Source organism: Trichosurus vulpecula, chromosome 4 (assembly GCF_011100635.1).
Source record: "Trichosurus vulpecula isolate mTriVul1 chromosome 4, mTriVul1.pri, whole genome shotgun sequence".
Classification (NCBI taxonomy): domain Eukaryota; kingdom Metazoa; phylum Chordata; class Mammalia; order Diprotodontia; family Phalangeridae; genus Trichosurus; species Trichosurus vulpecula.
In genome coordinates, this window is record NC_050576.1 from 77548426 (window position 1) to 77826906 (window position 278481).

At 40.7% G+C, this 278481-nt stretch overlaps 4 protein-coding genes and 2 pseudogenes across 4 annotated transcripts; 1 reads left to right on the forward strand and 5 right to left on the reverse strand.

Moving 5' to 3' along the window:
- Positions 1 to 1076: 1076 nt before the first annotated feature.
- On the reverse strand, positions 1077 to 2055 carry LOC118846769 (annotated as a pseudogene).
- A 56263-nt stretch (positions 2056 to 58318) lies between these two features.
- Positions 58319 to 170252, forward strand: RGSL1 (regulator of G protein signaling like 1). The gene is made up of 24 exons (XM_036757679.1): positions 58319 to 58348; positions 67789 to 67871; positions 80332 to 80406; positions 81127 to 81256; positions 82699 to 82803; positions 83950 to 84111; positions 85341 to 86386; positions 104436 to 104498; positions 104980 to 105214; positions 105673 to 105783; positions 106445 to 106556; positions 120237 to 120430; positions 124907 to 125024; positions 127920 to 128037; positions 128902 to 129031; positions 132063 to 132243; positions 134007 to 134145; positions 134402 to 134526; positions 151316 to 151422; positions 152284 to 152376; positions 159263 to 159320; positions 159765 to 159852; positions 160197 to 160301; positions 170064 to 170252. Exons 1-23 carry the CDS (start codon positions 58336 to 58338, stop codon positions 160209 to 160211), a joined length of 3501 nt encoding a protein of 1166 aa, XP_036613574.1. The 5' UTR covers positions 58319 to 58335; the 3' UTR covers positions 160212 to 160301; positions 170064 to 170252.
- A 13604-nt stretch (positions 170253 to 183856) lies between these two features.
- LOC118846770 lies at positions 183857 to 185322 on the reverse strand (annotated as a pseudogene).
- A 3049-nt stretch (positions 185323 to 188371) lies between these two features.
- Positions 188372 to 189083, reverse strand: LOC118848774 (cytochrome c oxidase subunit 5A, mitochondrial). The gene has a single exon (XM_036757792.1). It carries the CDS (start codon positions 189016 to 189018, stop codon positions 188554 to 188556), a length of 465 nt encoding a protein of 154 aa, XP_036613687.1. The 5' UTR covers positions 189019 to 189083; the 3' UTR covers positions 188372 to 188553.
- Positions 189084 to 189160: 77 nt separating this feature from the next.
- On the reverse strand, positions 189161 to 210488 carry RNASEL (ribonuclease L). Its single transcript, XM_036757791.1, has 7 exons — positions 210378 to 210488; positions 206696 to 208323; positions 204152 to 204237; positions 198655 to 198860; positions 198429 to 198546; positions 191714 to 191847; positions 189161 to 189385 (listed from the first exon to the last, which is right to left on the reverse strand). Exons 2-7 carry the CDS (start codon positions 208146 to 208148, stop codon positions 189256 to 189258), a joined length of 2127 nt encoding a protein of 708 aa, XP_036613686.1. The 5' UTR covers positions 208149 to 208323; positions 210378 to 210488; the 3' UTR covers positions 189161 to 189255.
- Positions 210489 to 219962: 9474 nt separating this feature from the next.
- On the reverse strand, positions 219963 to 226550 carry RGS16 (regulator of G protein signaling 16). Its single transcript, XM_036757196.1, has 5 exons — positions 226359 to 226550; positions 224623 to 224733; positions 223702 to 223763; positions 223242 to 223408; positions 219963 to 221678 (listed from the first exon to the last, which is right to left on the reverse strand). The coding sequence occupies exons 1-5, from the start codon at positions 226400 to 226402 to the stop codon at positions 221457 to 221459; spliced, it is 606 nt and encodes a 201-aa protein (XP_036613091.1). The 5' UTR covers positions 226403 to 226550; the 3' UTR covers positions 219963 to 221456.
- Between the last annotated feature and the right edge of the window lie 51931 nt (positions 226551 to 278481).

Genomic DNA, 278481 nt, shown 5'->3' on the forward strand with positions numbered 1-278481 from the left:
ACCCAGTTCCACAAACAATTGCTGGTTAATAGGCTAAGAGGCTAAGGAACAATTTTCCCTACAGGTATCTTTTCCTGTGGGGAAACAAAAAAAGAGAAGAAAAGAGAACCACCTGAGAAAAGGAAGCCTGCCAATTCCAGGGGACCTGGACTGTTTCTCCAGGTTATAGAGAATCTTCTGAGTAGGCAGAGAGCTCAAGGCCTGGTCAACTTTGTACAAGGGATGGAATGAGGAAGGGCTAAAGAGACTTCATGTCTCAAACTAGCCCATTGTTGTCCCAAAGTTGCCTGTCAGGATAGTCCTATAATCTAGGGAACAGAAAGTGTTTAATGACTTGTCCCTTGGGGTTACCATGTTAATCTCAATGTCTGCAAGGCCTTGAATCTTAGTGCTGAAACTAGGAAGCATTGAAGTCTGCTGTGCGTGGGCCCTGTATGGTACATTACCACTGTCTATGTTGACTGGTCCAGAGAGACCAGAAGCTCCTCCCTGATGATCATTTTGCAGATTCAGCTGGAACGTATCAGACAATGTGTCTATGCTAATAGAGTCAAAGACACAGCTGTAGGTGAAAAGATAGATATGCCATGAGAGCCATTTTAGCTGGCCATTATGGCTCTCAGAAGTTCAAGAAGGCGCATTTCAAACCTTTAGACTTCTGGTTGCTGGCCTCAGGCAATGGGCTGCTTCCTGGGCTGGGAGGCCTGGGGATCACCACCAGTTTCGCACACCCAGTGTTCTCCCAGTCTGGATAACTGGCTGATTTCTGCAGTCGCTTCAGTTTTGGTGTGGTCTGGTGCAGTTCTGCGAGCCAGGTGCTCTCTCAGCCTACAGATCCATCCTGTTGACTCTGAGAACTCTCCTGGCTTGGAAATTCGCCACACTCAGCCTACTAGTGGCTCCCAACTCTCTCCAGTCTGCTCAGATTCACTTTTTTAGAGATATCTGACAGAATTTGTGTGAGAGCTCCTGTAAGACGCTGTTTTCACGCAGCCATCTTTGTTCCGCCCCGTCATTCAGCTTCTTGACCACAATTGGATAGGTGATGTCTGTTCCCTTAGCAAACATTTCCAGCTCTACAGTAGTGCCCTGCCTCGAACCCTTTTCCACACCCCACCGTCATTCTCCTCCTCCTCATCCAAGTGCTTGGATTTTTGGTCATGCTTTTTCTTGGCTTTGTCCTCTTGCTTCTTCTCTGCATCCTTTTTGTCTGTGGTGCTTTCTTTTTTAAGGAATTCAGAAGCCAACAAGGTATATTTCTCATCATACTCCTCTGAGTCAGAGTCTGAGGAAATAGAATCTGAACCCCAGACTTTAACATCATCCAAATCTTCATAGTTCTCATCTTCATCCTCCGTCTTCTTGAGGAACTTGAGACTTTCCTCATGGTGCCTCAAACTTCTTTGGGAAACTTGTGGCACTGAGAACATCCTCAGCCTCACCTGAAGAGGAAGAACCTTCTGGTCCTCCTTGTTTCTCTTGGCATTCTCATCTACAGACGGCGCAGGTTCTGCTTATAGTTGGTGATCTGGGCTTCTTGACCTCAATTATATTTACATATCTTCTGACACACAGAACTTTGTTCTTGTTCATCTTCTTTTCCTTCTTGCCCTTCCATAGAACATTGGGATGGTCCTCCAGATCAGCCAGGATGCTAATGTAGAATCGGGCGACAACCTTTTTGTCCCCAATACTCTGGGCCTTTCCAAATGCCTTTCCCAAGAGCTCAAATTCTTCAAGACATTTAGTGACATCCCAAATTTCCATGGTATTCTAGATGGTCTAGATAGGGTTGATCAGCTCCTCAAACCTTTTGTCCTTGGCACTTCAAACAATCCACTTAGCGTCCTCCTCATCTTCAATCAGCAGCAATAGCTGCTTGCCATAGTTGCCCCCCATGGGCTTGGGCATCAGCTCTTCCCTGGGCACAAAGGACTCTGACTCACTGTCCAGGCTGGTGGTAAAAAAACAGTGGCATGGCAGCAGGTGCTCAGGAGGTGACAGGCCTGATGGGACATGGATGTGGGCTAGATGAGGTTTGCTAGGGGTAAGCATGCTGTTAAAAGGTGAGCTCTGAAATGACCACAATGGTTTGTTTGCTGAACTACATATCTTTGTCAACTACACCTTCCTAGCAGAGAGCCACCATTGTAGTGGACTGCTGCCTTCGGGTGATGGATGGATGAGAGCTGATCCTCCCTCTCCTCCTCTTCCTCCTCCTCTTCTTCTTATTCTTCCTAGTCCTACTTTGATCCATGGTGGCCTCCTTTATTTCTTTCAAGCCCTGGGCATGAAGTTAATATTTATTTTAATGGATGTTCAGGATAATTAGAGATTAATTCAGGGTCATATCCACACTGGGGCATTTGGGAGTACTGTGCCATTTTTGTATGCTTGGATTTCTGTTGGAAGTCCTTTCTTCCCTTCCAATTACTTATGTTTTCATGCATCCCACAATTACTTATGACCCTGGGACTTAGATATGGAAAGGACCTTATCCATCATCTGTTCAGCTTCTCATTGTGCACATGGGTAAACTGAGGCAAAGAAAGATGAAGCAATTTGCCCAAGGTCATTCATCCAGTAATGGCAGAACTGGGAGTGAAAGGGAACAGATCTTCTGACTCCAAATGCAGCTTCCCACAACAATGTACTGTCTCTCACCTTCTGGTGTTCCCTTTGCACCTGGCCCTGGGCCACCTTCAGATGATGGACTATCTCTCTACAAGGCAGGCATCTCTAGTGAGTGAAAGATCCTACCAGAAAATGACAACACATGTTGGAATCTGGTTGTACAGAGTCACAGAGAAGGAGATGCCTGTAAGTAGAGTTTAAACAAGAGTTTCTCCTCCAATAGTGCCTCCTATATCCCACAGGCCCCCAGTTTCCACTGGTCAGCCACACATTCTTCCCATGACCAACTTCTTTCCAGCCTCAGCAACTCATCCCTCTCTCTCCTCAGACAAATGAAAAGGAAGTGGTCCAATTGGAAAAATAATGACGATAAGGTCCTATGTTAAGACAGCAAGAACATTGGACTTTGAGTCCCAGGGTGTGGATTAAAATCCCACCTCTGATGTTACGTCTGACCCCAAGTTAAACTCCATCAAATGAGGATATTGGACTGCATGAATTTGGAGGTTCCTTCCAGCTCTCACTCCGTAATATCATCCTGTGATTTCTAATGCCGTAATCCTCCATGCCAGACCGATTGCAACAACCTACCCCACTAATCTTTGCTTCCCATACAGAAACAGAAAAACTGAACCTATATTCACTTTGTTCTCTGTTCAAAAAGTATTCCCACAAGTGGCAGGGGGGATTGTCAGAGCTGTAGAAAGCCAGAGGGTATAATGTCATCACAGTGCTAAAACATGAACCCATTGAAATCTTATCGACTTGGACATACAAACAAAATGGAATGAGGTAGTTCTCGCCTGGGAGGGGGAAATCCCCTGGAAGTGAAGCTTTGGGGAGGGGCAGCACATAAGCCACTGCTCAAGTCAGGAGGGGCGTACTCAACTCCTAATTGGCTAAATGATGCCTTCCTGGTAGCTTTAGTAGAGGGTGTTGGGGAATTACCACTCACCCTGGTATTTATGATGTTACTGGTTGGATTCTGTCAATGAGGAAGTGACACCCTGAGAGTAGGGGTTCAGGGAAGGATCGTCCCTCTTTTCTGCCGTGAAGGCCTTCTATTACACCACCTTGCTGCAATCACTCATGACAAAATAGGCTGGAAAGCTGGAAGAGACAATTGTGTACTGTCATTGTAGGAAAAACAAATATTTTCTTTGAGTCACTCTTGGTATTTGTCATAGATGGGGTGTCTATAGCAGGTAACAATGAAAATGTCCTCTTTGCTTCTGTTTATTTTTATATTTTCCAGCCACTTTTCTGAGTCACAGCACCTCAGACTTGGAGGCCATCTAGACTGAGCCATGGCTGAACAAGAATCCCATCACCCAGCCATGTGCACTTACATATGTTGTCTCATTTGATTTTTAGAGACACCCTGTAAGGAAGGTGCTATTAGCCTCACCTTACAAATGAAGCAACTGAGACCTACAGAGAGGTCAAGTGGTTTGTCCAGGTCATATAGTAACTGAGGGAGGATTTGAACTCATGTCTTCCTAATTCCAGGATCAGCACTCCATCCACTATGCTACCTAGATAACTTACTGTTGCAATAGGAAAAGCATGCATTCTGGACTCAGAGGATCTGGGTTCAAATTCTGACTCTGATATTTACTACCTCTGTGACTTGGGCCAAGTCATGAAGGAAAAGGGCAGAGGATGGATAGACTAGTTAATTTCCAAGTTCCCTTCCATCTTTAGGCCCATGACCTTATTAAAAAGGTCCCTTGTAGCTCTAAATTGATGACCCTGTGATCCTTGTCTGGTCTGTATTTGTTTCTAAAAGGTAACGGGAGGAAAGGACAGAAAGAAAAGATGATGGAATCTACAGAGCTTTTTTTAAAAAGAATGTTTTTATTTTTTCTCAGTTACAAACAAAAACAATTTTTAAAAGTCATTTTTAATTTTTGAGCTCCCAAACCCCTCCACCCCCTTGAGAAAGCAAGTGCTTGATATAAATTAAACATGTACATTCATGTAAAACATTTCCATATTAGCCATATTGCAAAAGAGAACACAGAACAAAATAATGCTACGAAAGTATGCTTTGATCTGCATTCAGACTCCATCAATTCTTTCGCTGGAGGTGGGTAGCATTTTTCAACATAAGTCCTTCAGAAATGTCTCTACACAGCTTTGAGAGAATCTTTTGAGATTTTTAAAATTAAATTTGATTTTTTTAGTTATTAAGAATTTATTTTTTTCTCCTCATCTTGCTCTCCTCACTGGGAAAAATATTAATGTCCTTGTAACAAGTAAGTTATAGTCAGGGAAAACAAATCCCGGTGTTGACCCTCATCAACAACGTGTGCGTCATTCTGCATCTTGAAGTGAGCAGCATTCTCTTTCTCATTAGTCCTTCAGAGTTATGATTGGTCAATGCATTGATGCTCTCCTCAGTTCTTAAGTCTTTCAAAATTGTTTATTTTATAAGATTGATGTTAAAATGTCAGTTGTTCTCCTGATTCTAGTCGCTTCACTCTTGCCTCCGTATATATCTTCCCAGATATTTCTGAAATTGGCTTGTATTTTCATTTCCAGCTTGGCTGGGCTTGCCTGCTTAGGAAGGAGAGGTACAGCTAATTCAATTAAATCTCTCTAATCAACACCTGGGTTGGCCAGGCCTGTCTGCTGGGAAAGGAGAAAAATGCCACTCCATCCTATTTGCTTCACAGGCAATCTGCCTAAGGAGCCTAATAGCCTAAGAGGACTCTCCTCTAGATCTGAACCCCTGGGAAAACTGATAACCTACCTGAACTCATTCCTTTGTGATTAAACAAACTCCTTTTTCCTCATACCCTTCTCCATCTCAGTGATTGAGTCCCTGGCTGTTGTTATTCAAACACATCCATTCCTCAACTGCCCACTCCCTTATTCCCACTCCCCTCAATCTACTTCCCCCCAAATCTCCCTCTAAAGATACCCAGTCCTTTGCTATGCTCTCTAGAATGCCTGCTCCATAAGTAACAAATCTATTTTCATCTTAAACCATTTGTTTTCCTACTCCTTCCATCTTCTGTCTTTCACTGAGACCTGTTTCATCCCAGCAACACAGTGTCCCTGGCCACGTTCTCCCCTACTGGTTGCACTTTCACTCATCCCTTCCCATCTCATTTTTCCCTAGACCAACTTGTGGAGGTAAGAAAATTGGAATACTCTTTACTTCCCCATTGCCATTTTCAAGCTCTGACTCCTTTTCATCTCACATTACCCAGATGCTATGTGTCGCTATATCCTCCTTTGCTCCTGTCTCACATGAAGAGACAACCCTTCTGCTTGCCAAAACAAAGCCCTCTACATGCACAAGTGATCAAATTCCATCCCATCTTCTCCCTCTGCTACGTCCACTCACTTCCGCATCTTCAGTCTCTGCCTGCTGACCATTTCCCTCCTACTTACAAATACACACATTCTCCCCTCCATCCTCAAAAAAAAACTTCTCACTTGATCCATTCATCCCCATTAGGTATACATTTCATTTGTGGCTAAACTCCTTTAAAAGGTGCCCCTATTTCCTTTCCTCTCACTCTTTTCCAAACCCTCTGCAACTGGCTTCTAGCTGCAATTACTCTCTCCAGAATTACCAATGATCTCTTAATTGCCAAACCCAATAGCCTTTTCTGAAGAATCAGATATGACTGAAAAACAACAAAAATAGCCTTTTTTCAACCACCATCCTTGACCTATCTGCAACTATTAATCGCCTTCTTCTCCTTGACACTCTCTTCTTTTTAGATTTCCATGATAGCACTCTATCTTGGTGCTCCTACCTCTCTGGTCATTACTTCTTCATCCAGGGGATGTCAACTAATGGTATGTGTACTTCACAGCTCTGGCCTGGGCCCTTTCTCCTCTCCCTCCATGCCATTTCTCGTGGGGATCTCACAGAGATTCACAGATCTACTCATCCAGCTCTAACCTCTCTCCTAACCTCCAAACTCACATCTCCAACTGCCTATTAGATATCTCGAATTGTATGTCCCACAGACATTTTAAACTTAACATGTCTAAAATTAAACTCAATTTATCTTACCTCAAAGAATTCTTCTGAGGTCAGAAGAGATATTAAGGCTAGCAGAGCTTGGCACAAAGTACTATTTAAACACATTCCTTTCCATCCCTTCCTTCCTTCCTTCTCTTCTTCTCCTCTTCCTTCTCTATCCCCTCTTCACATCTTTATTACTGTGGAGGGAAGTACCCTCTTCCTGATGTGGTGCTTGTGCTTGGACACTAACTCTAACAGCCTCTGCTTGGGTGCCTGTGCCTGAACCCCAGGTCTAAAACACATTCTGTCCCGGGCAATTTCTCTCTAACTAAAGGGCAGCGTGCCCCAACTTATCTCTCATCCTTCCTCAGTAAGCAGCTGTGCCTATCTATAGATTGATTCCCGGATGCTGATAGTTGATTGTACACTGAGTAATTACCATATTTGTTACTTACTGACCTTTCTAATATGTATCCTAGACATATTGTCTAACAAGACATTAGATGAGAAGTTACATAGAGATTGCTTGTTAACCCTGACTGGTAGTTAACTTAAGTGATGTTTCAGTTAAAACCACACTCCCTACTAGCCCCTCTTAGGCTATTTCACAGTGAACTCTGGGTAACACACCTGCATAGTAGATACAAAAAGTGCATGTTCCTTTAAGAACTGACCACACCTTAACCATTCCCTAATCCCACCCCAAAACACCTGACATGTTTCCTCCCAAAACCCTTTTATAAAAACTTCCCCTTGCACCCCTGAAAGGTTGCCGGTTCCTGAGGAACTCTTGCCTGCTGTAAAGCATAATAAATCTTTGCCAACTTGACTTAAAGAATTCTTGAGATCGTGAATTCATTCCGGATGGCCCCGACCCTCTCCAGTACTTGGGTCCCCGAGGGGCACTTCCCCTCAAGTGGGAACCCCAGTCCTGGGAACTTTAGTTTTGGGATTCCCAAATCCCTGGTTTTCTCCCCCTCAACATTCCCAGTCACTCAGTCTTGCAGCTCAAGACTGGACTTTTCAGTCTCTTATTGATATCTAATTTGTTGCCATGCCCTGTGAACATTTCTGTCTTTATTAGTTTTATTTTCCCCAGTATCTTTCTCCCTTGCCCTCTTCAGAGTCATCTATGTAACAAACAGTATTTTTTTAAAAGGGGAAAAAAATATCAACATCGTTGTTCAGTTGTGTCCAACTCTTCATGACTTCATTTGGGGTTTGTGTTGGGTTTTTTTTGGCAAAAATGTTGAGATAGTTGGCCATTTCCTTCTTCAGCTCATTTTACAGATGAGGAAACTGAGGCAAACAGGGTTAAGTGACTTGCCCAGTGTCACACAGATAGCAAGTGTCTCAGGCCAGATTTGAATTTAGGAAGATGATTCTTCCTGAGTTCAGGCCCAGCATTCCATACACTATACCACCTAGCTGCCCTAAAATTAAAAAATCAGTACAACCAATTAATACATTGAAAAAGTCTAAAAACATTTAATAGGCAACATTGGTAGACCTCTCACCTCAATTAAAGTCCTTACTTCCTCCTAAAAAAATCCTCTTCTGACCCTCCCTCATTCTGACAGTGTATAGTTTATAGTATACTTGTATTTCAGAGTTTTCTCATTTATACTTCCCCATCTAGGTTGTTGGTTCCTCAAAAGGAATAATATAATATATAACATAATATATATAATACATAATATATAAGATACAATAATATCTCATGTTTATGTAGCACTTTAGGAATGTGTCCTCATCATATAACTTTTAACACTATATACAAGTGAGCTATTATTATTATCCAAAGGGGAATACTTTTTGAGCCAGTTTCTGTAACTTTTTATAAGCAGCTGTGCACAAACATTCAAGTCAGTGTCCTCTGTGCACTGGTTATGTTTCCCAGCAAGCATTCAGCCATGGAAACAGACGTATGTCATCCCTTCAGGGCTATTCACTTTACTTGCACAAAGATAAAAGACAACGAAGAACTCTGTCAGAGGAAGAACAACCTATCAGTGTGAATGCTTGCTTGATAGATATTTCCAACAGTAAAACTAAGAGGAAAAACATACTCAGTCTCAGTACCTCAGATTGTGAATAATTGTTTCAAGCTGAAGACGGAGATGGCATGTTAGCCTGGATCAAGACCATACGGGAAAGCAGCAACCTCAGTGAAGAGGTACGTTTTTCTGAGAGGGTCCCAAGAGCCTTTATTTTATATGCCGTTTGCTATAAAGTTCTTGCTTGTGAGAAGAAAGTGACTGTATCCCAATTGTGATTTTATTTCCCAGAAATTCACCATTATGGAACAGGGAAAGTAGGGAATGGATTTGCTGCGCTTTCCTGGACAGACTGTCCATCAAGAGGCTGACTTTGTCGCTATACCTTAGCTTCTCTGTTTTCTCTCCAACTGGAAGATTATTATTTCACAGGATTTTTGTGAGGAACAAAGAGAATTTATAGAATCTCAGAGTTGAGAAAGACCTCAGAGATATTCACATCTAGTTCATACCTGAGGGTAGAAATTCCCACAATAATGTCCCTGACAATGTTTCCAGTGACAGGTAACCCATTTCCTTGCCAGGTAGCACATTTTTTTACATACCTTTTATATTTGGGAAGCTTCTTCCTCTGTAGAACACACCTATTAGTCCTTGTTCTGCACCTCTCACACACACCCCCTTTTCACATGATAACCCTTCAATTAGTTTCAGACACATACTCAAAACAATGCACAGAAGGCACTGTGAAAATGCATCATTATATTATTGTGGTTATGACCATTAATAAAATTCTGCCAGCAGACTGAGGCTACTTGGAAAATTCACACCAAGCTAATTCTATGCCTTCTCACATTTTTTTTTCTGCTGGGGTAAGATGTTTACAGCTGATGTTCAAATACCACCTGTGAGAGAAACTTACAGCTTGAGGCAGACATGTCTGATGCCTCAGGGGCCTGCTCTCACTTTACTGACTGTGGGAGAATGTAGGGTGGGAGGGTAAGAGCTTTTTCCTACTCAAGTTCAGAGAAGCTCCTGTTCTTTGTCCAGTGTCATGAAGGGTGTAAGTCCCAGAATCTGATTCATCCAAATCTTACTATGCTGCTTTCCAAATATTTTTCACGTTTTCAAAAACCATGGTATCCTCTGGAACATATGGATTGTGGCTCTTAACCTCTGAGGGCTACAGGCTGCTGTCTGAGCCCCTGCGGTGGCAGAGCAGGAATCTATATTTCTAGAATGAGATGCATCCGCTGATATTATCACACATCTTTTCTGGCAGCCAGATTTCCAGGGCATCGATCAGAGAGGAAGCAGGGGCTGGCAAGCCCAGCAAGTCTCTTTCCTTGCAGATCCTCAGGACCTCACCTTCAATTGTGGGCTGCTACCACGGCAATCAGTCCAACAATCATGGTCACAGATGGGGCACGAATCCATTCCATAGGAACCAGTCCAGGAACTGCCAGCCAGCCTTTGCAGGGTACCTTTCCCCCTGGCCCTGAGAGAACAGGCTAGCTGGGCCTGGCCTCAGGTTCTCAGCTTTCCTTCCTTTCTTCCTCATCTGAGGAAAAGCCCAGCTCCATCGTTTCTTATAGTGTAGTAACAGTCCATTAAGTTCATGTAATACAGTTTATTTGGCCATCCCCCAGTTGATGGGGATCTGCTTCATAACCAATTCCTTGCTCTCACAAAAAGAGCTATTATAATATTTTGGGTGAATGTGTGAACTGTCTTCTTGTCAGTGCTTCCTTGGGCTCTGAGTCAGGTAAACATGAATACCCTTTGACCCAGAATCTCTGGGGTTAAATCAATGGGAACTAAAATTTCTAGTCACTTTGCATAATTCCAAATTGCTCCCCAAATGGTTGTACCAGTTAACAGTTCCATCAACAATGCATCAATGTGCATATCATCCCAAAATCCCTCCAACATACTGCCATTTTTTCTCATCTATTCAAATTTTCAGGTATGAGGTAAAACCTCAGCATTACTTTGATTTGCATTTCTCTTGTTATAAATCTTTTGTCTTTCCAAATAAGTTTGTTATTATTTTGTCAAGTTCTACCAGTATCCCTTTGATGATTTGATTGGTATAGCATTAAAAGTATAAGTTAACTTTGGTAGTATTTTCATTTTTATTATATTGGCATAGCCCTGCTATGAGCACTAAATATCCTCCCAGATTTGTTTTAATTTTTTTTAAAGAGCACTTTGTAAATGAATCTATACAAGTCTTTTGTGTGTTTTGGTAGCTCGATCCATAGATAGTTTATTCATTTTCTAGTTATTTGTAATAAGATTCCTTTTCTATCATTGCTTCTTGGATTTTGTCATTATTGTAGAGAAATGCAGTTGATTTTTGAAGGCTAATTTTGTAACCTGAAACTTTGCTGAGGCCATTAAGTGTCTCAATTAGTATCTTTGCTGATTCCCCAGGATTTTCCAAGTATGCCATCACATCGTCAGAAAATAGGAATCATTTTAATTTTTCTTTATCTGTATGGCTTAAATTTCTTTCTCTTGTCTTTTTGCTATTGCTAGCATTTCCAGAAATAATAGTGGCAACACTTGGCACCCTTACTTTACTACTAAAGGTTCTAGTATATCCCTATTGCATGTGATACTCACTTTTCATTTTAGATAGATGCTTTTTGTGATATTAAAAAAGGTCCCACTATGCCTATGCTTTGTAGGACTTTTAGCGTAAATGAGTGTTGTACTCTGTCAAAAGCTTTTTCTGCATCTATTGAGATAATCTTGTGATTTCGGATTTGTATGTGGGTTTGTTGCTTTCCTTGTGTTGAATTATCCTCTTATTCCTTTAATAAATTTAATTAGTCATAATGAATGATTTCTTGGATAAATCATGGTAGCCTGATAAGATTGTTTAAAATTTAATTGATATTCATTAATGATTCATTAACAATTATATTGATTTTATTATATTAATGATTATAATAATGATTCATTAATGATACTTTTCTATAATTTTCTGGGTCTTATCCTTCTCTGGATTAGGTATTAAGACTATATTTGTCTTCAATTTTGGTAAGGTGCTTTCTTTCTAAATTTCTGAGAACAATTTGTCAAGATGAGTACTAATTGTTCTTTAAAAGTTTGATAGAATTTTCCTGTGAATCCATCAGAACTAGTTTTTTTTTTCCTTTACTATTTTTTAAAATGATTAGTTCTATTTCCTTTTCTGAGATTGAGAGTTAAGATCTCTATTTGGTCTTTTGTCAGTTTGACTGTTTTATGTTTTTGAAGGTCTTCCTCTACTGCTTTTGTGTTCTCTTTGTCAACTTATAACTGTGCATAATAGGATCTCACTATTCTTTTTATTTCTGGTTTTGAGTTCATGTTACTTGTTTGCTATTTCGTTGATCTGACTTTCTGCTCTCTTCTTTTTAATCAGATTAGCTAAAGATTTATCAATTTTATTAGTCTTTTCAAAGAACCAGTTTTTAGTTTAGTTTTTCATTTCTATATAATTTTTGGTTTCCAGTCTATTTTCCCTCTATTTTTAATAGCTCCCCTTTTGTGGTTATTTTAGGGTTATTTGATGGAATTCTAATTTTTTTAATGCATATTCAGTTTAGTAATCCTTTCTTTTCTATTTTGTTGACATATATTTGTAGGGATATAATTTTTTCCCAAGGATTACTTTAGCTGAATCTGAGAAATTTATGTTTTTTCATTAATTATCACTTTCACATAAGTATCGTTTCTCTGATTTGTTCTTTGACTTAGCAATTATTTAGTATTTCATCGTTAAATCTCCATTTGGGTCTGTGGTTTGTGGTCCCTGAAGCAATTACTGTGGCATAGTCTGTAAATGATATATCTAAGACTTTTGCTTTTCTACATTTGTTTACGGTATCTCTGTGCCCTAATACATAGTCAATTTTTGTAAAAGTTCCACATGGTATGTAGAATAAATATATGCATGTGCTTTTGTGCGTGCACATGTGTATGTGTAGTCTTCTGCAGTTCCATTGAGAAGATACCATAAAATTTTTTAGCTCTTGTCACTCCAGCTAATTTGTTCACTTCTGTATTTTATCCTTTTATTTATCTTTCTTTTAGACTTACCTAAAACTGAGAGAAGGAAATTAAAGTTTCCTGTCACTATTATGTCTCTATGTGTTCTTGTAGCTTAATGTTTCCTTTATGGAGTTTGATGCTAAGGCATTGGTTTATTATCTTTGGTTTCTGTAGATATAATGTAGTTTCCTTGCTTATTCCTTTTCATTTTTTGATTGGTTTTGCAATCTTGCTTTTTTGGATTCACTTGAATTCACATTTTTTTTAAAAACCAGCTCCTCATTTTTATTCTATGTATATCTTTGTTTTCTAAATGTATTTCTTATAAGCAACAGATTTTAGGGGTTTGCTTTCTTATCAATTTGTTACTATTTCATTTTATTAGGTTGTTTAATCCATATTTAAAGTTATCAGAGTTAAGTTTATATTTTCCTTCATTTCTAATATTGGTGTTTTTTTTTTAAAGTTCTGATTGTTTTCCCGTTTATGCTTTAAATCCAATACTGTCTCCTCAGCTACTTTATCTTTTTAAAGGTGGCTCCATTCTCACTGGCTTCCTTCCTTTCTTTCTTTATCTCCCTACTCCTATCTGTTTTCCCATTACCTTTGAAATGTTGCTTATTAGTTCTCTTTTTTCCCCCTGCTTTTACCTGGCTATTTAATTCTTTACCTCTTTTTTTTATTCTCTCAGTCAAGTAGCATCTTCCTTTCTCTCCTCCCCTTCAACTAGCAATGTTCATTAGTTTTTAAATTTTCATTTTCTGTACCCCTTTCCAGAGAGAATTTCTCTCCTTTACTCTCTTTGCTATCCCATCCTCCCTTTCTGTCTACTCTAAACCCTCATTCTCTGGTTCATGGCTCCTATGCTTATCTACTCCCTCTCTATTCTTGGCATTCCTCATAAAGTCAAAACTTTATATCAATGGGTCTCTATAAGCAATCTCTGCCTCTCCTTTTTGGATCTTGGCTTTATCCTGCCTTTTCCATTGTGACTCACTCCAAGGAAAATGCCAATTCCTGAGAATAATAGAGAAGACACTTGCCCCATAGCAGGATGTCCCTCTCTTACCCCATATCCCTGATTGTGCAGCCCACTACTGACATGTATTCTCCTCTTGATCCCCTCCTTTTCCCACTTGCAGTGAAATTTCTTCCCACAAGTCCTTGTGCTCCCATATTGAAAGTGCCAGTTGACCCCAGGAGTTTCAATTTCCTCTCTCCCTAGGCAGGAGAGATGGTATCCTTGCAGACAGCTCCCAGTACAATGTCCCCATCTCCCTTCACCGAACATCTCTCTTCACTCATCACCAAAAAAGGCCATCTCCTGTTTCTTTCCCTTTTTAATCATTTTCCCCCTGCCTCTATTCCAGGCCTTTTCCCTTTTTTGCCCCGTTGGTATTCCTGACTCCCCCGCTCCTCCATAGTGGTTTCCCTGGTGGCTGGATCTTAAAGCATCTTGGCCCCTTTGCATGCTGGGCAATTCACAGTTCATTAGCCTAAGTTTCTGTCCCAGTGAGTCTTTGGGGGGACAGAACATACAGGGCTGGATGCTGAAATCTCTCCCTTAGGCTTAATGGAGTACCACACAGGCCTACACATCCAGCATCCTATTCTATTCCCTGTAGTCCTCAGAGCACTGCTGCTATCCTAGTCTGGGCAAATTTCTGCCACTTGGAATTTGGGTCTCCCTGGTCCTGGGAAAAGGCAGGAGTCAGTTTATAGAGTTGAACTCTACTGAGAGCCCAGACATGCATCCAGCCCCACTACCTCTATTTCTGCAGAGCTCTATTGCAACACAGAATGCCATCAATGCGCTATCATGGTCTCAGCAAATTTCTACAGTTTGGAATTTGAATCTTCAGGCACTGGAAAGGGGGGTGGGAAGGTTAGGGTATGCAGTTACATTCTGCTGCAAGCCCTTGGGTTGGATTAGATAGTGCAGATGTGTTGCTAGGAGCCTGGTTAGGGAATGGGGGAGGGGTGCTGAGTGATCATGAGTTATACATTAGTTCATGGAATTTTTACTTTCTTTGGGTTCTGAGTGTTCCAGACCATGGAGGCAGCTGTGCTTCATCACTGGCTCATAATTTCTATTTTGGAGAGGTTTGAGAGGTTGTAAGCATTAGAGAAAATGCCCCTCCATCCTGTTGTCTATGTAAACTAGATGACCAATTTTATCTTTATGACCTCTCTCATATTACCCCCCATCCCCACCCTCTCTTACACGGCCACCACGCAGGTACAGGCCCTCACCAACTCACTCCTGGAATGTTGCAATACCCTGCTGGTGGCTCTGCCTGCTCTAAAGCTCTTCCCACTCCAATTCATCCTCCACTGAGCTGTCAAATTGACCTTCCTAAAGCATAAGTCTGACTATGTCATCACTCTAGTCCGTAAAGTCCAGTGGGTCTCAATCACTTTCAGGATCATATACAAAACATTCTATTTGGCATTCAAGTTCTTCATGACCTGGCCCCCTCCTCCTTTTCCAGTTTCCTTAGACCAGGAGCTCCCCTACTCCCCAGTGCTCTGGGGTGCAGTCATGTTGGCCTCCTGGTTATTCCATTAATAACATACGCTATGACCCATCTCTGAGCATTTTCCCTTGGTGTCCTCCATCCAAGTCTGTCCTCGGCTCTGCATCCTGACATCTGTGGACTCCTCCAAGCCTCAGCTAAAATCCCACCTTCCATAAGAACGTGATTCACCGGATTATCTCCAATTTATCCTGTATCTTGTTCATACATAGTTGTTTGCATGTTTTCCCCTGGTTAGATTGTGATATCCTTGAGAGTAGTGACTGGCTTTTGCCTTTTTGTGCATGCATGCAATCCAAAGGATTTTCACAGTACCTAGCACATAGAAGATGCTTAATGTTTGTTGTCTTGACTTAATGCTACAATAGTATTCCGTTACATTTAAACACTATCATTTGTTCAGCCATTCCCCAATTAATGGGCATCCCCTTTGTTTCCAGTTTTTTGACATCACAAAGAGAGCTGCTATAAATGTTTTTTTGTACATATAAAAGCTTTCACTCTTTTTTGAGTTTTTTTGGGTAATAGTTTAGTAATGGCATTGTTGGGCCCAAGGGTATGCACAGTTTAGTAACTTTTGGAGCATAGTTTCAAATGTTTTCCAGAATGGTGAGACCAATTTATAGCTCTACCAACGCTGCATCAACAAGCTTATTTTCTTGTCATCCCTACATTTGTCATTTCCCTTTCTGGTCCACCTTGCCAATCTGACAAGACAGAACCTCAAAGGTTCTTTAACTTGCATTTCTCCAGTTAGCAATTAAGAGGAATTTTTTAAATATGGTTATAATTAGCATGAATTTCTTCCCTTGAGAACTGCCTATTCTTATACTTCGACAATTCATCAATTGAGAAATAGCTCTTATTCTTATAAATTTTAATCAGTTCCTTATTAACATAGATAAGACCTTTATCAGAAAAAGTTCCCACAAGAATTTTTTCCCAGTTAACTCTTCCTCTCCTAATCTTCATTGCATTGGATTTGTGAGAAAAAAAAATTTTGAATTTTATGTATTTCCCTCCATCTTATTATCTTTCTTTTTCCTCTCTTTGCCCCTTGCTACCTCTTTACATAGAAGATGGGTATGGAACAGGAGTGAGCTCAGTACCAATGCTCTACATTTAATGCAAATAGTTTCCATTGTCCTCTTCCCTTCCCCTCACCAATCACAGGTTTCTAGCCTGTTTTTTTTTTTTTTTACTATTAAAAGTAGGTTATGATCTTCCCTCTGAATTTAGAGTTTGTTTTCCTTGTGAAAAATCCATCCCTAGATCTCCCCCGCTTTCTCTTATTCCTACTTTCCCCTTCTCCCTATTTCCTCCTGTTTCCCAGAATCAATCTCTCTCTGTCTCTCTCTGTCTCTGTCTCTGTCTCTCTGTCTCTCTCTCTCTCTCTGTCTCTCTCTGTGTTTGTGTGTCTGTGTATTCTACCTTCTTTTTGCCAGTTCAGATGACAGTGAGGTTTAAGTGACACACATTTCCTTCCTCATAGCCTTCAACTTTCACCTCCTTTTATTTGAAATAAGTTCTCTTCCTCCTTCCTCCTCTTTTCTTCTCTAGTATATGCCCTTTCTTTTTTCCTTTTAATATCATCCAAACATAAAATCACTCCCAGGCCCTCCATCTTTGACATTACAGTGTTTAGGGCACACCTGTATCATCTCTTCTTCCTCTCATTAGAATGCAAATCTTTCATCCTTTTAAAGTCTTTTCCAAATGCTAGTTTGTATTTACCTTTTTATGTTTCTCTTTGAATTTCACATTTTTTTAAGTAGGTCCAACATTTTCATCAGGGACGCTTGGAAGTCCTCTATTTTTCCTCCATATACTTCGTTTTACTGGGTAACTTGTTCTTGGCTGTAATCCTACATCTTTTGCCTTTTGGAATATTATATTCCATGCCTTCTATTCCTTTTTACTTGTAGCTGCTAAATATTGTGTGATCTTTATTGTGCTTCCTCAGTGCTGGATATCTTTCTTTTTGGTTGCTTACACTGTTTTTCTTTGACCCAGAAATTCTAAATTTTGGTTTTGACATTCCTGTGAGTTTTCATTTTGGGGTTTCTTTCAGGAAGTGACCAGAAGATTCCTTTCCACCTATACAGCAACATGCCTGTAATTTATATTCTTTGAGAGTTAACCAAGAACATTGGGAGGATAAGTAATCTGTCCAGAGTCACCTACCAGAGGCAAGACTTGAACCTGAGTCCTCTTGATTTCAAGGCCATCCCTCTAGCCAGGATACCATGATATCTCTCCTGTTTACACTAATTCAAAATCCAGAGATAAAGAAGTTGGTGAACTTTATGTAGTCAGAGCAATTGGATTGATTTTGGAGCCTCTACCAGGCTGCTTGGGGTTTTGAAAAGAACTTTGTGGGGATTTCATCCAGCATGGTCAAACTAAAGACTTTGTTTATGCTTTGTAGGAATGGAACAGTAGTTTGGGAAATACTTTCCCAATTAAGTCTTTCCAATTTTTCAGCCTTTGCTCTTATAGTTCCTTTGACCTGTAATGTCATCTTAATCATCTTCAGAGACCAAACCCAAATGTCACCTTTTCCATGAAGCCAACTATAACTAAAAGTGCTTCCCTCATCTCAGTTTATGGTCCTTTGATGCATTTAGCATGGATTATTTCTCCATTAACTCAGACTACCAACCCTCCATGCCTTAGTATATAGTCTTCATGAATTGCCATGGACCCAAAAGTTCACTACTTGGTGGTCAACTTTTTAGTGATGAGCCTCTCCAAACTTATGTAGCAGGGTACGTGGATAACAGACACACCATCTGTCATTAGGGAAATACACAAAGCCTTTCTAGCTTGCTACAACCCACCAATGCTTATGCTCTATATTTTAGAGGAGTAAAGGTCACACCTCCATGCCATGATAGAGCATGGGAAGAGGATTTTAGTGAGTTATGCTCTAGCTACAGTCTAATTTGGATTATAGCTAGCTTGAGATTAATACAAGTTTGAATAAAGTGAAATTTAATTATCGTAAATTATGAAAAGATGCCATGTCACATTTAATGTGAGCCAAAATTCAATTAATGTGACGTGGTATGAGCTTATTGAGGGTTTTAACACACCCTTGCATCATCAGTCTGCATTTGCCTATCATCATGTGTGGCTGTGATGTTCTGCAGCTGTATACCATATCACCAACAGTTGTGTTAATTATTTTTAGAAGAGTCTTTAACAAAATGGACAAAAGGAAGACTAATTCAGATGGGAACACTGTCAGCACAAAAAAGGAAGATGCTTATTACTACATTAGGACAAAAATTTTATGTAATTGAATGACGTGAAGTCATAGTCACTCTAAGATAGGGTAAGATGTCAGAATGCCTGAATCTATCATGGAATATTTTATAAGATGAAGGCAAAATAAAAGAAAAAATGCAAAATTTCTTGAGAGTTTTTTTTTTCATGTTTGTGTGTATGGTTTGCAAACAACTCAAGGAAGGGAAGTGTTTCAATGAGAGAAATGGAGCACCTTTTAGCCACATGGATTAAAGATTGCAATCAAAAAAGCATTCCTTTTAGCAGAGTAACCATTCAGATAAAAGCTTCAGGTTTATGTAAGTCAGTGAAAGAAAATTCTTACTACCAATGTTGGTTGGCTTGAATATTTTAAAAATACAATTCAATTGCATAATGTTCAAATCAAGGAGGTGGCCAGTGCAGATGGAGATGTGGCCAGGGCAGATGAGTACATGGCAACTAAATGTTCTGATGTTTTGAACAAAGTAATCGATGAGGGTGGATACAATGATCGACAGATTTTTAATGTGGATGAACAGGCTTATTCTGTTGGAGGGGGAGGCAGGATGCTTTATAGAACTTACATTTCTAAGAAAGGAAAAAAACTCAACCTGGATTTAAAGTGTCTAGGGATTGTCTAATGCTTTTATTGGAAGGTCGTATAGAAAGGTAAAACCAATGCTAGCTTATCAGTCTCGAAATCCTCACACTCTGGGAAACTACAAGCGCTGATCACTTTCAGTTGTTTAGCGATCAAATGAAAAAGCATGAATGATTAAAGCTGTTTTTGAAGAGTTGTTTTCAAGTTATTTTAGCTCAGCTGTTGAAAAATATGGCAAAGACAACAGTATTGCTGATTTTAGATAATACTCCTGATCATCCAACTATACTTGGTTCGTTGCATGAGAATAGGAGCATTCAAGTTTGTTGAGATGTGGATAAAGCTCCCAGGACCTACTAGTGTATGTATGAAGACTTAAAGATAAGACAGTTTGGTCTATGCTGCTAAAATATTTTAAATGACAATAATAACATTTTGTCATATCAGTTTAGACTTATCTTTAGATATAATATTCAACAATCTTTAATTTTTTTAACTTTTAAAATTGTGCTTCCTGTAACTACTCTATTACTCTGTAATAAACTTGAATTGGAAAGCCTTATTTTTCAAAAAAAATTCATCACATATTTTCATTGGACTAGAACCAATCGCCATATATTTACATATATTTATAACCTTGAATAATGCAAATTCAAATAATGTGACCATTTCACAGGATTCATTATTTGCTGTAATTGGGACCTAATTTGTTGGATATGTGTCACCTTCCCTTTCTAGAATGTTAGCCCTAAGAGTCAGGTACCTTATCTTCTTTATTTTTGTACACCTAGAACCTAGTAGATTTCATTGCACACCATTAGTTTTTAGTAAATGTTTGATGGCTGAATGAAAGCATGTATATTTCAATAAATTAGCAGCTTCACTAAAAGAATTAGATATATTTAAATTTGGACCTAGGGAATATAGTATGAAATAGGGATATGTCAAGAGGATGGGACTGATGACCTTTTGGGTGCTTTTCACTTAGAGGTAGAGAAAGGATATAGTGAATAAAAAATGTCTTAAGTATTAACAACTGCCACTGTGAGGTCCAGGAGCCTGAGGTGCTGCAACCTCTTCCTTTCCACTAAGGGCTCAAACATGCTTATATAGACCTGGTTCAAAACTTGAGGAGCCTGGCCTCCAAGTAAAAGAATAAGGTCTTCTTGTTTCATTGTTTTTTTTTTTTTTGTTGTTGTTGTTCTTTACACACTGACCCTGAAAATCCGGGGGAAATTATTTAAAGTTAGGTTTTAGCTTATGTCCAAGATCTACTAAAATGGGAGGAATAGAAAGGTACTCAGTGTTTAATGTAAATCAGGTATAGGACAGCTATCTATCCCCTGCCCCCAAAAGAAATGCTTACCAAACACAAAACCTACAAGCATGCACTGACAGAAAACTTCACAAGCAAAATTAATGACATATGCTCCTGGGAGCTGGTTACTTCAGTTTGCAGGACTGTTGAATAGGCATTTTACATTTCATTTTGACCCTGCACTGTCCCAACAATTTCCTCCATGTCCATGTCATCTGGCAAACCAGGCCAGAGTCCAGGCTCATTCTCTTATTAGTGATCATCTTCTCCAAAAAGCACCATAGTAGTCATAGAAAGGGCAACCCTTCTCCCCGACCCTATCTACTGAGGATCCAGATTCTCTGAACAACTAGAACTCATGAGATGGTAGATGAGGCTGGATATTTCCATTTAAGGATTACTATTTGGTCACCCACAACTGATTAAAGAAACACAAAGCAAAGGAAGTAGTTTTTGCTCTGAAATACAATCTTGGGCTCTCCCAGGCAGGATGTGTGTTTTAATTGCCAAATGCTCACAGTTGCCAAAAAGCCAAAGAGACAAGGAAGCTCCCCCCGCCACACACACACATTATAGGAGAGTTACTTGTCATGCAGAAGAGTTGAAAAGAAGAGAGAGACCGACCTGTCACCCCATTATAAAAATCTACTAAATGAATAACTCCTCCTGACTTGAGGGTCAGTCTCATCTGATGCAGATCACTGGGATGAGGAACCAAGGAACCACTTGGGGTTGGCTGGGTCATCTCAAAGAGGCAAGCCCTTCATAGCTGAGCACATGTTTCCCCTAAAATGGCCAAGTCACTTTCATCTGTAGCTTCTTGGTAAAGCCCCTCTAGACTCACCCATTCAAGCATTCATGGACTACAACTGACCTCCTTCTCTTTCACTAAACATCATTTGAGTATAAAATTAAGCCAAGAAAAGTGTTTTAAGAGAAAAAGATTCCAGCAGCACCTCCTCTAGAGAGAGAATTGTGTATAACTTTGGGGGATGAAAGGTTGTTAAACAAGCTCTTGAAGCCTTTTTAGAAAATTTAAAGGCAGGAAATATCTAGGCCCTTTTCAAAGATACAAAATAAAGGGAGGAAAGCAAAGTAGAAGTGATCACATCTGGCCAAACAAATTCAGAAGTTACCTGGACTTGTAAGAAGAGAGAGCAGTGAGGTATTATATTTATAACATCAAAGGGGAAATAAATGAGATGGAGTTCACATTGTGATGTGAGAAGAAAAGAAAAATAAAAGGAATACAAAGTAGTCAGGGATGCAATGAGTACAAATGCCAATGCAGTCAGATAAATGAAGGGAGAAGAGAGTTCTCAAAGAACAGAGTAGAGCTAGAGCACCCAACTTTTGAAGATCCAGCCATTGTGAAGGACAATGTAGTGAGCAAAGCAAGCACAAAGATATGGTATCTTTCATGCCTTTTACCTTAAAAAGGGTCAGTTGTGCCAGGAAAGGAGGGACTTCAACTGTCTGTCTAATAAAAAAGATAGAAAATATGGAAGTAATCAAAAAGTGACCTATGAAACCTAATCTAAATAGGACTTCTTGAACACAAAATCAAATGATGCCTGTTTAGGTGCCAGACTTACAGCAGAAACAAACTTATAAAAAGGGAAAGCAAGCCACTGGAATTGTTGGGATTTTCAGTAAGAAAGAATAGAGGCTGGGAAATTTGAAGAGAAAGAACTTTCCTTTTCTGGTCATGCTGCGGCAATAGACAAAAGCATTTTTTTTCCAGATTTGAGAAAGTTGGCAGAAGAATAGGGAACATGAGCAAATTCCTGTTAGAAAAGGAAGAGATTCAAAAAATGTAAGAGGAACGATCACAGACCTGTGATCCCTTTCAAGATGTCAGAGAATGATGGGACATGTTAAGGTAAAGAACATTTGAGGGAGAGGGCAAAGCCAAAGGTATTCAGAGTAGTGCAGACATTCATAGCTGTTGAGGCATATGACCCCAAGTAGCCTTTTTGTAAGAGGAAATTCCAACAGAAATAGTGCGGAAGAGTCAGGGTGACAAAAGAAGAAAAGAGCCATTGAGAATAATGGCACTATCAATTACCAGCCAAGGGTAATTCAACAGCCATTTATTGTGTCCACTGTGTGCAAAACGGTAAAATGGGTAAAGCACTCACACATTTTAAAGTGTAAAAGATGAAGATGAGAAGACAATGGAGGGCTTAAGAGAGAGGAAATGAAAGACTATGAATAATGCAGGTGTTCATCATGGAACCCTTTCTGGGACCCACTGAGGCAGAGAGGGGAGATAGGGCCAAACCCTGATGCTGTGGTCCAATTCAAGGATGAAGTGGCTGATGATTTAACAGTGAGCACCAGAACTGAAGAGGCAGGTGGTACAACCGGGTTGCTAAAGACAAAGGGAGCTCCTTGGTTAGATGATTTGACAGCAGAATTCATGAAGCTTTTTTAAAACAAATTTTTATTTATGTTATTTGAGTGACATAATTTACATTTCCCAATGTATCCCCATCCTCCCCACCTCCATTCCAAGAGCCATCACTTATATGATTAAAATAAATTTTTTTAAGAAGTAGGGAGAGTAGCTCAGCCATCCAAGATACAGAAAATGTCTGACATTATACGTAGTGTTCCCCCACCTCTGAAAAGAGGTGGGGTAAGGTGCTTTCTCATATCTCTCTTCAAGGCCAATCTCTGTTAGCTTAATTTTGCTACATTCTGTTTTTATCGTTTTGTTATTTTCTTTCCATTTACATTATAGTCATTGTATATATCGGTTTCTTGATCTAGTTTACTCACTGAGGCTTTTGAATGATACCCCAAAAAGCTTTGTTTTTCTTTTGTTCATCCTAGCCATACAGATGCATTTGGGAGAGCTGGCACTATGAAACAAAGAACATTAACAGTGTGGTTTGTCAAAAGAGAATGGGAGGATACTGGTTAACTGGAGGTCAGGAGCATCGCTCAACACTGATTAGATCCGTTTTCACGAATCTTGTAGCAAAGGTTAGCAAGATTAGCAGAAAATATGATCATTACAAAGTGCAGAAGGACAGCATAAAGGACTGGGAAAGAGCTGACTGGTAAGCTTAAACAAATCACGGGCTATGCCGAACAAAGGATAGAAGTTGGAAGATATTTGTGATGTTGAGATGAAGAAAGATCAGCTGAGCAGACAAACTAGGATTTTCATTTTCAGACGACAATGTGGAGATATATGGAAAGGCAATATGGCATAGTGAATAGAGTGATGGAATTGGAGTATGTAAGACTGCGGGCTCAAATCCCAACTCTGGCACTTCCTAGCTGTGTGACCATGGGCAAGGCACCCAACCTCTCTGTGTTTCAGGCAACTCTCTAAGATCTATTGACTAAGTTGTACCAGGCTTGGTAGAGGAAGCTCCTATGCCCATGAAATCACGGCTCCTTGATATATTGACAGTGGATTTTTCTTAGGACTTTACTTGCAAAAGGTGAGGGGGCCATCTTTGGATAGAATATTACATTCACTTTCAAACAAAGTTATTATTTGGGTTTTGCTGAACTGCTTTTTTTCTACTACAAGTGATTGTTCATTGGGTGGGGGAGGAGGAAATAATGTATTTGGATGAGGTAATATAAAAAACAAACCCCATGCCAATACAAAAAAAAAAATCTAGGTGTGTGCTAGATAAACTGTTGAAATGTTATCAGCTCCCTGTGATATTTTGCGGCTGCAAATTGTGGGATATCTTCATCTTGTTGTTTGTCTTTAGTTCTCGAGTTCTTGAAAAGGACCATGACATGAGGAAGTTGATGCCCTGACTTGCAGTTGAAGTTGGATTAAATGAGGGAGGGCTGTGCAAAGTCACCAGCCTCACTTTCTCCTCTAGAGTCCTCTGGGTCCAGTGGCCAGATATAGATCAGGACAACTGGAGATGGCCCAGGATGCAGTGAGTGACCTTGGCCTTTTTAAGTAAGGTCCTTCTCAGTTCTCACTTTGAGTGAGGCAACACCCATTCTGTGATTAAGCCTGATTAAGGCTCATTAAGAAATGAGTCAAGGCATGGTCCCTTTTATAAAAAAAAAAAAATTGATCTGGAAGGGGAAGACTCTCACAGTTTCTGGCCAAGATAGAAATAATTACTATTTATATTCACTCTGAGCCATCAAGGCCCAAACAATGACCACTAAGCGGTCCTTGGGTTGGGACCTATTGTTGGCCAATAAGTGAAAACCAGAGTGAACTGGGTTTAAGGCATGCTCTTTAAGAAAGAAATCTAGACAGTAGCCCCAAGATACCTTGCTAGGTTTCAGCCATCACAATTTCCTTTGCTTTGAGCACAGAGCACCTACAGGTAAGGGCATGATAGCCCAAGTGGACAGAGGGAGAGGAAGGAGGGAAGGGAAGGGGAGGAGGAGAAGAGAGGAGAGGAGAGGAAAAGAGAGGAGAGTCAGAATTGTAAATGACCCAAAAAGGTAGTTGAGAGTTGCCCCTTTGGTTGTAATTGGACTGTAGCGTGTCACCAATGATAACTTGGGTATATAAGAAGTGGTATATAAATAACCTCAAGGTCATGTAAACTTGAAAAAGAGTTGGGTTGATCATGAAGCAAGAGAAGCAGCAGATAAACAGGCCACATGTATTGGGATCCATGAATCCAATTTAATCTAACAAGCATTTATTAAGAATCTACTACATGCAAAGCACTAGAAATATTAAAAGTACCATAGGAAGACCTCCAGCATGTTGGGTAGGTCCTCTATGGTAGATATAGGGAAGGGCATGGACAAGGATGCACAGGATGAGAAGATGTGGCTAAGTTGTATCTTACCATAAGAGGAGGACTCACAGTGATAAATCAGTATCTGTTCCATGGGCTAGTGAGAGAAGAAGTAAAAATAATAAGGGAAGAAACCCAAGCCTATTCATGTAGCCCCCTTGCCATGGGTATGGTCTTTAGACTTGTATGAAAATCCATGACAAAATATGAGAGAATTAGAGAGTAAAGATGAAAAAAAATTGCTATTTATATTGTGTCTTAAGGCTTGCAAAGTAATTTACATACTTGGTGGGTGGCCATCTTCATTCGTCTCTCCTCCTTCTCTATTCCCTCACCCCCTAAACCCACTTCTCTCTCTCTCTCTCAACTTGCTTCTTTCCTCCACCTAACATGTCCTTGCACTGGCAAGTTGGGGTTCCCCAGAGGGGACAGAATCTACAGGTACTTAGAGAGTACAAGAATCTACAGGTATTTACAGAGTTCCAAGGGTAACCCTGATGGGTGGCTACTCTCCTAACACTGTAGTTCCTGAGCCTCTACCAGTGTGCTTTCCATTAACAAACCAGCCAGCTGACTCAATTAACTCTTAACAAAAAGTATTTACTCAAATGGCGAAACAAGAATAATACTTAGATAACACATTACCCATAAACCTAGGGAACACTCTCGTGCCAATGCATACAGTGCCCATGAGAGGGAGCAGACACAAAGTACCAGGGTAATGAAGTACACACATGTGTAGGGAATGCATGTGCCTGAGAAACTCACAACTCTGGGGCTATGTGCATCAGTTTCCTCTGTCTCTCACTGATACATGTGGTGTCTGGGTTGGGCTTGTGTCTCTGCTGAGCTGGTTTGCTTCTCCTCCATCACTGGACTAGCCCAATACACTCTGCTGGACCTCTTCTTTGTAGGGGCACAAAGGACAGAAACCTTTCCTTACCCTGGGATTTGCAGAAGCTTCTCCAGTTCTGCTCCCTTGCCTGAGTTCTAAAGACTTGGTTTCCCAAACAGCAGTTGATATAGGGCAGAGAAGAATTGTCTTTTTTGCCAACCGACTCTTGCATGTAGGAGGGTCATGGAAAGGTATTATTGCCTCTTGTCCAAAGAGCTATAAGGTCTTTTCTTAGACAGTCCTTCCTGGTGCAGGATTACGTCCTCTCCTTGAGAAACCTCACTCTAGCCTATGATGATTAACTAGTACATTACCAAAACTTTATCTCTGCCAGGTAAGCCATAACTAGACAATGTACCTTCGGCCAATAATCACAAAACAGTTCTGGGTTCAGGGTTTCCCAGTTATTAACTATGAAATTCTTTTGTTGGTCATATGCAAGTGAGACCCTGGGAAACAAGACACTGAAACTGAGGCAGACTTTTCCCTGGGTCCGTTCACTGTCTCTATGGGCTGCTTTCTTAATATTTTTCATATATCTCACATTTCTCTTTGTCTTTTCTCTTTTCCCTGTCAAAACCTGAAAGAGGCATACCCTTACATGTTTATTATCTACTCACAAAAATTCCATGAGGTAAGTAGGATGGACAAGTATCATACGCACATTACAGATAAGGAAATGGAGTCTCAGAGAGGTTAAGCAAACTGCCCAAAGTCACACAGTTATTAAGTGGCAGAGCTAGAACCAAATCATGAGGATCAAAGGTACTGAGTCAATTGCTTTTCCCACTTATACCTCAGGTGATGCACAGGCTGAGCCTCTATTCTGCCACCTGAGCTAGGTTGGCATCACTGAGAATGACAGAAAAAGGGGCACAAGTATTTAACTTTGTGATGGACGTGTGAACACAGCCTGGCTAAGTGTCGTGTTAAGATCTGTCACCTCTTTTTCTGCAGAATGAGGATTTTTGGATTCAGGGTTGCAGCAACCCTTGAAGACCACAGTGGTGGAAAGAGCTGTGTCTCTGGAGTCAACAGACTTGGGGTTCAGATCCCATCTCTGATGTTACTTCAGTGCACTGGGACTCAGTTTCCTCTGAAGCCCCTGTCCCTTTTCCAGCTCTACATCTCTGACTCTAAAGAAGGGGTACATCAGAAAAGGTCAAACAGGAGACCCCCAAAGAGCCATGCACACACATGGTGAGGCTAAAGAAAAGGAAGAAGAAAAATTAAAGAAGTAAAACATGAGGATGATTTACACTGACATTAACATTAGGATAAAACATTAGGCCAGTAAGAATTCTGATTACTGGCTTTGAAGAGGTAAGAAGCACAAAAACAAAGTAAAACATTATAATAAGGGGAGTGGGAACAAACATAAACATAGAAGAAATTTGAAAGCTATCATTAAAACGTGGACTGAGATTGAGTTGGAGCATGGTATCCCAGAGAGTACACTGGACTTGAGAAGAACTGGGTTCAAATCCCAACTTTTTGCCTTGTGAGCTTGGGTAAGTCACTTCCATTTTCTGGTTCTCAGTTTCTTCACCTGTAATTGTGGGTGGATATGGGGGTGGGAAGAAAGAGTGGGAATAGGTTCCCTTGCTGTTCTAAAATCTTTGTTTTGATAACCAAGCAGTTTCTGGTACCAACATGCTTTTTTTCAACACCTACCAACAGGGTATGGTGTCCTACTCCAGGGGAATTTTTTTTTACGGGCCCCTAACAACAAAAAACAGTGCTCGAGGCAAACTAGGAAGTCAGCTTTAGCGTCTGTTGGGTGGCGGATTAAGTAATGTGAAATCATGTTACAGTTTCAAGGTGGTTGGTTTTTTTTGTTTTTTTTTTTTTTTACTTTATGAAGGTAGGTGACAACAGCCAGGGTACAATCCGAGGGGTGGGGACAGGGATAAGTTTCAAATTCTGCTCATGCTGAAAGACTGGTGGGGGAGGTGGTGCTCTGATGAAGAGAAAAGGCAGAGGAGAGAATCAAAGCAGGGAACCAGGAGAGAACAGGAAGGTATTCTACAAAGATATATCTAAGGGTTTTTGTACAAGTTACAGAGGGCACAGATTATTCCAGCTCAACATAAGGAAAAACTTCCTAATAATGAGAACTGTCCAAAAGAGGAATGGCAGGCCTCAAGAGAGAGTCGTCTTTTCTCATCAGAAGTCAGCAGGCCAAGGTGAGACAATCACTTTAGTGGAGACTGAAGGAGAGATTCCTGTTCGCGTAGCAGTTGGGCTAAGTGACTGACTTCAGGGCACTTTTCTACTCTGTTTCATTTAAGCACGAAGGTTTTTGAAATAATCTTTCTGAGCAAGGTTTCTTAGTCAAAGATCTGTGAACTCATTTTTTCAAATATGTTGACAACGAGACTTCAATATAATTGGTTTCCACTGTAATCCCACCTGCTTTATTTAATGTATGTAAAAGTGTTATTCTGAGGAGTCCGTAGGTTTGAACAGATTATCAAAGGGGTCCATGATAAGAATTTTTTTTTTTTAAAAGAACCCCTGGTTCAGAGGTTATAAGCAATGCAAAAAACAGGGCAAAGTGTAGGTGCCATAAGGAATGTCTCACATAATCAGCCACAAGCTGCAGAAAGAATATTTTGGAGCAAGAAAAACAATATTGTCCTAGAAAAGGGTTGTGGGTAGGAGACAAACCCACACTCAGTCTGAGCCATGATGTACCCTTGACAGATCATTTTTGGAGGCAATTAGCTGGGATTATTTTCTTCATTCAAGGAGCTGCCATTTGGTGATGTGAACACTTTCTACCAGCACAAATCACCACCCCTCTACATCTCTGTCAATGGTCTTTAAGAGTAGTTGTGGCCAAAGAAACTTGTCACCTGGGGACAGAATATCCGATTATGAGGGTCTCTAAACTCAGCTAGGTGGGTCCTTAAACAAAGGGCACACAGTCTCACACGATCCAACTTTGAAGCCTTTTGGATCGACAGGACTACTAGACAGAGCCTGCAATCCTCTGGCTTGACCCACAAGGACCAAGGGTCACCTCCATGCCATGAGGAGGCATCAGCAGAGTTAGAACTAACAAAGGAAGATTTCAAGTAGCAGCTTTTACAGACTCTATCTTGAGAATAACCAGAGTTAATAATAATATCCAGATGGGAACTCAATCTATAAAGAAGGTTCAATGAGGCTTCAAGCCCCTCTGACACTTGCCCTTTCCAGTTGTCAGGGAGCCCACTGATGGCATAATGAGGTGGGTGGTCTTATGCTGGACCATGTCGTAGTGGGCCTAAGTGATCAGCTTCATGTTGAACATGTTGAGGCCTGGGTGGCCCCTAAGTGAGCAGACAGTCTCTCACCCCTGTATAGCTTTGCCCTCACAGCAGGAAGGCACCTGGCCTAGGGCACGCAGAAATTGCATAAGGTGGGTCCTGTGACCTGACTAGGAGCAAGGCTTCTCACTTCTTCCTCCTCTCTCTCATGATCAGGATACCATGCCCCCAGACTGGGCCCTTCTGTTTTGTCCTTGCCTAGAAAAAGCCTGTTGCTTCTAAGAGTGGAGCTGGGCATGGGAAGAAGGGTTTTAGCAGATGATTGGGGGTGGTTGCCCATAGAGAGGGAATTGTGGCCCTGCTTTCAAGGCAAGAGAACAAGAACACCACAGATGAGGCCCTTGTGAGGTTGGTTGAAGAGGGCAGGATGCACTATCATTTCAGGAGGTAGAGTAGGGGAGACTGGGAATGGTCCTGACTCAGGCCATTACCCTGGTAGCTTATATTTGATAATAGAATGAAATGAGACACTTATAGGTCATTCAACAATTTATAAAAAAGGGATTTATTTATTCATTTATAGCAGGAGAAAGATATTCAACAAAAGATATACATTGAAGACACTCTGAATTAATACAACTAAGCTGCCTGCCTCTAAGTTGCCCATGGTGGTCCACAGGTCAGTCAATCAATAAACATTTATTAAACACCTACTATGTGACAGACACTATGCTAAGTGGTAAGGATACAAAAATAAAAAAGACAGACCTTGCCCTCAAAGAGCTTATGATCTAATGGGGGACCTGCTTGCAAGACCTAATTAATGAATTTTCAATAGAAATTGACAAATGCTACAAATCAGGGCTCAATTTATTTATTTTATTATTGGTTATTTAGACTCAAGTGTTAAAGAAAATGTTAATAATGCAGATTAAATTTAAAAGTGTTCTGTGCATGCACTTTCCCCCGCCCTGGGGAGCCAATTTTTAATGTTAAACATTAATTTAATCAAATGATAAGTCAACAGAGGATGGGTCCACTTCAAAGGTTTAAACTCAGTAGGAGTCAGCTCACTTCCCCAATTCTGTCATTAAGGAAATGTCTATCTTCACATTTCTTAGGTTTCCTCCTTTTAAGCATTCCCATCTATTTCTCTTCTGACATGAATTGAATGCCATTAACTCAGACAAACTAACTGAGAAAAGAAAGGTGACAAAAGTTTCATCCAAAACCAGGTTAAATAAGTCACCAAACACTGTGAAACTTGGGTACTACCAAAGACCAAGCTGCATTTCTGAGATAAGGTAATGTTGAAACTTAGAAGAACTATCAGGAGTAATGAATCACCATTATATTTTCACTTGCACTTTTCTAAGTGCAGGTAGTCCCTTTTTGCAAAGTAAAGATTAAATCTAACTCATGTTTTTAAAGTGACTTTGCTCCATCTTCATGTTACAGTGTTTTCTATTGCTCCTCTTTGATGGCTTATTATGGTTCAGAGTTGACCCTGAGTTCTCAAAGGCTAGGCCAGCAACACCTGAATTCTGTCGGGTTCTACTAAAAATAATATTTGAGAGACCACATGGCATAGCAGATAGGGTACTCCTATAAGGATCTAAACACAAACATTATACATTATGCAATCAGACAATACGAGGACCAAGTTCATATTGTAGAAAAAATCAAGGATATCAAAAGAAATTATATTTAAAAGAATCAAGATGAGCAACCTGGATTTCCAGATCTCAGATTATACTATAAAGCAACAATTATCAAATCTTTTTGGTACTAGATAGAAAATAGAAAAATTGTTTGGTGGAATGGGTTAGAAAATGAGCTGCAAACTGGTGCATACAGTATAAATAGAAAAAAGCTAGAATTCTTAATAGCTGGAGAAAGTGTTCTTTATTTAAAAAAAAACTGGTTGGGAAATCTGGAATTTAATTTGGCAAAAAATGTGAAGAGACCAGCATCTTCTATCATATACCACAATACATCTCAAGTGGCTCTACCATTTAAATATTTTTTAGGGAATTTTTCTTAAAAGTAGAAGTCAAAGGACTCTTACAAACTCTCGAAGTCCAACCCAACAAGAACTTATTAAGCTCCTCCTATCTGTAACAAAATGGTGCTGGGAATCAGGAACAAAATGCAAAACAGTCCCTGATCTTAAGGAGGAGGGGTTACTCTATTAAGAAAAGATACTCTCTAATCTGCGAATTAGAGGAAATTGAGACAAAATAGATGGATTTGTTATATTAAATGCTTTTGCACAACAAGAAGTAATACAATGAGAAAAAGAAAAAGAACCCAATGTTTAAAATCCCCATAAATCATGGAAATACAAATTAAAAGCTTCTATCTAAAGCCCAACAAATTAACAAAGATAATAAAAGGCAAAAATTTAGTACAGATAGGATTATAGTACAGTAGGCACACTGCTAGTGAAGTTGCTAATTGGGCCTACCTTTTTGGAGAGTAGAAGGGAATTATATAATAACAGTCACAAAATGTGTATACCCTTTGGCCCAGTTATCTTCTTATTCAGACTACACTGGCCCCAAGGAAATTATCTACATGAAAAGGTCTGCACAGACATTTTCTAGCAGCAGTACTTGTACTAGCAAGAAACCGGAAAACAGCTAGATGCCCATCAATTGGACAACAGCTAAACAAACTATGATCTACACACACACCTAATGGAATATTGCTGCATCATAAGAAACAATGAGTATAAAGAAAGTACAGCAACATAAAGAGACAAACAGAGGTACAGAGTAAAAAAAGCAGAGCCAAGAGAATAGTATACTTATTGGCTGAGATGTTGTTCAAGACTGCCACGATAGCAATTAATCCTGGCTGTGTACGCAGAAAAGAAGGTAAAAGAGGTCATAAGAACAAAGACAATGTGTCTATGTCTCTGTTAAAGTCAATCTACATGCGTTCTTTTAGATGGAGTTAACAGTAAAAAAGGGGACTTTTTCAGACAAATACCAAGTAATGATGCTGGCATGGGCATAGCTTTTTATAGTTTGCAAAGCACATTCCAATGCATTATCTGGTTTGATTCTCACGATAACCCTATAAGGGAGGTTATAATACTATACTATAAAATACTTAATATTATATCATATTGTAGACCATAATACTCATATGATAGGTCTGATAATTCTAGCCTAATTGCTAGGTCACCCCATTTGCCATTCATTTCCTATATACAGGGTTGTCTCAAAAGTTTTACTGTAGTTTTTAAGCAATTAAAGCTTAAAATCGCCTGAAGATTTCCGAGGATACTCTATATTCTGTATATACTTGCACTCATTGTCTCCCCTACTTGAATCTAATTTTCTCGAAGACAAGGACTGTTCCACTTTTCTCTTTGTATCCCCCATGCTTAATATAGTTCCTGATACTAGTAAGTGCTTCATAAATGCTGACTGATTGATCGCAATTTTATATATGAGGAAATTGGCTCAGAATAAGTAACTTTCCTAGGGTCACCCAGCCAGTAGGTGACAAGTCAAGTGTTCCATTATTGTCTGCTATGTGCAATCATCACTTCTGTCATTTTGTGGCCTCTGCTTCATTGTTCATCTTCATTTTTCTTGTTTTCTCTTAGGCTGTTATATATTTGAATTCCAGTATTTAAAATTTATATTTTAAAAAATGTCATTCAAGGAACCAATGGATGCAAATCAGGATATCAGAGCCCTTGCCAAGCTTCTCAGATGATTCATCATCAGATGCGATGCTTCAGTGAACAGACTCACCTCAGGTTGCTCCACCAAGCAATCCGGAATACAGAAACCCACCAGTATTCCTACAGGGTCTCCCAGAAGAAAAAATAAGTCAAGCTCTGTCCTTGGCTATCTCAGAAGAAGAGACAGGAATGGAAGAATCATTAACAAAAGAATTGAGACTTCAAGTGGCCCGAATGAAGAGAAGGAGGCAGGTCAACAGGTAATGATGTATCTTATAACATCAGGGAGCTAAGAGACCAACTTATAGATAGGTAGTATTGCAGCATCTGTTGATAGTCTTGCCAGACTCGATATAAAGTTCAAGGATCTAGACACAAAGATTGAGAAACTCCAAACTGTTGTATCCATTATTTGTTCCAGGTCTATTGAGGGGACCCTGGCAATTGGGAGATTTTAACCAGGAAAGAAGATGCCGTTACCATTCCCTCTACCCCACTAACACATGCTCCTAGTAGCTCTACTGATAGCTGGAGTGATTGGTGACTGTGAAATGTAGCTCCCACTCCTTGAGTGCTTCACCCAGGAGGACTTCTCAACACACCAGCCAAAAGTTGTTTGTCAATCATCATAGAAACTCTAAGAAAAGACACCGAATGCAATGTAACCACAAGGTTGTTTTGGACTAGACCAGCCCAAATCATTGACCATCCATGATACACACATGGGCCAATAACTGATGTCTCTGGAAAGCAATATATATCCTGTGATCACATCCCCCATTCCAACAACACACTGTAGAACACCAATCTCCCCTCACTTTACCCCTCAACCTTCTAAGGGTGGCCAACGGACCTGACCTCTTGAGCTGCATGGATAGGAAATATCCTACATTGATGACACCATGCCTCCATGTAAGGAGCACTGCATCTTTAAGTGTTGTTTATAACTACTGATTTTTAAAAAAAAAAAGTCATTCAAGCTGTCCCAAACAAAGCAGTCATCTGATTGTGCTGATCCTTATTTTGATAAGTGGTTTGTATATTGGTCTTGGAGTGAAATTTTCTCTAATAGAAGGAATCCCCGGTTTAATTCTGTGTAATTTTTTAAAAAAAAATTATGCTGTTTCAAAAGGGAAAAAAAGATTAGGGAAATGTATGCCCAGCTAAGGTATTTGGCATGTAACAGAGGGTGTCCCACCCAGAGTCCAAATGGATGAGAGACTCCTTATCAATGGTGAGACCCTCCAGATACTCTAGTTTGTGCATAACATTGTGCTGATTGAAGCCCACAAATACTACAGGGCTTCCTCAATTAATTCCATAGCTACTGAAAAGAGATCAACCCAATATTCCACAAAGACAAGGAATAGATTATAGCTAGCATACTAAGACTCATAAAGAGCTTTAGAATAGATCATGGCATTTGATTCTCACAACAATCCTGGGAGGTGGGTGCTGTTATTACCCTCAAACCGAGGCAGAGGTGAGTTAAGCAATTTGCTCAGGGTCACACAGCTAGGAAGTGTCAGAGGCAGGATATGTACTCAAGTCTTCCTTTACTCCCAGCCTGTCATTCTATCTACAGCACATAACCAAACATAAGAAGAATTACTAAGCTGACATACAAGGAGACAGATAACCCATTGAGTCCCTATGTCTGTGTCTTTATCTTGGACAGGCACTGCAACTAAATAATGATCTGGGGCTCAGAGTTAGAGGAAGAGGAGGACCTATATTGCATTTGGGAAAGTTGCCCAGTGCCATATCAGTGCTTTCGCACAAAAACACATCATTATGACACTAGTTTCCCTTCCCTTCACTGATACAACATGACCACAGCACTGCATCTTAGAAGAATCTAAATTTCGGGTGGCCCAAAGGTCAGTGGAGAGGTGCATGGTGGGCATAAATAGGCCGTGGCATATTGCCAAGGGTGGCTCTCCTATAAGAAGTAGCAAACATTCCTACAAGGAGACAGACACCAACAGGAGGAGGTGGTTGTGGAGCTTCCACACACCACTCTCCCACCCACCCCCTGCAACCCTACTCTGAGATTCTTAAAGATTCCCACTGTAGCTGAAAATTCTGCCATCTAGTTTGATCTTCTGTTAGCTTCCTTTCTTCCCAAGATGGGAAGAAATTCAACACTCAAGAGTTTTTGGTAACTCAAGAGACCCTTCAAAAGGGCAGCCAATCCAAGCCTGGCCAGAAGGACTATTACATTGTAGTCCTGGGAGCTTCGAGAAACAATCAAACTCTCTTCGCCACTCCCCTGCCCCGCCCCACAAATTTCGAAGTTGGGTAGGTAACAGCTACCAGAACTTGGATTGATGAATTCAAATTGTATGAGTCCCAAAGGAGGAGAGGCTACTGAGTGATGGAAGGAGAGGGAGAGGCTGGGAGTAACAATACCGATCAAGGAATATCCTGACTCTCCCACTGCAACCAATGACTAAGAATCCATGAGAGAAAGCACAGCCGATACTGAAAAGAGCAGCCAAAGATGCAGTGCCATCTTGAGGGAACTGCGCCCCAAGGAACGCCAGAGGATAGAAGAGGAGAGGAAGGAATGTTTATTAATTATGGAGCAGGAGTTCCAGAGGGCACTGTGGGAGAGGTGGGAAGATTTGGAAGGTGCATTACAAGGGTAAGTTTGAAGCAAAAAGAGAACAGGCAAATGGACAGCTAGAATTGGGGAGAGAGGATATTATTATTCTGTGATAGTCCAGAATTCAGTATCTCTGGGTCGAGGAGGGAAGGAGGGGATGGCAGAGTATCATCAGTGAGCTACACTGATGAAGGAAGATGATCAGGAGGTTCAAAGTCAACCCTCTAGGTTTCACACAGCCCTCAACTGATTTGACTTGCCATTTTGCCCTGACCTAGACATCTAGACATGACTCCTTGTAGGCATAAGCAGGAGGCGATCTATTCTGAGCCAGAGGTCTATTGTGTCCTAGGCTGTTTAAGGACAAGCCTGATATTATTGTGGCCCTCTAGGCTTCCAGATATTTGTGGAGGAGGAAAGACGTGGTGTGAAGGAATCTTAAAAATCATCTCCTTCAATCCCCTCATTTTATAGGTAAGGAAACTGCTTGTCACAGAGACCAGTCACAATCACATCGGTGGTCAGTGGCATATCTGGAAATAGAACTTAGGTCTCTTGATTCCTAGGTAGTGCCTTAAATTTTTTACTTCACTTTGTTACTGCTTTTAATTCTACCAATTATAGATTTATGTCAGGATCATAAAACTGCAGAATCCTAGTACTAGGATAGATCTCAGTAGTCTTATACGCGATTCCCTATATCTTAAGCAAGAATCCCTGACAAGTGGTTATCCATCCTTTGCTTGAAGATACCCAATAATGAGAAGCACATGGAGGCACTTTAAATATACCTAATTGTTAGGAATTCTTCCTTGCATAGGATGGCCTATACTCTCCCTCTTCCCAGCAGCTGTAACTGCGGCCAGCTCAGACCTGCCTGCTGAGTGCCATCCGGCATTTTTGGAGATATTTTCTTGCAATTTGGGAAAATCTTGCCTGGCTGCTCCAGGGGCAGGCAGGAAACAGAGGGAGAACTCAAAAGAGAGAGAGAGAGGGCAAGGCTCTGTTTCCTTAATCCCCAGTTCCTGGCAAGGCATGTGGGTTTTCACGTGAGCAGCAGGTACACAGTTTTGGGGAGAGGGAACGGAGACAAATGCTACTGACCCAGAGGTTGGGGTCAGTCAGAGACTCATCTGAGAAGTGAGGGCAGTTCTCATGGACCCATTCTGCCCACCCCTACCCTCCACAACCCTACTGCATGAGGCTTGGGGCTGTCAGACCATGTATAAGAGAAGTTTTAGGACCTACAGAAATACATAGTTAGGCTTAAAAGAAAATCCCTACAGATTTACATCACTCAACCTATAAGGGTACAGCAGAAAGCTCTGGAGTTGGAGGACCTGGGTCCAAACCCCACCAACTGTATGACCTTGGACAAGTCACTTAACTTCCCTTGACCTCATTCTCCTCATCTGTAAAATGAGGGTGTTGGATTAGACAACTTTCTATCTCTACAGCCACCATCCCATTGTCCTAGAACGAGTGAGCTGGTCATCTGAGAAAGGGAATGAGGGCCATCTACTGGAAGAAAGCTGAACTGCAGAGTGAAGGGAAGAAAGCGGATGGCTCATGAACATCATCCTCAGGAGGAGAGCTGAATAGGGGAGGCCAACGGAGCATTGCCTCTCCCCATTACAACCCCTGCCCCAAGCAAAGATGGGGGATGTAGAGAAAAGCAGTCAGGTTGGCTGATGCATTCCCCAACACAGCCTCGGAGAACCAAAATAGTTTTTGGCCAAACCCTGTATTCATCTGTATCTAGCTTAATCATGGCTGGTGCAGGAAAAGGTTTCTGGAGTCAGCTCAGCCCAAGTTGGTCCCTTCGTAAAGGGCTCCAGCTCCCTTTGCCTTCTTGAGTATGTAGCAGAGTGAGCCCCAATGCTCAGTTCCATTCCTGGCAGAAATGACTAGCTCTCCGACCAATTTCTTGTGTCCTCCTGTGTTATGGCATGGATCGGATTGTCTAGGTCCCCAGCTGCCATATGTCCTTGCTGTCCCCTGTATTTTTTTTAACATGAATAAATCATGTCTAGGTAAGTTCCCATGTGAACATGAGCTTCCTCTTCCCTGCTCAGATCCACACAGACTTGGTATAGTAGGGAAGAAAGAAACAGTCACAGGGGAGACTAGGAACCCAGAGATTAGCACTTCTGGGAACAGAGGAAAGCTGCAGAGGAGCAGTTGGAGGAGGGTATTGAGATGGACTATAGACCATCAACTTCTGGGTGTGGAGAAGAGCTGCAGGGGAAAGCAACATAGTCCAGACAGGGGAACCATGGAGAACACAGCCCTGCCTCACACACCGGAAGCCTACCCAGGGCAGTACTGTAAGTCACAGAGACGACTGTACAGGCCTTTGAGTGAAGCTTTTATGTCTCCCTGGCCCCTTGGTAACTGTCCTCTAAGCTATGATTTGTCATTTTCCTTCTTAAAACGAAGTTTCCAGAACTGAACACAATACTTCAAACGTGCCCTAAGAGTGTAGAGGAGAAGGAAGGTGCCATTCTATTTCAGAGTATTCTAAAGTATCTGTCATTTTATTTTAGATACTAGGCTTCTTTTCTATGTTTCTATTATAGGATCAGTGAATCAGCAAGGGGAAGAATTCATCAAGTCCACCCTGCTCACATTATAGGTGAAGAAAGCGAGACTTAGTTCCGACTACTGAATAGCATCATCTCTTCCTTCTTTACATTCTTATAAACCACCCTTCTAATAAACCATTATACCATTTTCCCAAGGTTTGCCTGTCTAGGTCAACAAACATCCTCTTGCAAAGATACAGTGGAAGTCTTATGGGACAATCTTCCATTCACATCTTGACATGAAGCAGCCCAACCATATTGATTTTCTAACTCTAGTTAGATCAGCTGTATTTAGGGAACAGGAGTTTTGATTGTGAAAAACACAGGTAGGTAAAGCTGGGATTATTGAGGAGCAGGAAAAGCCTGGGCCGAGTGATTTAATTAAGAATTATCACACTGCTGTGGCCTGTTGTGACAATTATCATTTATCAAGCTGGGCGGGATGGGGAGGCTGGCAGTGTTAATGCTAAGAGCATCCACTGAGGCAGGTTGAAAGGACCATTGTTGTGATAAAAAGCTAAGGAAAGCCAGGTGCTCAAGGACAGTGTACTTGGTAGCCCCTGTTCGTTGAGGCTAGTTTGCTATCTCTCATGGTTTTGACCTGCAGATTCTTAGATTAAGCCCTTCTAAGCTGCTGCTGGTGACTCAGCCCTGCTCTAGTCTAACTGCTGACTGGCAGTCTCTCATCTTTCCCTAAGGAAAGATGTTTCTCTCTGGCAGGGCTTGGCCCTCAGCAACCCTCTAGACCACCAGCCCCTGCCTGCCTTAGTTCATCTGGCCCTGACAACTTCCCACCACTTCTATACCCTGAGGTCAACTACCTCCCTCCTTCCCTGCCTCCTCCCCAATGAAGGATGGGGGATTCTTTGTCAAGCCCCATCTCTGTAAGTTGACAAGTGGGGCAGTGGGGTGGACAGGGCTTATGAAGAAGGAGAGCCTTGAGTAGCTGAGGAGATAGGTGGTAGGAGGTAGGAGGTGAATGAAGGGAAAAGGGAATATGAAGGTGACAGCATCAAAATCATCTGTTTCCAAAAGTAACCTTGAGGCAGCCCTGGGCCTAAGAAATGGGGAGGCAACTAACTCTTCCACCCCCTTCCTCCTTCCCATCTCTCCTCTTTCCCTTCATCTTCCCTTCTTTGCACTTCCCTTCACTTTACTACCACCACCACCACCACATAGCCTTCTGTTCCCAGGGTCCAGAGCTGAGGGTCAGCTAAATCATGGATCAAATCAACCTTTAAGAAATTCTTATGCCTGCCTTTTGTTTTTCCACCACACTCATTTCCCAGGATGCCTCCCTCTCCCAGACCCTCCCTTCTAACAAAGAAAAGCAGTTAGGCAAGACCAACTGACAGCTCCCATGCAACATTCCATACCCATAGCCCCATCTATCTCTATCTTCAACTAGACTGTTTGTCCTTCGAGTTAACTAGGCTTTAGATAATCATTTCTTGGAGGGGAGAAATTTGTTCCTAGTTCCAAACAACCAAATTGCAAAATTACTTTTGGAATGAGACCATTTCATGTGTTGGGTTTTCACGAGGTATGACTATAAACTGTTGAGGATTGTTGTATTTTAAATAAAGCAACAACACACATGCCCTGAAGTGCCTTCAGAAATATTATGTGAGTTACATAAGAAAATGCAGCTTATACCTTTTTAATCTCATTTCATTTTTGATTCCATATTACCTTGCTCACTGGTTTGACTCCCCCCCCCCCCCCCCGCCCCTACTTCATTGATTTGGCTCCAAATAACTTTTGTTCCGAAATCAAATCTCTCCACAGAGAATGAAGCTTTGCCTCCAGAAAGAATATGAGGACTTCAGGGCTTGAATGTAATTTCCAAAAGAGATTCCAAAGCCTTGTGATCTGTGGGCTGGTGGGGACTCAGAGGCCAGGTCACCATGATGCTCCCCTGGCAAGCTGAGGACAGGAAGCATTTCTCTTTACAATCCCTACAAATCTGTCTAAGGATAGAGTCACCAGGTAACTGTTTCAGCATATTCCAGGTTTGAAGAAAAAAGAGAAAAGCACAGGAAAAGAGCTGCTTTTGAGATGTAAGGAGGGAAGATGAGAAAACATGGGATCCCTGAAGAAGTTAGAGAATTTGGCTATTGAATGCAATCCAACACATATCATGAAGCACCTACTATTGAGCAAAGCATTGTATAAGGAGCTGGGTATATATGAAAACAAAAAACTGTCCTTGCTCTCTAGAAGCTTACATTTTAGGGGATACAACACATACAAAAATAGCAAAGGAGCAACCAAATAAAACTTTCTAACCCTTTTAAAACCTGAGATTATTATAAATAGATATAAGAGTAAGCGAAAGGTGGAAAGAGGACTAATAGTGAATGGTGCATCAGGAAAGGCTGCTGAAAGTGCTATCTGAGCTCAGCCTTGTAGAAGTAGAAAGATTTTGAGAGTTAGAGATGAAGGAGAGCATCCCAGGCCTGGGGGATGGCCTCTACAAATACATGGAAGTGAATGTTGAGTTCAAGGAAGGGATCCAGTTTAGGTGGACTACAGAGCTCATGAAGGGAAATAATAAGAAATAATTACAGAAAGGTAGGTTGGAAACAGATTGTTCAGTGATTTAAATACCAGATGGAGGTTATTTTTTTTAATCTTAGAGGTATTAGAGAGCGATTGAAGGTTAACGTGGCCAGACCTGCACTCTACATGTTAAGGATCACTTACATAATTTGTGAAGTGTGACTATAAATTGTTGAGAATCATTGTATCTTAATATAGACAAAACACACATGCTACAAAGTGCCTTCAGAAATTTTATTAGCAAATCCCTGGAGGATGGATTACAGAAAGGATTAGAAGCAGAAGAACTATTAAGTATTATTAAGTACTATTAAGTAGTCAAAGTGAAGGGTGATGAGGATCTGGACTTTGAATAGTGGTTGTGGGAATAGAGAAAAGGAGACAGCAGTGAGAGATGGAGCAAGAAGAAGCAATGCTTAGCAATTAATAGGTGGTGAGAGAGAAGATAAAATTAAGGATGGTTCCGAGGTTATGAACCTGAGTAACTAAGAGGACAGTAGTGAGCTCAACAGGATTAGGGGAGTTCGAAGGGGAGGGCAGGTTTAAGGAGAAGGGTTTGTTCCATTTTGACCATGTTGGGTTTGAGCTATCAACAAGACATGGAAAGGAGATGTCCAACAGGCAACTGATGGTGTGTGACTGGAATGCAGGAGAGGGAGTTGGACCAGATATAGGGATCTGAGAAATCATCCCAATAGACATAAGAATTGAACTCATGAGAACAGATGAGATCACCAAGAAAAAGTAAGGAGAGGATTCAGAAGAAAGCATTGAGAGGCTTTTAAGGTGAGATATTTGCTAATCCAGCAAAGGAAACTGAGAAGTCAGGAGGGAAAACCAAGAGACATCTCAAGTGGTAGACAGGGCTCTTTAGACTGTCTGTCACCTAGTACCTTGGTGGTGTGGCTCATGCTTGGAGCCAGAAAGATCTGGGTCCCACTTCTACCTCTTGACACTTACCAGTTGCTTTACCCTAGACAAGACACTTAATCTCTCAGTGCCCCAGGCAACAGTCCAAGATTATAAATAGGAGAGAAGGAATTAATTTCCCTTGATAGAGAAAATTCTTCAGCCACAGCTTCCTATACTCCTGAAATCACAAGTCCTTAAAAAAAGACAACCCACAAAACTATGACTACATGAAACTTCCATAGCACCCAGAACCTGCAGTACTTCCCACAGAAGGAACATCCTGTAAGCAATCAGCTGACATGCATTTATTAAGGATTGTATGTCAGGCACTAAGCTAAGTACCAAGGATACAAAGAAAAACAAAAACATGGTGCTTGACCTCAAGGACCTAAATTCTAACGAGGCAACATGAAAATATCAATGTACATATAAGATAGAGGGTAGTGTGGCAGGCAGAAAGTGAAATGACTGAGGAAACAAAGGTTAAATCTTCTGAGCATATCAATTTGTTAAGCAACACATGCCAATTACCTTACAAACCAGGATAGGACCTCCTTAGCTTAGGCTTGAACCCCAAGTACAAGGGGAGACAAAGTTTTATAAGCTAAAAATAATCAAGTAAGGCCAATTAATTAAAAGAAAATAATGCAGCAAGGAATCTGATTTCCAGTTGGATAAAAGATTAAGGACTTTCCAAGCTGGGAGGGGGAGAGGAAACAGGCGCAATTCTTTCAAATCAGAAAAGAAGGTATCCCACTCCCCAAGTATCTGTAAACAACCAAAGGCACATGGAAACAATAACTGATCAGTATAGGACCAGTTTTCAGATAAGACATGTGGGTTGCTTGAGATGTAGAATTATAAGAAAACTCTTTACATCAATCTTTAGATCTGACTGGGTTTCTTGTCAGTGTAACCTAAGTCCTTAGTCAAGGATCTCTAAACAGCAGGTAGAGGTGGTTGTCTCCCAATTCTTACAATTTAATGAAGTTTGGGTCAATTAACCACTTGCTTCCTAATCCCCTCAAATTTCTCAATTCCCCTTTTTGATTTATGGGAGAGTGGCAACCCATGGATGACTTATCTATAAGCCAAATCTGTAAGTTTTTTCATATATTCATAATCATAATTATGTAAGTCAAGTTACAGATCAAAATACTTAGAGGCTCACAAAGAAATAAATTTGTAAAGGGAGATTTACATGCCACCAAGGAAAACTGAGAAAACTTAAACATAAACACCATGAAATAAAAGGCCAAAGCAACATAATAATGATCATCAATATTACCTAACATCAAGTCTCCTTGTATCCTAGAAATCCACTCCCGATGCCCATTTAATTAGCCTATTTTGAGTCCCAGATGTCTCATACAGTCGTCTGATCTCTGGATATCTTCTCTTGTACATTCCAGGGTAGGCTTTATTCTCAGAACAACTCTAAAGGGGATCTGCTCCTTTGGTTCCAAATGAATTGTAAAGGTTCCTAGATAATTCTGCTGGTAACAAGACTTAATACAATTTAGTACAATCTCTTAAATTTTGTTCTCCAAATCTAAGACTTCAAAGAATTTCAATTTTTATATACCACTTACTGTTTTTGTTTTTACCGAAGTCCAGTACCTGATATAAGAATCTTTAAAAAATTTATGAGGGTCTAACTTGGAAAATGACTTCTCTTTTTAAAATTATCAGATAATTAAAAAATGTGAAAATAATTTCACTTTCATTACAATTATCAATATGATTTTATATGTACAATCCTTACTCCAATTTTGACAACTTACTATTAAAACATACTCAAAGCCTGAATTTCCATACTAGATACATTTGGAAGACAATCATATGCAAATGTGCACGGTACTTAGAGAAAACAGTCTAATCCTGTTGTTTTCTCCAATTTTACTATTCTATTTAATTAGAAAACTTTTACATCACAATTTTATCTTACTACTTTATCTAATTCCCCCTTTAAGAGGATATCATCCCTATATTATAATTTGACCATAAATACAGATTAAAATTGTAAGATTTTTTTATACTTTTACATCCCATTGTAGTAACTCAGAGATGTTCCAGTATCAATCTATTAAATAATATATCTAGTATTGTACTTACAAAACTTCTGCAGCTTATCTGCCCTGATTATAGAAATTTGCTATGAAAGGAAAAGGAGGGATACAGTTATAACAATGTCAAGACTTGTTCCCTTAACAGCATAGTCTGACCTGACATATACCATAATAGAGAGAAAATTCTCTTAGCTCTGTTTGATTCCAGGCATGAATCATATCCAACAGCCAATTTATAGTCACAGGGTATCAAAAACAAGGCTCAGGATTAATCAGGTGGGGAAATTTCCTCTTCAGAAAGGAAAAAATACAATGGGGAAACTGAGTTGAGAGGATCTTACCTTAGGCCACGTGAAGGTCATCACCAAAACTTTTCCCCAAGGACATTCACCTGTCACAATTCTCAGACTGCAGCACATGGCATTTTCTACTATTGGCTTCACGACAATTCAGACAACCATCCCTGTAATCAAAACTCAGAACAGTAGTAAATTATAGTCCCAAGAGTTTTTACCTCAAATGGCAAAATTTTACTAACCACAAATTGGGGCTTAAGTACTATTATTTTCTCATATTTCCTTGAGAGTTACATTTCTTATATTCTTTGCTTATAAAGTAAAACTAACCACACTCTGGTGATAATTAACTCACATTAATGTTTTGAAGTTATATCTTTAAACTATCTGCTATACTTTTTTTTTGTGGGAGGGGGAGGTAATTGGAGGTAAGTGACCTGCCCAGGGTCACAGAGCTAATAAGTGTCTGAGGCTGAATTTGAATTCAGGTCCTTCTGACTCCAGGGCCAGTGTTCTATACACTGTGCCACTTAGCTGCCCTCACCCTATACATTTTCGTAATTTTTATGTGATAGCCAAAAATTTTCAAGTGAAAACTCACTTTATTATAGTAAACTTATTATTATCTGTTTTAAACTAAAATATACCCCATTGCATATTTAAGTTTTCACATATCTATTTTATCACATTCTTTTAAAAACAACTCATAATCAAACAGAATCCAGATTTTAAAAAAAGTTATTTATCTAACAGCATTTCTGATACAATGGTCTTTCAAATTCCATGTTATAAGGGAATTTATAAATACAATAATAACATACACAATATCATGTATTTGAAACATGAAACATATGTGTGTGTGTGTATGTTTTTTTTTCTTGACTCTGGGATTATTTTCAAACTAGGGACTTTCCATCATTACACTAAGACAATAGGGTTATTAATCTTCAGGGAAAAAATTATCTAAGTTCTATTTACCCCTGAAAGTTTTACAGAATTTAATTCTTATTTTTCCTTAAAACGAATTCTCCAGTGGTACCCTAAAACTCACTAAGACATTTCAGCATATCTTGGTAAGTGAAAATCATTAATCTCCAAACTCCTTAATGATTAATCTCCAATCTCTACAGTCTCCAAATCTCTAAAATCTACTAAGATGTTTTTGACAGTTTTAGAAACAATGAAAATTTTCCTTTCTATGATTATCTGACTTTATTTCTGTAATTCCAATGTCATTAAGGCTGAAATGACAGAAAAAAAATATCTTGCAGGAATTTTATCTCTTTTTTATAACCTAATCTCCCACTGAAAACCTAAAGTGGGAGTTAGTCCTGCTTCAAATATGAAGCTTCCTTAACCTTCCCCAGCATTCTAAACTCTTTGGCTGCCTCCATTTAGCAGTTTTTCTGGCTGGTTGCATTTTCCCTTTAGAAATCTCTCAAGGACTATGGCCAAAGGGCAATCAATTTGTGCATACCCTTTGACCCAGCAATACCACTGCTAGCTGTATATCCCAAAGATATGAGAGAGAGAAAGAGAGCGAAAGAGAGAGAGAGAGAGAGAGAGAGAGAGAGAGAGAGAGAGAGAGAGAGAGAGAGAGAGAGAACACTATTTGTAATCACTTAATCATTGTAATTCTAAAGATATTTGTAATATCTATAGAAGCTTTTAATAATGGCTAAGAACTGGAAATCAAAGGGATGCCCATCAACTGGAGAATGGCTGAACAATTTGTTGTACATGATTGTGATGGAATATTATTATGCTATAAGAAATGATGAAAAGGGTGCTTTCAGAAAGACCTGGAAAGACTTACACTAACTAATGCAAAGTGAATGGAGGAGAATGTTGTACATAGTAACAGCAATATTGTACAATGAAGAATTGTGAATGACTTAGTTATTCTCAGCAATACAATGAGCCAATACAATCCCAAAGGACCAATGAAGAAGCATGCTATCCACCTCCAAAGAAAGAATTGATATTATCTAAATACAGACTGAAGCATGTTATTTTTTTACTTTCATTCTTTTTTTTTTGGAGTCTTCTTGTGCAAACTGACTAATATGGATATGTTTTATATGCTTGTACATGTATAACCTGTATCAGATTGTTTACTGTCTCAGGAAGAAGGAGGGAAGGAGGGAGGGATAGAATACAAAACTCAAAATTTTTTTAAAATGTTAAAAATTGTTTTAACATGCCATATGGGAAAAGCATTTGTTTTTGGCAGAGGAAAGCACTTATTACACTCCTCGAGATGGGGGGGTAACCATCACCTCCACTCCTACTAGAGTTATAGTTAGTTTACATTCTTTACTTTTTACATAGTTTTCCTAGGTTATACAGTTTACATAGGTAGGATAATAAGGATACAGAAGCAGAAGTGAAGTTAATTAGATCTTCCTTGTCTGAGTTTAGGATTAATCTACATTCTTTATTTTCCCTACCTTCCCTCTTTAACATATGCAAATTATGCAGATCAGTAGGCCTGGACCCTTGACCAAGACCAGATCCTTGAACTGACATGATAAGCTTGAACTGGTTCAATCGGTTTGGCCTCTAGTTTCCCTGACACCAGAATGGCCATTGACTTGACAAATAGGTGTTAACTCAGCTATACGGATAGCTTCTGTGGGAGCAAAACCAGATACCATACTATCTTTTCTTACAATTACTTCCCTTTCCTTTTTAATAGGATTTTTGCTCCCACGCTTTTTATTCATCACTCCTATTTTTTTTTTAAAAAAGATCTTCACATTCTGGTTCTAATCCTCCCCCCACCCAACCACCACCTTCCACCAAAAAAAAAAATCTTTCAAGGTAACAGAATCTACAAAGAACACTAATCAAGACACAAGACAAATATTTTCCTACATTTTACAAAGACACAAAAACACAGACAAAACAATAAGATAGAAAAAGCATGCACAATTTTCCAAAACTTAGAGTAATTGAAAGTCCCTTCTTCAGGCCAATTTTGGGGTCCCTTTTGGATTTTTATGTATTTTAGCATAATTTGAGAATTCTATATTTTAGTTACCCCCTCCACTCCTGCATGGAGATCTACATCTGTTTCCAGGACAATAAGAATTTTCCTAAAGGGATGTCAATTTAACAGTGCTCTTCCCCTGATCTCCACCACCCAGGGGGAAATCTAATTCTTAAACCAAATCCTAAACTTCCTCCTTCTGGGAGGCAAACTTTCAGGCCAAACTTAAAGTTCCCAAGAAAACTTAATGCAAACCTAAACTTCCCCAATCTTTGAGGTGGGAGCAAACTTAACCCAAATTTATGCAATCCCTGGGACAAACTTCCAAGCCTCAAAACCTCAAAAGCAAACCACATCTTGCCTGATTAGAAGAAAAATAGGTGAAGAGCAGGAGCCCTACCTCTGGAGGCAGTCTTCCCAAAAAAAGTCCCTGAGGGAAAGGTTAATCAGAATACTTCAGATAGTTTTTCCGGAAGGCTGTCCACCCAGGGGTCAGAGTTCTGACTCTGCCTAGTACTTCATCAAAAATTGTGGCAAGTGAAAGCCGAAGTGATTGAAGAAACAAAGGTTCACTCTTCCAAGTATGTCAATTTATTACACAATGCATGGCGATTGTCCAACAAAATGAGACCAGACCTCCTCAGTTTAGGCTTGGACCCAAATACACCAAAAAGGACCCTCTATAGAGGGAGACAGACATTTACACATTAAAAACAATCAAGACCAATTAAAAGGAAATGATACAACATTAGGTAAGCTGATATCTAATAGGATGAAAGATTAGGGACTTTCCGGGTTGAGAGAGTAAGAGCACACAGGAGCAACTTCCCTGAAATCAGAAGGGGAGGTGTCCTACACGCCAAGTGTCTGTAAACAAGCAAAGAACATGGAAACGATAACTGATTGATCAGTATGGGTCCAGTTTTTGGATAAGACATATGATGTACAATTGTGAGAAAACTCCTTGCATCAAGCTTTGGGTCTGACTGGGTTTCCAGTCAGATAACCTATGTCCTTATTTCTTGTTGTTCAGTTGTTTCAGTCATGTCCGACTCTTCATGACCCCATTTGGGGTTTTCTTAGTAAAGATACTGGGGTGGTTTGCCATTCCCTTGTCCAGCTCATTTTATAGATGAGAAAACTAAAAACAGGGTTAAGTGACTTACCCAGAGTCATGCAGCTAGTAAATGTCCGAGGCTAAATTTGAGCTCAGAAAGGTGAATCTTCCTATGCAAGCCTAGTGCTGTATCCACCACACCACCTAGCTGTCCTAGGTCCTTAGTTAAGAGTTTCGAAACAGCAGGTAGAGGTGATCCAGCTTCCTGGCCACGCAGGGCTAGGTTCAAACAATGCAATAAAGTTTTCTCTCAATTCTTACAATTTAATGGAGTTTTCTCACAAGACAGAAGTTGGACTAGACCTGTAATTGAACAGAAAGGGAACTGAGCTAGCTCTAGAACTGAGTCACAAGATGGAGTCAGTGTAGTTCATTCAATTCCCACAATTAGCCACTTGCTATCCTAATCCCCTCAAAGGTCATCTCAGAGGGAAGGCCCTAGCAGGTGGGAGGAGGGGACAGGAAATCCATAAATATTTGTCGTTGAAATGTGATGTGATTACACCACAGGACATCAAGGAGAAGCCTGGTCAGAGTATAACATCCCTGAGGTTTTTATGTCTAATCCTCCTCGAGGAAATGGAAATTTTAACTATAGTCCCCAGTGTGCTATTGTGAAACCAACAATGAAATTTTATCTGTATTTGAATCTTGATTCTGTAACTTGCTAAATATATGACCTTAACAAGTTATTTTACCATTCTGGGCCTCAGTTTGTTCATCTGTAAAATAAGGAGGTTGGATTAGCTGATCAAAGCTCAGAAGAATTGGCCCCAAAATAGCTACCAAACATCCATCTAAAATAAATGTTGTTTTTCTTTGATTTCTCCTTACTGGTTTATATACCAGATTTAAAGTATTTCTATTCTCTCTTCCAGATCTCCCTGGTCTCAGATCTCACCAGATCAGTGCAAATCTCTTTTATGGCCTGGATAGTGAATATAGAGCCAGCCCTGGAGTCAGGAAGGCCTGGATTCAAATTCCACCTCTGACAAATAATGACTATATGACCCTGAGTAAGTCACTTAACTTTTAAGTGTCTCTGGCAACTCTCTTAAGATTTGCATTAAGTTGCATCATGGCTGCCTATCAGCATTGTTGAAGAGATTATCTTCATTGGGACTTCCATATCCCAATAAAATCATAAGTCCAAAAGAACTTAGATTTACAATGTTTCCTATTGGCTAGATCCCTATGGCCTCAGATTTCATTAATAGTACTATCTACCCTGTATACATGTGTGTGTATATATATATATGTATATATTACATATAAATATGAATAATAGCAAATAAATAATAAATATAAAAATTATATATAAATATAAATAAATAAAAAGAAATAACAATAATAATAAATAACATATTATAATTATTATATATAAATAATAAATATAGATAGATAGATAGCAGGGCAGCTATCTTCTGGGATAAGAACTCACTATTTGACAAAAACTGCTAGAAAAACTGAAAAATAGTATGGCAGAAACTAGGCATAGACCAACATCTTATACTGTATATCAAGAGAAGGTCAAAATGAATATATGATTTATACATAAAGGGTGATACCATAAGCAAATTAGGAGAGCAAGGAATAGTTTACCTGTCAAATCTATGGAGAAGGGAAGAATTTATGACAAAACAAGAGACAGAGAATGTTATGAAATGCAAAATGGATAATTTTGACTGTTAAAAAGGTTTTGCACAGACAAAGCCAATGTAACCAAGACTAGAGGGAACACAGAAAGCTGGGAAACAATTTTTACAACCAGTGCCTCTGATAAAGGCCTCATTTCTAAAATATATAGAGAACTGAGTCAAATTTTTAGAACACTAGTCATTCCCCAATTGATAAATGGTCAAAGGTCAAAACAGGCAGTTTTCAGAGGAAGAAATTAAAGCTATCTATAGTCATATGAAAATATGCTCTAAATCACTATCGATTAGAAAAATGAAAACTACTCTGAGGTACCACCTCACACATGTCAGATTGGCTAATATGACAAAAAAAGGAAACAATACATGTTGGAGAAGATGTGGGAAAATTGGAACATTAATGCGCTGTTGGTAAAGTTGTAAGCTAATCCAACTATTCTGGAGAGCAATTTGGAACTATGCCCAAAGGGCTATAAAACTGTGCATGCTCTTTGATCCAGCTATTAGGCCTATATCTCAAAGAAATCATAACAAAGGGGAAAGGGCTTATATGTACAAAAATATTTATAGCAGCTCTTTTTGTGGTGGCAAAGAATTGGAAATTGAAGGGATGCCCATCAATTGGGGAATGGCTGAACAAGTTGTGGTATATGAATGTAATGGAATATTATTGTGCTATAAGAAATGATGAGCAGTCTGATTTCAAAAAAACCTGAAAAGACTTACATGAAGTGATGCTGAGTGAGGGGAGCAGAACCAACAGAACACTGTACATAGTAACAGCAACAGTGTGCAATGATCAACTTTGATAGACTTAGCTTAGAGATACAAGTCCAAAAGACTCATGATGGAAAACACTATCCACATCCAGAGAAAAAACTATAAAGTCTGAATATACATCAAAGCATACTATTTTCTCTTTTTTGTTTTTTTCTTTCTTGTGGTTTTTCCCTGTTGTTCTGATTCTTCTTTCACAACCTGACTAATGTGGAAATATGTTTAGTATGATTGTACATGTATAGCCTATATCAGATTGCACACCATCTTGGGGAGGGGGGACAGGAGGGGAGAAACAATTTGGAACTCAAAATCTTATGAAAATGAGTGTTGAAAACTATCTTAACATGTAATCGGAAAAAATAAAATACTACTAAGTGGAAAAAATAAAAAAAAATTGTAAAAAATATTACTATTATTCTATTTTGTTTTGGTCCCATTTTCTTAAAATGTCTAGCAATCAGGTGATAGTCACACTGTATTCCGCCTTGGTCAGACCCCATCTAGAGTATTTCATTCAGTTTCAGGTACCACTTTTTGTGAAAGAAGTTCAGAATCTTGGGATTCATCCTAGAGAGAGTAACCAGGATGGTGAAAGGTCACAAGTTCATGAGGATTGGTTAAGGAAACTAGAGATGGTTATCCTGGAAAAGAGAAGACTTGGGGATGGAGGTGCGCAGTAGCCATCTTCAAGTATTTCAAGGATGCTCTTGGTAGTCTTTAAATATAGTAGCAGAGATGGTGGCAGGGTAAGGGAGGCAGTGGGGGGGGGAGTTTAGGAACGATGCATGGAAGCTGCAGAGATAGATTTTTGCCAATTTCAGGAATAACTTGCTCACTCTTAGAGCTATCCCAAAGTGGAATGGGCTGTCCCAGGAAGGAGAGGCCTTCCCCTTCACTTCTCCTCCAATTATGAAGTTCTGCTGTTCTAAGGATCCTTCTTATGCTTCTTTCTAGTAAAGCAGACATTTGATCAGTTGGGTATGAGGAGCTAATTCCAATTCAGCCAACAGGAAAAAGGAGAGAAACAGAGAGAGACACAGAGAGAGATAGCGACACAGACAGAAAGACAAAACAGAGATAGAAACAGACAAAAGAGGAGAGGAAGGAAAGGAGAGGGAGAGAGAAGGAGAGAAGAGAGAGAGAAAGGGGAGATGACAGAAAGAAAGGAGAAGAGGGGGAAACAAGACAGAAAAAGAGGAGGAGAAGATGAAGAAGAGGAGGAGGAGGAGGAGGAAGAAGAAGAAGAAGAAGAAGATGATGATGATGATGATGATGATGATGAAAATGAGCCTGTCTGGCATGGCTATTTTTCCAAGCAGTTACTGAACAGCATATTCTTACGGAATCACAGATAAAAATGGCTTCTTAGATTGTCTCTACCTCATCTTTCATAAAAATTGTAAAGTGCTTAGTACAGTGCCTACCATGTAGTAAGTTATATAAATGTTAGCTATTGTTATTATTGTTAGTTATTTTTATTGGGCAGCTAGATGGTGCAATTGTTAGAGTGTCATATCTGGAGTCAGGAAGACTCATTCTCTTGAGTTCAAATTTGGGTTCAGACACTTACTCGCTATAGGACCCTGGACAAGTCACTTAACCCTGTTTGCCTCAGATTCCTCATCTGTAAAATGAACTGGTGAAGGAAATGGCAAACCACTCCAGTATCTTTGCCAAGAAAACCACAAATGAGGTCACAAAGATTCAGACACAACTGAAACAACTAAACAACATTACTGTTAACATTATCATTATTATTAAACCAGGCTCCTTGTATTAAACCAGTGCCTCTAGAGAAAACCACCTAGTGGAAATATTTTCAGATGTACCCAGATCTGAGACAAAGTTGGTAGTCATTCTGCACCCTGATATTCTTGTGAACAAAAAGTAGAGATATGAGCTAGGTGAGAGGTGGATTTGGAACTGGTTGGAAAAAAGAATGAACCTAAGGAGTATTGATTAATGTGTTAACATCAGATGTTAACCTAGAGGGAATTGGAGTGGCTCAGGTTCTGTCCTTGGTTTTGTGCTGCTTAGTATATGTTTTTAAAATAAAAAAATTTGATTCAAACTCTAGATGACTTACTCAACAAATCTATAGGTGACATAAAGCTGGGCTCAACAGCTAACACCCTGGCGAAAAGATTCATGATCCAAAAAGACCCTGATGGACTAAAATGGTAGACTGAACCTAATAATTGACATTTGATATGGATATGTGTCAAGTCCTACATTAAACTGTACAGATACAAAATGTGGGGCAGGGGTTAGGAGCTTGTGTCAAGATCTTGGAGGTTTAGATGACCTTCAGACTCAACAGGACCAAACAGTATGGTATAGCAACCAGAAGGCTAACTAGAGGTTTGGTCACATTAAGAGAATCATAGTGGAGAGGGTGATAGTCCTGTTGGCAATAATTCTACTAGACTCTCCCATGGTCATTTCCCTCACACTTTTTGGATGACAGATTTTAATCAAGAAATATTGATGATTTCCCCTTGGTCTATTTCTTCCCCTTTTATTCTTAACTGGGTTTTGGTTGTACAAAAACCCAATATTTGTATGTAACCAAGTCCATCCATTTTGTTTCCTATAATATCTTTTGGTTTTTATAGGATCATAGATTCAGTGCTAGAATGGATCAATGAGGTCCTACCTTTCTTTTTATTTTTTAGAATTTTCATTTTTTATTTTCAACTCAATAATCATGAACACTTCAATATACAAACAAGAAAAGAGAATATAATTTTGTAGGTAACTTTGGGCTTTTATTATGCACAGATTTATTAAATTTAATATGATAGTAACAAAATTTGATTTGCCTGTTTTTCTGTACTCCCTTCTGAACTTCCTTCTGCTCTCTTCTGTCTTTTTTTTAAAATGTTTTGTTGATTCTGTTTTCTTTCATTCTCTCCTGGTATTAACAGAATCACAGGATTTGAGCATTGGAAAGGCCATCTAGATCAACTTGTGAGCCAAAGAAATCATCACTCTCACATACCCACCAAGTGATCATCCTACCTTTATTTGAAGGTATACAAAGTGGAAGAGTCCACCACTTCTGGACGCAGCCTTTTTCCACTTTTGCGCAGCTCTCATTATTAAGGAGGTTTTCCCAACCTGAAGCCAAAATCGGCCTCTTTGACATTTCTACCCTTTGCTTCGGGTTCTGTCTTCTGAGGATAAACTGAACAAATCCAAACTTTCCTGCACAAGGTAATCCTTCGATTACTTGCAAGCTGCTATCGTGTGCCCCCTGAGTCTTCCTTTCTCTGGGCTAACCATGCCCATTTCCTGCAACCTATCATTATATGACATGAATTCAAGGTCCTTTACTTAGAGTTGAATCAGCAAGCACTCCAGAAGAGGGCTAATGAGGGCAGAATACAGTGGAACTATCACTTCTCTATTTCGAGAAGTCAAATCCCTCTTAATTCAGCCCAAGATTTCGTTAGGTTTTTGACTGCCGCATCATAATGCTGGCTCCTAGTGAGCTGGTAGTCCACTAAAATCCCAAATCTTTTTCAAAACCGTTATCTATCCATGTCTTCCCCATATAAAACTTCTGAAAATGATTGTATCCAAGTACAAGACTTTACATTTATCTCTATTGCAGGGGGCAGCTAGGTGGCGCAGTGAGTAGAGCGCTGGCCCTGGAGTCAGTTCAAATTTGACCACAGACACTTGACACATTTACTAGCTGTGTGATCTTGGGCAAGTCACTTAACCCTAATTGCCCTGCCCTCCCCCCTCTAAAACAAAACATAAAGCTATCTCCATTGCCTATCATCTTTTTAGATCTAGTCCAATGCTATACAACCTATCAAGATCTTTTTAGTTCATGATTTGGTTAACCAGCATGTTAGGGATCCCTTCAGCTTTGTGTCATCTGAGATTCGATGAGCACACCTTCCATATGATGTTACCCAAATCACTGAAAAAATGTTAAACAGCACAGTACCACACACAGCTCTTTGATGTACTTCCCTGGATACCTCTTGCTAATGCTGACACTGAACAATCATTAGCAATTATTTTTTTTTGAGTTCAACTATCCAATCAGTTCTGAATCCTTCTAATTGGATTATATAATTCCTATAATTAGTAATCAGTCAATAAACTTCATATAATTAGCAATCAATAAACATTAAGCATCTGCTACATGCCAGGCACCGTACTAAGCACTAGGGATATAAAAAGGAACCCCCAAAATCAGCCCTTTTCCTCAAGGAGTTCACAATCTAATGGAGACAAGAAAAATATATATTAACAAGTTCTATATAGGATGAATAGGAAATAATTAATAAAGAGAAGGCACTAGAACTAATGGGTTGGGAAAATCTTTCTGATCATTACCCATCAACTCTCCTCCCTCTGTGACTCCATCCTCTGCCAAATAGAAGCCTTCCCTTAGGATGAGAGTTGTGCAGAACACATCCCCATGATGCCCAGGTCTGATCTGCATCTGCAGTCCATCATCTCTTGCACGCTTCCTCATCAGCCTTCTGAAGCATTTATCAGCGGGACTTCTCAAGTTTTTCACTGTTGTTTCCCTTTGTGTTATTGTCATCGATCCATAACAAAGTTCATTTCATTCTGCACCGGTTCATCAAGTCTCCGGTTTCTTGGAACCCATCATGTTCATCGTTTTTTGTGTTACAATATTCCATTATCATGTGCTATAATTGTTCATCCATTAATTAATAGGTACCTACATTGCTTCCAGTTGATGCAATAAAAATATCGCTTATAAATATTTTTGTCAATATGGGTTCCTTCCCTCTGTTTCTGACCTCTTTGGCATAGGCAGCTAGGTGGCATTGCAGATAGAAGAAAGGACTTGAAGTCAGGAAGACCCGAGTCCAAATCCTGCCTCATACGCTTTCTAGCCATAAGACCCCGAAGAAATCACTTAACCTCTGCCTGCCTCAGTGCCCTCATCTATAAAATGGGAATGATAAAACACAGGGCTCCTCTGAGAATTAAATGTGTTAACACATGTAAAGTTGTTTGCAAACCTAAAAGCTCCATATGCATGTTAGCTATTATTGTTGTTCGGTCATATGCAACTCTTCAACCCCTTTCGGGGCTTTCTTGGCAAAGATCCTGGAGGGGGTTTGTCATTTCCTTCTTTAGCTCATTTTACAGAAGAGGAAACTGAGGCAAACAAGGTTAAGTGGCATGCTCGGGGTCACACAGCTACCAAATGCCCGAGGCCAGATTTGAACTCAGGTTTTCCTGATTGCCAGCCTAGTGCTCTTATCCATTGCTCCACTAGCCGTAGCTATTAGTATCGTATGCTTAGTAGTGGCATCACTTGGTCAGAGAGTACAGCCCAGTTTAAAGATTTTTTGCAGTGGTCTCATTTGTGGACAAGGAAAGTGAGGCTTTCCCAAATCACTTTCCCAAATCACAGTGGCAGCCAGGTGGTGCAGTGGATAAGGTGTTGGGCCTGGAGACAGGAAGACTTATCTTCCTGAGTTCAAATCTGGTCTCAGACGCTAGCTGTGTGACCTTGGGCAAGTCACTTAACCCTGTTTGCCTCAGTTTCCTCATCTGTAAAATGAGCTGGAGAAGGAAATGGCAAACCCCTCCAGTATCTTTGCCAAGAAAACCCCAAATGGGGCCATGAAATGTCAAACAGGACTGAAAAGCATCAGAACAAGAGTAATTAAAAGACCCAGGATTCAAATTGAATTCCAATCTTGCCAAATCCCATGTTTCATTGAATCAAGCTACCTTCCTAATAGACAAGAATTTTTCCTCCTTGGCACAACTGTGATAAGTGATGGTAATTTCAGAGCAGGTTGAACCCAACTCTTTTTCTCTTACCTATAGAGACACTGCCTTGATTAGATTATCTTTTTCCAGTGAAATAGAAAGCAGCATGGGACCTCTGATGCATTAGATGGAAGAAGGAGTGGGAGCCAAGTTCTTTGGAAATTTTCATTATATTTTCCTTCCATTTTGAACCAGCATAACTTAGCATCAATTGCTCTTGCTACCCTCCTCATTTTTAATTCCAATCTCTATTATCTCTAAAAACTCAAAGTGTTTAGTGACATTGGGAGAAAGGGAATCAAAGATGGGGGAGCATGAAAAGGGTTGATGGTAAAAAAATTAGTCCAAGTTCCTTTTCACACACCCCGCTCTCCATTTAACCATTTGTTTTGATCTGACATTGAAGAAAAATGAAATATAAATGTCAACATCAACATAAACAGTGTGGTATAGTGGAGATAGTATTTGCCTTAGAGTTAGGAAGCCCAATGATTGAATCTTTCCTTGGATACATCTAGCTCTGTGACCCTGGGTAAATCAGTTAATCTTTCTGGGTCTCAGTTTGTTCATCTGTAAATTGAGGCAGTTGGATTCAGTGACCCAGAGGTCCCTGTCACCTTGATAGAGATGATCCCACCACCTTAGATTTGCATAGCTCCTTTTTCACAAGCAGCTCCAAAGGGCAGTGGTGGAGAGTTAGGAGAATGCTGGACTTTGACCATTTAACTTCTGTGTTTCTATCACCAAGGTCTAGCACGGTGCCTGGCACATAGTAGGTACTTAAATATACATAAAAAGATTTCTGATTAATGACTGAAACCTGAGTTTGTATCCCAGTTCTGATAGTCACTGGCTTGGTAGTTGTAGAAAAGTCAATACCTTTCTGAGCTTGGGTTTCCTCCTTGGCAAAATTCCTCTTATTGCCAACCTGACAGGGTGACTGTGAGGAAAAGATACTTTATATAGCTTAAAGTAGTAGAAAACAAGTGTCACCTGTTATTATAAGGGTTATAATATGTTCTTGCTCTTTGGGATGGAGACATAGGCAGAGAATCTGCCGAAGCGTGCTAAAATAATGTTATTGTAATTACTTGAGAGTCACGTGAATCAAGGCTCCACCTTGAAATATCTGTTTCGTCTTGGATCTCTCACTTTTCTGGGCCCCGATTTCCTCACTGACCAAAAGAGGCCAATCAGGTTTTCATTGCCTTCCCCACAGGCTAGTGAGGATCAGATGAGATAATGAATACAAACATGCTTTCTTTCAAATGGTAAAGTACTATCTAATGAGGAGCAGTTTTGGGAAAAAAAAATATGCAGGCCTTGCAGGAAAGAGACATTTGATCTATTTGTGAGAAATTAATACAAATCAAGGAATTGTGCTATAGTAAAAAGGCCACTGGGTGTATTGTGGTCAGATGACCGTGATTCAACTACCGGTCTTTGTTCAGATCTTTGCCTTTCCTCTTCCTGACTGTGTGACCTCGGTCAAATCACCTCCTCTGGGCTTCCACTGATGAGGGATTTACATTACATAGATGGTCTGCTAGGCCTTTTCCAGTCCTTAATCTGTGCTCCTAAGGTCCATAGCCAATCAGCATAAAGATGGATTTGGGAACAGGAAAGGTACAGATGCCTCTCACCGTCTAAAAATCCGACTCAGAAGCACTCACTGGTCACCTTCCACTTTGGAGCCCTCACTGTATGAGGCTGGGGAGGGAGAACGCAAGAAGATCGAGCTCTTGACTCTCCAGGAATTGTGGCTGAGGAGACCCGAAAAACAAAACACAAACACAGGAAAGCCTTGCCACTAGTCAGGAAGCAGTCTATGGGCCAGTGAAGGCCAGTCCTGAAGCAGCGTGGATGGGCCCAGCCAACTGCTCCCAGAGCGCCAGGTAAAATACCAGCCATGCTAGAATCTGGAACTCTTTTCAAGCAGCTCCCACTGTTGTTTCACAAAGGTTCTGGTGGCTGCTGAGAGCGAGAGACAACATGAGCCCTGTGGGTAGGTAACTCCAGGTTTTGAGTTGAAATGCCTCAGATCCCCTCACCCGAGTGCCTAGTAGAGTCCACCCAGCTTTTCAGAGCTGGACCACAGATGCTTCAGTTGGTCCGGTGGGCTTTTCTGGTCACCCAAGTCCTTTGTTTACCCCCTGCCTCTCTGTTGCTAACCTTTTAGAGATACTTGAACAGTTCCACTTTAGGTTGGGGAATGGAAAGGAAGGGAAGGGAAGGGAGGCAAAATTCAGTTAATTTTATTCTTCCTTAACAACCCCAGAGAAAGAGCATGTTGTGGGGAAGAGGTTGGAAATGTTGGCTGCCATGGAGGGTTAGCAATAATTTGTAGCATCTCTGTGCCCAATATCGGCCCTAATGTCACCGATAATGTGAGCTCCTCCTTTAGAATGTGAGCTTCCTGAGGGCAGGACTATGTTTTTGCCTTTCCTTGTATCCCCAGCACTTGGCACAGTGCCTGGTAAACAGAGTATAATCAATGTTTATTGAGTGACTGAATGACTACTACAAGTTTTCAAGGATCTACAGGAAGCTTGAGGATAGGAGTGATGAGAACTAAGAATCAGAAGGAAATGAGGAAATTAAATAGAAAATAAAGCTGCCTGAGGACAGGGACTTTTTTTAATCTGTGCATTTCCAATATTCAGCATAGTGCCTTGCATGCAGTAGATGCTAGATAAATGTTTAAATGGTGAAAACCAAACAAAAAAGAAATAGAAAATAAAGGGAGATTCAGGGGTTTAGAACTGTGGCAAAACTGGACATCACTAAAATCTTTGATGGATCAAATTTTGCAAGGTTTATCACATAAATAGTAAAGACTGGAAATCACAAACCCTTTGTCACTTCTAGAGCCAGGAGCAGAGGCAAAATATCAAAGTGATCAATCTCTGTCACATTTGTTCTGCTCGTGCAGACCCACAGGAAACATAATCCATTCATTCACATGACAAACATTTGTTCACGGAATTCTTAAATTGGAGTACCACTTGACGGCAAGATCTAGCTACACATTTGGGGGCTGCCTCTCTCAAACTCTCTGCAGGAGAGATTTCCCCCAACAAAGAGAAATCCTGGGAACTTCAAAAACGGGTTTGTTCTATTTCCTAGAAAGGGCTCTCAGCAACCCTGCAATTATTAAGATAAAAAGATATTTAAACCTAGAAATCATTTTTACTTACAGAAGAAAAAGAGAAATTACTTTTATCCAAACCCATACAGAGTCAAAAACTCTCCCACCATAGGAATGATAGAAATGCCTCATATCCAAGCTGAAAGTTTAGAATCATCTCTCACACTTCCCACATAGACATACATATAGTCCTTGCAACCTAGAGTATTGCCCCCTGTGACTCCGTGTCACCTTAAGCACAACAAAGGAAGGGCTTATTATATACTCGTCTTGGTGTATGCCTGTGCACACTGAACTGTATTAGGCATGGTGTCAGTTGCAAAGAAGAGCAAGACACAGTCTGTGACCTCAAGGAGCCTACATGTGAGACTAACACAATGGTAAATTGGGAAGAATGCTAACCTTGGAATCAGGAAGGATCTGTGCTAAAATTCCGGCTCTGACATTTACCAACTATGTTATGTCTCTGAGCCTCAGTTTCCTCATCTGTAAAGTGGAGCTTCAATTAATTGGAACGAACATTTAAGCACCTACTTTGTACAAGACACTGAGCCAGGGGCTAGGGTAGCGAAGGACGACTAAAAGCATTCCCTGCCTCAATGAATTTACATTCCGCTAAGAGAGCATACAAAAATAAATAGGTACAAAAATAAATAAACAGGTACATAAATAAATAAACACAAGAAAATCTGTGAAACACACACAAAGTAATATGTGAAATGACCCTTGAAGGAAGCTCAGGATTCTAAGAGGCAGAGGGGGAGAGAGAATACATTCTAGGCATTGGGAACAGCCTAGTGAAGGTAGGTGGTGAAAGATGGAATAGTTCAGGAACAGTGAGTAGGTAAATTTGGCTAGAGCAGAGCATTCATTAAAAGAGCTAATATTAAGTCCAGAAAAGGTAAGTGAGAATCAAATATGGAGAGTTTTAAACATCAGGCCAAGAGCCTTATACCTTATTCTAGAGGTCATAATGAACCAAGAAAGACAGCTAGGTGGCATAGTAAACACAGTGCTGGAGTTGAGAAAGACCTGAGTTCAAATCCTGCCTCAGATATCTACTAGCTGTGACCCTGGGCAAGTCACCTAATCTCTCTGTGCCTCAGTTTCCTGGTTTGGAAAATAAGGGAGTTGGATAGGTCCCTTCTAGCTTTAACTGTGTTATCCTGCAAGATTTTTGAGGAGAGTGAGATAATGATACCTGTATCTGAGAGATATTGATTTGGCAGCTATGTGGAATATAGATTGTCAATGAAGAGACCGTTTTAAGAACCAAGGAGAGAGAGGAGGAGGGCCTGAACCAAGGGGGTGGAGGTGAGAGATGTTGTGGAGGTTGAAACAAGAAGATCTGGAAATTGAGAGGTAGAGAACTGGGGTGAGGAAGAGGAAAGAATGAAGGATGGTTCCAAGAATGTGAACCTAGGAGCAACTGGAAGGAGTGAAATCAATTCAATTTTTTTAAAGCATCTCCTTTGTAAAAGGCGCTGTCATAGGCATTTGGGATACAAGGAAAACAACAAAGTGGACAACCTTAGAGGAGTTTACATCTTACGGGAAGAGGATGAAAACTGATAAATGAATGAAATGAAATAATAATAAGTAACATTATTATAAAATAAATAGTAAAATAAATAAAAGCCAATTTGGGAAAAGAAAGAGCACCAAGAACTATGAGGACCAGGAAAGATTTCATGAAAGGGCCACTGTCTCACTTAAATCCTAAAAGTTCAGGTACATTAGAGGCAAGGGTGAAGGAGTGCTTTCCAAACCTAGGAGACCCCAACTGTGTTAAATCAATGCAAAAGATACTGTAGAGATAGAATAAACAGGACTTGGATCCTGTCTGGATATGGGGAAGAAGAAGAGTGAGAAAGAAAGTAGAATCAAGAACGACCCTGAGGACATGAACCTGGGCTGCTGGAAGGATGGTATTAGTGTCTATAGAAAAAGGAAAAGCTCAGGGTGGGGAATGTGGTGAAGGCAAGAAGGACTCGGAGAAGGAAAGCCACAGAAGCAGAGTCTCCAAACTGGAAGGGACTTCTAAGGCCATCTAGTCCAAACCATACTCGAAGAAGAATTCCTTCCACAATGAATATGACAAGCGGTCACCTACATAGATCCAATAAGGAAAAACCTGCTACATCCCAAGGGAGCTCGTTTCATTTGTATAGGATTCTGGGGGTTAATGAAAGAACCCTGGATGTGGGGTTGGGAGACCTCTGCCCCAATTCCAGCTCTGCCACCTGTGTGACCTTGGGTAAGTCACTTCTCCTAGACCAGCTGAGTCTGAGATTTAGCATTCATCATACAACTCCCCCTTCTGAGCTTTGGATTCCTTATTGTAGAATAAGGACATCAGCCAAATCAGGGTTTCCTGAGCTTTTTTATTTTTTTGTCTCATAGACTCTCATGGTAATCTGATGAAGCCTAAGGACCCCTTTTCAAAAGATGTTTTAAATGAAACAAAATACTTAGGATTACAAAGGAAATCAATTCTATGGGAAATATAGTTATCAAAATATTTAAAAACAAGGTCACAGACCCTCAGCTAAGAAGACTAGCAGATGAACTGTCAGGTGTCTTCCTGCTCTAAAGCAAGTTTTTCCAGACATCAAGCCTAACCTTACCACATGGCAACTTGTAACCATTGGTAAGGTAATGGTTAGAAGAAAGGGCTGATTGGGCTGCAAGGGGGCAAAGCAGATAGAGCACCAGTCCTGGAGTCAGTCAGGAAGATCTGAGTTCAAATCTGACCTCAGGCCCCTAGCTGTATGACCCTGGGCAAGTCACTTAACTTCTGCCTGCCTCTGTTTCCTCAAATGTAAAATAGAAAATAAGAGCATGTACCTCCCAGGGTGGCTATGAGGATCAAATAAGATAATAATTGTAAAGGGCTTAGCACAGTGCCCGGCACTTAGGGATACCACATAAATGTTAGCAATAATGATGATGGTTATCATTACTCCTCATTCTGTTCTCTGAGACCCAGAAAGAACGTATCTCATCCCTCTTCCACAAAACAGCCTCTCACATACTTGAAAACATCATGTTTCCCTAATCTAAAGCATAATGTTTCCCTAATCTTCTCTTGGACAAGTTGCACGTCCCCATTTCCTTTGGCTGCTGATCTTTACGTGGTGTCAACTCAAAGCCTTCATCATTATAGTTGCTCTTCAGTGACCTCTCTCCAGCTTATCAATGTTCTTCTTAATGTGACACCCAAAGCTGAACCCAGTCTACGAAAGTATCTAACCCAGCCCAAGCACCCAGGACTTAATACCTCCTCATTCCTGGAGACTGGCCTGTCTCAGTGCAGAACGAGATCAAATTAGCTTTTTGTCTGTCATATTGCAGAGCTGTACTGGGCTTGTAGTCCACTAACATCCTCAGTTTGTTTTCAGGCAAATTGTGGTTTAGTTATGCTCACTCCATCTTACATTTGTGAATTCCAAGTTTTGAGAACAAGCTTAAAGTAATTTTATCTATACTGCTTTGGCATTTCATCTCTTTAGAATTGGTTCAGCCTGTCCACTTTTATTGGATCCCAATTACCATCCTATGCCAGAGCTGTCCGACCTTAGGTTATCGTAGGGCTGCGTTAAAATAAAATAATTATTCGAGGGCCACACACAGAATAAAAAATACAGTACACTAATAGAAACTGGGGGAACACGCGTGTCATCAATATGACAGGCGAAGGCACAAAGCGCGAAAGCAAACACAAAACAACAGTATAAAGGTAGGTGCATACTGACTAGTCTGCATCATACAGACGGAGCACATCCTACAGACAGATTGAAAATTCTGTGAGCTACGTTCCATCCTTAACACTGCTTAAAAACACTAAAGAAAATTAACATCAATGAGATTATTTATTAGTGATGGAATTTAAAAATCTAATATGCATTCCATGCAAATTATTATTTTATTTTTTCACTCACAAAAATTAAAACCTACAGGCGGAACATATAAAATTGCACTGTGGACCACAGGCAGCCTGCGGGCTGTATTTTGGAGAGCCCTGTCCTATGCCATAGTGCTCTCCCTCTCTCTCTGTCTCTCTCTCTCTCTCTGTCTCTCTCTCTCTCTCTCTCTCTCTGTCTCTTTGTCTCTGTCTCTGTCTGTCTGTCTCTATCTCTCTCTGTCTCTCTCTGTCTCTCTCTCTCTCTCTCTCTCTCCCCAGATTTCTGTCATCTGCAAATTTACTTAGAATTCTATCTATGTTTTTATCCAAGGTATTGGTAAGTAACATTAAGAGGCATGGGGTAAAGAACACATCCCTGAGGCCCATTCCTAGAGACTACCTTCCAATTCGATATCTAATCATTAATGGCTTCTCTTTGCATTGACATCCAACTTGTTCCAAATCCAACTACTTTTACCATTTTCCAGCCAACATGTCTCCATCTCTTTCACTAGAAATAAAGATAGTCTGGCGTAACCAATCCTTTATCAAGTCTTGCTATCTCATTGTGATCTTTCCTTTCTTTTATAGATGACCATTAGCCATTTAAAAAATATTAAAATAATATTAAAAAATATTAAAAATATTATCATTCTAGAATTTTGCCTGGAATTGAAGTCAAGTTTTACTGACGTAGAGTTTGCAGATCCTATTCTTTTCCCAGTTTTGAAAATAAGGATGATATTTGCTTCATCCCACTCCTGTGGCACCTCTCTCATTTTCCACGACCTTTCTGATAGCTCCGACAGTGGTTTAGTGATCCTTTCTTTCATCTGTAGTTCATGCAGGGCAGGTGTCTTCAACTGGCCAAGGCTCCTTCAGCGTTCTCCCACTATCTTCTTATTTATCTTGGGCACCAATCCCCTTCAATTATCCTGCTCTTTCCAGGGCGAAGGTTATTCTCTTGAAAGAGGAAACAGAAGCAAAATAAAAACTGAACAACCACATTCTGTCATCAGTTACCAGCAACTCCATCCACTCCAAGCTACCCGTGTTTTCCATTATGCTATTTTCCCAAATATGTCTAAAAATATTTTGTTGCTGTTGCCAATGTGATTATTATACTTAGCTTTCTTCCTGGTCCTGGCTCCTTCTGAGCTTTAGGATTCACCATGGTATTCTTACAGTAAACACCGTACCATTTCTGTACTCTTCCTCTGCTACCTGCCCTAGCTTCCATCATTCGCATCTATCCTTTTAAAGACTAAGATGGCTGTTGAGTTCCCTCTGTGTTCACATCTGTTTGCTCAAAAAAAACTTCCCTTTTTCTTCCTCATTAGAATTGCTTCTCTTTGTGTTTTTGGAATGTCATTCTTGAGCTTCCCCTTCCTCCTGGGCTCACTTTCCCTGTAGAATTTGTCAAGGCTGTCCTACCCATCCGCCCCTCCAAAATCTAGCGTGCATGTCAGTCCACCATGTCTGATTTTCATCTCTTCTATCCCAGACCCAGGGAAGACCAAGTCACTTCCCCCTAAGGTTGTCATCATTCCTACCCCATTAAGAAATTCTTTCTTATTGTTGATAATCACATTTAGAATAGAATTTCCCCTTGTCAGTTCCTAAACATTTTTGAAGGATAAAGTTTTCATTAGGGAGAGGCAAAAGCATTTTTAGCTGCCCTGCTTTTGTCAGAAAGGTCAAATCTTTAAAAGAAAAAGATCATAAATTGAGGCCAGGCCCTAAGGGTAACTTCATTTGAGAGCTAGAAACTATATTTTTGCAGTTATGCAGTTAAGACATTAATTGGAAGAGTTGTTGTTTGTCCTTCATTCTCAAAGAGGACCAATGACATCAGGAAGGTGATGTCATGACTTGCAAGTGAATTCGATTTAAGTGAGGCAGGGCTGTGCAAAGTCACCAGCCTCACTCTCTCCTCTGTAGCCATCTGGGTCCAGTGGCAAGACATAGATCAGGACGAGTGGAGATGGTCTCCGATGCAGTAGGAGACCTTGGACTTTCTAAGCTAAAGTTTTTCTCAGGTCTCAGTTTGTCTGAGGCAGTGCCCATTCAGTGATTAAGGCTGGGTAAGAAATGAAATAAAGAATGGCCTCTTTTACAGAGTTAAAAAAATTAGTCTGGGAGGGGAAGACCCTCAAGGAAATGAGTGGAGAATTAAAATGGTTTCTTAAAAAAGGAAAATAAAATCAAAAGTCATTGAAGATCAGATGTCTCTGTTAGTACTTAGAAAATAACATTTTAATTTTAGAATCATAGAACGTCAGGGCTAGAAGGGACTTTAATGATTATCTAGTTCAGGTAAAATCCAAGGGAGAAAGATGAGAGAAAGGAGGTTAAAACTATTGAAGAAACCGAGAAAATGTTACTTGCTAAACTTAGTCATGCAGCAAATCCATGCCAGAGTCAAGAGAACCAAGGCGTCCTGAGGCTCTCTCCACTCTACATTCTGGCTTCCCTTACTTATTTAGCTTCCAAATAAACTGTCATGTTCTTGTCTCTTCAAGTCCACAGGTAGGGTTTAATCAAGTCAGTCAAGAAGTCAACAAGCTTTTATTAATGCTGACTATGTGGCTAGGCACTGTGCTATGCATCAGGGATGCAAAAAAAGGCAAAAGCAGTCCGTGCAGTGAGGCAGTTCACTATCTAATGGGAGGAAATGAAATGCAAACAACTATGCAGAAACAAGATATAGACATGATGAATTGGAGACGATCTCAGAAGGAACAGAAGTGTTTTCTGAGGCAGGGGTAAGCAGCTAAGGTCAGTGGTATTACTGCTGCCTAGAGAAATTCATTCAGCATTTCTCAAGTGCACACTTTATTCTAGGCAGGTATGATTATGACTCACAAGAAATTTACTCACTATTGATGGCTGTTTCTACCCTTGTCCTCTCTCCCTCAGCCCCATTATGAAGTTCAGAGGTCTGAAATGATGTTTTTTTGGTACCAGTTCCCATCTCATTTAAATACATGGTGGGAATGGCTGAGTACGGCATGGCAAAAAGAGGACCAGCCTTGGATTAAGGAAGTCCTGGTTAAAGTCTTGTCTCTGATGTATACCAGCCATACATGCTTCAGATCCAAATTTTTCATACCTGCTCATTGAGAAATCATAAGTGAAAATTAGTTAGAAGCAACTATATAGTGAGAAGTGGCCTAGCATAGTGGGTAGAGAACTGGCCTTCAAGCCAGGGTCCAAGTGTCATTTGTGACACACATTGGCCATGCAACCCTAAGCAAGTCATGTAACTTCTCACTGCTCTAGGCAACTTTCTTGGGAGATGCAGAGAAGATGTTGACCTGCATTGGTACGGGGATCTTCCTCATCTGGGACTTTCTTATATCAATGAAATCACAGGTACATTCACTATCCCCAGATAATGGCCATAAGCATTACTGTATAATGTGTTTTTATTAGATTATTATTGTGTTTTCTTATTCTGTTTATCTACTATGTTTCAGAGGAAGCATGATATCATGTATACAGTACTAACTGGAAATCCAAAGGATGTGGTTTCATATCCCACCTCTGATACTTATTATGTGACCAAAGACTAGTCCCATGACTGCTCTGAGCCTCACGCATCTCTCTAAACCTAAAAACTATATGGAGATTTTCATGTGCTAGCCAGACAAATGAATTTACAGGTATCCTTGATGCATCGGCTTCTGTATACATGCAATTATGTACTGCCAATTTGAAAATTTTACTTTGTAGAAATTTAGTTCTGTAAAGTAAAAATTTACTTTGTAAAAAATTGAAAAATAATACTTTGTAAATAGATAAGTTGAAGACAGATTGAAAAGAGCTTTAAATGTGTAACAGAGGAGTTAAATTCCTCACTGGGTGCCACAGAAGTTTTTGGATCCACAGTTTAAGAGGGGCGTTGACAAACCTTTAGCACATCCAGAAGTGAAGATGGTGGAGAGTCTGGAAAGTTTGTCCTATGGGGAGCAGCTGAAGACTCTGGGGATGGTCATTGTGAAGAAGAGAAGACTCTGATAGCAGAGATAGAACTTTCTTTAAATATTTCAAAGCCCCGGGGAAAAGGGATTTGACTGATTTAGTGTAGCTCCGGAGGGAGAAATCTGGACCCCTGGGTAGAAGTTACAGGATGGAAGAATTTGGCTCAGTATGAGAAAGAACTTACCAACAATTACGGCAAGGATTGCTTTATAAATGAGTGAGTTCCTGATCCCTGGAAGTTTCTGAGTAAAGGCTGAAGGGCCGTGTGTTACAGACAATTGCTCATGCATTGGGTGGAAGGCGGGGCAAGATGATGTCTAAGATCCTTTCCAAAGACAAGATTTTTCCTCACCCTATTTCTGGATGTTAATTGTAAGCCTAGTTTATTGGTTTCTTATTCCCCATGTAGATGTCATTTCTTCAACAAATCTTATAGTACTGCTGGAAGATGAAGTCTTTGCTGATTTTTTCAACACATTTCTGTCTCTGCCGGTATGTATTTGTTGCATTCAGGAATCTGAACCCAAACTCCTGAAGGTTTAACTTAGATGCTGTATATTAAATTGTATTGTATTGTGTAGGTGGTATAGCGGATACAGCCCTGGGCCTGGAGTCAGGAAGACCAGATTTAAGTCCTGCCTCAGGTACTTACTAGTTGTGTGTCCTTGAGCAAGTCACTTAAGTTATGCCTGCCTCAGTTTCCTCATCTGTAAAATGGAGGATAATAATAGACCTACCTTGCAGGGTTGTTGTGAGGATCAAATAAGACAAAAATTGTAAAAAGAGGGCTTAGGAAAGTACCTGGAACATAGTAAGCACCATATAAATGTTAGCTGTTATTATTAATTATTATTGTTGTGGCATATTGCATTTTATCATATTGTATCACATTGTATTGTATTTTTTTATTTAACTGAGAAACCAAAGTATTTTAATCTAATTTGATTTAACAATTCGAGAGAGAAGTTAATGTAGATCTTTTTTAGGCACCTAGCAGGCACAGTGGATAAAGTATCAAACCTGGAGTCAGAAAGACCTGAGTTCCAATACAGCTTCAGACACTCAGATACTAGTTGTGTGACCCTGGCAAAGTTATTTAACCTCTGTTGGCCTCAATTCCCCATCTGTAAAACAGTACCTATCTCCTAGGGTTGTTGTAAAGATCAAATAAGAATATGTGAACAGAATTTTGCAAACCTTAAAGCACTATATATATATATATACACATATATATATATATACATATTTATATACGGCTATTATTATTAACATGACTAAACTCTAACTTCAGAACATGAAGTCTCTGGCCATATTTTAACTGGTTTGGCTTGAACTACAGTGGAAGGGGAAGATACTAAAGATAGAGCACTAGCCCAACCTAAAGTCTGTGGAAACTCCCAAATTGGTATAAAAATAATTCTACTGGACTTTGCCCTTAGAGTCGTCCTATTTATTCATTGTTGCTGTTGAATCATTTTCATTTTTTTAAATAATATTTTATTCCTCAATGAAATGAAAAAACATCTTTAACACTGTTTTAATTTTGCATTCCAAAATTATCTCCCTCCCTCCTTTTTCTCCCCTCTCCCTTCTCTGAGGTGGTAAGCAATTTGAAACAGGCTATATAAAAGCAATCATGCAAAACGCATCTCCATATTAGTCATGGTATGAAAGAAAACACAGACCAAAAAATATGCAAATAAGCAAACCACAGCAACAAAAATAAAGGAAGTAAAAAAATAGTATGCTTTGATCTGCATTCAGATTCCATCAGTTTTTCTCAGAAGGTGGATAGTATTTGTCATCATGAGTCCTTTGGAATTATCATTGATCATTGTAATGCTGATAATGGCTAAATCATTCACAACTGATTATCATACAATATTTTTGTTATCGTGTACAATGTTCTCCTGGTTCTGCTCACTTCACTTTCCATCAGTTCATGTAAGTCTTTACAGGTTTTTCTGAAAGCATCCTGTTCATTTATATAGCACAATAATATTCCATTAAAATCATATATCACTACTTGTTCAGCCATTCTCCATTTGATGGGCATCCCCTCAGTGTCCAATTCTTAGCTACCACAAAAAGAGCTACTATAAATACTTTTGGACAAATAGGTCCTCCTTTCCCCGCTTTTTAAAAATCTCTTTGGAATACAGCCCTAGTAGTGGTATTGCTGGATCAAAGAGGATACATACTTTTATAGTCCTTTGGGCATAGTTCCAAATTACTCTCCAAAATGCTTGGAACAACAGTGCATTAGTGTCCCAATTTTCCCACATCCCCACCAAGATTTGTCATATTCCTTTTCTGTCACAGTATCCAGTCTGGTAGGGTCAGAGGTGGTACCTCTGAGTTGTTTATCTTGTATTTCTCTAATTAATTGTAGTTTAAATAATTTTATATGATTTTTTTCCTCCTTACCACTGAATCCCTCTTTTTTTCTCCTTTTTTTTATTTAGTTTTCAGCATTGATTTTCACAAGAGTTTGAATCACAAATTTTCTCCCCATTTCTACTCTCCTCCCCACTCCAAGATTATATGATTTTTAATAACGTTGATTTCCTTATCCGAAAACTATCTGTTCATATCCTTTGAGCATTTATCAATTGGGGAATGATTTATATTCTTATAAATTTGACTTAGTTCTCTATATATTTGGGAAATTTGGCCTTGCTGTAAAAAAACTTATTTCCCATATTTCTGCTTTCCTTCTAATCTTGGTGGCATTGGTTTTGTTTGTGCAAAACCTTTAAAATTTGATATAATCAAAATTATCCATTTTACATCTTGTAATGCCCTCTATCTCTTGTTTGGTCATGAATTCTTCCCTTCTCCATAGATCTGACAGGTAAACTATTCCATGCTAACCTAATTTGCTCATGGTATCACCCTTTGTGTCTAAATCATGTATGCATTTTGGGTATATTGGTATATGGTGTGAGATGTTGGTCTATACTTAGTTTCTGCTATACCATTTTTTAGTTTTCCCAGCAGTTTTTGTTAAATAGTCAATTCTTATTCCAAAAGCTTGGGTCTTTGGATTTATCAAATGCTGGATTATTGTGGTCATTTACTACTGTGTATTGTGTACCTAATCTATTCCACTGATATACCACTCTATTTCTTAGCCAGTACCAGACTGTTTGATGATTGCCACTTTATAATACACTTGGAGATCTGGTATGGCCAGGTCACCTTCCTTTGTATATTTTTTGGCATTGATTTTCTTGATATTATTGACTTTTTGTTCTTCTGGAGAATTTTGTTATTGCTAATTTCTAGCTCTATAAAATATTTTTTGGTAGTTTGATTTGTATGCCAATTAATTTAGGTAAATTGTCATTTTTATTATATTGGCTTAGTCTATGCATGAGCAACCGACATTTTTCCAGTTGTTTAGACCTGACTTTAATTGGGTGAAAAGCGCTTTGTGATTGTGTTCACATAGTTCCTGAGTTTGTCTTGGCAGGTAGACTCCCAAGTATTTTGCATTGTCTACAATTATTTTAAATAGAATTTCCCTTCCTATCTCATGCTGCTGGACTTTGCTGGTAATATAGAAACGCTGGTGGTTTATGTGGGTTTATTTTATATCCTGCAACTTTGCTAAAGTTGTTCATTATTTTGACTAGTTTTTTAGTTGGTTCTCTAGAATTCTCTAAGTAATGATATACCATTATATCATCTGCAAAGAGTGATAGTTTTCTTTCTTCGTTGCCTATTTTAATTCCTTCAATTTCTTTTTCTTCTCTAATTTCTAAAGCTAACATTTCCAGTACAATATCAAATAACAATGGTGATAATGGACACCATTGCTTCACCCTTGATCTTATTGGGAAGGCTTCTAGGGGAGGAGCCAAGATGGCGGCTGGAAAGCAGAGACTAGCATGAACTCCCCACCAAGTCCCTCCAAAAACCTGTAAAAATGGCTCTGAACCAATTCTAGAACTGTAGAACCCACAAAATAGCAGAGGGAAGCAGGGCTCCAGCCCAGGACAGCCTGGATAGTCGCTGGGTGAGGTCTATCATGCACGGAGCTGGGAGCGGAGCGGAGCAGAGCCCAGCATTGGCCGCCTGGACCAACCAGACCAGGAGCCGGGTGGAGCGTGCCCTAGCACCCTGAATCAGTGAGCTGTGGCAGTTGCCAGACTTCTCAACCTACAAACACCAAAGACAACAGAGAAGAACTGCAGAACCCATGAAATAGTGGAGGGAAGCAGGGCTCTAGCCCAGGACAGCCTGGATGGTCTCTGGGTAAGGTCTATCGCGCACGGAGCCAGGAGCAGAGGGGAGCGGAGCAGAACCCAGCGCTGGCTGTGGCAGGATCAACCAGACAGGGAGCCGGGTGGAGCGGTGGAGCGGGCCCTAGCCCCCTGAGTCAGTGAGCTGCAGCAGTTACCAGACTTCTCAACCCACAAACACCAAAGACAACAGAGTAGGTTAGTGGGAAAAGCTGCTGGGGACAGAGTGAAAGAAGGAATTCACTGTTCAACCACCACCCTGGGGGGCAGCAGAGGTGGGGCAGCTACAGAACTACAGCTGCAGTTACTTCTGGCCCCAGGCCTACCTGGTGGGAGGAATTAAGTGGTAGATCAGAGCAGGAGTGAAGAGCCTGCTGAAGATTGGAGTCCAGTCCGGGTTGGGGGTTCTTGGGGAAGGAGGAGTGCTGGTATGGCAGAGCTGGCTGTGATAGCTCTAAAAACAATGGCACATCCCCTCAAACTTGGAACTCTTTCCCCCATTTACAAAATAGGACTCTTTACTCTACAAGCACTCATACCCCAATGAAAAACTCAAGGGTCAAGTAAGATGGCTGGGAACATGGCCAGGCAGCGAAAACGCACCCAGATTCAGTCTCAGACTTTGGAATCTTTCTTTGGTGATGAAGAAGACCAAAACATACAGACAGAAGAAGTCAACAAAGTCAAAGAGCCTACAACAAAAGCCTCCAAGAAAAACATGAACTGGTCTCAGGCCATGGAAGAGCTCAAAAAGGATTTGGGAAAGTTTCTAGTTTATCCCCATCACAGATGCTTGCTGATAGTTTTAGATAGATATTACTTATCATTTTAAGGAAAGCTCAATTTGTTCCTATTCTCTGGTATTTTTAATAGGAGTGGGTATTGTATTCTGTCAAAGGTTTTTTCTACATCTATTGAGATAATCTTATAATTTCTTTTTGTTTTGTTATTGACATGGTCAACTATGCTGATAGTTTTACTAATATTGAACCAGCCATGCATTCCTGGCATAAAACCCATCTGGTCGTAGTGTATGATCCTTGTGACATTTTGCTCTAATCACCTTGCTAGTATTTTAATTAAATTTTTTGCACCAATATTCAGACCAGTTTAGGGAAATTGGTCTATAGTTATAGTTATAGGTCTATGGTTTTCCTTCTCTTTTTTCACTCTTCCTGTTTTAGCTATCAACACCATATTTGTGTCATAAAAGAGACTCTTTCTTCACCTATTTTTCCAAATAGTTTATATAGTATTGGAATTAATTGTTCTTTAAATGTTTGGTAGAATTCATTTATGAATCGATCTGGTCCTAGGGATTTTTTTCTTAAGGAGTTTGCTAATGGTTTGTTCAATATCTTTTACATAGGGTTCATTAAGTATTCTATTTTACCTTCTGTTAATCTGGGCAAATTATATATATATATATATTCATCCATTTCACCTAGTCATATTTACTGGCATGTAATTGGGCAAAATAGCTCCTATACTTGCTTTAATTTCTTCTTTATTGGTGGTGAATTCATCATTTTCATTTTTGATATAGGTAATTTGGCTTTTTTTCTTTTTTTAAATCAAATTAACCAATGTTTATCTATTTTATTTTTCATAAAATCAGCTCCTAGTCTTATGTATTAATTCAATGGTTTTATTACTTTCAATTTTATTAATCTCTCCTTTGATTTTCAGGATTTCCAACTTGGTATATAATTGGGGATTTTTAATTTGTTCTTTTTCTAGTTTCTCTTTTTTTTAGTTTCATGCCCAATTCATTGATCTGCTCTTTCTCTATTTTGTTGATGTCTAGAGATATAGATTTTCCCCTCAGTACTGCTTTTGCTGCATCCCATAAATTCTGAAATGCTGTCTCATTGTTGCCATTCTCTTTAATGAAATTATTTATTGTTTCTGTGATTTGTTCTTTGACTCATTCTTTAGGATTAGATTATTTTGTTTCCAATTAATTTTTAATCTATCTTTCCATGACTCTTTATTCAATATAATATTTATTATATTGTGATCTGAGAAGGGTGCATTTAATATTTCTGCCTTTCTGCATTTTATTGTGAAGTTTTTATGCTCCAATACATGGTCAAATTTTGTGTAGGTGCTAGGTACCACTGAGAAAAAGGTACATTCCTCTCCATTCAATTTTCGCCAGAGGTCTATTATATGTAACTTTTCTAAAATTCTATTCATCTTAACTTCTTTCCTATTTATTTTGGGGATGGATTTATATAGCTCTGAGAGGGGAAAGTTGAGGTCCTCTAGTAGTATAGTTTTACTGTCTATTTCCTCCTGTAACTCAGTGGATAGAGAGCTCTGGTCCTGGAGTCAGGAAGACCAGAATTCAAATCTGGCCTCAGACACTTACTAGCTGTGTGAATCCTGGGTAAATCACTTAATCCTGTTTGCCCCAGTTTCCTCATCTGTAAAATGAGCTAGAGAAGGAAATGGCAAACCACCCTAGCATCTTTGTCAAAAAAAAAAAAAGAAAAATCAAATGGGGTCCTGAAGAGTCCACTATGACTGAAATGACGGAACAATAAAAACTAATATAGTCTTACTATTTCCTCCTGTAATTCATTTCACTTCTGTAAAAATTTGGATACTATACCATTTGGTGCATAGGTGCATATATGTTTAGTATTGATATTATTTCATTGTCTATGGTACTTTTTAGTGTGATGTAGTTTCCTTCCTTATTTCTTTTAATTAGATCTGTTTTTCCTTTTGCTTTGCCCAAGGTCATAATTTTTCTTTTTACTTCAGCTGAAGCATAATAGATTCTGCTCCAGCCCCTTACCTTTACTCTGCGTGTGTCTCTCTGCTTTAGATGCCTTTCTTTTAAACAATATATTGTAAGATTCTGGTTTTTAATCCACTCTGATATCTGCTTCCATTTTATGGGTGAGTTTATCACATTCACATTATGATTACTCTGTATTTCCCTCCATCCTTTCCCCCATTTATCCTTTTCTCTGTTTCTGTCTCCCTCTCTCTATCCCTCCCCCCATCAGTATGTGTCTGTCTGTTTCTCTCTGTATCTCTCTATCTCTGCTTCTCTCTCTTTCTCTCTCTCTTTCTCTGTATGTGTGTGTGTTTCTCTGTATGTGTCTCTCTGTCTCTGTCTCTATCTGTCTGTCTCTGACTCTGTCTCTGTCTCTCTGTCTCTCTCTCTCCTCCTGTCTCTGTTTCTCTGTCTTTGTCTCACTCCTTTCATCCTGTCCCTCCTCACAAGTATTTTGCTTCTAACCACTGCCCTCCCTTCTATCAGTACCCTTTTCGCTCATTCCCATCCTCTCCTACTTCCCTATAGGGTAACATAGATTTCTATACCCAAGTGAGTGCATATGTTATTCCCTCTTTGAGTCAATTTTGATGAGCATGGTTTCAAGCGTTGCCCTCACATCTTTCCCTTCACTGTAGTAGGTCTTTTGTGCCTCTTTCTGTGAGATAATATATTCTACCTCATCCTTCCCTCTTTTCCCAGTGCAATCATCTTTCTCATCTCTTAATTTTGTTTTTTATATCATCCTAAAATAGTCAACTTATACTTGTCTGTCTAATATACTCTTTCTAACTGCTCTAATAATGATAAAGTTCTTAAGAGTTACAAGTATCCATCTTCCCCTGTAGAAATGTAAACAATTTAACCTTACTGAATCCTTCATTTTCTCTTTCTTGTTTACTTTTTTGAGGTTCTCTTGAATCTCATATATGAAGATCAAATTTTCTGTTCAGCTCTGGTCTTTTCAACAGGAATGCTTGGAAGTCTTTCATTTCATTGAATATCCATTTTTCCCCCTGAAGGATTATAGGCACTTTTACTGCATAGGTGATTTTTTAAAAAATTTATTTAGTATATTTAGTTTTCAGCATTGATTTTCACAAAAGTTTGAATTACAAAATTTTCCCCATTTCTACCCTCCCCCCACTCCAAGATGGCATATATTCTGGTTGCCCCATTCCCCAGGCAGCCCTTCCATCTGTCACCCCACTCCCCTCCCATCCCCCTTTCCCTTCCTCTCTTGTAGGACAAGATAAATTTCTATGCCCCATTGCCTGTGTATCTTATTTCCTAGCTGCACGCAAAAAAATTTTTTGTTGTTGTTTTTGAACGTCTATTTTTAAAACTTTGAGTTCCAAATTCTCTCCCCTCTTCCCTCCCCACCCACCTTCCCTAAGAAGGCAAGCAATTCAACTTAGGCCACATGTGTATCATTATGTAAAACCCTTCCACAATATTCATGTTCTGAAAGATTAACTATGTTTTGCTCCTTCCTAACTTATCCCCCTTTATTGAATTTTCTCCCTTGACCCTGTCCCTTTTCGAAAGTGTTTGTTTTTGATTACCTCCTCCTCTTGTCTGCCCTCACTTCTATCATCCCCCCTTGTTATCTTCTTCCTCCTTCTTTCCGGTGGGGTAAGATACCCAATTGAGTGTGTATGGTGTTCCCTCCTCAGGTCAAATCCAATGAGAGCAAGATTTACTCATTCCCCCTCACCTGCCTCCTCTTCCCTTCCTACAGAACCACTTTTTCTTGCCACTTTTATGCGACATAATTTACCCCATTCTATCTCTCCCTTTCTCCCTCTCTCAATGTATTCCTTCCTTATCCCTTAAATTGATTTTTTTTTAGATATCATCCCTTCGTATTCAACTCACCCGGTGCCCCTTGTGTGTGTATATATATACACCTACATATATACATACATAGACACACACATATGTATATATATATATATGTATACACATATATATACATATGCATATTCCTTTCAGCTACTATGACATTGAGTTCTCATGAATCATACACATCATCTTTCTATGTAGGAATGTAAACAAAACAGTTCAACTTTAGTAAGTCCCTTATGATTTCTCTTTCTTGTTTACCTTTTCATGCTTCTCTTGATTGTTGTGTTTGAAAGTCAAATTTTCTGTTCAGCTCTGGTCTTTTCACTGAGAAAGCTTGAAAGTCCTCTATTTTATTGAAAATCCATATTTTGCCTTGGAACATGATGCTCAGTTTTGCTGGGTAGGTGATTCTTGGTTTTAATCCTAGCTCCATTGACCTCCGGAATATCGCGTTCCAAGCCTTTCGGTCCCTTAATGTGGAAGCTGCCAGATCCTGTGTTATCCTGATTGTTTTTCCACAATATTCAAATTATTTCTTTCTGGCTGCTTGCAGTATTTTCTCCTTGACTTGGGAGCTCTGGAATTTGGTGACAATGTTCCTAGGAGTTTTCTTCTTGGGATCTATTTGAGGAGGCAAACTGTGGATTCTTTCGATTTCTATTTTACCCTCTAGCTCTAGAATATCAGGGCAATTCTCCTTGATAATTTCTTGAAAGATGATATCTAGGCTCTTTTTTTGTTCATGGCTTTCAGGTAGTCCAATAATTTTTAAATTATCTCTCCTGGATCTATTTTCTAGGTCAGTGGTTTTTCCAATGAGATATTTGACATTGTCTTCCATTTTTTCATTCCTTTGGTTCTGTTTTATAATATCTTGATTTCTCATAAAGTCACTGGCTTCCTCTTGCTCCAATCTCATTTTTAAAGTAGTGTTTTCTTCAGTGGTCCTTTGGACCTCCTTTTCATTTGGCCAATTCTGCCTTTCAATGCATTCTTCTCCTCATTGGCTTTTTGGAGCTCTTTTGCCATTTGAGTTAGTCTATTTTTTAAGGTGTTGTTTTCTTCAGTATATTTTTCAGTATTTTTTTGGGTCTCCTTTAGCAAGTCATTGACTTGTTTTTCATGGTTTTCTCTCATCCTCATTTCTCTTCCCAATTTTTCCTCTACTTCTCTAACTTGCTTTTCCAAATCCTTTTTGAGCTCTTCCATGGCCTGAGACCAGTTCATGTTTTTCTTGGAGGCTTTTGTTGTAGGCTCTTTGACCTTGTTGACTTCTTCAGGCCACATGTTTTGGTCTTCTTTTTCACCAAAGAAAGATTCCAAAGTCTGAGACTGAATCTGGGTGCGTTTTCACTGCCTGGCCATGTTTCCAGCCAACTTACTTGACTCTTGAGTTTTTCATCAGGGCATGACTGCTTGCACAGCAAAGAGTACTTTGTTCCAAGCTTAAGGGGATATGCCATTGATTTCAGAGCTATTGCTATATAGCCAGCTCTGCCACCCCAGCACTCCTCCTTCCTCAAGAACCACCAACCCAGACCTGACACAAATCTTCAGCAGGCTCTTCAGTCCTGCTCTGATCCGCCACTTAATTGCTCCCACCACGTGGGCCTAGGGCTGAAAGTAACTGCAGCTGTAGTTCTGTAGCTGCACCTCCCCCACTGTCCCTGGGGTGGTGGCCGAACCATGAACTCTGTCCCCCCCCCCAGCTTTTCCCACTAACCTTCTCTGTTGTCTTTGGTGTTTGTGGGTTGAGAAGTCTGATAACTGCCACAGCTCACTGATTCAGGGTGCTAGGGCCTGCTCTGCCAGGCTCCTGGTCTGGCTGGTCCTGCTGCCTCCCACGCTGAGCTTCGCTCCCCTCTACTCCGTGAGCAATAGACCTCATCCAGCGACCATCCAGGCTGTCCTGGGCTGGATCCCTGCTTCCCTCTGCTATTTTGTGGGTTCTGCAGTTCTAGAATTTGTTCAGAACCATTTTTATAGGTTTTTGGAGGGACTTGGTGGGGAGCTCACACAAGTCCCTGCTTTCTAGCCGCCATCTTGGCTCCACCCCCGGAAGTCTTGATTTTTGGTTGTAGCCACTTTACCCTCTTAAATACCATAGTCCAAGCCTTACATTCCTTTAATGTAGAAGATACTAAATATTGTGATCCCAACTATGTCTCCATGATATCTGAATTATTTCTTTCTGGCTGCTTGCAATATTTTCTCCTTAACCTGGAAGCTCTGGAATTCAGCTATAATATTCCTAGGGGTTTTCCTTTTGGGATCTCTTTCAGGACGTGACCAATGAATTCTTTGAGTTTCTATTTTACCCTCTGGTTCTAGGACACCAGGAAGTTTTCCTTGATAATTTCTTTAAATATGATGTCCAGGCCTTTTTTTTTTTTTACTTAAATCATGGCTTTCAGGTATTCCAATAATTCTTAAATTATCTCTCCTGGATTTATTTTCCAGGTTTGTCATTTTTTTTCAATGAGATGTTTTACATTTTCTTCTATATTTTCATTCTTTTGATTTTGTTTTGTTGTTTCTTGATGGCTCATGGAGTCATTAGCTTCCACTTGCCCAATTCTAATTTTTAAGGAATTATTTTTTAAGTAGATTTTTGTACATCTTTTTCCATTTTTTGTGCTTCCCTTACCAAACTGTTGACTCTTTTTTCATGATTGTCATACATCACTCTCATTTCTTTTCTCAGTTTTTGCTCTACCTCTGTAATTTGATTTTTTAAAATCCTTTTTGAGTTCTTCTAGGAGTTCTCTCTCTCTCTCTCTCTCTCTCTCTCTCTCTCTCTCTCTCTCTCTCAGCCTGAGACCAATTCACATTTTTCTTTGAGGCTTCACAGGCAGCCATTTTGACATTGTCATTCTCTTCTGAGTTTGTGTTTTGATCTTCCCTATCACCATAAAAACTTTCTATGGTCAGGTTTTTGCTTTGTTTTTGTTTGTTTGCTCTAACCTACTTCATGACTTTTAATTTTTTTTAATTTATTTTTATTTTTAGTTTACAACAGACAGTTCTACATAATTTTGAGTTCCAGATTTTCTCCCCTCCCTCCCCACTCCCTCCCAAGACAGCATGGAATCTCATATAACTACCACGAATGACTTTGCATTGAATTAATTTATACACTATGACTTTTAATTTTATGTTAAAGTTGGGCTCTGCTCCTGGGGTGGAGGGAGCACTGTCCTGAGCTTCTTGTGCCAGGGTAACAGGGCCTTGCTTCTGGCCTGTCCCAGGGCTTGGGACCTCACTGCTGGCTTGCTAGGGTGAGTCCTGTTGCTGGATTGCCCAGACGCCACCTTTGCTGGACTGTGCTCCTCACCTGAGTGAGGCAGAAGTTTCTGCTGACTTTCTAAGTTGCCTTGGCCCAGAAAATTATTTCACTCTATTCTTTCCAGCCTTACACTTTACTCCCCTTGGTGCATTATGCAATCCAACCTAACTTGCCTGCTGAATGAGGCTATCTCCATACCTTTCTGCTAGCTGTCTCCCATGACTAGAATGCTCTACCTCCTCACCTCTACCTCTTAAGTTCCCTCACTTCCTTCAAGTCTCAGCTCAAACCCTACATTCTTCAGTTCTTTCTTGGTCCCATCTGCTGCTACTGGCTTCCCCCCACTAATTGCTTTCCATTTGCTGTCTATATATTTTGTACACACCTAGCTATTTACACGTTGTTTCCCCCATTAAACTTGCTTCTCTCTATATCCCCAGTGCATAGCACAATGGTGCCTAGCAAACAGTAAGTGCTTAGTAAATGTTTGGTGACTGACTGATTGACTGGCTGACTGACTTGCATATATAGGCTGGATAAGAAAGAGAACTAGTTAAAACATTCACAAACACACACAGTGGGCTGGTCAATTTGGGGTTTGCATCTGCAAGGTTACTCTGTTCTAGGGCTCAGTATTGTTAAGCTGGAAATGTCTTGAGGATATCTTCTGAAACAGTTGAGCATGGCCCCAAGAAACACTGCTCTGTAAAGAGTAGGTATTTTATACATATGGGTGAGAAACTCCATTCTGCTGGCTGGATTCTTGTCTTTCTTTTGCAGGTCTTTGGTCAAATGCCAATTTATATAGTTCAAGATCTACAGTGGACCCTATGGCCAGAGTTACCCCATAGTTTGGTAGGTCAACCTCTAGCCTTCATTATTATGGAATAGATTTATGGGTGGGGGGTGGATTTAGGGGTAAGTTAAAGTGTGGCTGGAGAAAGGGGGAGAAGGTTGGGGACAAAACTTGAGGCAAGTTGAAGGCACGTGAGGGGTAGGACAACCAATGTTGAACCAGGTAAACAATTCTCCTAATATATACAGAGAGGTTCCTCACCAGTAGGCTGGCTACCCCATTGTTAAGAGTTTACTTACTACCTGACAGGTATTTGGCTAAGATTTGTGCATATAAATACAAAAGTCAAGACCCTGCCTTCTCAGAAGGAGTTTAATAGGGGAAAACAATACTTTTTGAAGGGAGTGGGAAGGGGTGGCTATGGAGTGATGTTTTGGGAAGGAAGGTCCATTCTTCATATAGACAACAGATACTATTTAAACAACTTTAACACATTCAGAGAAATGAATATGAAAATGGAAGAACATTGCAGGAGCTCAAACTACTACTTTTCTTCCTTCCTAATACAGCTTCCTCTTTGCCAACCTCAAACCCAGACTAGAGTTTCCCCTCTTTGCACTGTCTTCAGCACCCTCTGTATCCATTTGCAAATATTGGTGGGATCCAGCTTGGTCAGGGAGAGAGGGAGAGGACTGTCATTTGCCCCATTCTCAGAGGGGTGGGGGAGATTCCCAATGGCCATTATGTTCTCCTCTATTCCTGTCCTTCTTGAATTCTAGATTGCCAAGTACAAAGGCTTATTGACATGGTTGGAAAAATACAGATTACCTTATTTCTGCAAGACCAACTTATGTCACCATTACATGCTCTGTAAGGAACTCATCAGTTTCATCAAATCCCCAGAGGGTGGTGAGCACAATTCAATTTCAATTCAACTGAACAACTTTTAAACAATTATTTTGTACAGAGCACTATTCATCATGCAGGGAGAGATACAAAGGCTAGCAGACACAAGGTTACTTCCCTTAAGGAACTTACAGTCATGTAAAGGTGTAAGATACAAATACAAATAATTTAAGAAACAATAATGTATGGTACAGTCCATTAGAAGGAAGCAAAAAAACATTTAATGGGAAGTAAAAAGGTTCAGGTCATTATAGACAGGAAAGGTCAAAGAAATATTTATGGGGAAGGTGGTATTTAAGTGGGACTATTCAAGAGTCAGTAGGAATCCAACAGACAAATAGTTGTAGGGAAGACATTCCAGTCCTAGACAGCAGCATGAAAAAAGATTTCCGTTTTTGTTCATGTTTAGTAAATAGAATATTTCGGTTTGACTCCATAGAGTGCATGGAGATGAGAAATGAGGTGATAGAAGGCTAGGTACAGAGGTGCCAATCTGTGGAGGGCACCGAATGCCAAGAAGAGAAAACTGAATTTAAATGGTAGGCTTCAAATTATTGAAGATCCAACAATTGCTTAAACATTGAAGCATCAAGCAAGTGAGTAGAAGAGACAGGAGCCAGATATCTAAGGGGAAGAGTCCAGCATTGTTTTATGATGGACACCAAGGAGATAAAAGCAAACAAGGAAAATACAGTGGGAGGCCACAAGGCTTCCCACCAAGAACTCCATGTCCAATAGTCTTCCTTAAGGGTCCGTATGTTCATATTGCTATGTTATGGGTGCCTTTGGAGAAGCTGGCACATGAAAGGCCCTGTCTTCATGAGAGAGAATAAGGATTAAGATCTCTTCTATAGATTTCTGCTTGCAGTAATGGACTTACAAGACAGGAGATGTGGCTTCCTGAACCAGTCTAGCCAGGGTTAAAAGCATGTTTGGAAAAATTGTTTCACAGACAGAGGTCAAACGTTCAACTTTATTTTCAAGAGTACATGCTCGAATCCATTGATCTGACCACAGCTAAAGTGATTCAGGGCCAACCCTAGCACAGCCAGTTTAAGTGACAATGTATTAACCCCTTTGATACATGTACATCTAGGTGGAATCGAGTGAAAAAAAATCAACATCAAAGGCGACCTTGAATAGGAAAAATGGTCAGTCAGCAAAGGACAGCATGTGGAGGAGGAGAGGGATAATGCCAGCCATTTATTTCAAGGAATTCATGAGATGATTATACTTAGGTACATAAGCCTCTCAAGGCAGCTGCCCCCAATATCTGGGTACTCTAGAAATGACTGTTTCCGGTATTTGAAGCTATGACCTTGGTTTCCTGAGCACAGTGGTCTAATGGGCTGAGATGACTGGCCACAGCTAGGAGGAGATTGGCTATTTGCAAAGCTGCTAGGGGGGTCAGGGACCATCCTCTCACTGTCAGCTTTTTCTGGTAGCCAAGATGATGAGATGGAAGACAGCAGACCAGTGGCTGCTCTACAAATGTGTTGGTGGTGTCCGGGGAATGTGGCGCTTCTGTGCCTACCTCAGTGGCACAGCAGGTGGGTTCCCATAGCTATTCCTGTGACCTCCTTCTGTCCCTCCTCTTTCCCTCCATCTCCTCTTTTCTATTAAATTGCAGTGGAGGGGGCAGTTCTAGGATACAAAATAAGGGTGTCAATGCCTCTTTTAATCAAGATTTAAGAAAATGAAAACACAGTGAGTCCACTTTGTCAACCCATGGGTTGGAGTTGGATTTATGTAAGCCTATGGAGGAAAACTTCCTGGAAGTTGATGTCATGTAGAAAGAGGACAAAACAGGTCTCTTTCCACTCTATGCTTGAAATTCCTTGGAGTGATTATGAACCAGCACACATACCCTGAGCCCTTTCCAGGGAGGGGATAGCAGTGCTTAAGACCTCAGTCTCTCCCTTTTCCACTTCTCTGTTGGTGGCACAGTTAGAATCTTGCATCCCAGACTGCTGGTTTGGGTTCTGCCACCCTCAGCCATGACCATGGCCTCCTCAACCTCTTCAGCATATGCTGTTGTGTTCTGAGAAACAAGAAAGGGAAGACTGGACAGACTATGTCCTGAATTTCCTTCATAGAGTTATCATTGTCCCCTGTCCTGTCTTCCTCGGCATATGGGGCTGTTCTGCTAGCTGCTTCAGGTTTCCTACTCTGCTGCTCCATTCGGGACTTTGAGGAGAGGCAGAAAAGACAGTGGATGGAGATCTGAACTCAGAGTCAGGAAAACCTTGCTTCCTATTTCTAGCACTCAGCTGTGACTTTGGGCAAGTCACAGAACCTCTGAGCCTCAGTCTCCTCCTCTGTGCCCCTTCTGCTAGCATGACTGTCACCAGGCACGGGTCACCATGACTGGAGACCAACATCACACATTTTCCAGTGGATGCCTAAGATCAGCAAGAATGTTGGATCCCAAGCCCCAAAAGAGTTCCTCTCCTCACCAACTGAATTTGTCTCAGGCACCAGAATTCCTATTTGTGGCTCTATACCTTACATTTCCTTCCAGATAATGGGGCTTTTGTAGAGAGAGCAATTTCACTCCAAGAAGTTTTTCCCTAGTAAAATTCCAGGCTGTGTGGCAGGTAGATGTGTCAATTCTTCAAAATATATCAGGATGGGGGCTGCCAATGCTTACTATGCAGAGGGTTGACTGTGCTCTCACTTTGCTGTCTGCTCTGCAGGGGAGGAGCTGGTGGAGTTCTGGATGATTGCTGAGAGAATGCTCGGGATAGATGAGACCAATGATAAGCAGAAGGATACCTACCTGTCCCTCCTCCTGGTGCTGAAGGCCACTCACTTGCAGGAAGGGTCCTCTGTGCTGATTCTTTGCAATATGAACATCAGTAAGAATTTGAAAGGCACCATAAATGGGAAAACCATGGGGGGATCGATAGAATCAAATCTTTTTTTTGAGGGGGGAGGGCAGGGCAATTGGGGTTAAGTGACTTGCCCAAGGTCACACAGCTAATACATGTGTCAAGTGTCTGAGGCTTGATTTGAACTCAGGTCTCCTGACTACAGACACAGTGCTGTATTCACTGCGCCACCTAGCTGCCCCTCAAATCATTTTTCGATTGTCCACCTCATCACTTGTTTTCCTTGTTATTGCTGGTTACTGTAGCTCTCTAGTTAATTGCTCTGCTGATAGCTGACTTTTTATCCCAAAGTCTTTTTCTATGCATGATGAAAAACCTGTGGAGCCCAAGCAGAAACGGTCTGAAATAAGGCATATCTACTTAAGCTGGTGCTTTGCATTAGCCTGAGAGATGAGCTGCCTTTTCCCAGACTGGTACAGGTAACTATACTCTGGGTTGGGGCAAATGAACAGCCACTCACTTCCTCCTGAACCAGTGTGGCTTCATCATTTTGTCTGAAAGGAATTCCTAGACATACCCACACTCAACTGAAATACATTAAAGGTTTATTCCAAATCCTATTAGTAACACCTCCTGTTTTAGACTAGCTGTACTGCTGATCACTCCCATTTATATCGGATGATTGAGAGTTGACTAGAGAAACACGGGACAGGAAAGTCCTCTCTGTGATCATCTACTGCATTTGGATAGCTAAGGATGTGGGATCCCAATGCCTAATTCAAAAAGACTTCAAGACTGGGATTCTTCATAATCTTCAACATTTCCTCGGATTTTCTCTAAATCCATTCAATAGTCTGGGTTAAACTGCATTATGCAAGGTAAGGATAACATGTGTTCCTTTCTCCACTCCATAGCTCAGTCAGAACACTGGGCACAGGCCAGATAACCATCACCACTGCTCTCAGCAGATCTGAGCTCTAAGCACAGTCTCTACTACTGGTTCACTTTTCCCATCAGTTAAATGATGCCAATGGAATTAATGGGGTTAACATTTGGATCCCCCTTGTCTCCCAGGGTGGCTGCAAGGAACAAATAAGATAATATATTGAAAAGCACTTGGAGTTGATATCTTTACTTTTTTATTCTAATTTCAATTAACAATCATTTATTTTGTCTCTTTTCCATTTCTTCCCCCTCACACTGAAAAAGAAGTCATCATCCTACCTTCACCCTTTATTTGTCTGTGTCCTTTCCAGAGTCACTGATGAACTTCTCTGTGTGGCATTCCAAACAGTCCACTACCAGAAGGGAGATCCTGAGCCACATGCAGAAAGTGGCCCTGTTCAAAATCCAGAGCTACTGGCTCCCAAACTTCTACGTGCACTGCAAGATCAACATGGCCAAGGAGGAAAAATGCCAGGCTCTGCTGCAGGAGTATGAAGACCGCCTCTGTCAGGTGGAGGAGGAAGAGGAGGAGGGAGAAGAAGACACCAACTCCTTGCCAAGTGACCTCCCCCTTAACATGAACATCAGGAGACTTTATGTGACCCGGAAGCCATACTGCAGCAAGAAAACCAAGAAGAAGATGTGGCAATTCATTGAACAGGGCACATGGACCGTTGAATCTGAACTGCCCACCATACACACTTTGCAACCCCAAAAGAGCAAGTTATATGAGGAAGAGTTTCAAGGCTTCCCTGATGTCTTCTGTCCTCCACCAAAACTCATAGTGCGGATGGGTGCCCTGAGACCACTGCATTTTAAAGACAGTCTGTCTGATTTGAAGGTAAAGGAGAGCATCAGTTCCACAACCTTCAACAGCAAGGTGGACAAAAATAAAACCTATCTGCCCTTTTCTCTAGAAGGAGTCTGTGAGAAAAAATTCACAGCCAAATTACGTAATGCCACCCCTGTTATCAACCAACCCTCCCTGATATCCCTAAAGAAGGTGATTCGGAAAAGTTATTCCTTTGAATACCTCCACTGGGCTTTGACTGCTGATTCCTGTGCAGGGAACCCTTTTGGAGACTACCTTAAGCGTAAACACTACAAGATGGAGAACCGCCTCCTGCATCTCTGGAAGGACCTGGACAACTTCCTGACCATTTCCATCAGTGCCAAGAAAGGTGGCAATCTGTTATTTCGGCATACACTCGGAAATCGCATCTGTGAGCTCTATCTAAATGAGGACAATGGCCCCATCCTGCCGCTCAAACCTCAAACCATCCAGCATCTGAAAGAGCTTCTGCCCTCTGGGGATGTGATTCCCTGGATCCCCAAAGCACAGAGAGAGATATGCAAGGTAGGCTAGGCTGCTGAGACCTCACATGGCATTTGGCCCCTTGCAAGGACAAGTGCCTCCATCGGTGGGTGGATTCCAACAATGGTATTCCTACTATTTCTAATATTAATTCCTTGTAACTATGGAGGAAGGTGGTACAAGGTTGAATGAGCTTCCTAAAGCTACCACATACATTGAATCTTCCAGGTCACTGTACAGCAGGCCACTCTTGTTCACTTCCCTCTGAAAGTACACAAATGTAAATTCACCAATAGTCCACCTGGACAGTTACTGTTTATTGTCTAGGCCTAGTATAGCCATGTTCTCATATACTAGGCTTGTCATAGGATCTTCAGCATGTATTCCTCTCATCTAGGAAGGCTTAAGAAAATCATTCCTCCTCCTGAGAAAGCTACGGCAGTTTGAATAAGGGGCTTGCTACCCCAGTCTATACATCTAAGATCCTCTAGCAGGGTTCATAGAATCAGATAGCAGGTGGGAAGACAAAGGAAAATGGTCATAGCAGGATAACCCTGACAGGAAACTGATTCACTATGGCCTGAACTCAGGCTTCATACTAACTAGTTTACAATTAGAAAGTTAAGCTGTGATGTGATCAAGTCCACAGGACTGGACTTCATTAGAGATATGACATCAGCCAGTAGCCTCAGGCTAACAGTGAAAAAGACAAGGGCCAAAAACAATGGCTTAAGTTAGAATTCCCAGCTCCCAGCTCAATTTAATTCAATTATTAAATCATTCCACATACAAGGCACTGTGCTAGGTGCCGTGTGAGACATATCATGAATGGTGTGCTCCTTGCCCTCAAGAAGTAAGACAGGAGAATATCTAATAAAAAAGATAAAATATACATAAATGCCCACATGACACGATAGAACACAAGAGATACAAAAACAGGGGGAAGGGCCGTGAGTGTTCAGAGAGGGAGATACCATTTCCAACTAGGTAAATTAGGGAGTGTTTCATGAAAGAAGGGAAATTTAAGTGGATCTATGAAATGTGGGTAAGATTTCAACAAGTAGAAATGGACAGGGAGGGCATTCCTCATAGAAGGAATAGTTTCATTGATAGCCAAATATGGGATGCCATTCTCTCCATCTGCTAGTCTAAAACCAGCTTTTAAAATGCCTTCAATTAAAATTTTAAATTAAATTTAAAATTAAAATTGTTTTAAAATTTTTCAATTTAAAAAAAATTTATTTTATTCTGAACTTAAGAAATAAAACAAGCATTTCCATAACAATAGAATGGCGGGGGAAGATTACATATGAAATTCCAAGTTATGTATAATTTGCTATTCTTTTTATATATAGAATAAAATCATGTAACTTTTTTTTCAGTGAAAACATTCTATCTCATGATAACAATGGTTTCCCTTTCCAAATTCTCACAAACCATCCCTTTAGTAAATGTGCTTTGGAATGTTGACACAAGTAAACTCAAGTTCACTAGTCTGTAATTTGAAAACATCACTCTCTTCTCTTTAAAAAACAAAGTGGGGCAGGGCAGGGGGACATTTGTTCATTTTCAACCCTTCAGCACTTTTTTTTTTGCAGCAGTAGCCAAATTTTATTTAGTTTTCAGCATTGATTTTCACAAGAGTTTGAATTACAAATTTTCTCCCCATTTCACCCTCCCCCCCACTCCGAGATGGCATATATTCTGGTTGCCCTGTTCCCCAGTCAGCCCTCCCTTCTGTCATCCCACTCCCCTCCCATCCCCTTTTCCCTTCCTTTCTTGTAGGGCAAGATAAATTTCTACGCCCCATTGCCTGTGTGTCTTATTTCCTAGTTGCATGTAAAAACTTTTTTTTTTTGTTTTTGAACATCTGTTTTTAAAACTTTGAGTTCCATATTCTCTCCCTTCTTCCCTTCCCACCGACCCTCCCTAAGAAGTCAAGCAATTAACATAGGCCACATGTGTATCATTATGTATAACCCTTCCACAATACTCATGTTGTGAAAGACTAACTATATTTTGCTCCTTCCAAACCTATCCCCCTTTTATTGAATTTTCTCCCTTGACCCTGTCCCCTTTCAAAAGTCTTTGTTTTTGATTACCTCCAACCCCATCTGCCCTCCCTTCTATCATCCCCCCCTTTTTTATCTTCTTCCTCCTTTTTTCCTGTGGGGTAAGATACCCAAATGAGTATGTATGGTATTCCTTCCTCAGGTCAAATTTGATGAGAGCAAGATTCACTCATTCCCCCTCACCTGCCTTCTCTTCTCTTCCCACAGAACTGCTTTTTCTTGCCACTTTTATGCGAGATAATTTACCCCATTCTATCTCTCCCTATCTCCCTCTCTCAATATATTCCTCTCTCATCCCTTAATTTGATTTTATTTCTTTTAGATATCTTCCCTTCATCTTCAACTCACCCTGTGCCCGCTTTCTCTCTCTCTCTCTCTCTCTCTCTATATATACATATATATTTATATATATACATATATATGTATACATAAACACGTACATATATACATACATATATACATACATACACACTCACATATACATATATACATAAACATATAAATATATATGCATATTCCCTTCAACTACCCTAATACTGAGGTCTCATGAATCATACACATCATCTTTCCATGTAGGAATGTAAACAAAACAGTTCAACTTTAGTAAGTCCCTTGCAATTTCTTTTTCTTGTTCTTTTTCTTGATTACCTTTTCATGCTTCTCTTGATTCTTGTGTTTGAAAGTCAAATTTTCTATTCAGCTCTGGTCTTTTCACTGAGAAAGCTTGAAAGTCTTTTATTTTATTAAAAATCCATATTTTGCCTTGCAGCATGATACTCAGTTTTACTGGGTAGGTGATTCTTGGTTTTAATCCTAGCTCCATGGACCTCCGGAATATCGGATTCCAAGCCCTTCGATCTCTTAATGTAGAAGCTGCTAGATCTTGGGTTATTCTGATTGTGGTTCCACAGTACTCAAATTGTGTCTTTTTGGCTGCTTGCAATATTTTCTCCTTGATCTGGGAGCTCTGGAAGTTGGCGACAATATTCCTAGGAGATTTCTTTCTGGGATCTATTTGAGGAGCTGATCAGTGGATTCTTTCAATTTCTATTTTGCCCTCTGGCTCTAGAATATCAGGGCAGTTCTCCTTGATAATTTCTTGAAAGATGATATCTAGGCTCTTTTTTTGATCATGGCTTTCAGGTAGTCCAATAATTTTTAAATTATCTCTCCTGGATCTATTTTCCAGGTCAATGGTTTTTCCAATGAGATATTTCACATTGTCTTCCATTTTTTCATTCCTTTGGTTCTGTTTTATAATCTCTTGATTTCTCATAAAGTCACTAGCTTCCACTTGCTCCAATCTCATTTTTAAGGTAGTATTTTCTTCAGTGGTCTTTTGGACCTCCTTTTCATTTGGCTAATTCTGCCTTTCAAGGCATTCTTCTCCTCATTGGCTTTTTGGAGCTCTTTTGCCTATTGAGTTAGTCTATTTTTTAAGGTGTTGTTTTCTTCAGTATATTTTTCAGTATTTTTGGGGGTCTCCTTTAGGAAGTCATTGACTTGTTTTTCATGGTTTTCTTGCATCCTTCTCATTTCTCTTCCCAGTTTTTCCTCTATTTCTCTAACTTGCTTTTCCAAATCCCTTTTGAGCTCTTCCATGGCCTGAGACCAGTTCATGTTTTTCTTGGAAGCTTTTGGTGAAGGCTCTTGCACTTTGTTGACTTCTTCTGGCTGTATGTTTTGGTCTTCTTCATCACCAAAGAAAGGTTCCAGAGTCTGAGACTGAATCTGGGTGCGTTTTCACTGCCTGGCCATATTCCCAACCAACTAACTTGACCCTTGAGTTTTTCAGCAGAGTGTGACTACTTGTAGAGTTAAGAGAACTATGTTCCAAGCCTGGGGTGGGGGGGGGGTGCACCAGCTCTGCCACACCAGCACTCCTCCTTCCCCAAGAACCTCCAACCCGGACTGGGCTTAGATCTTCAGCAGGCTCTTCACTCCTGCTCTGATCCGCCACTTAATTCCTCCCACCAGGTGGGCCTGGGGCCAGAAGCAACTGCAGCTGTAGTTCTGTAGCTGCACCACCACCGCTGCCCCCGGGGCGGTAGCCGAACCATGAACTCCGTCTGCTCCCACAGCTTTTCCCACTAACCTTCTCTGTTGTCTTTTGTGTTTGTGGGTTGAGAAGTCTGGTAACTGCTGCAGGTCACTGATTCAGGGTGCTAGGGCACACTCCGCCCAGCTCCTGGTCTGGTTGGTCCGTGCCCCCCATGCTGGGCTCTGCTCTGCTCCGCTCCCAGCTCTGTGCAGGATAGACCTCACCCAGAGACCACCCAGGCTGTCCTGGGCTGGAGCCCTGCTTCCCTCTGCTATTTTGTGGGTTCTGCAGTTCTAGAATTGGTTCAGAGCCATTTTTTTTAGGTTTTTGTAGGGGCTCAGCAGGGAGCTCATGCTAGTCCCTGCTTTCTGGCTGCCATCTTGGCTCCGCCCTTCAGTAGTACTTTTCTTATTCTTCTTAATTTGTCGAGAATCACTGGTAGCAGCTTAGCAATCACATTTATCCAGTTCGCTAAGTACTGTGAGATGTAGTTCATTTGGGTCATTTGAGGGTAGTTAAGGGTTCTCTTTCAGTCTCTTCACTTGGGTTAACCATTTCCTGTTAACTCTTTTTAATCACTCCTTGTTTGCCACTTTTTTTTTAACCAACCAAATATAAAGGGTAATCATATGACTTAAAACAAAAGAAATTAACAATGAGTTAGCAAATACAATTAGTCAAAATATTAAGATATCAAATGCAGGTATTGCTGTGGGTCATGCTTTCCCATCCTTCTCACCTTGTGGTGGAGTTCTTGAATAACATGTTTTGTTTTATTTTTTCTTTCTGGTTTACCTTTTTATGACTCTCTTGAGTCTTGTATTGGAGATCAAATTTTCTGTTGAGCTCTGATCTTTTTATCAGAGTGTTCATTGAGTGTTTATCTCCTTGCCTGAAAGATCATGCTCAGTTTCTCTGGGTAGTTGATCCTTGGTTGTAATCCAAGCTCCTTTGCCTTACAGAATATATTCCAAGCCCTCCAATCTTTTAAGGTGGAAGCTGCAATGTCTTGTGTAGTCCTGACTGTGGTTCCATGATATTTGAATTTTTTTTTCTGGCTCTTGCAGTATTTTCTCCTTGAACTGATAATTCTGGAGTTTGGCTACAATATTCCTTAGCATTTTAAATTTGGGGTCTCTTTCAGGAGGTGATCACTGGATTCTTTTGATAACTATTTTACCTTTTGGTTCTAGGATCTCAAGCTAATTTTCCTTGATAATTTCTTGAAAAATGCTGTCCAGGCTGCTTTTTTAAATCACTGTTTCAGGTAGACCAACAATTCTTAAATTCGCGCTCCTGGATCTATTTTCCAGGTCAATTGTTTTTCTGATGATGTATTTTATGTTTTCTTCTTCTTTTTTTCATTCTTTTGATTTTATTTGCCTGATTCTTGATGTCTCATAGAGTCGTTAGACTTCCACTTGCACAATTCTAATTTTTAACAAATTGTTTTCTTCAGTTAGCTTTTGTACCTCCTTTTCCATTTGGCTCATTCTACTTTTTAAAGAGTTGTTTTCTTCAGTGTACTTTTTCCCATTTTGTCAATTGTATTTTAAAAGGAATTGTTCAATTTTTCTTCTACCTCTCTTATTTGACTTTTAAAATCCTTCTTGAGCTCTTCCAAGAAGGCTTTTGGGGCTTGATAACAGTTCATATTTCCCTTTGAGGTTTTGAATTTGGGCATATTGACAATGTTTTCCTCTCCTGAATTTGTGTTTTGATCTTCCATGCCACCAAGATACTTCTCTGTGGTCATTGTTTTATTATTGCTTTTTGCTCATGTTGTTTGCCTTTCTTCTAGCTTTTAAAGTTGATCTCTACTTCTGGGACACAGGGGCCAGAGTCCCAGGCTTCTTGTGCTGGTGACTAGGGGCCTGGTTACCGGTTTTGTGTGCTGGGGCCTCAAGTGCTGGCAGCTGGAGGCTGGTAGCTTACCTGGTGCTAAGCTGGAGTCGGTGGTGGCAGCTGGTCTGTGGCTGGTGTTGGTGCTTGCCTGCTCCACCACCCAGGGGCCCAGGATCTCCTGCTGGTCTGCTGAAGTGGGTCTTGCTGTTGGCTTACCGGGACACCTCCCTTCCTTACTGGTATCCTACAGCCACAGTAAGAGGGACCTTTCCCTTAATCCCCTTAGCCTCCTGAGCTAAAAGACTCCTGCACTCTTCCTTCTGCTGGCTTCACTATTTCAGGATTTTTCCTGGGGCAATATTCCCTGGTTTTCTCAAGGTCAATAAGGGAAGGTGAGAGCAACTTACTGCTTACTCTGCCATCTTGGCTCCAGTAAGTTGAAATAGGTGATTTTCACACATTCTATCTGTGGGCTTATAGTTCAGGAGCAGCTGCTGCTGCCACTGCTGCTACTGATCCAGTCATTTCCAAGGCCTGCTCCTGGGGCCGTATTGGCCTGTCCTGCACCAGACTGTGCTTCTCTCTCACCCAGTTCCAATAGATCCCTCCCATTGACCTTCTAAGTTGCCTCTGAAATCTGTGGGTTGAGAAGTCTGGAAACTGCCACTGCTGCCAGTGATTCAGTCCCTGTAGGTCTGCTCTGGCTCTGCTGGGGCTGGGTCTGTGCCAGCTCAGCCTGTGCTAGACTGCCCTCCTCTCTCAGCCTGGTGGAACAGACCCTTCCTATCAACCTTCCAGGTTGTCTCGGGCTGTAAATCTGCCTCACTCTCTTTCTTTGTGTGTTCTGCCACTCTAAAATTTGTTCAGTCTCACATTTTAAAGGTATTTGAAGGGGTTTGGGGTAGAGCTCAGGTGAATCCCTCCTTTCACTCTGCCATCTTGGCTTTGCCCCTGTGGTGGGATTCTTTTTTTTTTCTTCCTTTTTTAAAAATTATTTATTTCTTTTTATTTTTAGTTTACGATACTCAGTTCTATATAATTTTGAGTTCCAGATTTTCTTCCCTCCCTCCCCTCCTCCCTCCCCAAGACGGCATAGAATCCCATATAACTTCCACATATAACTTCGCATTGAATTAATTTACACACTAGTCAAGTTGTGGAAAAGAATTATGACCCATGGAATAAATCATCAGAAAGAAAAAACAAAACCAAAAAAAAACCAACCAAAAACAAAAACAAAAGAGAGAAAAAAAGGGGGGGGGAAGGTGAGCATGAAGTGTGCTGCAATCTGCATTCATACTTCATAGTTCTTTCTCTGGATGTAGATGTTGGCCACTTTTAGTCTATCCTTCCTAGTTCAAATATTGTCCTCATTTAAAAACAAAAAACAAAACCATAAGCATACCAAGAATTAGGTCATACCGTTCGCTCTTCAACATCCGTTCTCTTCACTGTGTTCATCCGGAACAGTGATCCTGTCCCTTCTTTAGTCTTCCTCTTGTCCCCAGCCTGAGCCAAAACAGCCATGTCAGTGCCATCCGCCCTAGCTCATTTTGGCACAATGTAAACAAGTCTTGCAGCACTATGTCATTCATGTTTTCATGGTGAGTTACTTCCCCTTGCCTCCATCTTCTTCACAAGTTGTCAACCTGAAAGAAAGAGGACTACCAAAGTAATAACAAGGGTCTTTAATGCAGGCAAGGGAATTGCAGGAGAGCCCACAAGGGGCAGAAAGGGCAGGGTTTAAATATACTTCAACAGAGAAAAGTGCTTGGGTGGGGCAGCTACAGGGAGGATTAAATTGTTTTATAAAACAGCCAAAGGCTGGGGAGGATGGAGAGTGGTAGCATCTGATCACAACAGCTGGTTCCAGGGGCAACTTGTTTTTTTTTTTCCACTGGTTTGGACCAACTTAACCAAACTCAGGCTCTGGAGTTAGGGCAAGGTCAGCTCATAGCTAGCTGCATTTAACATTCCCCCTTTTCATCAAGATTAATTCTGTCATTGACCAAGGGAGGCATCAAGAAGTTTGATGAGCTGCTGGACCATGACAGTATTAAGTACCTTAGTCCCAAGTTTCACTGAGCAGGAAAGGCAAGATCTTGCTCCAAAAGCCAGATCTTTCCACTAAGGAGTTATAGATTGGGATTTATCTGCACCACCCCACCCCCACCCCTTTCCCATTTAATCAGCACATTTCATCTTGAACCTCAGATGCTCTTTGTAACCATCTGGTCTTTTAGAAATAACTTCTTAGATATTAGATATCTCTCAGACATCTCAGGACAGCTTTAAACTGTTAACAGGACTGGTAAGATCTTAGGACTCTGCTTTTCAGAAAGGAGGAAATTTTAAAGAGATTCCTGATGTATTAAAATCACAATAAAAACATTATTGAATTTGCAAATGAACGAAGCAATTCAAATTATTCTTTTAACAATTGAATGTACAGCAATTAAACCTATAACCCAAAAGAATCCAGATTTTTAAAAGAATTTACCATTTTAATAATAGGTGATATTATGGGCCCTCTATCTCTAGTCATTCCACTGCCAAATATTTTGAAAGTGGCAGTCTGACATTAGATTATAATCTATCCCAATTACGCTTTTAAGCACACTTAAATTTAGTTCAAATCTGGGTGTTTCTAATGGCAACATTTAAAATCTCAGAGTGTAGTTCCCATTGCTTTCAGTTTACCCCTAGCTCTCTATAACTTTCTCCTATGTATTTCTAAATGAGGCTACAATTTTTTTTACTATAGTTACCAATAAAATAAACACATTAAGTTTCACATAACCTTCCCATTTAAACAAAGTCAAAAGTACCTTCAAATTTTTCTGTCAACACGCTCAAGCTATCTTTTCCTTCCCTTAAACTTCCTTTTATTTTGTTCCAATTCTGTTATTCCCTACAAAAGATGGAAGCACTAAAACTTGCATAAGATGCTTTCAGCAATTATTTTACAAAAACTTGGTCCATTAAAATAACAGTTAAGTTTTGGTATATTATTCACAGAAGTATCACAAAGAATTTTTCTAAATAAATATCATATACATTTCAAGTTGCTTTCTTAAATAAGCTTCTCTTGTGTGGTCAAGAAGCAAAATAGTTCTCAAAAATTCAAATACATCGTCTATTACAAAAATGAGTAAGACTCACATAATTTGCCCCAAAACTTATAATTTCAAAACACACAGCAATTCAAAAATTATTCTACTTCTCTTTAATTTTTGAAATTCTCAAGTATCCAATTAGATTTTCTAAAAACTTATTCACTTAATTTACACAAACCTTTCTATTGTTAGAAACATACTTACATTGTCTAGGAATAAACAATTCTCTTTGGAAGGCCAAGAAGATTTTAATTATATCTTACATTTATTCCTCCTGAATAAATGATTACTGAACAAAGTACAAGGGACTCAGACAAATGCCAGTCCTTTTATTGGCTCCTAATTCGAATCTCCAGCCAGGCTTTTACTGGCCAGATGCAACCCCCTGACTGCCTAAATCACACCCTCCTCAAATGGCTCATTTAAGCATGCATACAAGCCTTTAACCTTTCACCTGACCAGAAACCTGGTCTCTACTAGATCACAGCTCTTCTAACCACTCACCTGACTTACATTCTGCTAAAGCTGGGGTGGGGGGAGAGGGATACTTTCAACTCTGTGGAAACAAAACTGCTTCCACCATTTCTCACAATTTCCTCCTCTTCTTTTATTCAAATTTTTGTTTCCACATCTTTAATACTCCCATACTGTTTTTCTCATCCGAATTCTTCCCCTTAACCATCACCCCTTTAAGTAAATATGGGAAGGGTTGATTGACACATTGACAAATCAAAGGGGGCAGTCCCCTTTATAAATACGGATGCAGAGACCCAAAAGAAAACAATAATGTAATTGTCCCTTTAAGATTCAAAACTCTCTTGATACAGTTGTCTGGCAGGGAACATCACCAATGAAGTCCTCTGGTCCTTGGTATTTGTTCCAGCCATCTCCAGCACAGCATCTCAGAATCTTCTTGTTCTTGTCTTCTGGTATGAACCAGCTTTTGTCCATGCTCCTACAAAAGTGACCTTAGCACAATTTTTAAGTTGCCATTTCTAATCCTTATACTCTGCTCACTTTTACAAATTCAAAATTGGAACCTTGGCCAATTGTCATGTTTAAGAAATTCACTTCAGAACCCAGTTTCTTATACTTTACATTAATCCATTATTAATTTCCTCACCAGGAGGATGAAATTTCACTGAGGAATTAATAACAGTACATACATAAATACAATAATCAATTTTTAACACAGTACATATAAAATCTTAAACTTTTAGTTATGCCATGTTTCTTTGATGGCATTCACAAAATAAACCACAAGCCAGTCTTCTTTTAACATTAATAATTGTAACAAAACTTTATACAAGCACGATATTAACCAAGTAACAAAATAACATTCTCACAAGCCCTTGACCTAATTGTCTCCATACTATTACAAAGAATTAAAGGACCCTAACGTATACAGGACTGTATACAGGAACACTAGTCCCAGTCCTATAATAACCTAAGATGTTCCATAATCAATTATTTTAATAGATTTGTTACTGTACTTACGAAACCTTCTGATTACGGAAATTTGCCACTAAGAGATTAAGGACTAAACTTATAGTAACTTCCTGTCAACTCCAGGCAGAAGTTGTGTCAAACTGCAAGCTACATTGAGCCAGGCTTAAAGTATGCCAGGTTTTAGTTAAGGAATCAAACCAAGAGAGTCCCACCTCAGCATATGCACAACAGTTGCCCTCTCGACCTTCCCATAAACCGGCAGTTCATACTTGCCCCTCACAGGGCTGCTGGCATCAGAGATCAGTGGCTCAGACAGCCTTCCTTGATATTCACACCTGTTGTTAGACTCAGAAGCAGTCTTAATAGTCCCATCAAGTCTTGGAATAGCAACTTCCAATAATCAGTTTAAGATATGACTATAATCTCACATTGCTTAAGGCACATCCTTAAAGTGAGCCTTAAGTTGCTTGCATGTACTTCCACCCTTGTTCATAAAATCTTCCCATTAAGATCATAAGTTATTGCTCTGACACATTTCCCTCAGTTTCCCAGGCTTTTCTATTCTCCTCTAACTATGCCAGATCTGAAAGAATGAGATATACTTCAAGAATTGAACCAGATAAATATGATAGGTTCAAACACTAACTTTATCTTACATTTTAAACCATGGAATGAATTCAAATCCAAACAGCCACATTTAATTTTTCCCATCAATGCAAAAGTATTCTACAACTTACCTAAGAAACTTACACTGAAATTCTTTTCCCCAAACTAAAATGTCTCATACCCAATTACTCTTACATCTCTTTGAAACATTTAAGGACCTTATTCCACGTAGATATACAGTAACTTTAAATCCCAGCCTTAGTCTATGGGATAATAATTCAACATTATATTTGTATGTTTATTTCACAAATTTCTTTTTTCCTTTATCTAATTACTCCCATTGATATTTAGAAAGAATGCTATCTTTCAAACGACTATACAAGAGTACCAATTTACCCAGTTATTTGACTAAAAACAGCAAGATTTCACATATTTTCATTAATCAAATTTTCCATTTTCCCCCATAAAATCTTCTAGGTCTTTGGGTACAACAACTTCACTTCGCAATAGTAACAGATTCTGACAAACACCTTTCCTTTTATCACCAACTACTTATTTTGATTAGAGAGACCTGCCATAAAAAAGCAGCATCATATCATTTATCCCAGAGGGCAGGTTCTTTTACATCAGATGGCAAGTTTCACTAATCAAAACTTTATCAGGACCCACATCTCAAATTCTAATCTTATCCTGAAAACCAATCACTAGAGATCAGTTCTCCTGACTTTAAAAAGCCAGGTTTGGAGGTCTGCTGGTTTCTGACCCCTGCTGTTCTCTCTTTTTCAGTAAAACTTAAATCCCAGTAACTGCTGCCCCTCCCCCCTCCTTCCTTTTTACCAGGTGGGGATAGGTAGAGCTCTCCCTTCTTATCTAGACAAAAGGAGGGGAAGTGGAGTGGGGGAAAGAAATCAGGAGACCCGTAAGGGTCATGTTTCAAAGCAGTCCCAACTTTTTAACCTGAAGGCATCTCAAAGTCTCCTATAGAATTTCCTGTCTCTGTCTCCCAGTGTGAATCCTAAAATTTCCCTGTATGCCTTATCTTCAGCCCCTGGTCCCACCCAGACTCAAGACTTCATACAGGGTCTATAAGAATTTATGACTAGATGATTCCAAAAATCCTTGTTTTAGTTAACAGCCTCAATTCTTGATTAAGTACAATTCTTAATCTAACATCTAGATTATAAGAGGAAATGCTTTTCATAAATTCCCAAAATATTATAACAACTAAATTCAAAACAATTTCAACTGAAATTTCCTTTTTAAATAAAGACCAAAACTTGGAAGTATTTCAGCAATAATTCAATAACAGCTTTTTAACCCATTTATCATTTTTCTCTGACAGTAAAATTCTTAACATTTAAACCGTACAAGTGTAATAGTGCCTTAAAAATTTTTATGTATTTAAAACTTGAAACTTCCCTTCTTCAATTTAGGTGAATGCATATCTAAGTCTCCTTACACAGGAAGCCATTCATCTCATAACCACTGTATACATTTTCATAAATAGCTGAGATTTCAAAAGGAACATCTGCTGTAATATTACTTGTTTATAACCAAATATAACAGTTTCAAACTAATACTTTTTATTACACCCTTTTTAAAAGATCAATTCATATATAACAAAATTCAGACCTCACAAAGGTCTCTCAAATTTTACAACCTAAGAGAACTCTAAAAATACAATTTAGAAATAAGATGACCTCAGTTACATTTCCAGATGATCACATATAGAAATTATTGATCCCATTACTTTTGGTATGTATATATTCCCTTAAATACATTTTATTTATTTATTTAGCACTGAACAGCTCTTCTTCTGAGGTAACCACTGCCTCTGGCCCAGGTATTAGGAATATATGCCTGGCCATGAGTGATTTAGAAGAAAAAAGATTTTTATTTCATATAATTACTTGCATTTATCCATCCAGATTTGAAGTTGGTGCTCTGACCTTCATTGGTCAGTTTTTACCAAACCCCACCTTAGGCATTCCAATTCTTTACTCCTTATATTATCTTAGCCAAAATAAAAGACTTAAGGAATTTGAAGGAGGTGCCCTTTCTTTCCAAGCAAAAAAGACCAAGCTAAAATATTTTTAGTTTCCCATCCATTTGTCTGCCTCAGATAACTTGAGAAAGGATCTCCCTCAATTGCTAAAGAGAATTGACTAGGAGCCAATAACAAAGATCTCATCCCTAGGTGAATTACCTTTGACCTGGCAGCCCTTTGAGATACCAGAGGCCTTTCTTAGAACAAAGGACCTAATCTTTTAGGTATGCTGATTTAGCTTCCTCAACCACTCAGGAAGGCATTTTTTTTATTTCCTACCCCCAACCACCAGTATATGGCTTAAAATCATAATTCTATACAATATCTGTGGAAATAAAATTCAATTATACCTTATACAGGCAAAGTTTAATAATTATACAAATCAATATCTTTACTATAGTCAATACCCAGATTCAATAAAACCCCTCATTATCAACTAATCAGCCTTATTTTCCAATAAGTCTACAAGTTTTAATTTAAAGCTAATGATTGATACACCCAGATCTTCTAATGTGGGGTGGGAGAGGGGGTGGCCAAGAGCACATGGACCCAGAGCCACATGGACTTAGATGGTATTCCACCCCTCCCCCCCAATCCTTTATTTTTCTACTTTATCCTCCGTATTCTGGGTCCAACTTCTATCTCTCTTTCTTTCCTAATCTCAACCCAAACTACCACAAACACTTCAAATAAACAAGAAAAAAATCATACTCACCAAGCCTCTTCTCCAGCTTCTTTTACCTTAAAAGTTAAAGCTAAATGTCTAACAATGTAATCACATTCTAAACAGACCACTGAACCCCTAAAGCAATCATCCCACCATCATACAGAAAACTTCCTTCACTTTTGCAGTTTTAAAACAGTTTGCCTGATGTCAGATACACTGAGTCAATGCAAATGCACAGTTTTTCAACCTTTAGGATCTAATTAAACCTTAATTAAGAAACCCTCAGCTTTCCTTTCCCTATCAGCCCTCACTTCCCCTGAGCTGCTTGGACCCTGATTCCTCATCAGTTCTAAAAGCTGCTGGCTTTTCACAATTCAATTTCTAGTTTGGTATTCCAACTTGGCCAGTGTCGGAATCAAAAAGAATCTTACTCTCCCACTAAAAGCCTAAAAATGGGAGTTGTTTCCCAATGTTCTCTTTTTCCCTAATTACAGACCTCAGAAATGTCTCACTCCAAACCGTGAAACTGTTCTCAAACATACATGCATCAGACAAGACATTTATAAGACAGCACACATAAAAAAGCAATTTAGGAACCAATGTAGAATTTGAATTCAGACCAGTCAAAAGAAAACTTAGAGTTGTAATTTACTCTGACCTTTTATTTTAGCCAATTTCAAGAGGATATCCTTCCCAAGAGACCCCTTCAACATCTCTTCCTCTGCCCCAGCACCTATAACATGCTGGAATATTTCCCAGGGGAATAAACCCCTGTCCAGGAGAATTCACTCCTTCTGGTGCCTTACTTTTATTCCCCATTCTACCCTCCTAAAGGGCTTTCAATACTTGTGTCAGGAGAACACACTCCTTATTTCCAGGAGAATTCACTCCTTCTGTCCCAAAGGAATTCACCCCTTTTTCCCAGGGGAATTCGCCCCTTTTCTTCTTGGCCATTTTAATTAATCTGGTACTGAGATTCTTAACAGTCAGCAAGCAAAAATGTGGAAGCATGAGAACCATTTAAAATTAATATGATGCATCTTTCTCAGCCTCCAGCACTTTTTGCTGGAGATGTTTTCAAATCCCGGATGAGCCCCCAATTGTTAGAAACTTACTTACATTGTCTAGGAAAAAATAATACTCATTGGAAGGCCAAGAAGGTTTTAATTATATCTTACATTTAGTCCTTCTGAATAAATGGGTACACCCCCCGAACAGAGGACAGGAGAAAGTACAAGGAACTCAGACAAATGCCAGTCCTTTTATTGGCTCCTAATTAGAATCTCCAGCCAGGCTCTTCATTGGTCAGATTCAACCCCCTGATTGCCTACATTATGCCCTCCTCAAATGGCTCTTTTAAGCATGTGTCCAAGCCTCTAATCTTTCACCCCACCAGAAGCCTGATCTCTAGATCACAGCTCTGACTAGAACTAGTTCTAATCAGTCACCTGACTTACATTCTGCTAAAGCTGGGGTTGGGGGAGAAGGATGCTTTCAACTCTGTGGAAACAAGACTTCTTCCATCATTTCTCGCACTATGAAGCAGGAAAGAGTTAACATTTACTCATGGTGGAGAGCTCAGATTTCAGTCAAACTCAGTTTCTAATTTAGTCTACAATGTAAAAATATTATATAACCTTATTTCTTATCTGTCTCAGCCTCCACACTCCCCAAAGCTTCTTCAGATTTCAGGAATATAAAGAGAAAGAGAGACTCAGTCTGAAGACTTAAAGAACTAAAAATAAATAAATCACAAAACACAGAGAGAAAGATTTGCTGGCAAAGTGGTTCCTTTCTAAACTCCATGACATAATTGCAGACTGTGAGACAGTGGCCCCAGTATTCCCTTACTAGCAAAGCTTTTCAGTTACTAGCCTTTTTTTCACAAGCATGTTGCTCTTTTCAATTTGGTCTTTATTCGTTGTCTCCAGAGCCCATGCACAATTGCACTCGAACTCACGCCACACACTTAAATAGCATCCTCTACAAAACATATACCTGGTACCCATCCCTTTAGGGACCTATTGGAACAGACCCCAAATTGCCCAAATTTAATGTTCCTTCAATCAAAGATCCAGAAACTCTACTGAAAGAGACGGGGGTTCAGAAATTCAAGAGATCAAGTACCCTAGATGAACCACCAAATCAAATCCAGACTGGATACAAAGGGTCCTGTACTAGTACCGGGCACTCATGTTTGAAAATAATGGCTGGCCAGGCAGGAGTCTTTGAATTCTATTCCTGACACCAGATATGTCAACCTGAAATAGAGAGGATTACCGGAGTAGCAACAACAGGGGTCCTTAATTGAGGCAAGAGAATTGCAATTCAGGATACCACACAGCACCAGAGGGTAGGAGTGTCTACAAGGGCTAGAAGCGACAGGGTTTAAATACACTTCAACTGGGAGGCATCCTTGGGAGGGGCAGCAACAGGGAAGGTTAAGTTGCATTACAAAATAGCAAAAGCTGGGGAGGCTGGAGAGTGGTAACGTCTGGTCAGAACAGCTGGCTCCAGATTCAACCAGCTGTTTTTTTTTTTGTTTGTTTTTTAACTGGTTTGGACTGTCCTTAGGCAGTTTGCAGTTCTGAGGTCGGGGCAAGGTCAACTCATAGCTTGCTGCACCCAATAATATCTTTTAGAATCTAAGTAGTTTCAGAAGTTTCCCATTTAAACACAGCGGCCTCTTTAACTCCCAGCCCAACACACCCTTTTCTTCCTCACTGGAATAATTTTTTTCTTTGTTTCTTCAGGATGTTTTTCATGGTGTGGTATGCTGTCACTTCTTCCCTAAGCCCTTCCTCTTTTTTTCCAGCTATTAGTAATCTCCCCTTTGTCTGAACTCAGGGTACTTTGTTCATCTGTCTCATACATAGGTCATCTTTTATTTGCATTACATTCATTTGTAATGCAAATTTGTAAATGTCTAATCATCCCTAGAAGATTAATTCACATTCCATGAAAACAGCAAATATGTCTTGATCATTTTTTAAAATCTCCCCCAGTGCATAGCAAAGTGCCTGGCACATAAGAACTCGATAAATGTTTATTGAATGAATAATGTACTGGTCTCTGCCATTTGTATCAAACCTTACAAAGTGCTTTCAAATTTAGCCAGAAAACTAGCATTTATTAAGCCCTTACTGCGTGCCAGACACTGTGTTAAGCAATAGGGATATAGAGAAAGGAAAAAAAAAAGTCATCCCTGCTCTCAAAGTCCTCCCAGCCTAATTACATTTGGCATAGTTCTGTTTTTCTAAGATATTCTAGGCTTACAAAGAACTTTCCTTGCAACTGTGAGGTAGACCTTGTAGGTATTATCCTCATTTTATAAATGAAGAATGATGATTCAGATGGTTCAAGTAAATTGCTTACACCTACACACCTAGTAGTGGCCTCAAATTCATGTATATGAGGGTCAACTGAAGGAGTAGGGGATGTTTAGCTTGAAGAACAGAAGTCTTAGGAAAGCGATGACAACTCTTCCAGAATTAGAAGGGTTCTCTTGTGGTTACATTTGACCCCACAAGGCAGAATTAGTAGCAGTGGGAGGAACTTACAAAGAGACCCATTTGGGGTCAACGTAAGGGGAAAAATTTTCTAAACATCTGAGCTCTCTCCACATAGAAAAGGCTACTTCCAGAAGCAGTGGGGTCCCCTTGTCAGGGATTTTCAAGTAAAACTGGACAGCCATTTTCCAGGTTGCCTACAGAGGTGATCCTGGTTCAGAGAAGGTCTGGACTAGCCAACTGTGCCATTCAATAATTCTCCAAAGTGTGAGCAATGGAAACGGAACCCAAGGCTTCTGTCTCCAAGTTCCCAACGTTAAAATGTGCATCTTCTCTTCTGAGTCTCTCGTAACCCTGTTGTCTCATATGTGCCAAACTCTGACTTGCTTTTATTGTTGTTGTTTTTCAGCAAATTACACAAAATGCCACCCTTTATGTAAACAGTAATTAGCTGAGGCTCAAAGACTTCCTGAATGAAGTGTCATCTTAGAGGCAAAGGAATGGGAGTGGCTGGTATTGCTGATCACAGTTGAGTTTTTCTTCCAACTTGAGTTTCCTAAATAAAACAGCTTATTCAAATAAGACAATGTATGTAAAGTGCATTGTAAATTGTCAAGCACCATATAAATGTTAGTAGTTGCTATTATCCTTCTTATTGTTATCCCAGATGAGCTTGAGCCCTAGAGGGCCAGAGAGTACAACACATTTCAACACCTCATATTTTGTGTTTGGATTTTAGATTCTTGCTTCCTTGTTTGATGACTTCCTTGATCTTGATGACCACTGGTTTCTCATCTTTGTGGTAGGAGGGGTTAAGGGGTTGGCACTGGGTGGAGGAGGTACTGGGGGATTCTTGTGAGTCTTTGCACAAAGGAGGTGATTGTTCTGCCACAGATTGTTTATCTGACAACATAGAATTTTATATTTCTATGGTTTCAATAAAAGGCATTAAGACACCCACTTATGCTTCAAGGATGAATAACAGGTCATGGGGTCCAGCATAAAAGAAATTGAGTACTCTCGCTTTCTTTAAAATAATTCCAATCCATACACACCTGGCCCCAACTTTTTTCCACAGACTTGCAGATCAGGAAGATTTCACTTCTTATAGGAACTGGGTCCAATGGTGAGGTGGAGGTAGAGGGAATTTATATAAAGAGGCATTATTCTTCTCAATATTGACACAAATTGGCGTGTGTCAGTCTGGAGGGATGAACCAGAAGGAAACTGCCTCTGGTGTGGTCTCCTGTTCTTGTGTCAAACTCACCACCTCTTTCTGTTAGTCTCAAACCAATACCAGTGAAATCAAGAGGCAGAAAGCAAAGGAACCCTTGGACAACCTGGAGTATGTTCTATTGTGTAAGAGGATACAGGAATCCCTGGTGTTGTGCCAGGGCTTGTCCACCCTGGAAGATATGGAAACCCTCACAGATGTGCACTGGCAAATGATAGCTACGCAGGACCTGAAAAGAGGAGGATCTCTCCATTTGGAACTACAGCCTTCAGTGTTCAGGGAAGGTAAAAACCTTAGTCTCTGTGGTTGGGAGCCACAGTCAGGTGAGAAAGAGGGAGTCATGCCACCATATTGGAATCATCTGAAACCTCTTATGAACCAAAACATTAATGTGGTTTCTGAATCAGCTCAAAATCCTCATATTCTTTTTTTCTGTGGCCCTTTGCCCTGTATTGATAATTATTTTTGTAGGGTCCTGAGGAGCAAAGCCTTGATTTCCAGCAGGTCTCTGGACTCTGACCCTTACTTCTAACTTTGATGAGGGGCCCTTGTGGTCCCACATGTATCATTGTGCAGACATACCATTCCAACATGATATCATGTTTAAATAAAACATGTACATATGCAGATATGCATATGTAATGCATTTTAGTGGAAAATTTTCACCAGGCCAACATCAATCAGCTTTTGAGCTTGTTATTGGTAAACAATCTGGCCCCTGAATCCTCTCCTCCTTTGACAGACACAAGGAAAATGAGCTTTGAAGAGCTGTGCAAGAAGAACCCAAAGCTGGCCATAGAGAGAATAAGTGAAGATTTTAGGAAGTACCATGAAAAGATACCCGTAATTGTAGGTGAGTGCCTAAATGCCAGGAAACAAGGCTTAAATCCTGAGGGAGGAGAAAGGGAATACCAAACTCAAAAGACATCAGCTTATAGTGGAGCTATGTTTTGTTTCAGAGGGACATTGGTTGGAGGCAGTGCCTTTAGGGGAAGATACCTTATCTTCCCTACTCTGTACCTATCTAGAGTAGTCATCATGGGTATGAGGTCTTCTATGCATTTAAATATACTTAAGTAATTAAGAATTGTGATTATAACAAGTTGGCCACCAAATCTATAGACTATGAAGCTCTTTATCCATCTTAATCTTAAAGCTAGGGATGTCAGTCTTTCTCTTCCCTGTGCAAATTGGGATAAAGAAAAAGATAGATAGAAGTGGTCCAAGTTAAAAACTGCTTCCTGTATTGCTTGTTTCCACTTTGTGACTACAGGTAGCCCTCTTTTCCATTGGCAATTTCTTGTCCTTTGGTGATGGTACCATGGTGTCACGGCTCTCCCCTGTCCTCTCTCACTCCTGTCCTCTTCAGTCTTCCTCATTCTCCTTTTGACAAACCCTAATTTAGTCAATTTCACCAAACTGTTCTTATATAAATACAGGACTTCTCAAGTTTGTTTTTTTTGTTTTTACTTCTCAAGTTTTAAAATCTTCTAACACTTGTAATTTCCCACTAGAAAAGACAGTGGAAGCAACTAAGAAGTCGTTCTCTCGTTTACAATTTCCAAGTGCCTTAGCCTTCCTCAAGAAGGGAAGCAGTGTTTTAAGGAAACCCTCACTGAGACCCAGGTAAGTAATAGAGTTTTCTACATACACTCTACTTCTGCAGGCCTGACTTCTCTCCTGAATTCCACTTCTGTATAATCCTTCTATGATCCGATACCGACAAACTAAGGTCTGAAACCAGTATTTCCACTGACAGGTCTGATGCTTCCATTTATTTTTCTAAGCTAGTCACCTTTGTATGTATTAATGGTGTCACCATTCTCCTAGTCAGACTCAAAGCCTCAGAATCCTTCCTCATCCTTCTTCCCCTTTCACCAACCCCTCACATCCTGTAAATCACCTGGATTCTCTCTTTGACAGTATCTATTAGGTCTCTTCCCCTTGTTTCACACAAATCCAGGCCCCAGGTACTCCTCACCTGGAGAACTGTGATAGTCTTCTAACTAATCTCCTTTCCTGAAGTCACTCTTCCCTTGAATCCACCAGGGAATCATAGAATTATGAAAGAGTAGATGTGGAAGGGGACAAAGAAGTGATGTGATCCAGGAGATCACCACAATCCTCTGCTTAAAGATGACCTCATCCTCCAATAACGGGGAATTTGTCTACTTTCTATGGCAATTTATTCCATGTTTGAAGCATCCCATTCTTCAGAAGATCCAGAAGACAAATCACCAGATTGTCCTAACCAGGACAGAGAGTAGAAGAATTCTAATATCACCCATTGCTACCTCTATATCCTCAGATCCTGTCATAGTGCCTGACATGTAGAACGCTGAATAAGGGCTTGCTAAATGAATTGATTCATTCTGGACACTACAGGATTATGATTTGATGTATAGAGCTTTAAGGTTTATGAAATATCTTATTTACACTATGTTACTAGGTCCTCACAACACCCTGAAAGACAAATATTCCAGAGGTTATTTTCATTTTAAAGACGAAGAAACTAAGTCTTGAGTTAAATGACTTGCCGATAGTGATGCTACTAGTAAGTGGTACAATCAGAATTTGCACCCAAGGATCAAATGAGATAATAATTGCAAAGCACTTAACACAGAGCCTAGCACTTATTAGGTGCTACATAAATGTTTGCTATTATTTTTACCAGTTGAAGAAGAAGGAGAACTAGAAAAAGGAGTAGTAGTAGTAGTAGTAGTAGTAGTAGTAGTAATCATCATAGTAGTAGTCATAGTCATATCATTCAGAACCAGAGGGTTCAAATAATCTCTTTAATAAAAACATATTCAAGTACTTCCAGGTAAAAGCAGCCCTTAAGAACAGCCAGGTGGCACAGTGGATGGAGCACTAGTCCTGGAGTCAAGAAGACTCACTTTTCTGAGTTCAAATCTGGCCTCAGACACTTAGCATCTGTGTGATCCTGGGCAAGTCGCATAACCCTGTTTGCCTCAGTTTCTTCATCTGTAAAATGAGTGGAGAAGGAAATTGCAAACCACTCCAGTATCTTTGCCAAGAAAACCCCAAATGGGGTCATGAAGAGTCAGACATGACTGAAACGACTAAACAACAAGAAAAAGACAGTTAAAAAGCATAAGATAAAAACAGATGAAAAGCCACAGGCAAGAAGGTTAAAAGAAATGAGCAAACAAGTTCTCTAGGGTCCCAAGAACTTCCAGTCAGAGCCCTAGAGTTTATTTTACATCCTCCTTGCCCAAAGGTCCCACCTCCCAATCCCAGATTGATCCACTTGGAAGCAAAGTTAACTCAAACTGTTCCAGATGTGCGCCATAACATCTTTGCTCATAATAGTTTCACTTGGTTTTGTAGGATTCTAGCGGGTTAACTCAAGCCTTCTTAGTTCCACCAGTATCCTGGCTCCCAGTACCACATCTTTTTTATTCCAATGTTCTTTCCACCTTACTATGATCAAATGAGCTCTTTTGACTGCCATTTCACATTATTTGCAATACACAAAAAATTCCAGGGCCTTTTCACGCAAACTGCCATCTAAATTATTTTCTAACCTTCCTCCCTTATGCCATTGATTTTTTTAAACTCAATTGCAGATTTTGCATTTATCTACTGTAAATGTAATGCCCAATTCCCTCCAGGGGTGGGGAACCCACAGCCTCAAGGTTACATGTGGCCCTCTAGGTCCTCAAGTATGGCCCTTTGAATCCAAACTTCACAGAACAAATGCCGTTAATAAAAGATTTATTTGTAAAATTTGGACTCCATCAAAGGGCTGCACCCAAGGACCTAGAAGGTCACATGTGGCTTCAAGGCCACAGGTTCCTCACCCTTGTACCCTATCCTAACCCATCACGTACACAACTTGTTTCATTCCATTTTCTATGAACATTATTGTGTCTACAACACAAGGTGTCCAAAGTCTATGCCAACAGAGAACAAGTTTCATAAGGTATTATTAAATTGGAAAGACTTCTAGTATGGACTCAGCGACAACCCGCATGGCTCCTCCTGACTGTCTAATCACTCTTTCTTTGTCTCCTTTGCTAGACGGCCATCCATCTCCTACTCCCTAATCTCTCATGGCTCTGTCCTAAACCCCTTCTTTTTCTGTACCATCTCTTTTTAGTGATATCCTCCCCCATGGATTCAACTATAATAGCTACATAAATGATTCCCACATCTACATTTTAGCCAATCTCTTTTCTCAAATTTCAATGTTATATCAGCTACCTGCTGGATGTCTCCAAGGCATTTCCTGCTCAACATGTACAAAATATAACTTTATTTCCCATTAAATGAGCTCCTTCTACCAACTTCCTGAATTGTTGAAGGCACCATCATTCTTCCATTCACTTCAGTTTGAATCTTCAGAGTAATCCTTGGCTCTTCCTTCTCATTTATTCCCTCTGTCCAGACAGTTTCAAGTTTTGTTAATTCTCCCTTCATAAAATCTTTTGGATTTATAACTTTGCCTTGACTCCCAATGACCACTACCCTAATTCAGGCACTCACCACTTGTCATATGTACTATTATTGCAACAGCCTCCTACTCAGAGTTTCTTCTCTCTAAGCAATCATTTACACAGCTGACAAAATAAAATTATCTTATAGTTATTTATATGCTTATATCTTTGTATCTCCAGTAGAGTGAAAGCCTTTTGAGAGACTATTTTATTTCATTTTTTCTATCATATCCACAGTGCCGGGTATAGTGTCTTACATATGGCATGCATTCAATATATGCTTGTTGAAGTGAATGGAATTGTCCTCTAAGGACCAGCTTTGCTGTGTTCAAAGAAGCTTGTAAGTAGAAGGTTGATTATTACGGATTTTCTTACTCACAGTTCATGAATGCCATCCATTAAAGTACAAAGGAGTTGTGTCCACACAGAAAAAATATGGATTTTCTTAAGTAAGAAGAAAAAATGTCATCATCTTAGAACTCTCCCATCATTTCAGCTTGCGGATATATGTATGGATCTTGATTCTATATCCCATGTTAACAATCCTTCTTTGTGTCACCTGAAAAGAGAGCCACGCAATTTGTGTTTTCATCTAAGTCATTGATAACAATGTTGAATCTAACAGGGCCAAGGAGACAGCCTTGAAGAATACTGTTATACAGAAGCCATATGAAAAATGCTCCAAATCCAAATGAGAAAGCAAATTAACAGAACTCCAAGGTTTTGTCTCACATCTATCTGACTGGCAAAGACAAATGCTTAAAAAAAAGTTGGAGGAGCTGTGGAAAGACAGGCATACTAATGCACTATTTTGGTGATGTTGTGAATTGTTCTAAACATTTTTGGGAAACAATTTGCAATTAAACTTAGAAACGTCACTAAACTAAACATACCCTTTGACCTCAAATGCCACTCCTAGGCATAATCTCTTTATAGGAAAGAGGTCAAACACAGATGGAAAAGCTTCTCATGTACAAAAATATCTATCATAGTACTTACTGTAGTAACAAAGAACCAGAAGGAAAATGGAGTCCAATGATTGGGGAACAGCTGAACAAATTGTAGTATACAGATATAATTGTTTTATAAGAAATGATAGATATGAAGAATTCAGAGAAACTTGGGAAGACTTGTATGAATCGATGCAGAGTAAGGTATGCAAACTTAGTAAAAACAATTTGGACAGCAACCACAATGATATAAAGGAAAAACAACAATGAATGACTTCAGAACTCTGATTAATGAAATGATTGATCATAACTTCAATAAAGCGACAGTGAAGCATGCTTCCCATCTCTTACTAGGGAGGTATGAGACTAGGTATGTTATAAGTCATACATTAGCAGACACGCTTATTTGTTTTCATTTATTGTAATTCTTTGTTACAATTTTTGAGGAAATTTTTTTGGAAGTGACAGTGATATAAAAAAGGGCATCGATAAACCTCTTGGGAAAAGAAGAAAAACACTGTTAGACATCTCCTCCAGTTAACACTGATTGACTGATCAAACACTTAGCATTTTGTCATTCCACCAGTCTGAATTCTCTTTACCTTTGCTATCAACTAGCCCACAATTCTCCCTCCCTGTTATCCATGAAGATGCAGTGAGAGACTTTGTCATGTGTCGTACTGTGTTGATGGTATTTTGCTGATCTAGTCATCTAGCAACGTCATTTTTTTAAAAAAGGAAATTAGTCAGTTGTACGCTTGTAAATATTTAACAACTAGCTCTCTATGTCTAATACATTTTTCAGTTTAATCTGATTTATTAACATTTTCTCCATCACTTAAGTCTAAACTATCAACAAAACAATAAGTCAAGCTCTGATTGGTAGTATTTGCTGATTTCTGAAGTGTAAATGCTCACACTAAACATTTTATAATTGGCTCGCAGTAGAGTATATGAGCTGGCTCAAGTACAAACCTGACATTCGTTTAATCTGGCATGCCTTTGGAGGTAGAGCCAAGATGGCTGAGAAAAGGCCGGGACTTGCTTGAGCTCTCTCCTATACTCCTCCAAATACTTTTAAATAATGCTTCAAAACAAATTCTAGAGTGACAGAACCCACAAAAGGAGGGAATGAAGCAATTTTCTAGCACAAGACAACTTAGAAGGTCAGCAAGAAAGGTCTGTCACATCAGGGACAGAGTGGAATACAATCTCGCACAGGCCATGCCAGTACAGACCAAATCCTAGCAAACCAGAAACAGACCTTGGAGGTGACTGAATCAGCAGCAGCAGTGACTGTTTTCAGACCTCTAAACCCACAGACAGTAAGGGGGTCAGATAGGTCAGAAGGAGTTTACAGGGGTCCCTTTTCTGGCATCAGGGTCAGGACTCTTTTGCATTGCCCGTTCTTGGATCTGGGGCATAGACCAGGGTATCAGTCGCAGGGCAAGGAGGAGCACTAGCACACCAGAGCTTGTGGCTGCATGACAATAGGGATCCTGGTCACAGTTTCAGGGTTGAAAAGAGTGCCAATGGTTGCTCACAGACCAGTGCACAATACAGGACAATAATAAACACAACTTTCCCTAGATCATACTACTTTGAAAGAACCAAAAACTTATAGGTTCCCTGAATTACCTCTGAAAACAGCTGCACAAAAAACCTGAAGCTTGGGCCACTGCCGTCTTCATTCTGGAAGCAGAGCCTCACATTAGCAAAGAGTTAAACATCAAGAAATAGGCTGGAAAATGAGCAAAGAGCAGAAAAAGATCCTGACTGTAGAAAGTTACTGTGGTGACAGAGAAGATCAAAACACAAACTCAGAAAAAGACAACAAAATCAAAACCTCTACATCCAAAGCCTCAAAGAAAAATATGAATTGGGCCTAGGCTATGGAAAAGCTCAAAAAGGATTTTGGAAATCAAGTAAAAGACATAGAAGAAATGAGACTGATGAAAGAAAATCATGAAAAAAGAGTTAACAGCTTGGCAAAGGAAACCTAAAAAAAAAATTGAAGAAAATAACACTTAAAAAAGAATAGGCACAAAAATCCAATGAAGATAAGAATGCCTTAAGAAGCAGAATTGGCCAAATGGAAAAAGAGATACAAAAATCCACTGAAGAAAAGAACTCCTTAAAAAGTAGAATTAGCCAAATGGAAGAGATGGTACAAAAGCTCACTGAAGAAAATAATTCCTTAAAAACTAGAATTGGGCAAGTGGAAGCCAATGACTTTATGAGACATCAAGAAACAACAAAAATCAAAAGAACGAGAAAAGAAAAGAAAATACGAAATATCTCATTGGAAAAACAACTGACCTGGAAAATAGATTGAAGGGAGATAATTTAAGAATTATTGACTACCTGAAAGTCATGATCTACAAAAAGAGCCTAGACATCATCTTGCAAGAAATTATCAAAGAAAGCTGCCTTGATGGTCTAGAACCAGAGGGTAAAAAAATAGAATCTGAAAGAATCTGCTGAGCATCTCCTGAAAGAGATCCCAAAATGAAAACTCTCAGGAATATTATAGCCAAATTCTAGAGCTCCTCAGTCAAGGAGAAAATATTGCAAGCAGCCAAAAAGAACAATTCCAATATAATGTAGCCATGATCAGGACCACACAAGATTTAATGGCTTCCACATTAAAGGATCAGAACGCTTAGAATATGATATTCTTGGAATATGAAGTCAAAAGGGCCAAGAATATGACCAAGAATCACCCAGCAAAACTGAGTATAATCTTTCAGGGGAGAAAATGGACATTCTATGAGCATTCCTGATGAAAAGACTAGAGCTTAATAGAAAATCTGAATTTCAAATACAAAACTCAGGAAAAGCATAAAAAGGTAAACAAGAAAGAGAAATCACAAGGGATTCAATAAGGTTACAATGTTTACATTCCTACATGTTTAAATGATACTTGTAATTCTTTAAAACTTTGTCATTGTTAGAGCAGTTAGGAGTATACATAGACAGAAAACACAGGTGTAAGTTGAATATGATGGGATGATTATCTAAAAAAGCAAAATTAAGGGGTGATAAAGAAGAATGCATTGTGAGAAGGGGAAAGGAGAAGTAGAATGGGGTTAATTATCTGACATAAAAGAGGCTCGAAAGAGATTTTAAAGTGTAGAGGAAGATGAGAGAGGGAGGAGTGCATGAACCTCACTTTCATTGGAATTGGCTCAAAGAGGGAATAACATGCACAGTCAGTTGGGTAAAGAAAACTATCTTACCATACAGGAAAATAGGAGGGGACAGGGACAGGGCAGGGTGGGGTGGGGGCTGATAGAAGGGAGGGCAGGTTGGGGGAGGTAAAGGCCAGAAGCAAAATACTTTTGAGAATGAATGGGGTAAAAGGAGAGAGAGGGTGGGAGAAATGGGAAAAACAGGATGGAGGGAAATACATAGCTGGTAATCATTACCGGGAGAAAAAATTTACAAGGTTCTCTGATAAAGACCTCATTTCTCAAACATATAGAGAATTGAGTCAAGTTTATAGAAATAAGAGCCATTCCTCAATTGATAAATGGTCAAAGGGTATGAATAAGAAGCTTTCAGACAAAGTAATTAAAACTACCTATAGTCATATTAAAAATGCTCTAAATCACTATTCATTGGAGATATGCAAATTAAAACAACTCTGAGATCCCATGTCACACCTATGACATTGGCTAATATGACAGAACGGGAAAATGACAAATGTTTGAGGGTACGTGGGAAAATTAAAACACTAATGCATTGTTGATGAAGTTTTATTCAACCATTCTGGAGAGCAATCTAGAACTATGCCCAAAAGGCTATAAAACCATATATACCCTTGGACCAAGCAATACCACTACTAGGTCTGTATCCCAAAGAGATAAAAATAAAAAACAAAAAGAAAAAGGACCTATATGTACAAAAATATTTATAGCAGCTCTTTTAGTGGTAGCAAAGAATTGGAAATTGAGAGAATGTCCATCAACTGGCAAATGGCTGAACAAGTTGTTGTATATGATTATGATGGAATACTATTGTGCTATAGGAAATGATGAGCAGGATGCTCTCAGAAAAAAACTGGAAAGACTTACTTGAACTAATGCAAAGTGAAATGAGCAGAACCAGGAGAACATTGCACAGAGTAACAGCAATACTGTATGAGATCTACTATGATTAATTTAGTTATTCTCAGCAATACAATGATCCAAGACATTTTGAAAAACTTGATGGTGAAAGGTGCTGTCCACCTCCAGAGAAAAAATGCAGATCAAAGATACTTTTTTCTTTATTTTTCTTGGGTTTTCTTTGTCTGTGTTTTCTGTCACATCATAACTTCCTTGGAAATGTGTTTTGCTTGACCACATGTATAACCTATGTCAAATTTCTTACCTCTCAATGCAAGGTAAGGGAGAAGGAAAGAGAATTTGGAGCTCAAAATCTGAAGGGAAAAAACGAATGTTAAAGTTGTTTTTACATGTAATTGGGGAAAATATTGAATTTTTTAAAAATCTGGCATGCCTTCTTGGCAAGAGCATTTTGCTCATAGTTGCTTCTTTCCTTTCAAATTGTTCACAAATTCTCCTTTACTAGTTCATTCCTTTTTGTTGTTATGAGGGATTAATATGAAGTTCACTGGTTTGTGGTTTTCAGAATCTGCTTTCTTCTCCTTTCTCACCGCTGGTCTCACAGGGCCTCTGTCCTCATCCATGTTTCCTCATAGATCAAGACAGCAGTAAAATTATACAAGTCATTTCACAGGAGATGTGGTAGGATGGGAAGAATCTTAGACTTGGTATCAAGAACCGAAGTTCAAGAAGTAGGTTTGGAATCCTGTCTCTGACAATCTCCTAGCTGTGTTGACCATGCAGCAAATCACTTAACTTTTCTGAGCCTCAATTTCTTTCTCTGTAAAAGATGGGGCAATAATACCTATAGTATTTTGATTTAATCCAATCCAATAAATATTCTTTAAGCACCTACTATGCTCCAGGCACTGTGCTAAGCACTGAGGATATGTAAGACCTTCCTCATGAGATTGTTGTGAAGATCAAATGAGATGATGTAGGGAAAGCATTTTGCAAAACTTTAAGCACTACATAAATGCCACTTATTATTTTGGCACCCTGGGATTGAATTCATCTGGCCCAGGTAAACCAACTTAGGGCAGTTAAGTGTTCTTGTATTGTTTCCTCACTTATCTTGGGTTTCAATTTTCTTATTCATTTTTTTCTCTTTCTTTCCAATCTAAAGATCCTTCTCCTTTAAAGAAAATGATAATGCTAGCTCACATTTGTATAACACCTGAAGGTTTACAAACCACTTCCCTCATAACAATGTGGGATGGGCACTCACATTCTTCTCCCCACTCAACAGGGAAAGAAGGTGGCACTCATTAAGGTTGAATGACGTTTTTCTCTTGTCACACAGTCAACGAGCATTTATTAAACTCTTACCGTGTGCCAGGCACCGTGCTAAGCTGTGGGGGTACAAAGAAAGGCAAAAGTATGGTCCCTGCCCTCAAGGAGCTCACATTCTAAAAGGGGAAACACATCCAAATAACTATATGCATACAAGATATATATAGGGTCAATGGTGGTTTATCTTAGAGAGAAGACACATCAGAGCTGAGAGTAAAAGACAGGTCTCATAACACCAAATCCAGTTCTCTTTCAAGGAGTTCACAGGTCCAACTGAAACAGAAGGTGAGCAGGTCTGCTTTTTCAATGTCAGCATTGTTCTATTTGCTCCATCTGGAGTCTGAGCGAGCCCTAAGAGGCAAGGGCAACCATGCTCCCATATTGACTCATCAGTGAAGGGAGGGATGACTACATATGGAGGCAGCAAAGCCTCACCTCATTGGTGACATGACAATCTGAGAACTGCCGCCATAGGAACCCTAGAATGGTCATTTGAATGCCTCTGGCTGTTACCAGTCATTTCATGGTGGTAGTGGTAGGGGAAAGCAGCTCAAGCTCATCTAAGTGAGTGTCAGGGATTTTTCATTTTTCCAGAAAGGATACTCGAGGGATACAGCAAATTAGGACAAGGTCCTAGAAGCTTCTACTCCCTGTTGTCTTGGGCTTCTTGCCCTCTTCTTCTCCATTTGTGGGTTTGTGAAGCACGCTGGTGTTTCTTCCTGAGAGTTTCGAAGCCCAAGGAATTGTTGCTATCTGCACGGAAACTAAGGAATTGGGAATTACTGGTAGGAGCCCTGTTTGTCTTTGGGTAGGGAGTAGGGGTAAGTCAGAGGCTTGGTCTGGTCCAAAACTGCCTGGACTCTGTTGACTCAGATTGTGCCTGTCTCTGTCAGTGGGAAAGAGGAAGGGGCAAGCATTTATTAAAAACCTACTATGTGCGAGGCACATTGTGCTTTACAAACATAAACTCATTTGATTTGCACAACCACCCTGGGAAGTAGATGCTTTCATTATCCCCATTTTACAGTTGAGAACTGAGGCAGCCAGAGGCTAACCCAGGGTCACACAACTAGTGGCCTTCGATCTTTCTCACTCCAAGCCCAGCACTCTCTCTATTGTACCACCTTGATGCTGTGGGAATCTATACCTCTTAAAAAAAAGGAAATAGTCCTTCACAGGCCCTAAGCATTGGGGCTGTTCCTCCTTTGTTCCCTCTTCCCTAATAAGCTTTTTTTTTTCCTCTGTAAGTCCTTTCTGTTTCCTTTAGGACTTTTCAAAAGCCTGAGCCCATTAGGAGTTTTTAGCTTTCAGCTTTCCCAACACCATTCTCTTTCTGTTTTAAAACAATCCCAAGTTATATGTCCTCACTTCTACATTTCATTGTGTAGGTTTTTAAAATCTTTACCCCTACCACCAAATAATCATAAAACAATTCCACTAAGTTCTGGTGATACCTATGGAGTTTTGTTTATAGCTGAGTATTAAAATCTCAAGTTCACTGATTTATCAATCAAACTCTGTGCATTGTTGTATAGATGTTTAAAGCAAGGAGAATAATTTATATTTCTCTTCCTGATGGGAGAAACGGGGGGAGAGAGAGAGAGAGAGAGAGAGAGAGAGAGAGGGAGAGAGAGAGTGAAAAGGCAGAAAGACAGAGAAAAAGACAGTGAAAGACAGAAAGAGTGAAAAGACAGAGAGAGAAAAAGACAAAGACAGAGAGAGAGAGGAAGGAGAGAAAGAGACAGGGACAGAGACAGAGACAGAGACAGAGAGATACCTGTCCTTTCTCATGTACTTAATCAGGTTTAGCAGTTGTATCTGAACAGTTTAATCCTTCTCCATGCCATTTTCAGTTTAAAATGTATTTCGATCTAATCAGATCTCCAGGGAAATGTCTTCATTTGTCTGGGCTTCATTAGATTTAGCCATGCCATTACACATGAGGATCATCGATCTATATTTGAGGTCATCCAGCCCAACTTGATTATTTTCTAGATGAGGAAGCTGAAGCCCAGAGAGAATAAGCGATCTTCTAAGGTCAAAGAGTAGAAGAACTAAGATTCAAACCCAGGTCTTCTGAATCCCAAACCCTGTCTATGCTCTTTCCACAATCCTATGCTTTCATGGCCAAATGTTCTTCATTCTGGTGCCTTAATTTATGGTCCAGAAAGCCAAATCCCATTTACTAACATCATCTTAGTTCACTTTAAACATCTTCCTTTCTCTTCTAAAGTCCTCACCTTCAATTCTGTCAGATAATCTTCCCAAAGCATTACTATTGTACAAGACACTTTCCCACTCAAAACCCTCAATAACTTCTTATTTGTGGAATAAAGTCCAAACTTCTTAGCCTGGCACACAGTCCCCAACACTCTGGATTCAGTTATGTATCTCCAACCCAAACTAATACTTCTCTAGTCTCATTGATGTATTCATCGATCTCCAAATGGGCATTGCTTTCCTGCCTCCATCTTTGCTCTTCTCCTTCCTGAGATGCCTTTCCTTCCACTCAAATGATCTAAATTTCACTTATATTGCCCTATTGAGGCCACATTTGGAGTACCGAGTTCAATCCTTTGTGCCAGGTTCCAGGACATAAGTTAACATATGTGTGTACCTCCAAAAGATGGTGATCGTGACATTCAAAGATTAGTTGAAGGAACTAGGGACTTTTAGCCTGTAGAAGAAGTAACTTAAGGTAGGTTGTCATTTTCTGCAGAGTTAGGAGTAATCAGTGAAACTTGCAAAGGCTCAAATTTAAGGGAAAACTTCCTGACAATTAGCTCTGTCCAAAAGTAAATGCAAACATTTGTTTTCCCATCACCGGCATTCTTTAAGTAGAGGCTGGATGACCGTCCATTGTTGATACTGTGAAGGGATTCTCATTCTAATGGGTATTGGGCTAGATGACCTTTAAAACTCATTACAGCCCTAATATTTCATATTCTTCATGACCCAGCTCAAATCCTAACTTCTTCATGAAACTTTTCTTTGACTGCTCTAGTGTTCTGTGTCTCTTCCTCCTCCAGACTCCTCTCACACTATCTGTATCCATTCATTTGGTACTTCATAAATATTACATTGTATTTTTATTAAAATCTTTTTATGGCTATTTCCTGGTCTCCCCACACACAGAGAAAGAGGCTGATAGATAGATAGATGAATAGAGATAGATGCACACATGTGTATATATGTATATACAACATATATACATATGTATAGTATCTCAAATAAATATGTATTATATCTCAAACACTTGTATCTTGATGAAATACAGCATGACATAGTGGATAAGAGCTTTCCTTGGAGACTGGAAGACCCAGACTTTAGGTGCTAGCTATATGATTCTGGGCAAGACTCTTAACTTTTCTGTGCCCTGGGCAATTCTTGAAGACAATGAGTTACAAAAGAGTTGCTACCATATATGGATAGAGGAATATTCCATGTCAGGAGTCCCCTACAATGATGAAATCAGAGGTCTAGTCCAAAAAGAAAATCCCTATCATATAGCATAGTGTACTATGTTTTCATGCAAAAGGTGCTCAATGAGTGTTTGTTCTGATCAGTCATGATACAAAGGCATCTTACTCCAGATCCATAAACCCTCTTCCCTTTCACTTGTCATGTCTACCTAAACTCTACTTACTCTGGCACACCAAGACTCACAAAAGCTAATCCCAATACACCCAAATTGGTTTATTCACCAAATATTTTCCTCTTCTCTTGCAATGGTATTAATTCCTGAGGTTCATTCATGTCCACTTCCTTCTTCCTCATTTTAAACACCATCATCCTTACACCCAACTTCAACCCTAGTCTCACTTTCCTTCATATTATAGAGAATTGTCATACAAGACACAGAGAATCAGAGAATCCTTGAGTTTGAAGAGCTTTTTTTTAAAGGCATGTAGATCTATTCTCTGCCTTTTGAACTTTATATAATCTTCTTGGGTCCTCTTTCACAACTTCACTCATTCACTATAGCTAACAGAGATGGACTCTTCAAGATTGCCAATTGATTTGGGAACTTTTTGTAGTCACAGTGCAAAAGGAAAAAAATTTATTGAAAATTTACCACCTGTACCCCTCCTCCTCCTGGGGTTCCTAGTTGATTGGACCAAACTTGAGAAAGATGCACAAACACTCAAGTATTTCCATGAAGAAAATTACAGATTGTGTTGGTTCCTCCCCTACAACCTAAATCCATTTCCTAAAGATCAAGCCATCCATTCCTATCCCTACTCCACTGCCCCACTAATAAAAGGACAATATCATTTAGAACTGAAAGGAACCCTGCATATTAACTCTATTTTTATAGGTAAGGAAAAAGAGGCCCAGAGTAATTGATGTGACTTGCTGAAGTGACTAAGCCAGGATCGAAAGCTCAGGCTTTTGACTCCAAATGCAATGTTCTCTCTGTCATAACATGAAAACCTATGTCCCCATTGAAAAAATTATTATGTCTGCCACTGCTGCTTTCTTCTTGTCTTGCAGGAATATCATGGAAGTCCTCCAACACCCTGTCCATTTGGATTACTTCAAGGAGTTCCTTAGAATAAACAAGGCTGAGAATCTACTGAGTTTCATCCTTGCCATGCAGAGAGCCTGTAGTGAAACCAATGAAAAACTACAGAAAATTCTCATCGATGCCATCATCAAGACTTTCTTCCACAACAAAATTGATGTTGGTATGAAACCCTAACCCAGCCCCCACGTCATAAGTTTCTCTCCAGGATTCCTAGAATGGGCATGGAGCTCTCCCAATACTTTCCAAATACGGAATTCTTCAAGAGGAGCTTATGATCCAAGTTGTATATCTCTTAGTGTCTATAAGGGTGCTAAGTACAGGAAAGGAAAATGCCTATTGATCACAGAGACAGACTATCACTATGAATCACTGTAGTAAGGGGCTATGTGTAGGGGCTGGGGCATCAAGAGATGAAATTGGAGAAGAGAGGCAGGTAGGGAGGGAGAAGGGACATATGGTGAGTCCTATGCTTGAGTACTATGTCTGGCTCTCTTAGACATGATCCAAGGGTAATGGGGACAGTCTCAGAGAATTTCCTCGTCAGTTGCAACTTGAGCTATCTCTGAATTTCTTTATCATAAAAGACTCAACTGTATAAGGAAACAGGCCCATATAACCAAGAAGGTACTGAACACATGAGATGCCAGAAAGGAAGAGGCAATGCACACTCACTCTCCTGGTATTCTAGCCACTTGCCATTGGTTAACATATTGAAACACTGGAGGCGTGCTAACATTCGGGAAGTTTCCTGGATAGCCCTGATAATCTAACCTTCCTGAGCCCCAGAGGCTAATCTGATTTTAAATCCCACTCCACAAATAATCAAATTTGCCAAAAGAGAATACAATTAAATCTAGTCTAATTATCTATAAACAACAGTCACCACTCTTCCTTCTGCTTAAATATCCCAGAAAAAATGGTAGCATAATACAGTTCAGCTACAGCAACCTTGCCTTCCCTGGCTATGGTGCTGACAGAGTTGAGCTGCTGCTGGTTCTGCTACCCTTCCTAGTCTTGGTACTGCCTATATTGTTTCCTACAGACTCTTTCCCTCACATATAACATAGCTAGGTATAGACCAACATCTCAGACTCTACAACAAAATAAGTTCAAAATAGGTACATGATTTACACATAAAAGATGATACCATAAGCAAATTAGGAGAGCATGGAATAGTTTACCTGTCAGACCCATGATAAAGGAAGAATTTAGGATTAAACAAGATATAGAGAGCATTATAGATTGTCAAATGGATAGTTCTGATTATATTACGTTTTAATAGTATTTATTTTTTCCAATTACATATAAAGACAATTTCAGCATTCATTTTTTTTTAAATTTGAGTTTCAGATTTTCTCCCTCCCCTCTGCCCCTCTCCCTTCCTAAAAAGGTAAGAATTTTAAACAAGTTATATATGTGCATTGATTATATTAAAATAAAAAGATTTTGCACAAACAAAACCAATGCAACCAAAAGTTTTAAAAAGCAAAAAATTGGGAGGAAAATATAGAGCAAGTATCTCCGATAAAGGCCTCATTCCTAAAATATATAGAGAACTAAGTCAAATTTATAAGAATATAAGTCATTCACTAATTGATAAATGGTCAAAGTCATATAAAAATGCTCTAAACCACTATTGATTAGAGAAATACAAATTAAAACAACTCTGAGGTACTACCTCACACCCATTAGATTGGCTAATATGACAAAAAAAGAAAAATTATAAATGTCGAAGGGGATATGGGAAAACTGGGACACTAAGGCACTGTTGGTGGAGTTATAAACTAATCCAGCCACTCTGGAGAGCAATTTGGAATTATGCCCCAAGGGCTATAAAACTGCCCATACCCTTTGATCCAGCAATACCACTACTAGGTTCATATTGCAAAAGATGGAAGAAAAGTGGGGGGGGGTGTGGAGAACCTATTTATACAAAAATATTTATAGCAACTCTTTTTGTAGTGGCTAAGAACTGGAAATAGAGGGGATGCCCATCAATTAAGGAATAGCTGAACAAGCCGTGGTATATAATTTCCTTAATAAGTTAATTTATTTATTTTTAGCTTTCAACATTCACTCGCATACGTTTTAAATTTTCTTCCCCTCCCTCTCCTCCACCTCCCCAAGACGGCATGCAATCTGATATAGGCTCTATATGGACATTCCTATTAAACATATTTTCACATTAGTCAATTAGAAGAACTAGAATGAATGGGAGTAGCCTTCCTTCCTTCCTCCCTTCCTCCCTCCCTCCCTCCCTCCCTCTTTCCTTCCCTCCTTTTTTTCCTTCCACTTTTTCTTTCTTTTTCATGTCTTCTTCCACAAAATGACTAATACAGAAATGTTTTATGTCATTGCACACATATAACTTATACCAGATTGCTTACCGTCTCAGGGAGGGAGATAGCAGGAAAGGAAGGATAGAATTTGATACTCAAAACTTTTTTAAAAAAGTTTAAAAATGTTTTTATGTGTAACTGGGAAAAATGAAATATTATTAGAAAGAAAGAAAAAAGAAGAGTACCCCCATCAGCAACAAGAGTGAAAACAAGAGTAGGTAGAGATTTTTGTGATGTGATGACTGATAGGTCTTCCAGATTTAAAATATCCCCCATCAATTTCTCATAATGCCTTTTTAATTGATTAATTTGACTATTTTTTTTTTCCAAAAAGCTGGGCCAATTTACTTTTTGTTATGTGCAGTTTTCATTTGCAGTTTCTTGAAATATAGCTCAGAAAAGCAGGCTTCAAAAGCCCATTGTGTTTCAAATGGAGCTACCAGACTCTGCCTTTAAATCCAAATCACTCTGGCATTCATCAAATGATCAATAATAGCCCCCACCTCAAACCTCTGGGGCTCATTGTTTAGGTTTTAATGGCTTAGAATAAGTGTGAATAGCCATAGTTTTCAGTTCTAGCCCCAAACTCTGAGGGTCTTTCCCTCCCAGATTGATATTTTTGTGATGGTAAGTAAGGCCATCTTTTATCTCAGTTCTTACCTCGCCCTTAGTCATTGAATGGGTATTGCCTCAGACCAACTGAGACTTGAACAAGACCCTAAATTAAAGCCAAGAAAAGCCAAGGTATCCCACTGCATCCTGGGCCATTGTCAGTTGTCTTGACTTTTGTCTTGCCACTGGACTTTGATGACTCTAGAGGAGAGAGTGAGGCTGATAACTTTACACAGCTCTGCCTCACTTAAATCCTATCCATGTGCAAGTCAAACACCATCCTCATGATGTCATTGGTCCTCTTCTAGAATGAAGAACAAGAAAGAAGGACAACCACAATAACAAATACTAAGTAATTAGTTGCTTATTTGCAATTAAGAAAGCTTGATGTATCCTTTAGGAGATAACACATGTGTCTGAATTGAAGGAATGCTAGGAACAGAAAGGATATATGTCTATCTAGTCACGCTGGTGGGAAGAAGACAGAAAAAGAGAAAAGGCATATAGTTCCAAAAAGATTTCCTGAGGAAACAGGAGGGAAGTTTAGCCTATATTGAAAGGTGAGTGAATACAGATGTGTCAGGAAGTCAAAAAAGGATACTGGATGGTGAATTGGCTTGCTTTGTGTGACTAAATGGCAGAAGATTAGTCAGAGATCTCAGACTAATCTGCTAGGCTAGACAAAACTATGTCCTCATAGTTAGCTACTTGAGTAGAATTCCCAACCTGAGCATACCTTCACACCTTAGTAAACCATTTCAAGTTTAAAAGACTTGAAGAGAGAACATGTGAAGTAATAGAAGAGTCCAGTGCGAGACACATAATTAACCATTTTATTAATAGAAGGAATGATCATTTGGCTCTCTCTATTGGACCAAAGATGATTCATGGCGGTGGGCTCACAGTTGATATGCCCTTGGAAGAGTAGGTGTTCCTGAGGGTGGCGATCAATAAGGAATGAATATTACGATGAAGAGAGAATGAATATTACAGTGGGAAGTTGACCCATTTCAGTAAGGGACTAGGGAATGGAACTTTATGTTATTTACTTCAAAATTGCCCAGCCTTAGGGAATCTATCCAAAGAATTTCTATCCCCCACCCAAGCCTCAGCAGTACACAAAGGGCTGGGATTTTCACCTTCCATTAAATTCCTATAAGGTTGGGCAGGATCTGAACAAGATTGAGTAGAGAGTTCATTCAATCTCATCATCAGTAATGTCCTTCAAAGACTGAACTTTGAAATGAGGATTTTAGAAATCATTAGTCATTAATAATCATTTCTCTCAGAGACCTAAAGTCAAATCTCACCTTGGAAACATACTATTTGACATTAGGCAAGTTGCTTTAACTTTTCAGTGTCCAAGCACTTAAGATCCTGTAAGTTACAGATGAGTTTCTGATCTCCATTGGTGGAGAGCTTTTCCAGACTAGTATTTTCCTACATTGATGAAATCACAGGCCCTGACCCTGACATACTTTTCTCCACCTCGAAAAAAAAAAAAATCAAAGTGAATCCTAAGGAGATTCAGAGAAAAGGAGTAATTGAACTCCAGTGGAAGTAAAAGTTAGGAAGGTGAAAGGTCAACAGAAGATGTCTCACATGAGAAAGCAAACCATGGCTAGCTGGTAAAAGAATGCGGTGTTTCCTGATTTCCTCCTCTTCCTTTGGTTTTTTTTTTACAGAGGACATACTACAGTGTGCTTTACCTATCCTCAAAGAAATTTCTCACATGCGTCAAGTTCCCTTAGCAATGTTGATCCAGGCCCAGAACCAAATCCTGAAATACCTAGAAGAAAAATGGTAAGTAGCATGGGCCGAAGGGATCTGTTAATATAAATTTATTGGCTTCGGTAGGTCACAAGGATGAAGCCCAGGTGCCATTATATTCTTCTAGAGCAGACTCCTTACTCTCCTCTTTCTCCCTTGTTTTGGTGGCAATGCTTTCTCTTCTGGGCTAATGCGTTTAATCTCAAATCACAGGGGAATATCATACCATCATAAGATGAACAAGAGCTTAGATGTTAAACTAGACTGTTCTCTTCAGAGTCATCAGCATTGCCAAGGTAGATCTAGGACCTGTCCCCTCAAAGCCTTCTATGCCTCATCTCAAAGGCCCAGTCCATGATATGGTCCAGTTAGGAAGTCCCAAAACTATGGGAATATAATACCATAGGTGTGTTGCCCAGAATGACCTCATTCTGATGCAGCAGAGCACCAGAGGTAAGGAATTGGCTTTCATCCCAGAACTGTGTGCATATTTTCATTTTATCCTAAACAGCCAACATGGGATTTTTTTATCCAACATGACTCACCTGACCCCAGGGAGTTGCCAATCTCAATTTTTATTCTCCAGTTTAAAAAGATCTAATTTTTTTTTTATCACATATGAACTAAACAGCCAGTAGCATCTAATCACATGAAATTTCTGATTATGTGGCTGAATTCTGGAAGATGAGCAGGTAAAAATAAATTCACTTTCATGAAACTGATAAAATTGAAATTCATTCACCTTGAATATATGTAGATTGCTGATAATATAGTCAACTATTTTTTTTAAAAGAAAATAACCATGGACAGCCCAGTATTATAGCATTGTAGCTTTAGTTCCATCAACCAGTCAACAAACTCTTATTCCATTCCTACTATATGCCAGGTGTGATGATATGTGCTGGGGACACAGAGACAAGAATGCAACTGTCCCCTGCTCTCAAACCTACAGACTAGCTGGGAGAGACAGCTTCGAAATATGAGGATATAAATAAAACTGGTACTATGTGATGGGGAAGGGAAACTACAGAGGGTGAGCAGGGATCAGGAAAGACTTCATATAGAAAATGATCCTTGAGCTGAGCCTTGAAGGAAGCTAGAAATGCTGAGGAGCAAAGGGGAGGAGGGAGTGAATTCCTGTTTCAACAATCTGGCTAGCAGCTGTTGTGGGGGTGAAAGATCAACACAAGCCCAACAACGAGATTGCTACCAGCATGCTACAAAAGCCCAGGTTCTTTTGATCTGCTTTAGTAAGGAAAGCAACGTTAAGGAGTTGACAAGCTTGCTTTAATTCAGCATACAAATACCATTCACTTAGTTCAGGGGAAAAAACCAGCACCCTGAACTTCGGAGAAAATTACAAACAAAGTACAAACATCAACAGACAGACCTTGTCTGATTCAAATCCCAACTCATAGTTACCAGAATTTAACAAAGTCCCAACATCTGGGTTTACGAACTGGAGGGCTCTTAGCTACAGCTGCCCAGAGTCTCCATGCCACCAAGAGTGAGAGCCCCTGTGCAAATGGCTCTGTCTTCTCTTCTTATAACATTTCAGACATCATCTGAATGACCAGAACTTAGGCTCCTATGATTGACTCTTGAGTTAGCACCTCCCCTTAGTACCCTGGGAGCTTCACACCCACATAGGCTTAGCTTTGGGCCTGGGGCATAGCACCTAGTGAGACTCAATGAAATACACTGAATTACTCAAAGAAAACAAAAGCCAAACTCTTCAAGGGCACTTGGTTGGACTGAGTGCTGAGAGCCCATTTTGCTTACCAACACAATTCCAGGCATGGGGGACAGCCTGTTCAAAGGCACTGAAGAGGAAGCTGAAGTTTTAGGCATAAGGAAGGGTAAGAAGGTCAGTTAGCCAGGACTACAGTGTGCACAGAACAGAGTAGTATGTAATAAGTTTGGACATGAGGGCTAGAACCAGGTTGTGAAGGGCTTAAAATGCCAAAAAGAGGACTTTATGTTACAGATAAGTGTTGCAACAATTTGGCTAGCAGCTGTTGTGGGGGTGAAAGACCAACACAAGCCCAGCAACAAAAATGCTGCTAGCACAAGTTTTTTTAATCTGCTTTACTAAGGAAAACAACATTAAGGAGTTAACAATCTTACTTTAATCCAACATATACATATAAACTCACTTAGTTCAGGAGGAAAAGCCAGCAACCTGAACCTCAGAGCAAGTACAAACAAGTTACAAACATACACAATATAAACAGACCAGATCACAATTCATAGTTACCAAGAAACCATCAATATCTGGCCGGCCCAGAGTCACACACCACCACTCCTGTGGCTCAGAGCCCCCAACCAAACAACTCTGTTCTCTCTTTTTATACAGTCTTTAGATGTCATCAACCTCATCTGAGCAACCAGAACTTAGGCACCTACTATTGGCTCTGGTCTTAGCAGCTCCCCTTAGGACCCTGAGGGCTTCACACCCACATTGGCTTAGCACCTAGTAATTAGGGGTTAAGGCCTGGAGCTTTGCACCTAGTAAGGCTCAATCAAAGACACTTAATTTAGCATTCTAAAACAGTAAAAAAGAGTCCCAACTTAATATTACAATAAGCAAGCTCTCCTGATTAATCCTCTCTTGGATCTATATCAGCTGTGCAAGAATAATAGATCCCAAGGCTTCAGGCATAGCCCATCAGCTGATAAAAGCTGGCTCTTCTCCTATGCCATTCTCCCAGACACACTTCAATTAAGACTTTTAATTTAAGAGTAAAACAAGAAAGCAGAAATGGAGAAAAGCAAGGCTTAAAGGGACAAGATAACTATTAAACACACCTAAGGTCACGGCTGCCTCAATCTTCAGAAGTTACTCTAACAGTTTATCTGGATCCTGCTTGGTGTCTGACAAGTGTGTTTTTCCAAATATGTTTAATACCCTCTGTCTCTTGCTGGCAGGTTCAAAATTTACCAAGACATGTTCCCGCCTCGCCTTCAAATTCAAGTTGTAGAACGTGAGGTCGAGCAAAAGCAGCTGAAAAAGGAAACGAAGATAATTCCCTTACAACTCAGGAAGGTCAGTGAGCGAGATGAAAAACTGGGTCTTGTCTCAACCTTGGTGTGTCCAGCCGTTGTCTAGAATCCCATAGGTAAGGCATCTCTGAATATAAGAATTGGGCTGTAAAGACACAAGATATGTTCAAAGGAGCAGTCTGCCCTAATTATGCCAAATGTAGGGTGGTTGATCCTCCAACCTAACACTGAGATACTGAAGAAAGAAGGCAGTTCAGGCTGTGTGGGTTATGTGTGTATATTTATTAGGATTTGGTTGGTTAATTGGGTTGTTTAAGGGAGTTTGCTCACAAGAGGACAGTCATCCTAGGTGACAAGATGCCAGAGTAATAGATCCCTGCACCACCCTTAGGCCAGGTGCTAGGAATGGCCCAGGGTCATGTGCAGGTATTCCCATGAGATGGCTTAGAACTTCTTTTGCTGCTTACATTTGTTCAAGGTAGTTTACACTAACTATAAGACTGGAGGTCACATTTTCTGGCTCTGACTCCCATCATCCGTGGGCCTATGGATCCTGAGGCCTAAAGAAGTTGATGAGCCCACTGAGAGGCTGTTCCCCCTCTCCTCCTTTCCCTGCTGCCCAGATGTGTGATCTCACACAAGTCACTTTATCTCCACAGGACCCAGTTTTTACAACCCACAAAAGTGGAGGTGGGAGGTAGGAGGTGGTAGGGGCAAGAAAAGAGATGACCACTAGTGTTCAGCACAGATATTCTGTGATTCAAATAGCTGTTTCTCTGTTGCCTTGCTCACCGACTTTCTGTCCTCATTTCCTTCCCACTTTCTGCTCCCGCTCTCCCAGGCTAGCAGGTTGTACGGCAGGCCACCAGCGCTCACAATCCTTCTGTATCTCTCTCTCTCTCCGCAGAAAAGGGTATGGATCAACCTGTGTGCTATCATTAGGAGCATCTGTAAATTTCGAAGGGAAATGAAGAAACCCAAAAGCCGCCACCAATTTGAGGAATTTCTACTTAAGGAAATGCATAGTCATAAGGAAAGTAAGTGTCACTGCCCCTCGGAAACCTTTCTCTTGTTGCTGTGGTGACCACCGTGCTACACTTAGAGGACCCCAGAGAGGTATCCACAGAGCATAGCATCAGTCTTCTTTTAAGTATCATAGAATTTAGAGGTGAAAGGGACCTCAGAGATTACCTAGTTCAACTCCTCCATTTTACAGATGAGGAAACTGAGGCCCAGAGATGTTGAGTGCCTTGTCCAGGGTCAAGCAGGTAATAAGAAGCAAATTTAGGATTCAAGTCTGGGTCTCCAGAGTCAGTGAGTTCTCTTGGCATCATAGAGCCCCAAGCCTGTGACTCCCTAGGAAACAGGAGGTGCCCTAGTCCTGCTAGGGGAGAAAGCTGTAGGGCAATACCAGGTCTGCCTAAATTTTCACCTGTGTCCCTCGGGAAGTACAATTTGGGGTACATGGCAAGAAGGTTCTCAGCGTTGTTTTCCAAATTAAAAAGTCAGGGCAGAAGAAGGAACAAATTAGGGAGCTTTAGGAGACTTTTCTTTTCGAGTCTCCCAAACAGGAGAATTCCTTTTCCTCTCTAGCATCCTCTAGGAGCCAGGTCCATGTTTGTGCTGTAGAAGCCAGAGTTCTAGAGCAAGGCTCAGCCTTCCCCCATGGCTTCTGGCAAGGAGCAAAATCATACACCTCTAGAGCCACGAACATCTCTTCAGGTGCCCATAGCCTACCTACCATTTGACTCCTACTTCTTAACCTGTACAACTTAACTCATTCCTTCCAGATTATATTCATTCATTCATCAAGCACATACACTATTCATGTGCAATGCACAAACGACAAAAATATTAGATAAAATGAAACAACCCCTGCCCTCAAGGAGCTTATATGCTTCTGGGAGCAAGCACAATGTACAGAGATAAGTAAATATGTGCTGTGTATCGGAAAGGACGCTGGACTGGGAATACATTAAAGTTACAAATTAAACTCTTACCTTCTTGTTACTACAAGAAAGTCACATGAACATCTCTGAGCCTCCGTTTTCTCATCCGCAAAATGGGGATCATAACTCCTATAGTGCCTACTCCACAAGACCGTTGTGGGGACAATGAGAGGAAATGTCAGCTCTTACTGAGGAGAGGATGAGGCTTGGAACAACATGTTGGGGTAAAAATGATCAAAAATAAACATCTCTGCCCTCCCTTAACCATACTTTTCTCCTTTCTTACTATCTAATTTCCTTCTCGCATTTCCCACTATAACGTATTCAGTAGTAATGATAGCATTTATAGGCCATTTTAAGCTTTACAAAGCATGTTACAAATATTATCTCACAACAACCCTAGGAGGTAGATGCTACTATTAGCCCCCATGTTACAGACGAGGAAACTCAAGCAGACAAAGATCAAGATATTGCCCAGGGTCACACAGCTAGTGAGTGTCTTCAAATTCAGGATTCAAACTCTGGTCTTCCTGAGTACACGTCCAGTACTCTATCCACTCCACTGCACCACCTAGCTGCCAAAAAGTCACATATCTCATGCCCAGGATGGATTGTCTTCTCGTAGCTTTAATAGAAGAATTAGCACAGCTAATTACATTTTTTAAAAAAGTTTTAAAGATGCAGTGTGTGCTTTGAAATTAGACATTTTCTAATGTTTCCCTAGGGATCCTCTCTTGTCACAAAGAAAATAGTAAAACAAAATCAATACAGTGATGATGTGACAGCACATGCCACACTCATCATCTCCTATTTTAGTCTCTACTGAGAGGAGGGATGGTGTGTTTTCCTCACCTGTCCTCCAGACCCTCACCATGATCATTGTCTTTAATCTGTGTTTAGCTACCTCTAAGGTGGCCTATCTATCTATCTATCTCTCTATCTATCTATCCACATACATATATTAAGATTATACATGTAATTATTATATATAAAATAGATATTATTAATTACATATTATATGTATATAATTATTAATAATATATGTAATTACTATTATTATAGTCACACTGTCCGAGACAGCGTGGCTTAGTGAGCAAGAATGTTGGACTTTAAATCAGGAAGATCTGGGTCCAAATCCTGACTGTAACTTATTCGCTATGTGATCACCAGTAAATCATGTAACCTTTCAAAGTCTTAGTTTCCTCATCTAAAAATGAAAATAATAATACCTCATGAGGTCGTTGGAGGGATCCAATGGGATAATGTATGTAAAATACTCTGAGAACTTTAAATCAATGTCAGTCATTCTTCTCAATTAAATGCTGATGGCTCCAGCTTCAGCTAAAATATTCATGATTCATATACAATCTGAGGAGAGAGAAGTTATGGGGTAGGGTGTAATTGTGCTATTAATCCAAAGCCTTAACCTGGGCTGACTAACTTGTCCGCTTTGTGTTAAATCCTAAGCCTAAGAGAGTGGCTACCCAATAGACCCAAATTCTGGGTCCTCTAGAGCAGTGGTATCAAACTCAAGTAGAACTGGGGACCAGCAAACCATTCATAAGGATCCCTGTTGGCCACATATTGACTGAGAAAACCACTACCTATCTGTGTTTTATGGTATTTTTATTTTGTTAAATAGTTCTCAATTACATTTGAACTGGTTCAGTCCTGACTCAGGAGTGCTGTGGACCACGTAGTGTTTTGGCATCTTCACTTTAGAGTGTCTCCCTTGACTTTAGATGCTCACTCTGGTTCCAGGCTCATGAAAGCCTTAGACAAAGGGATGTTAACTCCTCTCCCTCTCCCTCTCTCTCTCTCTCTCTCTCTCTCTCTCTCTCTCTCTCTCTCTCTCTCCCTCTCTCTCTCTCTGTCTGTCTCTCTCTGTCTGTCTGTCTCTCTCTCTCTCCCTCTCCCTCTCTCTCTCTCTCTCTCTCTCTCTCTCTCTCTCTCCCTCTCTCTCTCTCTGTCTGTCTCTCTCTGTCTGTCTGTCTCTCTCTCTCTCCCTCTCCCTCTCTCTCTCTCTCTCTCTCTCTCTCTCTCTCTCTCTCTCTCTCTCTTTCTGTCTCTCTCTCTGTCTCTCTGTCTCTCTCTCTCTCTGTCTCTCTTTGTCTTTCAGATGTAATTATACCGGGGCCACCCAGAAACACAGCCACGGCGAGCACTTCTGTCCCCGCCAAGCTGGGCTTAGAAGTTGACATGGATGATTTTGTATTTGTAAAGCGCCGTATATTTGGCCATAAGATGATCATCATCAACTTCCTGGTCAATGACTTAAGTTATTTCACTGAAATAGAGAAGTAAGTTGACACCACTCCCCTCTTTCTTCTTGCCCTCCTTCATTACTATCCACCTTTCCTCTTGGCCAGGGTTTTCCTGGACCTAGGCAAAACAAATTGACTTTCTACATGGTAGAATTTGAGGGATCGCCAGATTGGCCCCCTGCTCAAAAACATCTCCCTCAGTGCCCATCATAACTCCTAACATTTTCACTATTAGAGATTCATTCTTTGGGACTTGAAGGCTTTTCAGCCCTCAAGAGTAGTCTTTTGTTGTTGAGTTCTTTCAGTTGTGTCTGACTCTCCATGACCCCATTTGGGATTTTCTTGGCAGGGATACTCAAGTGGTTTGCATTTCGTTCTCCAGTTCATTTTACAGGTGGGAAAACTCTTGGCAAATTTTCTAGGGATATAATATGGTAAAGAAGAATATTTAGAGAATACTCCTGTTGAGTATGACAATATAAGACCGTTGTTAGGCAGAGGGCATGGTGCATTAACTGAATTTGGAGTCAGAAAGTCCAAAGTTTGTATCCTACTTCAGACATGTACTAGTGGGTGTGACTTTTGGAGCTTATCTCAGCCTCAGTTTCCACATCTATGAAATGGGAATAATAATATTAAGAGCACCTAACTTTCAAGGTCATTATGAAGATCAAATGAGATAATATATTAAAGCACTTTGCAAACCTTAAAGTGAAATGTTTATCATCATCATCATTATTCTGCTATGAGTCATAGATGATTATAGCTAGAATTAGAGGGCATCTAGTTCAATCTTCTAAAGCAGCTAGGTGGCTCAGTGGATGGAGCAGTGAGCCTGGAGTCAAGGAGACCTGAGTTCAAATCTGGCCTCAGACACCTACAAGCCATGTAACCCCAGGCAAGTCACTTAACCCTACGTGCCTCTGTTTCCTCATCTATAAAATGAGCTGGAGAAGGAAATGACAAACCACTCCTGTATTTTTGTCTAGAAAACCACAAATGGGGTCACGAAGAACCAGACACGACTGAAAACAACTGAACAACAAGAAGTCCAGTCTTCTCATGTTATGGTTGAAGAGACTGAAGTCCAGAGAGGGAAATTTCTTGGTCAAGGTCATACAGCTAATACGTAGGAAAGCTTGAACTTAAGCATAGATATTCTGATTCCAAGTTCAGCTTTCTTTCCACCATACCTTAATGCAAGAGATCACCTGTACAGACCTTGAAAAAGTCAATAAATACTTCAAGCTGCCACCATTTTTACATAATAGCTATAATTGACCTTCTGGTCCAAACCCTTCATCCAAGAGGAATGCTAGGAAACCCCTCCTAAACCCAAAAAAGTGCTCCTTCCAATTGTTCATTGTTGCATGAAATTCATTGAACAGGGTACCCCACTTTCCACTCCACTGTCATAAAGTATAGAATGCAAATACCCCCAGGAGAGGTAACATTTTGACTTAAAGTTAATTCACAGAAAGTTAGAAATGATATCTGATGAATGGTAGATCCCTTTAGGGAAAGAGATTTTGGTATGAGAGAGAAGAAAAAAGCAAAAGTATGTGGAGTTTTTCGAGGGGGTGGGTGAGAATAAAACTGAAGGTAGACAGAAGCACATAGAAAAAGGGGAGACTTGGACTCCTGACATTGAACTGTACTGACTTCCCAATTTTGCTAACAGTTAATCCAAAGGGGAGGGTCCATCTTTAGGCCAAAAGAGAATGCTTGGACCTACTGTCTTCTTCCTCCGATGACCCAACTTTCTCTTTCTTGGTATCCCATTCAACATTCTATTTCAGATTCAATGACCTGGTTGCTTCAGCCTTAGTACTGCAAGTTAACAAAGTCTTCAACGAAAATGATATTGCACTGCTGAAAGCCAAAGGAACTATTATCTACAAACTCTTCCTCGCATCTGAAATTCCTCCCAGACTACGGGTAAGGGGCGACGTAAGCTCAGCTCTTGGCTAATTTCAAGGAACCAGTCCTGCCAGTGTGCCCTCAGCAAGGACTGAGGATGACTTCTACCAGATCGTAATCTCCCCTCGCTGGTTAGCTTCCAGTCTCAGAATTTCCTCTGATGGCAGAAAAGGAGGAGACCCCAGAGGAAGGAGAATAGCACTTTCTTCCTTAGGAGTGGACATCAGACTATGACTCATGCATCAGTGACATAAATTTCCTTTTCTTTGGGCAGGTGAATGTTTCCGAAAACACGAAGGACACCATTCACAGTGCAATTACGGATGGGCACCTGGATCGAGCTATCTTCCACAGTTCTATTATGTCAATTTTCCCTGTTATTATGCACTTCTGGAAAAAGTGAGTATCTCCTTTAGTGCCGTAAAGCTAGAATGGAACTGAATTTAACTCCCTCATTTTAGAGATTAGAAAACTGAGGACAAGAGAGAGAAAGAGACTTGTCTAAGGTCCCAAGGCAAGTCAGAGACAGAATCAAGACTGAAATCAATCTCCTGATACTTAGTTCGACGGTTTTTATTTCTTTTACTGTTTCTTAGGATGGTTATGAAGTCAGGGAATCTTAATTGTCTTTTTTTGGATAACTGTTATATCCCTTTTTAGGCCTTCTTTTTAGATGTTCCTATCTTATACCTGGGGCAGCCAGGTGGCACAGTGGATGGAGTGCTGAGCCTGGAGTCAGGAAGACTCATCTTCCTGGGTTTCAATCTGGCCTCAGACACTTACTAGCTGTGTGAACTTGGGCAAGTCACATCACCCTATTTGCCTCAGTTTCCTCATCTGTAAAATGAGCTGGAGAAGGAAATGACAAACCACTCTAGGATCTTTGCCAAGAAAACCCCAAACGGGGTCACAGAGTCAGACACAACTGAAATGATGGAACAACGACAAAAAAAAACCTTACATTTGAAGAAATTGCTTTACCTTTCATATCATTCTCTTTTTGCTTGTCATTGCCCTGTGCTAAACACTGACAAATAAATTAATGAAAGAGAGCGAGATGGAGACGGAGACAGAGACAGAGAGACAGAGAGAAGAGAGACAAAGAGATAGAGACAGAGAGAGAGAGAGAGAGAGAGAGAGAGAGAAGAGAGAGAGAGAGAGAGAGCATGGGCTAGTGATCATGGCCCTACACTATAAGTGAGAAGATGTGATTTTTTTGCTTCAGTTTGAATGAATGAAAAAGCATTCATTAAGCACTTGTGATGTGTCAAGTGCTGTGCTAAGTGCTGGAGAGACAAAATGGAAAACTGAGACAGTCTATGTAGTGGCAACTTAGATTTGAAGATCTTCCCCCCCCCCCCCATTAATAGGCCATGTGACCTGCTTACATCACAGGAAGCCTAAGTCATATGTGGTGGGAGGAGCTTCCTGACAGGAAAAGGAAGTTATGTCACAGGAAATGCAGAGAGAGAGCTGTTATGGCTGCTAATGGCTGCCCTTGTGATGATTAGAACAGAATAAGCTGACTTAGCTGTGCTGTGCGTTTGTTTTTAGGAAGACCCCAGCAGGGGGTTGGAGAGGTCTTGGGATGAAGAGGCTCCAGGTTGTTATATGGTATCTGGAATGTTCTACTGCCCTGATAGATTGGATAAATGGCTTGTGGGATGTGGTCCTCTGGTGTCTGAATAAATGGTTTACTTCTTCTGCCTTCTATGTGGAGAGCCGCGTACACTTTGCGATGCAGAACTACATAGGCATTTTGACAATTATCATCTGCGTTGTTATTATTGCCTTCCTGATGCAGTCTATCTTTCAAGGAATTCATACTCTACTTAGAGAAGACAACACATAAAAGAAAATTCAACTGCAGGGCAGATGGCAAGGCCCAGGCATCCCTAAGCTTCAGCAGTAGATTAAATGACAGGACATAGAGGCAAATCAGATAATAAGATCTGAAGAAAGGAAGGAAACAAGCACTAATTAAGCTATTACCATATGTTATACACTGTGCTAAGCATTTTACAACTATCATCTCACTTGATCCTCAAAATAACCATAAAAGGTAGGTGCTATTATTATCATGTCCATTTTGCAGTTGAGAAAACTGAGGTAGACAGAAGTTAAATGATTTACCCAGAGTCACACAGCTAATGTCAGGCCAGGCTTCAACTCAAGTCTTCCCAACTCCAGACCCCATGCTCTATCCACTGCACTATCTAGCTAAAAAAAAAAAAAACCTTAGGACACAGTGGTCAGTCAAAGAGGAAGACTTGGTAGTCCTCCATCTCACTGGAAGAAATAGAATTGTGACTTATCTTATTCAAGACTGTGAAAAGTCAACTAGTACATTCTCAGGCAGCCTGGAGTGGGGGGAAGGGGGACGACGTATTTGTTGAAACAAGCTCAATAACATCTCTAAATCTCATTTTCTTCTACTATGGAAGAAGTGAGGATAGCAATATTTTCTCGGAACAGAAATGGTATCAAGCACTTTTTAAAGTATGATTGTTTATAATTTGCCTTTCTTTTTTGAGAAATAATTGTTTATTGCTGTCTTGTCTAGATACTTGCACTCTTACTTTTTCATTTCACCTAAAGCAAAATAAATTCTTCTCCAGTCCCTCACTTTAACCCTCAGAATCTGTATTTTCAAGTGTGCGTTCCTTTCTAATACATTTTTACCCTCCTTTGTTTTATGGGTGAATTCATACCATTCATATTCACCATTATGCGTGTTAATTATGTATTTACCTGAATCAGAACCTCTTACACTTTCTTCTTTTTTTCTTCCACCCATCTTCTTTACAAAGAAGTAGATGGAAAAAGGGAAACTTTTTGATCACTCCTAGTAATCTGTCACTGAAAAGGTCTATTCCTACTCTTTTGCCTCCTTCAAGGTCTCTCTTCAAGGTCAGACCTTGATCTCTGGTTCTTACACTTTTTAATCTCTTTTTATGACCAATCCTCAAAGTTAAAGTTGCTTTTTTTTTTGTTTGCGACTACTTCTTACTTGAATCTGCTCCTGTTCTTAATGTTCCCTTTCATTTTCCCATGCCCACCTCTATCTCTGTTGAGTTAAATTGATATTTCTATACTAAATTCTGTGTGTTAGTCTAGTTCAGATAATAGTGAAGAATGGATGCCTACTCTCCTTTTGGAATATCATATCCAAGATTTTCTGTTTTTTTATAGTTGCTTCCAAGTCTTGTGCAAGTCTTATGTAAGACTTGTAATTCCTTGATACTTGAACTTTTTCTTTTTGGATGTTTCCAGCATTTTTTCTTTGACATAGAAGCTCTGGGTTTTGAGTGTGATATTCCTGCACATTTTCAGTTTGGGGTTTCTTTCAGGAGGTAAAGAAAGGATTTTCTTTATTTTTTACTTCTTGAAATATGTTCCTCAGGAGGTTTTTGTTTGTTGTTTGTTTGATCATGTGTCAAACGAGATGGCCTATGTAAAGTATCTTAGAAAACTTAAAGGGCTATTTAATTCCATCCATCTGTCTATCTATCTATCTATCTACCTATCTTTATTATAATTATTATTAGCCATTATTATTGTGGTTTATAGGGAGTCTAGTGATTCTTAAATTCTCTTTCCTTGACTTGTTTTCCAAGTCAGCTATTTTTTATAGTAAATATTTTCTTTTGTCTTTCAAATATTTTGAAAAATATTGAAATAATAATAGCTACAATGATAATAGCTATATAATATAATAATGGCTATTATTTACATAGTGCCTTTAGGTTCACAGAGTGATTCACATATGTTTATTCAAACATTTTCTCTTGCCTTGTGGAGTCATTGAGTTCTTTTTGCTCCATTTTTTTTTATGTCCCTACTGCTTCAGTAAGGTTCCACTTTCTGTTCTAAACTATTTAGTCCACTTTTACTTTTTTCTTTCTGAGCTTTCACTTCATGTATAATTTCATATTTTATTTCTTGCTTCATTTTCCAGCCACTTTTGAAAACCTTGTGCCCAAATCATTTTTCCCTTCTGAGGTTCACCTTATAGTTGTGGAATTATTCTCTTCTTCTGGGTTTATCTCTTAGGCTTCTCTTCACCCATAGTATTTCTTCATAGTGTTTCGTATTTTCTTCTTTTTAATGATATTTTCAGGCTCAGTTCTTGGTTTGGAATTTGGCACACAGGTCAGTCCACTCCAGATAGGGTAGGATCCTTTAGTTGTTGATGCATATTCATTTTGGGTGGCTGATTTAAAATCCTACTCTCTGACTCAGTTCCAAGATTCAGAGTCTCCTGATAGTCCACTGTAGGTTCTGACTTGAGGAAATTAATTTGATTCTGTATCATTTATAATCAATTCCATTCTGTAATTGATCCATTTCTGTATTACTGCCCCATTTTGAATGACTGTCCAAGTCACATTTCTTTATCTCTTTGTCTATGAGCTAAGTTTAAAAGTTCAGCCTTCTCCTCTGAGTTAGTTTAAAGTCATAATTAAAGAGGAAAAAAAACTGTTATCTGGTATTCCTGTAGTTCCTGGGGAAATTCTAGGACATCTGTTTGTTATCTTTAAAGGCCTACAGTCTGACCTGGTATATTTCCACAAAATATATTATCCATCCTTTCATGTCCTTGTCCAATTAAAGAGGGTCTTATCTCCCTCTTAGGAGCCAGGCAGTCTATTATATACCTGGTCCACCATCAACATCCTCAGAATTCTGATGGGTCCCACAAACCAATCAAACATTCCTTAATAGCAGAGACAGGTGATTGCTAGCCCCATGGAGGTGCTAGCCCACTTTCTTTGATGTAACCAATCATGTTGTCCCCACACCCATGATGCTGTCAGCCCTATAAGCTTTTACATTGTCTTCCCCTCTTACCCATTTCTGTTCTTTGTTCTATGTTTATGAAAACGAGCTGTGCCTCCTCCTCTGGATCATTGGCCTAACCGAGGTAGCCACTTGACCCACTTCGTTAACAGGTTCCTACTCTGCTAATAAACTGATAAAGCTCCGAACTCTGTACCTCAATTTACCTTTATTAAATACTATTGAGACAACTGGAGGCTCATGTAGAATCAGGGGAGAAAGATTGGTCCCCAAAATAGCCTCTCAGGAAAACCCCACTTCTTTGAGCACTCCCTGGTGAAGTTTTTTCACCTGAAGGGAGGTTTCTCGTGGAGAATTAAAGCAAAGACCTAACTCTCTTCTTGACCTCAGATTCTCAGTTTCTTCTGAGCTTAAGGTAAGTGCTCTTTTGGGAAAAGCTGCAGCTTTTTGTCTGTTTATGTCTGTCTTTGGGGTGCTATTTGTGTTTACTGTGAGCATTTAGAAATAATTGGCAATGTAAAGACCCAGAAAAATCTTTGTAGGTACTTCTAAAACCTTGGAGAACTTTTTGATTCTCTAAAGGAAGCCCTTAGGTCAAACCAGGGGAAGGTCTAAAGCAAGCCTGCACAACCTATGGCCTGCAGGATTTGGGGCAGCCCAAGAAAAAAATGTAGAGAATGTAAAAGAAAGTAAAGATGTAATGAGTGCTTTGTCAGTGCCCTCCTTAACCCGCCTTCCACTAGTCACTATTATGCCCATCATGTAACTTGGTAGGTGGGTTGCCACTGCACTCTCTCCTGTTTGTCCTATGACCTGCAGCGACCAACCATCGTCAGTCTGTCTGTAGTCTGAGAGGAGCAAGAATCATATCTTTTTGCTGTGTTTTCAGTCATTACTAAATGTAAACAGTTAAGAAAACCTGAAAAATGTATTAAAACTTGTCCTGCTTAGCAAAGTAATTTTTTAAAACATTAATGTGATGTCATGATGAATAAGTGGAATTCATTGATATTAATTGACATTTCCCTTTTTTAAAATATGGTTTATTTGCAAAGTAGTTTAATCATTAAATATACCTTTACTTGGAAAGTGAGCCACTAAAAACTTATCTGCTACCTGAAGAAGTTTAGCCTATTTTGATTTTGGCCCCTACCTACTGCCAAGTTGTGCAAGTTTGGTCTAAGGTCTTGGTTTTTAAAGCCTTGAAGAATTTTCCTTTCTTCAAGGAAAGCTATCGGTTCTTCTAAGCCACGAGAAAGGGGAGAAGAGCAATCAAATATAGAGAAAAGTCACAGAATCAGCCTGACAAGTGATCTTTTAATACACATTCATTTCTTAGGAGCTTCATGACTTTGTGTGAGGCTCTGTGTATCATAGCATGGTCTCTGGAGACATCTAGGGACTAAAGTAAAAATAGCGATAACATGCTTGATTGTAAGGATGTTTTTTTCTTCTGGTTTCAATACTAGTATTTAGTGTTGTTGCAATCTCTCATTTTTAGTCACTACAAGTATAAAGAGATGGTCTCCATATTCTGTCCTAAATACTATCCCTTCATTTAGCTCATAAAGTGGGTCCCAGACAAAAAGGTTGAACCCATTGGCAGTCGCACCTATGCTGGAGGAGTATGGCATTGTGAACCCAGAACAGAAATCAAGAGTCTGTAAAGGAAACCTGAGTCCTCCCAGAAGGAATATACTTGTAACAAAAGCACTAATGAGCCTGACTTAGCCATTAACTGACTACCTGTTCTGCCACTATGATTGGTACCTTGATTGCAAGGTCTACCAACTGGAATGCCATGAACTGTTAGAGGGACCCCTGAGGGATTCCTGAGACTTTCTTAAATCTATAAACCAAGGACCAGACTTGTGACTAGGCTACCCCTTGGGGAGAAACTCCTGGGGAAAGTATTAAATTCTTAGTGAGAAGCTCTTCTTAGTGAGGAGACTATCTCTATTAGTCACTCAATAAGCCAATTTTTTTTAAATGGACCAGCAAAAGATCTTTTTAATTTCTCCAGATGGGTACCTTACCTGACAAGAAAAGATAAAACTCAGCCCTTAAAGGAGAAGCAGAGACTTCTGCTGAAGCCTCAAATTAACAATGAGAAGTCTTCATATTCATTGTTTTAATTGGGCCTCATGGGGGATGCTCCATAAAAGTCTATCAGCCCCAAATCTATTTATCAGTATTTCTGTGCATGGGATTGTGTCTTACAAATTTTTCCTTGGTCACTTCTGAAAAATTATTTAGGCTAATAGGAGCAAAAAATGCTAAAGCTAGCATGAAAAAGGGACTCCCTTGGAGCATGGGAAAAGGAGAGCACTCCTGGTAGAGCCAGGAATGACCAAAGCAAAAACAAAAATCATGGAATTAGATTATGTCATATTTGGTTTAAAATAGCAAGAAATTCAAGTGATGAATTGTTTTGGTCTCAATTTAGTCAAAAGATTTAAGGCCAGCCATAGCAGATAAACAAAGTCAGATGGAATACAGGTGTTGGGGCAAATTAAATGATTCTTTACCTAATGACAAACCTAGGACATCATAAGACACCAATCTGATGCTTCTGGAGGTACCCTCCTTCTATCCTGCCCTGTCTTTGCCTTCTCTTTCTCCTCTGCCATTCCTGATCCATCACTCTCTCCTGTTCCTTTACAATGTTCTATTACTCTCTCCGTGCCTTCCCTTCCTACCAGACTCCCCTTCCTCTTCTTCCTACTCCTTTCCTTACCCTTATTCCTTCTTTCTCCCCCACCCCCACTCCACTGCCTTCTGCATCTCCATCTTACCCTTCTACCAAACTGGTGGGAGATTTAGTCACTTCTGGTAGTGAGGAAAAGCCTACTGGTGTTTTTCTTCTTCAGGAGAGACTTATTTACAAACCATCTGGGTCACTTGATTCTTAGGGGAGGCCATGAGCCTTTCAGTCCTGCTGACCTCTCCACTTGGAGAAGGGACATCCCTAAATTTAATAAAGACCCTGCAACCATTATCACCCAATTTAACACCACTTCTAGAGGATACAATCCTACTTGGACAGATGTTACTGATTTGATGATGACTTTATATTCTGTTGGTGAAAGACACAGTATTATTATAGAAATAATAAATAGATTGGTTCCTGGAGGTAGCCCTGTGGGTCTTCCTGATTGGCCTTTAGAGGACCCAGTTTGGAACCCTAATGTTTCTGAGGATTATACCAGGTCATGGGAAGCTCAGGAGTTCCTACTTCTGGATATGGAGGCATGAATAATCAGACCAGAAAACTGGAATAATTCTAGGATACATCACAGGAAGAGAAAGTGATTCTTAACTGTTTTTCTAATAGATTGTGTCAAAGTGCTAAGCAGTGTTCTGGTTTAGACCCAATCAACCTGCAAGACCCACATATTATTTGCACACTCTTTGTTAATCAATCACTGCCTGAGATACAAAAGCATTTCCATGAGAGATGTCCTGGATGGCACAGAAAGGCCGTAGAGCCAATTAAGACCCTTGCCTTAAATGTTTATGAAGGAAAAGAGGAAAAGGAGAAACAAGAAAAAGAAAAGCAAGAAAAAGAAAGACAAGAAAAAGAAAAAAATGCAGAGGACAGACTGTTCTTGCCTGCTCCAGTCCAACCCATTCTTGTTCCTGCAGAGGCTGTCTTTGAGGCCTCTGTACACACTGCTTTGGAAGCTACTGAACAGGCCATTAAAGAGGCAACTATACAAGCTGTTTCAGAAGCTGTATCTAAACTTCTCGAATTGTGTGAGTGTGTTTACTGTAGGAGGAAGGGCCCCGCTGCTCAAAATTACTGTAAGAAAAAAAGACCTCTAAAGTAAAAAAAAAAGGACATGACTATAGAGGGTCCCAGGGCAAGTATAATGCCTGAAGGTGCAGGGGATGGGGAAGAATAGGAGGGTCCTGGTGAGGATTCTTTTGTTTTCCCCAAACCTAATGTCTAGTCCCTGTTATTCCAGTCCATTCCTCTCCCCACAATAATGAACTCTGACTCATCATTAAAGTTGGTGATGCGCTACATGTCTTTCTGTTGGAAACTAGAACCTTTAGTTCAGTTCTGATGGGTAGACTTGGCTCCTACTATACCTCCATTGGATCTTTAAGTGTTTTGGGGGTCTCAAGGAAGCCCCAGAACATTTCAAGGCTGTCCTGTCATACAGTGTCTATGGGTCCCCTTTCTGTGGTGCATTCTTTTCTCCTGCCTTAATCCCCCATAAGCCTACTGGTGCAGGAGCTTCTATGCAAATTTAGGGTTACTGTTTCCTGCACCCCCAATGGCACTTTGTCCTTACAGCTACCTACCTGAGGATTTTTTCTCCTTATTCCGAGTTCTCATTCAGAATGACCAAGAGGCAGTTGGGGACATTTCTAGAATCCTCTCTGACATCCCTGACATCTCTGGGCCTTCAGATCTTCAGGCCTGAAATCTGCTATCCCTGTTACTAACAAACCCATAAGGAGACCCTATCATCCATCTCCCAGGATCTTTCTTCTATTGAAGCTATTTCAGGTATTTCATCTGTCACTGACTCTTCGAGAGATCAGAATATTATTATACCTTGCAACTCTCTTTGCAATACACCAGCCCTTCCTGTTAAGAAACGTAAGCCAGGACCAGATGAAAAGTCTCTCTATCTCTTTGTTCAAGATTTGTGAGCCATTAATGCTTGTGTCATATCTAAACATCCTATGGTACCCAACCCTGCTACCCTCATTTCCTCAATTCCTTGCCAGGCTACCTACTTTACTGTGATAGATCTTTGCTCAGCATTTTTTAGCATCTTCCTCCACCAAGACTCTTAGCCACTGTCTACCTTCATCTGGGAAAACTCACAGTAGACATGGACCCAACTATATCGAGGTTACGTAGAGAGCCTGACTTTAGTCTCTCAAATTTTGGAGAAAGATTTAGCTTCTATCACTTTTTAAGATACCTCCCCGCCCCCACCCAGTCCAGTATGTTGATGACCTACTCCTAAGTGCTCCAGATGCTGACATCTGCCAGGTGGACAGTCTTTTACCAATTACTGGAGCTACACTAGAGAGACCATAAGGTCTCCTAGTCAAAAATTCAGTGGTACCTTCTGTTAGGTTTTTGGGTTGGTTGTTTTTTTTTTTTGACTGCCAGGATTCACACTGTCTCTCCTAAACATATCCGGGCTGTCCAACAACCATCTGCACCCACAACTAAGCAGCAGCTGAGAGCCTTCCTTAGAGCAGCCAGATACTGCAGACAGTAGATTCCTTCTTTTGGTGAGATTACCAAATCCTTTGTTTCTCTGACTAATGACTCTGTTCCAGAACTTTTGTAGCCTGACTATCAAAAACTCTCAGCTCTGACAGAGCACAAAAGGGCCCCATTATCTGCACCCACACTGGGACTCCTAGATTACAGTAAGTCCTTCTGCTTCTTTGTACACAAGCAAAGATGGGTGGCTTCTGGTGTCCTGACTCAAACATTCGGACCCATTCAGCACCCAGTAGCTTATTATTCTGCCCAGTTTGATGCTGCGGTTGCTGGAGCACCACCTCACCTATGGGTAGTAGTGGCCACTGCCCTCTTTGTAGAGAAGGCTTACGATTTAGTTTGGGGTCCCCCTTTAAGAGTGCAGAGCCCTTATGAAGTTGAGGTCCTCTTACTTTGTCATCAAACTCAGGCCTTTTCAGTTCAGAGATTTGCCAAATATGAAATGACTTTGCTTAGTGGAGAAAACATCACCCTTAAGCACCGCGCAGTCCTCAACTCTGCTACATTGCTCCCAAATTTACCAATTTCTGGGGAACCACTACAATCTATAGTGAGTATGGCTGCAAAGCCCCATGATGACCTTTCTGATACTCCTTTAGAGAACTCTGACTTTATTTTATATACTGATGGGTCTTCTTTTATCAGATAACATACCCATTATGCTGGCGCTGCTGTAGTTTGGACATATGATACCACCTAGGTGGCTTCTCTGCCTTCTAATCGTAGTACCCAAGCTGCTGAGCTTGTGGTTCTTACTTAGGCATGCTGCTAGCCAAAGGAAAAAGCACCACAAGCCTATACTGACTCGCAGTATGCATTTGGTATCTGCAACACCATTGGGATGCTTTGGCTATGAGAGATTTTTAACATATGCTGCTAAGGTCATCACAAATGCAGACTTTATCAAAGACCTTTTGTCCACTCTGAGATTTCCTGCTGCGCTGGCCACTATTCATTGCCCCACCCGTACTGGCAGCAATGATTCTGTTTTGAGGAGAAAGAACCATGCTGATACAGCTGCCAGGCTTGCTGCTCTGAAGGAGCCTGCATATGTTTTAAATTTCTCTCCTTGTGGTGATGCCTCTCTTATGATGGCTAGAGTTAAGAAGTGGAAACAGTTGTATGAGGAGAAGCAGGTTGCTGGAATCTGGGTGATTCCAGAGGGCAAACCACTCTTCTCCCAGAGTTTCTATAACCAAGTACGTCTATCTATCCATAGGGAGGGCCATTTTGGAACTCAAGGAATCGTGGATTCAAATAGGAGGGTTTTGGTTGCCCCAGATGTCACCAACATAGCTGCCCATGTCTTTGCCTCTTGCCCTACTTGTCAGGCGTATAACCAGTGTGCTTTCCATGCCAAAACCTGTGATGGAACACTTGCAGATTGACTTCTTTTGTACGCCTGAGGCTGGCCATTCTCAGATTTGTCTTGTCTTTGTTGACCAGTTCATCCAATGGGTAGAAGCCTTTCCAGGCTCTTCTGCCACCGCTGGATTTGTTGCAAAAATGCTTCTGAAAGAAATCATTCCTCACTTCAGGCTGCTGGCACACATTGACTCTGACAAGGGCACTTGCTTTACTGATTCTATCCTGTCCCAATCTATTCTTGTCTAGGAGTGACCCCCCCCAAATCCACACATCTTACCATCCCCAAAGTTTAGGTCAAGTTGAGCATATGAATAAGGAACTTAAAATCATGATTGGTAAATTGTGTACTGAGACTCATCTAAAATGGCCTGATGTTCTCCCCAGCATTGTTCTATCTGTCCAGCCCACCAAGAGAGGAATTACATATATCTCCTTTTGGAATTACTTCTTGGACACACCCCTATCCAAGCAAAACCTTTTTCCGCAGTGCAGATCTCCTTATTGGGAGGAGATATTTCCATTGCTTACTACATGTAGGAATTACAGACCCGATTGCAGGTACTTCACAACACAGAAGCAGCACTACAGACTAGGCCATTGGACTTCTCACTCTGCAATCTACGCCCAGGAGACCATATTGTATTTTTATCTTTTACACTTATCAAAGTTCCCCCCTGTTGCCTAGTTGTGATTTCAGCAATGTTACCTATAGCCTTCTCCTCTCCAGTTCGCTCTTCTCATGAAAAATGGGTAACAAATAAGTGCTATTACTGACGCCCACAGTCAGTGTGGCATGGTCTGTAACATACTAGAACTATTGGGCCCCATGGTTGCGGACTTTGTCACCATGTCCACAAATACAATCCTGACCCATGGATAGTTGTTCCTGTCCAACTTAATGACGTCATGCCACAGTTTATAATAAAAGAGAATAATAATTTTACATCATCTTTTGTAGAGACATTTGCACCTTTTGACTTTGCCAGCTACAAAGTTAGCATTAACAATTGGAATATAAGTGTTTGGGATTGTCCAGTGTAGATTACAGTTAAATCTCTTAATTATCCCCAGACACAAGCAAAATTTCATATAGCCTTAAGCCATCAGGCCACTACCAGTGTTAATACCAGGACACCATTATCCCCCATCAAACTGAGATTACCAACTTTCCCTCTTTGCATTACGAAGTATAAGACCCATACAATAGATACTGATGTAGGAGATAAGATAGACTATAATCTTACTATTCCCTAAGTATAATAAAACCCATTCATTAATTTGTGCTAAAACCTACCCTACCTTAAAAGCAAAGATGACCCCCAGCCTAGAGAACTTTTTTTTAATAACCCTTCAGTAAAAAGACAGCCTTTGAAGGCAAATCAGAAGTAATCTCAGAGTTTCCATGGGGATTAATAACCCCATTTTAAAAATTTGCTCTGGTCTAGCTTTTTCTTCTATTCCCCCAGGATGGTACAGAACATGCAGAATCACCCACCTGGCCTCACCAGTCTTGGTTTTTAACTATTCCATAGGCTCAATAGAGAAAGAAACCACCAGAAACTTGGGAGCATTGTGGCACGCACATTACAAAAGGGAAGTAGGTATGGGAGAACATCCTAATTATGCAGCAGAATTTAGTCATATTCAAAGGGGTTTTTTGGTCTATATTTGCTTCTTACAGGATGACTAGAGTAATACATTCAATTAGAAACCTTTCTGACAAGGTTGAGAAACTAGTCCAAGAAACAACCTCAACCACTACTGGCACTGGTAGTACCGTCCTCTCTCTCCAGATGAAATCAATTCCCTAGCAGAGGTAGTCATACAAAACCATCTGGTATTACACATTCTCACTGCTTTGCAGGGAGAAGACCGTGCTGTTATTAATCAGTCATGCTGCTCCTATATCAATAAGATAGGAGAAATTGTCAAATCTCATGTAACAAATAATGGTGATGGTAATTGGTGGAATTCCTCTTTTTGGTTTACTTGGCTCCTGGCAAATGGCCTGTTAGCCACCATTGATAAATGGGTCCTTGGGCTTGTTATTCTTTCTAAGCTTTGCCTCAGTATCTGTAGCATAGCATGTCCCAGGCTTTCATCAAAAGGGAAACCCATGGTAGTGTCTGTTAATGATGCCTATGTTAAAAATCATGTAGAATTATTTTATAGATAGGTGATCCATGGAAGTCCTGTCTCCCATTGATAAAAGGGGGAAACTGAGGAAATTTAATTGATTCTGTATCATTTTATAATCAATTATATTCTGTAATTGAGTCATTTCTGTTTTACTGTCCCATTTTGAATGATTTCAAACTACATTTCTTTGTCTCTATAAGCTAAGTTTAAAAGTTCAGCCTTCTCCTCTGAGTTAGTTTAAAGTTATAATTAAAAACAAAAACTGTTATCCACCATTCCTGTAGTTCCTGTGAAAATTCCAGGAAGTTTGTTGACCTAGTACATTTCCTCGTGATATATCGTACACCCTTCCATGTCCCCGTACAACTAAAGAGGGTCTTATCTCCCTCTTAGAAGCTAGGCATTCTGCTATCCCTGATCTACTAACAACATCCTCAGGGTGCCGATAGGTCTCTTAAATCAAACAAACATTCCTCAATGAGAGAGACAGGTGGTTGCTAGCCCCATGTGGGTGCTAGCCCATTTTCTTTGATGTAACCAGTCATGTCGTCCTCACCCCCACGATGCTGTCAGCTCTATAACCTTTCACATTGTTTTCCCCACTAACCCATTTCTGTTCTTTGTTTTATGTTTATAAAAAGGAGGTGTGCTTTCTCCTCTGGGTCACTGGCCTAACTGAGGTATCCACTTGACCCACTTTGTTAAAAGGTTCATGCCCTGCTAATAAACTGATAAAGCTCAGAACTCTGTACCTCAATTTGCCTTTACTAAATCCTATCAAGACAGGCCTCAGCTGTATTCTCCTTCTCAATTCTTATTTGGCAGTTGGTTCCATCATTTGCTGTGGCCTTTCCAGGCCCCATTTGGATTCTAGAGATGATGATCTCGTTGCACCTCCTATACAGCCTCCCAGGGGATAGTGACCAGGTGCTGGATTGGGTCTGTTCTGCTACTGCTCCCAGGGCTCCTAAAATTGCCAAGTCTTTCTGCACAGTGATCTATGGGGACTTATTCTGTCCCTTATTCTGTTCTGACAGCCCAGAGTTGAGACCTGATGCCTCTCCTTTCTCTAGCTTTGCCAGCTTCTGATTAGGACTTGAGTTTGGCTTTCCTGGTACAACCCCTCTTTCCACCATCACTGGCTTCCTTGGTGAGGCCCCTCTATCTATTCCTATTAGTGTCTTGCCATATTTTTGTGTAATTTGGGCCTAGATGGAGAAGCTTATTTCTCATCCTTATCAATTTTATCACTTATCTTTCTTAGGTCCTATTTGGATATGAATTAGGGCTTATGCGAGAGAGCTGGGCTTTTCAACGTCCTTTCCTATTGTAATCTTAACTGAAAGTCTTTGTTTTCCTTTGAAAAACAAATGGGATAGTTCTTTGAATATATACATATATACATGCACACACACATATATGCTTTTATTGTTATTAACATATTTGAGCTTGCCAAGTGTTTGTCTCCTCAAAAAGTGCACAATAGAAATAGAATAGAAAAATATAATCCTTTACAAAATTTCCTCTGCTTGCCATAGCTTTAGGGGGAAAGGTTAGTGGCTACACGTGATAGGAACAGTAGTTGTGCATACTTACTTTTCATTTTCTCCCTTGTCTTGTACTGTTCAGACCTCCCCAGTATCTTTGTGGCATTTCTGCTACACTGCAGCATTGACAAATTGCTTTCTTTATCACAACCCTGAGAAGTATAGCGCCAAAGTACTAGGATACCAGCTTTATAGGTGAGGAAACTGACCTAGGGTTACACAGCTTCTAAGAGAAAGAGCTAGTATTTAAACTCTTGGTCTTCTGAGTTTAAGACCCAAACTCAGAAACACAGAATTTTCCAAGTGAAAGAGATCTCAGTTGCCACATAATATAATCCATACACAGAGGAATTCCCAATCTAACATTCTCAGACAAGCAATTGTTGAGTCTTTATTTGAAACCCTCCAATGAAGGGAGAGTCATTAGCTCTCCAGGAAGTCCATTCTATTTTGGGACAACTTTGATGGTTAGGAAGGGTTTTGTTTGGTCTTTGCTGACATCAAGTCTACATTTAGCTCTTTGCAAATTTGAAACAGTATAATGCTTTGGAGATACTAAATCTAGTTCCATTTTTAGCTTTTTTTATAGGTACAAAAGAGAAATCAAAGAAGTTTCTTTTGTCTATGAATGCTCACTTGAAAATTAATTTACTATTAATGAATGATAAAAAGAGCAATGGTATAGCAGACATATTGGAGATCCAAAATAAATTGAAGTGAGCTGGGAAGGGAGAAAAAGAAGAAACTTAGGGGATATATAGGTATCTAGAGAATAAGCTGGAAAAAAAGACCAGCTTTCAAAACTTAACCTAGTCTGAGGCATAGGAGACAAATTTGGGGATACAGATCAGTTCTAGACCTATGGTCTTATCAGTGTAGGAATGACTATACGTCAGGAATTCTTCCTTAGTAACTTCTCTATAACTTAGTTGAATAGAATTAACTGGGACAATTTGAGGTTAAATGACTTGCCCGTTATCACGCAGCTGTCAATTATCAAAGGTATGACTTTGAATATAGGCCTTTTTAATCCCAGGAATATTCCATATTTCCAGATCTACACTTATAGATTCCATCAGTATGTTTTAAGCCCCACAATATTTTGTGTCAAATTAGTTTGGGAAATGCTTGGCTAGAGATTACAAGGCTAGTTCCATGGAGACTGGTTATTTACACCTAAATTCTATTCTTTTTTCTATGATTTGTTCTTTGACACAAGCATTAGTTAGGATTGAATTATTAAGTTTCCATTTAGGTCTGTCTTTTGTTTGTGTTCCCTGAACTGGTTTCTATATTTATTGAGTATACTCTGTAAAGGATATGCTTTTAAAAATTCTACCTTTTTTATGTTTATTTCTAATTTCTTTACTCCTCAATACATGGTCAATCTTCAATTGTGGTGACAAGTCATATTTACCATGTAGGGACAAACAATATGTATATTCTTTAGTGATTCCATTCAGAAGGTATCATAAGCCTTTTACCTCTAAATTTCTCTAACCTTTTGTTCAATTCTGTTTTTCCTTTGGTATTTTTCTTAGTCTTCGATTTCTCTGACTCCGATAGAGAAACATTACAATCTCCCATTATTGTTGTATAACTATGACTATGATCTCTCTACACAATCATGATTCATTCAAAAAAATTGATAGTCACATTAGCGACAAAGTAATTAACAAAAAAATTGTTGACTTAATTTTTAAGAAATTACATAATCTGAAGTGAGATACAAAGAAATTTAACACATCCACCCACTAAACTTCAGCTCTTATCTGTCTCATTGCTTTAACTCTGCTTCAATTGATCAGAGCAAAACAGAAATTCACCTGGAACTTTCCCTAGGATCATAAGCCTTTTGAGGAACATACATTGCTCAAGCATACATTGGTTCACTGCAGCTCTCAGTTTGCTTTATACAGGTCCTTTGGTGGTCCTTGGGGCTGTACAGAGATCCTAAACCAAAAATTCCCTTCAGGTGAACCCACAACTTTTACTTAGCTGCTTACCACCCTTTTTTTCTGTGAGCACTCCTGGCTGATTATTTCCATTCTGTAACCAGAAGCAATTCTTCCCACAGGTACTGTAACTGGAAAGCAAAGCATGATTACATTCAATCAGGGATGAAAAGCAAGGAAACTTCCCCTGTTGTTACCCAATCTCCTAAACAGCCTCAGTGGAGTGGGGGTAAGTAAGTGGGCCATGGTTCCTGTTCCTCATCCTTCAACAGTATTCAGCACAGGATCTGCAACAGAAGAAACTGTGGACCAATTGAGATGGTTTAGTGGAAAGGAAAGGAAGTTCTGGGAGATATTTGACTTTTTCTTTTCTCACATAGCCCTTAGAGGCAAGGTATCAGACTTAGTCACCACTACATCTCTGTGTTATATGATGTAAGTAGATGAAGTGGTCCTTTCTAATTTAGGAGTGCTTTGTCAAAAAAAAAAAGGCCCTCAGATAAAGTGCTTCTATTGGCGATTCATTTCTTTGTGTTAGTGAATCAGTTTTTTCTAATGTTTAGGAAATATTCATGGCAGTATATATTACTAATAATTTATCTAAAATTGTCATTTTGCCATTTAAATATGCAACTAAAAGTTTATGGCATTTAAAAAACTGCAGATACCCCTGAAAAGGTTAGCATTCACTTGGCTATCCATCATTCCTACTTCAGAATAAGCTATCTTAATCAGATACTTCCCTCTTAACAATTAGCTGAAGTCAATTCATCTAGGAAATGGGAAAGGTTGTCCTTTGTTTTTTTAAGAGCAGAATGACCTGAGTTCAAATCCCAACTCTGACATACTAGTTATGTGGCAGGGAAGTCATTTAACCTCTCAGTGTCCCCAGGCAACTTTGGATACAGAATGATTGCTCAATCACATTGATAAAGGGAACTTCCTAAAAAGAAAGTTTCCCTGCTTCAATGAAATCACAGGTCTAAACCATTTTTTTAAAAAAGAAAGTTGTGAGGAGTGGAGTGAGATTAATGCTTGGTTTTTTGTTTTGTTTTGTTTTTGTTTCCCTCCCTCATTTCTCTATGTGTAGGGGACCATGTCATCCTGAGATTTTCTCTGTTCAAGGGAGTTGAGTGGCTGCTGCCTCAGCCCCGGGAAGGTGCAGAGAGTCCAGCTATGTTATGTAAGTCTATTGATGTCAAGTTCATGTAACCAGATGAGCTACTATAGCCCTGAAACGAGAGCAGATGGGCTGTCATACAGAAGACAGATCAGATTTGTCCTGTCTGGCCCCAGAGAGCAGAACTGGAAGAAATGGAGAGAAGCTGCACAGAGGCAAATTTTGACTTGATAGAAGGAAAAGTTCTGACCTTCCTCCTTACACTGGACTCTGGTCCCAGCCTGCTTTCTCTGTATCCCTCTCCCACCTTCTTAACCTTATTCTTATTTGTGCACCCTACACATACTAGCCTTTTCCTCTTGCTTTCAAACCCCTATGCCTCCAGCTACCCTTCCCCCTTCTCCACATCCTGTTGTCTCAGGATTTTCCCTATCCAGAACTTTGTACGTTCGGTCATTTTCTAAATGCAGCCCTCCCTTTCCATGTGGTTTGTAGCATCAGCCCCTTTCTCTTTTTCTCCACTGTCAGTTCTTTTCTCTAGCCTCTTGCCATTCAACAGCTCTGTCTCTTTAAAGAGCAGAAAGGGCCACAGTCCACAAGTGTCTGGAGATGAACTTTCTGACCTTAAAGTCAGTCTTCAAGGGCTGACATCATCACCTGAGACCCAGTACCCAGTCAGCCATTGAGCCAACATAAGGTACCTCAAACACCCCTGGCAAGATGTGTCATCATTAGATCCAGTGGATGGCATTCTTTGGCTGGTTCAATTTTAAGATGTCACACCTCCCCAGCTGTGAGAGCCAGTGAACTGATGCATGGTCCAAGAAACCTTAATGCAGGGAAGCAGCCAAGAGGCCTCACCTGAAAGGGTTCCTGAGAACCAAGAAATTCTCAAGATATGGTCCTAGATAGACATAATCATCCAACTCCATCAGCACTGATATTTCTATGTCCAAGCATAACCAAGAACCCTGGAATAAGTCTTTCCCTTGGCATTAGAAAGAGGCTTCCTATACATTGGATTCTTGTGCTTATGTTTCTGCCTATCTGTACACTCTAGGTTGGCACAGGCAGAAGTACTATAATTAATCCATGATGGGCCAGCTGTGAATTATGGCAGCTATGTGTCCAGAATGACATTAACTGTGACATATAGAATGTGAGACTTGTGCCTTTCCATGGACTTGCCTTCATCCCTGGGACAAGGTCCCATCTTGGTGGAGTAGATATGCTCTTAAAAATGCCCCATCTTCTGCTCTGAATCACTCCCATCCACCTAAGGTTGCCAAAACAGTCTACCCATTTCTTGAGGGGATCTTCTGAATCTATAGTCTCTATTCACTCATAGACCAATCACATTTATTAACTGAGGAGCTCACATTGCTTCCGACTTTCAAGTTATGAAGTCCACTCATACATAATAATAATACTCTCTTCTATAAAAATTAGCAAGTTTTTTTTTACCCTTGGGTTTTCCCCACATCTACACTCTGGTTTGCATCCCCTGTAGGATAGATAATGACTTTGGGAAGCTATTGGGAGATCTCCAATTTATGGTTCAAACAGTTAAGACCTCTTGCAGTTGAGCTCCCAGGGAAGCTGCAGGATCAAGTGTGATTTTTTTCCCACCTGGAATTTCCACTCTAGACATCCATCTAGGGAATAAAGGAATTATAACACTGGCTTCTTCCAGCTCACCCAGATAGTAAATCCCATGGCCTTTCAACTGCAGCTACTTGCTCCCCAGTCCTTGTTATGTCAAGAATTCTTAGATCTCAGCCTTCATCTACCAGTCCCTCATATACCACCTCATACACCATCATTCAAGTGAGTAGATGTGAAAAGGAGTTTCCCATGATAGCATCCTTGGAGTCTTAATACTGGTAGAGCTATCTATGGTAACTTGCTGATTGGGAGATCATCAGAGCAAATGAACCAAGACCTTGTACCAACCCGTGGTAGTGAAAGTTTCTACCATCAGAAACCCACCAAACCCCAGACCAAAGAAGGAATCCTAGAAGAAAGAGTTTGTGTATTGACAACCCAAAGCTCTGCCTCTTTAATTATATGCCAGCCCACCATAAAAGGAAGCCATGCTAGAAAATAAGCTGAGAATAGTGAATTGTCAATTAAGTTGATAGCCTAGAGTTCCTATCTTTGCTTTTCTGACCCTTAAGTTCATCCTAATGCTTCATTCTCCTCTTAGCCCATATCCCTTACCACTCTTGTGCATTCTACCTGGTCTGAACTTCCTGATTCATGTTTTTGCTCTCTTCCTTCCCTTCACCTTTCTGTTTGGACCCCAGATTGACCTATTGACATTTTGCTTGCCTCAACTCCTCAAGAGATGAAGAGCTGCCACTTGCTGCTGGTGACCTGCCCCTTAACCTTTACCTGGGACAGGCCAATTGACTGGATGGAATGGACATCATCCACCATAACGACCTTAGCATCACAGAATCTCCAAGTTGGAAGGGAACTCAGAACTCATTAGCCTAACACATAACAGAAATAGGAATTCCCACTACAGCCTCCTCAGGAAGTAGTCATATAACCCGTGCTTAAACATCTTTAGGTATACCTTCTGCACTAGTCTTGCCACTTTCACCTGATCCTTGATTGTTGTGAATGCCGCCCACAAGAATGTCTTCCATTTCCATTATTTTGGCCATGGTAAACACCTAATTAATGTCTAGAACTCTTCTGTCTGTACTGATAATCTATGTCTTTCCCCTCTCTTTAATAATCTAGCTAGAATTTTCCTAGTATGAACATATATTGATCTCTGTTACTTAAATTGATACAGCTTTTGCTTTTTTATTTGCTGATCTTTCTTGCCTAAACTTGTTATTTCCAAGAAGACAGTGACTTGGTCTTTCTTGCTTCAACAGATCTGTGATATCCTTCCAACAGTGCAAGGTCACACCTCATACACACACACACACACACACACACACACACTCATCCTCTGTGACTCTTGATCATATCCTCCCATACATTTTTCTCAGGCAATTTTGCTCAGTGTGCTGGGGGCCTTAGCCTAGGTCTCCTGACATTATGTGGGTGTTAATCACCTTTTCCCCTTGTTCTTTCTACATGATTGATTCACCTCCTTTCCATCTCTTTGATAATATCTTCGATGCTGGTTTTTGCATATATTTGAAGTCAAAACAAGCTGCTAAAACAAATTAGGGAAGACATACAGGTTACGTGCTAGAATACATGAGTCAGGAGAATCTTTGACCCAGAAGTAAGATTAAATCTCGGCTCAGCCAGGGAGACAATCGTCTTACCCTATGAGTCTCCTCTTAGCCGTCTCTAGTGTTCCATGCCCTAGGAATTGAAGGATGTGTTGGGGCTTCAGTTTTTTCTTGTATGCCTACAGATCTTGGGGGGGAGTCTCCTGTTTTGCTACTCACAGTCTGTGCCTCACCCTCTCTCACTCTCTCTTCCTATCTTACCTCTCCTCCTCCCCCCAGTCCCTTTCTTTTTGCTTTCTCTCTCATTCAGGAGTCATATCTCCCTACACAAATGCAGGATCATATGGACTCTCCTTCAGGGAACTGCCAAGCCTACCTTGGGTGGGACTATCATAGATAGGTAATGTGCTGAAGACTATAGCACCACTCCAAAGCCCTTTGGGCGATCTGAAATATTGATTCTTCAGAGACTATAGTGTTCTATGCTTTGTCACCTAAATACCATTACTGGGAAAATATTTGTGATAAAAGGTAAGTTTTTGTTTCAGGGAGAAGCTTGGCATCTTTGAAAACACTACAGAATTTCCCAAATGCAATCACACTTGCTCTCTTCCTTCCATTTAATTCTGGGCCTAATTTATTATCCATGTATAGTTTCTGCCCTAGACATGTTATACTGCTGAATTTGTTCAATGGGCTATCTATCTAATTACATATTATAATTTGGACCATGGGGGATTCTTCATCTACTTTCTGTTTCCTGTGCAGAGGGTTAAGCCAAATCCTTTGGCATTTACATGAATCTCATTTAAAAGACTCTGAAATGTTCCAGGGTTGAATACAATTAGCACACTGATACTCACAAACTGGAGGATCTGGAGAACCCCACTGTCTGTAGGGAATCTCTCTTCCATAGGAAGTCCATGATGAATGTTCTCCATAACAATGGCAAACATTGGTAAGTCTTCTCTCCCTATTTTACACCTTGATAGTAATAATTAAGGGATTGTTGAACAATCATCTCCATTATTACATCTACCATAAAAATCTTATATAATATCTACTTATTTGTGGGAGACACACATCATTGGAGGAGAGGCTTTTAAGCTCCATTTGCTCTACTAATCAAATGCTTTTAAAAAATCATCCCATAATAAGTCCAGTGGGATCTTATGTCCTCTGCATCTTTCGGGCAGTTGAGTGACTCTAAGGTTATGGTCTCCTATTGTTGTTATTGTTCATTCTTTGTTTTTGAAGAGGACCAAATGCATCATGGGTGATATCTTGACTTAAGTTATTACACCTCTTCCCATCTTATCTTTTTTTATCAAGAATAATCTTGAAACATGTATAAATCATTCTCACAGATTTTGTAGAGATGAGAAAGTAGGTATAGGTTTTGGTGGTAACTGATGTACTTGTGGTCACCATTTTTAAATAGGAATAATATTTGAATTTCCCTCTCTCGATTGTTAGCTTGTCTTTCAGATATCACAAAATATAATCCTCAATGCTCTTAAAATTGCATCACCTTCAATGAGCCCCTCCTCTGTTTATGTACTGCCACAGATGGAGAAAATTGTTTCTCATGGGAAGACTGAAGTTTTTGTTCCATTTTCATTCATTTTATCTTCCTTCCAGTTTTATCCTTAAATACCCTTGGGATTCTCAAATAGGCAAATTAATTGATCCCATCAATTTGGGAACTCCCTCTACAAGCACAGAGTGCAACCCATCCATCCATGCCTGCCATCTATTATGATTCTTGCCCACTTCCTCCCCTGTTTCCCAGACAATATCCCTTCTTCCAGTCTGCTAAAGGCCTTACTATTTTCTCCTAACATTACAAAGGCACCAGTGGAGCAGGACAGCTCTCCATCTGATATCCTGATATGTGACTAATTGTACAACCTTTGATGAACTTTTTTTTTGAGTTCTCCTTTGAAGTTCCTCATTGGATCTCTATTGCCACGTGCTCTTGGGATAATCTGAGTTAATTTGCTATCATGCCAACCTTTCTACAGTCTCATTTTTCCTTTCCCAACTTCTCACTGTTTTGTGAGGATATGTCTTTGTTTCATAGGTTTAGTTGATGTTTCTATAGCTCCTTAAGTTTTGAATATTGCTTAATGCAGATGACCTTATTTTGATTCTCACAACAAAAATATGAGATGCAAGTGCTATTGTCTTCATTAGATTCGTGAGGACACTGAGGCCAAGCAAGGCTAAATGACTTGCAAAAGTATGACACAGTTGGGGCAAGATTAGAACCCCGGTTTTCCTGCCTCTAGGTCCACCACTGCCATCTATGATGCCAATGTCGTGATGACCAAATAATCCATCACCTGGTGGGTGGCCCACTGGTGATAAGCCTAGTGATGATTCCTGGATGGGTTGGACCCAAATGGACTGGTCATTATCTATAGTTGAATATAATGCTGCATCTTGTAGAGTCAGTCAAAGCCTCTGGGGATGGTCAGCAAATATTAGATAAATGAATGTGCAATGGATAGAGTCCCAAGTCTGGAGTCAGGAAGACTTATCTCCTAAGTTCAAATATAGCCTCAGACACATACTGGCTGTGGTACCCTGGGCAAGTCACTTTATCCTGTTGCCTCAATTTCCTCATCTGTGAAATTATAGAGGAGGAAATGGCAAACCACTCTAGTATCTTTGCCAAGAAAACCCCAAATGGGGTCATGGAGAGTCAGACATAACTGAGAAAATTATTGAACAACAATCTGTAAAATTGAGATAATAGTACAGTATTTGTGCTACCTGATATACAAGGTTGTTGTGAGAAAAGCACTTTACAAATCTCAAAGTGAGTTATTACTAGCAGTATTCATTTAATAAATCTGACATTGGATGGGGAGAGAAGAGAAGAATGAACTAAGATAAACCTTAGTCAAGACTAATCTGAGGAAGTAATACCCGATGGGAAGAAAGAAGCCTGAAAGATTCCAAGCTATCTTATTCCTGCTCCTCACTTTGGTCAACAAGATGCCCCTGCTTAAGCCTTCCCTCTCCCAATTCAAAGTACTTTCTGGAAAAGAGCTAATTCTTTGGGGTTCCAATGGAAGACATTTGACTCTAGAGAGGAAGATACAGGCAAAGTTCAGACTTGACAGAAGAATCTGAGTTTTAGAGCAGAAGGGTTTTTAGGGATCAGCTAATCCATTTTGCACTGAGGGAGACTAAGATTAAGTGACTTGTCCAAGGTCACACAGTCACTTATTTGCAAAGCTAGAGCTGGAACCCAAGGTTCCTGTCACCAAGTTCAATACTCTGCATGATGCCATGTTGTTGCAAGAACAGCCAAGGTCTCAGTAATCTCATTCTTTGTTAGCAAACCATCATTACTGGGAAGAGATGCTGCCACCCAGGGAGGAGAGACACCTAGTTCAGTTTACCCAGCTTTGTTCTGGTTTGATGATATGACATCTGGGTACTGAGGAAAGCTCCCTTGGACTGAAAATGATCCGTGAGGTGAACTGGGTCCTCTGCCACCACCTTCCAACTGCCTTGTTCTACCTCCATGATCCTAGAGTCTAGTCACCGCTGTGTGGTCCCCTGTTCACACCCAAGTTTCACCTTGCAACTTACAGGGAGGATCTGACATCTGTACTGACTATTCCTCCAGACTGATTGTGTCGACAAAAAGACCCTTTCCAACCCGGATACCCTCAATAATCACCACCTCCTCTACAAGTGCTCTGATGGGAATTTCTCTTTATATTTGTTTTTAGCTTCATCCAGCAGCATGTCCCAGAGGAAAAAAGGGACAGGCATCTTCCAGTCAGCAGGGTAGGCAAAAGTAGGGGACCCCTTTTGATTCTGAGTTGCCTTTTTTCCGAAGAGCCTGGCTGGGGATTGGGAAGCCTTCTCTTATCCCAGGAAGGGGCCTTGTTTCCCAGGGCCCTTAGTTTTGCTGCTGAAGTCCAATTCTTCATGTAGCAAACAGAAGATAAAGTCTACTCCCCAAACACCCCCACCCCATTCTGCCTTGTGAATGAGATAAGATACCCAGGGAGCAGGGAGCCACTTCCAGAGACAGGTTGATTTTAGAAGGAAAGGGTCCCCTCTGTGGCAGTCCTTGGCCTGATTACCAGCACTGAGTAGCAACCATCAGGACTACTCCAACCAGGTTTTGAAAAACCAGGCCAAGAGCCAGAGGCCTTCTGTGGGGGGAGAGCCCCAAATGTATATAATCCTAATACTCCTCATCCTCTCACTTTACACATCGCTCAGAGAAATGGGAAAGGAAGAAGACAGCTTTACCTCCAAGCTTGAAAGAGAAGAAAAGAAGAAGGGGTTGTCGATGCCTTTGGAATTTCAGGTCGGTCTCTGCTGACCCAGAGGATGAAACCCAGTTGAGCACTGCCAGAGTCTCAAGCCTAAGACATGGCTGGGTTTGGGGGAGAAGCTGGGCCCTCCCATCCTTTGAGAATTGTTGCAGTGTGCTGAGGAGGCTTGGAGCTTCTAAGCTCTCGATAGATATTAGCTGGTCCGAGCACATGAGAAATAGACCAACACCTTTGGGACTCTACTCCCTGGAGGGGCAAGATAGGGCTTGAGCCTCCTGGAGGAGAGGTTTAGCACTACAGTCACCAAGCCTAGAATGCTTCCAGTCTGGGTGCCTCGGTGCTGCTGTTAACTGACTGTTCTTCTGTCTCCCTTCAGACAAAAACTCTCTGACATCTCTAAAGTCAACCCACTAGTCACATTGTGCATCTGACAGTCAGACGAGTGCTCAGGAGGCACATAACGTTGACGGAATTTTTACAGGTGAGAACTGGGATACTTTGGCACCAGCAAGAAGGGGCATTGGGCACCAGCCTGGGAATGGCAGGGATGGGCCAGTTTGAGTGCAAAAGGAGAGACGTTGCTACACAGAACTACGGGCAGCAGATTTGCTGCTGTGTTTGAGCCTGGGCTTACTACCAGAGCAGGCCATTTCCATGCTCAGTAATTGTTTCTAAAAGAGTATTCCACTTGAATCAAGAGGCATGGGTTCTAATCTTGGCTCAGCCGATGTATACAACTACGTGATTTGGGCCAAGATGACTTAATCTTTCTAAGCCTATTTCTGCATCTGTGAAATGGAAATAATATCTGGATCAGAGTACTTGTATCAAATGAGATAATATTTGGGAAAGTATTTTGAAAAATACAAAGTGTTTCCGCTTCACAGTTGATTCAAATATGAGGCATTATTATTACTATGAATGCCGCTGAAACAGATTATAATTCATAAATGTTAATCCTATCTAGACAAGTTAATCCTGCCCCCCAACAAAGAATCCCTCCTTCTTCAGAGATCTATTTTTATTTTTATTAATTTGTCTCAGTTAAGAAAGAGTGACAAGATAGATTTTGAAATTTTTACCTCAAGGACTAGATTTAAAACTTAGTTCATTACTATTAGTTGTCAGGCACGCTCTCAAAGCAAAGAGTTCCACTGTCTGCCCCATGATTTTTCAGTAAAATCAAGGGCAGATGAGCTAAGATTAATATCATTCTTGACCCCAGAGAAATAAGAAGGAAATTTCTCTTTCTCCTTTCAGTAGACTTGTGGGGAACTACAGGTGTGGAATGTTGGATATCCTACCAGACATGGTCACTTTGTCATTTCAATTCAGTTAAAATTTTGCTTTGTTTTAAGAGAGAAGTCATTGGGTAGGGGTGGAGGAGGGAAAGGGTGTCATACTGGAAAAAAAAATATTCTGATGTTAAAAAGGCAAAAATACAAGTATTAAGAAAAACAACCAAAATGAAGGGCAGAGTCTCCAAGAGGTGAGTTCACACATAAGAGACTAGGGTGGCTTATTGTCTCCTTGGAATCTAAAATAAGAGGGAAGAAAGGAAACATGGGAAGGCAAGTTAGAGGGTTCCATTAGCAGCAGCCATTAATTGTGTTACAGTTTTTCAAAAGGGCACTGGATTTAGACTCATAGAGTCTGGGTACAGATCCTGACTCTGCCAATTCCTATCTGTGTGACCTTGGGTGTGAGTTTCCTTCTCTGTAAAAGGAGGTTGAACAGAAGATCTCCAAAGTAGATTCCAGTGCTAACTTGATATCTTTTTGTTTGTTTTTTTTTTGCCAGTGTTTTCTTTCAGCCTAATATAGTCATTTCTCTGTGCATTTTCATAAGAATGGAGGACATTATAGAAAGTAGACCTGGTTGAGGATGGTGGGGTGGATCAGGTAAAGGATGGCCAGAATCTGCAGACTAGATGGGCCCAAAGGGGTAGGGGTGGGTGCTTAAGAGAAGGCCATGCAGTGGGAAAAAGGGGACATCTAGAAAGAATAGACAGCAGGTAGTAGAGATCTAGACATGGAGGCTGGAGCTCAGATATTTGATTTCCTTTGTGATCCTCTATATTTCATCTTATGCATTAAAGATATTCTGAGAAGGGATAAGTAGGCTTTACCAGACTGCCAAGGGGGATCTTGACATTAAAAATAAGGTTAAGAACCTCTGTTTTCATTCCTGGAAGAGCTAGAGGAGAAGACTGCACTGATTCTAGAGAAATTATAGTACATGCAATACATTTCAAAAAGAGGTCGATTAAAACAAGTTACTGGGACTAGGGCATAGAATAGGGGTTTGATTAACAAAATGAACAAAAAGGAACAGTTCAGGGAAGGGCCATCAGCAAGGCTAATTTAAGTTTGCATCTAGGAACATCACATTCTCCTTGACTGGATCTGGAGCTAGGGTTAAACCTACAGGCAGGGCTTAAGTTTCTTACCCACCCACCCCTCTACCCACTGCCCAGGGCAAGAGAAGTAGGAAGGGTCCCATCTTCAATATTAGGAGGAAAATAGTTTTTGCCATTAGCTCTATCTTTGTAAGGATTTTTTTTGCTTAACAAAATTAATCCCAGGATCCTGAGACCTTTGATATGAGTAAGGAACATGGACCTCCCCAAGAATCCCACTCTAGTTCTAGATCATGACATAGAGGCAAACCCTGGGTTTTCAAAGGCTCTATTCAACTTCAACCACGGGCCCAACAACAAATTATATATTTGTTGTCCAAGGACTAACCTCATTAAAAACAGAAGGGTTTGTCAAGAAGAGGCCTCTAGATGATAATTTTTTTGCCCATGGTAACCCTTGAAATGGACAAAAATTTACAATCATTTCAGTCCCATGTAGCTTCTGCTGTTCTTCCTCCTGGAGAAATTACTTTGCACACATATTTGTATTTTTGCTATAAATGAACCTTAAAGACTTAAATGTAATGATAGCTAGCCTACAGCTTTACCTTGGAGTTGATAGAAATGGTTTCATCTTACACTAAAAGACAAGAAACATCATTATCAGAGACACTTGATCATCTTGTCTGGCATCGCCTATGATGAGCATGAGCAAAGAGGCTGCTATAAAGAATTATCACAATTTATATACCAACATTCATTGCAAAAGATAACATGGAAAAGTCTACGAAGACTTGACAAGATATTCTTAAGTAAGTCAACATTGTGTCTTGATATACTCATTAATTTCAATGAGAATATGAGCCTGGATTTGGAAAATACAGTTTTTGACCAAGAAGTGAAAGAAGCCACATGTACAATTATGGCCTACTCTGAAATGATACTTGAACATTAGAAAAAGAATTAGAAGCCACTTAAAGAACTAAGAAAAATTTTTTTAATGAAATCGGTCCTTTTTTGGGGGTAAGAAATAATTTCATTGGTGGGTTTCTCCCAGAGCCTCCATTTTGTACAGGGGCCCAGGCCAGCTTTCATTCTTCTCTGAGCTTTGCTCCTGACTTTGAGACTTTAAAACCCTGCCCCAAAATCATGCCCCTGCGTTTCCTTTCAGCTCCCTTTTGAGAGTTGTCTTCCCCCATTACAAAGTATGCTCCTTGAGGGCAGGAATTGTGTATTCCCAACACTTAGTACACTGCCTGGCATGTAATACTTAATAAATGCTGGCTTCCATTTTGGAAATTCCTTCCATTGATAGATTGGCAACTCATCTGCCAATATAATGACACCAAAATGTTAGAGAGTTGCCTAGGGCCATGAGAGGTTGAGTGGCTTGGCCAAAGTCCCATAGCTATTTTATGTTAAATATCTTGAACTCAGTGGAAAAGTCACCCCTGGAGTCAGAAGACCTGGGTTCAAATCCCAACTCTGATGCTTCCTACCTATGTGACCTTGGGTGAATTATCCCTTGCCTCAGTTTCCTCATCTGTAAGATGATGAGGTTAGACTAAATGTCACTAGTCAATCTCTGAGATCACTTATGCTTCTAGATATATTATTTATAATCCTATAACTTCAAGGTTGACTCTCCATTATCCCTTTGCTGCCACTTAACTACATTTGAACAGACAGACAAGTAACGGTTTTTGATCAATTCAGAGTTAGCTACAAAGATGGCAAGATTCCAAAGTCACAGAAGTTGATAAGATTCCAAAACAATGAAAAAATTTACAAAGCTACCAAAAAAGGTGACCAGGAAGAAAACAACGTTCAAATAATATACCTTTATCTTCTATAAAATTCTGTATAACTTAGGGAATTATGTTGTATAAGTCTATAAAATCTTTATGAGAAGGAGCTATACATTCATCAAATGTATCCTTGATTTAAAAAAAATAGAAGTGAAAAAGAGGAGGCTTGCAGATGATTTTCCACAGCTCCTACATATCTTCTAGTCACACATCATCAACGAGTATATGATCCTTCTTTGTCTATAGTTTATTTTAAAAATTGTTTAACTGTAAAACACAAGCTGTGAAGCCTCGCTTTAAGCAAGATGTCTCTTATGCCTACAAGAAAATTATGTATGATGATGGATGAAACATGAAGATAACTTTGTTCATCAATAACTGTGAAGGAAATACCAAACTGGACGGCACATGCCCAACTCAGGTATTTGCCAGTTTCACGAAAAATGTTCCATGCAAAATCTGAACAAAGTAGGAGTTTTTTTATTAATGGTGAATGTCAACAAATGCTATTTTCAGATAACATCATCACACTAATTATATCAAGCTCTTTGTAAAATGCCCAGAAATGTGAAATGAATTGACCTATTTACACTGAAAAAAGTGAAAAGCCTACATTTTGCTGAGGTTATGACACACCAGAAAGAGTCCATCAAGTTATTCCATTAATAAAAATCTACACATGTGGCTATATATATATGTATATATGTCCATTATCTTGGACCAGCACTGCTAGTGGACCTGATTCCAGAAGTAGAGCTGATTCCAGAATTGTGTAGAAGGAAATCGGAATCCGTCACACTTGGGAAACTCTGCAATGCTTTCAATGATTTTGGATTGTCTTTCCTATCTCGACCAAACTTCTGGAAGGTCTCTTTAGTGACCTAGGTTAGGAGGCGGAGACTGTCACAGAATCATGGACTCCATAGAGGTGGAGGGGACCTCAGAAGTCACCTACTCCTCTCATTTGAACCAGAACTTCCTCTTACAACAAGCCCAACAAATGGTCATCCAGCAAATCTCACCTGAAGATCCGTGGGGGGGGGGCAACTGGGGTGGGGGGCACGGGAGAAACCGGCTCAGGGGAGACCTGAAGCCTAAATCTGCCTCTTTTCCACTTTCTCACTTCTCTTATTTCTATTCACTGAAGCCAATCAGAACAAATCTTCTACTTGATAACCCTTCAGTGTTGAAGACAGTGTTCATGTTTCCATTGAGTCTTCTCCAGGCTTAACATCCCCATTTCTTTTATTTTGTCTTCATCTGGCATAAACTCAAGGCCCATCATCCTAGTTGTCATTTTCTAGACAGTTTTATCTTCGTCCTCGCTAAAAGGTGGATCCCAATACTTCACATGCCATTTTGCAGATGTTCTCTGACAAGTCAGAGTACAATGGTACTATCTGCCTAGTTCTGAATATTTTACCTTTCGAGTCAGCCTAACACTGCATTAATTTTCTTGGCTGCCATAACATACTATTTACCAACACTAGGCTCAAAGTCCGCTAAACCCCCCCAATGCTTTCTTGCCCCATCTTATACTTTCAGAGTTGATTTTTTGAACCCAGGCATAAAACTTTACAAATGTCAGCATTAATGTTTAAGTTAACTTTATTCAATTTGGCTTAAGATCTTTTTGAATCCTGACTCTGATGCCTGAGGTGTGAGCTATCCCTCCCAATTTTGTTGTCTAGAAAAACAAATGACCATATTGTTAAGTAGCACAAACTAAGAGCAAATTCTGAGGAAATGCTACTAAAAACCACCTTCCAAAGTGGGATTGAACCATAAATTACTGTCATGTCAGGCCATTCAGCCATTTCTCAACCCACCTAGTTAAACATCTCTACATTTTTCCTACAAAAATTGCATGAGAAGCTTTAGCAAATGCTTTGATAACATCTATAAATCCATATAAACTATATCTGTAGCATTTTCCTGTTGTATCAACCTAGTGATCCTGCCAAAAAAAAAGAACTGAACTACTGTGGTGTGACTCATGTTGATGAAGTCATGCTTGCTTTTTTGAGCACTGCTTCCTTAGTTTCTAGATGTTTACCAAATATTCCTTTAATAATATACTCCCAAGTCTTTCCTTGACTTGAAGTTAAATTCAATTGATATATAGTTCACAGATTCCATTCTCTTCCTTTTTTTGAAAATTGGTGCATTGATCCTTCCCCAGTCTAGTAGTTCCTCTCTGCTTCTCTGAGACCTTTCAAAGATGACTGCAAATGGCTTTGCCATCCTGTTTGGCAGCTCTTTCAGTACTTGATGTGTTATTTATTTATCCCAGATCATTTTCATACATCAAGGGCAGTTTCATATCTCCTCGTTTTTCTTGGGCATCAACCCCCATCTGCCATTTTTATTCTGTCCTTTCTGATCCAAATACAGCTCTCCTTGGAATAGAAAACAAGCAAAATGGAATCAAGCATCTCTGCCTATTCTGCCATTAGCTATTATCTCCTCCATGCCAAGATGCTGTCCTATCTCTTCTTCCAGTCTCCTGTTTTCCTAAGAATGACTTTTAAAAAATAATCCTTTCTGTCATTATCTTTCACTTTTTTCAGCTTTCCCCATCTCAGTTTATTTTGGGTTTTACATATTTATATTCATGTTCTGTTACCTGCCCTTACTTCCATCTTCTGTACATTTTTTAAAAATTCTAAAGTTGATATATGAGCTGTATATGCATCCACAAGAGTTTCTTTAAACAATTCCCATTTTATTCCTCAATCTTCAGAACTTCATTCTTAAGAGTTTTTCCATAACCCTTTACTGTCTTCCTCCATGGAATTTTAGTCAATAGAACCCTACTTAAGCTGCTTCTGAAATCTGCTCTCTGAAAATCTAGTGTGAACAAACATCAACCAATGTTTGAACTTCTTCTATTTTTCTATCACAAATTTAAAGATGGAATGGATAGTTCTCCCCATCATTTCTACTCCATTAATCATTTCTTCTTGTTGGCAACAACCATATCTTGAATAGAATTTTCACTTATTGGTTCCTCCTTTTTGGAAGGATGAAATTGTCATTAAGGCAAGCCAAGAGATTATTAGAAAGTGTCCAGATAATTGAAGTCTTTTATCATTACTTTATCATGCCCCTTTAGCAAGCTTTTTAAAATCTTTTTCCTAAACCTCTCTATTTCATATTTGTGTCCAGGTGGTCTGTAATATACTCTGATAATGATATCACTTGTATTTCAACATCTCTTCATCTTCACCCAAATGGTCTTTACCATGTTTCCCTACCATTTCCCACTTTTCTTCCATGGGTCTATCTTCTTCATATACAATGCTACTCACACTATCTTGTTTCTTTTAATAAAGAATATTCTTCCAAGAGCTGTAATCCAGTCATGAGTTTCCTCCCACCAAATTGCAGCAAGAGCCATAATATCCAATTTTCTTCTTTTAGGATCATCTTGCTTGTTACTCCTACTTTATATATATGTGCATAAACATCTGATGCCATGGATGTTATCATTTTTTCTTGGAGTTTTTCCTCCCATAAATTTTTCATTTGTCTCTGCCGCTATTCTTTCTAGATTGTAATTACACTCTATGAGTCCAGCTTGGTGGTTATGCATAGGCAACTTGTCTTGATGAAGTTATGCATGCTCTTTTGAGCATTGCTTCCTTCTGTAGATATTTACCTAACGTGGACATGTAAGGATGTATTTGTCTGCAGTCTTGAAAATCTAATCAGAAGGATATTTTTTTTCATTCTCTTTATTTATTTAGTTTTCAGCATTGATTTTCACAAGAGTTTGAATTACAAATTTTCTCCCCATTTCTACCCGCCCCCCCACTCCAAGATGGCATGTATTCTGGTTGCTCTGTTCCCCAGTCAGCCCTCCCTTCTGTCACCCCACTCCCCTCCCATTCCCTTTTCCCTTCCTTTTTTGTAGGGCAAGATAAATTTCTATGCCCCATTGCCTGTGTATCTTATTTTCTAGTTGCATGCAAAAACTTTGTTTTTGTTTTTGAACATCTGTTTTTAAAACTTTGAGTTCCATATTCTCTCCCCTCTTCCCTTCCCACCCACCCTCCCTAAGAAGTCAAGCAATTCAACATAGGCCACATGTGTATCATTATGTATAACCCTTCCACAATACTCATGTTGTGAAAGACTAACTATATTTTGCTTCTTCCTAACCTATCCCCCTTTATCCAATTTTCTCCCCTGACCCTGTTCTTTTTTGAAAGTGTTTGTTTTTGATTACCTCCACCCCCATCTGCCCTCCCTTCTATCATCCCCCCTTTTTTATCTTCAGAAGGATATTTTTAATGGAATGGTTGGTATACTCCATCCCTGGCCAGGAGCCTGACATCCCTATATTGTAATCTTTGATCTAAAAAATACAAATCCCAAACTGCTAACTGCAGCAAAAAAAAATCTTTTTTCTTCTAGCTAAACTATATCATCATGAGTTATGAAACATGGCAGACATGATTAAGGTGCAGCATATTACCAATGATGACTTACATCAGGGCTGTCCAAAATGCAGCTCACAGCCTGCATGCTGCCCATGGTGCTATTTATATGGCCACCTACAAGCATAGGAATTTACATAAATGCTTTAGTAAACAAAGCCTAGCTACCACAGAGCTCTCACTAAAATGAGAAATCAAAATACACTGTGCATTGTTTCAATAAAAACCTAAGGTTGGACAGCCCTAACTTACGTGTAAGAAGTAGCACTCAAAAAAATCGCTAAGGATATGTATAACTAGAAAAAAACTGATGGATGGATCATACATTGAGAAGGAAAGATAACAGACATCCTGCGTACTATATTGGTATTCCCAACATGTGAAAAAGAAGTAAAAGGAGGCATCTAGTGCCATTGTGTGGATCTCCTATAGAAGATTCATGGAAAAGATTTGCACAGGAGAAGTTATGTGAATTTCCTTAGTGGAAGAGGTACTTACACTCTCAAAATCCCAAATCCGTCAAAGTACTAAAAAATTTGAACAGAAATGAAATCAGGAGGGCAGCTAGGTGGCACGGTGACTAGAGTATGGGCCCTGGAGTCAGAAGGACCTGAGTTCAAATCCGGTCTCAGACACTTGACATACTTACTAGTTATGTGACCGTGGGCAAGTCACTTAACTCCAATTGCCCTGACTTCCCCCCTCCAAAAAAAAATGAAATCAGGAAACCTCTTGCAATTCCTATTCCCCCTGCCTGCTCCCCACTACCATCTTTCCCTAAGAAGTCCCAAAATCAAGATTTATATGTTCTACTACTACTTTGGTTTCCGATTTGGCCCTTGGATCCCAGAAAGCACAACACCATTCTAGTGTCTCTTCCCTAGACCCATTTCCATGAAATGAACAACTTTGGGATCTGCATCTTTAATGAAACTTTCTTTAAGAGGACTGAGACTATTCAATTTAACTCCACAGACATTAAGCATTCAATTATGCTCAAGGCATATTGTTAGACATTGGAAGAGAGAAAAGGTAAATAAGAAAACTAACTCTATCCTGAAAGAGTTTACAATCTGGAAGATGGACATAACACATACACAAATAACTTATAAAAAGTAGAAAATAAATATAGCAGAGAAATATAAAGTGCTAAGTGAAAACTAAGGAGAGTCTGATTAGAGGAATCATGGAAGGTTGCATGGGTAAAGTAGCATTTAGGACTTGAAAGGTCTTGAAGGATAAGTGGTATGTTAATAACTAGAAATGGGGGAAGAGAAAAAATTATTCCAAACACAGAGTGTAGCATGAGCTAGAACATAGAGGTGGAAAGCCCAGTGCCTGTTAAGGGGACAATGAGTCATCCAAGTAAGCTATCCCACATGAGTGGTTAAGAATTTGGTCTAAATTAGGTTGGAAAGGCGGAGAGGCACCAGATTGTAGGTCATCTTAGAATCTCAGAGTTTCTGAATTGAAAAAATATCATTATAGAGGCAAGGTTTTAAATCTTATTTTAATTGTACTTAGGGCTAAAGAAAAAGAAGCAGAAAAGCAAGAGAGAATAATAGACTTTTATTCCGTAAGGCTATTTTCTCGCAGTACCTTGTAGTAACATGAAGAATCTCCTCTCTCCACAGATTTCAATGATGATAGTGATTACTTTTCTTATTCAAAATAAGTATCCCCTTCTGGAGACAGAGGAGAAAGAGGCACCCAGGATCTCCAATTTCCCTGTCCTCCTTCCCTGCACTAGCATACCACTGAGAAAATTAGCATGAATATTAGGAAAAATAAAAATAAAGACAAAGAGTTTTATATGGAAAGCTGATGGGTCTTGTGTCTTTAAGGGGAAGGAGAAAAAACTTTTGTCAGTGCTCACTTGGAATGCTCCTCATAGCATTTCTCTTCCAACGGGAGGAGATTCCTAAAACAAAATAGGAATGCCATTCATGGTCAGGCTCATAAACTAGAAAGTAAAATACTAGATAGTCTCCAATATATAAACTCTAAACTTATAAACAACCCCAGGGTCTCTGGGGCATTCAAAACACCTACTCGCAATGACAGCAATTGTCCATTCCCCAACCCATTCAGAATCCCAATAAATCAACTTACCCAACACAGTACCTTCTTTTATGAAGATAGGCGTAAATCCATGGTGCCCAGAGCTATCTCCTCCATGCCAGTACTCATAATGATACCACTATCAGGAAAATTGCTGCCACCAAGCAATGGGGATACATGGAAGAGTTGGGATGCATTCTTGGAAGCCCCAATTAAAACTTGAAATATATTTTGCCCCAATAGAAACAATGTAAGAAATGACATCAAAGTTGAAATAGGGCTTTTAGGCATAGTGGCATGATAGAGGGCAAATTTGGAGCCAGGAAGCACTGAGTTCAAACCCTATCTCTACCATTTACTACCTGTGTGCCTATTGGCAAATCACTTAAATTATCAGGCCCCCAGGAAACTAAAATTCAACATTACAGAAAAGTTACCTATCAGCTAGGGAGATGGCGGGGGAGTTTCACACAAGGAGTTTTCTCCCTTGTTGAAATAGGGTACAGGGGAAAATGTTCATCCCCTCTTCCAAACATTAATTTTTGGATCACCACCTTGGAACTGGTTAAATTCTACCCTAGGCACAAAGGGATTTGTTTGCAAGACAGATTTTTTGTCCTTCCTGAGAATAAACTATATCATAAATCATATATCATATAATAAAGGTTATGGACGTTAACCAATGTAACCCTTATGTCAGACACTCATGCAAGACAGCCTGGGGAATTTTCTCTCTCACTTGTCTCCAGGAAACTGGGGGAGATATATGCATGACACTGACATGAATTCCCAATTTGCAATCATGGAATCAGTAAAAGGCACATAGAATGTGCTAGGCACCATGCCTGAGGATACAAAGTTCCTGCTCTAGAGGAACTCACAATCTAATGGGAGATAACATGAAAACAACTATGTATAAAGAAGATGTGTACATAGGAAAGCATTTTTATTGAAAGACTAATCGAAACAACACTGCCAAAAGATCCCTTGAAAAATTAATAGAAACTCTCCGATGAATCGCCATTTTACAAAGATCTACCCAAATTCCTATTGAATATACAGGCTTCTAGTTTTCTCTTGTAGTTCTTATTTTTCCCAGCAGGTGTCCCCAAATATTGCTCTTTATGGCAGCTCCAAATGGGAGTGCTTGAGGTATGAATTTCTCTGGACCAGATAGAGAGGCAAAAATTCCTCTTTTTTAGATACAGACATCTCTACCACCATGGGAAACTTGAAATTTTTCCCTTGGCTAACAAAAGACACAATTCAAAATCACAACACTTGTGATGTTATACCCAACTGGGAATTTCCTCATACTTTGGTGGTCCCCCTAGCCTGTGCTAAGCATCGGAGGTATAAAAAGAGACAAAGGACAACCCCATTTCTGCCAGTCTCAAGACATACAAAAGCTTACCTACCCAGGGAAACAGGATCCCACTCATTTCTCCTCCCTGTCACCAATTCCAGGTTTGGGAGTGGACTCTGTGTCGGTCAGAGACCACTACTCACATTAAAAATATGCAGAGACCATTCTTGAGAAAAGGCAAAAAGGAGTTTATTACTTTTCCGTGAGAAAGGACATACCCCAGCAAGTGTGCGTGTGTGTGTGTGTGTGTGTGGGTGTGTGTGGCATACAGCTCAAAGCAAGTTATATAAACACTAACGCACAGTTGCCCCACTCCCTACTGGCTCCTCTTCCCATTGACTGGGATTGGAGCTCACATTCTAAACATGGAATCTTTTTCCAGCAACAGGGAACAAAGAACAAAAAGACAGGCATGAGACCAGGGACTAGCATTCAGCAAAAAGGGAGTAAAAGCTAGATAAACAGGACCTTGCAGGTGTCTGTCTACTGATATAATTTCTTATCTCTACTTTCTCAGCAGAGAAGTTTCTAAAAATATAGAAGGGGTGCAGGGTGGGGGTGGATTGCAGGAGAGGTAAGGTCTTTTCCCATGCTGAGGGGGGTGGGGCTTCACTATTTCAGTGTTTCATTCAGCTCTATAGATTAAGAAACTTTTACTCCATTTGACACCTGGGGGAGGTATCTTCCACCAGAGGAAATATTCTCCACTTGTTCAAAAGCTGACAAAGTGCCCCAGTTCCTTCCTAATTGTTAAACAACTGACCAGCTGGGTTGGCAACCCACAGCTGTCGGCAATCCCTGACAGTAATGGGTACTGCCTAAAATAGGGGTTGTATTTCTTCTGTTTTTTTTGGTAGGACAGATGGTCTTAGGGGTCCATGAATAGATTTCAGGGGTCTGTGAACTTGGGTGGGAAAAAGTTGCATCTTTTATTTTCCCTGTTTACATCTTTATTTAAATTGATGTTTAAATGAAATTTAGTATTTCCTTTAATTATCAATTGTTAAGCAATACTATTCTGAAAGGGGCTCATAGGCTTCATCAGATTGCCAAAGGAGTCCTTGACATAAAAAAGATTAAGAACCCCTTTATACTCTCAAGAGGACACTCCATCTTGAGAAGGAAAGGGAAGGAAAAGATAATAGCACTCCTTTACCAGTATCCCTAGATTCCCCCAATAACCTATTACAGTATTCATTAATTTATCTAAACTTTTCTCAAGCCTATTGATATTTTCAGTACATACCACTTCTCAGAGGCAATAAGCTCCATGTGCTATTGCCCACTATGTGAAATAATATTCCCTTTTGTTGTCCTACCTCCCAGAGGTAGGACATGGTCCAAATATTCTAGGATTTCATAAACTACTCAAAATTATACCTTTCACAAATATTCTAGGATTTCATAAACTACTCAAAATTATACCTTTCACAGTTTTATGAAAGGAATACACATGACCAGGAAATATATGTGAGAAATGTCATATATGCAAGGAACATGTAGTTAGGGCAACACAATCCTGTAGCAACCTGTAAGCAAGAACTCATCTCTGTCTCTGACTACAATGCTGCTTGCTGCTTCCCCTCAGCCAATGATGTTAACTGTTAGTCTGGTGCCATCATGTTGTGAGCTACACTATAAAACGCCATTGTCTTCTGTTGGACTATATTCCACTGTGCTGCCATCTGCTGGTTGTCTTTGTACAACCAGTAATCAAATATGTAGGTCTAAAACCCATGCTCTTGCCACTCTAACCACCAATAAGAGACAATGTTATAGACAGAGCATGCTAGGATTTAATCATCATTTTAAAAAGTCCTTCATGATGTTGTGGTGGACAAAAAGTGGGGAGATTTTTGCTAGATAATAGTATAATTGGGTAGATTTGGATGTAATTAGATCAGGGCTCAGCAAACTATGGCCCATGGGTCAAATCTAGCTCACCACCTGTTTTTGCATGATCAGTAAACTAAGAATAGTTGTTACATTTCAAAATAAAGTTTTATTGAATTTAAAATTGTAAGAACCATTCTTAGCCAGTAGGCTGTACAAAAATAGACAGGGTAGGATTTGGTCCTTGGGCTGCAATTTGTCAACCCCTAGTGAGACAGAACAATTCAAAGAGTACTGACTCATGAACTGATGTCAACATGGACAAAGTCCCCTCTTAGAACATCCCAGAAATTTGTCTCTGGTCCTGTTCTGTTCAACACTTTTATCAAAGATTCAAATGAAGATAAAGTTGGCATGATTCTCAAATTTATCCACGACCCAAAGATGGGATAAATAGCTAACCCAAGGAAGGACAAAATTAGGATCCAAAATTATGTAAGAGTTTAGAAAAAAAATGAGTCAATTTAATAAGATAAAATTTAAGATGAATAAATGTTGGACTTCAGAATCACAGAATCTCAGAATATAATGGGAATTCCAGTAGTCATGTAATCCAGACTATGCCTGTACTGTAATTTTCTCTAAAACAATCCCAAATATTATTCATCCAGCTTCTGCTTGAGAATATCTGGTGAGGGAGAAATCACACCAACTCCTTAATTTAGGTTCAAGAAACCAACTATAAAAGTACAATATGACATTGTTAAGCAGCAATTCAAGTAAAAAAGATTCGAACATTCTAAAACACTGCAATTTCAATGGGTGATATGTAGATAATAAATAAAAGGGTCTTGGAAAAAGGCATAGATGCTGTGTTCATTCAACTTGCAGATGACACAAATCTTGGAGAAAAAGTCAGAGACACACGGAGACACAAAGAAGCAGAGAGACAGAAAAAGAGACAGAGAGAGCTATAGCATATTAGATGATAGAGTCATGATTCAAAAAGATTTTGACAGGCTAAAACAATGGTCCAATGGGATAGGATAAAATTTAATAGGGATAAATTTAAATATACTAGAAATCAAAAATCAACTTCAAAAATACCGGATTGAGAGACATGGCTAGACATCAGCTAATATCCCTTAAAATATTTATGAAATTAGTGGAGTTCAATAGGAGTTAACAATGTGATGTGACAGCCAAGGAAGCCAATGTGCATCCTTAAGCTACACAAAGAGATGCTTAATTCCTCATGACACAACATCTGGAGTACTTGGGAGGGTCTGGATAAATTGGGACATAGCCGAGATGGTGAGGGGTTTTGAGTCCATGCTATTTAAAGATAAAAAGAAATAGAACTGTTTAGCTGGAGAAAAAAAACTTATTGAGGATATGATAGCTATCTTCAAGTTCTTTTTTTCACCTGGAAGAAAGATTGGACTTATTCTGTTTGGCCCCAGAGAACACCACATCCCTAACATCACTTGCATCTGTCTACTCTCCACTCTTATGGCCACAATCCCAGCTCAAACCCTCATTATCTCCCACTGTTGCAACAGCTTCCAAATTGATCACCCCATCCCATCTCTCCCTTCCCCATTCCATCTTCTACTTTCTTATCAAACTGATATTCTTAAAGCTCTGTAAACTGCTCTGTAAATTCTAGTGGAGCCAAGAGAGTACAGGGTGTGTTATTATTTATTTCTCTAAACTCCACAATGTGTTGAAGATTAAAGTATTGCCTAGCAGGGAAGGCTGGCTTTTACCAATGGACAAAAGTATGGAGACAGAAAAGCAGAGGATAGATTCAAGTTATATGAAGGACTCTAGTTTATCTAGAATGTAGGATGTGGATAGGGGCTATTGTGAAATAAGCCTATAAAAGTAAACTGGTGAGAGACTGTGGAGAATTTTGAATGCCAAGCTAAGGAGTTTCACCCAGTGATGAAAGTGGTATCTTAATGTGGGTTGAATGGGTTGGGATTCCAAGATATTGTATAAAGAAAGGCAGAAATCTCCTTTATATGACACTTTTATTGCTAGGGGGAAAGTTCAAGCATCATATGGTACAGGGTGGGACATCCAGTCACAGCCCTGGTGTCAGGAAGAAGGAGGGAGACCCAACCATTGGGGAACAAGGTTCTTGTTCAGCCCTTGCCTTCTACATTTCCTAAGCTGAAGCTTGGGAGGTAGGGGTACTTACCAAGACTATTAGTCCCAACTCTGGACAAGCACTAATACTACTGGGAGAAAAACTGATGGAACTAGGAGGCGGCTACCACCAGATACATAAGAAAGAACAAGACAGGGGCAGGCAGAAAGATAAGCAAACAAGCTTCATTGAGAATAAATATAACATGAAGGGGTGGCCAAGGAGATTGTACACAAGGTTGGTCTGCTGTGATCGCTGGTAGAATTAGGCACTAAAACTGGGAAAAATCCAATCCAGTGAGTTTTCATTGGGTTTTTTTTATCAGTCAAGCAGGACCAAGAACTGGGGAAGAGGAGGAAAGAAGCTCAGATCTGGAAACTGATGCCGATTCATTGCAGGGAGGTGTAAGAGGGAAACATCTGAAAAATTGGCAGCCAATTGATAGTCAAATTCCCCCCCAGGAGAAAGAATCTTTCAGCAGTTATTTCAGGACTCACTCTGAGGGAGGATCAGGGGATTTTAGTCTCATCAGCAGCTTCTTCATTTAGCTACCTTACAAGTAGCTTCATAAAATCACAGAATGTTAGAGCTATAAGCGACCTTAGAAATCACTTAGTCCAAGGGTTCTTAACCTCGTTTGTGCCATTGACCCGTTTGGCAGTCTGGTGAAACCTATTGGACTCCTCTGAGTTTACAGACCCATTTAAGAACTCCTGAGTTGACTAAGTTGCTTGTTTTGCAAATGAAAAATTGGGATCCATCAGAGGAGATCACTTACGAAACACCTGAAAAGGAATATTTCTAGGAGTATTTCAGCTTCCTGACAGCACAGCACTTTTTTCATTCTAGTTTATTCATCTATTATTGTCTCGTGTCCCTGAGGTCTAGCATAGAGCCCTTGGCAGGGGCTTAGTCAATGCTAGTTGAATTTAATTAAATTAATATGCCACTCACTAACACCCTAAGGTCTGTATACTCACCAGTAAAAAGTCTGGTTCAGCTAGCAACATAAACCTAATGCAATCACTAAGCCCTGATGCCATTCCCTAGCTATCTTTATCGTGGATCACAATTTAGAGAAACTTTTATGGAAGTTACAATCAACAACTTTAGAGCTACAGCTGCAGAATAACCACAGAGGAAATACATTATAGAATAAATTGAGGGGAGAGGAGGGGGATGAGAGAAGTCACTAACTTTCTAAGTCTCTGAAACAGTTTATTTTTGGCCGTAGGCTGCCAACCTGAAGAATAAGCATAAAGGTATAACTCATAATGTGCAGACATACTTAAGAAGTAAAGTCTCAGGTAGATAGCCTCACTCTTCCTTGGCCAATGAATGGGACTCTAGCGCACCTTCTCCCCTGCCTGAGTGACTAGAGTGAATGAAGCCAGCCCTGTCCCATAGCAACCATGGAGCAACAGGAAATTAAAGGGGTGCATAGGGTTGGTTCTGCTAACTAGATTGAGTATCTTAGCATGCCTCACCCTCTAACATGCATGCCAGTGGGCTATGCACTCCTCTCCCCTCACAGGGTGTTGACCTTGCAAATCGAAAAAGACTTGGAGCCCCTTCTCACTCGATTCCTATGGATACCTTACTGCATCAATGAGTTATTCCTGGAACCTTCATTTTGAGAAAGGGCCCAGATCAGCCTCCTTCATTCTCTAGAATTTACCAATGTGCCACAGCTGCCTCCTCCTCCCTACAACCTTGGTATCACTTTAACCTCCCTCTGCCCTACTCCATCCCTTTCAGCTCCCATTTATGGAAATTGTCTTCCCTCAGTAGAATGCGTGCTACTTTAGAGCAGGGAATTGTCTTCCATTTTTCCTTTCTTTATACCCCCAGAAGTTAACACAACATAGGGTACATAGAGAGCACTTAATAAATGCACGTTGGTTTGACTTCTGAAGATAAGCAGTGCCAGGCATATAAGTGCTTAATAAATGCCTGTTTGATTGATAAACAAAGATATTTCTGTTACAGTTTGGCTTAGGAAAGCAAAAGGTAGGAGAAGAGGCTATTTGGCCACGGTGAATAGAAAGTGGTAAAGAAAAGAAGGAGGAATTTTTGTTCAAAGCAGACAATGCCAGAGTACTGACAACAGCATTGTCCTGGAAGCAGCCCATGTAGGCCTGGAAAGCCAATTGTTTAACATTCCGTATGAGCATTTACCCTCAGAAATCAACAAATGCTACAAATCAGGATTTGATTTATTGTTTTGTTGGTTTTTAAACATAAGAAGATGGAGAAAATGTTGATAATAGAGATTAAACTTAAAAGTGTATTGTACATGATTTGGGGGGGGGCAGTGGAGGAGCTAGTTGCTAAATATTTACCCACACACTTCCTGGACACGTCATTTTCAACTTAAAGGGAATTGGGGAAGGCTTCTAAGAAGAAATGGTACCTGACCTGGGTTTTTAAGCAAAGATAAAATGTTAACAGGTGAGAATAGACAGGGTATTCCAGGCCCAGGAAATGGTGCAAAGGAAGGAGATGATGGCAAATAATAGTTTGGCCTCAGGACAGATTATGTAAATGCAATAGAATAAACTAGAACTGGAAAGAAATTGGAACCTGGTTGTGTAAAGCCTTAAATGCCAAAATGAGGATTTGGAACTTAATGGGTGGTGAATGTTAAAGGATTTTCAGCAGACAGTGACATAATCAGTACTGTACTTTGAAAAGATTAATCTAGTAGTTGTATGCAGCACAGATTGATGCCTGGGAGGTGGGGAGATTCCTTAGAAGGTTGTAGAATCTGTCCATTAATCTACGTGAGAGGCATTGAGGACCCTGAAATGAAACAGTAGTTATGGGAATGGAATGGAAGAGACGAACATGAGGAACACTATAGGCAGAAAATCAACAGGAATTAGGGACTGATTTTATGTGGCATGCATCAGAGAGAAAGGAGTCAAAGAAATGTTTAGTCGGCTTTGAGTTTAATCATTGTTTTTAGCAATCATCAGGTCTAAGAATGCACAAATACCCCTCAGACAGCCTATATTCAATAATCAAATCTTTCTTATCTTTTCTATCCATTGGTGGAAGGTCTTCTGCATCTGAGTGATGATGGATTTCAGTCCATGATTTCATTTCCAGTATCCCAAAGCACTCTGATGATGCGCCTACCGAATTACAGATATGTCAATGGTGTTCTTCTTAGAAGAACAGACTTTCAGGTTGGATTTTCCAAAGAGGAATAGGCAACTATAGGTATAAAGTCCTTTGATTTGAGCATTCCCAGATCACCTAACATGGAAGCACTCATGAGGGAAATAATAGCACAGACCCGCTTCTGCGAAATAACATTCTATACTTCCCTACCAGAGGGGTGAAAATAGGCTCTTTCTATTGACTAGTTAAAACAGCCTGTCTCAGTGACCAGACTAGGACATTTTGGCCCTCTCAATGTCTTTTCTTTTCACCCTCATCCAGAGAGGGTAAAGTCCTATTCACCTAAAGATGAGCATCATAAACTGAAATGAGGAGAGGGAAGTGCTACCTTCCCCCCTCTCCCTTTTAGGCCTTGTAGCCCCAAGAAACAGACTTGGGGTTATGTTCTGTCCTGTTTCATTTATCCTTTTCCATTATAGGTGTAAGCTGGACCCAAATTTGAGCTGTGACAACCTTAGAGGCAGGATTCCAGGCTAGATGTTTGTAATAGGAGGGCAGAGTTTATAATCTCAAAGAGGATCATAAACATGTCTGAAAGGTTCGGAACCGCCGGATATAAGAAACTCTCAAAGTAGAAGGTAGAAGAATCAAAACATATATTTAGGCTCCACAGTAACCAACCCATGAACCAGCAACCCCATTTTGATATATTGATCAAAAGCTTCCAGGCCCAATAAGTACGCCTTGAAAGAGTAACCAGGAGGCTACAGAGAAGCATGATTGCGTAAAGCAAAATCATGCTTCCCCCTCTATGGTAAAAAGATTACCCACTGGCCTGAAGTCTTTGTTCAGCTTCCTCCCGTAGGTCAGCTCTGCTACTGGCAGCTCCTGCTTCAGCTGTGGCTGTGGCTGTGGCAGCCTCTGGCTCCAACGGGAGCTGCTTTTAACCATCCAGCTTCTGCGGGGGTGTAAGGTACGCCGGGGAAAGCACAGGTTCTTTCAATCTGCTTAAGCAAGGTGAAGGGGTTGACCAGGAAAGCACAGGTTCTTTCCATCAGCTTAAGCAAGGGAAGCAAGGTGAAGGGGCTGACAAGCTTATTCCAGTCCAAGATACAAAAGGGCATTCAGTTCAGGGGAAAAAGCCAAACTAGTCAAGGGCACTTGTTGACTAAGTGCTAAGGAGCCCATTTTTGGTTGCCAATACAATGTTGCAGCCAGGCCAACAAAGAAAACCTGAGAAGCCAAGGTGCCTGGGACTTGGGCTTTGAACTTGGTACTGGATGGGACTGTGCTACGTAGGAACAGAATTAGGCTGTAAACTTAATCTAACCCCCTTCTGCTTCCTAGAGACTGAGGTAATTCAGGAGGTGGGGAAAAATGTTTGTACATTTATTATTGTGATAACTTTGACTTGAATACTCCTTTGTAAAAGCTATTCCAACTGTTAAATGGCTATATAAAACTAGGATGCAGGGGATCCCCTAAAATCAAGGGAACACCATTGGTGGGACCTGGAGCCAACGACGCAGAGACTAAAAACCTCCAAACCCTCTTAAGAATGCTGAAGAATTCTAGGGAAATATAAATAGCTGGCCTTCAGGCAGTAGGGGAAGGGGTTTGGGGGAGGGGTGGGCAAAGTAGTCACTGTTACACATCTTTACCCTGATTTATGCAACAGATGCACTCTTGGAATACACGAGTAAATTCTAAGTACATTAGATCATATTTTCCCTATTACTGACTTACATTATAATTTCAGAAGTCCCATTGGTCTCTTTTCACCTACATTGACAACTATACTTCATCAAATTGGGGGGAGGGGTAAGGCATCACTTATTTCCCCAGTTCAAAAAGGCCCATCGGCATCTCAGAATTTGACAGTTGGAAGGGACATTAGAGGTCATCTAATCCAACCCACTCACAAAGGAATCCCCAAATATAACACCCAACAAATGGACTTCCACCCTCTGTTTGAAGACAAGACTTCCAAGGAGAAGGAACTCACCACCTTATATAGCAGCCCATCCCATTTTGGGGCAGCTCTAATTGTTAGGAAGTTTTTCCTGACCTCAAGCCTAAAGTGGCCTGTTCGCAACATCCGCCCATTGCTCCTGGGACCAAACAGAACAAGACTGATCATATGACAGTCATTTGAGTCTTGAAAAAAAGGCTATCATGTCTCCCCTGATTATTTTCTTCTCTAAGCTAAATATCTCCAGTTCCTTCAACTGATCTCTATGTTATATAGACTCAAAGTCCTTCACCAACCTGGTAACCATCATCTGAATACTCTACTTCTCATCAATGACCTTCCTAAACTGTGGTAACCAGAATGAGCAATGATAGTAGAATACAGTGGTACTATCACTTCTCTATTTCTGGGAGCTATGCCCTTCTTAATGCAATCCAAGCTTAGATTGGCTTTTATTTTATTTTTTTGTCTGTTTGTTTGTTTGTTTGTTTTGGCAGCAGCATCACACTGCTTGATTTGATGGTTATTTTAAACTTGTTTGGAGAAGAATGTTGGGAGAGTTGGGCCAGGATACTCCCTCTACTCCATGATCTTGGCTCAGCCTCCAACATTCTTATTTTATAAGTGAGGAAACTGAATCCAAGGAACATTCAATACTTTAACCAAAGTCATATATACATCTTGTACGTATGTAGCAAAGCTAAGGTTTGAACCCACATTGCACTGGACCACACTGCCTGTCACATGAATTTTTCTATAATTCTAGCCAGAGTGACAAAAAGAATAAAATAGAAACAAAATAATAATGGAAATAGAATACAATAGAAAAAATAATATTTGTGGAAGAAAATCTATACAAGGGAAACTGAGACCAAAGGAAAGCAAATGACCTAAGATGTAATACATGGCATTTGAACACTTCCTCCGAATCAAGTGCTCTTTGGGTTGACTCCAAATCCAATGCTTTTTCTACATCACACTAATTTCCCTTTCCTATTTTAGCTGACACCCTGTCCTGTCTCTGGAGTCTACCCTTTGCCTTTCTGCCCTTCGATATCTGCCAGATTTCTCTTGCCTAGCCAGGATTCTGGATCTGGCAGCCTTTGGCCAGGCCTGCCTCGCTTTTTTTCTGGTGGCCTGGCATGACAAAAGAGAGAGAGAGGAAGCCACATGGTAAGCCAGATTTTCTAGTTAGGTAATTAAAACTGGTAAAGGGAGGTGAATGTATTCTTGCTAGAAACTTGAAGTTTTTTAGGGCTTCCTGAATGCTAGAAGGAACAGAGAATGCTGAAGTGACAAGTTTTGATAACAACTTAAATGGTCCTTCTAGCTTGAGGAAGTATCCAAGATGCTGCTGTGAGTGATGTAGTCTCCCTAGAAGGTTTTTGACCTGGAGGATTTAGGAGGAAGCCAATGACCTTACTTCCTGTAATCAGTTTCCCAGAGAAACCACAATAAGCTAATGAGTGAATAAAACTACTTGAAATTTAGCCAAGAAAGTACTTAAATTGGTACCTAATTATTATATTTCTTTTAAACTTACACCATATTGTGTTTGGACTTGAATTTGTTATGCAGAGGTTACTAAGTATTCATCTAATGTTTATTTCCATAAGGGAAAAAGCAGTAATTAGACTAGATAATTGTAAATCATCTCACCGCCTGTCAGTTATTCTTAACAGGAACAAGACAAAATGTGCTGTTATGCTACCTTTGGAAGGCACCATCGTTTGCCTAATGGCAGCTGCCCAAAATGCAGACCTGGTTTGTGTTCTGGTCCTTACCCAGGAAAGGCCCCTGCTCCTTTATGACTGTAAGCACTAGTACTCCTCTCTGCCTCCTCTCTATGTGACTGAGAACTAAAGCCCTCTAGGGATTCCCTTGGTCTCTAGACTAAAGAGTATATAACCTCAAATTCAGTCCTATTGCATTGAAAACATCTTGAAAAAGGCAAATGTCTTTTATAAGATAATCACCTCAATGATATCTGCCATTTCTAGACATGAGAGTGGGGGGGGACAGATTTTAAATATTTGGCAGTTTTAATTTCAAATTCCAAATCTGATCATTACAAAAACTCATGTATGTTTCAGGAAAACATAGTCTTAATACAAAATGTATGTCACTCATGGTTAAAGTTTATTTTTTCCAAATATTTTCCAATTACATGCAAAAATAATTTTTAACTTTTTTTTTCAATTTTGAGTTCCAAATTCCCTCCCTGCCTGCCTCCTCTCTCCCCAAAATGAGAAGGCAGGCAATTTGATATAGGTTATACATGTTCAGTAAGACAAAGTTTATAAAGCAGAAAAAAATCAGAAATCATGTTTACATACCATATGATTCATTGCAAAGATTACTTTTGTTAATTAACAGCACAAAAATGCTTTAATGTACTGCATTACAAAATTGTTGCATGTTTTGCAAATAAGTTAATGTTTAAAAATTTAAACTAAAATTAAATTCAAGGACAGATTGTCTTTAAAGACAGAAAGGCCATGTCTAGTCCACAGTAACTCAAGTCAACCATTGGAGGTCCCCAAGTTCTCATCATTTTAAAATGGATAGGTTGCTCTAAATTTGATTCCTTGGTTAGTATAGCCTAATGGCAGGTTCACTTCATTTCTAAACAACTTACAATGGCAAAGAGTGACTCTTCAGGTACTGAATAACCCAGTTCTAAAGACTTGCACTTCTACCCCCTTTCCTAACCACTCCTGCTGCATTTTTAATGCTTGTCTGGAAACAACTGCCCACGCCATTTCTGTAAATATTACAAATATGAAAAAATATACTTAAAACAATGCAGCAGTATAGCCCCTCATACCTTGAGAACAATTTCCCATTTGACTCAAAGAAAAGAAAAAAGAGGAAAGAAAAGAAGCTATCTTCTTCCTTCCTCTGTCTTGCAGAAAACAAAAAACAGCCCAAAAGTACTCCTAAGACAAATGTCTGATAGAAACCAGTTTAGCCCAAGGGTTCCTGCTCGTTATCCATTGATGTCACTGGAATCATTCGATTGTTTACATTATTCAGAAAGTTATTGACTGTATTGGCTTTTTGTCAATGCTTTAAAGAGCATTAAAGTTTACTCAGGTATAACGTGGAAAATGGCCAATGTCAAATACTCTCTGTCTGCCTTCATATTCATCAGTATCTGTTGAGTATTCATCTTCTTCCATCACTGTGCATTCAAAGTGATTGGTTTCCATTCAGGTTGTAGCAGCCTTGAATGTTGGATACACCATATGAAATCTGGGAATGTTGGCATTAAATATATTTCCCTCACTGTAAAGTAGATGGATGCTGAAGACATAGAGATAAGTATACTCATGCACCCAACAAGGGCTGATGATTAGAAACTGTTCAACCACAGTAGGTCCATGAACTTTTTCAGTTTCACCTTTATCATTTGATATTCTCTAAGATCAGCTATCTGATGAGCCCTTTCAGGAAGGGCAACTTTTAACATCTCCATTCTCATTTAGTAAGTGAAATAGTGAGGTAGCTTGCCTGGAACTAACTCTGGTAGAAACGATATGTCTGCTGACCACTGTGAAATCTCCAGTTGTTGCTAGCCACCTTCTCATCATGAGCTTGTTTGAAAATCTGGTCTCTGATGATAGGGTAGCCCCCACCCATTACAGCATTGTATATATAAGAGGTAAACCATGCTAAGTAAGAAGCACCTGTAATAAACATGTTAATTTCAGATGGATTCCAAGCCAACTGGTCAGAATACTCATAGATCTCAGACTGATTTAGGCTCTCTATGCTTTCCAGTGCCACATTTGACTCAAAAACTCAAACCAGTGTATATGCAGCCGCTGTACCAATATCTAGCAAATCCTCTGAGCAATACTGAGTTTATAACGCCTTACATCCCCTCAAACTAGGAACCACTAGCCACTATCCATTGTGGATCCAAAAGGAGCATGGATGGGCATTGGGAAGCTCACACCCTATCTTAGGTCCACCACACCTAGCTCATATTCATCCAAACTGCCTTTCAGAAATCCAATCATCTATGGACACCTTTGTCCCAAGCATCTCTCAAGTTCATCCTAGGCTTTTTTTTTAAATGAGGAACGTGATGTTGAATAGATTCTCCTAGGTAAGAATAAGTCTCTACAAAGACTTTCAAATTTTGTTCAATGATTTCTCTCTCATAAAAGCCAATGTTTTTTGCAATGTCATCTTCATAGAGGATCATGGTTTGATAGTCGGTTGAATCTTCATGTGACGTAACAACTGCCAAGGTCCCAGTAGTCCAGTAAGGAGAAGATAAGCAGAAGGGGATGGGTGGGACAGCAGTTCCAGGCTCAGCTCCAGCTCCTCTATGACATTTATCAAAGCAGCATTGACCCACTGCTCATCCATCCTAGGGTGGGGTAGAGGAGCCATTCATTATCCCCCAAGAGCAGATAAAAAAAAACTGAGATGAAAGGTTTTAGCTATCCCAGGCCACAAAGTAGCAAATCCAGACCATCTAGCTGGTTGTCTGATGTACTTTCCACTACATGGCATGCTTCCTAATGTAGTAATAGCACTGAGCTTGAATTGAGAGAAGACCTGAATTAAAATCCCTTGAGCCTAGTAGTCATAGGGAAAAGGGATAGTAATAAGCATTTATATAGGACCTACTACGTGCAAGGCACTATGCTAAGCATTTTACAAATATTACCTCTTTGATCCTCATAACAAGGGTAATATTCTCCATGTTTACAGGCAAGGAAACTGAGGCAAAAAGTGGTTTAAATGACTTACCCAGAGTCTCACAGCTAGTAAATGTTTGGGGCTAGATTTGAACCCAGGACTTCCTGACTGCAGGCCTAGCCTCTATCTACTGCACCACCTAGCTCCCCACTTCTTGGGTTAAGGTAAGTAAAGTATCTGTAATTCTTAGAGGCATGGGATTAATTACTGTTGTTAATCAACTTACATTTTGTCACTTCAGAAGAAGGGGTGATAGAGTAGGTCACCTAGCCAGCTCTGGAGTTCTGAGCTTCCCTGAGAAAGACTCTTGATGAGGTCCAGAGTCTCATAATAATCTGTATTTCAGGTCCACAGACGTGGGCTACCTCAGTGTCACTTTCAACTGTGATTTCTGCTAACTGGGTGCTTCCCTTTTTGACTACATACAGGACCAGTTGGCCCAGGGTCTGTGTTGAAGAAGTCTGAATTATTTCTTTTTTTAAAAAAAAATTTATTTTTAGTTTATGACACTCAGTCCCACTTGAATTATTTCATTACCAGAAGCAGCACATTGTAAGTGTATAGCCCCTCTCCTACTCAGATGATACAAGCACAGAGACTAATCACAGAGTGTTAATTAGATGTTAAACTAAATATAAAGATGCCTTGAGCCCTGATTCCTTTAGGATCAAGGTGTGAGTGATTTCAGATCACCTAGTATCAAGTGATTTAGGATAGGGTATAAACACCTTTCTCTGATGGAATTCAAGGGAACAAACACATTACCCATACCCGTGGTGGGAGGTTCGGGGAAGAGGGGGAACTTTAAATAGTAAAACAACCCTGGTGAGGGGAAAGTAATTATAATCCATGATCTGATTATGCAGGAAATATCTACAAGGAATAAAGGGAGAGCATTTCTCTCCCCTTTCCCCATCAGTCATGGCATCTTAGCAATACCTTGCCCAGTGGGAGACACTGATCCAGAGTTCAGTGGTTCTATAAAATTCAAGGTATAATTGAGAGAGAAAAGACATGCATTCTAGATAGCTGCCTAGGGTAGACAATGGATTCAAGGAATGTGATCCCTGGCAGCAGAGAAGAGAGCTGTGCTGTGGACAGGAGCAGACTCTGGAAATCCAGCTGATCAAACCATCCAAAGAGATGATGCATCTAAGGAGATAAGAATGAGGATTCCACAAAAAGAGAAAGGACAGACTTCCAGGCCCTATCATATCAGGAGCTGGGAATTGCCTTTCCCACACATTAATCCTACATATATGCCCCAGTTTGCACTCATTCATCTTATAGACACTTTGTACATTTGTGGAAGAGTGTGCCTCAGTTTTTTGAGGAAAATGTTTCATATCTAATGTTTTTTCTTTTCTATCTTAATGAATGCCTTTGCTAAAAGCTAATTGTGTCTACTGGCTGATAGCAAAAGGAAAGACACTGATGGGGGATGGGAGTGGTGTACCTGACCTATAGTAATAGGGGTCACCACCACTCAGCACCCTAGTACCTGAAATAGAGGTTGCTTCTTTGAGGACTAAGCCTGTTGAGGAAGTTAACCCAGAGGGTCAAGAGGGAGTCATAACAGCTGGGTTCTTTGACTTCCCTTCCTGTCACTCCCTCTCCCTAGAGATGGGAACTTTCACCAAAGACTGAGTAAAGTGAGCCTGTAAAGGGGGAACATTCTTCTGGAAAAGCCCCCCTCTCAACGCCTATGAACCGGCTGTAGATCAATCCTAGCCTGTTTTCTGAAGTCCCAAGACAACTCTAAATGTTTCCATGACAACCCAGAGATGTGATTTTGGGCCTAGTTGGGCCAAAATACTCTTTCCAGCTTTCGGCAATATGGTATAATGGAAAGGATCTGGAATTAAATGAGACCTGGATTCTCAATTCAAGGATCTGACATTTAATAGTCATATAACCCTGGGTAAATAACTCGAACCTTTTTTAACCTATTTCCTCATCTGTAAAATGGGGACCATAGCACCATCTCCTTCCCAGGGCTGTATGTCCTGTAAACCTTAAATACTCTAATACTTAAAGGATTTATAATTTTTTCAGTGTGGATAACACCCTCAAAGAATGCTGTTTACAACCCCTCTTTATCTCAGTATCCGATCTTCATGAACATCAACCACAACAAAACCATCACACGATGACCAACCTTCTGGTAATCAATCTTTTTAAACTTAGCTTGACAGTTCCTCAGCTGACAGATGCAGTCTATCACATGGTCTGTGCTTGGTACCTTTCCAACTTGGAAGGATTTTCACTTTTTTTTCCCCATAGCCTTTGGGAACCCAGTCACCTCCACACCACAATGCTACACCAAAGTAGGGTTTTAATGAAAGGCTCCCCATTTACACTAAGACAAAAAAAAACAGATTCCCTAGCTTGACTTCCATGGTGATGGGACCTTTATTCAAACATCCTCTATTGATTACAATTCTGATTGTGTTGTGACCAGTGATGGACATGTTTAAGATTTCTGCTGAGGTTATTATGAAATGACATTTTGGGGGTAGGAGTGCTATGTCAGGTATGCCTGAAGATGTGTATTTGTAAGAGTTTCTGGATTTAAATGAGAAGACCTGACATAACTTCCTATCAAAACGTCCTTCCTTTTAGTCATTCATCAGTTTTATACACTTTCACATATGACTTTGCTTTATATTTATCTATCCACATGTTTTATCCTCCCTTCTAGGAGGTCAATTTCTTTTTTTTTTTTTTAAGTTCAAACTGTTTCCCTTTTATTAAGGTCCAAGTAAATATTATACAGACTGGGACTCAATAAAGAAAAACATGTTCAAATAATATTTCATCATCAGCATCTCCAGGTAAATGTGTATAATCAAGTAGCATTACCAAGAAGTCCTTAGGAAGCCCATCCACAAGAGTTTATGCTTTGTCTAGGCCCAGCTCCTCTGGAGTAGAGATTCCCAATTCATCTAAAGTTGGTCTAAGTTCCTGAATAATATACGGGTAGATTTCCTTATGAGGTCCTGCTTTGTCCTTTACAACCTCTAGAATGCGAACTGCACTAGCAAAATCATTTAACCGTCTGCATGCCCTCAAAGCAGCATCAATGATTTTGGGTTCTGGAACTAGGTCGTAGCCAACCAATGTATTCATTCCTTTTCGTAATTCCCAGGCATCAAGATCTGGTTTGCTGAAGTATGTCACCCAGCGAGCATCAAACTCCTCATCTGTCTCATGGGACCCATGGGAGTAGCAGCGAACTGACTGGATAGCGGAGGCGGCGGGAGAGGCGGAGGACGACCAGGAGGAGGGGGCTGCAGCCCCCGGCTTCGGCAGCAGGACCCGCACCGAGGTGGAGCAGCGGCGGAGAGCGGCGGCCAGCATGGTAACAGCGGGCGAGGGCGACTGACTGACCGAGCCACTGACTCTAGGAGGTCAATTTCTTAAGAGCAGGGATCCAGCCTTTCTTTTTTTTTATAGTCTTCAAACTACCAAGTACAAAGTTACAATAAGCCTTTGTTGAACTGAGTGGGATTCTTCCAACGGGCTGTATGAAAGGAGTGACTTAAACAAAATATCTTCAGGTCCAGAGTCATGTTGGCGTGGTGTCAACAACCCAGGCTAAGAATTGTTAACACTGGGGAAATGCTTCTTGTAGCCCATATTCCGCAGTATCTTGTAAACATAAATCACCAGATCAGGAAACAACTTCTGAAAATACTCAGAAGGTTCTCCAATTTTTGACTTCACACTGAAATGAAAAATAGTATGTTCAATATGTTTGCTCCAGGGCATTTAGTTCTCCATTTTGGCATTTACTAATCTGACAACTCACTGATTCCTCAAGAAAATCTCCTTTAATTTCTGAGATGCAGAAACTTTCTAGGTCGCCTCTTACCTCTCTGATTCTCTCAGCAAAGCAGGACTACAGCTATGACTTTCCTTATTTTATAAATAGGAAAGTGGATACTCAAACAAGTAGAAAGTGACTTAGAAAGTGTTGGAGGTGAGATTCAAACTCAGATCTCTCCTAATTGCAAGCCCTAACTCCACTGCACCATGCTGACCTCTTTGGAGGGACACCAAAAGTGGGGTTTTCTCATTCAGAGGGCCAGTGGTGAGGACTGGACTTATAGAATAACAGATTTAGAGCTGGAAGGAACTTTGAGATTATATCATCCCACCGTGTGATTTTGTGAATGAGAAAAGTGAGGTCTAGGAGGATGAAGAGACTTTAATAAGCTTTCTTTGAGGCTTCTAGGTGGGGCCACAGTGTATAGAGTACTGGGCCTGCAGTCGGGATGATCTGAGTTCAAATCTGCCCTCAGGCACTTATTAGCTTCATGACCCTGGGCAAATCATTTAACCTCTCCCTACCTCAGTCTTAGTGTAGTTTTAAGCTTTAATATATATACATATATGTATACATATACATGTATGTACACAACCCATATATATGTAAAACATAAACAAATATCTGTATGTACCAAAGCTTAAAACTACACTAAGACTTTGGAGGTGTGCCTAAAAACTTACTCATATACACACACATACATGTGTGTATGTGTATATATATACATATATATCTGTGTATATGTACTTATGTGTGCATGTGTATGTGTGTGTGCATAAGTGTCTCTCCCAAGACCCAGTTCCAAATGGATGCCCATAGGCATTTCAAATAAAGTATATTTAAAATAGAATTCATCATTTTCCCCTACCCCTAAACCCAGTCCTCTTCCCAACTTTTCTGTTCTGTCAAGAATATCACTGTCCTTCTGGTAACACAGTCACTACCTTGGAATCATTCCCAACTCTTCATTTTCCCTCATCCTTCATAGCCACTCTTTCCCCCCACATCTTATCAATACTGCCTTCACATCATGTCTCATACCCATCTCCTTCTCTCCTCTCCCTACTCACATGATCACCTATGTAATTCAGGACCTCACCACCTCTTCCCTGGAGTATTGTAAAAGCTTCCTTGACTCCAGACTTTCCACTCTCCAATCCTTCACACACACCACAACCAAGGATGTGAGAGTCACTTTATTCTGCCCAGTCAGACCATATTATGTTGAGTTCTGGGAACTATATTTTAGGAAGGACATTGATAAATTGGACTATGTCTAGAGTATGGCAATCAGGATAGAGAAAGGTCCTGAGATCATGCCACACGAGGACTGGTTTAAGGAAATGGGGATAAGAAGTCTGAGTGGAGATACGATTGCTGGCTTCAACTGTCTGAAGAACTGTGAGATTAGACAAATTCTGCTTGACTGCCAGAAGTAGAGCCAGGGACAAAGGATGAAGGCTATAAAGAAGCACAGTTAATTCAGCGTAAGGAAATTCTTCTTAATAACAAGTGCTATTCAAAAATAAAATGGGCTGGCCTGGGTAGAAATGGATTCCCCTTCGTTGAATGTCTTTAAGCAGCAGCTGTATGGCCACTTGACAGAGATGCTGTAGGTAAGATTCCTGTTTAGATATAGATTGGGCTAGCTGATCTCTGAGGTTCTTTCTAACTCTTCAACACTGGTTTTGTGGAATTGAAAAAGTAGCAGTTGGGAAAATGGAACCCAGGTCTTCCAACTCTCAATTTGGACTCTTTCCACTAAGCCATGCTTCTAATTGTCAAACTATTATGCTTCTGCTTATTCTATCACTATAGAAAGCAGGAGAGACTCTCATCTAAACCCATCTGCCGTAATGTCCTACCCAAAGTAAAGAACATATAAAAGACTTTACAGAGATTTTAAACTGCTACAACATAAAAATTCAGAACTTTCTTTATTTCTTAATAGTTATTAAGCTGTCTTTTCTTCTCCACTTACATCAATTTAAAGACTACTGCCACTCTAAGATTAGCAAAAACTAGAAAAGAGATTGCAACCACTCTGTGTGCACATTAGTAACAAGTCTTTCAAGATGACCGGAGAAAACTAAGTTCTTCTCTGAAAGAGCTTTCTTTACCATCTGCCCCTCAACCACCACTTCAGTCAGTGAACTGGAAATTCATGTACAATTTGATGAAACTTCTTGTTTCATCCAAGGATTCAGGTGTTAAGAGAGCACTCACTCTTTATATATTCCTTCTTCAATGTGTTCACCTAGATTCCGAATGAATTTCAGCAAGTCTCCAACAGTGTTCCGGTAGCGTTTTTCAGGTATTTTATAAAATAGATTCATTTTTTCCATGACATCTTTATCAATCTGAAAAGAAAAACCATAAGTCATCATGATGTGATATCTGCTCATCTTCAAGGCAAGCAGCCATAGGCAGTGCACTAAGCTTTAAGTCAGAATACCTGGATTCAAGTCCTGCATCTGCTATTATTGGCCATCTCACCCTGAGTAAGTCATTTAGGTTCTATGACCTGGGCATTCCTCACCTGCAAAAATGAGGACAGTAATGCTTGCACTCCCTGAGACATTGGGTTCTTGTAAAGAAGAAAGAAATCCCCTATAGACAGTAAAAGTGTCTTGTAGAGCAAAAGCGACAAATAAAGAGACTGTAGAAAAGTTAGTTATTAAGATTACCATTATTCTGACTTCCATTTTCTCCCAAATCCCCTGATATCTTGGTGCCAGGAACAATGATTCTTAGAAAACTATACCCCCAAAGAGAACTGGTAAGGCAAATTGGGCTTCTCAATGTCTATCTGATTATACAATATGGTCCTCTTCAAGAACAAAGGACAAACCACAACATGATTATATAGCATATGTATTTCCAAATTTGTCATGGCAACAAACTACTTCTCTCTGGGTCCCCATTTTCTCAACGACAAATTGATACTATTGGACTAGATGATCTCTTGCCACTCTACACGTCAATCCAAGAAGGTATGCACAGGGAAGAAGGCATGAACAGGTCACTGAGGCCAGGTTTTGAAGACCATGTCTGAACCTCCAGAGATCTTAGGGAACTCTCTACTTTTGCCTTCCCCTTGTCTCATCTCTACCACATATTTAAGATAGAGGTTATAGTAAAAAAAATGACTCTGATGATGTTTCCATCTTAGAAACGGATTCAATGCAAGGACAACGAGATCCTGGTGCTAATGATGTAATAGAAAGAATACTATGCGTGAAGTCAGAAAACTTGAGCTCAACATCTCCTATTTGCTTGTTGTATGACTTTGGGCAAGACACTCAACTGAAGTCCTCCGTGCCTCAGTTTCCTAATCTGTAAAATTCAGCTAACATTTGTATTCACTATTCACAGGATTATTATGATAATTACAATATATAATTTATTTAAAATATAATATAAATATGATATATTCATCGCACCTTTAGAAATAAACTAGGTATATGTTGGGGCATAAACAAATGCAGAAAAATAGAAATATTAAACACATACTTTGCTGACTCTAATGCAGTAAAAGTCATACTAAAAGACCTTTGAAGAAAGAATTAAAAGTTAAATGGAGATTAAAACAATTTAATCCTAAAGAACTGGGGGATCAAAAAAATAGAAACAATAGCTAATTTTGTAAAAGTAAACAATGAGACGATATATCAAAACTTTTAGAATGCAGTCAAAGGACTCCTGAGAGAAATTTTTTTAACACTAAACAGCTTCATCAATAAAAGAGAGAAAAAAATAAATCAACAAATTGGGTACACAACTAAAAAACAGAAAAACAACAAATAAAAAGCTAAACACAAAAATGGACATTCTGAGAATCAAAGAAAAGATTAAAAAAGGAAATTAAAAAATGTCAAATTGCTATAAACAGGAGCAGATTTTTTTAAACTAATGAAATGGTCATTGTTCAGCTGTTTTTCAGTCATGTCTGACTCTCTATGAAAACCCCATTTGAGGTTTTCTTGGCAGAGATACTGGAATGGTTTGCCATTTCCTTCTCCAGCTCATTTTACAGATGAGGAAACTGAGGCAAACAGGGTTACGTGACTTGCCCGGGGTCACACCACTAGTAAGTGTCTGAGGCCACATTTGAACTTACAAAGATGAGTCTTTCTTACTCCAGGCTCTAGCAGAAAAACAAATTTCCAAAAGCAAAAATGAAAAGGAAGAATTAACAACAGATGAAGAAGAAATAAAGGAAATCACTAGAAATAATTCTTGTCCAATTATATACTGAAAAAAAGATCAATGAAACAGATGATTTTTTTTTGCAAAAATATAAAATGTCCATGTAAATAGAATAATAGAGAATTTAAATAAAGCAATAAATTTCTCAGAAGAAGAAATTGAACAACGTATAAATGAACTACCAAAGGAAAAAACCACAGGACCAGATGCTTTTGTAAATGAATTCTATTAAACATTTAAAAAACAATTTTTACAAAAAAAGTTTGCAAAAATGGGGAAACATGGATGCCTATCAAATTCTTCCTGTGAGAAAAAGATGGTCCTTATACCTAAACCAAAGAGAGATAAAACAAATAAAGAGAAATATAAACTAATATCTTTAGTCAATAGCAACATAAATTGAATCAAATATTAGCAAAAAATGCTATAGCCACATGTTAAAAATATTATCCCCCATAACCAGCTTGGATTTATAGCAAGATCGTAAGATTTGTTGAATGTTAGAAAAACTAGAAACGTAATGGACATAAACAAAAAGAATTTTTGAAAACACATGATCAGTTTAATAGATGCAGAAAAGACCTGACAAAATACAAGATCTTTTAACTTTAAAACATTTTTCTTAATATTGTAAATAGTATCTATCTAAAACCAGGAGCTATCATTTATATGTAATAGAGAAATATTTGAGGACTTTTCAATACATTAATGGGTAAAGCAGGGGTTTCCACTATCATTGCTACTACTCAACATGGTTACAGAAATGCTGTTACAACAATAAATGAATAAAAAATATTGAGGGAAAAAGTGTAGGCTTTTTGCAGATGATATGATTATTTACTTAGTGATTCACCTAAAAATTAGTAGAAACAACTTCAATAGAACAACAGAATATACAATAAACTCACAAGAGCCATCAGCCTTTCCACAATTACAAAATTCACCAGAAAGAAATAGGAAGAAAAAAAAATTCCATTAAAAATAGCTCCATAATGTTTAAAATATTTAGAAGTCTTTACCTACAAAGGCACATTAGAGAAATTATATTATTATAGCTACTTTTCACAATTATGGTCAGGCAGAACAGTTTTGATCAAACAAGGGATAGAAAAGATAACATTACATAAAACTGGGAACTTTTTACACAAACAAGAACAATGAAATAGGAATTAGAAGAGAAATAGGTAACGAGGGAGGGAGAACTCTTTGCAGCATATTTCTCTAATAAAGGTTTAGTACCCAAGATACATAGCAAATTGATACAAATACGTAAGAACAGGAGTCATTCCCCAATTGGTAAGTGGTCAAAGGATATGAACAGGCAATTCTCAAATGAAGAAATGCAAACTATCAACAACCATATAAATATGTTCCAAATAACTAACAATAAGAGAACTGCAAATTCAAATAACTCTGAGATCCCACCTCATAACCATCAAGTTCTCAGATGATCAAAAAGAAAAATGACAATTGCTGTGGAAAGGCAAACACCACGAAGCACTGTTGGTAAACCTCTGAAGTGGTCCAACCATTCTGGAAATTAATTTGAAATTATACCCCAAAATGTCACTGAACTGTACATAACCCTTGATCCAGTGATACCTCAGAGATGCAACTTGAGCCCATGTCTCTCTGGTTGAGAAGATGGTTCTCTATCTACTAAGTAATAGAATATAATTGTGCCATATAAAATGACAAAAAGACAAAATTCAGAAAAACCTGGGAAGACTTGTAAGAACTGATGCAGAGCGAACTAGAGTAATGATTTATACAATGACTACAACATGGTAAAAGAAAACAACTTTGAAAGATTTAAGAACTCTGATCAATGCAGTAACCAATCATGACTGCAGAAGACTAATGAGAAAGCATGCTCCCTACTTGTCAATGGAAATTCATCTCGTTTGACTCTATTTGTTACAAGGAAAGTATTTGGGCGGGGGAGGGAGGAATATTACGGGACACTGGGGAGTAGTGGTACTAAAAAAGAAGGGGGGAAAGTGTCAATGAAATTTTTTTAAATGCACAGAAGAGCTAAGAAGGAAGTTCAGAAGGGAACAGAAACTCACATGGCTCATCTTCCATATATCATGCCCTGTTCCCTGAGGCTTTTCTGTAGGCTCTCTTTCTCTATATACTCTCTCATCAGCTTCTCTGGGTTCAATAATCATCTCTCTGCAGATGACTCACAGATCCAGACCCACTCTCTCCCTGAGCATCAATTCCATATCACCAATTGCCAATGCACATTTCAAACTGAATATCCCAGAGTCATCTCAAAGTCAGCGTTCCAAAAATGAATTTGTCTTTCCTCCCAGACCTTCCTCTTTTCCAGATTTCACTGTTTTTGTCAAAGGCAACACCATCTTTCCAGTTTCCCAAGTTGGTAACCTTGGCATCATCCTTGACTCTTCCTCACCCCATATACTATTTATTTGCCAAATCTCACGATTTCTGTCTCTGACAGAATCTTCTATTAAATCTCTTTCCTCCACTCACAAAGCTACCACCTTAGTTCAGGCCTTAGATAAATGCAAAAGCTTCCCAATTGGTCTCCTGGCCTCAAAACTCTTCCCACTCTAGTCCATCCCATGCACTGCTTCCAAAGTAATTTTTCTCAACTATAGATCTCCTATGCTACTCTCATACTCTAACTTCAGTGGCTTATTATCTCTAAGTTAAAATATAAACTCGATTTTCCTTTTAAAGCCCTTCACATCCTGGCCCCCACCTATCTTTCCCACCTTATTGTACATTACAACCTATCCCATACTCTGTGATCCAGCCAAACTAACCTCTTTTTTTTTTCCTACATATAACACTATTCTATCTTCATATTTTGGCACTGGCCATCCAACATGCTTGGAATACCCTCCCATTGTGGGAATTGAGTGAACCACATTGACTCCAACTTCTGACTCAATTCTGGAGCTAACTCAGTTCTTTTTCTATTCAATTATGGGACTAGTAGAATTTCTGTCCTGTGAGAAAACTTTATTGCATTGTTTGAACCTAGCCCTGCATGGCTGGGAAGCTGGACCACCCCTACCTGATGTTTGTTGTTATTCACTCATTTCACTTGTGCCTCACTCATGACCCCATGGACCTCTGCCCATGATGTTTTCATGGCAAAGATACTGGAATGGTTTGCCATTTCTTCTCCAGTGGCAAACAGAAGTTAAGTGACTTGCCCAAGGTCAGACAGCTAGGAAGTTTTTGCAGATGTATTCAAAGACAAGTCTTCTTGACTCCAAGCAGTGTCCTATCCACTGTGCCACCTAGCTGCCCCATCTGCCACTTAGACTAAGAACTGTAACTAAGGACCTAGGTTATGCTGACCAGAAGCCCGGTCAGATCCGAAGATTGATGCGAGGAATTTTCTCATAATTGTACATCTCAAGCTATCCCCCATGTGACTTATCTGAAAACTGGCCCCATATTGGTCAATCAGTTATTGTTTCCATGTTCTTTTGATTGAATATAGATACTTGAGGGAAGCAAGACACCTCTTTTTCTGATTTCAGGGAACTGTACCTATTGATGCCCCCTCCCAACTCAGAAAGTCCCCAGTCTTTCCTCCATTTAGAAATCAGATTACTTAATGTTGTATCCTGATTAATTGTTTTCTTTTTAAATCATTGGTCCATCCAATTAATTATGATTAATGATTTTAATACATAAAAATCTGTCTCATTCTGTATTCAGGGTCTTTGGCCTGAATGGGGAGTCCATCATCCCAAATATTATATCTCTCTTGCTAATAAATTGTGGAGCCCATATTGTTTCTTCAATTATTATTGTTCCACACCACCTTACTGCCACCTCATAGAGTTTCTCTTAAGATTCAGCTCAAGCAGCGTCTTCTACATGAAGCCTTTTCTCATCCTCTCAATTACTAGTGTTCTCCTTCCCAAACTACTTAGTATTTGATTACTTTGTACTTATTTATATTCATTCACTTTATATTTATGCTGTAAATGTACTTGTCTCTCCCACTAGAATGTAAGCTCCTTGTGAATAGGAATTGCTTCATCCTTTGTACTTGTATCTCCAGCACTTAATAGAATTCCTGGCATATAGTAGGTATTTAATAAATGGTCATTGATTGACTGTAGGTAACTGTCAAGTTCATAACATTTATTTTTTCAAATACTTCAAATATTTATTATTTAAATGTGATTTACTATTCTTCCCAGGGCTCTTTTAACTTCCCTGTGCACTCGTAATTATTTTGTATGATAATTATATGTGTATCTCTCCCATCTAGTATAAGCTCCATGAGATTAAGAACTATTATTTGAACTTTATAGTTTCCCCTTGTGCCTAGCACAATGTTCTGAAAACAGCAAACATTTAATAAATGCTTACTTAATTTGTTGAGACCCAGCTCTCTTCTCAATGGTCAACAGATTTTTAAATCCCCCACCTGAAATTCTATAGAAGCAGCTAGGTGGCACAATGCAAATAGAACAGGACTTGAAGTCAAGAAAACCTGAGGTCAAATTCAGCCTTAGACACTTACTAGCTGTGTGACCCTGGGCAAGTCACTTAACCCTGTTTGCCTCGATTCCTCATCTGTAAGATGAGCCAGAGAAGGACATGGAAAACCTCTCTAGTATCTCAGCCAAGAAAACCTCAGTGGGGTAACAAAGAGTTAGACATAACTGAAACACAACCCTAGTTGGCAGAGTCTCATTCCTCATTAAAGTCTATTGGGCCGCACTGATCTTACCTTGTCTCTCCAATTGTCAAAAGCCTTAGACTTGTTGAGTTTCTTGAGGATTTTGCTACGATGATTTCTTCTTTTGATGTCAGATTCATTCCCCACATCTCGAAGGAACCTGTAACACCTGAAAGACGACAAAATTACAACAGTTCCCCCATCAAGGTATAAATGTTAGCGGTGCATTCATTCAGTTCAATTCATTCATTCATTCATTCATGATCTTGGCTCTCACATTCTGTGGCTCCAGAAGAAAGGATGAGAGAGCGTCTCACTTAGTTGGTTCTGGAATTCTTCCCCAGGGGTAAGCAGGTTTTGTACAAGATCTTTAATTTCCTCAGTTATACAAGCTTCTATGACCTCGGTGTCACTTTGGGCTTGAATTTTCGAAAAGGGGTCTTTCCCCATCTGCACCACATACAGAACCAGCCTTCCGAGAGCCTAGAAAGAATCAATAAATCCGTCAGCTTATATTTATTGAGCTAGACCTACTCACTGCAAGGCACTCAAATAGACATAAGAGATGCAAAGATGAGTAAGACAAAGCCCTTGCCTTCTAAGTAAGCATAATTTAGTTGGAGAAATAAGGCAGGCATTTATACATGAAAACACAATGAACTAACCACTCAAGGCATCCTTTACTAAGAGCTCAGTGAGTGGTATAGACAACAAGGAGTGTAGGGATTCAAAAATAGATCACTATGGGCTAGGGTGGTCAGGGAAGGCTCATTGGAGAAGATGAACTTGAGCTGGGCCTTGAAGGATCTTCACGACTTTCCCCATTGTGTTTTGATATATCTCAGGTTGGCATAAGAAACAACATGGGAATTTGGGGGGATTTTTGTAGAAGCCATGGATGACACCTGAAGGCTAGCAGATGACACAGAGCCTATGACCAAATACTTAACCCAAATTTTACAATAAGATACTGTAAATACCCCATAAAAGAAAAAGAAAAAATTTAGACTTTTTCTCTGGTATGAAGGGAAGGCCAAAAGAATTTACACTGATTTTCCAGATTGCAGGAGAGGGCACACCCCTAATACCTCTTCCCCCTTCACCGAGCCCACTCCTACCACCACTGTGATGTGGTGGAAGGGATAACTGTATATCAGTGGAGAAAATCAAAAATGAAATTCAAGCCAGTAAAAATGTCTAAGCAAAAATGTACTATTTCCTCTCTGGGTTTCACTTTTGACTCTCTAGATTTCTTTCTTTGTGAATGCCACCTCTCTCCCCTTATCAGCTTTCTTTTATGTGTTCTCTTCCCCATTTGAAGTTAGCTCCTTGAGGGCAAGGACTGTCTCTTTGCATTCCCAGCACTCATTGCAGTAACTGACACATAGTAAATACTTAATAAATGCTCATTGACTTGATGGTGATGATATAGATACAGGCAGCTGGCATAAGGCAGGCTTTGCCAAAAGAAGGCTGGGTACACATGAAGGACGGTAACTAGCTTAGTCAAAGTCTGGCTAGACAAGGATCAGGACAGGTGATCGGCTTCAAGGAGAATCAAATATTTGAGGGCAAGTTTCTGTCAAGACCTAGACCAAAGGCACATTTTCGAAGCCTAATCCTAGTCCTGAAGAGGTGCAGGAAGAGATAGCAGGATGAGGCAAAAACAGAGAGGTCATTCTCAATAAGCCAAGAGAGAGGAATACTTGAGTACTCCTCCTTCTTTCCCCATCCCTTAGGGAGTTTACAACACTGCCTTCTCTCCAAGAAGGACATTGCATTAGCCTAGACTATCAGCAAGAATTTCTGAATGGAAGAGGACTCCATGCCTATGGACTATGGGGAAAATAGACCAAAGAAGATAGACCTAGCTCTTTAAAGCCAGACAACTTGTCTCAGGAGCTAATCAAAAAGACATCAATAGCTTCTGGATAAAAAGGACTCGTGCCAGCTGGGCAGCTAGGTAGTGCAGTGTAGCAGGCCTTGAGTCGGAAAGACTCATCTTCTTGAGTTCGAATCTGGCCTCAGACACTTACTAGCTGTGTGACCTTGGGCAAGTCACTTAACCTTGTTTGCCTCAGTTTCTTCATCTGTAAAATGAGCTGGAGAAGGAAAAAGCAAACCAATCCAGTATCTTTGCCAAAAAAAACCCAAATGGGGTAACAAAGAGTCAGATACAATTGAAACGACCAATAAATGACAACATACACCAGTTTGCATTGAAGTCAAAAGCTTTGTCTGGATTCGTCCATAGATATTCCTTCTACTAAGAGACTTCTGCCTAGTCCATAAGCCAAAAGGCTCCCAATATCTTTGCCTGGACTCCAATACTGGTCCTGATCCTTATTCTTCTGACTTGTCTCAGTTGTGATCCCCATCTGTACTAACCATGCCATCATCTGGTCCCTGCTGGTAACTCAAACTGATCCAACCCTTCTACTCCCAATCAACCATACCTTAGCAACATCCAGTCAGTATCCAAGTCCTTTCTGAACCCCAGCTCACTGACAAAAGGGCACAGTACAGCCCAACTCAGAGCAGGTCCAACTAATGCAGTAGATCAAAGGAAGAAATAGAAAGGTGCTGCTGCAGGGGATGAGAGAAAACTTGAACCAGAAAGGTCTCATTGTGACGGGAAGCCTACTGCTCTGAAAGCATTTGAGTTGCACAGATTCATGGTTCATGAGAGCCGAAGGAGCTGTCTTCAAATACTGAAAGGATGGAGGCGGGACCAGGATTGCTCTACTTGGCCCAGGAAGGGAGAGAGGCAGATTTTTGGTTTGATATTCAGGCCATTGTTGCTTGGTCTACCTGCCTCGTGCCTCTCCCCTCTCTGCTCCATCTTCCACGGAGCCATCAAAATCAGTTTCCTAAAACATAGGTCCGTCCATGACACTCCCCTGTTCGTTAAATCCAATAGTTCCCTGTGAGCTCTAGATCAAATACAAACTCTTCTGTTGGGTATCTTAAGCCCTTAAAACCAGGCACCAGCCCGCTTTTACTGGTTTATGCATCACTCCCCATCTCACACTCTATGGTCCAATCTCACACGTGATGCTCCATACCTTTGCATAGAGTATCCTCCAAGCATAGAAGGCACTCCTATCTCACCTCTCCCCTTTTAAGATCCGTATTTGCCTTTAAAACTCAGTGTAAGCACTGCCTTCTACATGAGGCTTTTCTTGATCTCCACCCCACCACCCCCACTCCACCCTCCACCCCCAAAATGACAATATATTTACTATAGTCATACACCATATACTTACATTCGTACATGTCTCTCCTGATAGAATATAACTTCCTTGAGGGCAGGGACTATTTAACTTTGTCTTTGTATCCCAAACACCTAGTACCATATCTAGTACACAGGAGAGACCCTTAATAAATACTTGTTGATTGATTGACTGACTGACTGATCAATATAAGGAAGAACTCCATAACATTTAGAGCTGAACAATAGTAGAACAGGGTGCCTTGGAATGATATTTCCTTTCCCCGGAAGTCTTTCTGACCATCTCTGTGACATGCTTCCTATAGCTACAGCTTCCTACACCAAGACATTGGACAAGATAACCTCTGAGGTTCCACCCAGAGGTTTTAATGTAACTGGTCTTAGAGCCATCTAGTCCAACCTTGTCTTATTACAGAAGAGGAAACTGAGGTTCAGGTATGTTCAGTGACTTGTCTAGTGGAGAAGGGAAAGGGGGGCATGCATTTATTAAGCATGTAGCACAGGCACTGCACTAAGTACTTTGCAAATATTTCATTAGTGCTAGAGTCACGTAGGTATCGAGTATCAGAAGAAGGATTCAAACCTAGGTCTTAAGACTCCAGATTCTAGGATCTTTCCACTACATTATGCTGTCAGGAACACAGCTACATAGTTTTTATTTTTTCCATGAAAAAAACTAATTATCTTTGTTCTTTACATTTTTCTTTTCTTTACAGCTTTCTTGGCTTGCAACTCTGCCTCAATTAAATCCAATTCATAAACGAATCAAGGCATCACCCTTTGATGCCATTGGTCCTCTTCAAAAATAAAGGACAAACAAGAAAGCTGCTCCACTATTTAAAGTGGTCCTTTCATGAAGAAAAATTCCTGATGTGAATCCACATCAAATCAACAGACTGATTTAACAATATATTGATTCTCACAATATTAATAATCATTGGGGACAGACGCTCCCTAGAAAGATCAGCTGAAGTTCAAGTCAGCAGTACTGAAGACAAAAATCGACTTCTTAATTCATAATAAACAAATACGAAAGCATCATCAAATTGTCTTTGCTTCTTCACCATTTTTTTTCATTTTAATAAACATAGGACAGTGAGGTGGCCAAGTGGATAGACTACCTGGCCTGGAGTCAGGAAGACTCATCTTCCTGAGTTCAGATCTGACCTCAGACACTTAACTAGCTATGTGATCCTGGTCAAGTCACTTAACCCTGTTTGCCTCAGTTTCCTCATCTGTAAAATGAACCAGAGAAAGAAATGGCAAACTACTCCACTGTCTTTGCCAAGAAGACCCCAAATGGAGTCACAAAGAGTCAGACATGACTTAACAACAACTAACATGAAAGAATGCAACTTTATTTTTGTTACCTTCTTTGCATTTAGACTGGGGAGGAGGAGTATAAAATCAAAATTGCAGAATTTTAGAGTTAAAAAAGGCATCAGTGGCCATCTGATCCAACCCATCCATGAAAGGAATGCCTACTGGAAAATATCAGGCAAGTGGTCCACAGCACCTAGACCTGAACACTAGGGATTGTATTTAATCAGGACACAGTCCAAAGAAACTATGAATGAATGGATGGATAGCTAGATGGAGAGATGGATGGATGCATGGAGGAATGGATAAAAAAGCATTTAGTAAGCACTTGCTTAGGGCAGAGTAGAAAAGCAGGTAATAAGACCTTTTCTTTAATATAATTTCCATTAATAAAGCCCTGCCTATTACAGATGTAGAACCCTTCGATAGTACCAACAATTATAGTGTCAAAAACTACATTTTCTGGGTCTTCAGGAGCTATGACTTCAGTCAATCTTTCATGGCTTCCTTTAAGTCCTAATTAAAAGTCTCATCTTCTACAGGAATCTTTCTCTATCCCCTCTTAATTCCAGTGCCTTCCCTCTGTTAATTATTTACTATTTATCCTGTACATAGCTTGCTTCGTATATATTTGTTTCCATGTTGTCTCCTCCAGTAGATTATAAGCTCCTTGAACTCAGTGACTATCCTTTGCCTCCTTTTATATTCCAGCACTTAGCACAGTGCTTGGCACATAGTAGGTACTTAATAAATGTTTACTGATGGACTTATTGGTGTGACTTCAAGGCCTTTCACTATTGTGGTTGCCCTGTTCTATATGGTTTCCAGTTTATCAACACCTTCCCTAACATGATTAAAATGAGATGACTCTCCACCACTTAATAGGAAAGTAAGATATTAAAAGAAAGTGTTGGGGCAGGGGGGGAAGATCAGAAGTGGAGAGGTGGAGAGAGAGAGAGAGAGAGATAGAGAGAGAGAGAGAGACAGAGAGGCAGAGAGAGACAGGAGAGAGAGAGAGAGAGAGAGAGAGGAGAGAGAGAGAGAGAGAGAGGTAGAGAGAGAGAGATAGAGAGAGAGAGAGAGAGAGAGAGAGAGAGAGAGAGAGAGAGAGGAGAGAGGGAGAGGGCGAGGGAGAGGGAGAGGGTGAGGAAGAGAGTGTGTGTGTGTGTGTATTTAGATTAGAAAAGAAAAATAAATATGATTCAACATAAAGGGAACATACCTTTAGATCATCCTTAATTTTCTGCTGACCTTCATCCAACTTTTCGCTCTTATCAAAATCTGCCAAACAAACTTCACCTTTAGAATCTGACAGAGAAAAAGGCAAGAAATTGTTAAGTGGAATGAAAACTCCCCATCCCACCATGGATTGACTTAACAAACTCATATGAGTATGCATCCTAATATGCCATCTTTCTTTTCTGAAGAAGACACTAATAACATCTCACATTTATCAAGTGTTTTATCCTTCTCAAAGGACATTCACATATATAACTGCGTGGCCCACCCACAATAGGAGAGGTACTTGTCTTTCGAGTAGTGGGCAGGGATTTGCAGTAAGGCATCCACATGCTCCCCTGTATGACCAATAATACACATTGACAAGACGCTAGGGGCTCCTGAAAAGCTAAATTCATCTGGCTCAGATGAATTACATCCCAGGGCTCTGGAAGAGATGTAGAATAAAACTGCTGAGCCCACTGTCAATGATCTTTGAAAGATCACAGAGTAAGGGTGAGGTTCTGCAAGACAGGAAAATGGCAAATCTGGTCCTGATTTTCAAAAGAGGAAAGAACATGGAGTCTTCAAAATACAGGTTAGGGGGAGTTTACTTTCTACTCCTGGCAAAAGTCTAGGATATATTATTAAAGAGATGGTTCATAAGCATTTAGAAGGGGAAACAGTGACCAGTAAGAGCCAGTAGAATTATGTGAAAACATTAATTTAGTGAACATATCTTAGGACTTTGAATATTTTTAGACATTCCAAAAATTATTAAACAAAAATTGAGGTACTTTGGAATTTGGGTAAATTCAATCTAATCCAATACGCATTTACTTAGGAAAAATCTCCCATGTGCATGGGACCAAAGGTCATGCTTTAGAAACTGAAGCGGGGAGGGATGCCCATCAAAATGGGGAATGACTGAACATATGGTATATGCATGGTGCCTTTTCTAAATAAAGATATCCTTCCCCCATCCTGTTCTCTTCTTCATTTTTTTCCTGTAGTGATGCCAGCAAAAGCAGCATCATTGTTCACATTACATATATATATATATATATATATATATATATATATATATATATATATATATATATACATATATATATATATATATATATATATATATATATAGCACTCTAAGGTTTAGAGAGTAAGTTGTTGAGTGTGGGCATTTTCTCCATTTTGCAGATGAGTAAACTAAGGCTAAGAAACAAGCCCCTGCCCATGGGTATATAACCAACCCAATCCAAAAAGTATTTATTAACGTAAGACATTGTGCTAGGTACTAGAATGGTGTCTTTTAACTTGGGGTCTGTGGAAAATTTCAGAGAATCTATGAACTTAGATAGAGAAAAAGAATTGTGGCTTTCTTTGCACAAACCTCTAATGGAAATTTAACATTTTCTTCAACTATGAGTTTTAAAAAAAAAAGCCATGATTCTGAGATGGAGTCCATAGACTTCATCAGATTGCCAAAGGGGTTTACCTATGCCATAAAAAAGAAACTCCATGCCTAGAAATATGAAGACATTATGAAAAATAAAACATCCCAATGGACCACCTGACTAATAGCAGAGTGACAGAACGACGCTTATTTCTGTGTGTAACCCATTACACAATCCCTCCCCAAGCTCTGGGTTTATAAAAACTAGGTCCAATCTTGGGGTCCACCCAAAAGCATCAATTTCTCTGTAGCTCCTTGCCTCTAGTGGGTATTTTGGGAAGTAATCTACTCTAGGAAAATCATATCTAATAAGTATTAGAAAACTATCTTTGATGATGGCAGTAAAGTGGGTATAAACCTGAAAGCAAAGGCGGAGTTTTCTTTCTTCGTTTCCCCCTTTCGAAACGGCAAACTTTAGGAGTTACGGCTTTCTGTGGCTGATAGGTTCTCAGTCATGGGGCTATGAGTTACCAGGCCATGTGATCCAAACTTCAGGATAGTTCGAGAGGACTCTGGTCTAATGTAATTCCCTTCAATTTCATTTTTATATGCATACTTTATGTATGTGTATGTTTGGTTTTGGTTTAGTTTGAATTCCTCATACAAAGAAGTTATCTGAAAAATTGCTACACTCAATTTAACCTAAAATTTTCCCCAGAGTAAACAATGGATATTTTAACTGCATCTGCATGATACTTATGCAGATTTGTTTTCCAGGAGAAATCTCTATGTTAGATGTTTTGAATGCCATCTACCAAGATTCCCAGGTTTGGAAGGCCTGCTCTGCTAGAGAATTTTGGGTAGAAACCTGGTTGTGTAATTAAATCCACTTCTAGAATACTATAAAGTTATTCTATATTCCCTTGGCAGTCAACCAGTACATCTGGGAGAAAGGAGCCCAGGGTAGCAGAAGAAAATTGGCCTCGAATGAAGAATTTGCTATAGATAACCTGCTATAGATAATTAATAAATAACCATGTTAGCCATCAAAAATTGACTGTAGGCTGCTGGTATGTGTCATGGCATGTTATAAAGAAAGCTAAACGACCTCATTTTTAAGCTCCCTAAACCCCGATGGCTGGGTTGGGGACTCACCTATCAAGATATTTCCTGGGTGCAGGTCCTGGTGGGTATAGTTGCTTCTGTGGAGTTCTTGCACTGCCTTAAATAAGGACTTGAGAATGTTTTGGAAGTCCTCCTTCTCCAAGGCTGCTTCTCCTTGATCAGTCAGATGTTCCTCCAGAGTCTTCTCACAAAGAGCAAAGCACAAATACAAACAGCCATTTTCACACTCTGTCTCATAAAACATCACCAAGCCACTGTTCTTCCGGCAATGTTGGATGCAGCTAATTTCTTGCTGAGCCCGTTGACTGTCTTCTCGGAATCGCTTCACAGCTGCCTCTTTCCCATCATAGAATCCCACGTATACACCACCTTCAGAAGTTTCTGCAATCTTGTACTCTTCTTGAATGAAAATCTTGAGTTTGCCAATCATGGGACGGTATATGCTATGGAGATGCCTCAGGCAACCCTGCCACCGTTGACTGTTTGGTTCATAGACCTTAGGAGAGGGAGGGGAATCCTCACTGACCCCATGTTCTCGAAGAAGCTTGACCATAGGCTGGTTGTACTTCCTCTGAGCTATCCTAATGAGTTCCTTATGGTCTCCTTTTGCTCCTTTTTCACACAGCAATTGGGCAATGTCGATTCGATCCTTCGTGACAGCAACCAGAAGAGCTGTGTTGCCATCACTGTCCTTATCATTGATATCTATTCCATCGCATTCCAGCATTATCTGTACTAACTCAGCATCCTCCTTCTCTACTGCCAAAATTAAAGGTGTTTTCCCTTTTTCTCCCCTCACATTAACATCAGCTCCATACTTTAGCAGTAAGTGTACAATCTCCTTCACTTTCTTGTTCTTAGGATCCAAAAAACTATGGATCAAAGCATTTCTGCCCATATTGTCACGGGCATTCACGTCTGCCTGCATCTTTTCAAGAAGTATGCTCAATGCATCGATATGACCTTGTTCGGCTGCATCCATGAGGGCTGTGTTCCCTCCTTTGCGCAGCTTCTTTTGCTCCTCGCTAGTTTGCCGCCCCAAATTCACTTGTGCCCCATTTTGATACAGGAATTCTAAAGCATTCACCTGACCATAACAGGCAGCTTCCATAAATGCTGTGAACCCATGATTATCATATTCATTGATGTTTGCTCCCTTAGAAAGAAAAAGTTTCAGGAGCTCCACATTTCCCACAATCCCAGCTACAATGAAGGGAGTGGCACCATTGTCTTTCTTGATATGAGGATCAGCACCTTTCTCTAGTAAAAGCTGAACAATGTCCATGTTGCCTTCTTTCACGGCATTATGCAGTGGAGTCCAGCCACCTTCCACTTGGACATTGACATCAGCTCCTCCTTCTAACAGCTTTTCCACCAACCCAATGTTACCTGCCATAACAGCTGCAATCAAAGGAGAATGTTCCATCTTGGAAGAAGTGGAAAATTTGGGTCTTCGCTGGGAGTTGCTGTTATTGGCCTCCATGAATGTCAATGTTGTATGATAATGCTATGTCATGTGATCCTCTTTGTCTTAGACAAAAAGAAAGTACATCTCTTTTGGACCTGATTAAGAGGTGAAACTTTGAGAGTCTTCAGTTGGGGAAGATGAGGATTGTCTTGCTAACGAACAACGTTCTTTGGGTCTCTTATTTCTCCATCTAATAAAGAATAATTTTGTCGGTTAACCAGATAAGCCACATTAAAAACAAACTTTTCTACCCAGTCCACATAATTGTGGCTGTTGTATACCATCCCCTATCTCTCCAACCTTCCTCAAGAAGTTCTGCACTTCAGCTTCTGTATCGGTGTTGTCTCAAACTCCCTAATCTTCACTAGGGAATATCTTGATAGGCAAGTTCCCAACTCAGTCATTGAGATTTAGGGAGTTCAAAAAATGAAATAATTTTGCTTTACTTATAACATATCTTCACACATACAAAGGTTCTATAGTCAATTTTTGATCATCTGACAATTCCTCAATCTCTTTAAATGTTACAACCTATTCCTTCCTGCCACCTTAGCCACACTCAGGGACAGTGACACACTGGATCTCACCATTACCCAGAAATGTTCCACTTACCTAATTAAAAACTCTGATATTCTTCTATCTGACCACAATCTCCTACCACTCCATCCCGCCACATGCCTCAACCCCTCCAAACCTATCTTTCAGCCCATTAAGGTCTCTCATCCAGGACTTTGTCAGGTCATTTCTCTTGTACCCACTTCCTTCCCTCTCTAATCCTGACCCTGTCAGGATTTTATATCTTGTAATGCTTTCTGTCTTTTGTTTGGTCTGCTACTTTTCTAGTTTCTTCGGCCAATAACCCTGGTGTTATCCTCAACTCACCACTCTCCGTCACTCAGTGGGTCCAGTCTCTTGTATCCAAGCCCTCCTCTCCACTCACACACCACCAAGTTAGTTCAAGGCCCGCACTATTTCTTGCCTAGATTATTACAATGGCTTCCTATGCTGTGTCCCTGCCTAACAAAACTCCCCATTTCAGCCCATCTTCCTCATTGCTACAAAAGTAAGACAGAGAGAGCAAGAGGGTTGGAGTGGAAGGAGAAAGAGAGAAAGATACTGGGGGGGAGATGTGAAGAGAGGAGAAGAGAGGAGGAGGAGGGAGGGAGGAAGGGGGGAGAGAGAGAGAGAGAGAAAGAGAGAGAGAGAGAGAGAGAGTCAGGAGGACCTGAGTTCAAATTCGACACTTGACACATGTACTGGCTGTGTGACCTTGGGCAAGTCACTTAACCCCAATTGCCCTTAACCTTAAAGCACTGTATAAATGCCAGGTATGATTATTACTGATAACTTTGAAGAGAGCAGTTTGAGTTGAGAGAGAGGAGTGAGTGAAAGAACAGGGAGTAGAGGCAATAAGTATAGACCGGCAAGTTAGCTGAGAAAAGGCGAACTGAGGGATCTAACAAAGTTAGTTACGTCTAATTAAGTATGGTCATCTCATTGTCAGAGACTGGGGGAAAGGAGAGAAGAGATGATGCCAAAGGGTTTTTAAAATAATGAGGAAAAAAAGTTTTCCTGCTGAATGGCCTCAATCTTCCCAGTAAAGTGGGAGGTGGGGATCCTCAGCTGAACGCGGAGGGGAGGGGGGAGGTGTAGGAGGAGAGAAGAAAAGGTTTGGAAGAGCTTCTCGGGGGAGGGAAACAGAAAATCAGGGAAGAATACAGATATTTGTTGCTGCAATGAGAACCCGGTTGAAGGTGGATAACATTTTACTGTTTCTTCAACTGTAAACGAGGACACCTGTGTCACCTAAACACATCCTCAGTCCCGCCCTGACTCTCTGTCTGTCAGGATTAAACTCACTGAGCCAACTGCTTTCTAGACTCCCCCCTTTCTAGAGCTAGGAGTGGGAAGGGCCATGATATGAATGAAATAAGAAGGAAAGAAAGAGGAAAGGAAAAGGAGGTGTCCGCCAGGATCGTTTCTCGCTTTCAGTTTCATTTCTCTGTGGGAAGTAGCTCTTTTGCTAGGTCCGTAGCGGTGCCCGGTCGAAAGAACTGCCCTAATGGTTTTAACGCAGATCAGCAAGGAGCAGAGTGCATCCTGAGCCTGTTTTTGCCCCTCTTTGGCCTCTCGGTACCATTCCCAGGCTGTGGTCCAGTGAGGCTCCGGGAGCATCAGCAAAATCTTTAAAAAGACCCTTTCTGGGACTCTGACCCCCGCGTTCCTCTTCCTGCCCATACCTACCTTCCGATCCCCTAATTCTGGCTCAGGTCTTCCTGCCGGCGTCTCTCTGGCATGTAGTGTCCCAAACTCAAGCGCATCATTTGGTTATGACTCCTTTTCCTAGAAGGCGGGACGCCTCAGTGCATCCAGCCTAAAAAAATAAATGGACCTTAGCTCTGGGGCTTTTCTCTGTGTAACGTCATTGAGCAGGGGGCGGGACCAAGAGAGGGTTGTAGAAATGAGTAAGAGAGAGAGGAGGAGCAAAAGCTGGTCTCAGGAGCTGGCTTGCAGGGTGTTGCTCAGAAATCTTGGAGTTTTATCCGAAAGCTGGGGAAAGCTAGGAGGGGAAAGTGCTCTTTAAACTTGACCAATCGATAGTAACCAACATGAGCTTTAAGCCTCCCTCTGGACTGAACATAGTAAGTGAGCTTCAGGACACGCAGCTTCGCCCAGTGTACCTGATTCTCGGAGGTGTTGCCCCAAATCCTATTGCCTTGAGTAAATTAATAGTAATAATGGCTTACCTCTGCATAGCACTTTAAAGTTTGCAAAACACGCATTTGTTCCTCACTACAACCCTGTGATATAGGTATTAATAACGGCTCTTTTTCCAGATGAGACTCAGAAAAGTCAAGAAACTTGCCTAGGGTCACAGACAGCAAATGCCTAAAACAGAATTTGAACCCAGGTCTTTCTGACTCTTAAGTCCAGAAACAGTCATCGATTACATTTCAATTCCACAAGTTTCTACCATGTGTCCAGCATGTTGGGAAGCAGGGTAGCTACGGCAGAGGTCAGGTCCAGTCCATGACTACTCATTCTGACCCCCAAGGTAACACCATAAATAGTTCCCCCTACACATTCCATTGGTGGGGGATGTGGTGAATGGAAACCTCAGGAAGAGACCTCCAGACCTTGAGGCACAAGACTGAAAGGAAGGAAAGACCTTGGGCTAACTCAAAGCTGCTGCTGGGGATTCTGCTAGGACCAAAGAGGGAGATGGGCAGGGCCACACTGGAACGGAGCTCACCTATGATGCAGAAGGCCTTGGGTTCCCAGAACGTGCCTATTTTTGGCAGTTAAAACCTTGAACATGGAGGCAGCTAGGTGGTGCATTGAGTAGAGCCCTGGCCCTGGAGTCAAGAGGACCTGAGTTCAAAGCTGGCTTCAAACGCTTGACACAATTACTAGCTGTGTGACCTCAGCCGAGTCACTTAACCCCAATTGCCCTGCCTTCCCCCCTCAAAAAACAAAAACAAAAACCTTAAACATTGTGGACCAATCCATCTTTCCCGATTTTCTGCATCGTCTCTCATAACTGGGGTGCTCTCCTTCCTACCTTACAACTCTTGGGGTGCTGAGGTCCGTTTAAGACTCAGCTTATGTGCCATCATCTACCTGAGGCCTTCCCTAATCCCCCCCCTCCCCAGGCAAATGTTGGGAATCTCCTCCCCCTATAGTACTTTGCATTTACTTGATCTGTATTTATATATCTGCTCGTACGTTTGTATGTTGTTCAGATGTTTACATATGTGTTTACGGGCTGTTTTCCTCAGTAGAATAAATGTTCCTTGAGGACATATGTTATTTTCATTTCCATACTTATGTTCCCAGGACCTTACCTAAAGCACGGTAGGTGCCTAATAAATTCTTGTAGAATTGAATTAAATTATCTGATCTCCTTATTATACTCTAAAGAATAGGTTAGGAAGTTAGTGGAAACAGCTAGGGATGCAGCGGATAGAGCCTCAGGCCCAGAGTCGGCAAGACCTGAGTTCAAATCCTGCCTCAGACATTTAATGGCTGTGTGACCCTGGGCAAATCATTTGACCTCTGCCTGCCTCAGTTTCAGCATCTGTTAAACAGGAATAATAATGGCACCTATTCCCTGGGGTTGTTGTGAGGTTCAAATGAGATGATAAGAAGAATAAAGTGCTTTGCTAACCTTAAGGAGCTATATAAATGCTGGCTATCGTTATTATAAGCCAGCAACCACAAAGGAGAGGAGGAGGAGAGCCGACATTCAAAGCTTGTTCCAGCGAGGTTTACAGAAGAACAGTCTCGGTGTGGCTTGTGGAAGCCTCCGAGGCTCGGCAGATGAGGACGGTGGCTGTTCGTTTCGTCCAGATCTCAGATCAAGTGGAGCCTTTACCAGTTTTGCTTTTATTCTCCCGTCAGCGCGTGAGCAGGGCAGCACTCAAAAAATCAGCCCCAACTGTCCCCTTTTTATGCAGGAGATGCCTATTGATAATGATATCTGATACATATCAGTAATGTTTTTCCTTTTTCCCCCCTCATTTCCCAAAAGTTCTAGGGCAGTGGGTGTGATTAATGGAGGAGTCAGGTTTCGTCTATTGCTCCAGCTTACAGAGCAGCCCTTAGGGTTAGTGGAGGGTTATAACTGGTTCAAGGGACCAAAAAAAGAGGAAGGAAAGGGGGTAAAAGGAGTCTGACACACCAAGGCTACTTTGCAAATATATCGTTCGGTGTCAGCTAGACTGAAATAAGAGCCTTCTTCCCTCCACCCCTTTTTCAGCTTTTTTTTTTTTAATGTGTTATCCTCTCCTATCAGAGTGTAAGTTCTTTGAGGGCAGGAATTATCTTTCTTTTTGCTTCTATTTGTATTCCCATTCCCATCCCTCAGCATAGGGTCTGATACGTGTACATGGTACATGGTAAGTACTTAATAAATGTATGTGTTCGAGGGTTTTCCTCTCTCTCTCTCTCTCTCTCTCTCTCTCTCTCTCTCTCTCTCTCTCTCTCAACTTTGCATACACTCAGAAACTTTTCCAGAGTACATAGATTCAGTCTTCCATACATTAGGTCGTTGGAAATTTAGATAACGGGCTTCTGAGCTAGAGAATTTGGAGGCTAGCAAAAGAATAAAGGTGAGATTTGCTTTATTCATGGCCTAAATTTCAAACTTAACTCTTTACTTTCCCAAATCAGTATCCAGGTTCTAAAGGTATAGTAAACAGGTTAACTTTCCCCCAGGGTGTTTGTCTATGAGATGAGTCAGTAAAGAAATACTAGGGATGAAAAGATGTCTGATAACAGTGCACTCAAGATTACACCCTAATGAGCTAATATAACATGCAGATAAGTTAATACAGAACAACTTAGGAGAGAACATAACTTTTAAGGGAATTCAGGAAAGACTTGGAATAGAAGGTGGCCCCTGAGTTGGGGTCCTTGAAAGATTCTAAAGCTATACCACATGATAAACATTTATTAAGCATCCACTTTGTGCCAGGCACTGAGGTAAGTGCTAAGGAACTAAAAAGCAAAACAACCCTTGGGTTCAAGGAGCTTACAATCTAATGGGGAAAGGCAAGACACAAAAGGAAGTTGAAAAGGGGTGGGGAAGAGAAAGGAAATAGAGCCAAGATGATGGTGAATTTGACCCCAAGTAGAGCAGACAGTGGCACATGAAGCGGGATCTGGTATTTTTGAGCCTTCTTTAAAGAGAGGCAATGGGAGGAGTTTTTTGTTCTACACTGCAGGAAGAAGAAATTGAGGGTATTTATGAGGTATGAGTAGTAGAGAAGCAAAGTCTGTGATGACAAGTTTCTAGGCGACCGGTTTATTTCATAAGTTTGTCCTGGGTGGGGCATGATGAAAATGCCAGTGGAATCGAAACCAAGTAGAGTAGCTGGTGGCAAGTGGAGCCCATAAGGCCCAGCTCTCAAAAGGGTTCAGAGACAAAAAATGGAACCTTGATTAGAGGCAACAGCCAGTAAGCCAGTTTGACTGGGATATAGAGATGGTGGATGGAGAGTAATAGAAACCAAGTCTGGAGAGGCAAAATTGTGGAGGACACTTTTGGTTGAGGTGTGAGGAATCATCAAAGAATACAGATTGTGAACCTGGGATGGGGAAGACATGTTGATCCCCTCAACAGAAACAGGAAAGTTTGAAGGAAGGTGGGATTTTAAGGGGAGAAGATAGTTTTATTTTAGACCTGTTGAATTTGAGATGCTGACAAAACATCCAGTGGAGATGACTAGCAGCTCCTTTGCAATCTAGGCTTGGAGTTCAAACGAGAGATTACGGATAAATATATAGATTTAGAAGTTATCACCACATGCCATGCCTTAGGAACTAGTATATACACTAACAACCCCCCCTTCCTCCATATCACTTTCTCCAAATACCCCACCCCTCCATCCTACACTCTACACTGCTGGGCACCTAAAAAATAGCAGATAAACGTTAAACTCAGTTGAATTTTAGCAGTCGTTCACCTCATTGTTATTTTTTCTCAGTCTGGCTACATGTATCACTCCCAGAGCCCTTCCTGCTTGGACTTTGGTGATTAGAACCTCAACCTACAATATTACATTCTAGCAAAGAATGAGGATATTCAACTGTGTGGTTGCAGAATGAAGGAAAGAATGAGGAAATGCAAAACAGAAACTAAATAATCAAGGACTGAGGCGAGGCAAATGAAATGAGGGAGGAGGAAGCAGAAGTAGTTGAAAGTGCAAGGAGATCTGGATTGCTGGCAAAGCTTTGTGGACTGGTGTGAACCTTTGCTCACAGCACTTGGTATAAGACGAGGTAAGATTCCCAGGTTTTTTCATTCAGAGAGGCAAGAGTAAGAACACTATAGAAAGTAATGAACAAATTTCACCTTATACTTACACCTCTCCCTTTCTCACTTCCCTCACTGAGACCTGGCTCCCTCCTGATGCTGCAGCCTGCCCTACCACCTTTCCCAGTGCTTGCTACACTTTCTCTCATACTCCCAAATCACCTATTAGGGTTGAGGAGTCACAATATACTTTGATTCCCATCCCCATTCCAAACTCTTCTCCTTTGAGGTCCATGTTATTCATGTTTATTATCCCATGCTTCTTCACCTCTGCCTCTTAGCTTCCCCTGATTCCTTCAAGTCTCCACTAAAGTTCTGCAAGAACCCTTTCCTTTTAGTCAGTCAGTCAACAAGCATTGATTAAGGCGCCACCTTTTGCCAGGCACTGTGCTAGGCACTGAGTATACGGAGAAAAGCAAAAGACAGTCCCTGCCCTCAAGAAAAGCAATTTAATAACTTTTCTGAGGCTTCTTGATGCTGGCACCTTCCCTCTGTTGATTATCTCCTATTCATCTTGAATATACAGTCATACCTTGGAGATATTGCAGGTTGGGATCCCAGATCATCGCAATAAAGCAAATATCATAAGAACGCGAGCCATATGCATTTTTTGGTTTCCCAGTGCATATTAGGGTTATGTTTACTTTGTACTGTAGTCTATTAAATATGCAATAGGATTGTGACCCAAAAACTTCAATGTACATACCTCAATTTAAAAAATACTTTATTGTTAAAAATGCTGACCATCATCTGAGCCCTTGGAGGGTCTTGCCTCAATATTGATGGCTGCTGGCTAATTGGGGTAGTGGTTGCTGAAGATTGGGGTGGTCGTGGCAATTTCTTAAAATAAGACAACAGTGAAGTTTGCCACATTGATTGACTGTTTCTTTGACTTGAACTTGACCTTAGAAGCCATTGTAGGGTTATTGATTGGCCTAATTTCAATATTATTGTGTCTCAAGGAATAGGGAGGCCAGAGAAGAGGGAGAAAGGTAAGGAAAGGCTGGTTGGTGCAGCAGTCAGAATACACACAGCAGTTGTCAATTAAGTGTACTGTCTTATACATGCACAGTTCATGGTGCTCCAAAACAATTCCAATAGATCACTGATCACTTATCACAGATCACTGTAACATATAAAAATAACAAAAAAGTTTGAAATATTGCAAGAATTACCAAAATGTGACACAGAGACATGATGTGAGCACATGCTGTTGGAAAAAATGGAGCCAAAAGACTTGCTTGAAGCAGAGTTGCCACAAACCTTCAATTTGCAAAAAATGCACTATCTTTGAAGCAGAATAAAATAAGGTGTGCCTGTATGTGATTGGCATATGATTGTTTCAATGCTGTCTCCCCTATTAGACTATGGATCCTTGAGAGCAAGGACTGTCTTTTGCTTTTCTTTGTATCCCCAGTGCTTAGCACAGTGCCTGACACATAGTAGGTTCTTAATAAATGCTTGTTGACTGACCAGCACTACCCTACCTACTTGACATGGTTCTTGTAAGGAAAATATTTTGTAAACCTTAAAGTGCTATAGAGATTGGAATAGTTCAATGAAATCTGAAAAACAAAAAGTTCAAAAGGGACAGAAGAAAACAAGAAATTTTATTAAATCTAATGTATCCATTTTCAAACAAATTATAAATAATTGAGTTTTGGTTGTATATTTGAATGATTATTTTGTTAATGTTTATAAGTTCAAAGTAAATTTAGAAGAAACACAAAATAAATGGGAGCTCTTTATATGAACTCTTTTCTCCAGTGGATCTTCAATATCCACCACTGACCTTGACTGGCATTATCTCTTCCCTCTCAGTTACCTTGCCAATGCCATCTCTGACACCGGGTAGCCTCCCTTAAGAAACCCAAACTAATTGTCCCCAATATAAATGAAAGGGGAATTCATCCATCAGTACTTTTCTCTAAGACTGATTAAATCTTTTTCTAGGAGTTGGGTCTGTGAGCAAATCTTTGAAATCACCAATGTTGTATGTTTTTTGGTTGCTGTTTTTTTTTTGTTTTTTGGTTTGTTTTTTTTTTAAATAAAGCTTTCTGGAAACCAAGGACATGAAAGCCATTATCTTAACACATTAAATGGTAATTCTATTACATCCTTAATCCTAGGAGACTATTCCTCAGTTTTCTAAAGTGATTTTGATGTCTATCAAATCTTTCTTTTTCTTCCTAATGTAATCTGAATAATTTGGTCAATATAAAAACTTAATGACAGTGAATTAGATTGAGATTAGTACTTAATAAGAAGTGAGCATTTTTTTTCTTTTTACCTAACAGCTCCATTTTTTAAAAATGTCACCATAAATCTTGCTGATAAATGAAAACTGAATTTAACCCTTTCTCTGCTGTCTTGGGTCTAACTTTTTCTTTGCTACCTAGTGTCTTTGTCTTAGGTCTCTGTCTTAAAAATCTTTGTTTTTCTTTAAAATAACATTTTTTAAAAATTACAAAAACAAAAGTGAAACAAATAAGCACAGGAGATACAACTCCAAAGAAGGAATTCAAAATTTGGTGAAATTTTACAAAAAAGAGTAAAAAGGCCTGAAAGGGAGATTGAATTTATATGAAGAGAACAGGAATTGTAAGGGAATGGCCACAAGGGGGCAGCAGAGTGCGAGGAATGAGAGCATCCAGAGTATGGTCTTACCTGTATGGTAGCACCCAAGCATGCTGCTTTCAAGAATCCAGGTTTGCAACGCAAGCTAAGTGTACTGCTGTCAGAGAGAACAGTGTGAGTATAACTTCCAGGCCTTCTTGACAGCAGCATCAAGGAACTTGCTACTATATCACACTTACTGCCTTTGGTGGTATTTTTTGTCAGCCTTAAAGCACGGTAGAAATGAACTGTCATTACAGCCACCACTCCTCTGTTAATGCCCATACCACAAACATCAGAGAACATGAGAAGATATCAGTGATCAAGCCCACTGAGATTTCCCCCTGAATCAAACCAGGCATCTGGCATGGTGAATTTACCTATTTGGATCTCCCATCCTGGGCAAAATTGACACCAAATGCCTTTCATTACTCACTAAGCATCATTCACTTCCTTCTATGTTTCCTCCCCCTCCTTTCCCTCTTAGGCACATCTATCTGCCTACCCACGACTGATTTCCTCACCCTTTACTGTCACATACCAGTTTATTTTCCTCATCTGTACAATGGGAGAATTGGAGAGAAAAGATTTTCTCTAATTCCTCTGATCTGATCCTGTGATTACCCAGCACTGGTAAGTATAAACTTGGGTTATTTTACCTAATCTAACCAAAAGAACTATTTTTTTAAAAAAATGTGAATAAATTATATCTCAAAGCCACACAATTCAACATGGAAAGAAGAAAAAAGGATGAGAAAAAAATAATGAGAAAAGTGACAAGATGGGTAATAAAGAGAAAACTATAAAGAAAAGGAAGGGTGAAGAGGGAGAGAGAGAATAAGTTGAAAGAACTGATTTTAATTCTTTTCTAGATCTTCCGTCATGTTTCTTTTTGATCCTGACCAATTCTTATCTTTCTGGGTTCATGAACCTATAACTGAGAGGCAACTTTGCTCAGTTATGTTTCAGTTGTGTCTGACTCTTTGTGACCCCATTTGGTATTTTCTTGGGAAAGATACTGGAGTGATTTTGCCATTTCCTTCTCCAGCTCGTTTTATAGATGAGGAAACTGAGGCAAACAGGGTTAAGTGACTTGCCCAGGGTCACACAGCTAGTAGTTGAATGAGGTCACATTTGAACTCAGGTCCTCCTGACTCCAAGATCAGCACTCCATCACTGCACCACCTAGCTGCTGTCAGAGGTAACATGGAGTAGAAAATAGAGCTCTGGACTTTCAGGAAGGAAGACCTGGCTTAACTCTTTTCTTTCACATTTACAAGCTGTGTGACGATGGGCAAATCACTCAACTTGCCAGCCTCAGCTTTCCCAACTGTAAAACTGGGATAAGAACACCCTCCCCCATCTGTCACGGGGATATTACGAGGCTTAAGTAGGATTAAATACATAACGCACTTTGCAAATTTTACCATTGAGTTATTATTAGTAATCAGCCTGATTGGTTCATGAAAATTATCTCCCAGAACTCCGAACCTGCACTAAAAATAAAGCCATTAAGAAAATCCATAGGCAAAATGAAATAAAAGCAGTGGTGTCCTCCTAAGCAGGACTGAGACATTTGTTGTGATTATTGTGTAACTGGGGCCTGGTTCTCCAGCAATGCAACACAGTAGAGTGGAGAGAGTAGGAAACATGGCCTCTGGGAGATCTGGGTTTGAATCCTGCCTGTACCATTGAATGACTATGTGACCCTAAGCAAGGCATTTAATTTCTCTCAGCTTCAGTTTCCTCATCCTTAAAATGCAGATAATCATATCATCTACCTCACAGGACTGTTGTGAGGATCAAACAAGGTAAGTCTTTAAGTAGGTAAGTCTGTAAGATAAGTAAGAAATTATCATCGATTTTAAAAAGAAGATCAGTCCGTTGCTAATAGAGATTTTTGAAGTTTCATATACAATTCTGCTTTTGTCTACTATGTATACTAAAATGCCCATTTTATTTTGGTCTATGTTAAGTTCAGAATGAAAAAAAAATGAGTGTTTTGCAAGCTTTAGAGTTACTATCCAAGTATTGGCTATTATGATCATTCCCCCATTCGAAATCTCAGTTGCCCACAGCTTTTGAATCACCAATTTCAGCTCTTCTTTTATCTCAACTGGGCAAACACAGCCAAAGGAAGTCACAAATCATCTCCTCTTCCTTTCCAGCACCCATTTCCCTTTATAAACATGCCCCTTATCAGGTGAGCAGACATCCATCTTTCATTTGACATCCGCTTGTGATATCCGCGCATGGGGGCACATCTGTGAGCTCCTCCAGAATTTCCCAGATGCTGATCAGAGAGCACCACGGACAACCAGTCCCCTCCCCTCATGCCCCAAGGCTTGCCCTTCCCATTCCTCTATATCCTCACACACAGACACTGGAGACGGAGGTCACCATTTGGAGCTTTCACTTTATTTCACCAGAATGCAACATGTTGTCAAACAGGAGAGGAGGATCATGGGCTTCATTCACATCTAGGAAACCAGCCCCAAATGTCAGAATAAATAAATAAACACATGTGGAAGCTGTGAGGAGCCCCTGACCCTCCAGAGGGGCTCCCGACAGCCTCAGAGGTAGACTTGGGTGTAGAGGGGGAAAATCTGGCTGCTAGTTTTCAAAGATCCTCCAGACAAGGGGATTTGAAAATTACAAATAATAAATAACATAACAATAACAATAATAAGAATAATAATATGCTGAATCAATGTCCTCTTACACTGAAATGCTTTTCCCTGGAGGAGCACCCAAGGTTGTCTCCTGGGTCAGAAGTGCTGTGGCCGTCTCTACCTGGCTGACTAGATCGCTCCCTTCTCCAGTCAGGGTAATTGAGTGGCAGCCTCAGAGAGGAATGCATTTGTTCAGAAATGCCAGAATGAAACAGGCAGATGTTGGTTCTCCTAGAGGTCCTGCCTCCTGACCCCTGGCCCTGTCCCACCCTGAGCCTTGTCCCTATCCTTTGAGTCAGGCCCTTTACTAGACTCCATAAAAAGCCTCAACTCATTGACCTAAGGTAATTCTGGTTCAAGTTCCATCAGTCTAAACTGTCCCCAGTGATTGTAATTCCCATCCCTAGGCTGAAAACCAGACCCAAAAGCCAGGCAGTCACTTTTCCCTTCTGTCATATTATGTAAGGATGTGATAGAAAGAATCAGGAGACCTATCAGTTTGTTCCAGTGCTTCTGCCAACTCTGTTTGCTTGGCAAAGGTCAGGAGAGGGCCCAAGACATTGCTTTCCCAAGAACAAAATGGTTTCCTAAGTAGGGCTCAATAAGTGACTCAGGGATGTTTTCAGTGAGGTCCAAAACTTCATCTGGGTCAACTTCAGGCACACCCAGCTCCCTACCTGTTGACCCTCAGCTGCAGGTAGGGAGGATATAAACCCAGCTCTGCAGGCAGGGCTCTTGGGCAGGCTCAGACTGTAGATGGTAGGTGATGGGCAGAATGAGGCAATCCCTTCCTTAGCATATTAACAGAGGTCCCTTCCTTGCCCAGAGTTTGAGTGAATTAACTAATAAGCAAACCACCCATCTTGTCCTTCTGCCCTTTATGTGTTCCCATTTCCAGGTTTCCATTTATACTCATTTCTCCCAAGACAGATCTGCTCAGGAGTGCTCGTTAGTCCTGGTGGGGATGAAAGGAGCCAGTGGGATCTATTGACCAGATGCCTCCTTTGTTCCTTTTGGCTCCCTCCCTCAGTGGGGGGAGGAGGGGGAGGGAAAGATTCCCTTTGTTAGCAGCTTAGTCTGAAACTTTTCAGGAGAATTGGAGTCCAGAACATGGGGGTCCTGCTGCTTTTCTTCTCTCTGTCCTTCCCAACTGCCTTTGCAGCTCCTGCCTCCCCCAAAGAGCTGCCCCATCCAGAGGTGCGGCTGCAGCCAGGCTGCTCAGGTGTGTGAGCACTCTCCAGCATGGCAGCCAGGCTGGGAGGTAGAGGCCGCACAGGCCTTTTCTGCCAGGTCTCTGTATGCCGCTGATCTCAGGAAGCGAGGATAGGAGTCCTTCTCCATCAGAGTGCGCGTCTTCTCTTGAGCTTCATCAAAGCACGTAGCTGTGACTGCCTGCAGGTTCTTCTGGGTGAGCTCTCTTGTTTCATGGTCAATATTCACCTGGGAGGAAGGAGGAAAGAGTTGTCAGGATAGGTGGGGGGAAAGGACACCCTCCAGCGGTCCCAAAGGAAGGACTAGGATCCAGAGACAAGTGCACAGGACTCATTGGAAGACCCAGGAATATAATCTCAATTTTCATTGACTAGCTCTGTGAATTCAGACAATGAAGCAGTGGAAATAAGGTAATGATAACCAAAGCACTTTAGAGTCAGCAAAGTACTTTACATAGATTATCTCATCAGAGCCTCACAACAATGCTGTGTACCTTGGTCTCCATTTTATGGATGAGCAAAGTGAGGCTCAAAGAAATCAGTGACTGGCCCAAGGTCAGAGGTAGGATTGGAATTCAAGTCTTCCTACCTCCAAGCCCAGCGTTCTGTTCTCCATATTATGTTTGGAGTCAAAGGAACTGAACTTTGAGTTCTGTCTCTGAGAATGACCCACCATGAACAAATCACACCTCTCTCATTCCTGTACTTCTACCACTGGAGAAAAAATGGCAAACCATTCCAGTATCTTTGCCCCCCCCAAAAAAACCCAAATGGGGTCAAAAGAGTTGGGCACCATGGAACAGCAGCAACAAATACCTACACCACCCTATCTCACAGAGACATTGTGGGGATTAAATGAAATAGCATACCCAAACATACAGCGACCTATGCAAAGGTGTCTGTTATTGCTAGCCTCTCTGTGCTTGTGTCTATGCCTCTAAAACAAAGATTTAGAAACACGGGGTTCTTGTGACAATGCAATAGTGGATGAATATTTGAGAAGCAGAAAGCACCATATAGAAAAAAGGCAGATTAAGCCACTAGGTGGCGCAGTGGACAGCCTGCTGGACCTTGGGTCAGGGAGACTTGAGTTTCCCTGACTTCCTTCAAGACCCAACTTGAAATCCCACCTTCTGCAAGGCTTTCCCGGTACTCCTTAATCTAGTGCCTTCCTTCCGAGATCGTTTCCAACTGGTCCCTATCTATCTTGTCTGTGCATAATCACCTACGTGTTGCTTCCCCTGAAAGCAGGGTCTCGTTTGTTGTCCTTTAGAACATCAGAGCTTAACACAGAGCCCAGCACACAGTGGGGGCTTTAAAAAATGCTTGTTGACTTGACAGTGCATGGAGGCAGGTAAATCACCAGTCTCAACCAGATTATAATAATGCCTATTTTTTTCTAGGCATGTGTATGATTTGAGCCTTAGAGAGGCTGGCCGTGCTAATGGTCTCAAGCTGCAGGAAGCAATGAACATAGGGATTATGGCCTAAATCACTTGGTCAATCTGCTAAAGAACAGAGTCAAGATTCCAGTCCAGTCCCCTGTACTTTGACAATAGCACCTATAAACATAAGGTTTCTATCTTTCTCCAATGAAGGGAGCACATTATTATTCTTGGGAGGAGAATGGGAAGGGAGAGGAAGCCCAGTCTCCTTTCACCTCTCCTCCCTGAATTGTTCAAATGCAGGCCCCACTAAGTCACACATTCCAGGCCTGTATAAAACAGGAAGCATCAGCCTGTTGGGGCAAGGCCAAGAGGTGGATGACCACCGACCATCTCAGTTAACTCACCTCTTTGGGAGCTTCACTGCAGATGAATTCTTCAAAGATTCTCTGGGCCCTGGAAGCCAACTTGGTAGCTGAATGGATTTTCTTGAACTCCTCACAGGCCAGCCAAAATTCCAAATTCTCTTCACTGAACTCAGTCTTTAGGAAGGCCCGGAATGCAGCTATCCCACCTGAAATAGAGAAGAGAAAAACAGTGAGAGAAAAGGTCAGGTTGAGGGATGGAAGAAAAGCAATAGCTACAGTTAATGGGGCCATTACTACATGTAATTTCCTCCAGTCTGGCAATGTTTACTTGATGTTCTGAACAAAGACAAGCCCCTGAAGCTCCTTCTTGCTATGGCCTGCCCCTACTGCCATTACCCTAAGAACCTCCACACCCAGGACAATGAGTCTGAAACACATCACTTGCACACCCACATGGCATATATGGAATATGCCATGATACAGACAAGGTCATACTTACTTTTGCTACTCAGTAAATGGTCAAAGGATTCCTTCCATCCTAACACATCTTCTGGAACAAATCTGTGGAAAAGAAGTCAAGATATTTTAAAAACACACCCACAAAATGGATTTCCTACCACAAATCCTAGCCAGAGCTCTGGTAAGGAGTCACATACTTTCACAGACTCACTCAATAACTCCTGTGCCTATCCCAGGAGAATGTGAGCTTCTTAAGGTTAGGAACAAACTTTCTGTTTTTGTTTTTGTATCAATAGTGTCTAGTCTACTATTTTGCATAAAATCAATGTTTTGTTTTGTCTTTCCATTGGATCCCAGGCAAAACTTCATGGTTTTATCATAAAAGTCACCTAAGTAAGAGTAGGGATGGCCAGTAGGCCAGAAGAAAGCCTAGAACTTATCTGGGAATCTAAGGAAAGACCTCCATTCTGGGACATCCTAATTTCTTTTCCAACCAAAAGAACCCCCATTTCCCAATACCAGTTCTATAACCTCTTCCACATATATCCAAAAGGTGATTTTTTTTAGCCATCTGGAAGTAAAATTATTTTTAAATTCCACAAAGGTTTTGGTCTTTCTCTTGATTCTGGCTATAGTTGCAAGACATATTTTCAATGGAAGACTTCTACTAACATGGCAGATTCATGGGTCTTTCTGTTAGCTGATGGTCTATATGCTGACATACAGTACATTAAATCACCCAGGAACCAGTCAGACACAGGAGCTTAGTGATATGTCCTACAGAAAAATTTAGGGAAGAATATGCCAAGATCCCCTTTAATGTCCTAGTTTCTTTTTTTCTCTCTCTCATTCTCATTCTTTTCGTTTACTTCCATTCAGGACTCTGGTTTACCCCCAGCTTGATCTCCTTCCTAAGAAGAGAGAGCTCCGGGCAGTGTCGCTAATACCCAATAATACTTACTTCTCTTTGCTATGTTTGCTGCCCCACTCAAACTTGCTGACAGTGCCACTCTCACTCCCTACTTCCGATTTATGAAGGAAGATTCCAAGACGGGTCTTGAACTCTTTGGCTCTGGAAGACAAAGGAAAAACATCCAAGTATTATCCAAGGGACCAGGGAAGGAGGCTCTTAACTCAACAGGCTTGTCTCTCTTCAACATAATAGCAAGAGAGGATTATGGTAGCCTAAGAGAGAAAAAGATTATTTTTTAACTGGTACTATTTAAAGCCTAAACAAAATTACCTTTCACTGCTATTGGAGATGTGACAACTCAGCTTTTGACAAAATCCTTTTACTGTTATTAATGCTAAGAAAACAATGTTTAAGCTTATCCTAGGAAGAGCTTATGCTCTCTGACCTGCATGTTTACAAAATTGCATTCGTATTATTCAATGCTTCAAAAAAAACTGTGTGTATATAATTTGCGGGATTTATTTCAGGGGGAGGGGGGAGAAATAGAATAGAACTCTGTGATTTCACTGTCACAGAAAACTCCCAGTAGGGAAATTTCCTCTACCAATGAAAACAAAGAACTCCTCAGACCAGGGCTTAAAATTTTCTGGAAACATTGAAGGAGTAAATGTCTAGGGGGTCACATGGACAGTATGTGTTAAGATAGCACTTGAACCTAGGTCTTCCTGTCCAAGCAAGGCCAACATTGGGCCATGCTACTTTATTTTTTGGTATGTATATGTGTGTGTGTGTGTGTATACACAGACACACATATATAATTTGAGAGAGATACATATATATGTATGCATGTGTGTGTGTATATATATGTTCAAGTTACATAAATCCCGATGCCTCTCTGCCCCAATGTACTTCTCTGAGTGTCTCCTTAATTCTAGGGTTTTGGGGACAATGTAAGATCCTTCTCTGTCCCATTTTCAACTTTTTTTTCTTATCCTCTCCCTCTACAATTACCAGCACCTACCTACAGGATAACTGCACATAGCAAGCTATTTGGAGCGTCTCTCTGAGAACTAGCGTGGTACCAGTTGCTGATGGTGTCTGGGAATGTAATTCTTCTCTTCCCTACCTTTTACCCTTTTCACTTCACACAGACACACAGAATCGCCTGCAGCAGAACTGTTTGGAGCTGGACCAGTGTATTACAAACTCAACCTCCCAGGAAAGTTGTAGATGACTGCCCAGAGAAGGCTTGACATTGGGGCCCAGCTTCAGCTTTAGCGGAGGAGCAGGAGTAGCTGTTACTTGTCTTAGGAGAGCTATAGAAACCTGTACGGGTCCTTCCCTACTTCTCAGCACCCGCCACAACTCCCTCCTCCCCAGAGTCACCCAAACCCTTAGTGATTCTTCTCTCCTCCCGAGAGCGTCTAACACTATCAGAAGGGGCAGCGTCTCCTGTTCTCTCCCATCTCGTGTGCCTCGTTCCCACCAAATCCACAAGGTTGTGTGTGGTCTCACTCTCCCTTTTACTGGAAAGTGACAGTGAGCTGAGCCTAACTGATCTTCCCTGTACCGCCGCTAACGCTGTGGTCCACAGGGTCCCGGACCAGTGCCTTGGCTTCTCTGGCCCTAATTTTCCTCATTTGTAAAATGAAGTTGAACTAGACCATGGACAAGGTCCTGGGGGCAGCTCTGACGCACCCACAACCCACGGCTGTTTTCCCCTATTACTTGGGCGACTTTAGGCAGACCAAACAGCCGATCCCAACTCTGCAAACGCCTCTTACCTTTCCAGACAGGTGCTGGGGAATGCAGACAGTGTCCGGCACATCCTGGCAGACACTGGGCAGCAGGTTGGGGAGTAAACGGCGGCAAGTTTCCAACCCTTTTCCCCCAGAGTCAGGCTCGTAGTAGCAATAGCAGCAGCAGGAGGAGCGCGTCAGTTACACACACACACACACACTCGTGTTTGTTAGTCTGAATGCTGCCGGCGAGAAGCCGCGGCTTTATAGCACATGGGCGGGGGGGGGGGGGTGGGGGTAAGGGGAGGAGGAGGGAAAAAGGAAAAAGGGGGAGGACAGTGGGCTCTGGGGCTCTGACCAATAGGAAGGACTGCCAGGCCAGGCTCTGACGACGTGAGAGGAAGATTGCCTCTCCGCAGTAATAACGGGAAGAAGAGGGAGGCGGGGGTCACCGGGGTGGGAAGCCAAAGCTGGGGCTCAGACAAGCCCTTGCAAATCATATTCACAGCCAGTGGCTGAATAATGAGACCAACAGAGCTACCCCCCTCCTATGAATGAAATCTTCCAAGAAGGGGTTGGGGAGGGAAGGAAGACCACAGAGACAGGCTGCAGCTGGGAATCGTGCTAGATGCAGGATTTGAGAGGAAGAAAGAGCCCCTCCATCATTTGGTAAAATACAGGAAATCGTTTGGCATTGCGGAGTGGACAAGGTGTTCATGGGAGCTCTTCAACCTGGCTCACTGGGAAGGCTGACATTGTAAACCCCTCAAGGGCAAGGACTCAAGCTGCTTCTCCCATTTAATGCTGTGCCCAATGCTGCACCCTATACTCTCTGGGGGTCTAGAACACAGTCCTGTTACAGGTTTGTTAAATTGAATTAACTCCTAAATGGATGACATCACTCTCCTGCTCGATAGACTCTAATAGTTCCCTGTCGCTCTTAGGATCAAATATAAATTCTATTTGGTTTTTAAAACCCTTCATAACTGGCCCCAACCTACCTTCCCAGCCTGGTTATCCATTACTCCCTTCTACACGCTTTCTGATCAGGCCAAACTGACTCTATCTCCCATCTCCAAGCCGTTGCACTGGCTCTCTTGAATGTCTTAAGGGCAAGGATTATCCTTAGCACAGTGCCTAGCGCATAGATGCTTAATAAATATGTATTGATTGGGATTCCCCTGCCTAGGTTTGAGGCCTGTGGAACAGGTTTGTACCAGAGGACCGATGACATCATGAGGGTGATGTCTTGACTTACTCATGAATTAGATTTGAGTGAGGCAGACTTGCTCAAAATCATCAGCCTCTCTCTCTCCTCCAGAGTCATTGGAGTCCAGTGGCAAGGCAAAGGTCCTTCCCATTTTGCAAAACCCTGATGCCCTCTGAAAGACCCTACCCTCAAATTTCCTCTGAAACAGCTAAAGCAGTCAAATATAGAAAAGTGTAAATGGCAGTTCTTTAGTCTAGGAGTGATGAAGAGAGAGACAAACAGAGACAGAGGGAGAGAGAGGAAGGAAAGAAGGAAGGAAGGAAGGAAGGAAGGCAGGAAGGAAAGAGTATTGGTATAATACACAGCCCTTTATATGTAAAGACTACTTCTAAGACCATTAGTAGGGACTGTGATCTGACTTATTGCCTTAAAGTACCTATGGATTTGTCCCCAAATCATCCACACATTCTCATTCTCAATAAGGAGCAAAGATATACACTTATAAAACAGCTGGTACAATGGCATTAGGACTGCAGTCTTTTGTTATAGGAAAGCCTGTTACCAAGGGGCAGTTGTCTTCCATGTAGAATAAACCAGCTTCGACAAGGATCAAACCCATATCCTTATTTTCATTAGCACCATGCCCTAGCCAGTTGGATTAATTTGAGAATATAACACTTTGAGTGTATCTTGAGTCTTCTGAGGCCCTCAGAAAACCATATGCATATGTATTACCACCCTACCCCCAATGAGTTGAACAGAGGATAGATCCCAGTTTTGCAGGTAAGAAAACAGAGGCACTTGATTTGTCCTAAGACATTCGACAAGACACTGACCAAGCTGGCACCTGGAACTAGATCTCCTGGATCTCCAGGCTAGTGTTCCTCTCCACTAGACTAAAATAGAGCAAGAGCAAGAAATATAAATTGACAAACAAGTGAACAAGTCAGACAAAGTCAAGGACACAGAGCTGAGGGATTGGGAGGTGAAGAGCTCTCTGAGTTCAACCTTGCTGTTGCCATGGTTACTTCTTTGGTTTCCAGGCAGAAACTTCTGGAAGTTCACAATTGATCCCACTTTTTTCACCCAGCAGGATCTCCTCCACATGTATCCCAGTAGCCAGTCAACTCACCAGTGGATTACAGCAATTCTGATACACAATGACCCAGTTCTCCGCAAAGCCACATGGTCCTAGTTGGGTTCTCCTCTCTTTAGAGGAAGAAATGGTACAGAGGATGGGATGATGGTGGGAAACCACTCCATTCAAGACCTTACAACTAGACTGAGACAGAGTCAAGATGAGGTTCTCATTTTCCATCTTCTAGGCAATGAACTGGCTATGTGACTTTCCTCATCTTTCCAGAGGAAACAAATTCATCATTCTTCCTTTCTGCCTCTAGCCCCCTCGCCACCTGCTGGTAAGTCCAAAGCCAAAAACAAAAGTGTTTCCTAGGTCTCTAATTTGACCATTGCTCTTCCCAGATGGATCCTGCCAACAGTTAAAATTAACAAGAAAGGGAACAAGCATTTCCATAGTGCCTACTATGTGTCAGGCATGGTGCTAAACAATTTTTACAAATATTATCTCATTTGGTCCTCAGAAGGACCCTGTGAGGCAGGTGCTATGGTAATTCCCATTTTACCAATAAGGAAACTGAGGCAGACAGAGGTTAAGTGACTTACCCAGGGTCACACAAATTAGTGTCTAACTCAAGTCTTCCTGACTCCAGTACTAGAAGTCCATTCACTACACCACTTAGCCACCTTTAATGGTTACCTAAGTAGAAGAAGAAATGAGAGAATAGTATAATAGAAACTGAGGGAAGACAGAGTGTACAGGAGGAGAGGGTGAGCAATAGTCAATCAACAGTGTGTGTTTACAGTATGATATATAACAAACAATAATGGGCAGAGAGAGTCATTCTTAGAGTTAGTCAGACCTGGGTGCATATCCCACTTCTGACATGTACTGGCCATGTGACCACTGCAAGCCACTTAACTTTTTGTGCCTCAAGCAAATAAGACTATAAAATACAGACGAACATCCAAATGTGTATCACTGCAGAGCTTTTTCATACTGGAAGACCCACACACACACAAATACCAATGAAATCATAAGTTTGGACCCAAAAAAGAAATCACAAATCCACTATGTGGGGAAAACAGAAGGATACACATGGTCCTTGACCACAAGGAGCTCACAGTATAGCATGGAAGACAAAATCAGCCTTCACTGAAAAACTGGGAAGGGAAGAGGAAAAGTACTAAACAATACTATATTAACACAAAGGAGGTCACAGGAGAGAATGCTAAATGTGGGCTGGTTACTGGAAAAATCTTCATGAAGAGGTGAAAAACAAGCTGGGCTTTGAAGGATGAGTGGGTAGGAAGGAGGGGACAGGGTACTCCTGGTGGAGTGGCCTCTCCTGAATAAAAGCAAGGGGAGTAGAAATGAAAGGATGGAGAGGAAACCAGCAAGCCAGAGGCAGAAGGGAGATGTAGGGGAGAAGCAGAAGCAGACCACGGAGGCCTTTGCAAGCCAGGAACAGGAGTTTAGACTTAAAGCATTAGGAGCCATGATAGGGTCAATAATTGTACAGTACTGTGTGGGAAAGCAGCCCAAACAACTTGGGCAGCATTAAAACTGAGATTTTAAAAAAGAAATTCAGTTCTATTCTTGCCTCAAGGAAATGTTATCCTTGAGGGATAAAGGTGGACACCAGGGAGTCTGATCTAGTCTGTTATCTAAGGTAGTCTGGTGCACTATTGCTAAAGTACACTATTGCAGGTATACTCAAACAATGAACATTTCTTAGTGACAGGATAGAAGGGAAGTTTGTTGCTAGCTCCTCATTTCCAATTTCTGGCCAATCATATTGTCCTATGATGCTACAGAATTTGTAACTAATCAAATTGTTTTCCAACAAAAAAAAACTGAAATTTCATTGGTAGGGAGAATCAGAGATGGCCATAAATATAAGTAAAAGAGGCAGTGCTGAGGACTAGTGGGTGCCTTCCCCCTACAAATCATTTTCATATATTTTATTTCTAATTGATCTAATAACATTCATGTACATTTTGTCCCACCTACTCCCTCCCCCTTTACCAATCTAGTGGAAGCTCCTTAAGAACAGGTACTTCTGCTTTTATGCCCATCACAGCATCTAGCACACAGTAGGCACTTCATAAATGCTTGTTTGGTTGAACTGGGTTGCTAAGTTGTCATCCTCCCACCCCCACCCCCAGGTCTATTGCTAACTGAGAGATCCACTTGTCTCTACCCTCCCTGATGGAGGGTAACCCCGGGGAGTTGACACGGTTCAGATTATGCTTCTCCTTGGTTATTGTGCTCTGGAGCACTGAGTGCAGCATGCCCTGATCGCTCTTACCACTGCCTCTCATCACCCCAATTTTCCTCCCTCCCACAGCAGGGAAAACACATGAATGTTTTCCCCTCTGATGGTTCTTAACATCAGGCCACAGTCCCACATTCGTTCTCTTTAGCATTCTAAGAGCCACTGCCAGGATCCCCACCTGAGGGGAGGAAGGATAAGGGCTCAACATAGATCTGAATTGACCAGGGCTTGGATGACAGAGGAGCCAACAACTCCATCCCATCTGATGAGATGGAGGACCATCAAGCTTTGCCAGCAGCCCTCCCTCTGCCTCCTGAGGTCTTCTAGGGTTTTCCCATCTGCCTTTCCTCCGTGCCCTGCAGGCTCTCAGCCCTGTCATGTTAACTATGTGACCTACAGACCCCCGAAGGAACCCTTAGGTTATACAAATAGTTATGCATATGGAAGGGCCCCACTCCTGCATCTTTAGGATTTCTAGGTCTTTCTATCTGCCTGGCAATTAAACTTTCTTTTATGTGTCCTCACCCTCCAATTAGAGTGTGAGCTTCTTGAGATAAGGGACCAGATTTTTTAAAACTTGTATTCCTGGCACTTAACACATAGTGATTGCCTAACAATTTTTTTCATTCATTCACTCATTCAAAAGTTCTAGGAATGAGCATTCTTCTTTATTTTTATTTATTTTATTTTTAATTCATGGAATAAAGCAAGCAGTTTTATAGCATAATATAATAAAAATAGGATTGTTTGTGAAACTGCAAATCTATTATATACAACTTGCTATTCTTTTAAAATATATAATAAAGTTCTCATGTAAATTGATTTTTTTCCTTTTTTTCTTTCCTCTACCCCCCCCCCACCCTAGAGATGGCTACCATTAGACACAAATATGTGTGTCAGTATATATATATATGTATATATATATATACACACATATGTGTATGTATATGTACACACATATATATGTAAAATCAACTTTTACATACTTCTATTTATCAGTCCTTTCTCTGAATGCAGATAGTGTCTTCCTTCAAATGTCCTTTGGAGTTAATTTGGGTATTTATAATAGCCAAAATGACTTATTCACTCAAAGTTGTTTTTAAAACAATATTGCTGTTAGTGAAACAATGTTCTCTTGGTTCCGCTCATTTCACTCTTCATTATTTTGCACAAGTCTATCCATGTTTTTCTAAGATTATCGAGCTCTTTATTTCTCATAGCACAGTAGTATTCCACCATAATCACCTGCCGTAACTTGTTCAGCCAGGGAATGGGTATTCTTACAAAAAGACAGAAACATTTGATTTTAAAGTCATGATGCCACCTCTCTTTCTGCATCTTTGTCTCTTCCTTTCTCTTCTCCCTTACCCGTCTCTTCTGCCTTTCCAATTCTTCCCTCCATCTTCTTCTCTTGCCCTCTTTCATTCCTATTTTCCATTCACCATCTCTGTCCTTAATCCTTATGTCATCAATGACTGAACTTTTCTAAGCCTGCACATCCCAATGCCCTGCGTGTGCAAAGCTGCCCACTGTTATTCCTAGCCATTGCTTCAGAGACTCACGTTCTCTCCTGAATTCCTTCCATTATTAGCTGGGCCTTTATTTCCCATCTTCTTGTTGAGTCTCTTCTATGAGGATTAAGTTAAAGCTTGCCTTCAGTTTCAGTCCTTGCTCCTCTCTTTCTATCTAGATGTACTTAATAGCCTGCTCTTGTGTGTGAATGGGGCAACTAGGTGGTGGTACAATGGCCTGGAGTCAGGAAGACTCATCTTTGAGAGTTCAAATCTGACCTCAGACATTTACTAGCTGTGTGACCCTAGGCAAGTCACTTAGCCCTGTCTGCCTAGGTTTCCTCATCTGTAAAATGAGCTAGAGAAGGAAATGGCAAGCCATTCTAGTATCTTTGCCAAGAAAATCCCAAATGGGATTGCAAAAAGTCAGAAACGACTGAAATGACTGAGCAACAACAACTTGTGTGTGAATTAATAGAATCACAGAATTGATGAGTTTGGAAAGGAACTTAGAAGTCATCTGTTCCAACCCCTTTCTAAAACATGAATCCCATACAAAATATCCCCTAAGGGTGATCTAGACTCTGCCTAAAGGCCACCAATGGTTTCAAATGTATTTCTGAAAGGACAAATGGTGATTGAAAAATTGTGTTGAAAGAAAGAAAAGGGAAAGAAAGGAGGGAGGAAAGGAAGAAGAGAGGAGAAGAAGGAAGGAAGGAAGGGAAGGGAAGGGAAGAGAAGGAGACAGGGAGAAAGGAAAGGTGGGAGGAAGGAAGATAAGGCAATAATAAAGAAGAAAAAAAAAAGGTCAATGAGACATCTTTTTTAAAAAACTGCATAGAAGAGAACAGGAAGGCCAGAAAGAAGCACAGGTAAGCAGGACAGCTTTGAAAACTACAGGTTGAATTTATTATACAGGATATCTCCAAAGTCTTACTGCAGTTTTAAGCTTTAAAACTGCAATATACTTAAAGAGAAAAGCAAGCTATATATAATAAAGATCTATAGTTTTACATGCAGTCTTTTTCTGTTCTGTACTTCTTGAAATGCCCATTTTATTTGGGATTTGTTAAATTCAGAATAAGAATTTTAAAAGACTTTAAAGACAGACTCAAGGTGCCCCACTAGGATTCCTAACCAAACCCTACTCCCAACTCCATCTTAGTCAAGACCCAAAGCCCTTGGGCAGCCACAAGGCAGGACTAGTTTCCCCAGTGCCCTTGAACCCCGGCATGGTCAGGACCCAGGCCAGATTCCCTTGGCCTGGCCTGATGACCTGGTTTAGCCCCAGCCCTTGCCCGGCTCCATGAGTTAAACTGGAATCAAAAAGCCCCCCACACCCTAGCCAGGGATGGGTGCATCCAGTGAAAGTCATTGCTATATATACCCTGGCATATTCTCCTCCTCGTGATGGTCACTTGGAATCTGTCACATCAAGCTGAACAGACTCAAAGGCAGTAGAGAGCTCTGATAGACAGCAATTGGTTCAAGAGATTAGGCCAATTTGGAGGCAATGGTATCCATCTGGCAAGTACCAAATGCACCATATCCCTATGCCAACTTCCCCTGTCTCCCCCCTGTCCCTTCTGGGGCCACAGAGAGCACTCAGTGCATAGGGAACATTCAGTGCACAGAGTCCTCCCATCATTCATTGTCTGTCCACCCCAATGTAAAGTCAAGTCAACATACACTTATTAAGTGCTTATTATATGACAGGGACTGGGCTAGTCTCTGGGTATATTTTTTAAAAAATGAAAAAGGCCCTAACACTAACAAAGGTAGTATAGAGCAGACCTTGAGCCTTGAGGTTAAGCTCAGCACTAACTTAGTGCCATCACTCTTCTGGACTCTGTCCTAGACACAGGGCCACCAAACACTCCCTAGCAGACCAATTCAGGTCTTTTTTCCATTTTTTTGTGAGTCAGCTTGGTGTAATAGGGGAAATGCTAGCTTCAGAGCCAGGGGCCCAAACTGCCCAAACTGCCCTCTACCCCTGTGACCTGGGATGTGTCGTACATAACGTCTCCAAACCTCAGTTTCCTCACCTAGGAAATAAGGGAATGGGACTTGGTGACTTCTAGGATCCTTTCCAGCTCTAAATCAATGACCTTCTCTCTCCTCATCCATTGTGGGGGGAGGGGTTTCTCTGAGCTTAGAGAGGAAGCAGATAAAATAGTGACAGCCCCAGAACCCAATTAACCTTGAGGTCATAAGTGCTAATGCTGCATATATATATATATTTACATTACATATGTGTACTTAATACGCTATGCACATGTGCAACTGATTAGAATACATATAGGGATGGAGGGGTCTGGGATGAATGGGGGAAGGGTTGATGTGCCATGACATGAGGGTAAGAGTGCTACAAGGCACAGAGTGGTTTCTGGATTGCCTCCTTTGAATATAAATTAAACTGAGATTTGGGGGACTTGGTCCGCTATTCTGCTTTCCCCAGTCAAATGAGTTATTATGTCTATTTCCTTGTCTATAAACTCCACCTGGCTGGGTGAGAGAAGGAGAGGGGGAGAGGAGGAGGAGGGAGGGATGGAAGGAAGGAGAAAAGGAAGGAGAGAGAGAGAGAAGAGAGGAGAGGAGGGGAGAGGAGAGAAGAGGAGAGAAGAGAAGAGAAGAGAAGAGAAGAGAAGAGAAGAGAAGAGAAGAGAAGAGAAGAGAAGAGAAAAGAAGAGAGGAAGGAGAGGAAGGGAGAGAGAGAGAGATCGAGAGAGAGAGAGAGAGAGAGAGAGAGAGAGAGAAGAGAAAGGAGGGAGAGAGAGAAAAGAGAACAAATTATGATAATTATAGTAACAGAATACATTTATATAGCCCTTGACAATTATTATTAGAATTTTGTAGTGGAAACAGTCCTGGACCAGGAGTCAGGAGACCTATACTGTGTTAGGAGCCTGTCTCTCCCACTTAGCAAGCACGTGGCTGTGGGCAGGTCATCCTGTCTGCTTGCACTTCTCCATCTACACAAGGGGAACAATAGCTCCAGCATTAGCTCCCTCCAGGGCTATTAGAAAAGAAGCTTTCGTGTAAATTATAAAGGGCCATATCCAACTGAGCTGTGACCAATTATGTAATTCCAATTAATACTAAGAGCTCACCTTTACCTGGCGCTCCCAAGTTTGTCCTCAAGTGTTTCTCTCCTAACAGCTTTGGGACTCATCCACCTGGCAGCTTCCAGAGCATGTTCTCAGCTTTTATCTTAAACTAGATCGGCCCAGCAACCCTGAGAGGCAGGCTGGGCAACTATTGCTGCTGCTGCTGCTGCTGCTGCTGCTGCTGCTGCTCCCATTAGACAATTGAGAAAATTTTAACTTTTCCATTTTAAGAAAGTTGTTGTTATATTCAAGGAGAAACATATCCAGTGGCAAAGATTGTTACTTACAGGGAGAGATAAGAGGGAAAGACATGAAGAGAGACAGACACAGAAAGAGACAAAGACAGAGAGAGCAAGAGGAGTGGGGTGGAGGGTGGGGAGAGAGAGAGACAGAGAGAGAGAATGAGAGGAGAGAGAGAGAGTCAGAGACAAAGAGACAGAGATATGAAGATATAGAGACACAGAAGGGGGCAGAGACAGGATGAGAGACAGGGAAGGGAAGAGAAAAAGAGATAGAGAGAAACAGAGAGAAAGCATAGGCAGAAGGAGTTTTTCCAGGAAATGGTTCAGGTGTACCACTCAACCGGGAACACCAATAGTGTTCATGTACGAGCTACAAGGAAACGTGTCCTCCACAATGGCCCCAGAACACCTGAGCAAAGGGAGAAATGTGGTTTGGTGCATGAGAGGCAGTGAGAGATGGGCTGGAAAAATGCATTAAACTCTCTGGGGTAAAGAGTCTGTTTAGTTTTAGAAACACAAAGCATCAGGCACATGGGGATTTAATGGCAGGGCTGAGAGGTAGAGGAAGTAAATAAAACAAGGGCATGGGTGGCTCATTTACAGTCCTCCACAGGCCACCAACCTCTAATAGAGCATCCGCCCTAGAAACAGCCCAGATGTACTGAGCATGGAAGCATGGAGAGTGAGTGCATTATTGAGTTCAAACAAAGAAATGAATCCTTCTTAGTGACTCCTGAATGCCTCCAAGCATTAGGAGAAGAGGATGGGATACATAACATAGCCAAACCAATACCCTTGGCTATCACTTGAGCACTTACTCCAATTCTTAGCCATCAGCACCAGTCCAGGGAGGGTGGGGTTGGAGGAGAGGCTGATGCTGATGAAAATGTGAACAGCAGTGTTGGAAGCCTACTAAAGTTGCCTGAATCCCCAGTTGGAGGAATGTTTTCCCCCATTCTACCCAAGATCCTATCCCACATCTCTCTCATCAGGAAAGATTCTGCCAAACAGAATGTCTCACAAAGACAAGCGATTTCAGAGTAAGGAGGAACCAAAGAAGTTATCCTCTAGACCAGGCACTATGGAAAAATAATCTCCTCTATAACAATGGTGTCAAACTCAACCAGAAACAGGGGAAACTAAACCATACATAAAGATCCCTGTGGGCCACATGATGAGTTAGAAAAATACATGCTCATATTATCTATATTTTATTGTATTTTTATTTATTTTGTTAAATATTTCCCAGTTACACTTTAATCTGGTTTGGGTTGCCGGTCTACATGTATAACACCTTTCCTCCACAGCATACCTAGAAAGCGAGCACCCAGGCTTTGCTTGAGGTCCTTCAAGAAGGGCCTCTCCTTACTTTAGGAGTCTGTCCAACTCACTCCACAGGCTATGGGAACAGAGTGAACAGTGGACAAAGACCGAGATGACGTCCCCTAACCCTGGCCTGGGTGTAGCTTGTAGCTGGAGACCCCAGAGACATCCTTTGACTTCTATGCGAGACTGTGATCCCTAATCATTGGAATTAGCGTCCCAAATCTCTTTCATAGTTCACAGGAGGCAACAGGTTTCCAGGGGAAGACACTAAATGTTTATTGAATGAGTAACAGAACAAATGGGATGAAAATTAGGAAACCTAAGCTCTAGTCCTCTCTCTATGACTAACTGTGACTTGGAACAAGTCAGTTAACCTTGTTGTGTCTTCGTTTCCTGGTCTGTAAGACAGAGACTTCCCCTTCACTAGAGGCATCCAAGCGAAGATCAAATGACTATTTCTCAGGGATGGTGTAGACAGGGCTCAGGTTTCGTAAAGGGATTGAAGGAAATCAGAGTATCCCAACTTCTAGGAAGCAAATTTTTGCTTATCTAAAAAATGGATACTTCCTTATTATTGTTTTTTCACATTTAAAAATAATTCTCATCAATAACTTTCTTCATAACCATGCAGTGACCTTGGTTGTACAAGGATTAGTGTCATCTCTGTTTTACGTGAGCAAACACGATCAGAGAGCTGAAGTCACGTCGTCACACGAATCAGAACTGGGATTCAAATTCACGTCTCCTGACTCCAAGCCCAAAGCTCCTTTCAGACTTCTCCCTGCTCTACCCCAAGTACCTGGAATAAACTCTCTCTGAAGTCCCTTACTTCTTAAAACCTTGAAACTTTCTAAAGTATCTTCTCCCCCTCCTTCTTCCTTTATCCTCCCATTCCCACCCTCACCCCCATCTTTCTCCCCCTCACCTGTGCCCAGTCCTAGCCTCCCAAACCACAAAGAGCCATTGTGCCAAGACTCCAGAGGGACAGATGGATCTGTAGTAGAGAACTTTGCTATTTTACCAGTCCTCGGCATTAACTTGGATGAGGAAATGCCGAATTAGATGAATGACCTTTCTGTTCTTTTATGATTCTCTGATTCATGTATGCCCTGCCTACCACACAGGGCTATTACTGCATGGGCCCAGTGAAATGATACCCACAAACATGTGCTAATGAAGGATATGAAACATAATACCTTCTCTTTCATAGGCTTATTAAAGAGCTGCTTCATGGTGGTAGGGGAAGGCCCTGGGTTCTCAAAGGAAGACTATGTCAGAGGTTAAGCTTTGGCATTTACTTAATACCAAGCTGGATAGACTTTGAGTACAGCGGAAAAAACACTGACTGAATGTAGGGTCAAAGGACTTGGGTTCAAACCCAAACTCTGGGTTCAAATTCTGATTTTTGTATGTGGACAGGTTACTTAACATACCTGGGCTTCAGTCTCTTATTTGTAAAAATAAAGGGGTTGGATTAGATTGCTTATAAGATTTTTTTTCACCTCCAGTTCTATGACCTTCTGATAAGTACAGTCCAAAGAGAGACTCTATTTTATGTTCTTACTGTGTGTAAGTTTGGAAAGGTTCACCACACATCAGTCAATAAACAGTTGGCCCTGCTACCATACAGACCTTTAAAAACGATTTCCCTTAGTGGGACTGAATCAATGGAGGGAGTGCCCACAAAGAGAAAAATCACAGATCCTCGAAGTATTTAAGAATTATGAAAATAAGCAAGACTTTTTCCAACTACCAGAGAAGCCTGAGTCACCCATTTTGGCAGCTGGGCAGCCTTGGTCCCGCCGTAAGAGTCTGCAGGGGGTGGAGACAAATGAAGAATGGGAATTTCCACCCAGCTTGAATGAATGAGCCGCCATCACAGCAGCCTTCCCTGTCCCCCACCCCCGCTTTCCTTTTCCTTTGACCAAGCCATGACTGTTGGGAAAGGGAAGGGATTTGAGGTCTGGGAGCTTAAAAATAGTGCAGCAGCTAGCGTAAATCTCCCCGATGATGCCCCCCAGGGCCTTCCATTGCTCCATAGCAGTTAGTTTGTGCCCAAATACACAAACACTTACACTCTTAGACTGTGACCTTCTCTGGGAAGAAAAGCGGTTAGGGAAGGGGAAAATAAAAGTAACACATTCCTTCCAGAGAGAAAAATAGAAACCCAAGGAGTTTCGTGTTATTTTTGGCTATCCCCCAGGGTCTAGTTGAGGATGGCTTATCCTCTTGCTGGTCCTCTCAGAACATCATCCTCTTCCTGGAAGCTGTAGCAACCTGGTAATTTGGGACAAGAGCAACAAGTGCTGGGAAGACGATGTAACTCCCACAGAGAGATTGTCTGGGCCTCCTAGACTCTTGAATTCCCAGCTCTCAGTTGTTTATATAGATGCCTGTCTCACTTTACAAATCTTTATAACGACTCCCTTTCCTTCCATCCCCGACTGACATATTTCTGGAGTTTAAAGGACATGGGTTCCAGTCTCATTCTGACACATCTTTGCTGTGTGGGGCACGGTGGGAATGTGATGCAGCTGAAAACACACTTGAAGCACTTTGGTTATTTTCACTGCAGTCTTGGGCAGGTGAGATTTCTGGTCTCTCTACTCAGTTTCCTCATCTGTAAATTTAAGGGGATCACATTGATGACTGATATTTATATAACCTCATTAGAGCCTCACAACAACCCTTCAAAGGAGGTAGCTCGAGAATTATTATCCCCATTTTACAGATGACAAAACTGAGACCCAGAGAGACCCATGGTTGTACAAGTGTTTCAAATAGGGGGATAAGGCCACCACTGACTTGTATTCTTTCCTTACTGGTTGCTGTTATTGTGTCATTTCAGTCCAACTTGTCGTGATCCCTACTTGGGGTTATCTTGGCAGAGATACTGGAGTGGTTTGCCATTTCCTTCTCCAGCTCATTTTACAGATGAGGAACTGAGGTGAACAAGGTTAAGGGACTTGCCCAAGGTAGCATGTGTCTGAGGCCAGATTGGAACTCAAGTCCTTCTGACTCCAAGGCCAGTATTCTATCCACTGTGCCACCTAGTTGCCCCTTCTCTTATCAGTAGTAATTGTTTAGACCAAAGAAAACTGTCACTGAACCATTCACAAGCCTATATGAGCGCTATGATGATCATCTCACGCAGATCGAAGCAAACTGTTTGCTCTCTCTTTTTTTGTTTCGTTTTGTTTCTTCTTTCATTCCATTGGTTATAACTCTTCTTTACAACTTGACTATTGTCAAAATATGTGTAACGTGAAGGTATATGTATATCAGATTACACGAGAGAGAGCAAATAGTTTGCTTCAATCTGCATTCAGATTCCCTAATTCTTTCTCTGGATATGGATAGCTTTTTCCAGGCTAAAGCTTCGTGAGTCTTTTGGAGTTGTCTTAGAACCTTGCATTGCTGAGAAGAGCCAAGTCTATCAGAGTGAGCCATCACAGATACAATGTGTCTGTAATCGTGTATAATATTCTCCTATTTCTGCTCCCCTCACTCAGCACATCAGTTCATATAACTCTTCCCAGGTTATTAGGAAATCTGTCTGTTCCTCATTTCTTATAGCACAATAGTATTCCATTACATTCATATACCGCAACTTGTCCAACCATTCCCCAGTTGATGGGCATCCCCTTGATTTCCAATTCTTTGGCACCACAAAAAGAGCTGCTACAAATACTTTTGTACCTATGGGTCCTTTACCCATTTGTATGATCTCTTTGGCATACAGCCCTAGAAATGGTATTGCTGGGTCAAAAGGTATGCACATTTTCATAGCCCTTTGGGCATAGTTCCAAATTGCTCTCTAAAATAGTTGGATCAGTTCACAATTCCATCAACAATGCATTAGTGTTCCTATTTTCCCATATCTTGTCCAGCACTTATAACTTTCCTGTTTTGTCACGTTAGCCAATCTGACAGGTGAGATGTGGTGCCTGAGAGCTGTTTTGACTTGCATTTCTCTAATCAATAGTAATTTAGAGCATTTTTTCTTTTTATTTTTATCTTTTTCTTTTACTTATTTATTTATTTTTAAATTTATTTAATATATTTGGTTTTCAGCATTGATTTTCACAAAAGTTTGAATTACAAATTTTTCTCCGTTTCTACCCTCCCCCACTCCAAGATGGCATATATTCTGGTTGCCCCATTCCCCAGTCAGCCCTCCCTTCTGTCACCCCACTCCCCTCCCATCCCCCTTTCCCTTCTTCTCTTGTAGGGCAAGATAAATTTCTATGCCCCATTGCCTGTGTATCTTATTTTCTAGTTGCATGCAAAAACTTTTTTTTTCTGTTTTTGAACATTTGTTTTTAAAACTTTGAGTTCCAAATTCTCTCCCCTCTTCCCTCCGCACCCACCCTCCCTAAGAAGGCAAGCAATTCAACATAGGCCACATGCGTATCATTATATAAAACTCTTCCATAATACTCATGTTGTGAAAGATTAACTATGTTTTGCTCCTTCCTAACCTATCCCCCTTTATCCAGTTTTCTCCCTTGACCCTGTCCCTTTTTGAAAATGTTTGTTTTTGATTACCTCCTCCCCCCATCTGCCCTCCCTTCTATCATCCCCCCTTTTTTATCTTCTTCCTCCTTCTTTCCTGTGGGATAAGATACCCAATTGAGTGTGTATGGTATTCCCTCCTCAGGTCAAATCCAATGAGAGCAAGATTTACTCATTCCCCCTCACCTGCCCCCTCTTCCCATCCTACAGAACCACTTTTCCTTGCCACTTTTATGTGAGATAATTTACCCCATTCTATCTCTCCCTTTCTCCCTCTCTCAATATATTCCTTCCTTATCTCTTAAATTGATTTTATTTTTTTTAGATATCATCCCTTCATATTCAACTCACCCTGTGCCCTTTGTGTGTGTGTATATATATATATATATAGCTACATATATACATACATAGACACACACATATGTATATATATATGTATACACACATGTATATATGCATATTCATTTCAGCTACTATGATATTGAGGCCTCATGAATCATACACATCATCTTACTATGTAGGAATGTAAACAAAACAGTTCAACTTTAGTAAGTCCCTTATGATTTCTCTTTCTTGTTTACCTTTTCATGCTTCTCTTGATTGTTGTGTTTGAAAGTCAAATTTTCTATTCAGCTCTGGTCTTTTCACTGAGAAAGCCTGAAAGTCCTCTATTTTATTGAAAATCCATATTTTGCCTTGGTACATGATACTCAGTTTTGCTAGGTAGGTGATTCTTGGTTTTAATCCTAGCTCCATTGACCTCCGGAATATTGTATTCCAAGCCCTTCGATCTCTTAATGTAGAAGCTGCCAGATCCTGTGTTATCCTGATTGTTTTTCCACAATATTCAAATTGTTTCTTTCTGACTGCTTGCAGTATTTTCTCCTTGACCTGGGAGCTCTGGAATTTGGCGACAATGTTCCCAGGAGTTTTCTTTTGGGGATCTATTTGAAGAGGCGATCTGTGGATTCTTTCAATTTCTATTTTACCCTCTGGCTCTAGAATATCAGGGCAATTCTCCTTGATAATTTCTTCAAAGATGATATCTAGGCTCTTTTTTTGATCATGGCTTTCAGGTAGTCCAATAATTTTTAAATTATCTCTCCTGGATCTATTTTCTAGGTCAATGGTTTTTCCAATGAGATATTTGACATTGTCTTCCATTTTTTCATTCCTTTGGTTGTGTTTTATAATATCTTGATTTCTCATCAAGTCACTAGCTTCCACTTGCTCCAATCTCATTTTTAAGGTAGTATTTTCTTCAGTGGTCTTTTGGACCTCCTTTGCCATTTGGGTAATTCTGCCTTTCAAGGCATTCTTCTCCTCACTGGCTTTTTGGAGCTCTTTTGCCATTTGAGTTAGTCTATTTTTTAAAGTGTTGTTTTCTTCAATATTTTTTTCAGTATTTTTTTGGGTCATTGACTTGTTTTTCATGGTTTTCTTGCATCATTCTCATTTCTCTTCCCAATTTTTTCTCCACTTCTCTAACTTGCTTTTCCAAATCCTTTTTGAGCTCTTCCATGGCCTGAGACCAGTTCATGTTTTTCTTGGAGCCTTTTGGTGTATGCTCTTGGACTTTGTTGACTTCTTCAAGCCTTATGTTTTGGTCTTCTTTGTCACCAAAGAAGGATTCCAAAGTCTGAGACTGAATTTGGGTGTGTTTTTGCTGCCTGGCCATGTTCCCAGCCAACTTACTTGACCCTTGAGTTTTCCGTCGGGGTATGACTGCTTGTAGAGCAAAGAGTACTTTGTTCCAAGCTTGAGGGGATGCACTGTTGATTTCAGAGCTATTTCTATATAACCAGCTCTGCCACACCAGCACTCCTCCTTCCCCAAGAACCACCAACCTGGACCTGATGCAAATCTTCAGCAGGCTCTGCACTCCTGCTCTAATCTGCCACTTAATTCCTCCTACCACGTGGGCCTGGGGCCGGAAGTAACTGCAGCTGTAGTTCTGTAGCTGCACCTCCCCCGCTGGCCCTGGGCTGGTGGCTGAACCACGAACTCTGTCCCCCACAGTTTTTCCCACTAACCTTCTCTGTTGTCTTTGGTGTTTGTGGGTTGAGAAGTCTGGTAACTGCCACAGCTCACTGATTCAGGGTGCTAGGGCCAGTCCTGCCCAGCTCCTGGTCTGGTTGGTCCTGCTGCCTCCCACGCTGAGCTCTGCTCCCCTCCACCCTGTGCACGATAGACCTCATCCAGGGACCATACAAGCTGTCCTGGGCTGGATCCCTGCTTCCCTCTGCTATTTTGTGGGTTCTGCAGTTCTAGAAGTTGTTCAGAGCCATTTTTTATAGGTTTTTGGAGGGATGTGGAGCTCAGTCCCTGCTTTCCAGCTGCCATCTGGGCTCCACCCCCAATGTCCTAGAGCATTTTTTCATATGATTATAGATATCTTTAATTTCTTCCTCTGAAAACTGCCTGTTCATATCCTTTGACCATTTATCAATTGGGGAATGATTTGTATTCTTATAAATTTGACTCAGTTCCCTATATATTTTAGAAATGAGGACTTTATCAGAGACACCAATTGTAAAAATTCTTTTCCAGTTTTCTGCTTCCCTCCTAATCTCGGTTGCATTGTCTTTGTACAAAACTTTTCAATTTAATGTAATCAAAATTATCCATTTTGCATTTTGTAACAGTCTCTATCTCCTGTTTGGTTATAAATTCTTCCCTTCTCTATAAATCTAACAAGTAAACTATTCCTTGCTCCCCCAAATTGCTTATAGTATCAGCCTTTATATCTAAATAATGAACCCATTTTGACTTTATTTTTGTATATGGTGTAAGATATTGGCCTATGCCTAGTTTCTGCCATACCACTTTCCAGTTTTCCCAGCAGTTATTGTGAAATAGTGAGTTCTTATCCCAGAAGCTGGATTATTTGGATTTATCAAAGAGTAGATTGCTATAGTCATTGAGTACTGTGTCTTGTGTATCTAACCTATTCCACTGATCCACCACTCTATTTCTTAGCCAGTACTAAATAGTTTTGATGATTGCTGCTTTACAATACAGTTTTAAGATCTGGTATGACTAGGCCATTGGGTGCAATCTTTTGACTGAATCTAAGTTTTACAGAACAAATCCTTTTATTAAGGGGATTTGTTCAGTGAAGTTTGGATTCAATCAAAGGGCTGCACTTGAGGACCTAGAGGGCCACATGTGGCCTTGAGGGCACAGGTTTCCCCACCCTGGATACCAATCAATTGTTGGCACTATTCAGCATTAGCATGGAATTCCCCAGAAGTAGGAGGCTACCAGTTTGCTTAAGGAGGGTCTAATCAACCCAGTTCAGAAGTGAAACAGGCCAAAGCCTCCGTGCCAGTCACAGTGGGTTCAAGCCAATGAGTGGTCCTGGCTCTTCCAGCCTGGGCCAGATAAGGAGACATAGTCTCTAGTTCACATATGCGCGCACACACGCGCACACATGCACACACACACATGCACACACGCACACATGCACACACGCACACAAGGGAGTGGATGGACGTTCAGAAGGGAACACAGATAAGCCACGTATATTGCTGCTACCATGATGGATTTAGTAGATACCTTTTTTTAAAAGCTGTACACAAAATAAATTTGTTTTTTCCAAGAAAATAATCTCTTTCTGTATACAGAAGTGTTCATATCTGGTTATCTTTGTCAAATCTATTATGAATTTAAAATGATTTTTTAAAAAATTAAAAAGAAAGTATCAAAAAATTTAAGCAAAAAAAAAATTTTTTTTAAGAATGCCACTCAGCTTTTCCAAGTTTCAGTTTCAACTTTTCAAATAAGGAACTGGGACTTTCATATATTTCATAAGAATATCATAAGATCCTTAAGGTCCTTTCCTTCTCTAATATCTTCTGATTTATCAGTTCAATGAGACTACAGCCTTTTGAGATCACAAGACAGTCTTAGGATTAAATTTATACCCATCTACAAAAAGAAAACTATTTCACATGAGGAGAGGATGCTGCTGTCACCAGCAAGCATTCTTTCCTGTACCAGATTCCCTTCTCTCCATGCCAAGCATCTCTGCATCATTCACACTCTTCTCAGGCCCAAACAGGGAGGAAAGCACAATGATTAGAAATGTGTAAGCTGCGGTCTATAGCCTCTGCTGGAAATACATCTTAGCACAACTCACTTTCTTGTCCTTCCCTGACCCTGAGCTCATGGCATTGGGGAATGGATCTAGAGATAGTGACAGAAAGTGAAGAGAAGAGGGAACACAGCAGCACTACAGTGGTGCCAAGTCAAGGGACAAGAGAGACAAAGACAATGGAACTGTACATTACACAGGATGGCTGCCAGGTCCACTAATGCTGTTCCCTGATAGATTGAATGTTTTCAGTCATATCCAACTCTTCATGACCCCACTTGGGGTTTTCTTGGCAAAGAAACTGGAGTAGTTTGTCATTTCCTTCTCCAGCTCATTTTACAGATGAGGAAACTGAGGTTAATGACTTAAATGACATAAATAACAGGGTTAATGACTTGCCTAGGGTCACACAGCTCATAAATGTCTGAGGTCAAATTTGAACTCAGGTCTTCCTGACTCCAGGCCCAGTACTCTAGCCGCGGTGCCACCTAGCCGACCTCTCTGATATAGCTGTTTGCACAGGATTCCACATTTTAGTGGAGCACATGAGTGGGTCAAGAAACTAACTCATTACTTATTTGTATCTGATGACCAGCCCAAAGGAAAATGAGTCAAATATCCTCAGGAACACTGTTATTGCCCTCATGTACCTATTCAAGGGAGGGCTGAAATTGTACATTACCTAGAATTCATAGGACCAGTGGGTACTTCAAGAGTTTAGGAGAGGGACAAGCTTGGTAGCTATTTTACCTGTGTTTATCACGCAATACATTCTCTGGTTATTAAGTACCATATATTTGCTCATTGATTCTATTCTAAGAGTAGAAAACTGTTATACATGTAACCCAAGTCCCAAAGCCCATTATTATGGGACTCTTTCCTCACTGGTGGAAATCAATCCCCAGTGTCTGTGTGAGGAGTAGGGGCAGAATTGGCTCAAGACGGAAAGAACGGAGATCCAGTCTCTTGAGTCTCTTTGGGTTCATCTTCTGGCTACTTCTGGCTTCTCAAGGGAGAAGATGCTCAGGAGTCTTCAAGTCCATAAATGAAGAAAAACTCTGAGAAGAGGTTGACATGTAGAAATTTGATCATGTCCCTATTCCCAGCTTCAAGGATTTTGCCCTTAGGTGAGATGTGGAACTCTCCATTGAGCTGAGTTACCTCACTCCCAATAGGAGAGCTCATTTATGCTGTATATTATCTGGTGTGTGTGTGTATGCACATATATACACATATGCACATATATATGGATACTCCTATGCACATTTTCTCTGATTTCTTTTTCGCTATTGACTCGGATAAATGTATTTCTTTGCTACTTGCTATGTATTTTCATTATAGAATTGGCATTTGGTGGGAAGGGAGTCATACTTTGGATATAAAACTTGAGATCTTCTTTTCCTCATTTTAGAAATAGTGATCAGGTGTTTAGGTTGAACCTTAAAATTATATCCCCTAGACTAATAATATTTCATGGAGCAGATAAATATAATCCCCACCTCTCTGAAGAGAGCAATGTGTTAGCCAGCCTCTAGCTCCAACTTCCTGCTTCTTCTTCTGGCAGGAATTAAAGTCTCCCTTGGAAAAGGGTGGGAGAAAGAGATCTCTATTCTTGCCTCCCTATGAGCCACACACAACAGCCCCTTGCTACACGTACAGCATTCCAGTAAGTGTGTCTGCTTTCACAAGGAAACAACACCATAAGTTATGTGACTAGCACTCAGTGCGTTCAGAAGGAGATGGGGTTAGCCAGTGGGTAGGAGCTTGGGTCTAAATTCTGATTGAGTATATCCACAAATCCACATACCCCTAGACAAGGTGATGCAACTTTGTAGTAGAAGGGAGAGTCCCAGGAACTCTGATAACCATAGAGAGCATAACACTTACTCCACACAGCCCAACTCAACTCGTTTCCCAACACGCCCCAATGGGGCATGCACAAACTATTCAAGAAACACAGGCCTTCCTTAAAGAGTGGTTATTAGTGCCACCTCATGGTTAGCTATTAGTTCATTTCATTTAGTGGTAGATAGAGGTTTTGTTAGCGGTGTGAATTAAACAATAAGCCTCCAAAGACTAGCCATCACATGAAACTTGGAAGCATTGCTGAAAACCCACCAACATATTGATGACAACTTGACTTTGCATCACCAAAAATATAGCCCCTCATTGCCTTGGAATTCCAGAAGTTCTAATCAGCATGGCTGCTTTTCATTCACGTGCATGATGGCACTGGGGCATAGTGCAAAGAACACTGGGCCAGAACTCAAGGATCTCAATCTTGGCCCTGCTTCCAGAGATGTAACCCTTGAACAAACCACTTTATCCCACTGGGAACCTTGGTTTCTTCTTCTACAGAATGAGGGGATTGGATTAGATGATCTCTAAGCTCTCATCATCTTGCTCTAATAAGCCTGTGATTCTTAATTCAGGTCCTACACATAGCATCTGTGTAGCCTTGAGTAAATCATGGCACTGTCCTGAGCCTCAGTTTCCTAATCTGCAAAATGTGCATCATCATCTGTGCCCTGATTACTGTACGACATTGTTGTGAGAAACAAATGAGTTAACATAGGTCATAGCACTTTGTAACCATAAAGTGTTCTGTCAACATGAGCGATTATTATCATTATTATTATTGTTTTATTATTAATTGTTAGGTCATGAACTCCTTGAGGGCGAAGACTGTCTTTTGCCTCTTTTGGTATTCCTAGCATTTAGCACAGTGCCTGACACATACTAGGTGTTTAATGATGTTTATGGATATTGATCGATGTTGATATCATTTTCCCTTTGTCCATCTCCGGTGCCTGAGTGCAAATAGCTCATGAGATCCTGCCTGTCCTCCTACTCCTTTCCCTTTCACATTAAGTTCCATGAGACCTTCAGACTTGAAGGAATGGAACATTTCGCTGTCTTTCCAGAGGCTCTTATCTTTGATTGCTCGTGCGTAACTATTGCCATGGAGACTGATGGGAACGACTGTCAGTAGTCCGCCGTCTAGTCGACCCTGGAAGAGGAGTCACAGATTACAACATGAGAGCCAGAACAGACCCGAGAAATCGTCTAGTCCAATCCCTTCGTTTAACAAATGAGGAGACTGTGCAAGCAGAAGAGACTTGTCTAGGGTCCTACCACTAGTTAGTGCCAAGACTGAGAATAGAACCCAAATAGGTTTCACTTCAGTGATCTTCCCACTTACCGTAACAGTTTTTTTGTTACTCAGTCATTTTTTCAATCATGTCCAACTCTTTGTGGCCCCATTGGGGGTTTTCTTGGCAGCAATACTGAAGCATTTTTGTCATTTCCTTCTCTAGCTTATTTTACACATGAGGAAACTGAGGCAAACAGGATTAAGAGACTTGCCCAGGGTCACACAGCCAGGAAGTGTCTGAGACCAGATTTGAACTCACAAAAATGAGTCTTTCTGACTCTGGGCCCAGAATTTTATCCACTGCACCATTTTACCAACTTTAAAATGTAAACTAGATTCCCTCCCCTCAGCTTATCAGATTTTGACTTTGCCTTGGCTGTATTCCTGATCCTCAATGGTTATGACTGCTGGATGGAAATTCCCCTGAAAAATAAAAAAAAAAAACTCCACTTATGTTTGTCTCATCATGTGGAGATTGCAAATTGCTCTGAAAATTTGGTAGTGAGAACAGATCATAGGGGCAAAGATCATTCATCTCTCAGCTCAGTTTCTTGAGATGACAGGTTGCTTGATGGACAGGGCCATGAGGAGCCAGAGATAGCCTCCAGGTCTCTGTCTCAAGTAATTTGGAAAAGCTACTAGCCAGGAGGATTACTAACACAGAAATGAGGAAGCAACAGGAACCTATCCTGAAACTCACATTTTTTTTGTCCTGCAAATTCTTTTTTTTTTTTAAGGACCCAAGGTAATAATAGAATGCCTTATATTTAGATAAAATTATAGGATGATGGGATCATGGCTTTAGCATTGGAAGGGATCTTAGGGATCAAGTTCAACCCACTCATTTTACAGGCTCAGAGAGGTTGAGTGACTTGCCCAGGGTAAAAGAGCTAGTGAGTATCTGAGGCAGGATTCAAACTCAGGCCTTCCTGACTCCAAGTCCAACACGCTACGCATTACTTTCCAAAGCATTTTCATGTGAGTTACTGCCTTTCATCCTTAGAACAAAGCCCATGAAAGAGGTAGTCAGAGCTGTTCTTAGGCATTCTGGTACCCAGGACAAATTTGGCTGTGGGGGTGGGGTGGGAATAGTCAACGGTTGTCTATCTGTATCAGGTACAATCAAACAGGGAGAAGTAGGGCCCCCAGAGAGTCTGTCTCAAGTCCCCATAACATGGTTCATTTCTAACTTTCCTGCACCCCAACCTCCAAGAGGAAGAAGGAGCATACAGTGAGATAGTACTGGGGCAGAGGGGTGGTGGTAAGGAGGAACAAGGTGAAAAGGAGGACACAGGAATGGGAGAAGGCCAAGCCGGAAGAAAAGGTGCCACCATGATACCCTTCTGGGGTTGGTTCCCCAGGCCCCATTTACAGAGATGGTTGCACCAGATGTTGAGGCCACCTGAGGACTTTGAGGCACATAGATGGCCAACCGTAAGACTTCGGTACCAAGGCAGAATGACCCACACTTCCTTCAGGTGTCAGCTACCGTCCATGCCATGGAACAAAGGCCCAGTGACACTGGCCTAGTTGATGTCATCGAAGTATTGCTAATCCCTGTTTTGTAGATGAGGAAACCGTGGCCCCAGGGAAACAAAGTGATTGGCCCAAATAGCTTACCTCATAAATAACAGAACCTAGCTTAACGGCCTAGTTCCTTGACTCCCTCCCCAGTGTTTTCCCTACTACTCACAACTTCACCCTTTGTTTCTCTTAAAAGTCCTAACAGCTTATATGGATACAATCCTCTATACATATTATCTTTTTTGAGTTTCACAAATATCATTGTATTTCATCTTCCTACCCATGAGTTTAGAAGTAACAGAAGCTAGTATTTCTTTAGTGCCTTAATATTTACAAAGCCCTCTTCTCACAACAGTCCTCTGGCGGAGGGAAGGTAGGACAGGTAGAATTTCTTCTTTTTACAAGATAAGGACACTAAGGTTCTGAGAGATTAAATAGCTGACCTCAAGCACACAGGTAGTAACAGAGCTGGGATTCAAACCCAGGACTTCTGGCTCCAAGTTCATCGTTCTTTGTTCTACATGTAGTTGAGTTTCAACTTGAGCTTAAAAACAGTATTTGAGGGGTAGCTCACTACCTCTCTAACCAGATTGAATTGTGAGTTTCTTCTGTCCTCACTGTCATGTGTAGAGGCTTATTGAGCATGGTACTGCTGCCTCAGACCCATAGGAAGACCCAGAGGAAGGGCTGTCTCTAAGCTCCAATGGCAGGACTTCTGATGTCCAGAGGAACGTGCCTTACCCGATGGTTGTGCTCTTAGAAGGTTCTGTGCAAAGTTAATTTCTGCAGATTGATTCCTGTTTTAAATAAAGGAAGGGAGCTGTTATTTAAAGGAACCCTGCAGGGGAATCTCTTTGTTAAGGGAATAACCTCCTGCAACGTGAATCACCATTAATTTATCTCTTAGGTGAGTTCCAATATTTGTAGATGCTGTTTCTTAAAGTGGGACAGGCCTATATGTACTTACAGGCAGAAGTATTCTTATGAGAAGTAGAGAAGGACAGGGAATGGGGGAATCAAGATAAGGTAGGGGAAGGAGTTTATTCTATTTCGTCAAATACCAAAGGACTAGTTATATATACATACACATGTACGTATACACACACATACATGCACATATACACATACATATATATATGCATACACATACACATATCCATATGTATATATGGATATAGATATAGACATATAGATGGATGGAGGGATACCAAAAGGCCAAGCCTCACGTCACAAAGGGGTACAATCCCACCCTCCAGGACATCAATGCACAAGGCCCACCATCATCAGACATGCCTCCAGGTGGCACTCTTCTGACTTTAAATAGGCCAGGTACATACTTGCTGCCTGGTAGGACCTGAGGGAACCAGAAAGGTCCACGCCTAGTGAGCCGATGCTTAAAATCCCACCCCTTCTGTCCAAGTGTTTGCTCATTGTTAAAAGTAAAAATGCCCCTAAATGGGGCAACTCTGTATGTATTCTAAAATTGGGCCCCAGACTATTCTGACCAATGGATACTCCCTGTCATGAACACCAACATCCGGCCAAACTGGACTAGCTCAACAATTCCCATCTACACCTTTGTTTCTGACGTTTCCTCTACCTATCCTGACCTTCTTACCAGCTTCATTTGTCCCATTCCTCTCCATATTTCAAGGCCTGGCTCAGATATCACCTCCTCCATGAGGACTTCCCTGACTCCTCATCCCCATCCCTATGCCCCACCAGGCAGAGGTGATCCTCTCCAATTCCAGCAATGCTTTGTATGTCTCATTGCATTTAACAGTCAACCTTATGTCATAATCACTTATGCTCACCTCTGTCTGCCCTTGCAGTGAGGTGGCATAATGGTTAGAGCATTGGGCGCAGAGTCAGGAAGACCTGAGTTCAAATTTGGTCTCAGACACTTACTAACTGAGTGATCCTGGACAAGTCATTTAACCTCCATGTGCCTCAGTTTCTTCAACCGTAAAATGAAAATCATAATAGCCTCTACCCGCTGAGAGGATCAGGCAAGATAATATTTGTAAAGTGTTTAGGCATAGTGCCTGGCACAAAGGGGATGCTTAATAAATATTTATCCCTCCAGACACACACCTCTACTAGCCTGAGGAGCAACATCATGCAATGGTGGTTACCCAACAATCCAATCCAACAAGCATTTATTAAGCAGATGGGGTTTACATGGAGTCAGGACAACTTAGGCTCAGCTCCCACCATTAACACTCACTGAGACTCATATTCCTCATTTAAAAATGAGGATAATCGGGGTTGTTGTGAGGTTTGAATTAGATAATACTCAGGTATTTTGTAAATCTTAAAACTATTTTTATATATATATATGTGTGTATATGTATATATATATATATACATATATGTGTATATATATACATACACACACACATACATATATATGTTAGCTGTTATTAGACTGTAAGGATCCCCACCAGGGCGAGGAATCCTGTGTTCTTCACTATATTCTTTGCAGGGCCTTGTCCCTAGGTGGAGCCCAATAAATATATGCTGAGTTAAATTTAACAGTTAGTCATTCATACTTGAGTATGAATAAAGGTGGGATGGGCAAGACAGTGGGAAATAAACGAAAACATGGAGATTCTAAGTGAATAAAACAAACGTCATCTGCTCCTCAAGGTCCACATGACTTACATGGCATATACATTTCTTGGTTCTGGTAACAGTGAGAAAAGTTTCTAAATACCTGTCATGTCAACTTTACAGGGCAGTTCTGAGGATCCAGTAAGACCATCTATGTGAAGGCTCTCTTTGTAAACTGAGATTCCTATGCAAATTTGAACCATTATTATAAACTAACACCTTCACCAAGACAAAGCAAGTTTTCATCAAGATTCCTTGTATGACTCTGGGAAAGTCCTTTAACTTCTCGGGACCTCATTTTGACATTTTTTTAAAATAAGAGGGTTGGACCAGGAACGGGGAACCTGCAGCCTCGAGGCCACATGTGGCCCTCTGGGTCCTCAAGTGCGGCCCTTTGACTGAATCTAAACATGAAAGGCTGCACTTGAGGACCTAGAGGGCTGAAGATCCTCCTTCCCCAGATTAGACCATTGGAGCATAGTACCAAAGTTGGAAGGGATTCCAGAGGTCATCTAATCCAACAGTGCCAAACTCAAATAGAAACAATTCACTAAACCATACATAAAGAAGGGTTCCTGCAGGCAATGTATTGACTTAGAAAACCATTATTAATTAGAAAGTACAATATTGATTTTTAAAAAGATATTATCTATGTTTTATTGTCCTTTTATTTACTTTGTTAAATATTTCCTAATTACATTTTAATGATTCTGGCTGTGTGTTTGGCCCCTCTAATCCCATTTTAAAGATAAGAAACTGAAGCCCAGAAAGGTTAAGGAACTAGCCTAAAGTCACACACATAGCAGGTAGCCTAGCCAAAGATGACCACAAGGATGGCCCTTCCAACTTGAAATCTAGAATCCTATGATTATATGACTTCTTTTCCTCTTTGAGGCAGCCCTAAATGCTTATTTTTAACTCAATTTTCCCGGCATTAAATTGTTATAGAATACAGAGGGAGAAACATGTCGTGGGATTTGTGCCAGACTGTAACATCACTATCCCAGTGATCCTTCTTCCGGCTTCCCCAAGTATTGGGTCCCAGAATCCAGGAAATCCTATAGCTCTTAATACCTCCACCTCCACCCTTCCTCCATCCTGTCTCCTTAGCTCTTGGTCTAGCCACAGACTGTTGGGATATCCTAGGATGACTTGGGCCTTCAGGACACCTACAGGAACAGTCCTGGGAAAGAGCCAGAAGGAAAAGGAGTCATTCCATTAACAATTTACAAGAAAAAAGAAGTCTGCCAGTTCCAAGCCTGGAAGAACAAAGACCTTTGGCTCCTAAACCTCACCAAGATGTCTTGAAACTCTCTCCGCATCTTGGAGGGATCAATCTCATTTCCAACCCTCTATTCTCTCTTTCTCTCTCACTCCCACTTTTCCTCAGGGATGCTTAAGAGTCTGGGGCAGCGAGGTGGTACAGTGGATTGAGCACCCAGGCTGGAGTCAGGAAGCCCCTGGAGCACCAGGCTTGAATTCAAATGTGACCTTAAGACACTAGCTGTCTGACCCTGGGCAAGTCACTTAACCCTATTTGCCTCAGTTTCCTCACCTATAAAAATGAGATGGAGAAGGAAATGGCAACTCTCTCCATTATCATTGCCAGGAAAACCCCAAATGGGGCCACAAAGAGTCAGATCCAATTGAAAAAAAACAAAGAACAGCTCCAAATTCCCTTTACAGACTCAAGTCATGAGAGAATTTCAAAAGACTTCACCAGCATTTAAGGACATGGGTAAAACCAACAACTTCAAAGAAATCAATAAAACATTTTCCAGAGATTTGAGGAGTGCCAAGCCAGGGTTCCCATCCCAGAACCTCCTAATCTGGCCACGTAGGACTGAAACATACTTAAAGAAGTAACTATAGTGTGTTGTTGTGTTTAATCATTTTTCAGTTGTGTCTGACTCTCCAGGACCCCATTTGTGGTTTTCTTGGCAAAGAAACTGCCACGGTTTGCCATTTCTGTCTGCTGCTCATTTTACAGATGAGGAAACTGAGTTAAGTGACTTGTCCAGGGTCACAAAGCTAGTAAGTGTCTGAGGTGGGATTCGAACTCAGGAAAATGAATCTTCCTGACTCCAGGCAGGGCACTCTAACCAATATGGTGCCACCTGGCTACCCCCAACTGCATTGTAGAATGATACTATATCTGGAGTCAATGAGCTTGGGTTCAAATCCCAGTTCTGCTATTTGCTAGCTGAGGCCACTCTCCCAATTGCTAGTGTCTCCCCCTAAACACACACACACACACACACACACACACTCATTACTTATTATGTGTGTGTTAATATATGTATACCTTGTCTCCTCATAGAATGTAAGCTCCCTGAGGGCAGGGATGATTTCATTATTATCTTTGTATTTCCAGCTCCTAACACAGGACTTGGTCCACAATAGGCCCATAATTAAGCACCAATCAACAAGTATTTATTATGCATTTATTATGGGCCAGGCACAGGGCTAAACGCAGCAACACAGACAAAAAGCTACAGCAGTCTCTGACCTCAAGGAGCTTACGTTCTAATGAGGGGGGATCTGTGTATGCATACATGTGCCTACAACATACAAAACCCATACAGAGTTACCTTAGAGGGAAAACTGAGGGAGGGAAAAGGCAAATAAATGCTCATTGATTATTTGATTGATTCAGAGAAAAAAATGACCTTGGGCCCACCTCACAGAACCTGTTTCCTCATCTGTCAAATTGAGATTTAATTAGATGATCTTTTAGTGTTTTCTACACGTGTGCCTGTATTCTGACCATCCTCATCTCTCCCATCCCCAAACTTGGACTCCAGTTCTGGGTCCCCAGTTTTAAATTCTGCTTGTAGGTCTCCAGCTCCAAGAGGTGAGTTTTCATCTTATCTTACTGGGAATCAGGCCTCCATGACACTTCCCGCCATCTTACTCCCCTACTTAGCTCCTTAATGAAAGGGGCTGTCCTGTTTCTTGGTGCTTAACAGTGCCTGGTGCTTAAGAAAAACTTAATAAATATTTAATCTATCTATGTATCTGTGTGTCCATCTTTCTATCTATCTTTCTACCTATCTACCTGTGTTTGTCTACCTTTTTGTTTCTTTCTTCCTTTCTTTCTCTTTCCTTCTTTCTTTCTATATACCTATCTACCTCTATCTATCTATCTATCTATCTATCTATCTATCTATCTATCTATCTATCTGAGGACCATCTCCAGACATCCTGATCAATATCTGGCCACTGGATCTAGATGGCTCCGGAGGAGAGAGTGAGGCTGGTGACTTTGCACAGTCCTGTCTCACTTAAACCCAATTCACTTGCAAATCATAACATCACCTTCCAGATGCCATGGTCCTCTTCAAAAATGAAGGACAAACAACAACCTGTGAGTAGTAGTAGCTGCCCCACTGGGGACCCAACTGGCCAGCTCCAATTGGGCAATGCAGCTCCTTTTTTTTCCTTCCTTCCTTCCTTCCTTCCTTCCTTCCTTCCTTCCTTCCATTCTCTCTCTCTCCTCTCCCTCCCTCCTCTCCTTCTGTCCACATAGGGAATCATACCTTACTTGCAGGTACCCTGCCCAAAGGAGTATAAATTTTGATTGCTGAAACCTCACAAGATATCTTGGGGTTTATGAGCTCAGTTTCTTTTTTAAGGACTATGTGTTAAACCTAAATCACTCTGACTCTCACTGATCGGCCAACAATAGGTCCCAGCCCAAACCTACCTTGGTCACTGTTCCAGTTCTGATGGCTCAGAGTAAATGTAAATAGCAATTATTTCTATTTTAGCCAGAAACCTGAGGGTCTTCCCGTCCTAGACTGTTGTTTTGGTTTTTTAAAGGAGGTAAAAGAGGCCATTTTTGCCTCATTTTTTATCTCGCCTTAATCACTGAATGGGCACTGCCTCAGACAAACTGAGACCTAGGAAAGACCTTAGCTTAAAAAGGCCAAGGTCTCCCACTGAATCAGGGACCATCTCCAATAGTCCTGATCTATATCTTGCCACTAGACTCAGATGGCTCCAGAGGATAGAGTGAGGCTGGTGACTTTGCAAAGCCCTGCTTCACTTAAATCCAATTCACTTACAAGTCATGACATTACCTTCCTGAAGTCGTGGTCCTCCGAGAACAAAGGACAAAGAGTAATATCTATCTATCTGTTTACCTATCATCCCTTCCAGCTTAAACCTATGACCTTATGTTTTCTAACTAAACTTGAGTCTGTTCTCATTCAAAACCACTAGCTTAGCAATAATTCTGCATAATACTACCATCTTGGTTCCTGGCCAATGCCAGCATACTTTGGTCCAAGAACTCCAGACACCTCCAATTCCCCCTCTTCTTCCTGGAAGGCCTCACCTTGTTCATCCCAGCTCCTCCCACCTGGCTCAAGAACCAGCCCTTCCAACCACTGAGATACCTCCATGGCAGCAGTACTTTTCCCTGATTAGACTACATTAGCATAGCTCCACTAGTAATTAGCATGTCACCATATACCTCCCCTTATACTAGGAAAATAATTTATAGATTTTTCAATACACAATCTATACATACACTCTCATGGTAACAAGGAACATGCATTTCCCATCACCAGACACAAGAGAAAAGAGAGGAGGAAAGAACACTGAGAAATTTTGCCTCTTCTCCAGTTGTGTCTGGGTTGGCCCCCGGCCTGGGAATCTGTGCCAGTGGAGACTCCTTGTTCTGATTGTCTCTTGGCAAGCTGTTTTCCCTATCCTGAACTGCTCTTCTGCAGGGAGGTGATAAGTGTTTCTCAGATCCAGGAGCACCCTCTTCTCCTACTCCCCCCCTCTCCGAACCACCCCCCTGCCTCCCACCATCCATAAAATTACAGAAATCCTGAGGTACAGAAGATCTCAGTCCCAGTCCCACCCCCCTACTGGGCCTCTCTTGTCAAGCCAACTCCTCTTTCTGCCCTGGGGCATCCTCTCTGCCTCCCTCCCACTGACTAGGTGTAAGGCCACCCACAGAGCTCATTAATCATCTTTTACTGGGGTGCCAGGCTGCAGGCACATGCAACAGGGAGGAAAAATAGGACAGGCTGGCTGCTGCCCCGGGAAGTCAGTGACAGGGCAGATGGTGATTGAAATTAAAATTGGAATGACCAGGCAGATAGGCTGTTAGCAAGCCAGATGTTCACCTGATTCATACTCCTTCTGCATTATAGGATGCATGCATCGGTTTATATGTAACTAATTGCAGGTCATAAAACCCCATCTCAAAGTGCCTCTAAGGTTCACATCATGGCCCCACGGCCCTGGGGTTTTTTGACAGGGCCACAGACTACACTCCACCCTGCATTAGCACTGGGTGGCTGATTATAAAACCTGAATGTCAGAGCTAGAGGGGGAACCTTGAGCCCAAACCTGTAATCTGACAGATGAGGAAACTGAGTGGCAGAGGAATAAAGTGAATTATCCAAGGTAATAAAGGCAGCAGATGGCAAAGCCAGGATTCAAACCCAGGTCTTAGGATTCCAGGCCGTTAGGAGATAGAATTATAAAATGTAGCTAGATCAGTCCCAAATCATTTCCACAAATGGAAAGAAAACAACAGCCACCTGAAAGCATGAACTTTGGAGATTAGCCCAATATTATCTCTAGTCGATCAATCAACAGTAACTGGCATTTATAGAGCACTTTAAGGTTTGCCAGGCATTTTGCATCGATTATCTCACTTGAGGCTCAAAATAACCTTGTGATGCAAGAGCTCCAGGCTTTAATATCCCAGTTTTACTCTCTGGGTGGGCAAAGGAGAAGAGCTCATCTGGGGCAGAGGCATTAAACATGTCACCAGCAGCACCCCCGGTGCCACCCAAACCAGGTTCAAATATAATTGGGAAATGTTTAACAAACAAAATATAGGTAATGTGAATTAGTGGTTTTCTAAATCAAGATGCAGTCCACAAGGACCTTTGTTTACCTTTTTCTATTTTATTTTGACACCTTTCATCTAGGGGACAGAAACACAAAAGTTGTTGATAAAAATCTATTGTTGTTGTTGTCATTTTAATTCCCATTTTAAATAAAAGGAAACAGGCTCAGAGTGATTACGTAGTGTGTCTAAAGTCAACTAGCTTGTAAATGTGTGGGGCAAGACTTGAACACAGGTCTTCCCGAACCAATGCCTGGCAATCTGTCCACTATTTATGGTTTATTGAGCATCCACTTACTAAAGCGAGAGATATTATACTTCATGTGAATGAGATCCTGTCCCTGCCTATTAAATTCTTGTAATGTAGTTCGGGAAATAAGACCTAATTTATCCTTTGATATATTGATAAAGCTGTGACCTCACTAATTGTGGCTATTTCTTCCACTAGTATAAATTAGAAATCCTTTACAATTTCCTATCTTGTGTGTCTTTCCATAAATCTTCTGTGGATGATATATGCATAAAACAACTGGAAAATTCTCCTCCATCTCTTTTTACATTTAATGTACCAATGGTGTACTGAGACCATCCATCTCATTTCTCTCATTCTTCCCACAAGACCTGACCTCATTCTCTCCCAGTCATCCAAGTCCTGGGTGACATCATTTATACCACTTCTTGCTTACAAAGTCATCACCAGTAATATTACAAGGCAATTGGCATTTGGTCAGGGCTCCATGGCATGACTAACCTGCATTTTGTTTCTAATTTCCCAGTGATAGGGAGAAAATAGAAATAAATTGCCCCATCAGAGGCAGCTAGGTGGTACACAATGGACCCGGAGTCAGGAAGACTTGAATTCAAATTTGGTTTCTGACACTTCTTAGCTATATGACCCCAGGAAAGTCATTTAAACCTTGGTGTGCATCAGTTTCCTCACCTTTAAAAAAGGGACAATAATAGCACCTTTCTCCCAGGGCTGCTGGGAGAATCAGATGAAATAATCTTTGTAAAGCACCTAGTACATAGTTGGCACTTAATAAATGCTGCTTCCTTCCTTCCGTTCATCCCCACTCCTATCCTAAGCCCCAGAAATTCTCCCTAGTAGCTTAGCATCGTGGGAATTTGCTACATGAGATGTTCTGACCTTGAGAACAAAGGGATCTTTCCTGGCAAGGTAAGTTAAAGTCTATGGGGGGAAAAGGAATTGACACATCTCAGGGCATAGAGAGACAGAACAAGCTGATGCCTGGTTACTGGAGGGTACCCACTGAGCAGGACCTTGGACTTCAATGGCCATGCAGGAGAGGTGGCTGTCCCAACGTGGCTCTCTCAGGCTGGGTCCTCCCCAAGGCACACCTTGCTTTGTTAATAGACTGGGACAGGTGGCACGCTGACTGAACACACCATTACATCCAATTAGTCCCGGCCAAAGAGCAAACCAATTATGTAACAGTCTCTAGCTCCATCCACCTCTGCCAAAGCTGGGCTTTAGCCTCGCCTGAGTGAGCAGCTGGCCTACAGCTGCTCCCTTGACAGAGAAAGATTGTTTCAAAGACATCAGGAGCAGGTCCAGCTGCAGCCCCTTCTGTGTGAGAATGTTTCCTTGTGCGACACAAGACTCTTGCCAGAACTCGGGCTTAATGGCTATTTGCCTGTGACCAAGTGGAAAAAATATCCCACGGTGCCCAGATTCCTCTCCCAGGCTTCCCCTTCCCTCCGTCTCTCTTCTATAAACAGAAAACTTCCATTGTCTGGGGGTACTGCTGCTCTGAAATTCAGATAGTCAAAAAGAGACTTAACTGTGCATACCCTTTCACCCAGCAATAGCAAACACTATTAGACCTATACCCCTGAAGAGACCAGAGAAAGAGAAAAATGACAGAAATGTTGCTAACAGCTTTTTTTGTGATAGCAAAGAACTGCAAACTGAGAGGATGGGTGCCCATCAGTGGGGAATGACTGAACAAATTATAGTGTATGAATGTAATGGAACGCTATGGAACTGTGAAACCAATTAAGGGGACAATAGAGGGATGGTTTCAGAGAAGCCTGGGAAGACTTGGATGAACTCATGGAGAGTGAAGTAACTAGAACCAGGAAGACAAGTAATGCTATAACAACAGTATTATACATAGGAACAACTTGAAAAGGCTTGGCAAAAAACCAATCATACTTCCATAGCTCTGACGATGTAGAATGCTGCTCAGCTCTGGGAAGAAAGGCAACGGACCAAATATGCAGAATAAGACACATTTAGGGGATGTAGCTGATACAGGAATTTATTTTGCTTGACTTTGCATATTTCTTATGATGGTTTGTGTTTTTTTTTTACAAGAGGATGAGAACAAGAGAAAATAAGTGCTTGTTACTCGGGAAAAATTAATTTTTTTAATTAAAAAGTGAAGGACACCCAAGACAGTAAGTATCTGAAGACCACAGCATATGATAATTAATTGAGGGAATTCCACATGTTTAGCCTGAAGAAGGAAGGTCCTAGAAGAGCCATGAGACCTGTCTTCAGGCATTTAAAGGTCATGGGATGCAGCTTGTTCTACTTGGTCCCAGATCACAAAAGAAGAAACAATACTAGAACTTTCAGAGAGGCAGAATTGGGTTTAATACAGGGGAAATTTTATTAATACTTAATGCTATATATTTGTTTTAAAAGAGGGTTTTGTTTTTCTTTTTTCCCTCAAAGGGAGAGAGGTAGGAAGAAGAGGAATATAATGCATTTAAATTTAAATAAAATATAATTTTATTTTTTAAAAATACTAATGCATAAAAATGGAATGGACTTCCCCGGGAGATGGTGGATGAAGGCTGGATCGCCTCTTGTCGTGGGTGTGAGTAGAAGGGATTCTGGGTCAGGAACTGGGTAAACCAGATGACCTCTGACATCTGCCCCAATTCTCTGATTTTGTGATTCCCTGAAATCTCTTATGTTCTGCTGTCCATTCTTCTAGGGCGTGATCTACATGGAAGCTCATGAAAGGCCTCTCTCAGGCCAGGGACTGGATGAATTCTTGAAGACCCTGTGCCTCTCTCCCCAAATAAGATTACCAGAAACATCAATAACAAAAGCAAGAATGACTGTGATGAAAAGGAGGAGGAGGAGGAGAAAGAAGAAAATGTGGCGAATGCAAAGGAGAAGGGGAAGGGATGAAAAAGGAAAGAAGAACCCTCTCTTCCCAAAAGCCTCACGATAGTGGGGATGATCCAGGTAGAGATAAGGACCAATATCTAAATTTAGCATCTCCCATCTCTCCCAGCACCTAGCACAGCAAGGGCTTGTCGTGTTTGCTGGGCTGAATGGAATTGAGAAAGTACCCTGAAAGATTCCTTTCCCCAGCCCTTCCCCTCCCTCCTCATTTCCCCACAAATTCTATCAAATTTGAGACCAATCATTGTGCCTTTAAATAGCTCTTCCTTTTTGACCAGGACTAATCAGATAAAGCACTTAGTGGAAAACCTTGAACCTTTCATTTTTAAAAGCACAGGATTAAAACCATTACATTCTAATATGGAGGCCTGCCCACAGTAGCCTTTTCTCAGTGACTGATGATTATCCCTGAATGTTTCAGAGAGAGAAAAAAATAAAATAAACCAGTCCAGGCGCCTCAAACTGTCCATATTCCTTCAAGATGCTCTCTCCAGGTCTGGGAGCTCCCCAAACCCAGAATCTGTGCAGCAGTCCAGGAGGGTGAGTTTCAGGTGTGGCACAGAGTCCCCCGTATTGACTGAATTCTCAAATATCCTTTCTATTTCCTGCTTTTTCTCCTCTCCATAAATCAGCTTCCTCACTGAAATCCTTGGGGATATTTTAGATAAAGGCTTCTTATTTGAAAGCAAATGATCAGTAAGTTTCAGGACATGGAAAGGGGTTAGGGTTCAAGACTATTGGGCTTCTGGGGGGTAAGCTAATTTGTTTGCATTTTGACTACCAGGCTAAAAATCTGTATCAGAAGCAAACAATCTATGTAAACCTAGATCATGGGGCACCAAAAGAGCAGAGCTAATCCTCGAGCTTGGTGGTAGGCAGATTTATCTCTAGTTGCATAATCCCTTCCAGGAATAAAAGGCTCCCTTGCCCTTTCCATAGCTTGGAGAAGTAATCTTTTTGGCAAGCAACCCTTACAATACTTTTACACATTTGTTATTCAATAAATGTTTGCAGTTAGGTGGCACAGTGGATAGGGTACCAGGCCTGGGGTCAGGAAGATTCATCTTCCTGCATTCAAATCTGGCCTCAGATACTTGCTAGCTGTGGGACCCTGGGCAAGTCATTTAACCCTGTTTACCTCAGTTTCCTCATCTGTAAAATGAGCTGGAGAAGGAAATGGCAAACCACTTCAGTGTCTCTGTCAAGAAAACCCCAAATGGGGTCGTGAAGAGTCAGACACGACTGAAAATAACCGAACAACAGCAAAAAAAAAAGTTTTTTTGAATGAATAGATGAATGGATGGATGGATGGATGGATGCAAGAATAGCCTTCTTTTAACATGTTTAGTTAAAAATCCTATTGCCAAAGTTCGAAGAAAAAATCTAGAGCACAACTCCACTGCTTACTAGTTATGGGAGCTTGAATAGATCACTTTAATAATAATTGCTAACATGTATATAACACTTACCATGTGCCAGGCACTGTACTAATAAGTGCTTCACAATTACCACCTCCTTTGATCCTCACAACAACCCTAGGAGGTAGGTACTGTTATTACCCCATTTTACAGATGAAAAAACTGAGGTAAACAGGGGTTAAGTGACTTCCTCAAGATCACATAGCTATTAAGTGTCTGAGGCTAGATTTGAACTCAGGTCTTCCCTACTCCAAGCCCAGCACTCTATCCACTGAACCACCTCGCTGCTCAGCTTTATCACTACCTTACTTTATCACTCCGAGCCTCTATTTCCTCTCTGTAAAATCAGAAAACTGCTTAGATTATCTTTAAGGTACCTTCCAGGTCCGAAATTTGTGAACCTATGATAGAGAAGAAAAGTTGACATTATGTTCTATATCTAAAACTTCGATTATGAACCCCAAAGAAAAGTTCCCAAAAGGGGTGGATCTTTACACACTGCAAACCACAAAACTCAGCAGCACTCCAGCAGCGAGCCAGTGAAGAGCTTCCGGGTGGTACTTCGACCTCTGGCTACTTCTCCTCTATTTCTGCCTTCCAGGCAGTTTCTACCACCAAGACCCCTTTGCAAAAGGGATCATGGATTTAGATCTAGAGAAGACCTTAGAGATCATCTAATTAAACTCCTTCTGGGTTTTTTGGGTTTTTTGTTTGTTTGTTTTTTGTTTTTGTTTTTGTTTTTTTTACTGAGGAGGATGCTAAGACCCAGAGAGATTAAGCAACTTGTCCTAAGATCACATGGTTATTAAGTGGCTGAGCCAGACCCAAAACAAATGTTTGGAGTCTGTAGCTCATGAGAGTCGCATGGTCCACATGGCACTTCTTCAGCCCAAGGCTGATGACCTTGGACTCTGATCCTCACCATGACCTCTACCTCCCGGGGAATTTGTTTTCCCTTTGTGTCTGTTCTGGGCCTCGAGAAACAGTAGGCGAGTGATCGATACCAATGTTGAAGTAGTGTAAAGGGCAAGATCAAAACAAAATGACCAGTCATATCTTGTAGAAATTCACTGCTGCTAAGCTACTGCATGTGCAGATCCTTGTTTAATCCAATTTTCAGTGGCCTTTATACTATACCTGCTTTCTAGCCATCATCATCCTTCATCAACCCTCCAATTGATTTAAGAGCTTGGATTACTTCCTCTAACACCAAGATATTTATTGGGCCTTATCTTTAAATGTATATCTTTGACCACCTTGTTTCACCGTCTCAATGTGCGCACGCGCACACACATGCACACACACATACACAACTCACATTCCCTCAACATCCTCACTCCCTTTCACTTTTTAACTCCTTCCCCTCCAAAACCAATAAATCTTTCAAGACCCATATCAACGTTTTCGTCTTCCATGCAGTCCTCTTAGACCACCTCAGACTAAAGTGAGCTGTCTCTCTACTTACTACATGGGCCAGTCATTTGATAAATGGTCTTTTCCTTCCTTGCAACCTTTTCTATTATTTCACTCTTGGACTATGTATTCTCACTTTCTCCCCCATGGTAAGCTGCTTGACAGCAGGGACTGCTCGGCACAGTGCCATATATAAACAGGAGGAGATGCTCAAATATTTGTTGATTGGATTTGACTGAGTTGGTGACAGACAACTAACAGATAGCCACGATGACAGGGGATAATCAAATGGATAGCTCGTGAACTCCTGTAGTATCTTCATGATGTCAATTTATGTAACAACAACACCGTGAAAACAGGCAGCTCTGAAAACCATAAGAACTTTGATCAACACGATGACCATGCATGATTCCAGAAGACTGGTGATGAAGAACATTATCTGCCTCTTGACAGAAGCAATAGATTTAGGGCATAGAATGAGACAAAAGTATCTTCGTACAGAGCCAGTGAGGGAATTTGTTTTGTTTAACTATGCATATTTTTTAACAAGGAATTTGTTTTTCCTTTCTTTTTTTTCAATGTGATGGGAAAGAAAGAAAATTCCTGCTCATGAAAAAAAGATAGTAAAATAATAGAGGTGGGTGGCTACAGATGAGGAACACTGCATACACTTTTAGATGAGGTAACTGTGTTATTAGTTTTGCTTAATTGTTTTACTTTGTTTCAAGAGAGTTCTGGCAGAATATGGGTAATCTGGAAATGTTTGTAATAGAGAAACTAAACATATCAATAACAGGTTGGTTTTGTTTTGCTTTAAAGAAAATCAAACATTTGCAAGAGACAGCTACAACGGTGGTAAAGAAAGACTCAGATCTGCTGAAACTGGGAAAGCAGCCATATTGACAAGACAAGGTCTGCCTGGTGAGACAACAGTCACAGGGGTATTTCTCTCAGTTCTATAATTACACTGTTGCAAATGCTATGCAACCTGCTATCGTGACTCTGAAAGAAAGCAAAGTTTACCTCTCCCTTCCGCACATCTGGGTAGTGGGTGAGTGATATGCGTCAAGGTTAGGGGAATAGCAGTAAGTAACCTACCATAAAATGTCATTGACCTTTAGAGGAAAGACTCTTCTATCTAATGGAACCTTCTCATTTTATCAGAAATTTAACTAAGGCAGAGCAACTATGGCTTTGTCCCAGAGTGACTAAATTTATAGGGCACTGACTCAGTCTAGAAGCAGAGAGATGGCAGAGTTTAACACCTACTTAGTAAGAATAATTCTTTAAAAGAGGTATTTACCCAATGGCCAGCTGGTGTTCTAGAATCCCAGCTGGATGGTGTCACCCTCCCCCCTACAGAGGAAATTGTGTGCTATGAGTTTGGGAGAGTTTGTCTCCCCAGCAATAGTCGTCTTAGAGGTCAAAGAAATAGAGCCTTCAGGGTTGTGCTGATTCTGTCTCAAAAAGGACATCTCCACTCTGGTGCCACCTAGATTTTCTGATGAGATTAACTAAAGACCTCCTACCCCACCAACATGGTCAGATGGGAATAACCAAAAGGAAAAAAATACCCCTACTGAAACAGACCTGATCTTGGTTATGTCACCATGGTTATGTCAAAGTCAAGACATCCTCCAACCCCTAAGTCACCTGACAACTTGTCCCTACTATACCTCTGAATAAGGAAAGTGGCTGAGGAGCTTTGCCTGAAAGGCTCTTTTCACAGCCTGTCCTAAAACTGCGTAAAACTCTATAGTATATGTGTGTATCTCCAACCATTCAGTGGAATTGCTAGAGCCACCTGGTAACTATCAGCTGATGCTAAATAAACTTTTTTTCTTCTAGCCTTGTCTCTTGACTTATTGACCCAGTCAATCAGAACTAGCTGGGAGGAATTATTCTCCAGGAGGGTCTTAGGATCTCCTGGCTAAGGATTTTCCCAACTCCCTCATCTCCCCATCTCAACCTAGGCTGCTTGCCTTACTCAGGTGTTATTTGTGGTACCTGACCCAGGGGCAAATGTTTAGAGCTCTGTGCTTTGCAGCAAGCACATCAAGATTTGTCTGAGGTGCTAAGTTGAGAGGAGAAGTAGCAGAGTCGGAACCAGAACAGATGTCCTGGCTCTTAGTCCAATGGCCTTTGCATCTCCCTAACCCTGGGACAGCAGAGGCAGCTGCCTAGGGAAGAAAGTCCAGGTGAAATATCAGAAAAGAATGAAGAATTGGACAGAGAGAGATTCGTCACACTTCTTCTGGATGGGATTAACCCAAAATCAAAAACAACCTATAAATGTAGTCATTAACAACAGTTATCCCTTCCACATGGAGGGGTTTGGGGCATAGCACCCTCCTGTGGAGCTGGAAAATTCAGGTAAAAATTTTGGCTCTCTCTTCATGCCAGAGAAGAAGTCTGAATTTCTTCTTTTTTTCTTTTATGGGGTGTTTACAGTGCCTTATTGCAAAATTTGGGCTAAGTACTTGGTCATAGGCTCTGTGTCATTGGCTGGCCTTCGAATATCATCTGTGACTTCTGCAAATCTCCCAAAAAATTCCCATTTAATTTAACATGCTGACCTGTGATATATCAAAACCAAGGGGAAAGTCGCAATGTGGAAAGGATAACTGTACTGGTTTCCCTCCCCTATTTGGCCCCAATGGTCCCTTTGCTGATGGAGAAGTAATGAAGGGCCTTGAGAGGGAGAAATATTTGTCTCTGCTGACGTTATCTTCCTCTCCTCTTATCGCCAACTGAGAAACAGCATGTGGTGCTAAAATTAGGCAGAATTGCGACGCCTTTAGAACCGTTGGCACCCTCTGTGCCCCCTCCACCAGGTACTCAACAACCTCATAATGTCCCTGTACCACCCACACTATTAGACCACTATATGACATCCACCACAGGACCCCATCCAGGCCTGCTCTCCCATGACTGCATCCTATGCTCCAAGCACCATCTGATGTCAAAACTTACCTGTCCAACAAAGTAGATGCCTATTGATTGAGGAATCACTAAACAAGTTATGGTGCCTGAATGTGATAGAATATTACTAAGCTATAAGAAATATGATAAATACAGAGAAACATGCCTATGAACTGATGCGAACCAAAGCAAAGATAACTAGGAAAATAACACACACAATGACTATATACAGCAAAGTAAATGGAAAGAACCAAAGCAATAAGATGATTAAAACCACAATGTAATTATAGTGACTTGGCCCTAAAGAAGAGATATTAGACAGCACCTGTCCTCCTTTTTGGCAGCGCTGGGGGATACGAAGGTAGAATGTTGCATTTAACACCAGGCTTTTTTGATGCGCCAATTAGTTTTTCTGAACTTTTTCCCCTCTGTTTCTTTGTTATTGGAGAGGAAGGGTATATTGGTGATGTCAAAAGCAGGTTATGTAAAAATAAAAGCAATCAATTTCTTTCGCAATCCTTGCCTGTCCAGTAGAATGTAAACTCCTTGAGGGCAGGGGCTGTTTTCTTATTTTTGCCATCATACCCCAGCACTCAGCATAATGCCTTGTACTGCGTAGTAGACATTTAATGAACATCTCTAGAGTTCCTGCTGGGTCCTGTGTTCTAGTACTTTAGAAACGATCACATGGAAAACGTCTACTAAATGAATCGGCAGAGCAGTGCTGACTCACGAATACCTTACGGCCTTTGTGTTCTTACCGGAGGATTCTGGAGGAGCTCCTAGTAATAGTAGTAATAGCTAACATTAATATAGCACTTTAAGGTTTGCAAAATGCTTTACAAATATTATATCATTCTATCCCCTCAACAACCCTGAGAGGCAAATACTGTTATCATTCTTGTTTTACAGGTAAGGAAACTGAGACAGGCCAGTGTCACACAATTGTCTGAGCTTAGATTTGAACTCAGATCTTCCTGATTGCAGCCCCAGAGATCTAGCTACTCTGTAACACCAAGTTACTTTCACTTGCGTAATAATGATAACCCCTTTTCTATTGAACTGCAAGATTAACCAAAGGTTTTCCTCACAGCAACCCTCTGAGGAAGATGGTGAAAATATTATGTCCTATTTTATAGATGAGGAAACAGAGAGTCAGAAAGATGAGGTTACTGACCCAAGGATACACAGCCATTGTTAGGTAGCAGAGTCTAGATTCAAATGCAGGTCTCCTGACATGGTATAGTCTTTTTTCCAACATACCACACTCTTTGAATCTGATCTCATTGCACTTTGTGCTTATGAACTTAGCATCGTCTAATTTCTGTATTTGCATAAAAGCATATTTATAGCTGGCTATGCCACTGGCGTACACATGCACAGAAATCAAGAAGTTGGGGGCAGGGGGAGGTTTTAGGAAACTGGGGAGGAGCTGAGTTCCATCTTGCATATGGTGAGCTTGAGGAGTGAGCAATGCATTCAAAGGGAGATAGGCAACAGTAGGTTGGAGGTGAAAATAGATTTAAGAGTCAAGACCCAGGGATGATTCAAGCAGTGGGAATGGATGAAATCACCAATGGAGAAATCCCTAAGAGAGATCAGAGCCTAGGAAGACATCTCTTAAGGGGCAGGAGAAAGATAAGGAGACAGCAAGGGAGACAGAGAAAGAGCTATTGGAGAGGTAGAAAGAAAACCATATATATGAATGCAAGACAATTTTTTGCATTGTCCAAAATAGCTAGCATTTATCTAGCACCTTCCCTCTGAGGTTACCTCCATTTACTGTACAGATGTATGCATCTTCCTATATACATTCGTGAACGTGCATAGCTGTTTGCATGTTGTCTCCCCATTAGGATGAGAGCTAGGACTATTTTGGCCTTTCTTTGTAGCCTCATTTCTTAATACGGTCCCTGGCATACAGTAAGTGCTTAATAAATGCTTGTCAATTGACTTTTGATATAGTGCTTTAAGCTTTGCAATGCTTTTTGTGTATATCATCTCATTTGCTCCTCACAGCAACCTTGTGAGGTATTATTACCCCCAATTTACAAATGAGGAAACTGAGGGTGGGAGGTTAAATAATTTCCTCAATATCACATTACTAGTCCACTTCTGAAGGAGAATTTGAACTCAGGTCTTCCTAACTCCAAGTCCAGCATGCTGAATACAACGGATTCAGAAAGGGATGAGCAGACATAGATGATGTAGAAGAAACAGGTGTAGTAAGAATATGTTTTATTACTTTCTATTCTACTATAAGAGAGTAGAAATAAATTTGCCAATTTAACACAACTGACTCCATTTTGTTTTAAACCTCCATTTTGTGATTCAGTTCCTTTAAGTAAGTTGCTTTTCTTTTTTGGGGGGTGGAGGAGGGCGCAGTGCAGGGTGGAGACGATCAGGATTAAGTGGCTTGTAGCTAGTAAATGTCCCAGGCCAAATTTGAGCTCAGGTCCTCCTGACTTCAGGGCTGATGCTCTATCCATTGTGCCACCTAGTTGCCCCCAAGTAAGCTGTTTTTCAATAAGAAGATAAAGACTTATGCGGTATGATGTGGTAAACAATATTTGTGTTCTTACACAACTAGTAAGCACATATAGACCCTCTCATAAAACAAACCACCAGTAGAAAAAAATATAAACAACTTCATTAGTACTTTATGTAATAAACTACCAATTAAATTATGTGGCAAACAAATTAGGAATGCCCATATATAAAAACCATTAAGAAATCCACCAGAGACCCCAGCCTTTGGGCTGCTCCTGGGTCTTGACTGGGACAAACTCCTCCATTCCTCCATGTTTGAGAATGGAGCATACCTGTATTCCCTTGAGGGCAGTGTTAATTGAAGCAGTCTGGTCAAAAGGAGACACACAGCCTCTGGCTGAGCAGAGAGGGAACCATGTTCCAAGCACCAGTATGAAAAACGCTTCCTGGGACCTCTAAGATTCAATCGGTGGTTTATTCATAAAGGAAGAGTGTTGTTCATATTGCTCGCATGTTTTGACTAATAAAGTTTGATTCCAAGCATTGAGAAGTGTAAGCATAATTGGTGTTTCCATTGTGTTAATGAGCATCTGTAATGATAAGTCAGTTATAAGTGTGCACCAAAAGTGCTCCAAAAAACCAACACACACAATGACTACAAGGTCCTTAGAAAGAATAATAACGGTGACATGGAACTGACCACTGCATAATTTATACCAATCAAGTTTGGCCTCAGAGAAGAGGAGAAAATATGCTTCCCCCATCTTTACAGAGGCGGGCAATTATGCATATGAAACATGGCATACATTAGAGTTGGGTGATATGTTGGTTAGTTTTGCCAAAAAAATTTTGGTTTCGTTTTGTTTTCATCTTGATGCTTCATTCTTTGTTACTGTCACTAAGTAGGAAGGGGAAAGGGATATTTCCAGCTACGAAGGGATTTAAAAAAAAAAAAAGCTTTGAATTAAAAATTAAAAGAAGTAGTTTAATGGAAACTAAGAAAAATAGGGCATCAAGAAAGGGCCAGTCAACAATGCTTTAGAGATATCAAGTAGAATTAGGACAGAAAAGGGGTTGGGGGTGGCGGGGTAAGAGATTTGGCTTTGGCCTTGAATGAAAAGGTCATTCTTGACTTTGACTTCAGTTTCATCAGAACAGTCCAGCCAAAATCAGATTGCAAGTCCTGGAGGAGTGCCTTGAACAGAAGAAACACTTAATACATGTTTTCTAAATAAATTGAATGAATGAATGAGTAGTGAGGCAGTAAAGGTAGCAGGTATAGACCACACTGCTTGGACACTGGGCACTGAGGGGAGGTGATGAAATATGGTAGCTTGAGGGATCTCTCCTTTTATGACATTCCACATGGAAGCTATAGTTGGTCACTTCCACCCAAGTAATATTCCTTATACCTCATCATACCTTTATAATTTTTTAAGCCTCTGACAGGAGAGGACAAGACCCAGCAGGTTCTACCAGTTGGGAAATGCTTTGAGTAAGCGGGAGGTGAGAGGAACCAGACTTTGTCATACAAACTCAGTATGAAGAAGTTCATCACCAGACCATTGGCCACCATGGGATAAATTTTCTCATAGTGATTCATGAAACTGATTTATTGCTTTGGTCTAGATCTATGATTTCACTGGTATACAGAACTTTGGGATGAGGAAGTTCCCTCTACCTGTACAGAGACCATTTTTATGAAACTTATAGTCTTAGAGAGTTGCATGAAGCACTAAGAGATCAGGTGACTTGGCCAGGATCACACCACCACAATTTGTTAAAAATGGGACTTGAATCCAGGTATTCCTGACTCCAAGATTTGACTTCTCTATTATACAATACTACTACCCTGCCTCTCCTCACTGAGCTAGTGTTTCTTCTGTCTATTTATACCTATACCTACTCCCTCTATGACATCAATACCTCTTGGAGACCTCTGGAGGGGAAGAAATGAGAAAAACACTTCCTTGGTTGAAATGACAGGCAACAAACATGATGCTTGAGTTGGTGGGTAGATGCCCAGAGACTGATGAGGTGAGATACCATATCACTTTTTTTTCCAGCAACATACAAAATGATTATACTTACTGGCATTTTTCAGTAGTTACTTCCACATGGGGTGTCCCCATTTCAAGATGAAAAAAACAGAGTATCAATATCCAAACAAAATAAAAGTAGGGAGGGAAGAGGAATAGGGTGATTATTTTGGATTTTAAAAGTTTGTTTTTTTTTATTTTACAAAAAGGATTTACTTCTCATGTACATTTTAAATTATTCACATAAATTATCTTTTGCTATAAAATGTCTTATTTCCCTAATAAATCCTTGAGTGCATGCATTATTGTCATATATTGTTTATATGACTATCTTTACTTCTTCATGTCTATGCCCCACCCCCTCCCCACCTTCGGTGTTTTATACATAGCAGGTATTTGTTGACTGACACAATTTGGGATAAGCATACCAGTTGTATAAAGTAAGACCTACCCACAAATGAAATCAACCATACCACTTTCTTACTTCTCCAATGAAAAAAAAACAATCCTTCCCTCCCTGCCTTTACTTTAAGCAATGTTTTTGCCCATCACTACCACTTCTACCCCACCCCCTCCCAAAACCATTAAAATCTAGTTTATATATGACAACATCATTTTGGTTTTTTTAAACAGTGTCTTTGTATCTCACCTAGACTGGAAGTGTAGGGGCTACTCATAGATACCCCTATTCTGATTTGCATGTGAGCTAACTTTGATCTGCACCATTTCCAACCTGTGAGTGTCTGTGCCTCCTTAAATAGCCTGATGTTCCTCCCTTCTCCCCTTCCCAGAGGCTCATCATAGTCATGTGAACTTAGTACAGACACTGAATGGGCTTAGCTCACTGCAGCTCAGAGCTCCCAAGCTCCAGATCCACCTCTCAGCCTCCCGGGTAGCAGGGATTGCAGACATGTGCTACCACACCCCAGCCCATGTTCTTTCCCTAAAGACCCATCTGCCCAAGTCCCCTCCAGAGCCCCAGCACATCCTATCACCATGGGAGTCCACACATTACCTGAAGAGGTTCCCCACAGAGTCAACCAGCAAGCCACGTGGGCCCAAAAAAGATCAGTACGGGTGGGTTGTTCAATTGGAGTTTATTATGTTCTCACAGCATTGTTTATAGTAAAGGTGAATGACAGTATTCCACTTTACACAGTAATGAAACAACTCAGTGAGGACTCCGCCAGCCAAGCAACTTACATGGCAGATGAGCTGCTATAGACCTGTTAGGTACATGAAGTGTGTTCACAGGGCATGAAGTGCCAAAGGGGCTGATGTACACTCCAAACCCAACCACCTTCTCTGCACCTAGAAGAAGGGGAAGGAACCCAAGGAGCAAAAGGAAAGAAGAAGCAAGATGGGAATAGCTTGTGGAAAAAATTCAGACCTTAAACTTGTTTAGGTCAGGGGTCCAATAAGAAAACTGTTTATTCCTAAACGAGGATTCCCAGGTGTCTACCTTCTTCACCTGCTACACTATCATGGGGAGTCCTCAAAAGTTACAAGGGTAGGAAGACAGAGATCTCCACATTTGGATTCCTCCTTATTCAGACACCAAATTATATACCCTCTTAATGCCAGTGCTGAGTCTGCCATCTCTGCTTTCTAATACTGTTGAGGGTCACAGATTCAAGGAGGGATAAACACTTGGCAGATTTAAACACTTCATAGAATGGACAACCCAAAACCTTTTTCCAGCCTTGCTTACAGGACACCATGGATAGGAATAAAAGGGTTCTGGGACACAGGGAGCTAGAGAAAGAGGGTTTAGCTTTTTCAATACCCTGCTCATTTATTTTCCCTTCTTATTGCTGGGGACCCTTCTAAAGCCATTTCAGAAAGAGCAGAAGAGAGGGGGAGAGAGAGAAAGAGAAGATGAGAGAGGGAGAGGACAAGGGAAGGGAAGAGAAAGCAGAAGGGAAAGGAGAGGGGAAAGAAAGGAAGGGAGAAGAGAAGGAAGGGGAGAAGAGAGGGGAGGGGAGAGGGGAGAGAGAGGAAAGAAGGAAAGAAGAAAGGAAGGAAGGCAGGGAGGGAGGAAAGAAAGAAGGAAGGAAAAGAGGGAGAAAAAGAGGGAGGGAGGGAAAGAAAGAAAGGAAGCAAGGAAGGAAAGATTATGAACTATGTCCTCTCCTCTGTTCCTTCCATTCCACCTCTCTCCCTCCCCACCTTTTCCACTCACATCCTCACCTCTCCCAGCTCCTAGGAAAATCAAACTCATCCCTCTCCCGCCTCGCCACAACCTAATCTTCTCCATAGCTCAGGGCCTAGTGCTACAGCTTCCAAACTGCGGGACTGCCTAGGATGAGTCAGTCCAACAAATGGCACAGCCAAAGCAAGAGGTCCCACTGAAGGACTACAGATTACCCCTCCAGTCTTGGGCCTTCTATGGCCTGGGAAGGCATCAATTTCACAGCTTTGGTTTAATCCAGAGCAGCAAATTCTGTGGAGAGCACCAGAGAGTAAAATTAGCTGGGAACTGGATGGCTGCCTCTCCAGTGGACAAAACTCAAGGGGCGATTGCCTCACTTCACCCCGATTTAAAAATAGACAAACTCAAGTGGAAAGTGGCTTGCAGCTGACAAAACTGGCAAAGCCACCAAGAAGCTGTCCCCAAAGGTAGCTAAATGACTGTGAGAGCCATAGCTTGTGATATCCCTAGGGAGAATGGTGAGAGTCTTCTCACTAGAACCACTATCAAAACATGCCTCACTCATTTACCTGAGTTCTCACCTAACCTTACGATAAGGTCTTGAGGTCATAGGCACGGCCCAAACCCAAAGGCTGGAACCAAAGAAATATCCAAGTCTTTTGGCTGGCAACTAAATTAAGACTGTGTCCTAACTATCCACAAGGCAGGTGAGCCAGGAGGAACCATTATGATAAAGGGATCAGGAAGGCTTTGCAGAAAGAGCCCTCCTTGCACCTCTCTCTTCACCATTCAGCACATTTGCCAGCCAAGACAGTGCATGAGGCTTGGACTGTCCACAGGTAAATTAGCCTGGGGGAGCAAGGTGGGCTGGTGAGGATTTATAGGCAACTAGCCAGGATAGTTAAGTTTAGGACAGGCCAGTAGAGAGTAATCTCCTTCAGGGCAAGACCTATTTTCACCTTTGTCTCCATATTTCTGGTACTGAGTACAACTGGCAGATAGTCAGTGTTTCCATAAATGCTTATTAGATTGAATAGAATTCGAGGGGTAGACAAAATTGTCTTTTTTAGAATTCTGGGTCCTGCCTCATCCATTCTTTGGGTTCTCCTGCCAATTGGTCCTTGCCAGTCTCTAGCCCTCTTTTCAGCAGCCCAGTTCTGCCCCCCACCCTTTAGAGAGACTTTCCTTGCTCCACCAATGCCAATGAAGAAGGGAAGCCCATTCAATAATAGGGAAGTGGAAGAAGCTTCCATCATTTGGGCCATGGTTTGGTTTGGTTCTTATTTTTAGGTTGCCCAGGGCAGCAGCAAACTTCAAGGCAACCCCAAAGGCCAAAGGAAGAAGGTAGTTGGGGAATACCGGTGCTGCCCTTCTTGCTCTGGCTTTTTTTCCATCCTCTGTGCAGATTTCAGCACCATGCCTAGAAGGCAGACAATAGCAGAAGTCCCAGTGGCGCTGCAAGGAAAGGAAGAACTTACATGGAAGAAATCGTTCCTCGTGTCGAGGGACAGGTGAGGCAGGTGATGGATGACAGGAGTGAGGAGGAGAAAGGAGGGAAGGGAAGAGGAAAAGGAGAGTGGCGGAGGAGAGAGACAAGGGGACAGGAGTGAGGTATGTTTGGATATTGCTTCTGATGCTGTAAACATTTCTCTTTGTTTCATTACAGACAATAATAATAATAATAATAATGATCTGGGTTTGGCTTAACCAAAGTGCCCAGAGAGGGCAGCAGGAAAGACAATTCTGAACCTCTGGGGAGAATCAGGACATAAAGGGTCTGCCCTATAGATATAGGGCCTCACCCCTATAATCTGATACTCTCAGCTGTCACACACATGATACCCAGCACTATAAATATACCTATTGTACACGAAGGGACACACCCACCCACATACACCCTCCCTTAGCTGCAAGCCTCAAGATCCCAAGGCTTGGTCCTTCACACCTCCCTCTTGTGGGGGAGGAAGTGGCCAACCTGCCAAGGCACCACCCCCACCTGCAGTCCTCATCCCAATAATTGGAAGAAGCTCTAAAAGCCTGAATTGAAAACACAGCTTGGTTTTGTTTTGTTATTTTAGATTCCTCCCTTGCTCCCCACCTTTCCACACCCGCCCCTCCACCACCCAGGTAAGTGGTAACAGGGCCCTTTAGATTTTGCTTGGACTCTTCAGAAATATGTGTTGTTTCCATTCAGATGTGCCTGAAATTTGACAGGAAAGCTGGCCGTAGACGCAAATGTCCTATGTAAACAGTGATTTAAAGTATTTACCCTATGTTAGAGAGAGCGACCTCATTAAATTCATTCTGGCAGCTTCAGCTGAAATTGGTTTCCTGTTGGTTCAGGAAGAAGGGAGGATTGGAATGGGGGGCTGGGGGGTGGAAGGAAGGAGAGGAACTGCCTCATCTACTTAGAAACATTCATTTCCAGGCTGCAGAGCTCTTGGGAATGGAACTCCTGGTATCTTCCCAGTAACACACCCAAAGAGAAGGGGAGAACCTGCCCCCCCAAACTCCATGATACAATTGCATATAGACACACTGACAACAACGCACGCACACAGAAACACACCCTTGGCAGTGCAAGGACCCTTGACAACAAGAATAATAATAACCAGAGACTGCCCCCACCCACAGGCAAACAGAGGTGGGGGGCGGGGGGTGGTGACGGGACAGAATGAAATGTGGATACTATTTGAAAACACACTTAAATAGTGAAGGTGCCATTGCTACCACCCACCCCCAAGATGGGGAGGTGGTGCTTGTGTTTGGTACCTGAGCATCACCAGCCCTCAGAGCTCAGGTGCCAAACTCAATTCCTCTGCGCAATATTCTTTTTTGGAGCGATCCCTATGGCATCACTGAAATGCCTAGGGCCTTGGAGGCTGGAGGGCACCACAAAGAACCAAATCCCTAGAAGTTCATAGCTGGAAGGGACTTTAGTGAGGCTTTAACCCCTCCCACCCACCCCCAACCCTGCTCATTTTACATATAAGGAAACCGATATCCAGAGGAAGTGAAATTACTTGTCCAAAGCCACACAGTAAATTTGTGGCAGAAAAGAGACTGAAACCCAGGCTTTTAGGCCCTAGGATAGGGCTCATTCCATTGCACTACAAAGTCACCTTTCAAATATGATCATTCCAACAGCTCTTTACCCTAATCTCGAAGAACAATCTACCCAGGGATCCTACCAAGGGACCAAGCACCTGGCAGGTACCCTCCCCCTATCTCAGTTAAGTGCTTCTTTCCCTGAAGGTCACAAATTTGTGCTCAAATCAGTTTGATTCTAGATAGCTGAGACTAGTTGCTGGTTCCTCATGCATCCTCCCAGAAAGAGTTTCCAGGCATACATCCAAGAACAATCTTTAGTGGGTAAAGCTCTCTGACACATAGTCCCATCTGACTCCCAATCCGGTGATTGTTCATTTTCTTAACCACCCTAGGTTCCATGATCAACACCAGGACCATTACCAAAAGGTGAAGCTGCCGGATCCTTAGGGTAGTAGTTGCTTTAGTGAGATCTACCAAGACTATGGAGACAAGAGAGATTCTGACTCTGGTGCCTAATTTTCCCATCATAATTATACGTCCTCCCTTTGGGGGTTGGCACCATGAACGACAGGACCTGCAGCAGGCGTCCTAAGAGCTGGCTGTGCTGTGTGAATTCATTTACTTCTTGCCCCAATGAACTATCCTGGGAGGCCGGTACAGTGATGTCCAATGTTGCAGGGGAACGGAGCAGACAGGTTAGAAAGTTGTCCATTGTTGTCACTTCTGTCGGTCATTCCACCTCCAGAAAATGGTTGAACAAACATGAAGACTGGGCTTCTACATTACGTCTTCCTCCCTATCCTCCCTGGAGATAGTCTAATGCACCATTCACCGCAGATGACCCCCCTCTACCAGGGGATCACGATTAGAAAATACACTCAAAGAAAGAACCCTCTACTTCTCTATGAGCAGAAAACAGCTGTGACAATGGCCATGAACTCTATCTCCCGTTAGGCACCTTCATGAGAATGCTATATAGGGAGTCTATCAG

Bases quoted from the DNA above. Each gene is read 5' to 3' on its own strand.
- RGSL1 (XM_036757679.1), top strand. The intron at 80,407-81,126 runs GTAGGTCAACCT...CTTGAATTCTAG, and splicing joins CAGAGTTACCCCATAGTTTG to ATTGCCAAGTACAAAGGCTT. The intron at 132,244-134,006 runs GTAAGTTGACAC...ATTCTATTTCAG, and splicing joins TATTTCACTGAAATAGAGAA to ATTCAATGACCTGGTTGCTT.
- RGS16 (XM_036757196.1), bottom strand. From the start codon at position 226,402: ATGTGCCGGACACTGTCTGCATTCCCCAGCACCTGTCTGGAAAG. The intron at 224,734-226,358 runs GTAAGAGGCGTT...TTTGTCTTCCAG, and splicing joins CCCAGCACCTGTCTGGAAAG to AGCCAAAGAGTTCAAGACCC. The intron at 221,679-223,241 runs GTGAGTTAACTG...CCTTCCTCCCAG, and splicing joins GCAGTGAAGCTCCCAAAGAG to GTGAATATTGACCATGAAAC.
- LOC118848774 (XM_036757792.1), bottom strand. From the start codon at position 189,018: ATGCTGGCCGCCGCTCTCCGCCGCTGCTCCACCTCGGTGCGGGTCCTG.
- RNASEL (XM_036757791.1), bottom strand. From the start codon at position 208,148: ATGGAGGCCAATAACAGCAACTCCCAGCGAAGACCCAAATTTTCCACT. The intron at 198,547-198,654 runs GTGAGAGCCAAG...GTCGTCTTTCAG, and splicing joins TTCTTCTGGAGCCACAGAAT to GTGTTACAGGTTCCTTCGAG. The intron at 191,848-198,428 runs GTAAGATCAGTG...TTTTCTTTTCAG, and splicing joins TTGACAATTGGAGAGACAAG to ATTGATAAAGATGTCATGGA.